The 239,211-nt window shown below is 42.3% G+C and overlaps 5 protein-coding genes and 3 pseudogenes across 20 annotated transcripts; 5 read left to right on the forward strand and 3 right to left on the reverse strand.

Moving 5' to 3' along the window:
- The first annotated feature begins 18,531 nt into the window (after positions 1-18,531).
- On the forward strand, positions 18,532-54,099 carry AGO1 (argonaute RISC component 1). 3 transcript variants are annotated; one of them, XM_032649981.1, is made up of 19 exons: positions 18,532-18,767; positions 23,686-23,869; positions 26,354-26,474; positions 26,916-27,097; positions 27,496-27,632; positions 27,857-27,991; positions 28,142-28,229; positions 28,888-29,035; positions 33,090-33,209; positions 33,580-33,711; positions 33,838-33,971; positions 37,104-37,288; positions 42,569-42,728; positions 42,914-43,004; positions 44,100-44,294; positions 46,477-46,611; positions 47,225-47,326; positions 47,655-47,854; positions 48,093-54,099. In XM_032649981.1, the coding sequence occupies exons 1-19, from the start codon at positions 18,743-18,745 to the stop codon at positions 48,199-48,201; spliced, it is 2,583 nt and encodes an 860-aa protein (XP_032505872.1). In that variant the 5' UTR covers positions 18,532-18,742; the 3' UTR covers positions 48,202-54,099. The 3 variants fall into 3 exon arrangements, with proteins under 3 accessions (XP_032505872.1, XP_032505879.1, XP_032505889.1); XM_032649988.1 differs by having other exon boundaries at positions 33,580-33,702; XM_032649998.1 differs by lacking the exon at positions 27,496-27,632 and having other exon boundaries at positions 33,580-33,702.
- Positions 54,100-58,828: 4,729 nt separating this feature from the next.
- AGO3 (argonaute RISC catalytic component 3) lies at positions 58,829-179,975 on the forward strand. 6 transcript variants are annotated; one of them, XM_032650035.1, is made up of 21 exons: positions 58,991-59,320; positions 79,947-80,118; positions 97,585-97,705; positions 101,406-101,614; positions 102,426-102,562; positions 110,068-110,161; positions 111,449-111,535; positions 128,480-128,614; positions 132,785-132,872; positions 132,998-133,145; positions 133,573-133,692; positions 136,437-136,559; positions 136,891-137,024; positions 140,175-140,359; positions 153,031-153,190; positions 154,440-154,530; positions 158,103-158,297; positions 158,630-158,764; positions 161,140-161,241; positions 172,623-172,822; positions 173,396-179,975. In XM_032650035.1, exons 8-21 carry the CDS (start codon positions 128,524-128,526, stop codon positions 173,502-173,504), a joined length of 1,881 nt encoding a protein of 626 aa, XP_032505926.1. In that variant the 5' UTR covers positions 58,991-59,320; positions 79,947-80,118; positions 97,585-97,705; positions 101,406-101,614; positions 102,426-102,562; positions 110,068-110,161; positions 111,449-111,535; positions 128,480-128,523; the 3' UTR covers positions 173,505-179,975. The 6 variants fall into 6 exon arrangements, with proteins under 6 accessions (XP_032505900.1, XP_032505916.1, XP_032505926.1 ...); XM_032650025.1 differs by lacking the exons at positions 110,068-110,161; positions 111,449-111,535 and adding an exon at positions 92,227-92,291 and having other exon boundaries at positions 58,982-59,320; XM_032650009.1 differs by lacking the exons at positions 110,068-110,161; positions 111,449-111,535 and having other exon boundaries at positions 58,829-59,320.
- Positions 82,312-82,796, reverse strand: LOC116762715 (annotated as a pseudogene).
- LOC116745632 lies at positions 119,886-119,964 on the reverse strand (annotated as a pseudogene).
- An 8,508-nt stretch (positions 179,976-188,483) lies between the features above and the next one.
- LOC116755814 lies at positions 188,484-190,654 on the forward strand (annotated as a pseudogene).
- A 5,358-nt stretch (positions 190,655-196,012) lies between these two features.
- Positions 196,013-199,800, forward strand: TEKT2 (tektin 2). 4 transcript variants are annotated; one of them, XM_032647167.1, is made up of 9 exons: positions 196,013-196,175; positions 196,960-197,168; positions 197,252-197,760; positions 198,278-198,421; positions 198,497-198,611; positions 198,791-198,898; positions 199,024-199,167; positions 199,329-199,408; positions 199,576-199,800. In XM_032647167.1, exons 3-9 carry the CDS (start codon positions 197,555-197,557, stop codon positions 199,787-199,789), a joined length of 1,011 nt encoding a protein of 336 aa, XP_032503058.1. In that variant the 5' UTR covers positions 196,013-196,175; positions 196,960-197,168; positions 197,252-197,554; the 3' UTR covers positions 199,790-199,800. The 4 variants fall into 4 exon arrangements, with proteins under 4 accessions (XP_032503058.1, XP_032503067.1, XP_032503049.1 ...); XM_032647176.1 differs by having other exon boundaries at positions 196,153-196,175; positions 196,957-197,168; XM_032647158.1 differs by lacking the exon at positions 196,013-196,175 and having other exon boundaries at positions 196,829-197,168.
- Positions 199,801-200,461: 661 nt separating this feature from the next.
- On the forward strand, positions 200,462-206,053 carry ADPRS (ADP-ribosylserine hydrolase). The gene is made up of 6 exons (XM_032654071.1): positions 200,462-200,687; positions 203,376-203,472; positions 203,747-203,954; positions 204,056-204,240; positions 204,563-204,663; positions 205,229-206,053. Exons 1-6 carry the CDS (start codon positions 200,474-200,476, stop codon positions 205,519-205,521), a joined length of 1,098 nt encoding a protein of 365 aa, XP_032509962.1. The 5' UTR covers positions 200,462-200,473; the 3' UTR covers positions 205,522-206,053.
- A 3,062-nt stretch (positions 206,054-209,115) lies between these two features.
- On the reverse strand, positions 209,116-231,007 carry COL8A2 (collagen type VIII alpha 2 chain). Of its 6 annotated transcripts, XM_032654045.1 has the most exons (5): positions 226,441-226,566; positions 225,941-226,014; positions 222,825-222,869; positions 212,307-212,524; positions 209,116-211,691 (listed from the first exon to the last, which is right to left on the reverse strand). In XM_032654045.1, exons 4-5 carry the CDS (start codon positions 212,506-212,508, stop codon positions 209,773-209,775), a joined length of 2,121 nt encoding a protein of 706 aa, XP_032509936.1. In that variant the 5' UTR covers positions 212,509-212,524; positions 222,825-222,869; positions 225,941-226,014; positions 226,441-226,566; the 3' UTR covers positions 209,116-209,772. The 6 variants fall into 6 exon arrangements, with proteins under 6 accessions (XP_032509936.1, XP_032509931.1, XP_032509953.1 ...); XM_032654040.1 differs by lacking the exons at positions 225,941-226,014; positions 226,441-226,566 and adding an exon at positions 230,881-231,007; XM_032654062.1 differs by lacking the exon at positions 212,307-212,524 and having other exon boundaries at positions 226,441-226,560.
- Between the last annotated feature and the right edge of the window lie 8,204 nt (positions 231,008-239,211).

The raw sequence follows: 239,211 nt of genomic DNA on the forward strand, positions 1-239,211 counted from the left end.
GGCCCACGTACCGCAAAAAAAAAAAAATAAATAAATAAGAGTTTTATAAATGAACAAGGTGGAAGAAGGCATTCTAAGGATTCTTTTCATGGACAAAGGCACAGAGAGGAAAACAAAGATCATGACTTGTTGGGATAAATTACAAGTAATTTCAGTACTCTTGGATTATAAGGGAAGTGGAAATGATAAGGCTGAACCACTGAGGCAAGCATCAGTTCCTGACAGGACGGGACTTGCATGGCATTCTAAGGAGTTTAGAGTTTGTCCACAGGTACAATAGCACAGTCTGATTTGTGTTACTTAGGCTGTCAGTAGTGTTGTGGGTAGTTTGAAGCTGAAGTTCTGAGAGTTTTACTGTGGAAGCTCAAGCTAAAGATGATGAGGCTTGAACTTGAGCAGTGATAGTGCAATTGGAGAGAACGAATGAACACGAGATATTCAGAATTTAGAAGAAGCAGAACTTGGGGAAAGTGGATATAGAGAGTGCAGGGAAGGAAGTAGACTCATTAGGAGGGCTCTCAGATTTCTGGCTTGGGTAGCTGGGTAGGTAATAGTGCCACTGAGAAAATGAACACAGAAGAAGCAGATTTGTGATTTGTGGGAAGTAAGAGTGTGGGGAGTTGAATTTTGGATGGATTTGATTTGAGGGTGGTATATATGGACTGGAGAAGGGGATTTGGAAGCCATCAGTATATATATCTATATATCTAACTATAGCTATGTCTATATCCTATTCGTTCTGTTTCTCTGGGGAACCCTGACCAGTACAGGCTGCTCTTAGTATCTTCTCTTTGTTTTTGATTTTCAACACTTTAATAGGCCTAGGAATCTTTATATGTATCCTGCTTAGAACTTTGTCTTATTCATCTTTGTGAAACCAGCACACAGTGTCTGGCATATAGTAGATGCTCAATAAATGTTAGCTAATATCATTATTTGAGGAAATTCCCCCACACAAAAGTCAAAGAACAAAACAAACAGTAAACATAACTCAAAGAAAATAGAGACCATGCAAAGGGAGCAGAAGAAAACTTCCCCCCCAAAATTGTTTTATTTATTTATTTATTTTTGCGGTACACAGGCCTCTCACTGCTGTGACCTCTCCCGTTGCAGAGCACAGGCTCCGGACGCGCAGGCTCAGCGGCCATGGCTTATGGGCCTAGCTGCTCTGCGGCATGTGGGATCCTCCTGGACCAGGGCACAAACCTGTGTCCCCTGCATCGGCAGGCGGACTCTCAACCACTGCACCACCAGGGAAGCCCCCTTTTTTTAATTTTTAAAATTTATTTGGCTACATTGGGTCTTTTAAAAAATATTTATTTATTTTAAGATTTTAAATTTTATTTATTTATTTATTTGGCTGCATTGGGTCTTCGTTGCTGTGTGCAGGCTTTCTCTAATTGCAGCGAGCGGGGGCTACTCTTTGTTGCGGTGTGCAGGCTTCTCCTTGTGGTGGCTTCTCTTGTTGCGGAGAACGGGCTCTAGGTATGTGGGCTTCAGTAGTTGCGGCATGCAGGCTCAGTAGTTGTGGCACATGGACTCTGGAGTGCAGGCTCAGTAGTTGCGGCGCACGGGCTTAGTTGCTCCGCAGCATGTAGGATCTTCCCAGACCAGGGCTCGAACCTGTGTCCCCTGCATTGGCAGGCAGATTCTTATCCACTGCACTACCAGGGAAGTCCCTTAATATTTATTTTATTTATTTACTTATTTGGTTGCTCCAGGTCTTAGTTGTGGCTTGCGGGCTCCATAGTTGTGGCTCACCGGCTCCTTAGTTGTGGCATGCGAACTCTTAGTTGCGGCATGCATGTGGGATCTAGTTCCCTGGCCAGGCATCAAATCTGGGCCCCCTGCATTGGGAGCTCAGAGTCTTAACCACTGCGCCACGAGAAGTCCCCCAAATTGTATTTTATATTCTCGGAAAGATAAAAGAAGATACTGCATTCATTAAACAAGAGGAGACTATAACAATAGGAACAACTTAAATTAAAAGAAAATATTAAAATAGCAAAAATTTTAAAAATCATAAGTGAAACAAATGAAATCCATAGACTCCCACAGATATTTAAAGAAGTCATGCTTGAACTCCCCTCCACCCTAAACTTTGCTCACCAGTGATCCTGTCTCTTCTAATTCTGAACTCCAGTCTCTGTGATCTCTTTCCTTGACCCTGCTCCTGGCCCCTGGACTTGGTTGGCATCTGGACTTGGTTTCTCTCATGTTTAATCCTGCTTTCTCTAACTTCCTTCACTTGGTTGCCCTCAGAGTCTCGGTGTCCCATGTGACATTAACCCCCACCCTGAACCCACATGTGTGTGTGTCGGGGGAGGCAATTCAGACATCAGCAATAGTGAAAAGTTAAGAAAATTCTTGTTAAAAAGATACCAAACACAATGGCAATTGATTTTACATTTCACCTTTCAATGCGCATACATTTTTATATAGTTGTAATCTTAATGCGTACAGGATTTTGTGTTCTGTTATTTCATTAACTATTACATAACGAATAGTTACCCTTTTTCAAGACTGAAGTCATGTCATTTTGTGGTCATAATTCATTAGGCAAGCATTTATTGAATACCTATTGCCTGCTTAACATTGTGTTAAGCATTGGGGCTACAAAGATAAGTATGGGTTTTTCTTCATGCTTTTGAGACTTTTGTATATTTAGAGGGAGGTGGAGGAGGAGGATGGAGAAGGCTATATCAACAAAGGAGAGCAGCTAAGTATTGCCACGTGCATCACAGGAAGTGCAAGCAAGGACACATGGGAGAGAATGTCAGGAAGTTGTCATGAACACAGGAAGCAAGTAACTTCACCAGTCTGATGGAGGAGGTGTTGAGGTTTTAGGGGATTAATAAATCATACCCCCTTCCCTACAACAGTTCAGAACCAACTGAAAAATAGCCATAGATATCAGATAGCTGGATGAAGAGCAAGATGTCAGTTTTATTGCTGATAAGACTTAGATAAGAGGACTTGCTTAGAAGTGAGGGCAAATGGGAGTGTAACATTCCACTTTACTTAACATGCTTGCCTTCCTAGTCATAGTAAGCACAGGAAAACCTTGGTTTTCCACAAAGGGAAGAGTCTACTTTTCCAAATTTACTGATTAAGCAATTTAGAATAAAATGGAAAAAAAATTAAATCCCATTTAAATAGCATCAAAAATAAAAAGTGTTTAGGAACCAATTTGAAAAAAATGTGCAAGATCTGTTCATTGAAAACTAGAAAACATTTGCTGAAAGAAATTAAAGACCTACATAAATAAAGAGATGCAATAGGATCATGGATCAGAAGACTTGATAGTGTTATGGTGTTATTTGTACCCAAATTGATCTATAAATAAATTCTAATAAAAACTTCAACAAGCTTTTTTCGTAGAAATTTATTGCTAATTCTAAAATTTATTTGGAAATTCAAAGGACCTAGAATAGCCAAAAACAACTTTGAAAAGAAAAACGTATTTGGAACTTATCTGTGGAGGATGTAGTCTAAGATGGCCTTATGGTCCCCACATCCTGGTGTTAAGGCATTTGTATAATCCCTCCCCTCTTGAGTGTGGACAGGGCCTGTGACTTGCTTGTAACCAATAAAATACGGCAAACGTGATGGGATGTGATTTTTGTGATTACCTTAATTTATATACGATTCTGTTTGCTAGCAGACTCACTAGAAAGTCCTCCCCACCACCACCACCACCACTCCCACCCCCCGCCCCGTCTCTCTCTCTCTCTCCCTTTCGGCTGTGTTGGGGATGCCAATGTGGCAAGGAGTTGTGATGTGAGTGGGCTCTAGGACCTGAGGTTGGCCTCCAGCCACCAGTCAACAAAAACAGAAGCTCTTGGTTATACAGTTGCAGTGAACCAAATGACAAACACAGGAGCTGGAAAGTGGATTTTTTTTCCTAGTCAAGCCTCCAGATGAGAACCCAGCCCAGCCCACACTTTGACTATAGCCTGTGAGATGCTAAGCAGATGATCTAAGGCATGCCTGGATCCTTAACCCACAGCAACTATGAGATAATAAACGTATATTGTTTTAAGCCTCCAAATTTGTGGTAATTTGTTATGCAGCAATAGGTAACGAGTACAATACCTGATTCAAGACTTATTATAAAGCTACAATAATCAAGACAGTTGGCATCAAGATAGATACATGGAACAGAATAAAGTGTCCAGAAATAGACCCGTGCATAAATGGCTAATTGATTTTCAACACAAGTTCCAGGGCATATTAACTGGAGGAATCTTTTCAACAACTGGATAGACTTGTGCAAAAAAAAGATGAACCGATGAACCTGACCTTTACCTTTCACCATATATAAAAAGTAGCTCAAAAAGGATGATAGAACTAAATGTAAAAGCTAAAACTGTAAAACTTCTAGAAGAATACATGGAAGAAAATCTCAGTGACCCAGAGTTTTAAAACATAACACAAAAAGCATCAACTACAAAAGAAAAAACAATCAATAAATTGGATTTCATGAAAATTGAAAATCTTGCTCTTCATGAGACACTGCTATGAAAATGAACAGGCAAGCCATAACCTAAAGAAAATATTTGAAAAATGTATATCTGATAAAGGACTTTATCTAGAATATATGAAGAATTCCTACAACTTAAGAAGACAAATAACCCAATTAAAAATGATTGACAGATTTGAACAGACACTTCACCTAAGAAAATATACAAATGAGGATCTCCCTGGTGGTCCAGCGGTTAAGACTCAGCGCTCCCAATGCAGGGGCCCCGGGTTCGATCCCTGGTCAGGGAACTAGATCCCAAATGCCGTGCTGCAACTAAGACCCGGCGCGGCCAAATAAATACATTTTTTAAAAAAAGAAAAGAAAATATGCAAATGGAAAATAAACATAATTTGTCATTAGGAAAGTGTAAATTGAAACCACAATGAGATACCACCATACTCCCACTGGAATGACTAAAATTAAAAAGATTGTGGGTACCAACTGTTCAGGAGGATGTGGAGCAACTGGAATTCTCATAACACTTGTGAGAATGTAAAGTGAGGCAGTCACTTTGGAAAGCAGGTTGGCTACTTTTTAAAAAGTTCTTTAAGTTCTTTTAAAGTTATGCACCTACCCTAAATCCCAGTCATTTGACTCCTAGGTGTTTACCCAAGCAACCGTCCCAAAGACTTGTAGACAAATGTTTATAGCAGTTTTGTTTGTTTGTTTGTTTGCGGTACACGGGCCTCTCAGTGTTGTGGCCTCTCCCGTTGTGGAGAACAGGCTCGGGACGCGCAGGCTCAGCGGCCATGGCTCACGGGCCCAGCTGCTCCGCGGCATGTGGGATCTTCCCGGACCGGGGCACGAACCCGTGTCCCCTGCATCGGCAGGCAGACTCTCAACCATTGCGCCACCAGGGAAGCCCGTTTACAGCACTTTTATTTGTAATGTTCTCAAACTGAAAACAACACAAATGCCCACCAACATGAGAGTGAATAAACAAGTGGTCATATATCCACATAATGGAATACTATTCAGCATTGAAAAGCAATGAACTCTTTCTTCTTTAAAATTTTATTTCTTTATCTATCTATCTATCTATTTATTTATTTTTGGCTGCATTGGGTCCTCGTTGCTGTGCACGGGCCCTCTCCAGTTGCGGTGAGCAGGGACTACTCTTCGTTGCGGTGCTCGGGCTTCTCACTGCCGTGGCCTCTTCTGCTGCGGAGTGCGGGCTCTAGGCTTGCAGGCTTCAGTAGTTGTGGCATGCAGGCTCAGCAGTTGTGGCACACGGGCTCAGTTGCTCCGCGGCATGTGGGATCCTCTCGGACCAGGGCTCGAACCCGTGTCCCCTGCATTGGCAGGCGGATTCCTAACCACTGCCTCACCAGGGAAGCCAGCAATGAATTCTTGATACACACAGCTACATAGGTGAATCTCAAAATAATTATGGTAAGAGAAAGAAGCAGCAAAAAAAAAAAAATTATTCAGGTTATATAAAATATGAGAAAATGAAAACTAATCTTTGATGACAGAAAGAAGATCAGTGGTTGCAGGAGGGGAAGGCAAGGAGTGACGAGAGGTAGGATTACCGAAGGTCAGGAGGAAACTTTTGAGGGTGATGGATATGTTACTTGTCTTTTTTTTTTTTTTTTATGGTACACGGGCCTCTCACTGTTGTGGCCTCTCCCGTTGCGGAGCACAGGCTCCGGACGCGCAGACTCAACGGCCATGGCTCACAGGCCCAGCCGCTCCGCGACATGTGGGATCTTCCCGGACGGGGGCGTGAACCCGTGTCCCCCCCATTGGCAGGCGGACTCTCAACCACTGCGCCACCAGGGAAGCCCTGTTCATTGTCTTGATTGTAGTGATGGGGTAACGTGTATACTTACGTCAAAACTCATCAGATTGCCCACTTGCAGTTTATTGAATGTCAATTAAACCTCTGCAGAATGGTGAGTGAGCGGTTGCAAAAAGGCCAGCTTTCTGCAACCCTGGGGCTCTGAAATGAGGGGTGGGAGGAGGGGCTAGGTCGCGCATGCTCAGTCCTTCCTCCACGCTCACCAATCAGATCCCGGCTGGGCGACCTGACTAGTTGCAGACGCCGATAGACCTGAGAGGCCGCCATGATGAGAAGGAGCCACGTGAGAGGTGCACAGCAGGGTTGCCTGAGGCCTTCCAGAACTCGGTGAGTTTATATCCTGAGGGCACAGAAGCGCCGTGGAAGTACTCTAAGCAGGCAAGTGATTTAAGCCGGTGTTCATTTTGAAACGATATTTTGAAGCTCTGTGGAAAATGGGCTCGAGAGGGTGGGGAACGACGCGTCGGGAGGCTGTGGTAATTTTTTTCTTTCTCTTCGTTGGTCTCCCTATTCAACCACGAACTCTTGGAGGGATAGGACTCTTTTGTACTTATCACCAAAGTACCCCTTCCCCACATGCGCCCTGGCCCCATGGCTGGTGGTCAGTAAGTTTTTGTTGAACGGGTTGAGTAATCCCAGGTCACACAAGCTTGTAAGTAAGAGCCACGTTCGGCTTTAGCACTTTTGGACTCCAAACCCTGAGGTCTTTTCCTTCCAAGCATAATGACAATCTAAAAAAGATGTTGGGTGTTCCTTTTGGGATTCAGCAGTCTAATCAATGAGTGACTTCCCTGAAATGCCTGCCATCAGTAATGAGGGGTTTCCAAGGGTGGGTGGAGAGATTGGTGTATTTTTAAAAATTATGCAAGATTGATTGAACGAATATTATGTACCTACTCTTCTCCGGGCACCGCATTTGGCTCTGGGTATTTCAGTGAGGAGGGTGGGCATAGTCCCTGCCGTCACATAAAACAGACAAAATAATAAACAAGAAAGTGTGCTAAGTGCTCTAAGATCTCCTTCTTTCTCTGAAATGTTGAAATTTTACTGTGATCTGCTCTTGTGTGAGTTTCTTTTTCTTCTTTTTTTCCCTCTCAGTGGGTTGAGCACAGAATTGCCCCCTACAGGAAACTAAGCCTTTTAGGTCTGAGAAAGTTTTTTTGTATTAGATCTTTGATAATTTCTTCTCTTACATTGTTTCCCTTCTCTCTCCTGAATTGGATCTTCTATTGTTCAGCTGTGGGACCTAATGAGTGGCACCTCTAATTTTATTTCATTCTCTCTTCTATTTTCCATCTCTGCTTTTTGTTCTCCTTTATGGGGTACTTTTCTCAACTTTATCTTTCGTGTATGAATTTAAAATGTTAGTTATCTTAATATTTTACTCTAAATTGGTCCTGTTGTAGTCTCCTCCTGTTAAATGAGTGCAGTATCTTATTTTTCTGAGAATGTAAAATGCAGTTTGGGGGGAGGTTTTCTTGTGTTCCATTTGTGTGGTCTATATCTCCTTTGAGTTGTGGTTACAGTTTGTTTTGTTCTCTGACTTTCATGTTGGGGCCTCTCCTCAAATAATATTAGCTAACACTTATTGAGCACTTACAGCATTGTGGGCAAGTTTAAGCTCTTACAAATATTAACTTATTTAATCATCATAATAACTAATGAAGTAGGTGCTACTACCTTCAATTTATAAATGCTGAAATGAAGGAAATGAGAGCTTGAGTTAATTTAACAAAGGTCACACAGTTGGAAAGTGGTGGAGCCAAGATATTAACTAACCAAGGCAGTCTGGGACATGTGTTCTTCTTTTTTTTTAATAATTTTTTTTAATTTATTTTTTTTGGCTGCATTGGGTCTTCATTGCTGCATCCTCCACAGATAAGGCTTTCTCTAGTTGTGGTGAATGGGGGCTACTCTTTGTTGAGGTATGTGGGCTTCTCATTGCAATGGCTTCTCTCGTTACGGAGCATGGGCTCTAGGGTGTGCAGGCTTCAGTAGTTGTGGCGCACAGGCTTAGTTGCTCCGTGGCATGTGGGATCTTCCCTGACCAGGGCTTGAACCTGTGTCCCCTGCATTGGCAGGCAGATTGTTTTTAAAAATTTTTTTAAATTGATTTATTTATTTTGGGCTGTGTTGGGTCTTCATTGCTGCACATGGGCTTTCTCTAGTTGCAGTGAGCAGGGACTACTCTTCATTGCCGTGCACGGGCTTCTCGCTGTGGTGGCTTCTTGCTGTGGTGGCTTCGCTTGTTGCAGAGCATGGGCTCTAGGCATGAGGGCTTCAGTAGTTGTGGCATGCGGTCTCTAGAGCGCAGGCTCAGTAGTTGTGGCACACAGGCTTAGTTGGTCCGCGGCATGTGGAATCCTCCCGGACCAGGGCTCGAACCCGTGTCCCCTGCATTGGCAGGCGGATTCTTAACCACTGCGCCACCAGGGAAATCCAGCAGGCAGATGGCTTCTTAACCACTGTGCCACCAGGGAAGTCCCCTAGGACATGTGTTCTTAATCACTATTCCGCACTGCCTCTTATTTATTGATTGATTGATGTACAGTTGATATACAATGTTGTGTTAGTTTCTGGTATACAGCAAAGTGATTCAGTTTTACATATATATATATGCACACACACACATACATATGCATACACATATATATGTATATTCTTTTTCAGATTCTTTACTATTATAGGTTATTTAAAGATACTGAATAGAATTCCCTGTGCTATATAGTAGAACCTTGTTGTTTATCTATCTTATGTATAGTAGTGTGTATCTGTCAATCCCAAGCTCCTAATTTATCCCTATCCCCCTTCCCTTTTGGTAACCATAAGTTTGTTTTCTATGTCTGTGAGTCTGTTTCTGTTTTATAAATAAGTTCATTTGTATCTTCTTTTAGATTCCACATATAAGTGATATATGATATTTGTCTTTCTCTGTCTGACTTCACTTAGTATGATAGTCTCTAGGTCCATCCATGTTGCTGTAAATGGCATTAGTTGATTCATTTTTAGGGCTGAGTAATATTCCATTATATATATATATATATATATATATATATATATATATATGCCACATCGTCTTTATCCATTCATCTGTCAATGGACACTTAGGTTGCTTCCATGTCTTGGCTATTGTAAGTAGTGCTGCTATGAACATTGGGGTGCATGTATCTTTTCAAATTAGAGTTTTCTTGGTATGTATGCACAGGAGCAGGATTGCTGGATCGTATGGTAGCTCTATTTTTAGTTTTTTAAGGAAGCTCCGTACTGGCTGCACCAATTTACATTCCCACCAACAGTGTAGGTGGGTTCCCTTTTCTCCACACCCTCTCCAGCGTTTATTATTTGTAGACTTTTTGATGATGGCAATTCTGACTGGTGTGAGCTGATACCTCATTGTAGTTTTGATTTGCATTTCTCTAATAATTAGCGATGATGAGCATCTTTTCATGTGCCTGTTGGCATTTTTTTAAATTTTTATTTAATTTATTTTTGGCTGTGTTGGGTCTTTGTTGCTGCATGCGGGCTTTCTCTTGTTGTGGCAAGCGGGGGCCACTCTTCATTGAGGTGTGCAGGCTTCTCATTGTGGTGGCTTCTCTTGTTGCAGAGCACGGGCTCTAGGCATGCGGGCTTCAGTAGTTGTGGCACATGGGTTCAGTAGTTGTGGCTCGCAGGCTCTAGAGCGCAGGCTCAGTAGTTGTGGCACACAGGCTTAGTTGCTCTGCAGCATGTGGGATCTTCCCGGACCATGGCTTGAACCCGTGTCCCCTGAATTGGCAGGTGGATTCTTAACCACTGTGCCACCAGGGAAGCCCCTGTTGGCCATTGTTATGTTTTCTTTGGATAAATGTCTGTTTAGGTCTTCTGCCCATTTTTTGATTGGGTTGTTTGTTTTTTTGATATTGAGCTGTATGAACTGTTTGTTAATGGTTTCCTTTGCTTACACTGCCTCATATTTAAGAATGAGACCTTGCTTCTGATTAAAGATGGTGGATTACACACCCATATTTACCTGTTTCTTCTACTAATCCCACAAAACAAAAATAAATGGATAAAATAATAATTAAATAAATAATACATTGAAAAAAGGAGAAAACAGTTACAAAATTCTGGAAGTTAGAAAGCCTATGGACCTATGGTCACTGACTTTGCATATCCCAGAAAGCTAAATCCTAAAGTGATGTGGGAGAAAAACCAAAAGGCAAACTATTGATAATTTTCCTTGTGGACCACCATCCTTTTCTCTCTCTCAAGCTTTCTTTCACACACATACACACACACACAGACACACACACAGGTTTGGAATAGGAGGCACCAGGAATCTCTGGACATGGGGGTGAAGTGGGGCTGAAAATAGGAAGATAGGTTGAAAGAATGGTAAAAATCTGTTAGATCCTCTCTGGCTTCACAATCGTCAGATGACTGCCCATCTCTGCTACATGCAACCTGATAGAAGGTTGAAGGTTTATCCTCTAGAGAGGATAAAGCAGTCTTAGTCTGGGGGACAGTAAGTATCATTGAGGTACAGAGTACCACACTGAAAACAGGCAGTAAGTGAACGTTTACACATTAAATTGAGGCACTTTAATATGTATCAATATTAAACAGTTAAATTCTCCCAACAGCCTTATAGGTGTGGGTGTTATTGTTTTTCCTGACTTACAGAGGAGAAAACTGAGGCACAGTAAGACTAAATAAGTTGCCTAATATCACATAGATAGTCACAAGAGAATATTTATAACATACATACATATAAAGAAGAATGCTGTAACAGACACCTATAACCCAACCTCCTACCATTCAGTTTACCAAAAAAAATAATAATAATAAAGAAAAAGAAAAGATAAAGAGAATATTACTTTTATCTTTGTGTTTTTTTGTTTTTTTACCTTTTGAGTTGTGTTCCTTCAAAACCCAGTCCCATTCTTTTCCCTCTCAGATGTAACTGCCATCTTGAAATTTGGGGTTATCTTTTCCTTGCTTTTCTTTCTTTCTTTCTTTTTTTAAATAAATATTTGTTTATGTATTTTTGGTTGCATTGGGTCTTTGTTGCTGCGCATGGGCTTTCTCTTGTTATGGTGAGCAGGGGCTATTCTTCGTTGTGCACGGGCTTCTCATTGCGGTGGCTTCTCTTGTTGCGGAGCATGGATTCTAGGCACGTGGGCTTCAGTAGTTGTGGCGTGTGGGCTCAGTTGTTGTGGCTCGCGGGGTCTAGAACACAGGCTCAGTAGTTGTGGCACACAGGCTTAGTTGCTCCATGGCATGTGGAATCTTCCCGGACCAGGGATCGAACCCATGTCCCCTGCATTGGCAGGCGGATTCTTAACCACTGCGCTACCAGGGAAGTCCTCTATGAGATTTTCACAAATGAGGAAATTACAGTTAATAGTGGAACTACGCTTTGCTTGAGATCACATGTTTACATGTGGTAGAGCTGAGATTTGACCCAGGTTTGTCTGATTTCAAGTGTTTCAGTATGTAACTGGGTGGAATATTATAAGTCAAAGAGCAGAAACATGGTTGTTTCATGGCTGTTGATAAATATTGCCCGATTGCTTTCCAAAGGATCATACTGGTATAAAATGCCAGTGTATCAGTTCCATCACAATATCTTGATCACTGAGTATGTAATAAAAAATTTTAAATTAATAGATATAGGATTATTATTCTATATTGACTTTCTTAAGAATGAATGATAATTATATAGTCCTACTTATGCAGACAGTCTTTTTCCTTGGCCCATTGATATACTGAGGCCATATTTATTAAAAATACTTTTCCATTGAGCCCCCTTGTGTATTAATGGAGGTGAAGGAAGATAATAGGAGTTAATTCTGCCCCTATCCTTTCCACTGATCAGCGGGTTGGTAACATCCACCCAGATAGATTCTGGGTCGAAAGTTGAGTTGTTATTTACGTTCACTAAGGGATCAAGATAGGACACCACAGGTTGACTGACATCTTTGGGGTTCATTTGGTGTAATATATCTACAGCTACTTTTATTTTAAAGAGGATGCCTTTCCTGGACATACCTGACCCTTAACTTCAATATCCCAGAGTTCTTTTCCTAGACTTGGATGTTCATAAGATTCTCTAACCCACTCAGGGCCAGACTATCCAAAGGACTCTCCTGTTCTGCCAGCCCAGGTGTAGGGTTTTGGGGCTTCCATGTGTGCTGCAGAAAGCCCAAAGAAATAGACTTGATCTGGGTCAGTTCCAGCTTGGGTGGAACTACACTGTGAATCTGCCTTGGATGTCAGAACCAGGGACAGCTCCTTCCATGCCTCCCCCTGCTGCCCCTCCCCTGGCTTAGGCTGGGGAGAGAATGGGCAGATTTGGGAATGGTGTACTTCTCTAGCCTCTTCTCAGTGTTTCTTGCTTCCTTCTTTATGCTAGGATAGCACTACTGATAGTTCCTGGTATAAGTGCTCTTTCTTACTTTCATGGTCTCCGTTAATGCTGCTTAGCATGCCTTTCTCCCATCCTTCCTTTGCCTGGCTAATTCCTGCTCATCCTCCCAGGCCTGTTTAAGTAGGTATCTCTTGTAGGAAACCTACCCTGATTATCCCAGACTGAGTTAGACATATCTCCTCTCAGTTCCCATGGCACCCATGCTTGCCTTTATCATACTCAAAATTGCATTGAAATGGCCATCTGTGCTGTCCAGTGCAGTAGCCATTTGCCACATGTATTAAGCGCTTAAATTTGTGGCTAGTCTGAATTAACATGTGCTATGAGTGTAAAATACACACCAGATTTCAAAAACTTATATAAAATATTAATAATTTTTATATTGATGACATGTTGAAACGATAATATTTGGAGGTTAAATAAAATATTAAAATTAATTTCACCTGTTTCTTTTTTACTTTTTATAATGTGGCTGTTAGAAATCTAAAATGACAAATGTATCTCACATGGTATTTATATTGGATAGCACTCAACTGTATGTTTGTCTCTTCTTAGGGGTAGGAACTGGCTCTAATACATCCTTATCTCTTTGTATTTCTAAAGCTCAGTACACAGGGAATGATGGAAATACCTGATGCTAGTCCTCAGAACTTGGGGCTGGAAAACAAGGGTCCAACAGGCATCATTACATTATTTGGTTTTTCCATCCAGGAACTTGGCATCTCTCTCTACTTAACTCACTTTTTCTATTTAAGAAAACTCTCTTTAAGAGTTTTCACTTTTAACTCTACTTAACTTACTTTTTTCTATGTCTTATTGATTCTTACAGATTTTCTTATAGAACACAAGCATCTCATTAAATTTATTTCTAAGTATTTTAAATGAGATATTTTACCTTTATAGTTTCTAATTAGTTATTACTTATACCAGCAGTGAATGCTATAGATTTTTGCTTATTTTCTTGAATCTTTCCACTTAGTCTTACTAATTTTAAAATTAGCAAGACTGTATATTCCTATTATATAATTGCAACAACTACAATAAAGATTTTTTCTTATATACTTAATTTTATTTCTCTCTCTCTCTCTTTCTCTGACTCTCTCTGCTCTGGCGAAAATATCCAAAGCAGTATTAAAATAGTATTAGTGGTGAAGAGTGACCTCATTTATTCCTTAAAAACAGGAAAGCATCTCTGCTTCTCCACTAGCTAAAGATAGATATTCTATTATCTTGTTAAGGATGATTGATTTTAATTATTTTTATTAAGAATGGGTCTTAAAATTTATCAAATATTTTAATCTATTACAATTATCCTGTTTATTTTTTGTTAATTTACCTATATGGTATATATTTATTTTTGAACCGTCCCTGAATTACCCTTATGCTTGTGATATGCTGCTCTTTTAATAATAATGTCATATAGTGTTGTAAAGAGTGTTGACCTTGGAACCATCCAGCATGGGTTCATGTTCTGCCTCTGCTAGTTGCAAGCTGTGTGATCTTGAGCAAGTTACTTAGCCTCTCTGTGTCTTCATTTTTTTAAAATTTTTTTAATTTTTAAAAAAGTTTATTTTATTCATTTTTGGCTGTGTTGGGTCTTCGTTGCTGCGCGCAGGCTTTCTCTAGTTGCGGCGAGCGGGGGCTACTGTTCGTTGCAGTGCGCGGGCTTCTCATTGCAGTGGCTTCTCTCATTGTGGAGCACAGGCTCTAGGCGCGCAGGCTTCAGTAGTCGCGACACGTGGGGCTCAGTAGTTGTGGCTCACGGGCTCTAGAGCACAGGCTCAGTAGTTGTGGCACACGAGCTTAGTTGCTCCGCGGCATGTGGGATCTTCCCGGACCAGGGATCGAACCCGTGTCCCCTGCATTGGCAGGCGGATTCTCAGCCCCTGCACCACCGGGGAAGCCCTTCATTTTTAAAAAAAGTAATTAGTTAATTTGGCTGCGCTGGGTCTTAGTTGCAGCACGTGGGATCTTTGTTGTGGTGTGTGGGATCTTTTTTAGTTGCTGCATGCAGGATCTAGTTCCCTGACCAGGGATCAAACCTGGGCCCCCTGCATTGGGTGCATGGAGTCCTAACTGCTGGACCACCAGGGAAGTCCCTCTGTGTCTTTATTTTTAATGATAGTACCTGCCTGTGCTGTTTATTTACCTATTGCTTCTTAGCCCAAGCTCACCTATATGTTCTATGATGCACCGGGATTTTTGTGAGGATTATGTGAGTTAACTTATGTAAAGTGTTGGAACAGTGGAATTATTAAGTAAATACTTAATAATGTTAAGTGTTAATATTATCATAATTTTAATTATTCTCTTACAGAATTCTGTAGGCTAGTATTTGACTTGTGATTTTTGCATCCATATTCCTGAGATCTTTTTGTAATATCATCATATGATAAGAGGTGTGGATCTTTATCTGCTATTGTGAACAAATTAGGAAAATTCCCCTTTTTCTCATGTTCTAGAACCATTCATATAACATGGAACAGAATTATCTCTTTAAGGAATGGTTGGAAATATTACACAGTAAACCTTCTGGGCCAGATACTGTTTGGTAATTTTTGATAATTTTCTCAGTGTCCTCCTCAATTGTTGCTCAATTCTTGCTTTTTATTCTGTTTTGAATTTTTTAAAGGAAAAAAATTGTAGCTTAAACTTTTGATCAGGTATCAGATTCACTAGTCTGTAGTTATGTAAAAAATTCTCTTGTATTTGTTAAATCTCTGTGATGAGTTTTAAAATTGGGGAGATAAATACGTTCACTGTCTTGATTGTGATGATGGTTTCGCAGATCGATACATATGTTAGAATTGATTAAATTGTATACTTTATGTGCAGTTTATGTATGTCAATGATAGCATAATTTTAAAAAGTCTACCGATTGCATAAGTCTTTTCAAAGTACAAGGTAACATTTATTAATTCCATTGTTCATGATTTCTGATTTTTAAAATTATCTCCTGAAATATTATACAAGAAATACATTTTATTATAGATAAAAAGAGATGGTGCATGCAGGAGGTGTTAGTGATTCATTTTCTGATAATAGGGTATACGATTTGTTTTATGTCTACTATACTGCCTTGATTTCATTGTTCCCAGGCTGTTTTATTAATATTTTAAAAAAGGAAAATATAGATTGGCGATACAGTTTTTTTCTTATGCCATTCTTGTTGTTTTGGGGCCAGGAAACTCTGGGTTTAGGGAAGGTGTGTAAGTGGAAAGATCTGAGGTCTGGCCTACGTAGGAGAGGCCCTTGGGTGTGACTTAGCTATGGATTGAGGTGGAAGGATTGAACTGGAAACAGAAGGAGCCAATAAGCTTTCTGGGAAGGTACATCAGGAGTTACTGAAAGAAGTCTGAATAAGAAAACAAGATACTATCTGGAATTCCTTTATACTCTACCACTTTGCCTAGCCAAGAGTGAAATCCTTGATGATGAAGACACTCTGCAGAGAGACCCTGCAAGGCCAGGGCAAGGCTTGACTCCACTAGCCACTTTGGAGGTGGATCAGAATAGTGACCAGTGCCTTTCCACAAAGTTAAGTGTGAGGCTTCATATTTAGAACAGGGGATTCAAACTCTTCTTAAGGAATGCTGAGCTTCTAGCTTAGTTACACCAAGGCAAAGATCTTGCTATTTCTGAGGATGTTTTGATGCCATCTATTTGATACAGATCAACCCAAATTTACTGATCATTCCGGGCACAGCTTGTGCGAACCACTAAAGGGGGACAGAAGTGCATCTGATATGGTCCCTGCTCTTAAAGAATTTAGAATGTAGTACAAGAGACAGACAGTAATTATGGTAGTAGCCAATACTTCACCTGCATTCTTCTAGGTATTGTTCTAAGGTCTTTATATATATTAATAACAGTCCAACGAGGTAGGTACTATTTTCACCCCCTAAAATAGGGGAGGAGGAAATTGGGACACACAGAAGTTAAGTAATTTTCACAGCTAGTAGTAAATGGCAGCACCAGGATTGGAACCAAAACAGTGTGGCTCTAGAGTCTTTGTTCTTAACTTTATCTTGTAGAGCAGTAGTTCTTAAAATGTGGTCCCCAGGTCAGCAGCAGCAGCCCCATCTGGAAACTTACCAGAAACATGTATTCTTTGGGTCCCACCCAAGACCTACTGAATCACAAATTCTGGAGGTGGTGCTTAACATTCAGTGTTTTAACAAGCCCTCCAGGTGATTCTGATGCCTGCTATTTGAGAACCTCTGCTAGAGAAAAGCAAAGCATACTATGAAAAGTGTCAGAAATTAATCTTCCCAATGGATAGCAACTGGATATGGTCTCTCTCTTAAGTTCCTAGCCTTCTGCACAGCATCTAGTGTAAAGTAGGCATCAAAAAATACAGATGGATGCATACATATGAATGAATATATGGAAAAGTGATGTTTGAGCTGGGGTCTCTTACCACCTATCAATTGATGCAGACCAAATAGGAGAAATGTTCCCCGAAACCGTGAGACCAGCAAGGAGGTGATTGTGATACTTTTGGCAAGGTATGGTAAAGGTCTGCACCAGCACAAGGAGCCATCAGAAGAATGTCAGGGAGATCATGCGAGAGCAGTTCAGGAGGTAAACATGTCAGGTCTTTGTGAACAGCTGTATAAGGGAAGAAGCACGGGAGAGAGAGAAACTGTCATTTCTGGGATGAAGGTGCCCTTCGCAGAGACAGGAGGTATAGGACAAGCACGTTTGTGGGGGAAAGATAGAGTTTGGATTTGGACTCTTGAAATTGGAAGTGCTGGTAGATCCAGGTGGAGCTGTCCAGCAGACACTTGGAAATATGAGTCTGAGACATGGTTGGAAATAGAGATTTGGAAGGATAGTTGAGCCATAAGAATGGATGAGACCTTTAAGGGAAAAGTGGAGAGTGGAATGAGAAGAGAGCTGGGTTTGAAACCATGGTGAACGCTGTTATTTAATGAATCAAAAGCAAGAGGGGGGCCCTTGAAGAAGGCTGAAAAGGGCTTAGGCAATAGGAGACCTCAGAAAATGCTGAAGCCAAGTAGAAGCCTCAAAAAGGAAGGAGAGGCAAAGTGTCAGATGCTGCAGAGAAATGAGTTGAAAATTATCCTTTGAATTTCGACACAAAAAGTGTTTTAAGTGACATGGTAGGGCAGAAACGGATTGACTGAGTTGAGGCGTGAGCTGTAGATGAGCAAGTGGAGACAGGTGTTTCCTAGGTCCCGCAGGTAGAGCTCAGGAGCTGCACTCAAGTTGAGACTGCGACATCTTCCAGGGTAGGCAGTCTCTTTCATATCTGTGGTCTCAGCGCCCGGTAGTCGGCCTGGAAGAGAGGGTGGCGTCAGTGAGTTCAGTGACTAGGGACGGAGAAAGGCTTCGCGGAGGCAATCGCTTTGCAGCCGAGGCTTGAAGGATGAGGGTGATTGGGAGGAGAGGTGGGAGGCAGGGCCCCTGGGTGACGGGGCTCTCGGAGTGTGTGAGGGTGACCTGGGAATGAGGTGGAAATGTGCGCGTGGCCCTGTGTGAAGGGGGGAGGCTGTGTGTAGGCTTGGAGGGACAGGTTTGGGGAAAAGACAAGGCCGGAGGCTGCTGCGGGGGGTTGTCCTCCCGCCCCGCCCCACTTAAGCCACTGCGTGGTTCCGCGGCGCCTCTACCGGAGCCCTCTCGCCGGGCTGCATGGCGACGGGTGACCGCCAGGGGCCGCTGCCTCCGGTCCCCGGTGCCCCCGCCCCTCTCCATTGGCCTTTGTTGCTGTCGGAGCGCCCCGTTTGACTCGTTCCCGTCCGCCCCCTGGGCCTGGCGGTCGCGCCTGCGCACTGGCAGCTGGCCGGGCGCTAGCTGGGGGAGCTGCTGCAGGCTCCGCGGCGGCGGCTGCAACGGAGGCTGCGGGGGCGGCGGCGCGAGCGGCCGGGCTTGGGGGGGTAGCCGAGCCCGGCCCGGGAGCCCAAGCAGCTAAAGTGCGGGGTACCTAGGCCCTTCACGCTGGACTCCACAGTCTCCGGGCCGCCTGACCTCCGCACGGGTATATGGGATGGAAGCGGGACCCTCGGGAGCAGGTAAGGGCCCCCGGCAGAGGGGCACGGTGCATGCTCCAAGGACTAGGGGACTCCCGCGTGAAGAGCAGGATTTCCGAGTGAGGAAAGGTTTCCTGAGTGAGGAAAGGGGCTCTTACGAGATGGGGGGCCCAGTTTGAAGGGGGCTGTGTGCAGTTCCGGGGGAAACCTTGTGAAGGGAGCTCAGAGACGGGGGCCATTTATCAAAGGAGGCTGTATGCACTCCTGTAGGTGGGAAGTGCTCTGGGAGAAGGGCCTGAACGCACGTAAGGACACTCGGAGATCCCGGGAGGCCTAGGGAGAGGCCCGGCAGGTGGCAGGGGGCGGGCCCCAGGTGTCCAGGAGAGGAGGGGGTCGACACAGATGGGCCCAGAGCTGCCGCATGCCGGGGGCGGGGGCTCAGCCGGGCTGGGCTGGGCTGATGTCTTTTGGGAGAAGGCGCCAGAGCTGGGCTGTGAGCTCCGCCCCAGCCGGGCCTGACGCGGGGGCGAGGGTCAGAGGGCAGTGGGTGGGGATCCAGCCCCGGGATCCCCCCCCCCGCCCAGTCTAGGGAGATGGAGCGGAGGCGCCGGAGCATGCGCGGAGGTGGCAGCTGGAACGGGTTGCCCGATGTGGTGGGGGCGTGGCCGCCCGAACCCCCCACCCCCAGACCCGCAGGTTGGCTTGGAAAAAGGAGCGCACTGTTGGGCTGCAGTCTCTCTTAGGTTATGCTGGCAGAGTACAAGTGGAAATGGGCCCCTTCCCCATCTTGGGGCTCTTGCACTTGGCCCTGAAAACCTTCAGTCATAATTTGCCAAGAATAGGTTGAGGGAAACTGCTAAAGTGCCTTATTCTGCCACTGGGATGAGGAAAGACTGGGATGGAAGCAATGTTTTAGGTTATGGACGGGTCCCCCTTGAAGACAGGCCTTGAAAAATGTGTTGGTTACTGAGGTACCAAGGCCAGGACCAGGTTTACCTAGAAGGGGTTTTCTGCCTGGTTTGCACGGTCCAACAGTGAGCAGAGTTGGGATCTTTTAATCCAAGGAAAATGACCTCTCTATTGAATGTCTCCTGAGTCGGCAGCCTAATCTTTCTATACCTTAATATTTTTATGTTTGTTGTCCCCCACTGAGTATCTTTTCTTTTTCCTCTCTCTACTCCCCAGAAACTGTCAGGGCCATGTTATTAGACCCAAGGTCATCAAGCTAGCCTTTTGTCACAAATACGTTGTTTGGGGTAGGGGGAAGTCTATAGCCTTCACCATGGTGCCCCAGGTGATAGCCTTAACTTCTCCTTATTTACAATCAGGAGAAAAGGCGGTAAGAATAGAGGAGAAACTGAGGCATGGCTGCCCCAAGAAGACCAGAGTCCCTGGATGTGTTGTGTAGTGGTGGCACCTCCTGTGTCCTGTCTCTTACCCTTTTGATGGGAGGAGCAGTCTGGACCTGGGAATCCTTTAGGTCTTGTCACACTACTTCCTCCCATTTGATCTCGGGGTTGAAGCATTTTTGTCTTTTATACCAGATCTAATCCCCTTAAGGAAATAGCTCCTGCCAACTCATTCTTCGAGTCATCCATTCAGTGATCTATAAGTGCTTAGTGACTACTTTCCCCAGGACAAAAACAACCTTGTAAAGGCTGTGTAAGCCTTAAGGTGGAATGCAGGGAGCAACTGACTTCAGAAAACGACTTCCTCCTTCCCTTAGGCCCCTTTCTCCATTCCAGGAGCTCTCCTGGTTTTCTGGGCTGGAGACTACTTGCAGCAACCCAGGGATTAGAGTAGTAGAGGTCCCAGAGGTCCAGATGGATTGCTGGGAGCTGGCACCCATACCAGATTGATCTATTATGGTGAATTCCTAATGGCCTCTAGAGTGATGAAAAAGTTGACTTTTTCTGGTTCATGTTACATATTTATAGCTTCTAAGGAAGGAACTAGAGCCTGGTATCTGGAGTTGGCTGTAGCCTAATGAGGCAGGCTTTACCTCATCAAAAGGTGTAATTGAAATTCATTCTGGAAGCTGTGAGTGGAGGGATCCCATAACTGCCTCCTTCCTAGGCTCAGACTATTTTCTTGGAGGTTTGAGGACACAGTACGTACACAAAGCAAGGTATTGTTGCTGACTTCGCTGGGCTTATGGCCAGGTGTGCCTTCTGTGCTCAGGTGTGTTACAAGTACATATACTGGACTGGGAGCTCCCAGAGGGTAGAGGTGGTGTCTGATTTATCTGTGGAACCAACCAATGTCTAGGCCCTGACACAAGTATGTCTTTATTTTTTGAATTGAATCACATTCCAGTGTGAACATAAATGGTTAAGCACATGTGTGGATATTTAATAATTTGTGTGTACTCAGTGTGTGGACAAATTCTTTTTGGAGCGATTGGCCCTTTACTCTTTGCTTACCGGACAGCTAACCCAACCTTGAGTTTGTCTTTTGAGTGGGCTGTCTAGCTTATTGGGAGGTATGTGTGCCTCAGAACTGCAGGGAAGGAATCCCTGAGCCAGGCCTTTCAGCTCTGTTACTTTTCCTTCTCAGGGCTGGTTGAGGATGGGGGAGGGGGAGTGTCCTTTTCATAGCCCCTCCCTCCATGCTTTTGTCTGCAGGGAAGGGCCCCGCCCCTTTCCCCCAAGGCCCAAGCTTTGTCCTCTGTGCTGGGGCCCTCATCTGCATCACAAAGTGGCCGTCTGTCCCTGTCTGGGTCTGAAGGGAAGTGTCTCCCTTTCTCAGACTAAAAGCTGGGGGCAGGGTGGGGTTAGGGGAGGAACTTGTACTGCTGTAAGGCTTGCAGGGGAGTGGAGTGGGAGAGAGGTTCTCTCTTCCTCCTGCCTTCCCTAGTTTGGGTATGAAGGGGAGGGTGGGGGCTCCTTGTTTTTCCAAAGCCTCCTAGGAGTGGAGGGTGCCTAACGCTAAGTCTGGTGTGTAGTCCTGTTTCTGGGAAAGAGAAGGTTTTGAGGCTAGAGTGTCTGTCCCATCCCCCATCATTTCTACCCAGCCCCTAGCTCTAGGGGATGTCTTTCTCCCAAGGCTCCTAACAATTATTCAGCCTGGGAGGCTAAGGAGGTGAATGGAATGTAAGAACTTGGGGAGGGAAAGGGTATCTCTTACCAGCTACTTCCACTAGGGTCATGTTTGTCCTGTGCTGGGTTTATAATTGTTTCTGAGCAGTGTGCAGGTGTTTGTGTGCTGTGTATGCTTGTGTGTTCTTCGTGGTGTGTCTATGGATCTGTTTGTTAATTCATTTAGTATCTGTATATTGAACACCTATATGCCAGGCGCTGGAGATTCAGCAGTGACCAAGGCAGATACAGCCTGTATCTTTGAAGATCTCACAATCTAGGCTGGTGAGGGGTATGTGTATGAAGGTACACTGTCCAGGTCTAAGTATGTGTTTGGATGTGTATGTCTATCTATGGCTTGTGTATAATTTCTGTTCAGCTCTTTCTGGGGTATGTGGCCAGGTGCTAGTAGTTAGGCTTTCACTTCCCCAGGTAGCTGAATCCTGAAGGCCTTTTCTCCCCAGGCTGGGCTGCCATTCCCGTCTGTGTTTCCCTGTCTGTGGAGTAGGGTAGGCTTGACAGGTGGTTAGAAGGAGACACAGCAGCTTAGCTCTGGAAAGCATGCCCCTCCCTTGAATGGTTCTGACCTCTTCCTGACCCCCCTGCTGAGGATATGCCCCATCCCCCCAGCCTCGCCAACTGTGAAAGCAGATATCTGGTAATGGGAGGTTCTGGGCTGTTTTGTCCCTCTTTCCTCCCACCTGGGCTGGTCCTCTGCTGGCAAAGACAATAGTAGATGCTGAGGGAGGGTTCTCTTAAGCAGTTTCCTCTTTTCTTCCCTTTCCCCTCAAGCTAGAAAATAAAACGACGGGCAGCAATCAGACTGGTGGCAATAGAGGAGAAAGTAGTGGGAGTTGGCCCTGCCCTAGCCCTTTCCCAAGGGCTGCCTCTGTCTTAAACCCCTTCTGCTACTGTCTGGGCCCTCTGTGTAGAAGGAGCTGTGGGCCTGGAAAGAATCTTGTATTCTTCTTCCCAGAAGCAGTAATCTCGTCTTCTCCAGGATGCTACTGTCTGCCCCTCCTTCCCAAATCCTCTACTCTAGTTTACTCTTGCCTCAGTCTCCTATATTTAGCCTGTTTTCATTCCCTAGCTTTTTCTTCTTTTGAACTTCTTCATTGTCTCCCCACTTGCAGCCCTGCTTCTTGCCCAGGCTCTCAACTCTAAACTGTCTTGCCCCAGCCCTAACTCCAGCCTTTCCTCCTTCCCAGTTCAAGCATTTTTGGGCTGTGACCTCCGGTTCCAGCCTCTTCACCAGCTCCATGTTTCAGCCTCTCTCCTTTCCTTAGTCTCCAAAATCCATCCTTTTAGCCTTTTCTCCTTTTCTGCTCCATCCTCAGCCATTCGGTTGCCTTAATCTTTTCTCAGACACTGCCCTGTTCCTTGCGTGGCCTCCCCCCATCCGCCCGCCCCAGCACTTGGCCTTCTTTAGGTCTTCCTCCTGCCTGCAGTGCAGAGAAGCATTAAGATGATACTATTTTGTGTTCAGGATGGTGATGAGTGAAGTGAGCATCTGGCTGACAGATAATAAGGCTTTCTTGGTCTGCTAGATACCTGAAGGAGTCTTCATCTAGTAGAGGGAAGAAAGAGTTTTGTTACTAGAGCCAGATTTAGCCCATCTACTTAGCATGTAATAGGAAGATATTACATACTCATTTGATGAATTTAAGATAGACAACAAGGGTAATTTTCCTAACTGGAAAGAATTTTTAAAAAATGAGCCTGGGTTGTTTCAGCCAGTGGAAGCCCTCAGTTGGGTTGGGTAGTCAGGAAAGAGGCTTTTCCTACACTTTGCTGCTCCTGTTCTAGGAGGCCTTGTGCCTTCTCTGATCAGAGTGGTAAGGAAATTACCAGACTCTACCCTCACCAGCCTCTCTGTCTTGTAGCTGCAGGCACCTACCTGCCCCCCCTGCAGCAGGTGTTCCAGGCACCTCGCCGGCCTGGCATTGGCACCGTGGGGAAACCAATCAAGCTTCTGGCCAACTACTTTGAAGTGGACATCCCTAAGATTGACGTCTACCACTACGAGGTGGATATCAAGCCGGATAAGTGTCCTCGCAGAGTCAACCGGTAAGTAATGCACGTTTAAGCCACTAAGTCCAGTAGTCCTTATTTTCCTGAGTCTCACAGCCTTAAAAGGGAATCCAGAGGGGTAAAAGAAAAACTAGTAGAGGATGATATCACCAAATTCAAGAAAGTTCTTGAGGAAGAGATTCTAAGTAAGGTAAATGTTGAAAAATATCACTGGATTTGGCTATTAGGAGACAATTGGTACCTATTGCCACAGTAGTTTCAGTAGAGGAGTTGGGCTAGTAATCTGACAGTGAGTTAAGGAATAAATGGAAGGTAATGTGGTAGGGATAGTGAGAACAGATAGCTTTTTTCTAGATAGCTTGATAGTGAAGCATGGGGAGAGAGGGAATATGTTGGCTAGAGAAGATTATAGGGGTCAAGTATAGTGCCTACTGCATTTCATTATTTGTTGAAATGAATAAATGAAAAGTTTTTAAGAATGAGACATGGGTATGTTTATAAACCGAGAAGGAGCTAGTGCAGGAGAGGTTAAAGGTACAAGACAGAGAGGAGAGGAGTGAGTGGGATGTCCTTGCTGAGGCAGGAGGACACATATATATATGCACAATGTAAAAAAAAAAATTAATATTACAGGAAGAGTAGCAATGAAAAATGTCTCGTATTACCCTGGCCTCCTGTCTCCTAGTCCCTTTCCCCAGATGCATTCATTATTACCATTCTTGAGTACACTTTCAGATATTTTTCTATGCATATGCAAGCATATATGTTTATAGAACATTTTTAAAGCACACAGAATACAGAATCTTATATACACTGCTCTGCACCTTGCTTTTTTCCACTGAACAATATAATTTGGAAAGTAATATATATCAGTACCTACATATCTGTCTCATTCTTTTGCATAGCTTCATAGATATTCCATTGAATGGATATATTAAAACCTATTTAATAAATCTATTCAGGAACATTTAGGTTGAGTCTAAACTTTTGCTACAAAAGTGAAACTGTGTAGAATATTAATATAGATACATTTTTGCATGCAGATACAAGTGTATCTGTAGGATAAGTTCCTAGGCTGGAATTGCTGGCGTAATACATTTAAAATTTTTGAGATGTTGCCAGGTTTTTTTAAGGTAAGTTGTACCAATTTATACTCCCATCAGTAAGGTATCCCCCCCATATCCGCACCAATTCTGTATATTGGATTTTTTAGTTGTTGGCATTCTGATAAGTAGAGAATTATATCTTGGTCTAATTTTAAATTGTATTTCTCTACTGAGTGAAGTTGAACATATTTTCAGATGTTTAAAAATTATATATGGAAGGGATATTTCAAGTGTGAGAGGAAAGAAAGAGGAAAAGAGGCAAGTGTATATAAATGTATTTGTTTATATGTCTGGGAACTTGAGGGTGGCCTTGCCTTCTATGTTGTACTCCTTTCAAAATTATTAAAGATGCTTTTTGATCTGAGGTAGGAGTGGATTCTGTCGTTAGGCGGGTAGTGGAGAAGGTTTGACACAATCTATGAGGATGGAAGTGATCAGAGATATGAAAAAGATTGCTGGGCAGCACCGAGGCCTAATTGGCATTAAAACCATGTGTTTGGGCTTCCCTGGTGGCGCAGTGGTTGAGAGTCTGCCTGCCGATGCAGGAGACACGGGTTCGTGCCCCGGTCCGGGAAGATCCCACATGCCGCGGAGCGGCTGGGCCCGTGAGCCATGGCCGCTGAGCCTGCGCGTCCGGAGCCTGTGCTCCGCAACGGGAGAGGCCACAGCAGCAAGAGGCCCACGTACCGCAAAAAAAAAAAAAAAAACCATGTGTTTACAGTTGCTTCCAATGTATAGTTTGAGTCTTTTTATCCAATAGTATTCAAGAGCTTTGGTTTAGAAAGTGAAGAGTTCAGATAGTTGGATGGACTGGGATTTTGAAGGCTAGATGGATACTCTGGAATCTAAGTAGCAGAGGACAGGAACTGAAATCAGGAAAGAGATGATAATGGAGAGAAAACAGGGTGGTAGAACTAAGGACTTCAGAGAGATGGAAGAGGTGAGGTGGTTCTTCCACACTTTATTCCTATTCCAATTCAGGTCTCTTCCCATCTGCCTTTGTTGATTATCAGCTTGAGGGTTGGAGCAACCTAGATTTTGTTCCTGATTCTGGACAGACCCTGAGATTAAGCCCTTCTCCCCTCAGCCTCCCCCTCTGCTCAGAAGGCACTCACAACCACTCTTTTAGGTCCTTCAGAGCCTGGGTGATCCGAGGACCAAAAATATCACCTGGGAGTGTGCTAGAAACGTAGAATTTCAGACTTTGCTCTAAATCTGCTGAATCAGAACCTGCATTTTAGATCTCTAGGTGGTTCATATGAATGTTGAAGCTTGGGAAGCACTGCTTAGAATAGAGATTAGTAGCTGGTAGGACAGAATATAGTAGATGGGACATTGCCTGGAGTTTAAATTACTTCCAAGAGCTTGAAGTAGTAGTCTTTCAGCTTCCACTGGCCTTTCCTATTCCCCACAGGGAAGTGGTGGAATACATGGTCCAGCATTTCAAGCCTCAGATCTTTGGTGATCGCAAGCCCGTGTATGATGGAAAGAAGAACATTTACACTGTCACAGCACTGCCCATTGGCAATGAACGGGTAAGGTTGGGAGTCAGGCTGGACCTGTGTCAGGGGTCTGGGGAGGGACAGAACTCAACTAAGCCTGTTTGGAGTCTGACAGTCCAAAGATCCCTTTCGTCTTTTGTGCTGAGAAAGTGTGTTTTAGGATGAGGGATGGGTAGGTGCTGATGTTTATTTAGCCTCTTGTATGTCTGTCCCTGTCCAAACAGACTGAGATTAGACTTAAAATAGACCTAAGGGACTTCCTACTAAGTGTGGTTGAGAGGGACAGATACACTGAGCCAAGGTGGCTGGAGACTAAGGGGCTGGATTTACTCTGAAGTTCTCATTGTGAGTCCCTATCAGCTTAAGAAGCAGATTCTGGGAAATCTATGGGGTGAAGGATAATAGGGGCAAGGCAGGGAATATTGGACTGTGGGACAGCATCAGCAATCTTTCACCCCTTTCTCTTTCCTGAAGGTTGACTTCGAGGTGACAATCCCTGGGGAAGGGAAGGATCGAATCTTCAAGGTCTCCATCAAGTGGCTAGCCATTGTGAGCTGGCGCATGCTGCATGAGGCCTTGGTTAGTGGCCAGATCCCCGTTCCCCTGGAGTCTGTGCAAGCCCTGGATGTGGCCATGAGGCACCTGGCATCCATGAGGTACTGGGTGTAGTTAGTATCTGGGCTACAAGTGGTGGCAGAAGTGCTGTGGGAGGAGGAGGGGAATGAGCGTATATTAAGGTCCCACCGTGTGCCTTTCAAATAAAAAATTCTTTGAAGCCCTACCATATACCAGGCAAGTGTGCATATACATTTAGATGGTTTAAAGCTTTGGCCCTGTCCCTTTTAGATATCTTTGGACCTCACCCCATCTGTCCCTGCAGGGCAGTAAAAGGGGAGAGACTTGCACAAGGTCAGTCACACAACTAGTAAAGGATCAGAGCTGGAATTAAAGCCCTGGTGTCCTGCCTTCCAGGCCAGGGCTCCTCCGTGCCCAGGATGCCTCACAGGGTGGGGGCCTGTGCCCGAGGGACCAGTTCTCTGCCTGTCCCTGCCAGGTACACCCCTGTGGGCCGCTCCTTCTTCTCACCGCCTGAGGGCTACTACCACCCGCTGGGGGGTGGGCGCGAGGTCTGGTTCGGCTTTCACCAGTCTGTGCGCCCTGCCATGTGGAAGATGATGCTCAACATTGATGGTGAGTGGGGAGAGCTATGGAGCCAGGGGCACCCTGAGTCCAGTGACCACACTCCCAGCCTCATCCCTCCCAGCTCTGTAACCACACTCCTAGTCTAATCCCTACAGCCCTGGGACCCCTCCCCCATCCCAATACCCTATAAAGAAGAGGGTGTAAAGAGCAGTGCTTCCATTTATTCTGGAAGACAGAACCTGAGCTGAGCTGTACTTACCATGTCCCCACAGTCTCAGCCACTGCCTTCTACAAGGCGCAGCCAGTGATTGAGTTCATGTGTGAGGTGCTGGACATCAGGAACATAGATGAGCAGCCCAAGCCCCTCACGGACTCTCAGCGTGTGCGCTTCACCAAGGAGATCAAGGGTGAGGACCCAGCCAGGCGGGGAGGGGAATCAGTGCTACTTTCTCTTTAGTCCTAAAAGGAAATCCCCTTGGGATATATTCAGGGGAGAGGCCAAGCCTGGGCACATGAGCAACCTTTTCCAACCCTGACAAGCAGTGTGTGTGTCCCAGGCCTGAAGGTGGAAGTGACCCACTGTGGACAGATGAAGAGGAAATACCGCGTGTGTAATGTTACCCGCCGCCCTGCCAGCCATCAGACGTAAGTTGACAGGGCTGCTAAGCCATACTGTTGGTGGAAGAGGGCCGATATTTCAACATACTCTGTTCACTTTCTCTGCACCCACACCTGGCCCTGAGGATGAGCCCTGTTTTTGAAGATAAGCTGTGGGAATTTGGCATCCCTCCCCTAACCTTCCCAGATCCATTGATACTCTCCCTACCATTTTTATCTTCTTGGTCTCCACCTTTCCTTCTTGGGCGTTTACTGGAGAGCAGGTGTCTTTCTCTGGCTTCTTTCTCAGTTCTATAAATGTTAGGATCTCTCTCAACTTATTCTTCCTCCTGAAAAAGCAAGTTGAGATCCTAGGCTAGACCCTTGGGTAAGTTGTCACTGATTCCATCTACCTCCTTCACTTCAGACTGTGCTGGACTGTGAGTGCCTACTGTGTGTCAGGCTTCATGCACAACACTGGACATACAGATGAGTCAGATATGATCTGACCGTTGTGGAACTTGCCTTTCAAATCTTTGGCTTCACTCTTGGAGCCCTGTATTTCCTCTGCTTTCCTATGAGTGGTGGGAGTGCTCAAAGAGGTTGGATAGGGATGAAGTCAAGTCTGGCGCTTCCCATGGTTGTAGGTCTAGAAAGGTGTTACTGAATGCTGGGCCATGACACTTCTTTCCCTTCCCCCAAACAGGTTTCCTTTGCAGCTGGAGAGTGGACAGACTGTGGAGTGCACAGTGGCACAGTATTTCAAGCAGAAATATAACCTTCAGCTCAAGTATCCCCACCTGCCCTGCCTGCAAGTTGGCCAGGAACAAAAGCATACCTACCTGCCCCTAGAGGTGAGACTGCCAAGTAATGGCCTGGCTGGGGAACAAGCATGGTACCGGCACACTGATCATCAGAGGTCTATTCTTCCATTTGTAGTCTCTCATCATTTTTAGGTTTGGAAAATTGATGTTCTGAGAGGTCATTCTGTGAAATGTAGGCCTCATTCTTAACTGCTGAGTTCTTTACTTATCCCACATCCTGCTCTCGTATTCTTTCAGGACTGCCAGGCAGAGGCGAAAGCTGTATTTACTGTTTAATAAGTAATTAGTTCATTCAGTACAGAGATTTCAGATACCTACACTCATGTCCTCTTAATTTCTCTTTCCCTGTCTGGAGCTGGGGATCTAAATGACCTAAAGATACAAGTATACTTTATTTTACAGAAAATGGACATGAACGTTACCTGTAACGTGAATTCTGTATCCCCAGTGATCAATGTGATCCTTTTTTTAAAAAATTAATTAATTTATGTTTGGCTGCATTGGGTCTTCATTGCTATGCGCGGGCTTTCTCTAGTTGTGGCAAGCGGGGGCTACTCTTCGTTGCGGTGCGCAGGCTTCTCATTGCGGTAGCTTCTCTTCCTGAGGAGCACAGCCTCTAGGTTCATGGGCTCAGTAGTTGTGGCTCAAGGGCTCAGTAGTGGCTTGCGGGCTCTAGAGCGCAGGCTCAGTAGTTGTGGCGCATGAGCTAGTTGCTCCGTGGCATGTGGGATCTTCCCAGACCAGGGCTCGAACCCGTGTCCCCTGCATTGGCAGGCATCAGATTCTTAACCACTGTGCCACGAGGGCCCAATGTGTTCCTTTTGAAAAAGTTTTCGCTCCAAGATTTGTCATATTTTTACGCTTCAGCAGACCTTTGAAATTCTGCAATTAAGGAAAGAATAGTAATGCTCTTAAGTCATTACTTAAGTCATTACTTAAGTAATGCTTTTAAGTCATTTGCATTACGTCATAGAATGCAAATGGAGAACCACTGGGCTGTATTTGGTTTTCTATACACTAGCCAAAATGTCTAATGAGAAACTGTCTCTGACTGCTTCATTGTCTAGTCTAGTGCTGGTCAAAGTGTGGTCAGTGGACCAGGAGCATAGGTATTACCTGAGAGCTTGTTTGAAACGTAGAATCTCAGGTTCCACCTAGACCTACTGAATCAGTATCTCTTATAACAGAATCTAAAGAGGATTCATATGAACATTTAAGTTGGAAAAGCACTAGCCTAGATGACCGTCTTACTCTGTTCTAGCAGCAGGAGTCAGATAGCTGGGACCAAAACTTAAGCCTTCTTTCTGTGAGCTTTTGGGATTTCAGAACTAACCAGAGGAAATTAGGCTGAAGGGAGAAGAGATCCCAAAGCCCAAGAACTCTGACTTAGTAATAGCTGCTGATGCACAGAAAGTGGGATGAAGACAGTATGTTCTCTGAGATGTAAACAGAAGTCTTTAACGGCAATTACAGCTAAGTAGATAGGCTTTGGGTAATATCTACTGCAAGCTGAGATTTGTTAGCAAATTGACATTACTTCTGTTTAAACAGTAGTTTCCAAGGTGAATAACTTATGTATTTTGATTTTTACTGTTGCTTGTTTATTTAACAAATATTTATTGAACTCCTACTATGAGTCATACACTCTTAGGTGTGGGGAAAGCAGAGATTAACAAGACAGATAAAGTCCCTGCTGTCATGGAGCTTATAATCTAGAAGGGGGAGATAGATAATAAGTTGATAAATAAGATAGTTTCAGTTGGTGGTAAGTGCTATAAGAATAATAAAACAGGTTAAGGGGATAGTCATAAGGGTGGAGCGGGTTGGAGATTCACTTTAGTTATTGTGGTCAGGGAAGGCTTCTTTTTTTTTTTTTCTTTTTGGCCACACTGACAGCATGTGGAACTTCCCCAACCAGGGATCAAACCTGTGCGAGTGCGGAATCTTAACCACTGGACCACCAGGGAAGATTTCTTTTAGGAGACATTTGAGTTGAGTCCCAAATTATGAGATAGAACCAACCTTTTACAACCTGAAGGAAGAGCCTTCCAGGCAAGAGTTTAATAGTGAGTACAAAGGCTCTAAAGCAGCAGAGAGCTTGGATCTTCTTAGAGAGACAGAAGGCTTAGTGCCTGGTATGTAGTGTATGAGGGGAGAAGTAGTAGGAGATGATTTTGGAGAGAGGTACAGGGTCAAATCACATAGGCTATTGTAGGTGATAGTTTTTTTTAGAATTGCTTTATTGAGAAATAATTCACATTCCATAAAACTCACCCTCTTAAAATGTACAATTCAGTGGGTTTTAGTTAATTCACAGAGTTGTGCAACCATTACCGTTGTCTGATTCTAAAACATTTTCATCGCCCTCAGAAGAAAGCCCATACCCATTAATAGTCACTTACCATTCCTTCTGCCCTCCTCACCAGCCCCTACTAACCACTGATCTACTTCTGTCTCTGTGGATTTGCCTATTCTAGACATTTCATATAAATGGAATTATATAATATATGGCCTTTTTTTAAGTGGCCTATTTCACTTAACGTAATGTCTTCAGGGTTCATCTGTATTGTAGCATATGTCAGAATTCCCTTCCTTTTTAAGGCTGAATAATATTTCGATGTATGTATATACTGCATTTTGTTTGTCTGTTCATTCATTGATGGACACTTGGGTTGCATTCACCTTCTAGCTATTATGAATAATGCTGCTATGAATATAGGCGTACAAATATTTGTTCTAGTCCCTGCTTTCATTTCTTTTGAGTACATACCCAGAAATGGAATTACTGGATCATATGGTAATTCTGTGTTTAATTTTTTGAGGAATCACCATACTGTTTTCCACAGCAGCTGTACCATTTTACATTCCCACCAGCAATGCACAAGGGGTCCAATTTGTCTACATCCCTGCTTTAGTCTTTTTTCCAGTGTTGATTCTGTAGTTGAAATTGTCCGTAAAGAGTTCTACAGCTTTAAGTTACCTTCAAGAGAGCAACCTCACAAATTTTAACAATTCTGGATTTTCATTAAGGGAATTGACTAATTCTTTGAGGTACAGAGTCTAAGGGCAGGTGACCTTGTCCTGGTTTTCCCTACCATTGTTCAGCATGAACTCTGGAAGTTAGGCAGAGAAGCAGTACTTGGTGTATTGGCCCTATGGGAACAAGTTTTACATTTCATTTCATCTAAATCCTCACAACAGCTTCAGGAGACAGCTAATGCTTTTTCCAGTGGCTAAAATTAAAGAAGCAGAGTCTTAGAGTGGTTAAGAGTCCTACCCAAGGTAGCATCTTCTAGAATTGGCAAAGCTAGACTTCAAACTCAAGTGTTCTTGAGTTCTCTCTACTTTGCCAAAAGGCTTCCTGTTCACTGCTTCCTGAATATAGTATATTGGGCAATGGAAGTCTTATATATCACTAGAAAGTCTTTTCTGATCTCCATTGTGTTCTCTTGGGCCCAATACAGAGAACCATGTGGCAGGATGTTCCTCACACCAACAGAGCACACTGTCAGTCAACAGACAGTGATTTCTATAGTCCAAGGGCTCAGTGATCATCTGTAGGCTCGGGCTCAAGAGTTGAGTCACTGCTAGTTCTCCTGGTGTGTTGCAGTGTGGAACGACTGACTGCCTGCTACCATTGGAGAGCTGTCTGCTACCTAGGCATCCAGTTTGTGTGTATTGAGTTTTTTTAGTATTAAGAAGAGCTCTAGACTGGGTCCTTTGGTAAATAATAATTTATGCTACAACTTACTGAGTGTTTACAGTGTTCAGAACTGTACTTGGTTCTTTAAGTGCTTTATTTAATTTAGTCTCCAGACAGTCCTAGGAGATTGTTACTGTTCTCCCTATTTAATATATGAGCCCTGAGCCCAGATCTGCCTCTGGATCCTAAGCTCTTAATCACGAAGTGGCTGTATTACCTTTTGTATTGCACGTGGATATTTTCTAACTTACCTGTCTATGAACAAGGGATTTTCTAGTCCATTTCCCAGGACTGACAGCCACGTCCTCTTCCCTTACTATGGGGCTCCGGGTATAAGGTGAACTATACTCAGGCCAGCGGTACGTATTCTTGTTTCCTTAGGTCTGTAACATTGTGGCTGGGCAGCGCTGCATTAAGAAGCTGACTGACAACCAGACTTCAACCATGATAAAGGCTACAGCTAGATCGGCCCCAGACAGACAAGAGGAGATCAGCCGCCTGGTCAGTGAGGATGCAGAGAAACGTATGCTTGGTTGCTCAGTCATGGGAGTCCCTGGTAGCACAGATGCCTTTCTGCCCTGGCAGCACCCTTAGGAAAACAAAAGTCTGGATTTGTTACCTGGGACTCCATAGGACTGCTCTTGCTTCTTGACCCTGTAGCTACTTTGTTTCCTATCTCTTTTTCTCTCCTGTATTACTTCCCTATGTTATCCATTCCCACTTACCTCATCTTCCCCTTCCCCCAACCCCCTTTTTAGGGCTATTTCTTGCCAGCCTCAGCTGTTCTTCAGGGCTTTCTGCTTGGGACCCGGAAGGTGAGCAGTATTGCCAAGCTACTGCTCTCCTGAGATCCCCTTCTTTTGTCTTACAGATGAAGAATGCCAGCTACAACCTAGATCCCTACATCCAGGAATTTGGGATCAAGGTGAAGGATGACATGACGGAGGTGACGGGGCGAGTGCTGCCGGCGCCCATCTTGCAGTACGGCGGCCGGGTGAGCAGGGTCAGGGCCAGACAACATCTCTGGGACATGTGGGGGGAGGTTGGGTTGTATAGCCCGTGGCTTTTGCTCCCCTACGCACCTGGCTCTACTGAGGCTCACCTGGACGCCCCCTTTGCCTATCCCCAGAACCGGGCCATTGCGACACCCAATCAAGGTGTCTGGGACATGCGGGGGAAACAGTTCTACAATGGAATTGAGATCAAAGTCTGGGCCATTGCCTGCTTCGCACCCCAAAAACAGTGTCGAGAAGAAGTGCTCAAGTAAGGAGGTTGGATGTATGGATGGAAGGGTGGGAAGGACCCTAGAGCTGCCTAACTTCCTCTACTCCCAGGGGGCCACGATTTGATCTGTAGTCTGTTCCTTCTGAGTCTTGACTCTCCCCACCTGTGCTGTCTGGCTCACACTTCTGCCTGCTTCTTTTCTGTCCATCTGTGGTCAGGAGTCTTCATAAGGAGCCATATCTGTGTCAGAGATGATGATTTCAGGACATGAATCTCCTAAGGGAGACCTGAATTATTGTTATAATCATTAACATGGGTGGTAAACAGTAGTAGTGATGACTATAATGTTTGTGCCAACATTGTACCTAATTTTATGTTCTCTTATTTCATCTTCACAGTGAGTAGGTGGTGGTATTTCCATTTTCAGGAGACTGAGGCTCAAAGAGGTTAAGTAACTTGTACAAGGTTTGCATATCAAGAAAGTGTCAGATTGGAATCAAATCAGTTCTGAGGTTTCAAAGCTTATATTCCTAATTGGAAATAAAAGTTCAGCTGGTACTCTGAGCTGTCCTTTCCTGTGCACAGAATTTGTTCAGTCGGGTCCAAGTGACCTGAATTAGGTGAACATGAATTGTAAGGGCCTCTGAGCCACCTGTGGCTGAGTGGCTGGGAGTAGATGATAGCAATGAAGAAAGTGATATAGCCAAATGGTTTAAAGGAACAGTTTAGGGGAGTAATGGTCTTGAATGAGTGAATAAGTAAGTGAAGAAGTCACCAAACCTTCCCCTGCAGTCTTCTTTTTTTTTGAACAGCTTTATTGAGATATTTTTCAAATACCACAAAATTTACCCATTTAAAGTGTACAGTTCAGTGTTCCTGCAGTCTTTTGAAGTGGTAGCTTTTTTTTTTCCTCTGGATCTGGAGTAAGGTCAGTGCACTCTGGGGCTGAGAAAGAATCAGTGGAGCTGACCACTTTGGGCAGTGATGAGAATTAGTAGAGATGTGTGCCCTGGTGGGTTCAGCTGGCCTTGGGATTTTCATAAGAATTAGTTACAGCAGCCCCTGATGAATATGGAGACTCTGGCCCTCCTTCTCCCCTCACAGATATATAACTACTTCCACACAATTATAGTTTCTCTCAAATGTGTTCCTCTTGTCTCCTTTCCTGGGTTCTTGGGATTTTAGCCCCATTTAAGCCAGGCTGCTCTTAGCCTTGGCTAGGCTTTGGAGGGCTGGTCCTTAACCAATATTAGAAAGGCTCTCAGCGCTGTGCCTTTGTGTCACATTGTTGGTAGCTCCACTCTTGGTGTGTTTCTCTCTCATTCCCGTGTCCTTGCCCTGTCCCACTCTTTTGAGAAGCAGTTTGTTGTTTTGGATATTTTGGGGTACAGAAACTGATAAACCTAGAATCTCAGAGTTGGAAGGAGTCAGTTCATCAGACTGCCCCTTCTTGCAATGATCCCTAGATTCAGGGAGTAAAAATGCGACTTGTACACCTGGGTCAGGGTACCCAGTTGCATGTATGGTTCTGGGCTAAAGATTAAGATTTGAGAGTTTTCGGCTGTGGCAGTGGATGAGATTGTCCAGGGAGAATGTGCATAGTGAACAGAGGCTGAAAATAGAACCCAGAGAAACTATGCACATAGTTACTACATGTGTATGAGGGAATGGGATCCAAAGCACAGGAAAAGCCATCCTTTCCACTGAGACAAAAGGGGAAGAGATGAGGTGGAGAAATTGGTAATTGGGGAGGTATAAGGGAGTCCTAGGGTCAACCCTCAGAATTTTCTTCTGGCTAAAGAAGCCGTTACCTCAGCTGTATCACTTTTAGGACAGGATTTTAAGACTTTCTCCATCCTAGAGTTCTCTAAACACTTTGTGGCCCCCAGCACTGGACATAATATCCCAAGTGTGATCTGGTAATAGAAGATAGGGAAAACCACTTTCCTTGAAGTAGAGACCCACTTATTGATGGAATCTGGTAACACCTTGGCTTTTTAAATAGCTATACTGTAGTTGTATACAAAGCAGAGAAATGGAAGAAACACTGTTAGGTTGTCCATCAGAGCCCTGGCTCTTATTTACATGAAATAATTGGTTATATTTTTTACTCTAATGTTTATTTGAAAGAATTTTTAAAATTAGAATAATATAGAAAACATCCATGTGTCCATCATCCAGAGTATTGTCATATTTATTTTATCCTTTTTAAAAAGTAAATAAAATATTAAAGATAAATTTGACATTCCTTTATTTTCTCCATTCTAGTCCCGTTCCTCCTTTCTGATGCAGTCACTGTCATGAATTATTACAACCTTCCTACCCAATTTATGTATTTTATATACCTATATGTATATAAGTATTTAAAATTTTATACAACAGTGTTGTACTATATTAATCTTACAGGGTTTTTTTCTTTTCAACTAATAAGTAAAAAATTTATTTCCTCACTGTGTAGGCTTTTAAATCCATCTTATTGATATTTATATGCTATATAATAACATGCCCTAAACGATTGCTTTTATTCTCTATTTGTACATTGTTGCTTTTAATCTAAATGCAGGACTTTCACAATTGAATTTCCTGCTGCTCCTTTCAGTCTGTCATTATATTTATGTAGCTCGATTTTTTTTTTTAATCTGTTGCATGTGAACCCTCTCTTCCAGCTTTGTCTTCCTTTCCTAGGGTAAAGCTCTAAAGCCAAAAGAAAGAAGCTTGTTTAATTATTTGCTCTCAGGCTTCAAAGAACCAGTAGGGGAGGAGGGAGCTCATTTTTTTCTGAGCATCTCCTGTGCTCTGATCACTGTTGGAACCTTATTTATTTTAATTTGAGCCAAGAGGCCTTCCTCTTGGGCATCTTCCTATTGCTGTAGACTTGAAACGTAGGAACCAGCTGCTTGAATGGGACAACATGGGGGACTTTGAGAATTCCCACAGATCCCTTCTCTGGGCTCCCTCAGCTCTCTGCTCATACCATTGAACACTTGGCAAGCTCTGTCTTGTCCTATCCAACTGTAAATGTGCTTTTTACACTGGATGTGATGATGTCTCATTCATCTTATAATCTGTCAGTGCCTGTCATAGTGCTAGGCACCTAACATGGAGGCATTTGGTTAGAGGTATTAAAGTGGGACTTACCTGCCTCCTGTCATGACCATACTTGTGCTGCAGGAACTTCACAGACCAGCTGCGGAAGATTTCCAAGGATGCAGGGATGCCCATCCAGGGCCAGCCTTGCTTCTGCAAATATGCGCAGGGGGCAGACAGCGTGGAGCCCATGTTCCGGCATCTCAAGAACACCTACTCAGGGCTGCAGCTCATTATCGTCATCCTGCCAGGGAAGACGCCAGTGTATGGTACAGTTCTGTTGGGACAGTGATTACGGTGATAGGACTCCTCTCAGGGTAGCTCCCTGGAAGATCCTAGGGACGACTCAGTGTGGATTCTTGGCTTTAGCCAGAGCTGTTCCTTAGTGTCAGTGCTCTTCTTAGAGGAGAAATATTAGACTATATGAGCCAGTTAGTCATCTCTGGTCCTGTTTACCTGCTCACAGTCCTTCCCAGTAACATTTACTGGGGTCCTCTGTGTGCTGGTGTGTATGCCAGGCTAAGCTGAGCTGGATACAGAGATGGGTCAGTCCAGATTCCTATTCTCAGGAGTGCATTGTCTGTCAAGACATAGGGCAGCACACCCAAGCAGAATTTGTGGTGGTTCTGTTGGTGTTCCACTGCTGGGAATGATGGAGACTTTTTGAGAAGCTTTCCCTCTCTTTTCCTCTTTTTTAAGAATGAGAATGACTATATACATCTCTGACTCAGTGCTCTTCTCTTACTCTTTTTTTCCTTCTCCACGTCTCCTCTTCAAAGGAAGAGGTATCTCTCCTTTTATCTTACTCAACCCACGTGTGCTCTTGTTTCTATTCCTTCCTTTTACCTTTGGGACCCTTGAACCCTCAAACATCTTTAGATTCCCCACCCTAGAGCACATTACTACAGTCATGCCATCTCCTTTAGCTTTTTTCTTCCTATTTTTTTGTTTTTCTTCATCAACGTTTTTAAATGAGCTGTCTACATTTTCTACCCCCACTTCCTCACCAGCCACTTACTCCTTAGCCTTTTTCATTTATTTTACCTCTGCCATTCTCCTAAACCTCCTCTGCAGAGGGTCACCAATGACCTTTCTCCTCTTGACTTCTTGATATTTTCTCCTGTCTCTCCTTAATTGTTTTTGTCATTACCAGGAATGCCTGGCATTTTCCAGATTTCTGTACTCTGCCCTCTCTGCCTTTTCATTCTAGTGAAATTCTCATCCATTTCAGTTGTTTCAGTCACCAGCTATTGTTACTGTATGTTATATTGTATTATTAAAATCTTGATTCCACCCTTGACCTCTCTGCAGTTCCGATCTCTCCCTTTGACCTATCTCCTTTCCACAAGAGTTTATTGATCACCTACTGTGTGTGAAAAGAAATACCGCTAGATCCTGAATACATTGGTATGTGCTCTCGGCTCTTACAAAGTGTTTTGGTGAACCATTTCTTTACTAGCTTGTCTCCTCTGTCTACCAGTAAGCCCTTCTCTTTACTTTTCTCTTATGTGTTGGCATCACAGTTGCTTCTGGGTACCATCATCCAGACTTTGGGGACAATCTGTCTTCTCTTTGCCTTACCTCTAATGCTCTTTTTTACAGTATTAAGGTGTATTCCCTGCTCTCCACCCACTCTTCTCAATTTAGTTCTAACATTTCTTCTTAAATCTTTCTTGTATAGGTTACTGGATGAGACTTTTTGTGATTGTACTCTCAAAAAAAACCCCCAAACCTTCATTAGCCCCCATTCACAAAATAAAAGTTTTTTAGGGCCCTGATCTTAGTTTAACCTTTTCAGCTTCAGGTACTGTTCCCTTTGCCACACATACCAGAAAGATGACTTGTTCTGGAATTAGATAGAACTGGATTTTAATCCTGGCTATGCCAGATTACTGTCTTAGGCAAATTATCTAACCTTTCTCAGCCTCATTAATTAATTATATAAAGTGCAGCATCTAACAGTGCCTGTGACATAGTAGATGCTCTAAATGCTCATTCCTTGTCTCTGCTGTCTAGTCTCTGGTTTTGCTTACATCATTTGCCTTTGCCTAGAATATTTAAGTACTCTTTTTATCCTCCACCTTGCCCTTAAAATTCTCTATCCTTCAAGTCCTAGTTTAAATGTACTTATTCCTGGAAGCTTTCTCTTGTCATCCTACCTACAGGATTAACTCGTCTCTTTTTGGATTCCTCTAGAAATTGTATCAGGCTGCTGATCAGTTACGGTCTTGCTTGATATTGTTTTGAGCATGGAGTGGATCTGATTCTGCTCTGAAATCTTCTTCCCTCTGCACATATATACCCAAGGTAGAGCCTTCCGCTCACATGATACTCAATACTTATGGAAGTTGGTTCACCTCAAGTCCATGTCTCTCTTGGGCCATAAATTGGTGTCCCTTGTGATTGATAAAGTGGAGTGTCTTTTTATATTTCTATTGGCTGTTTCACTAGCCTCTTTTGAGAAGTGCCTGCTCAAGTCTTTTCCTTTTTTCATTGGCTTCACTACCTTGTTCTTACTGATTTATCGGATGCTTTTTAGGAGAACTGCCTTGAGTAATTATCCATGGATCTGGTTTCCTCCATAAAGGGAGAATCCAGTGTTTTCGGCCTGCGTGTGGAGTATAGTGTGGCATGCTTGGAGAAGTCAGTGCTTACTCAGAAAATTTTCCCTTCCCTGGACTCAGTCATGTTATACCTCTCTCCAGTCTCATACCTTGATTAGGACCTTGGGTTTCTTCCACTTACATGCTGTTCTTTGATTATATTGAATACCACTTAGGTAATGGGGGCATTGCCTAGGAATTAAGCCTGCAGATAAGAGGAACAGTCAGATTCTTCTAAAGATCCTTCATCCTCCTTCCTGGTAGGCCAAGTGATGGTCAAAGCAAGGTCCACATGCATTGTGATTGCCCTGAGAGTGTAAAAGGATAGTGTCACATTTGTCCAGTTCTAATCTGCTACCATACCTCACCCTGTTCTTAGTATTTTTAACTCCTTCCTCTCCACTAAACTTTTAGGTACAATTTTTTTAATGTAAACTTTTTATTGAAGTACAGTATACATATAGAGATCTTTTGTGTTCAGTCAATTGATTCTCACAAAATGTCTTAGCAAGGTAACCAGTACCTAGTTCTGATAGTAGAACATTACCACAATCCCAGGCTACCACTCACTACAACTCCACATCAGTGTTAACCACTATTATTTTGGCTTCTAACACCATAGATTAGTTTTGACTGTCTTTGAACTTTATATAAATGGAGTCATATACCATGTACCTTTTTTTGTGTCTGGCTTCTTCCACTCAACATTATGTTTGTAAGATTTATCTGTGTTTGTTTAGTTGTAGTTTGCTACAGTTTTTCCATTATATGATAATAACACAATTTACATGTATTTATACATTCTACTGTTAATGGACATATTTGGGTTGGTTCCAGTTTTTACTATTATAAATAATGCTTCATTTAACATTCTTGTACATGTCCTTTGAACATATATGCCCATTTCTATTGGGTGTGTAACTAGGAGGGATTTTAAGTGTACAAATGTATACTTCCAACAGCAGCAAAGGAGAGTTGTAGTTATTTATATCCTTACCAAACTTGGTATTGTCGCTTTCATTTTAGCCGTTCTTATGGGTCTTTAGTTATACTGCATTTTGCTTTTAATTTGAATCCTCCGGTGATTGATAAAGTTGAGTATCTTTTTATATTTCTATTGGCTGTTTCATGAGCCTCTTTTGAGAAGTTCCTGCTCAAGTCTTTTCTTTTTGTTGCTGGCTTCACTACCTTTCTCTTATTGATTTATAGATGTTCTTTATAATTCCTTTATTTAAATTTATATGTATTATACATATCTGTGGCTTGCCTTTTTACTTTCTTAATGGGTTCTTTTGTTGAACAGAAATTTAAAATTTTAATGTAGTCCTATTTGTCAATATTTTTCCTTTATGCCTAGTACTTTCTGAGTCCTGTTTAGGAAATCCCAAGGTCATGAAGATACTAGTCTGTGTTTTCTTTTAAATGTTTTTTTTTTAACCTTTCACGTTTAGAACTAGCCTGTGTTTGCCAGAAACTGTTGCTTTCTCTGTCCCTTGGCAGTGGTTCCTCTTTTGGTGCAAAGCCTAGAATCTCAGCCTCCTGCCCACACCTAGAATCAGCACATGTACCCAGGGCAAAAGCAGCTGCAGCAGATGGCTCACCTCTGTGAGATTCTCTCCCTCTCTGCAGTGTTAACCCTTCCAGTTCTTGTTGTCTTAGCACTTCTCTACTGCCTACAAAAAGATGATTTCTATATTTTATTTGGCTTTTCTGAATGTTATGTGCAGAGACACTGGTTTGCCTCTAACTTTATCTCTTAGAAGTAGAAATGATCCCTTTAGCTTTTTAAACATTCTCAAATCTCTCCCATTGAAAACATATCATACCGTTCATTGATCCTACATCTCCTCCTTGGTACTTTGTATTACCAAAAACAGTTTTTGCCTCTATACATTAATTTTTGCCTCACTATCACAAAATTCTGGTCCTCATTTTACCAATCTCTTAGCAGCATTTGACTTAATTGAACACTTGCTCCTTCTTGAAACACTCTTTCTTCCCTGGCATTCATGATATAATACTGTCTTGATCTTTCTCTTGGTTCTCTGAATTTTTGTCCTTTGCAGGCTCATCTTCTTCCTGTTCTGCAAGTATTGTGAGTTCAGAGATACAGGTCTAAGCCCTCTTCTCCTTTCATTCTGTTCTCTTCCTTGGTGATCTCAAGATCATGTTTTCAATTACTGCCTGTACCTAAATATCTCATAAATTTACATCTCCATTTCAGACTACTCCTGAACTTCCAACTACTATACTCAGTTGCGTGATGGATATCCTCACTGGGATGACCAAAAAACACTTCAAACTCAAAATGTCTCAAAAAGAACTTATGAGCTATCTGTTCTATTATAAAAATCTAGAAACTCAGAGGTTATACATAAAAATTATTTTCCCTTACGTATATAGTCTCTTGAATCTGTTTCTTTCCATTTGACATCTGCCTTCTTAAGCTACCCTCATTTCCCTAGATTGGTCTAATGACCACATTCTTCCTCTCACACTATGGTTCCTTTTTATTCTCCTTTGTAGTTACTTTGGCCTTTCAGTTTCTCAAATGTATGTTGCTTTCTCCTATCAGCATACATTTTTGCACGCTCTTCCCTCTGCCTGGAATCCTCTTCCCATATTCCCTCTCCCTTCTAAGTTCTCTTCTACCTTTAGATTTCAGTTCACTCATTACTTACTCAAGAATCCTTTCCTGACTAGGTTATTACCCCCACGTTATATGCTCTCACAGCTCCATGGAGTTTTCTGTTGTAGCATTTATCATTGTTATACTTTTCATGATTTTTAAAATTAGTCACTGGATAGTAAGCACTATAAGAGTAGGGACCCTGTGTGTTTCTGGTCATCATTGTGTTCCCTAGCACCTCATATACTTCGTGGCATCTAGGAGGCATTCAGTAAATATTTGTTGAATGCACTAATCAGTTCTCTCCCTGCTCATAGCTGAAGTGAAACGTGTTGGAGATACACTCTTGGGAATGGCTACACAGTGTGTGCAAGTGAAGAATGTGGTCAAGACCTCGCCTCAGACTCTGTCCAACCTTTGCCTGAAGATCAATGTCAAACTTGGTGGCATTAACAACATCCTAGTTCCACACCAACGGTATGAACTCTATTGCCCACTTGCCCTTGTCAAGTAAGGTGCCATACTGGTGATTGATGAAAAGATAGGACCCTGTCCAGGCCAAGTGAATCACACACAAGGGAGAGCGGACCAAAGTGGGTGCTGGATGGTGCCAGGAAGAGAAGACCCAACTCCTCACCATTTGTTTTCTCTTCCTTGTTTAGCTCTGCTGTCTTTCAACAACCAGTGATATTCCTGGGAGCAGATGTTACACACCCCCCAGCAGGGGATGGGAAAAAACCTTCTATCACAGCAGTGAGTGTTACTTTCCAACTTCCTCATAAGGTTCTTCTCTTAGCTCTGGGCCCCCAAGACTACACATGATTTCCTTCCCTTAGCTCTGCTGCTTGACCCTTCACAAGATCTTTTTATTTCAGCTGATCATCCCCATTAACCACTCCCTTGGTTTCTTAATAAAACTAACTCTGCATGGCATTTTCTTTTCGGAGAGAGAGCAGTGAGAGTGTAGGCTGTGGCCAGAGACTTGGCCCTGTCTCCATCACTTTTGTTCTGTGTTCGAGTTTCCCTCTCTCTCTCTGTGCCCACTTTTGGAATACGAACATATCTCTTCTCTGAAATCCCTTTTAAGGGAGTTACTTAGTTGCTGCGATTGTCCTTTAGTCTTCCCCATCCCTACCCCTGATCCACCTAGTAGATTAGATAGCTCTCCAATCCCTCTCCTGACATCTTTGCTCCCTGTCTCATAGGGGCTTCTGAATTGGCTAAAGGGACCAGGCCTTCTTTCCCACTTCTCTTTCTTCAACCCTCAAGTTTCTCTAGGCAGACTGGGCCTACCTCAGTAAATGTGGGGAACCCTATACTATGCTTATCTTTAATTTCCTTGTGGCCATCCATCCTAGTAGGCTTTGGCTATTGTCCCCTTAGAAAATGATGTTATTCCCACCACCCACAAGAACACTCTTCACTGTGGTTCCTAGCGTAGATTAGCACTTGAATTGAAAAAAAAAGATAAACTTGTTTTTGAATGAGGTCACTCTTTGAGCTAGTAGTGCCAAACCTTCACATGCCCCTCTGCAAGGAGTAGGGAAATCAAACTTACCAAGTACCTACTGTGTGTTAGGCCCTGTACAAGATGACTTATATGTGCTACAACAGCACTGCAAGTAGGTGGTATTCTTATCTCCATTTCAGAGGAGGAACAAGAAGGTCACGTGGATTAAGTAACTTCCACATGTGTGGTAGAACAGATTGAACCAGGGCTTATTGAATCCAAAAAACCTCATTCAGTTGCATAGTTGTTTTGCTAAGTGGCCTTTCCCCAAACCCAGAACCTAACAGTGTTGGGAGGGTGGAGGTTCTGGGAGCTGATCCTGCCTCTTTGGTTATCAGGTGGTAGGCAGTATGGATGCCCACCCCAGCCGTTACTGTGCTACTGTGCGGGTGCAGCGACCTCGGCAGGAGATCATTGAAGACTTGTCCTACATGGTACGTGAGCTGCTCATCCAGTTCTACAAGTCCACCCGCTTCAAGCCTACCCGCATCATCTTCTACCGAGATGGGGTTCCTGAAGGCCAGCTCCCCCAGGTAGGGCCCACAATAGGTCAAGAAAACCTCACATTGAGGCCGGGGGGCCTGATGGTAGCAGAGAGTACTGCTGTCTTTTCTGAGCTATTGACACTGGGAGGTGCTACTACTTAGGGAGGTTTGCTAAATGGAGTAGTCTTGGAAGCAGAGATCACAATTGAGAGATGGCGTGTACAATCACTGATAGACCTTTCTTCTTGTAATAAAAGACCCTCAGTGCCTATTTACTAGTTGGTCCATGTTGAAGACTGATTCTTTAGATCAGTGGTTCTCAAACTTTAGCATCCATCAGAATCTTTTGGAGAGCTTATTAAAGTAGTTTGCAGAGCTCTACCCTTAGAATTTCTGCTTCAGTGAATCTAGGATGGGGCCCTAAAATTTGTAGTTCTGACAGGTTCTTAGGTGATGCTGCTGGTCTGGAGACCACACTTTGAGAATCACTGCTATTGACCTTCACGATGTTCCTCCTATTCTTTCTCCCTGCTAAGCCTTCGTATTCTGTTGTTTAGATTAGTGTACTGAACTGGTTTCCTTGACTACCATTTAATACATAGTAATATAACTACCATTTATTGGGTACCTCTTATGTGCCGTAAACTGAGCTAAGCACTTTGTATGTATTCTATTTAATGCTTACAATAACCCTATGAAATAATTATTATTCCACTTGACAGATGATGAAACTGAGGCTTGAAAATGTTAAATGATTTCTTCAGTGTCATCCAGGCTAATAAGTGGTAGAGCTGGGATTCAAACAAATTGGTTAGATTCCAAAGTTCATGCTCTTAACCATTATGCTCAATTTCCTCCAAGTCATACAGTGTTTCCTAAAATGCCAGATGCATTTATCATAACATGTCTGTGTTTAGAGATGTCTAGTGACCTCACATAGCCTGGGGTTAAAATTCAAACTGCTTAATAAGCAAAGCAGTCAGCAGTTATTAAGCCACTATTAGGTTTTTTGTGTTTTTACTTAATTATTTGTTTTAGTCTTCACAACAGTTTTGTGAGGCTGATCTTATTAGTAACTTTAGTCAGTGTGGAGAAAATGAGACTTAAAGGGGTTAAGTAACTTGCTCAAGATAATAAAATTAGATAAAGCTTGGGTTTAAACCTAGTTCTAATTGATTCTAAATTGTATTTACTTCTGCCATACAGTTTTTACTCCCTGTACCTGACATCCAAGGCCACAAGGCAACTACTGACTATGGTTTTTCACCTGTGGCTTCTTGAGCTAGTCCATTTTTGTATAATACTGCTTTTTTTCAGGACTGAATTTATCTAGTCACTCTACACCCATTTCTGAACTATGTGTCTAGTCTTCTATGGTGGTCCCAATCCTGTCTGCTCTTAGAAGCTCATGGGTAACTTCCATTTTCCTTCTGATCCTAAATTCAGCCTTACTTTGGGCATTGTGATTTCTCTCTGAACCTTGGTTCTGTGTCTTGATGTTAGGTCTAATTATACATAGGAACCAGGTGAGTGCTCTCTGCTGATACTAAGCCTCCTGGCTAGGCTTTATAGGAACATGTCAGGTGAACTGTCTACAGGCATACCTCGTTTTATTGCACTTCGCTTTATTGTGCTTCGCAGATACTGCATTTTTTACAAATTGAAGGTTTGTGGCAACCCTGCGTCCAGCAAGTCTGTCGGCACCAGCATTTGCTAAAACTTCATGGCTCTGTGTCACATTTTGATAATTCTTGCAATATTTCAAACTTTTTCATTATTATTATATTTGTTATGGTGACCTGTGATCAGTGATCTTTGATGTTACTGCTATGACTCACTGGCTCAGGTGATAGTTAGCAATTTTTAGCCATAAAGTATTTTTTAATTGAGGTATATACTTTTTTTTTTTTTTAGACATACTGCTACTGCACACTTAATAGACTATAGCATAGTGTAAGCATAACTTTTATATGCACTGGGAAACCAAAAAATTCATGTGACTTACTTTATTGTAGTGATCTGGAACTGAACCCACAATATCTCCGAGGTATGCCTGTATAAGGCTGATTTTGGTAGGAAGAGCTTATCATCTCTAATGGTTGGGTGTCAGCTTATAAAGAGAGGCTGAACAAAAAGCCGTATTACAAGTGGCAACCCCTTAGTTCAGAAAGATGCGTGAACTCAAGAGGAGCTGTATGTCTCTTTGTCTCCCTCCTCACCCTGTGCCTAGATCCTCCACTATGAGCTGCTGGCCATTCGTGATGCCTGCATCAAACTGGAAAAGGACTACCAGCCCGGGATCACTTATATTGTGGTGCAGAAACGCCATCACACCCGCCTTTTTTGTGCTGACAAGAATGAGCGAGTGAGTGAGGGACTGAGGAAGCCACCCATACCCTTATCTTGTCTCCCTTCTCTTAATATGGAAGAAGCCCTTGAAATAAAATCTGGGGTTTTAGTCCTTGGCCTGTCCATCTTCCCTGGTCCCTTTCTTCCCCTTAGCTCTTGTGGTCCTTCCTCTGCTGCTTCCTTCCCTTTGTTTCCCCCTTCTCCCCTCCTTCCCTTATACTTCATCTCCCTCCTCCTAGCTCCCTGGCCTATAGACCCCATATATAGACCAGCTCCCAGAGAAGGGAAAGGGAACTTCCATTTATTGAACTTCTCCTATGTGCCAGACACTGTACAAGGCGTCTTCCTCACAGCAGCCCTGTGAGGTAGGTACTGTTATTATCTCCAGTTTAGCCTCAGAAAGGTTAAATGACTTGCTAAGATCACACAGCTAATAAAGGGTGAAAGCAGCACTTAAACACAGGTCTGTGTGACTTTAGAAGCCTATTATTTCAATTCCCAGTACCCTCTGGGAATAGCAGCTTCTACTTTACTCTTGGGATTCTGATGGAATCAGATTAGAATTGAGTTGGGGCCCTAGTTAGGGTCATGCAGGTCTTGGGATCTCGGTTGTCTTTGTCTCTATACAGATTGGGAAGAGTGGTAACATCCCAGCTGGGACCACTGTGGACACCAACATCACCCACCCATTTGAGTTTGACTTCTATCTGTGCAGCCACGCAGGCATCCAGGTAGCTGGGCTATGTCCTGGGGTTTCCAATGGGTCAAAGATTAGTTGATTATTCCCACTGCCTCTAGAATATATCATTCCTCACTGAGTGGCATTCAAATCAGGATTGTTCTCTTAATAAGCCCTTCGTGCACTTGAACATGAGTGCACTTTGAACGTCTTAGGCAGGTTGCCCATAAGATGAGTGCTTTATGACATAGGTGGCTTTGTGTCTGCCTTTTCATGGGTGGGTCTTCCAACCCAGCCATACTCTTAATAGTGAGCCTGTTCCTTATCATCAACCATCCCCTCTGCCCAACCTGGGGCCCCTCACCTTCCTATCTTCCCAGGGCACCAGCCGACCATCCCATTACTATGTCCTTTGGGATGACAACCGTTTCACAGCGGATGAGCTCCAGATCTTGACGTACCAGCTGTGCCACACTTATGTACGATGCACACGCTCCGTCTCAATTCCAGCACCTGCCTACTATGCCCGCTTGGTGGCTTTCCGGGCACGATACCACCTAGTGGACAAGGAGCATGACAGGTGAGGCCTGGGATCAGGCTGGCTTCCTTTTTGCTTCAGCCTCTGGTACCAGACCCTCTCAATTTTCCTTGGGTAGTAGGAAATGAGTATTGTCCGATTTGATGTCCTTGGGCTCATCAGCCCAAATCTGGGTTGGGGTTTTCTCTTAAATTGTTATGGGAATTGGCATCCTAGGGGTGGGGGAAGGAATTAGCAACTCAGTTCACCAGGAAGGACTTCTTTCATTTTTCCTTTTCAGTGGAGAGGGGAGCCACATATCGGGGCAGAGCAATGGGCGGGACCCCCAGGCCCTGGCCAAAGCCGTGCAGGTTCACCAGGATACTCTGCGCACCATGTACTTCGCTTGAAGGCAGAACGCTGTTACCTCACTGGATAGAAGAAAGCTTTCCAAGCCCCAAGAGCTGTGCCGCCCAAATCCAGAGGAAGCAGGGAGGGAGGTGGGGCAGGGAGGAATGCAGAAGGCCTTGTTTCCTCTACAGAGGGGGCGAAAGGGTGGGGAACAGGGCCAGTAAGCCAGACCACCAGCCAGAAATCTCTGATATTCACCTCATGCCCTCCACCCCTCACCCCATCTTGTCACATCTGGCCCTGACTCCACTGGACCAAGAGAGGCAGCCCCGGTGCCCACCATACACACAGATGTCGCATGTGACTCACAGTGCTAAAGACTCATGCCTGACAGCTTGGTAAGGTCGGCCCTGCAGCCCTGCAGTCAAAAGCTGGTAGGTTTGGGTTTGATACTTTAGATGGGAAAGTGAGGGGCTTGAAAAGTGGGTGGGAGGAGGGAAGGATTTTTTAGGAGCCTTAATCAGAAAAGGTCTAGATTTGTTTAAGAAGAAAAACGAAACCAGATGCAGATCAATATTTTAGGATACTAGATGTTTTAATGGGTTGAGAATCCAGCTTGTAGGAAGATTTTTAATGCTAATGGTTTGGTTGCCCCTCCCCCAGCTGCCACTCCTCTTTCCCTTATTCCTCTTTCTCCACCTTTTCTACCCCACCTTACACCTTCTCCCTGACAGACATCCAGCCCCTAGTAAGACTTAAGGCACTATGGCACTTAGCTCTGAAGTGACACGACCCTGTCTTCCTTCCGCCTGCTGGTGGGTAACCAGTGCCTTCCCTGTAACGGTAATGCTGCAGAACTGCAACCTTTTGTACCTATTTTTGGGGGGGTGGGGGCGGGGTGGGGGTGGGAGAGGAGGTAGGTGGGGATGAAATACCCCTAACCCAACAAGCCTCCAGCCAGAGCGCCAGCTATTTTGCATTTGAAGGAGTTGACTTCCATATTCATTGAGCTTTTAAAAAGATCGCCACCTCAAGATGGTTAAAATCCATTGACATTTGCACTTTCAGACATGACAAGTCTCTCGGAGCTGCTGAGGTGACTGGCCTCTGGCCTTTCCACTTACGTCTCCTTTCTTCCCGTCCCCGCTTCCTCCCCACCTGCCTGGGTCTGGAGTTACTTTCATAGCATTTCTCACTCTTGGCTTCTTTTTTTTTCCCTGATGGTCAAGTCTGTTTATGTTTCAATATTTTTTAACTGGGGTGTCTTTTAACAAACGATCCTTAGGTCTAAAATAAGAAAAAAAAAAAAAGCAAAAACTAAATGTTATTTTTATACCATAACTTGAGTCTATTGCCAAAATCTGGAAACCCTCCCATGCCCAATGAGTTTACATCCCAGAAACATTGAGCCGTCAGAAGGAACTATGTACCTGACTTGTTCTTTGGCCTGGCTCTGTAGGGGGTGGTTATCTCCCCAAGGTGGGGCTCAGTCTCCACCTTTCCTCTGTGCAGATAATATCTTTCTCTTGCTGCAGGCACCCCTTCTGCACTGCCCTGCACTCTTTTCTGCAAGTGCATCTTCCCTTCCTCTGGACTGTCCTCTGACACTTTGGCTTATCCCAGATTTCAGTGTGTCCTGTGGATAGGCTGGGGAATTTTGCTGCTCCCTTTTGCTTCTGTTTACACAAATGAATTTTTCCTGATTTCCCACTAGGGCATGTGAGTGGGTGGCATAGGCTTTTTAAAAAATTTTTTCCTGTCTTCCTGGGTAGAGATGGGGTTTGGCTGTGTTGCAGAACTGGAAAAGTAGGGGGTTCTAGCTTGGGGCCTGTTGGCCTTGAAGCAAGGCTTCCTCATTTCTTGACTGTTCATTTTTTCCTGTCCCACTGCTTGGGATGAGGAGTTGCAGCTTCAGTGTGGAAATTCCTCTTTTTGAGGAGCCTGGGCTTGGGCTTGCCCCAATCTGGTGATGAAGCCATGACACTTTAGACCTAGCTCAGGCTTGGAGGCCAGCCAGAGGAAGGCCGGTCTGAATATGGGCGTATGAAGTTAGAGCTACCATTTCCCCTCCCCAGCAGCCTTTGTACAGACCCAGATTTGCTATGCAAAACAGTCTATCCCAGGTTCTGTTCTGGTTGGCTACTTTGTTCAGCAACTTCACAAAACGTAGCACAAACATTGATTATGGAGAAGGCATCAGGACTGTTGAGTAACTCTTCCTTTACTTCTTTCCTGCTGGCTACAGTGTGGGGTGCCCCATGGGCACAGCCCAGCTGAAGAACAGAATGGAGGGCTCTGGGAGGAGGCAGCTCACTGGAGAGCCTACATTCCTTACACAAGTGCCTAAAGAGAGTGATGCCAACACTCCATCTGCCCTGTCCATCGCCTTCATATACTGTCTATTTTGTGTTCAGTCACCCTTTGGGGAGGAGAGTTCTCTTGGGACAGTGGGCTCTGAGTGTTCTCTTCTTGGGTATGTTTTGGGGCTGGGATCAGGGCAGTATTCCTGGAGGGTCCAGTCATTCACCAGCATTTTGCAAATGTCCATTTGAGAGCTGGTGGCAGCCACCTACTCTCCACAGCAAGTTTGTGTTCTCCCCTTTTTCTCTCTTTGCCTCACTCTCTCCAGTTGGGTTTTGAGCTGAGGCTTGAAATGCATTTTTTAGCCCTTTGGCATTGTACATGCCATTTAAGAAATAAAAGCAAAAGAAACAGCTTGGGCAGTGGCAAGAATATGACATCTTGCTGTGATTTTCTCTATTTCGTTTTATCTTTGAAACTTGAAAAACACCCTTGACCTTGAGGATTACTCTTGTTTGAAAGGTGGTGCATGCAGATTGAGAAGTGGTGTTGGCAACAAGCTTTGGCTTTCTTTGATTTTGTTCAAGTGGTGCTTCTTACTTAGGCTCTGAAGAAGCTCTGGGGAGACCCCAGCCTCATCCTCTTAGAGAAGTCTCCTGCTCCCTTTGTTCCACTCTTTTACCTTCCTTTTCCTCTTCTCTCTTTCCCTGGCCTCCTTTTATTTTATTTTCTGTTCAGTCAGCTTGCTTGCTGGCCTCCCTGCCTGTCTGCCTTTGTGATGATGAATTCTCTGCATGGCTAAAATGATCGCACTGTTCGCTGGCAAGGTCAGGCTTAGCTCCTCGGCTGCAGAAGACCAAGAATCTTCTTCCCAAGCCCAGTGATGTCCTCACTGGGCTGGACTGCCCCCAAACTTACGTGAGGGCATAGCAGAAGGCCTGCCCAACTGGCATGAAATCAGGAGGGCTTCTGGCAACTTCCACACCTGTCCACTCTTTGGAGTTGGTTTCTCTCATTGCTTTTTCTAGATCTGGTTTCATTTCTCTCTACCTGGGACCTCCCTTTTCTGAGGATGTCCTAGGGTTGACCTACTTGGTTATCCAGCGTTGAAGGGTTAGGGGATAGACATGGGGGAAGAAGAGCGGGATGAGAAGAGAATGGAGAGAATTTGGCTAAAATCTGGGAAAGGAGAGCACTGCTCATTGATCACTTTTCCAGTCCAGCCTAACTCACTGGGGCTGAGGTGCTACTGCTGGCCGCTGGGGATAAGCCTAAGGCTGTTGTTGTGGGAAACTTAGGCTTAGATTAATGCTGAAGAAGGTACCTCACAGTGTGAAACCTCCCTAAGAAGCTCCCACCTACTCAGTAGCTCCACTGCAGCCTCCTTTTTGGCTCAGCAATGATGTTCTTGGATAGTTTTCTTGTCCAGAATTCTGTAAATGAGGCCAGCAAGATGGGCAGCCAGGGGGACACTGTGACTTCTTAGCTGGCCCATAGGGTATCTGCAAGGCTGGTGGGACAGTGTTTTAGACCTGGCATCATGTGTAACAAAGAAGGATGAAAGTTCCTTCCCCTTCAGGGTAGAGAGACGTCTCTAACTAAAATGCAGTTTTGGAAATTACATGGGGGGAAGTTATTTTTATTTATATTTGCTGGGCGTAGGCCAATCCAGGATGGTAGCTGGGATGCCTTCCTTCTTAAAGTCTGATCATGGCAGGGTTATGCAGGGCACTCTTTCCTCTTTGGCCTTCTAAGCAGACTGGGGAGAAGGGATTCTCTGGTTTTCTCTTTTCGCCCATTTATTAGGACTTGCCTTCTCCCTGGACAGGGAGAGAGGCTAGGTTGGTGCTCTCCCCTTACTCTACTCCTACTGACTTAGAACCTCTGGCTGCTGTTTGGGAGCCCAAGAAAGGTAGTGGAGGTTATGGGCTCAAAACAAAAGAAAACAAAGCAAAAAAACAATAAGGTGGGGAAGGCAGATTTCCTTCTTTAAAAAGGAAAATAGGAAACCCTCCAAGGATTGTGCAAGTAAAGACAATATGTCGAATGCACTGACCCCCCTGGTGTAGTAGCAATAAGGAAAAATGAAATGACTTTCCTGTGCACACAGTCCAACCTGATTGGTGTGTGATGTTGCACTTAGCAGCCATCTGGTGGGCATGTGTGTCTACTCTGGGTTTCACTTTAGTTTCTAAACTTTTTATCCCTCTCAAGTCCAGCATGGTTGGGGAAATGTCCCTGGAGCCCCACAGCTGTGTACTTGTTTGCATTTGTTTCCCTTTGAGACTTGTGTTTGTGTCCTGCTTTGAGCTGTACCTTGTCCAGTCCATTGTAAAATTATCCCAGCAGCTGTAATATACAGTTTCTTCTGAAGCAAGCAACAGCAGCAGCACAATTCTGTGTTTTATAAAGACAACAGTGGCTTCTATTTCTAAAGTGCGGACTCTCTCTCTTTTTTTTTCCTTAGCAAAGCAAACTGTTGGGATTAATTATAATCTCTGATAGATTTTACGTTAGAATAACAGATTGTTAGAAGAGCAGAACCATCACTTTCTAAAGGAGTAAAGTGGGTAAAACAAATTCCGGAGTGTTGAAACTGCAGATTGTATGTAATCACAGGTCCTCCATTTATTCTTCATTCAACAAACATGCAAAGCACTGTGTCTAGAAGTATTATGAGGGGAGTAAGCAGGCACAATTCAAAAATGAGGAAAACAGTGTTTCTCTCTTTAAGGAGTTTAAAAAGTTTGGTGGTGGATATCAGTAGCCAGATGGTTCTCTGGTACCATTTAGAGAGATTATGAGGACTGGAACAAGGCTCTAGGGCTGTATCAATGAAGATAGAAAGGAAAGCGCAAATTGGAGAGACACTTGGGGAGATAGAATTAATAGGACTCCATGGATGATGGAACAGGAAGAGAGGAGTAGAGGCTAATAATGTTCACTCTTCTTGAGCAAGTGAGTATATTGGGACATTCCTCTAGCCAAGACTGGGGGGAAAGGGAGACTATAGAAGGAAGGTGGTACATTTTGTGAAGAAAGACAATTAGCCTTGTTTAGACTGAGTTTTGAGGTTCCCATGGGGTAACAAGGTTAAGGTTTCCAGTAAACATTTATGTTTTGGTGCTCAGGGAAGACTGCAAAACTGTAGTTATAGATATGGAATTCATAATCATATAGATGGTAGGTAAAACCATAGGAATGAACAAGATGGCTTAGAGAAAGAGTAGAGCAAGAGAAACCTAGTGTACGAATGTAGGAAACAAGAGATGAGGAGAGGAAGTAGAACCTAAGATGACAGATCACACATAGATACCTTGTATGTTTTTGACTGCTTTAATGAGATGGGAGAATAGTCAAGAGTGGAATAGGATTTAAGAAAGACAAGATTAACAACATGAAAACTGCTGCAGTGAAGGGGGAGGGTTATTTTTTTCTACTTAGTTTGCTGTCTTCCACACCATCTTCTCTGGGATCTCGTAAGTATATGGTCATTCTCCAGTATTTTTTGAAAATGAGCATTGGAAAACCTAACTTAAACCAGGCCAAGACTGGGACTTCCAGGTTGTTCACCACAACCACCAGCACCATTTCCACCTCCAGCTTCCTCCTATCCTCAGGAGATGCTTGTAAAAGAATAAAATAAACAAACCTAATTTTGCTCCTAACTAGTGTCATAGGTGGTGTTCCAGTGCACTCAGTAGCACTTAGCAACTTGCTCTATTTACTCTCATGACTTGTTTTCCCCAGAGCCTGTGAACTTCTAGGAGCAGAAGCTACATTCTATTCATTTTCATCATCTCAGGGCCATAGTGTGTATTGTGGGGGTGTGTGTGTGTGTGTGTCAATATTTGTGAGTAGAAATGAGCTAGAAATCTGTGGTTCTTGAGTACAGAGGGGAGAATCAAGAAGTGATACTGAGTCTGCAGGATGGGCTCAGTATTCCTGAATCTTCAGGTAAGCAGAAACAACCAGATTATCATCACCTTTTCTTACTCTCACCCCAGCTTCAAGGTTCTATGATTTTGTGCCTTAAACTGTTGGTGCAGTTGTCAAGCATGTAAGTTCAGCATGCCTCCCTGGTACTCCTAGATTATTGTTATTTCTGTGTATTGGGGGAAGATGGCACAGAGAAGGATTCTGGCACAGGGCCCAGTGAGAAATTTCAGTGGCAGTTAGTATGTACAAGAGTGGGCCTAGCATTTCTCTGGAGGCCAAGTGTTCAAATTGCTAACCTTTGGCTACCCCTGCCAGATTTGCTTGGAAGCAAGCCAGCCAGACCCATGCTCCTTTTCACCAGCAAGGAGTAGTGAGGTTGGTTGGACTTGAAGAGCAAACTGGAACATGGAGGAGATTTTTCCCAGTTGAAACAAGACAAATTTATGACCGTTAATGAAGCAGAAAGTGTTTAGCAGAGCAAATGGGAAGATAATCATTATACCACGTTTTGGTTATAAATTTCATTGCCATAAATGAATGATGTTAAAAAGATTTCAGCATTTGGCTCTTGGTTGCTACTCAAGAGAAAAACATGGTGGGAGCCCAAGGCCTGATTTATCTGGTCCTAGAGCTCAAGGTTTGATTTAAGGCTTGTCCTAGCACCCCTGGATATCCCTTTTCAGGATTGGTTGAGCAGCCTTCCCTCTGCCCTGTCAGTTGGCATCATATACTGTAGCACATTGTTGTCTGTCAAGTGCCTTTAGGGTAGAATGAGGCTGTGTATTTGTTGGGTATCACTTGGCTTAATAGACCCCAGAATCACATGGCAGTTAGGGTTTGGCGGCTAAAGGAAAGGGTTATAGTGCAAAAAGAAGAATATTTTCAAGTTCTGAGCCTGGGCCATCCTCAGACTACTGTCTGTACTGCTTGAATGTAAAGAAGCATCGAATTGGGAAATTAGCTCTCCATTTTTCTTCCTAGTTTTCAAGATATTTATTCCTTTGGCTGTAAGCTAAGGAAGCCTGGCAGGCTTAGAAAGTGCACAGAGCATGACAGAAGCACTCTTTTAAAGCAGCAGTGTTGAGGAGCTGGAAAAGTGGACTTGCTGGAGGTGAGGTGCATTTAGAAGCTCTCCATTTAAGTACCACAACTACCTTCCCAGGATACCGTATCAAGATTTTTTAGGCCACCGTGGCTTACCCTGCAGGAACACACTGTCCTCTTATTCTAGACTGCAGCAGCTTCACCACTGTCCTCTTGGCAGTGTCTTTTTGGGACAAAGAAATTTTGAGGAACTTTTCTGGGGACCTTCCCCACCTTCTGAAGGCAAGGAACTTGCCTTATAAAAGAGGCAGTGGGAGCTCCTAGCCAGGTTTTTGGGTTGTTAATGGAAGTGAACTGGAAAAGGAATAGGGACTTCGGGTACTTTGAAGTACTTGGCTAGGTGTTTTGTACAGTATCCATTATAATTTGGTTGTATCTTCACAGCATTCGTGTGAAGTAGTTTATCAGTTACCTTCAATTGCAATAGCAAAACCCAAGTAAATTGGCTTAAATAAGGAAACTATCACATGACAAGAAGTCCTGATTTCATATGGCTCCAAGGTTGGATAATTCACTGGCTCAATGATAATATCAACATAACAGATTATTGCAATCTTTTTGCTCTGCTATCCTTTGTGTTGTTTTATCCTCATACTAGTTCACCTCAGGATCCCAAGATGGCTGCTATAATTCCAGGAAGGAAATGCTGACAGAACAAAGTCTAGCAGAAGAGGGACTAATTTTTCCCAATGTTTCATTTTAAAGAAAGGGAATCCCTGGAAGCCCCAGCAGATCTGGCTTAATGTCTCATTTGCTAGAAATGGGTCATTTTCCCACTATTCTGTCATTGGCAAAGCAAATGAGATCATCCATCATGAGTGGCTTAGATTAATTACAAGTTATCCTATGAGTCATGTGGATTAGAAAGACAAATCATGTTTGCTAGGTGAGAAGGGATAAAAGGCTCTTGGGTAGGCATCAAGCAGTGTCTGCTCTACCTAGCTACTCTGGGTTTTACAGATGAGGAATGTGATGTTCAGAGAGAGTGACTTTCCAAGAATCACAGATAGTAGCAGAGGGCCTTCAGTGTCAGCTCTGACTGTCCCTAAAGCCAGTATGTTTTATATTGTGTTCTGCTGCAGTACAAAGTAGCTTCCTTTCTGCCGTGTAAAAATTGCTTGTCTCGGAGAAGAGATTTCAAAGTGTCAAGTCGGCTAACTTCAGCCCATGCAAGAGGAAAGGGTTCTATCCAGTTGCTTTCCTCATCCAGTGATGTTTTTCTAGCACAGGAAGCTTGGAATGCAACTTTCAGAGGGCACTGATTTCTTTGCCCCCAAGATTTCTGTACTATTTTACAGTTCTCCCTTCTGAGAGCAACCAGTACCACAAGGGATGAGGGCAGAGTTGCCATTTTTGAAGCCCACTTATTTATTGGTCCATCCACCTGCCCCACAGATATTTATGGGATGCTGCTATGTACGAGGCACAGGCACTGTTCTAGGCACTGGGGCTATGACAGTTAAGATACACAAAGACCCTGCACCATACCCTTAAAAGCAGACTCATTTGGGAATGAGGTTGTCCAAAACTAGGATGTGCATGTTGTCGGGAGAGCCTCATACAGCTTGGCTTTGGGCAGAATCATTCAAACTTTTTTGCCTTCCTACTTCCTGATATTACAATTCGTGAGCCTTTCATAATGGGCTCACAGGTGGGGTCCATGGATAGCAGAGGTAGATGGGAAGGGATCATTGACATTTATTAAATTGGGCTGAATTAGAAGGTCCCAATCCTGTTAAATCCATGTCAACAAAGCCAAGAAGCTTGCAGTCATTTAGGGAACCAGTTGAGGGGGTTGACGGGTGAAAGACTCTATTTACCCCTGTTGAATGCTGCTAAGGACTTGGATTGTGTAGAGTCAAAGATTGAAAATAACTTTTAAGATAGTGTTTCATCTAGTGACATTTGATATTTTGAAATTGGGGAGGGCATTTTCAGTATAAGGGGTAAGGATGGGAAGGAAGAAGTGAGGCAGAATTGGAGTCAGATATGGGTTTGAATCCCATCCATTTATTAAGTGTTTACTATAGGTGCATCTAATAAGTGCTTTAAGATGATAACAATAGTAAATGCCCTCACTAACATTTAGGGAGGATTTTCTCGGTGCTTTATGTACATTCCCTAACTTCACAACAACTGTGAGGAAACTAAAGCCCAGAGGTTCAAGTGACTGATCCAAGTCCCACAGTGACTGGGGGTGGGGGGGGAACTAAAGATAGGATTTTCCCTCCCTTTCCTCTTTGTCCCAAGCTTTAAAAAAATAATGTATTTTGATTGTTAAAAGTCTAAACATTACTGATACTCAGAGACAGGGAAAAATCATGAATCATTCCTCAACCTGAATAAAATAGTATCACATTTCTTTCAGGCAACAAATACTAATGTGCTGGTCTTAATAACCTTATAAAGCTTACATTCTAGTGGAGGAGGGGGCACCCAATAAACTAGTGAACAAAAATTGCAGATTGGGAGAGGAGTTATTAAGGAGATACTGTAATAGTATACAGGAGTACCTCACCATAGATCTGAGGTCCGGGAAAGGCATCTGAAATGTCTTGAGGTGTGAAGAGCGGTTGGGGGGCGGAGGGGAAGGGGTGAGTGTGAAGAGGAAGGAGAGGGCTCCTGGCCAAGGGAACCAGAAGCAGAGAGGCTCCAGGTCTAATAGAAAAGCGCTTTCCCCGTTAGGGGAGGCCGACCAGTATAGCTGTCGCATGATGAGGAAGAGTCTCGCTTGAGGGGAAAGGCAGGGGCCTCGTTACGCCTACAGCTGGCCCCGCTGGCCCCGGGATGGAGTTTGGGTCCTGGTGTGACCAGGCGTTATTAAAGAGTTTTTAACATGAAAATAATAAGAACTGATGTTTGTGTCAAGTCCTGTTTCATAATCTTTCCCCAAGTTATATTGTACATCCCCCCCCCCCCCAAAAAAAAGGTCCTCAAAGCAACTCTACAGGCTTGATCAACTAACACTTGGTGGTCACTTGACCGCCTGCAAGAGGAGGAGGTGCGTGGGTCGGTCCCAACTGGGCGTGGCGGGAGGGCCTCGAGAAGAAGGGGGCCTCTCCCCAGGACAAGATTGGCCCAGGGCCTTCACAGCTGCAGGTCTTGGTCCTGCACCTCAGACCAGCCACGCTTCACGAAGGCTCCTGTCCAGGTTAGCTATGCCGCCCTCCGCGACCTCGCCTCGGGCAGGCACTGTCCCGCACCAAAGTGGTGGGAGGAGTCCAGCCCCTCGGGGTTGTCTCCAGCAGGCACGGCAGGGCGGAGGGCCGCGGGAGGGCAGGCCCCGCCCAGCTCGCGGCCGTTGGCCGCACCCCATCGCGCTCGCCCCAGGCCCCGCCCAGGCTCGGCGCCGGCTCCGCGACACCTCCCCTGCGTCCTCCGCGCCGGCCGCGCCCGCACAGACGTCGCGTCCGCACGGTTAGGGCGGAGAGGCGAGGCTTGGATGTCGGGCGAGAGCCCGGGCAGCGGAACTGACGCCAGCAGGCTTCCGGGGGCGGCCCCCGGGGAGGTCGGCGGCGGCGCCGCAGTCGTGGAGGGGCACTGGGATCGTAGGCGGCCGCGGGCGACGCAAGTTCCGCACGGAGCCCGTCTCTTCTCGCCTCACGCTTCTTCCTCTCTCCTAGTTGCGCGCTGCCTCCCGACGGCCGCTCTTCCTGACGAGAGCTTTCGGAGTGCGGTTGCTGAGGAGAAGCCGTCACCACCCCGCCTCGGGGCCGAGTGAGGGTTCCTGTCGCGCCGCGTCGCCCCCTGCGCCGCCTCCTTGCCCTCAGTGGCGGGCGCCCTTCTCGCTGGAAGCATTCCCCCCAGCTCCATGAATGGAAATCGGCTCCGCAGGTGAGTGAGTCAGAGCTGCTGGTCCGTCCGTTGGGGGTAACCGCAGAGCATCGTCGCTCCCCGCGCCCCGGCCCAGGTGCGCGAGGTGAGCGCCGTCCCCCTTCGGTCCCCCGCCCGGCCCTTCCTCCGCCTCCCCGCAGACCCGCCGCAGTTCCCTGGAGCCACGGAGTAGGCGATGACACTGCGGGGAAGAGATTGCTCAGAGGGTTGAAGTTTGGGGATCCCTAGGCCATATTACTCTTTTTTCCCCGGAGTCTAGAAGGGTTTGCCATCTTTTTTGTTACTCCAGTTGAAGATACAACGGGGTGTGTATTCTTTAATCGGGTAGTGTGTCCCGTAGAGGCACTGGGTGGCCAGCCTTCTCCCTTATGTATCTCCCTTCTGTAGTTGTGAAGATGCATTAAGATAACAGATGAGAATTAAGTTTGAAACAGGTATTAGTGCAACGTCAAATGCAAGATGGAATTTCTTCCATCCCCGAGTTCTCATCTATGTTTGTGACAGCATGGGTACATATAATAGTTCCTGAGGATCTTGGAAATGTCATATCAGCCTGGATCACTGCTGATGTGAGGAGGTAGATCTTAAAATTGCTGACTATATATATATGTTTTCATTCTATATTCCCTAGAGAATCGGCTATCATATTCTTGGAAATTTGGAATTTAAGAAAACTGCTTCTCTCCTTGGGAAAAAAATGACAGTCTTGAGAAAAAATTGCATCATGGGCAGTACTTATTTTAAAAAAAGAAAAAGCACTTGTTACGGTCTGTAGTTAATTGAAGGACATAAAGTAGGTGTTACATAACGATTTGCTTTCCAAATGATCATATTTGGTATGTTAAATTTGGAAGTATGCTTCATCCAGCCAGTCACAGTTTTATAACTTAATTATGAAAATATTAAGCGGCGGGTGTCTTCTTACTAATAATACCACAAGTCCCTGAAATTCACATCTCATTTTGCCAATTTGAGAGGCACCTAAATATGAGATAAGAAAAACTTATATGAAAGAAACCAGTGACATAATGATATTAAAGGTTTTGTTGACTACGTTAAGGAGTATAATTGTCAAATAGATGCAAAAAGCCCTTAGGAATTGTAGAGGTGGGCTGGGGAGAAAGGTTTATTACAAGTTTTATTATATGGAATTTTCTCTAATCAATTTTTACCGTGTCTCTTTTGCATGCTCTTTTTTTTTTTTCATGTCTCCTTAAAAAGGGAAAGGTTTGTCTAGATTGTGAAGAGCTTTAGACTCTCGTTTGTTTATCATTGATTTGTAGGTTTCCGAAACTATGTTGCTTTTGTTTTCCAGTTTTCTAATACACTGTTTAGGGAATGTGATGATTTGGGAGCTATACGTGATTTTTACATAACTGTTCTGTTGTTGAGCCTGGAAAACAAACATGAAAGTTAAACACTTAACTACTTATCCTAAAATTTTAAAGATATTTCCAAAAATTTTTAAGGTTCTTTTCTTTTTTGCGTTTTTCATGTGAAATTATTCCCAAATATATGGGCAACATCTTAGAAAATACTTCTGAAGTCAAACTGCCTAGCCAAGGGGTCCAACTCACCAAGTACGATTCAGTAAATGCTCCTAAGAATTCTTGAGCTATAGATAAGTTTTACTTCTTTTTGCATGAGCCGTTGCTGAAATATATACCTATTTAACTGTCCTCACATCTGAGGAGGTATAGTTAGATTTGTCAGCCATATGCTTGGACATCGTGAAACACAAAGTTTATTCTTCAGTGCAGTTTATACATGATTGACTGTAATTTAATGATGAAGATAAAGTATAATTTGGCTTAAGATTGTCATCATCAAAACCAAAATTTTCATTCTTCCTGAGACGTGTAATTGTTATGCTGCAAGTGAAATCGAAAGCATAATTGGGAAAAATGTGCAACTAAGTCTAAAATCAAGAATTTGACAGATACATATTTTGGTTTAAAAAATTTTAGATGCATATTTTCTCTGATAGTCTATTGAGTCAGTGTTGGATCTTGGCTCTCCAATTTTGTTCTAAGTTTTTCTTTTGTGTGGAGATTCTCAGGAATCATCTTATGGCAAAATATTTTAAATTCTAATTGTTAGGTGGATACATAGAAAACTTAAATTTATTTACATTAGAGGACTAGAGATACAAATTCTATATAATTGTTCCTTGGCAAATCGTTCTTCACTAAAAGTTAATATTTGTCTATTCTTCCCTTTTGCATGTAATATTTTAAGTGATCTTTTAAGGATGTCCTGTACAATGTAGTGATTTAGTACTGTGTTAACTCTGATTTAACCAAAAAGCTGGCAGGCACAATTGGTTTTTAAATAATAATAATCAGTAGTTTAGCATCTGTGCCTATGACTCCTTAGTTAGGGGAACTTCTGATGAAACCCTATTTTTTTATGCTTTAATTACAGCTGGACTAAGAGTATATATATTTTCATTCCAAATAAAGTGGGAATAAAAGAAGCAGAAACATTCATTAAGATATCAGTTCTCCTGAGTAGCTATCTTTTAGGACTGTACTATTCTAGTATGTATTTTTAGGTAAAGTCAGACTACTGTTAAAGGGCAGAAGGAATTGTACTTACCTACCAATGGAAGAAAAACATTTTCTATTACCTTAAATTAATAATAATGCAAAGTGATTTGACATGTTTGGTAGATGTCTTATACAGCCTTGCAAAAGTGAATAGACTATGTTTCTTAGTTATATTCTTGAATTCCTGTTTGAATGTAGCTGTTTTAGGACTCTGTGCTTCTTTAATAATAAAAATCAAGAAAAGTTATTTGAGAACAAGTTCCAAAGGATGTGTGGAAGCTCAATTTGAATGAGGTGGATAAAAGTTGTGGATTCAAAGTACTAAAATATGTAATGCCATTAGGTTTTCAGTTTAGTATTTCTTTAATCCCTTGGGAAATGTTTTTATTGTTATATAGATTTTCTCACTTGTAGATTTTTGTCTTGAAGAAGATAAAATGCTGTTCTGTCTAGAGGGCATGAATTATAAACATGGAAAAGGTTTTTCTACTTTGTTGTTGCTTAACTTTTAGCTAGTGCTGCTCTGGAGTGACCATTTTAACTTTTTCGCTAGTATTTATTGCTGTTGACTGGCATTGGGACTTATAAAAATGTGCAAGATTATTTTGATTTTTGTTTTAGAATTTAATTTCTCTGACAGTGATGGAAAGCCCTGGGGGAAAACTGTAAAGGAGGCAAGAAACAACGTTTTTCTTCTAAACAAAGACTTGAAAGTAAAGCGGGAAAAAGAACATCTATGAAACCCTTAAACATAATTCGATTAACATGATGAAGACTTCAAAAAATTATCCTTGATTTCATCACCCTGATATAACCACTCTTTAAAGTTTTAAACCAATTTCCAAGCTAATAAATGTATTAATTAAAAAAATTTTTTTAATGAAGTAATTTAGGAAAGTGGTTAAAATGAATGAAACAGTTTCTAAGTGCTACGTTTGCTCTTTCAGAGAATTTTATGTAATAGGTTGATAATTTAGAATTAATTTATATTATCCAGTGGGAACATTGCATTTGTTTGGTTCTGTAGGCCTGGTCTGAAAGTATGCAAAGAGGCCAGAGGCCCTGTAAAGGGGACATTTCCAGGAAAAGTTCTATGTTGTATATGGAAAAACCCTGGCTCGAGATAGAATTCTTGCCAAATTGTCATAAACTGTTAGATTCTAATTGAATACTACATTGCTTTATATCACAACCATCTTTTTTCACACTGGTTTCCATAGTCTTAAAATAATTGAGGGTCTACCTGAAAGATGAATTAAATATTATATTTCGTTAATCTAAAAAATTTTTTTCCTCTTATAATACTTAAAACTAGGATCTTAAGTAATTTATGTGTGGTTTGGTTTTCTTTTGTTTTAATGGATGGGAGGAAAAGGCAAGTGATCTGTTTTCAGGAAGGTAAAGCTAAAAAGATAATTTATTTAAGAATAGTATTCTTTCCAAACCTGTTTAGTCTCGGTTTGTTGTGATGAACAGCATTCACCAGACATTCCTGCTTCTAATTCAGTTGTCTAGGATACTCAATAGACCCTCATTCTTGGCTCATTAACAAAACAGATGTGAGAAAGAATATTGTGTGGTTTTTCAACCATAGTGGTTATGCTGTTAGGATACATGAACAGCCTTTCTGTATTTGGAGTTTCTATAGTTTTCTGCCTTTATCTGTGTTTTTAATATTAATGATTTTCTTTGGCTACCCATTGCTTTAAAAAAAAAAAAAGACTGCTGAGATTTAGCAAAATCTTGTTACACAACTGATGCTTTCTCTTATATCTTAAATGTGGGCTCTCTGTGGTTTGGTTGCAATAAATTATGTACATTAGTCTGGAATGTTAGTTTAATGAAATAATCTGGAAGAATTCTTTGTTTTAAATCAGCCAGTTATTCCTCTGTTGTTTCTAAATTATCAAGTTCTTGAGAAATCAGAAGATATCTGTAGGATATAGTCATGGGATATTTTTATATTCTTCATTTTTGCAAGAAAGTGTTCTCGGTTGTAGGCTTACATAATACAATTTTTGAGTCATTACCAATATTTGATATTTTAACTGATTTCTAAATCTAACAACAGAAGTTCATTAATCTATCTCTGAATTTTAAAAAAGGTTGAAGAATAGATTGTAAAATAGGCTTATATCTTAGCAGTGAAGTCCTTTTGTTTGTTTGTTTGAAGAAACTTATAGCTTCTAAATTAGGACTTGCTCTCTATCTGGGTATTTAACATAAAAGTGGCATTCTCTAAAATTACTCAAAATTTTTCTAAATTTTTGCTTGGGTGATCAAAGTTTTTCAAAAGCTACCCAAACTTTAATTATAAAATAAATCACAAGGCATTTCCATAGTGCGTGGGCTACTTGTTTTCCAGGGAGAAAAATGGCTTTGAAATAATGGTTCCCCATAGTGCATCTGAGAAATTTAACCCCCAACAGTCGAATGTTCTAGAGTGATTATTTAGCTACAGTGAATATAATAAATGTAATCTGTTATAAGTGCATTGTGTTTATACAGGTTCACTGAATGAATACGTAGACTTAGTAGATAAGAAGTTACTGAAATCTCATGCTGATGTTTACTAGTTAGCCTTGTGGACTTAACTAGTAAACAGGCATTTAATTATGTCAGATTTTGAGGTCAACACATTTATTTTTTCAAAACAAAAATAAAAATTTTTTCCTGGTTGTAAAAATGCATGTTTATTATTTTTTAAAAAGCAAACAGTAAAAGAAAGTCTAAAATAGAAATGACAATAAAATGATCCCATTCTCCAGATAAAACCATTGCAAATTTTTCTTGTATATCTTCTCAAGCGTCCATCTGTCATCATATTGTTTTTAACCTGCTTTTTCTACTCAATATTGTATCATGGATATTCTTCCTTATCATTACTTATATCTATGTAGCAATATAGCAACATAATAATTTTTACTGAGTACATAGCATTTAAATTTTTTATTTTATTTATTTATTTTTTTGCTGCACTGCGTGGCTTGTGGGATCTTAGTTCTCAGAGCAGGGATTGAACCCAGGCCCTTGGCAGTGAAAGTGCGAAGTTCTAACCACTGGACTGCCAGGGAATTCCCACGTTTAATTTTATATTATTAATTAGTGTCATTGATGGTGGATTAGATTTCTTTCCAGTTTTTTATAAAATTATAACTAAAACTTTGGTAATTATCCTAATATATACATCTTTGTATAGTGATCCAGTGATTGCTTTAGGATAAATTCCTAGAAGTAGAATGGTTGAAACGAGGTATCCCATGAATATCAAAGCAAAAGTTCCCAGTGAAAATCCACAATTTGGTAATAGGCTATAGTAGTGCTGTAGTTGATTCTTATTTCTTCATTGCTTATTTTCATCAATCACATTTACTATAGACTATAATTTAGCTTTGGACTCACTAGTACACGTTAGATTGTTAGGTCAGTGAACAACACGCACATATGCTTTGAAAATGTATGGTTTTTTGTTTGAAGTTTAACATGGTTAGTTGTTATTAGCCAGTACTTGCTGTAGCTACTAAAAGAAAAGTTTGAAGTAGAAATGCCAGATAGTGCATTTTATTTCTGTGTAATTACATTTTCAACTCTAGTGGGCAATATATGTATTTGTTAAATAACTAAAATGTGCCTCTCTGGAAGTATAATTTGTTGTATTGACAGAATTATTTCTTCCAGTAATTTACATTAAAATATTTTGTATACTTAAATTTGATGATTTTATGGTCAGTTACAGTAGAGTTCTGTTACATTGCTTATTCATGAAACAGAATTTTGGTTTTTACCAGTTTATATAAAAAGCATGAGGGAAAATAACAATAGTGGAGAAAAAAATCGTCAGTGGAATATAGTGTAGAAAGCATGGGTTTTGGAAACAAATCCTGGCTCTCAAATTAACATGGTAACGATGTGTCATTGTAGGTTCATCGATTGTAACAAATGTACCACTCTGGTGTGGGGATGTTGATATTCGGGGAGGCTGTGCATATGTGGGGGCAGGAGGCATATGGGCAATCTCTACCTTCTGCTCAGTTTTGCTGTGAACCCACAACTGCTCTAAAAAATAAAGTCTATTAAAAAAATTGATTGTGACTTTGGGCAGTGCTTTTAATCTTCCTTAATCTTAGTTTCCTTATCTGTATAATGGTATAGTAAAGAGATTCAGTATGCAAAGGAAATGACATTCCTCTCTTCCTAATTTTTAAGACATTTTATTATAGAAAATTGAGGATGTATATGCAGAACTGTATAATAAACTCCCATGTACCCATCGCCCATGTCCAGTCATGTCCGTTCTACTTTCCCCTCCCCTGTATTTTTTGAAGCATATTCTAGACATAATAATATTTTATTTATAAATATCTACTAAGTACATCTATAAGAGATATGGGGGACTTCCCTGGTGGTCCAGTGGTTAAGACTCCATGCTTTCACTGCAGGGGGAGCGGGTTCAATCCCTGGTTGGGGAACCTTGCAAGGCGAAGCCAAAAAAAAAAAAAGTTATGGACTCTTTAAATAAGCCACAGTACCATTATCACAGCATAAAATAATAGTATAACCCTTTATATCAAATATTCAATCAGTATTCAAATTTCAACTTGTCTCAGATATTATTCTTTTTTTTTTAAACAATTTGCCTTTTTAAAATTTATTTCATTTTTGAGTCAGGATCCAGATAAGTTTCCCACATTGTGAATGATTGATACGTCTTTTAAGTGCCTCTTAATTTGTAAGTTTTCTATCCTCTTTCCCCCTACAATTTATGGATTGTTTGTCCTTTTAGACTTTCTCACAGTCTGGATTTTGCTGGTTCCATCTTCATGGTGTAATTTAACGTGTTTCTCTAAATTTACTGTAAACTGCTAGGACCAAAAAGCTTGATCAGATTCAAGGCATGTGGGATCTTAGTTCCCCATCCAACCAGGGATCGAACCCCCATCCCGTGCTGTCTGGACGCACAGGCTCAGCGGCCATGGCTCACGGGCCCAGCCGCTCCGCGGCACGTGGGATCCTCCCGGACAGGGGCACGAACCCGTGTTCCCTGCATCGGCAGGTGGACTCTCAACCACTGCGCCACCAGGGAACCCCAGGGTATTCTTTTTGAACTTACTGCAGCCAGGTTTTTGTCCCTAGAACTTCACTGAAATTGCTTTTATCTAAGTCAACAAAGAATTTGTTAAACCCAGTGGTCAGTTCCCAAATCTTAATTTTATTTGTCTCTTCAACTTCATTTGATTACTTTGCTTCCTTCTAGACATTCCTTTTCCACTTGGCTTCCTGGCCACCACATTCTCCAGGTCCTCCTCCAACCTTATTGGCTATCACTTTTCTGCTTCCTTGCTGTTTCATCTTCATCTCCCCAATCTCTAAACATTGGGAGTTTCCCAGAGCTTATTAGTATTCTTCTGTATCCTGCCACAGTCAGGGTGATCTCCTCTGGTCCAGTGGTTTCAAATATCACTAATATGCCAAGGGCACTCATAGCTACATTTCCAGCCTGGACCTCTCCCTTGAACTCCACACCCATCTAACTACCTACTAGATGCCTACTTGTACAGAAACCTTGACGTTAACATGTCCTAAAAATCCTCTTGATTTCTCCTCAAAGCTTTCTGTTATTCCTGAGTCTTTCCTGTCTCAGTAAGTGCATTTCCAATTCTTTTAGTTGCTTAGACCAAAAAGCTTTGAGAACTCTTTTCTCTCATACCCCACACCTAATCCATTAGCAGTTCCCATTAGGTCTACCATCTAAATATTTTCCACATTGACCTCATTCCCATAGCTGCTACCACCCCTGCCCTAGCCAACATTAGCTTTTGCGTGGAAAGTCGACTAGCCTACTAACTGGTCTCCCTGCTTGTACTTTTACATATAATTTTTCATACAGCAGCTAGAGTGATTGTTTAAAAAAAGTTTAAGTGAGATCATAATGCTTCTTGATTCAGAACCCTTTGTTGGTTTCTCATGTCTCAGAATAAAATCCAAAGACCTCATCATGGCTTGCAAATCCTATAAGATCTGATCTCCCAGCATCTTTCTGACCTCATCTCCTACCGTTCTCTCTGCTCCAGGCACAGTGGTCTCCTTGCTGTTCATCAAACACCAAGCAAACTTCTGCTTTTTCCTTTATACTTGATTTTTCCTTGCCTGGAATGTTCTTTCAGCTGTCTACATGACTTTTTCTTTCACTTCTGTTTTATGCCTACTTGTCACCTTTTCAAAGAGGTCTTCTTTGACAAACCTATCTAATATGGCTAACTACCCCCCCCCACACACACACATTTTCTATCCCCGTAACCTATCTTATTTTTTTAAAAATAAATTTATTTATTTATTTTTATTTTGGGCTGCATTGGGTCTTTGTTGCTGTGCGCGGGCTAAGCGGCGAGTGGGGGCTACTCTTCATTGTGGTGCCCGTGCTTCTCATTGGGTGGCTTCTCTTGTTGAAGAGCACGGGCTCTAGGTGCACGGGCTTCAGTAGTTGTGGCTCATGGGCTCTAGAGCACAGGCTCAGTAGTTGTGGCGCACAGGCTTAGTTGCTCCGCGGCATGTGGGATCTTCCCAGAGCAGGGCTCAAACCCGTGTCCCCTGCATTGGCAGGTGGATTCTTAACCACTGTGCCACCAGGGAAACCCTAACCTATCTTATTGTTTTATAGCAGTTATTACTACCTAATTGGCAAAAGAGAAATACAATATAATCTGACCCACACCCCTATAAAACCTTCATGAGGACCAGGTCTTTATTGTTATTATTAAAATTATTATTCACTTGAACAATGTTTCGCACTTAGGATACAGTAAATATTTGTGGGGCTTTTTTGTTTGTTTGTTTTTTGTGATACGCGGGCCTCTCACTGTTGTGGCCTCTCCTGTTGCGGAGCACAGGCTCCGTACGCGCAGGCTCAGCGGCCATGGCTCACAGGCCCAGCCGCTTCGCGGCATGTGGGATCTTCCCGGACCCGGGCACGAACCCACGTCCCCTGCATCGGCAAGCGGACTCTCAACCACTGCGCCACCAGGGAAGCCCTACAGTAAATATTTGAACACATTTACGAGTCAATGAATGATAGATTTTCAGCACGTGTTAGTTTGTAGTAGTATAGTGTACTGATTAAAAGCCCAGGCTCTGAAATCAGACTACCTGTTTGCAAATCCTAGCTTTGCCACTTTCTGTGAACATGTTTTTTAATCTCCTTGTGCTTCAGTTTCCTCAGTATAATATAGTACCTGCCTCAAAAGTTATGTTGTAAGAAATCACCAAATGTATATCAGATATGTAATACTCAATACATGTTAGCTGTTATTGTTGTTGTAATTTTGGGTTATCCCCGAGTATATTGTGAACTACTTAAGCAAAGTAACTGACTTATTAATTAATCCATGTATCTATAAAACCTCGAACATAATAATTGTTCAATAAATAGAATAGATAAATGACTTTTTATGTTTTTGATTTTTAAAAAATTGTCTATGGGGGCAGTGAATTTCAGAAGAGAATGGGGGTTATAGAAAAATGAAGCATTATTATTAAGCCAATCCTGATAGTCATCACATGTAAATAAAACAGCAGAAAGTTATTTTTTTAAACACATAAAAGGTTTTTTAAAATTGTAATGCCTAATGCTAGAGAGGGCATAGGAGAGAAATCTGGTGATAGTAATGCATTTATATGCCAGTTTGGTAGTAAATACCAAGAGTCAGAAACATGTTTCTGTTCCTATCCTTTGACCTGGTAGGTCTCTTTCTGAAATTTATCTGAAGGAAAAAATTCTATATGCCACTTTCCCTCTGTAGCTCCCCCAAATAAAACAGTAGATGCTTGATGCAGAGAAATTCACTTAGCATAGTTGTGTGAAATGTTGTAGCTGTTTATTTATATTAATATTTATTGAAGAGCTACTACTTTTTTTAATGGCTTCTGTGCCAGGCACATCTAGAATGTATAGGTCATTTTATCTCATTTTTAAAATAAGGTAACTGAATGTACCTCAACATAACAGAGGCCATATATGACAAAGCCCACAGCTAGTATCATACTCAGTGGTGAAAAGCTGAAAGCTTTTCCTCTGAGATCAGGAGCAAGACAAGAAGCCTCCTCTCAACACTTTTATTCAAATAGTGCTGGAAGTCCTAGCCAGAACAGTTAGGCAGGAAAAAGAAAGAAAAGGCATCTGAATTGGAATGGAAGGAGTAAAATTGTCTCTGTTTGCAGATGACATGCTATTATATATAGAAAACCCTAAAGACTGCATGAAAAACTATAAGAAGTAATAAATGAATTTAGTAGAGTTGCGGGATACAAAATCAATATACAAAATCTATTGCATTTCTGGACTTCCCTGGTGGTCCAGTGGTTAAGAATCCACCTTCCAGTGCAGAGGACGCAGGTTTGATCCCTGGTCGGGGAACTAAGATCCCACACACCGTGGGGCACCTGAGCCCGCGCGCCGCAACTACTGAGTCCGTGCGCTTTAGAGCCCATGTGCCACAACTAGAGAGCCCACGTGCTGCAACTGCTGAGTCCGCATGCTCTGGAACCTGCGTGCCACAACTAGAGAAGCCCATGCAGCACAACGAAAGATCCCACATGCCTCAACGAAGATCCTGCATGCCGCAACTAAGACCCGATGCAGCCAAATAAATAAATAAATTTATAACAAAAAAGCCAAAATCTACTGCATTTCTATACACTAACAACTAAATATCAAAAGGATAAATTTTTTAAAAGTCCCATTTATGGTAGCATCAAAAACAATAAAATGCTTATGAATAAATTTAACCAAGAAAGTCAAAGATCTAGGGGCTTCCCTGGTGGCGCAGTGGTTGAGAGTCCGCCTGCCAATGCAGGGGACACGGGTTCATGCCCCGGTCCGGGAAGATCCCACATGCCGCGGAGCAGCTGGGCCCGTGAGCCATGGCCAATGAGCCCGCGCGTCCAGAGCCTGTGCTCTGCAATGGGAGAGGCCACAACAGTGAGAGGCCCGCAGACCGCCAAAAAAAAAAAAAAAAAAAAGAAAAAGAAAGTCAAAGATCTGCACATTGAAAACTATAAGACATTGATGAAAGCAATCAAAGAAGACACAAATATATGGAAGGATATCCTGTGCTCATGTATTGGAAGAATTAATATTGTTTAAATGTCCACACTACCCAAAGTGATCTACAGATTCAGTGCAGTCCCTATCAAAATTGCAATGGCCAAAAAAAAAAAAAAAAGAAAGAAATTGCAATGGCATTTTCTACAGAAATAGAAAAAACAATCCTAAAATTTATGTGGAACCACAAAAGACCCCCAATAGCCAAAGCAGTCTTGAGAAGGATGAGCAAAGAAAACTTCCTGATTTCAAACTATTTTATAAAGTTATGTCAAAACAGTGTGGTATTGGCATAAGAATAGGCACATAGATCAATGTGAGCCCAGAAATAAACCCATGCATGTATGGTCAGTTAGTTTTTGACAAAGGAGCAAAGACTATACAGTGGGTAAAGGATAGTCTCTTCAATAAATGGTGTTGGGTAAACTGGATAGCCATATGCAAAAGAATGAAACTAGACCCCAACTTATACCATGTATAGAAATTTAAATGGATCAAAGACTTTAACAGAAGACCTGAAACCATAAAACTAGAAGAAAACAGCACATGAGCTCCTTGACATTGGTCTTGGCAATGATTTTTAAAATTTAATAGCAAAAGCAAAGGCAACAAAAGCAAAAATAAAGAGGTGAGACTCCATCAAATTAAAAGGCTTCTGCTCAGCAAAGGAAACCATTGACAAAATTAAAAGGAAACTTATAGAATGGGAGAAAATATTTGCAAACCACATACCTGATATGGGGTTAGTATCCAAAATATACAAGAAACTCTTACAACTCAGTAGCAAAAAAAACCAACTCAGTTAAAAAATGGGCAAAGGGCGGAGCAGCTAAGCCTGTGCACCACAACCACTGAGCCTGCGCTCTAGGGCCCGCGAACCACAATTACTGAGCCCACGTGCCACAACTACTAAAGCCCACGCGCCTAGAGCCTGAGCTCTGCAACAAGAGAAGCCACTGCAATGAGAAGCCCGCTCACCGCAACGAAGAGTAGCCCCCGCTCGCAGCAACTAGAGAAAGCCTGCACAGCAACGAGGACCCAACAATGAAGACCCAATGCAGCCATAAATAAATAGATAGATAGATAAATTTATTAAAAAAATAAAATGGGCAAAGGACCTGAATAGACATTTTTCCAAAGAAGACATACAAATGGCCAACTGGTACATAAAAGGTGCTCAGCATCACCAGTCATCATGGAAATGCAAATCAAAACCACAGTGAGATATAACCTCATACCTGTTAGGATGACTTTTATCAAAAAGACAAGATGATAAATGCTGTTGAGAGTGTGGAGAAAAGAGAAGCCTTATACACTGTTGGTGGGAACATAAACTGGTACGGCCACGATGGAAAACTGTATGGAGGTTCCTCAAGAAATTAAAAATAGAGCCACCATATGTTCCTTTACCAGGGGGGAAGGGTGGAGGGGAGAGATAGATTGAGAGTTTGGGATTGACATGTACACACCGCTGTATTTAAAATAGATAACCAACAAGGACCTACTGTATAGCACAGGGAACTCTGCACAATATTCTGTAATAACCTAGATGGGGAAAGAATTTGAAAGAAATAGACACATGTATATGTATAACTGAATCACTTTACTGTTCACGTGAAGCTAACACAACATTGTTAATCAACTATACTCCAATATTTAAAAAAAAAAAAAAGAATAGGGCTACCATATATTCCAGCAATCCCACTTCTGGATATATATCCGAAGGAAACGAAACCATTATCTTGAAGAGATATCTGTACTCTAATGTTCATTGCAGCATTCACAGTAGCCAGGGTATGGAGACTATCTTAAGTATCCATCAGCGGATGAATGAATCAAGAAAATGTGATATGTGTGTACACACACACACACACACACACACACATATGCACATAGTGGAATATTACTTAGCCTTAAAAAAAGAAGGGAATCCTGTTATTTCTGACAACATGGATGAGCCTGGAGGGCACTATGCTAAGTATAATAAGACAAAGACAAATACTACATGGTATCACTTATATGTGGAATCTAAAAAAAAAAGTCAAACTGAGAAACAGTAGAAAAATGGTTGCCAGGGAGTGGGGGAAATAGGGAAAAGTTGGTACAAGGGTACAAACTTTGAGCTATAAAATAAATAAGGTCTGAGGATCCAATGTATAACACAGTGACTATAGTTGATAATACTCTGTTGTATAATTGAAATTTGCTGAGAGAGTAGAACTTAAATGTTCTAAGTCCCCCCTCATCCCCCAAAAAAGGTGAATATGTGGAGTGATGAATGAGTTAATTAACTTGACGGGGAGAATCTTTTCACAGTGCACAGGTATGTCAAATCATTGTGTTGTGCAGTCTAAATATCATTTTAAAAAATACACTACCAAATGTAAAATAGATAGCTAGTGGGAAGCAGCCGCATAGCACAGGGAGATCAGCTCTGTGCTTTGTGACCACCTAGAGGGGTGGGATAGGGAGGGTGGGAGGGAGACGCAAGAGGGAGGAGACATGGGGATATATGTATATGTAAAGCTGATTCACTTTGTTATAAAGCAGAAACTAACACACCATTGTACAGCAGTTATACTCCAATAAAGATGTTAAAAAAAAAAAGATCCCACATATAAGTGAAAATAATAATAATAATAGGCAACTGAGTCTTAGAGGCTGTGACTTTCCCCTGGTCATTAGATCTGGAATTTGAACTCAGGTTTGAGACCATACTTCAGTTGAAGTAATTAATATAATTACTCCTTTTATCAGTTAAGAGTTTTAGTTGCAAATAACAGCAATCCAACAGAAACTAATTTAAGCAAAAGGGGTTTATTGGCTCATGGAACGCAAGGCAGGTTGAATAGCAAGCAATAGGAAGAACCGGTTTGTGGCTGAGCTTGCATCTGGAGCAGGTGGAACTAGTAACTCATGGTATCAGACTACTCCATCTCTTATTTTGATTTCTATTTGTAGCTCTCTACTTGTAGCTTCCATTTTCTCTCACTGTTGATTGGCTTTTTCTACACATCAGAACACCTGATCTCCAACAGCTATTATATCTCACAGCTTTAGTCCCTGAAGAGGAAATACCTGATTGTTGTTTAGGTCCCAAGTTAAAACCAAAAAAAATTCCCAGGGAAAAGGCTTATTACTTTCTCTTGGTTCTGGTGTCCATCCCTAGATGAGTCAGTTGTGGTGTCAGCTTCACGTAAGAACATATCAGTTGCTGGTATTCATGTAGTACGTGAGAGTGTGTGTAGTTTTCAAGAGAATAGCCAGTAGGTGGAGGAAAAGGGTGGGGTTGTGTTTAGCATACAGTCCTGTGAATATCCACTACAACTGCTTATGTTTCACTATTTATAATAGTGAAACATTGGAAGCAAGCTAAATATTCTTGAGTGGAACCTGGTCAGTTTTACTTCATCAACTTAATGTATTATTACATAACCATTAAAATTATGAATATGAAGACCTTAGTAATACAGATATGCTTATGAGGCTATGTTAAGTGGGAACAGAATATAACATTTTATATACAGTGTGTTTGCTACTGTGAAACTTGAAAATGTAATGGAAGGGATTCAGATTACTCAAACAAATTTATGAGGTAGTGTGACAGAGGGTCACTGTGCTCCACAGTCTGGTCCCTAGCTTTGCAGATCCTGATGCTTGGTTTTGCCAGGCATCCAGAGCTGATCATCACCTTGAGGGACCGATTGATGCTAACCAAGTTCACAAGAAACTAATATATAAGTCATAATGCCAATTTAATTATTTACAAAGAAAAATACTATTTCCAGAGCATAAAGAAGATTCATGTTGACTAGTCAGCGACTTATCTCCCTCCGGCCATCTATATGGGTATACAGACAGTAATCAGAAGGTTGCTTTGTAATCGTGGAATCAGAACAAGGGACTTAATATGATGTGCTCTTTAGTATTAGGGATAGAAATATGAGTCACTCATAAACTCTGTCCTGAGGTCACTCAATTTGTAAGAAAATGCAGGTAGTTAAATAGCTATAGAATTTTCTCCGTGTGGAGTAGACAGATTATTTTATTAGGCTCAGAACTTCCACTAAAGAAAACTAAAAAATCTGGATAAGATGGAGCAAAATGCCTTCTTAAGAGGATGGAATAATTAAGAATAGGTTACTGAAAATCAGACATTCTGTATCACAACCACTAGTTGGGAGACTATTTCCCTTTATTTTATTTTTATAAATTTATTTATTTATTTTTGGGCTGCGTTGGGTCTTCTTTGCTGAGCATGGGCTTTCTCTAGTTGTGGCGAGCAGGGGCTACTCTTTGTGCAAGCTTCTCGTTGCGGTGGCTTCCGTTGTTGAGCACGGGCTCTAGGCGTGCGGGTTTCAGTAGTTGTGACACGTGGGCTCAGTAGTTGTGGCACACGGGCTTAGTTGTTCCGAGGCATGTGGGATCTTCCCAGACCAGGGATCAAACCCGTGTCCCCTGCATTGGCAGGCGGATTCTTAACCACTGCGCCACCAGGGAAGTACCCCCTGAGTTAATTTTTTTTTTTTTTTTTTTAATTTATTTTTGGCTGCGTTGGGTCTTCGTTGCTGCATGTGGGCTTTTCTCTAGTTGTGTCAGGCGGGGACTACTCTCTGTTGCGGTGCGTGGGCTTCTCACTGCGGTGGCTTCTCTTGTTGTGGAGCACAGGCTCTAAGGACGCAGGCTTCGGCAGTTGCGGAGCACGGGCTCAGTAGTTGTGGCTTGCAGGCTCTAGAGCGCAGGCTCAGGAGTTGTGGCGCACGGACTTAGTTGCTCCGCGGCATGTGGGATCTTCCCGGACCAGGGCTTGATCCCGTGTCCCCTGCATTGACAGGCGGGTTCTTAACCACTGCGCCACCAGGGAAGCCCTGAGTTAATTTTTGAAAAATGTTTTAAGTCTGTGTCCAGATTCTTTTTTTTTTTTTCCCCTTTAGCATGTGGATATCCATCCACTTGTTTATCAGCACCATTGCTTGAAAAGACTCCTTTTTCCGTTGAATTGCCTTTGCTCCTTTGTCAAAGATCAGTTGACTTGTGGTTCAATTTTGGGGCTGTGTATTCCTCTGATGTATTTTTCTATTCTTTGACAAAACCCCACACTGTCGCGATTATTGTAGCCTTATACGTTAGCACCAAAAAAAGAAAAGAAAGAAATACTTAGGTATAAATCTAACAAAATACGTACGAGATCTATGTGAGGAAAACTACAAAACTCTGGTTTAAAAAAATCAAAGAAATCAAAGAAAATCTAAATAAATAGAGATATTTTATTATACATGGATAGGAAGACTCAGTATAAAGATGTCAGCTCTTCTCAACTTGATTTATATACTTAGCACAATTCCAAGCAAAATCCCAGCAAGTTATTTTGTGGATATTGACAAACTGATTGTAAAGTTTATAGGGAAAGGCAAAATACCCAGAACAGCTACATGATATTAAAGGAGATTAAAGTCAGAGAACTGATTGACAGTACCTGATTTCAAAACTTACTGTAAAATATCATAATCGAGACAGTGTATTATTGACAAAAGGATAAACAAATATATCAGTGGAACACAATAGAGAGCAGAGCAGAATGGGTTCCAATCCCAGTTCTGCTACTTACTAGCTATGAAATTTTAGGCAAATCATTTCAGTTTTCCTCATCTATAAAATCATTATGAAGTTTGGGGTTCCATTTGTTTATTTTTGCTTTTATTTCTATTGCCTTGGGAGACTGACCTAAGAAAACGTTGGTATGATTTATAATCAAACTTATAAGGTTTTGCACAGCAAAGGAAACCATAAACAAAATGCAAAGGCATCCTACGGACTGGGAGAAAAATATGTACAAGTGATGCGACCGACAGGGCTTAATTTCCAAAATATACAAACAGCTCCTACAATTCAATGACAAAAAAACCCATTAAAAAAGGTGGGCAGAAGACCTAAATAGACATTTCTACAAAGAAGACATAAAGATGGCCAACAGGAACATGAAAAGATGTTCCACATCGCTAATTATTAGAAAAATGAAAATCAAAACTACAGTGAGAGGGCTTCCCTGGTGGCGCAGTGGTTGAGAGTCCGCCTGCCGATGCAGGGGACATGGGCTCGTGCCCCGGTCCGGGAAGATCCCACATGCCGCAGAGCGGCTGGGCCCGTGAGCCGTGGCCGCTGGGCCTGCTCGTCTGGAGCCTGTGCTCCGCAACAGGAGAGGCCACAACAGTGAGAGGCCCACGTACCGCCAAAAAAAAAAAAAAAAAACTACAGTGAGGTATCACCTCACACCAGTCAGAATGACCATCATCAAATTTACAAATAATAAATGCTGGAGGGTGTGTGGAGAAAAAGGAACCCTCCTACACTGTTGGTGGGAATGTAAATTGGTACAGTTACTATGGAAAACAGTATGGAGGTTCCTCAAAAAACTAAAAATAGAGTTGTCATATGATCCAGCAATCCCACTCCTGGGCATATACTCAGACAAAACTGTAATTCGAAAAGATACATGCACCCCTGTGTTCATAGCAGCACTATTTACAATAGCCAAGACATGGAAACAGCCTAAATGTCCATCAACAGATGAATGGATAAAGAAGATGTGGTATATGTACAGAATGGAATATTACTCAGCCATTAAAAAGAATGAAATAATGCCATTTGCAACAACATGGATGGACCTAGAGATTATCATACTAAGCAAAGTAAGTCAGAAAGAGAAAGACTATACTATATGATATCACTTATATGTGGAATCTAAAATACAACACAAATGAACATATCTATGAAAGACAAACAGACTACAGACAGAACAGATTTGTGGTTGCCAAGGGAGAGGCTGGGTTGGGGAGGGAAGGACTTGGAGTTTGGGATTAGCAGATGTAAACTATTATATATCAGATGGATAAACAACAAGGTCCTACTGTATAGCACAGGGAACGATATTCAATATCCTGTGATAAACCACATTGGAAAAGAATATGAAAAAGAATATATATGTATAACTGAGTCACTTTGCTGTACAGCAGAAATTAAACACAACAATGTAAATCAACTATACTTCAATAGTTAAAAAAAAAAATTATTGCAAGGTTTGGTAAGAGCTTGATAAATTTTATCTGTTGTTCATGTTCTGATTTTATCCTGACAGGATTCATAAGAAAGAGGCAGATTAGGTATTATTTCCATTTTATAGATCAGGAAATAGAATTTCAGGGCTATTAATATTTAACAAAGGTCAAGTGGTTAGATAAATGGCAGAGCCAGAACTATGACCTAGTCTAGAATTATTCATTATTACCTATCTCAGTTTAGGATAGCAGGAAAGATTATGCCCTCAGAAAAGATCTTACAAATATATGAAAACAAAATTTAAAAATAAGTGATGCAGGTGGCACTTCAATATACTTTGATCCACAGTGAAGAAAAGTTGTTAATTATCTTTTTTCCTGTTCTCTGGAAGAATTTGTTTAAGATTAGTATTATTTCTTTCCTTAAATGTTTGGTATATTTCTCTAGTGAAGTCATCTGGATCTGGAATTTTTTAGTGTGTGCATGTGTGTGAATATTTTTAATTGTGGACTTAATTTTTTCAGATAGTTACAGGACTTTTCAGATATTTTAAATGTACATTTATTTAGATAATATTTACTAACTGAATTTATTGTTTGAATTTTGTTTAACAAAGCTACAACATTTTGAGCTTCAAAAACTTAATGCTAGATATCACCTACGGTTTGTTTTTTTCTTAACTGTGATAAAATATATATAACATTAAATTTGCTATCTTAGCAATTTTTAAGTGTACAATTTAGTAGTAGTTAAGTACATACACATTGTTGTGCAACCAATCGCCAGAACTCTTTTCATTTTGCAAAACTGAAACTATACTCATTAAGCAACAATTCCTTTTTCTACCTTTTCCCCCAGCCCCTGGCAACCGCCCTTCTACTTTGTCTCTATGAATATGACTACTCTAGGTATTAATAAGTGGAATCATACAGTGTCTTTTTGTTACTGGCTTATTTCACTTAGCATGACCTCTACAAGGTTCATCTATGTTGTAGCATGTGTCAGGATTTCCTTCCTTTTTAAGGCTGATTGATGTCCCATTATAGGTATATACCAGATTTTCTTTATCCATTCATGCGTCAGTGGACACTTGGGTTGCTTCCACCTTTCGTCTGTTGTGAATAGTACTGCTATGAGCATAGGTGTATAATTATCTTTTCAATACCCTGCTTTCAATTCTTTTGGGTTTATACCCAGAAGTAGATCATGGATCTACTAGATCGTATGGTAATTCTATTTTTAATGTTTTGAGGAACCACTGTACTGTTTTCCAAAACAGCTGCACCATTTTACATTTTATTTTATTTGAAAAGAGAACTTTTCAAATTTTATACGCTTCTGTGTACCAGTAAGCTGTATCTTTCTAGGACTTAGTCTATTTCATCAAACTTTCAAATTTATTAACAATGTTTGTAATATCTTCTGTATCTGTAGTGATACTGATACTTTTTTTTCTGTTTATATTGGTCATTTAAGCCTTTTTTTCTTCTGTTATAAAAGTCACTGGAATTTATCAATTTTAGTTATCTTTTCAAATAATTGAGTTTGTTGTTCCTTTTTATTGTATATTGTTTTTATTTTGTTCATCTGCTCTTACCCTTCTTTAAGTTTACTTTGCTATTGGTTGCATACATTTTAGATACGATTTGTGCTTTGTTTATGCTCACCTGGGTTTGTGTGCTCCTTTCTACCCCTTCCAAAACAATTTTCCAGAGGTACCCAGTTTTTGTTTCTTTGTATGTTTGTTTTAATGAGGAAAGTAAAGTGGGGTGAAAGAAATTGGTGTTAGAAACCATGTCATCTTTCAGCACTAGGCTTCAAGCATTATCAGCTGTACTTAAAATTCTAACTTACTCTGGTTGACAAGATTATTAAATGCAGCTTGTAAGAGTGTGTCTCTCTTTTTTTTCCCCTTCCCTGGCAGGACCCGTTGGGGCCCAGCCCCTACTCATGGTGCCCAGAAGACCTGGCTATGGCACCATGGGCAAACCCATTAAGTTGCTGGCTAACTGTTTTCAAGTTGAAATTCCAAAGATTGATGTCTACCTCTATGAGGTAGATATTAAACCAGACAAGTGTCCTAGGAGAGTGAACAGGTAAGAATTCAGAGATCTTTTGCTTTTGGTATTTGTCTTTGCTTTAGAAATTATGTTTATCTTGTATATCTAAATAGCAATGATAATGTCTAACAGTTTGACCAAGAACAGATGGTAATTTGCTTTGAAATTGACTATACTTCAGAGGTGTGATGATGGGAAAAATCTACAAACAGCCTTGAAATTTTTCCATTATAACATAAATTCATATGTTTTCTCTGTGATAATAGAAAAGGTGCAGGTCATTTTTATGTGCTCTTGAAATCAGACTGAGCATTTTTTCCTTTGCTATTAGGTAATATTTATCGGTGCTTTCTTTTTTCTCCCCACCCCACCTCCACCTTATTTACCCCTTTCGTGATGTTCCCTTTAAGATGATGGTGGTTGTCATGGTTTCATGCCTTCTGTTCTCCTGATCCTCAACTCCTAACTGTTCCCTACTCTTTTATAGGAACAAGTATGTATGATATATAAAGATTTATCAATCTGCTTTCAATAAGCTTCTTTCACCTCCCCCAAATACTATGGATATGGATGTGGTTTAGATAATACAGGAACAGAAAAGGAATTTATGACGTGATGTATACCACAAAGGAGGGTTTTAAAAAAAAAAATGACTTATGGACAAAATATTTAGAAAACAATGATGTTCAACTTAGCCTTTTAGTTTGTACTATCAAATACCCCAGCCTTTTCTTACTCAGTAAGTATTATTATTAAGAGCCTTCATTTAAAACGTAGATTCATTGCTGTCAAGAAATTTGTAATTTAGTAGAAGAAGAGATAAGACACATAAGAAATATGACGTGAATGAGCACTAAGAGACTTTTTAAAAACATATAAAAGAAAGCCATCATATGAGTGTTATAATTAACATGTAATAAAGAGTTCTTTCTGAGGTCAGGAAGCAAGTTGTGGAGTATTACAAGTGGAGGAATCTTAAAATATCAACTAATCTGATGCCTTTTTGTTTTTTTTTTCCTGATACCTTTTTTGTAGCTGAAATCCAGAAAGGTTGAGAGGCTTACTCAACAACATTTCTAATAGCAAAGGTGAGACCAGCACTCCAGAATCCTGACCTGATAGTCATTAAGAAATATTTGTAAAGCAAGAAGGAAAGGAATTGGGCTAATCTAAACAGTTGGTAGAACTGCAGATCATGTAATAAAGAGAACACTTTTTTTTTTTCTTAAGATGGGGCAGCAGTAATAAAGGTACAGCAATTGAGAAGAACCAGGTTTAGTGAGCCTAAGCCAGGCTTAAGGGGGAGGTTCTGGTCAGGTACTACAGTAAGCTACCATCTGTGAGTACATGACTTCCTAATCTTGCTGTAGCCTCCACCTCTTTCCTGAGCTTCAGACTTGACACCTGAATATCTATAAAGTGCTTCAAACACAGGTCAAAACAACTTATTCTCTCAATCGCCATCCCCACACTCCGCTCATACTACTATATTCTTTTCCTCTACCTAAATTCCCAAACTAGACCTTCCTTTTCCTCCTGTTGGTTATCAAGTCCTATTGCTTCTGTTTCAGAAATTATTCCCTAATTTGGCCTCTCTCCATCCATACTGCTACCACCTTGGTTTCAGACCCTTATTTGTTATCTAGACTATTGTAATGATCTTCAAATTGGTCTCCCCTAACATTTCTTTCTCTCCCCATTCTCGATAAGTATCCATACTTCTGGCGTAGTTATTCTTTTAAATAAGAAATCTGATTATATCACTCCCCTACTTTAAAATGTATTCAGCTCCCTATTGCCTACAGAATAATATCCCAAATTTAGTATAGCATACCTTTCTTAGTTTGGCTCTAACCTTTATCTTTTTTCATATTCTGCAACTCCTACCTGGAATGCCTTCTCTGCCCTTACCTAGAGCAAACTTCTATTATTTTTCAAGACAAACCTTTTGAGCTCCATAGTCAGATAGTAGTTCGTTCTTTTTTTCTTTTTCTTTTTTACAAATAATATTTGGCAGTTTATTAACCAGTGGAGTATATTGCACAACAAATTACCTCACATCTTTCAGGAAGAAAAACAACTAAATTTGAAAAGTAAAGACATCACCCACTGAATTCGGACACAGTTAAAATGTGCTTTAAATATTTCTTTGGGAGAAGGGACACAACACTTCTACTCAATTAAGAGAAACATATGTACAGTCCAGGTCTTCTGTTTTCTTTACGCCCATCATGCCATGAATTCATAGGTAGTGGGTTCCAACAGTTCAGGCTCCTTTCCACTGGTTCTCATGAAGTGTGCTTCTCTGGGTGGAGCAGGCTGGCGCTTCAGCTGAACCCAAGTACCTTTCTCTTTGGCTTCCTTCTTTTTCTGATCGTTTTCCTTCACACATTTCAGAAAGCTGTCTTGGCTCTTAGAGTGCTTATTGTGCTTGATAGGCACATTAATTCTCTTGGCAAGAATCTTGCCCTTAACTTGTTTGTTTACAACGATGCCAACATTGTGCTAGGTAACACTGTAGACTCTTCCAGTTTTGCCATGGTAACATTTGTGGGGCATTGCTTATGGAACAGTGCCCATTCGCTTGACATCTACAATATCACTTTCTTCTTGATTCGCATGTATGTGGCCAAAGGAACAACTCCGTGTTTTCTAAAAGACCTAGAGAACATATAGCAAGTACCCCTCCTCCTTCCCTTTGTGTTGGTCATTTTGGTGAATTATTGGAAGATGGTGGTTCCAACCGAAAGGCCAGATGGTGGTTCATTCTACTATGACCTTGTAGTACTTGGTTGGTGTACACTTTCATTACAGTATTTTTAGTGCGTTATTTGTTACCCTCTTCTCTCAGTATAACCTCTTCATGAAAAGTAATATTCTTTATCATCATCTTTGTAGCCCTGATCTTAGCTCAATGATTGGCACATAATAAATACTCAGTAAAATGAATGAAATGCTTATAAAAGTAAAATGGGATGAGTGTGTTGGTAGGAGACAGGAAAGAGAACTGGACATTATAGAGGGCTTTGTATGCCTAGATATGGATTTTCAGTTCCCTACCCTTCTCTCCTAGGATATATAGGTTAGTCTTTATGTTAGTGTCCTTCTCTTTTGTCTGTCTTTGGGCTTACAGGGACCAACTGTCTCATGCTGCACTCTCAAATTCCCTTTTTCTTGTTTCTCAAAACGGGGGTGTTAATGTGTAAATTTGAATGAAGGATAATTCTGACCTTTCTGGTAGATGTTTACATTTTTAAAAGGCATTTATTAATCTAAGGAAGTCTCTTAACTGATAGAATGTCTAAGGCAGATATTTCTTAGCTGAATTCCTTATTATTGCCTCTTCACCTTGCCCTGCCTGAAAAAATTGCCCCTAACTTTAGCAGTATATAGTGAAGAATTCTTATACGTTATTTATTGAATAGGAAAATTATATGACGAAAATTTTAGAAAAACAAAATCACTTGAAGCCAAAATGGGATGGAATTGAGGAAGTGGTAGGAGTTGGAGGCTTGGGACTTAGAGGGATGTCAACTGAAATTTTTTTTAATATTTCAGATGAGTTATGAGGGACTAGGGCATTGGCAATAACATTGGGTAAAAAAGAACAAAATTGTTTATTAGATTTGTTCTTTTTCCTACCTTTTTTTTTGGTAGAGGAATAATCACGTGTTATATGTGTGTATATGAAGTTGCGTACCATAGAGTTTCACATGTAGATGCTCAACATGTTGGTTAAGTTTGGGAAGAAAATGTATATAATAAATTAGTGTGGTAAATTCTGGTTTTAACTTACAGTCCTTTTGGCATCCCTAATTGTATTTCATCTTTATGTTGCTTTGTCTTCTTACGTTATTTGTCAGTAGGAGTAAAGGATCTGCAATTTAGATGTTCCCAAATGGAAATTTTTTTTATCGTGTACCTTTTATTTGAGTTTTGATAGGAGCTATAGGACTTCCTTGGGACTCTAAAATTGGTGTTAACCAACTTTATACTTTGTTAATAATATTGATTTAATTTTATGTCAACATGCACAAAACTTATTCCCTTTATTTTCTTCAAAAGCCTAGCTTTTGTCTTCACTTTTTGCAATATTGTGTAATTAGTTAAAATTGTTGGTGGGCTTCCTAAATTGGTTCAGTTCTTACACTTCAACAACTAGAATTCTAGAAGTTAGAAGAAACTAAATAGAACTTTACAATTCCTTTTCAATATGAACTAAACAGTTATGGGCCAAAATGCAGCAGTATTTAAATCAACACATATGAGGTTTCTCTTGTCCATATGCCACATGCTCAAATATTTGGCACTGTGGCATTAATCATAATAGTGGAATGATGTATTGCAGCCAAACAAGTTTCCACTTTAGTCAGAAGAGTTTTTTTGGACAAAATATCCAGGAAATGCTTGTGAATCATCTTGTGAGTCAATTTTTCTACTTTAGACTTTCTGTCTGTTGCCTTTTTTATCCTTTCCTCACTTCTTTGGGGAGTGTGTGTCTATGTGTTTCTTTTTTTCCCAATTTAATGATTTGATTATAAAATCATCATTAGTTAAAAGAGCATGTAAAGCAGATTTCAGATGTTTTTTGTTTTTTTTTAACAAGTGAATGGTCTTAAAAATTAATTTCTAGAAATATTATGACCTAAAGTATAAAATCTGTAACTTGAGATTTTTATGCTAGTTTGTCCAGCTAACTAAATATATATGAGGATAAACCATGAATAGACTGTTCCATATTTATTCAAAATTGTTAAATAGTGAAATAGATGGGGAAAGTTGTGTACGCAGCATGATTATAAATATAAGATCTCCTTGCATAAAGATTTGAAGGAATGTTGAAATAGTTGGTAATAGATTGTGATCGAAGTTTTTGGTTTAATTTTCTTTTACAAATTAAGCATTATCTTATAGTCATTGTACTAGTATGATTGCTGTTACTATTCTATTATGATTAATGACATAGTGCTGAGTGTGCATAGTGCATATGGATGTAATGTAATTCTAATGATTGAATCTTAGAAGGAAAAAATCTATATTGATATGATTTTGGCTTTTAAATAGAAATAGCAAGTCAGAGTGTTTGAAGAAACTCTCTTCTACTGTTATTAGGAATATTATTGGCATAGTGTAATAACAGGGTAGTGTGCCAAGAAAGGGATATTCTTTTTTTTCTTTTTAACACATTGGGTTTTTTTGTTTGTTTGTTTTCTTTTCTTTTCTTTGGCTGCTTTGAGTCTTCGTTGCGGTGCGTGGGCTTCTCACTGCAGTGGCTTCTCTTGTTGCAGAGCACGGCCTCTAGGCGCGCGGGCTCAGTAGTTGTGGCTCGTGGGCTTAGTTGCTCCACGACACGTGGGATCTTCCCAGACTAGGGATCAAACCCGTGTCCCCTGCATTGGCAGGTGGACTCTCAACCACTGCGCAACCAGGGAAGTACAGGACATTCTTTTTTTAAATAACATCCTTATTGGTATAAAATTCACATACTACACTATTCACTCATTTAAAGTGTGCAAGTCAGTGGCATTTAGTATGTTCACAGTGTACAACTGTGAACACTGTGGACAACTGTCACTGCAGTCATACTTTAGAACATTTTGTCCTCCACCAAAGAAATCCCATACTCACTAGCAGTCACTCCCCATTGCCTCCCTCCCTGCAGTCCCTGCCCAACACTAATCTACTCTCTGTCTCTGTAGATTTGCCTTTTCTGGACATTTAAATATAAATAGAATCATACAATATGTGGCCTTCTGTGTGACCGACCTCTTTCATGTCACGTTTTTTTTTTTTTGTGGTATGCAGGCCTCTCACTGATGTGGCCTCTCCCGTTGCGGAGCACAGGCTCCGGACACACAGGCTCAGCGGCCATGGCTCACGGGCCCAGCCGCTCCGCGGCATGTGGGATCTTCCCGGACCGGGGCACGAACCCGTGTCCCTTGCATCGGCAGGCGGACTCTGAACCACTGCGCCACCAGGGAAGCCCCATTTCACGTTTTTTTTTTGCTTTTTTCTTTTTTACGGTACGCGGGTCTCTCACTGTTGTGGCCTCTCCGTTGCGGAGCACAGGCTCCGGACGCGCAGGCTCAGCGGCCATGGCTCACGGGCCCAGCCGCTCCGCGGCATGTGGGATCTTCCCGGACCGGGGCACGAACCCGTGTCCCCTGCATCAGCAGGCGGACTCTGAACCACTGCGCCACCAGGGAAGCCGCATTTCACGTTTTCACATAATGTTGTAACATGTATTAGTACTTCATTCCTTTTTATTGCTTAATGATATTCCATTGTATGGATATTTTGTGTATCAGTTCATCAGTTGGTGGACATGTGAGTTGTTTACACATTTTGGCTCTTAATTATACTGCTATGCACATTCATGTACGGAATTTTGTGTGGGATGTGTTTTCATTTCTCTTGAGTGTATTCCCAAGAGGGGAATCATATGGTAACTCTGTGTTTAACCTTTTGAGGAACTGCCAGACTCTTTTCTAAAGTGGCTGCATCATTTTACATTTCCGTTAGCAGTGTGTGGTGATTCCAGTTTCTCTACATCCTCATTAACATTTATCTGTCTTTTTGATTATAGCCATCATAGTGACTATTAAGTAGTATCTCATTGTTACTTTGATTTGCATTTCCCTGATGGCTAGTGATATTGACCATATTTTCGTGCACTTATTGGCTATTTGTATATTTTCAGAGAAATGTCTATTCAGGTCTTTTGCCCATTTTTAAATTGGATCATTTGCCTTTTTGTTACTGAGTCGTAGGAGTTCTTTATACCTTATCAGATAAGATGATTTGCAAAAATTTTCTCCCTTTCTGCACCTTGCCTTTTTACTTCCTTTAAAAAATTTTTTTCTTTTTTCTTTTAATTGAAATATAGTTTATTTACAGTATTATATTATTAGTTTCAGGTATACAAAATAGTGATTTGATATTTAATAGATTATATTCCATACAAAGTTATTATAAAATATTGGCTATATTCCTTGTGCTGCCTTTTCAATTTCTTGATGGTATCCTCTGAAACACAAACATTTTTCATTTTGATGAAGTCCAATTATTTTTTTCTTTTGCCGGCTGTTCTTTTGGTGTCTTATCTGTAGAGGGGTATACTTCTGATTAAAATGATTTAGAAGACATACACCAGAAAACACTGCCGGTGAAAATCAAATGGTATAGTTTTGAATGTTTAGCTATCTTGGGGAAACTATATCATGCAAAATATGTCAGTTAAAAAAAAAAGCAAGTTTTATTTTCCTTGTTAGTCGTTAGTCACTTGGAAGATAGGAAAGCTAATAGATGGTGATTATTTCAAATCTCAAGATTCTTTTAAAGTAGCATTTAAATAAATTAGTAGAAATTAACCTTTTGGCTAATATTCCTACAATATATTTGAAATTCAAAGATAATCTTATAAATAAATATATGTCTAAACATCAGGGACTAGTAGGTAGGGTTTTTTCCTAATATCTATCTATTTGTGTAAATTTAAATTACAATAACAGCTGTATAGTATTCCATTGTAGGATGTGCCTTGACCTGTTTACTTCTAGTATGCTCCATTTTTTTTTCTCAGGCTGAGTTAAATTAATTTAAAGCAGTTATCTGAATGTACCATATTATTGTACCAAAGCAGAATGCTATTAGTACTAGATTTCAGGATATATGGATCCTGACTAGAACTATAATTCTAAAGCCTGCAGTAACTTTTAAAAAGATCATTTTTAAAAACTTCCCTATGTTTTCATTAACTGTTTAACTTATTGTGCCCCTGTTTGTGTCAGGCACTGTGCTAAGTTCTGGAGATAACAAGATAAATAAGACATGATTCCTGCCAAGGATTATATAGTCTGTATAGAGTGACAAGTTCTGTGAGATGTGCAGTATATGCTGTGATAAAAGATTCCTGCTTTTGGTTAGCGAGGAAGATAGGGTACATGACATTGTTACCTGAGCTGAATAGTTACCCAGTGGACTAGGGGAAAGAATAATCCATAGAGAGAGAGCATGAGCAAAGGTGTGACATGTTTATGTAACAGAAATAGGCCAGTATAAATAGAGTAGCTAGAGTCTGAAAAAGTTGGCCAGCAAGTAGGTTATAAAGGATCTTAAATCCATGCCAAGGCTTGTGAATTCAGAAAGAGTAGAGAGCCACTGGAGGCTTTTGAGCAAATGAGGAACACCTATATTTAAAAGCATTTCTTTCTTTCTTTCTTTTCAGTGTTTTTTTTTTTTAATTGGATTATAGTTGAGTTACAATGTTGTCTTAGTTTCTGGTGCTCAGCAAAGTGATTCAGTTTTTTTATATGTGTGTGTGTGTGTATATTCATTCTTTTTCATATTCTTTTCCATTATGGTTTATTACAGAGTACTGAATATAGTTCCCTGTGCTATACAGTAGGACCTTGTTGTTTATCTATTCTATATATAATAGTTTGCGTCTGCTAGTCCCAAACTCCAGTCCAACCCTCCCCTCCACCCTCCCCCTTGGCAACCACAAGTTGTTCTCTATGTCTGTGAGTCTGTTTCTGTTTCGTGGATAAGTTCATATGTCTCTTTTTTTTTTTCTTTTGCTGTACCACGCAGCTTGTGGGATCTCAGTTCCCCGACCAGGGATTGAACCCAGGCCCTCAGCAGTGAAAGCGCAGAATCCTAACCACTGGACTGCCAGGGAATTCCCATATGTGTCATATTTTAGATTCCATGTATAAGTGATATCATATGGTATTTGTCTTTCTCTTTCTGACTTACTTCGCTTAGTATGATAGTATCTAGGTCCATCCATGTAGCTGCAAATGGCATTATTTCATTCTTTTTAATGGATTAGTAATATTCCATTGTATATATACCACATCTTCTTTATCCATTCATCTGTCGATGGACATTTAGGTTGTATCCATGTCTTGGCTATTGTAAATAGTGCTGCACTGAACATAGGGGTGCATGTATCTGTTCGAATTATAGTTTTGTCTGGGTATATGCCCAGGAGTGGGATTGCTGGATCATATGGCAACTCTGTTTTTAGATTTTTGAGGAACCTCTATGCTATTCTCCATAGTGACTGCACCAATATACATTCCCACTCACAGTGTAGGAGGGTTCTATAAAAGCATTTCTAGGGAATTCCCTGGTGGTCCAATGATTATGACTCCATGCTTTCACTGCCGAGGGCATAGGTTCAATCCCTGGTCAGGGAACTAAGATCCTGCAAGTGGCATGATGCAGCCAAAAAAAAAAGAAGCATTTCTAATGGCAGTGGGGAGAATGAATTAGAGAAGAGAAAGACCAGGGTCGTGGAGAACATTTGGAAGGCGATTGCAGTAGTCTTCAAACTTTTGATCATGCATCCCTATTAGTTAAAACATACTTACCCATGCATTTAACAATAAATAAATAAATAAATAAATATATATATATATATATATATACACATATATATACACACACACGCACACATTTAAAAATCTTTAATTTATGGACATGTACTACTATTCTAACATTGCATAACTATAGAAAAATTAAAGGTGGGAAACAATATTTTGAAATAAACTATTTAAGAATAGATTTAGTAATCTGACATGTTCTGATTACTGTACCAAAACCTGATAGAATATGTGCCACACACTTCAACGGAAATAAGTTACAACATGCTGAAGATGCATGAATGAGTGGGAGTTGCACTGTTAACTCTTATGTTGCAGAACTCCCATTATTCTCTTTGGATTCCTTATGTACCTACATATGTTACACCTAATCGTCAGATGTGGACTAAATGAGGATACCAGTGTCAATCCCTATTCATGAATTTTAGTCCATCTCAATTTGTAATTGTTAGATGAAAATTAAATATAAATACTTCTAACCATTTTTTCTCATACTCCAGCATAGTCACTAGCACCTCTAATACTTTTTTTTTAATATTTATTTATTGGCTGCGTTGGGTCTTAGTTGCAGCACACGGGATCTTTTGTTGCGGTGCGCGGGCTTCTGTCTACTTGTGACTCGTGGGCTCAGTTGCCCTGCGGCATGTGGGATCTTAGTTCCCCGACCAAGGATCGAACGCGCATCCCCTGCATTGGAAGAGGGATTCTTAACCACTGGGCCACCAGGGAAGTCCCCTATTTTTTTTAATTTGTAGTATAGTTGATATACAATATTAGTTTCTGGTGTATAACATAGTGATTCAGTATTTTTGCAGATTATGCTTCATTATAAGTTATTACAAGATAATGGCTATAATTCCCTGTGCTATGTAATATATCCTTGTTGGTTACCTATTTTGTATATAGTACTTTATATCTGTTAATCCCATAGCCCTAATTTGTTCCTCCCCCCTCTTCACTCCCCTTTGGTAACTGAAGTTTGTTTTCTATAGCCGTGAGTCTGTTTCTGTTTTGCATATACATTCATTTGTATTATTTTTAAGATTACACATATAAGTGATATCATACAGTATTTGGTCTCTGTCTGACTTATTTCACTAAGCGTAATATTCTCTAGGTCCATTCATGTTCCTGCAAATGGCAGAATTTCATTCTTTTTAATGGCTGAGTAATATTCCATTCTGTGTGTGTGTGTGTGTGTGTGTGTGTGTGTGTGTGTGTGTGTGTACACACACATACACCACATCTTTATCCATTCATCTGTTGATGGGCACTTGGGTTGATTCCATGTCTTGGCTATTGCAGATACTGCTGTTATGAACATCGTGGTGCTTGTATCTTTTCAAATTCGTGTTTGGTACCTACTTTTTTAGATTAGAGATCGTGTGTTCTAAGACTTAACTAATAGCAGTGGCAGGGCGGTGGAGCAAAGGCTTAGATGTAAGATTTAGAAGAAGAATGAATAATTTAGGTGTGTAGAGAAAGGGAAGAGATAAGAATGGCTTCATAGTTCCTTGCTTGTACAATGTTGATGGCTTTAACAGAAATACAGATGGTGAAAGGACCAAGTTTTTTTATTTTCTCTTGACTATTTGGAGGTTGAATTGTGTGAGAAACATCAAAATGGATAAGTTCAATAGATTATTGGAAATAAGCGCCTAGAGCTCAGGAAATAAGTCAAGATTGAGATTTGAGATGTGTCAGCATATAGGTGATAGTTAAAAGCTAGGGAGAGTGTGTAGCGTCAAGATAAGAAAACTGAGAATAGATCTCTGGGGATACTATTGTTTCAGGTTGCCAGTGAAGACACTTAGAGATTGCAAAGGTAGGAGAACCAGGACAAAGTAAAAGCTGTTTCAGAGAAAGTAAAGGACGGATTGTGATTTTCAAGGATTGATCACAGTGGCAAATGCTAAAAGAAGCGAGGAACGTAGAGACTGAAAAGAGGCTATGTCTATTAAGAAGTCAATGGTGGCCTGAGGGAGAAGTGTTCTAGAGGAGAATTGTTAGTATAAGCCACATTGAGTTAAAAATCGATTGCTCAGTCTAAAGTAATCTATCAGTTGTTTGTGAATACTAGAAATGGTTACTAGATTAGCTAGTGTGGTTATATAAGATTATGAAAGAATTCACACCCATATGAATTAGCAGTGAAGATAGTTTATGGTAAAATGCTCTGATGTACTACAAATTTTATAAGGTATTAAAAAGTTGATCTAAAGTATAACTCCTTTGTCCTCTACTCTGCATCTTTAAACTTTAACTTGATGCAAAGGTATGGCTACCTTCTCTGCTACTTAGTACAGAGTTATGAAGATAAATTAGAGGTTAGAAGGATACTAGGAGAGGCTGTCAGCTGTTTTCGCTGTGTTTTATAAACCTCTGGGTGATTTTAGCATCTTGTTATACCTTAGCAATCTTCCTTTGTTCTGTCTGTATTATAGTGGCAGGTTAATTTATTGTAGCTGGGAATATTAAACTAAGGTGAATAGTCACTTTTAGAGGAAAATACTATTTTACATCTTCTCCTAAAGACTAAAATAATATTTCCCATTCTACCTTTTGGGAGCAGAGAATTAAGAGGTACCTAAAACGAGGTGAAGATGGGTCTCTGTGAGTTTATAGTAACAATTAACAGGAAAATAATTTCCTCTCCTTTTTATGTTAAAGTTTCCCTCTCCTACCATTTTTCTGCTGTATGAGTCAGGTGGTAAAGTGGAACTTACTGAAAACAATATTAAATTTTACTTTACAGTCTGTGCACCAGAGCATGATGGAGTCAAAAGACTTGGTACCAGAATATAGGAAGTGGTGGTTGAGGTAAGAGTGGGAAGGTAGGCTGTTAGCCCTGTGTAAGACCTAATGTACTCAGGGAGGTTCCATTTTTGTAGTGATTGCCAGATATTCTTCAGGATTTTAAAATTCTGTCCTGAGGTTCTACAAAAATGCATCATATTATTCTCTGCAAGAATTCTTCCCTCTTCAGACTAAGGTTATTAGTAAAAGGAAGCTACTAAAGATTGGTTAGAAGTTCTTATACCCAGTTACTCAGATTTTCTTTCCCAAATTTCTTTCCTACATACTGCTTTAGAAGTTAAAATATTTTATGTATTTTGGTTTTGGTAGCTTTACTTTTTATTGTAAGCTAAGAAGCTGGCTTAACAGTACACACTTAAAATGTTATCCTGAAATTAATACATTTGAACAAAAGATTCCTCCCCCCATTGTTCATTGTTATAATAAAAGACTAGTGCTCCACAAACTACAATGAAGGGAAATTTCAGTTCACAGTTTCTGTTAATTAGCAGAATTCATTGTTTGTATTATTTACTATATTTGATGCTACTGCATTGTAATGTACGTTTGTTGTTAGGAAGACTTCCGTACCTCAGTATCATTCTTGAAGTACAATTTTGAGATAATTATGCTTAAATTTTTATATAAAAACAGTATGATACATATTTACCATTTTCCCCCAAGGTACTTTCACTAATATCCTGCATTGTCCCTATAACAGCCCTGAGACTATTATCTCATTTTTATTGATAAAGGAGCTAAATTCAGAGAGGCCAAGTAAATTTCCCAACAATTTAGTGGCAGAGTGGGACTAAAAACTCATGTCTACTTATTTTTTCTCCAGTACATATGTTACCACATATTTTAAAGGCTCCTCAAGTTGGCCATTTCTCAGTTCAAACTTTCTTCATAATATAGTGAGTACCTTTGCTGCTACAGCTGACTAGATGACTAGATAAATTACTGTTTTAGAGAGTTTTTCCTCTAGTTTCACATGCCTGCCTGATGAATATTCTAATAAACTACGCTTTGCTATAGTATCATTTGAGATAAAAAATGACAAGTTGGGCTTCCCTGGTGGTGCAGTGGTTGAGAGTCCGCCTGCTGATGCAGGGGACGCGGGTTCGTGCCCCGGTCCGGGAGGATCCCACATGCCGCGGAGTGGCTGGGCCCGTGAGCCATGGCAGCTGAGCCTGCGCGTCCGGAGCCTGTGCTCCGCAACAGGAGAGGCCACAGCAGTGAAAGGCCCGCGTACTGCGAAAAAAAAAAAAAAGACAAGTTGCAGTTCCTGCATTTGTCATTTTGTTAATTTGCATAATAGAGTGCCATTAAAAGTCTAAATATATCATTTAATTATATCATATTAGTAAGAGGTTAAAGTTAAAATTGCCCAGTGTACATAGAATTCTAATACCATTCTGTAAAGGCTCAGAAGCCTTAACTTCAAATCAATATTTAGTGTAATTGTTTATAAAGGAGTTTCTGTATCTGATGCTATGATCTGCAGTTTCATTATTTGATATTCTCTTAATTAAATTTTGCTGTTAGAGGAGATTGTAGATATTATTCATTTCAATCTTCTAGTCGGTATCTTCTCTGACATAAGTGCTTTTTGAACAATTCTAGCAAGGATGAACTCAGGTACTTTATGAGATAGTGTAATCCACTCGTGAATAACTCTGGTGGTTAGCAAATGTTGGAAATTTTTGTTCCAAAATCTAGCTCCTTATATTTTCCAGCTATTTGTCCTAATTCTGTCCTCCCATACAAGGAAGATACTCTACTCAGTTTTTCACATGACAGTCTGTCAAAATAGCTGAAGACTTCTCTAATTTCCTTTGACTCTTTCCTATTCTAGACTGAGTCCTTAATTTGATTTATTTTTGCTCATATTATGTGAGTTTCTATCAGGATTACCTTTTTATGATTATATTTCATTTGTTAGGGTCTTAAGTTTTTTCCAAATTGAACAGAGTACTCCAGAGTTTGAAATGACCTGTGTAATATTTGATGGGATGGTTACCTGCCTTATACTGGGTATTTAAATATATACAACCTGAGTTCTTTAATTCTGAAGAAACTACATCACAGTATTAGTTGATTTTGGATTTATAGTCACCTAAAGCCCCTTTGCAGGAGAGCAGTGGGTAAGTTTAGATCCTCTAATTTGTTCTTATTGCAGTTGAACTTTTCAAGCATAAGTGTTTAGACTTTACAGTTACCCGTATTATGTTTCATCTTCTTTTATTTTGTTTATTGTGGTAGTTTGTCAGTAGCTTTTAATACACTAATTTGTTTTTAGCATACTAGCCTTGTCTCTCGAGTTTGTATTATTTGAGGGTTTCTTAACCAACAGATTTTTTTTAAAATAAATTTATTTATCTATTTTTGGCTGGGTTGGGTCTTTGTTGCTGTGTGCGAGTTTTCTCCAGCTGTGATGAGCTGGGGGGTGGGCCCCTCCTCGTTGCGGTGCACGGCTTCTCACTGCGGTGGCCTCTGTTTGTTGCGGAGCACGGGGCTGTAGGCGCGCGGGCCTCAGTAGTTGTGGCTCATGGGCTCAGTAGTTGTGGCGCCCGGGCTTAGCTGCTCCGCGGCATGTGGGATCCTCCCGGACCAGGGCTCGAACCCGTGTCCCTTGCATTGGCAGGCGGATTCTTAAACACTGCGCCACCAGCGAAGTCCCAACAGATTTTTTTGATTGTTTACTATATGTAGGGCACTAGATATGTTTCTTTTCCTTATTGTATTGATAGTTTGGGGCAGTGGGAGAGGACTCGAAATTTATTTTGAATAAATGTTTCCATGAATTTCCAAGTTATTGATATCTTAGAGAAAGAAAAGGAACTTGCCCTACCCCGCATTACAACATAATAAAACACTCCAGTAATCATGAAAACATATGATACTGGTCCAAGAACAGACAAGGAGACCACTGGGACAGCATAGAGAACTCAGATCAGAACTTAATAAGATAAACTGGCATTATAAATTGATCAGTTAAATATAGATTGTTTAGTAGATGGTGTGGGAAGACTGGTAGGGAGAAAAATAAAATTGAGTTCTTACATAATACTGTTTATAAAGAAGAACCTCATGGATTAGTGACCAACATAATATAGATAAAATTATAGAGTTAATGAAACATAGTACATCTTTGTGAGTTAATATTTGCAAATTATTTCTTAAAACCTTAAAAGCATGAAACCATAAGGTGAAAAAACGATTAATTTGATGATACAGCATTAAAAATTTCAGTTCAGTAAATACATGGACATTGTTAACAGGTAGGTAACATTTGGGGGAAAGATATTTGCAACAACTAAACCTGTTAAATGAATTAACATTAGAATATCAAAGAAGCTCCTTCAATTCAACAAGAAAACTGGGACCCCAATACACAATGAACAAAGGAAACAAACAGGGAATTCACAAAAGAAGAAACACAAATAATGAAGGGATGCTCAAATTCATTAGTAATAAGAGAAATCTAAATAAAACAAGCTTTTAGTTTTACCCACTGGGCTAGCAAAAATTAGAAAGCAAAGCTGGATAATGCCAAATCTTGTCTGGGATGTAGGGAATTAAGAACCTCCAGGAGGATTGTTCAGTGCAGCCATTCTGCAGAGCAGTTTGGCAGTTCTTCATCATTTAGTTGATAAAATTCACTTGGACCTAACAGTTTTGTTCCTGGTTATATATAGCCGGAGATTAATTCTCACACAAGTTCATAAGGGGACATAGAAGGGGATATTGCATTGTAGCATTGTTTTGGTGGCTGACTGTTCTCTGAGTCTGTATTGCTGGGAGAGTAAGTAGACAGCATGTGGAGTACTTTGCATCACAAGGAACTAAGTGTCCCACAGCAACGTGAACAGATTTTAAAAACCTAGTGCAGAGGGTAAAGTTAGGAATATATACAAACAGAAGAATGTTTATCAAACACATTAGAAAAAATAACTTATTGGGAAGAATGGGAATAAGAAATGAATATGGAAGGAAAGAAATCAATTAGTTAGAAGAGGAGTCTTATATAGATGAATGATGCTAATGTGGCATGAACTGAGGAGCATGGTTAACTTAAGCTTTTGTACCTGGAGAATAAAAGTGGGGTTTGGAGACTCATTTGGCAGTGGGATATAAGTTGGGCCGGAGAAGAAAAAATTAAAGGCATAAAAAACAAGAAACTTAAAATAATTCAGGTACTAGAACATGAGGTTTTAATTTAGGATGATGGTAATTGGGAATGGAAAGTAGAAGACTGGTGCAAGAAATACTTGCAAAATAAAATTGAAAGGCGGGGAAATAGAAATTTTGAGCATTTGGAAAACTCCTCTGGGTATCAAATCAGCTTAATTATTTTGTTCCAGAAAATGCTTTTTTCTCTCCTTTCTCTTCTGCTTCACTGGGCTAGAATTGAATTTTTTTCCCATTCTTTTAAATGTATTGTAAATTATACCAGTACTATGTGAGTGTACTGTCATTGTAATATATTTAGATTGTGTAAACAAAATAAAAAATCATTCTTCTCTTCACTTTTTCTCCAGAGGTAACTAACCACTGTATCTGTTTGGTACATACCCTTCTAGATGTCTTTCCACTGCTTTTACAAATTATGTGTACATAAATATAAATATTGATGTGTGGATATTTGGTATTATTCTCTCTGTAGTCTGCAAATTTTTAAAAATGTCTAAAAAAGCTTTAATATCATTCCATGTAAGTATATAGGATAAAAATGTTTGCTGGGTAAAAAAATGGAGGTTTCAAAATATCCTTACTGGCTAGATACCATTGGAAGAATGGGTGGGTAGAGGAATGGGGCGGGTGCAGGATACAGGTGTGTTTATTGCTCTTAAAATCTCACAGTCTAGTAGAAGTGAAGTATATAATAATAATTATAATACAGTGAAGAAAGTGTTCTAATAGATATATGTACTAGGTGCTATTTGAGCACAAAGGAAAGAGCATCATATTCTTTGATAAAGAGAGGTGAATGTGTCAGGTAGTGCTTAGAGATGGTGAAAGGGATTTTGGATCAGTTTATAAGGATAATATTTTGCAGGTCAACTGTGTCCCAAAATGATTAAGTAATTCACTGGATTCATTCTTCTCTGTCTTTTGTGAAATTCATATCATCCCTTCCAGAAATCAATCTTTCTGGTATCCTAAGCCATGGTCCTGAAAGCAAAATCTTTACCATGTATGATTATCTATTAGAATTTGGACAGCTTTAAATAGTGTAAGAAATTACTTTAGGTAAGATTTTTGTATTTCATCATGCAGAGGATTATATGAATGCATTTTTTCCCTTTTTTAGGGAGGTGGTTGACTCAATGGTTCAGCATTTTAAAGTAACTATATTTGGGGACCGTAGACCAGTTTATGATGGAAAAAGAAGCCTTTACACAGCCAATCCACTTCCTGTGGCAACTACAGGGGTAAGATGCATTCCTTTATCAGAAAGCTATACTTCTGCAATGTTTTTTAAATGCACTTATTGCCATTTTATTGTAGTCTATATATGTATCATTTATCTATTGTAACTTTTTATTTTGAAATAATTTCAAACTCAAAGAAGAGTTGTAAGAATCATGCAGAGAACTCATGTATACCCAGATTCATCAGTGTTCTTAAAAGTTTGCCCCATTTGTTTTATCATTCTCTTTCCTTTCTCTTTTACTTTCTTTGTATCTATAGAGACAGCTATATATAGAGATACATATACATACTTATTTCTTCCTGGACCATTCAAGAGTAGGTTTTATACATTATGCCCTTTAATGTGTTTTTCCTAAGAGCAAGGATAAAAACCATAGTACAGTTACCAACTTCCCTAAATTTTACATTGATATATTTTTGTCTAATCTGCCCCTATTCCATTTTTGCCATGTATTCCAATGATGTCCTTCAGCATTTTTTTTTCCCTTTAGTACAGAATCCAATCCAGGTTCCTGAATGTATTTAGATGTTACATCTTTTTAGTCTTCTTTATTCTGGAACAATTTCCCAGCCTTTTTTTTTTTTTCTTCTTTTATAACATTAACATGGTTGAAGATTACAGGCAGGTTATTTTGTAGGATGTCCCTCTGTGTTTTTCTGGTGCTTCCTCTTGGTTAGATTCTGAGTAAGCTTTTTTGGCAGGAATATTACGTAAGTGTTCTTTCCTTAATAGTGCATCATATCAGGAGGCACATAATATGTATTTGTTCCATTAACGGTGATGTTAACTTCGATCACTTGGTTAAGTTGGTATCTGCCAAGTTTCTCCTTTCAAGTTACTCTTCTTTCTTTTGTGGGGAGATCGTATTTTTTTAAATTGTGGTAAAATACCCATAACACAAAGTTTATCATCTGAGCCATTTTTAAGGTATGGTTCAGGGTCAAAGTACATTTACAACCATCACCATCATCCATCTCCATCTTGTAAAACTGTAACTCTGTACACATTAGACACTTAACTCCCCATCTTCCCTCCCCTCAGGCCCTGGCAACCACCATTCTACTTTCTGTCTTTATGAATTTGACCTCACTTAGTACCTCATATAAGTGGAATCATAGTGTTTTGTCTTTTGTGATTGGCTTATTTCACTTAGCATAGTATCCTCAAGGTTAATCCATGTTGTGACATGTGTCAGAATTTCCTCCCTTTTTAAGGCTGAATAGTATTCCATTGTATGTATATACTACATTTTACTTATCCGTTCATCTGTTGATGGACACTCGGGTTGCTTTCCCATTTGAACATAGATTTACTCTAGGGACCTCGTATAAGTGGAACCATACAGTATTTGTCCTTTTGTGACTGGATTATTTTACTTAGCATAATGTCCTCAAGGTTCATTCATGTTGTCACATGTGTCACAATTTCTTTCCTTTTTAAGATTGAATAATATTCCATTGAATGTATATAACGCATTTTGTTTATCCATTCATCCACTGATGAACACCTTTTGGCTATTGAAAATAATGCAACATGGGTGTATAAATCTCTCTTCTAATGCCTGCTTTCAGTTCTCTTGTGTATATACCTAGAAGTGGAGTTGCTGGATCATATAAATGATAATTGTATTTTTAGTGTTTTGGAAAACCACCATACTGTTTTCCATAGTGACTATACCATTTTATGTTTCTACAAACAGTGGACAAGGGTTCCACATACTTCACACCCTTGCCAACATTTGTTGTTTTCTGAATTTTCGATAGTTGTCATCCTATTGGGTGTGAGGTAATATCTCATTGTGGGTTTGATTTTTATTTACCTAATGACTAATAATGTTGAGCATCTTTTCATATGCTTATGGGCCTTTTGTGTATCTTCTTTGGAGAAATGTGTATTCAGCTTCTTTGCCCATTCTTTAATTGGGTTATTTGATTTTATTGTTGTTGATGAGTTTTAGGAATTCTTTATGTGTTCTCATGGGATATATGTTTTGGAATATTTTCTCACATTCCATAGGTTGCCTTTTCACTATGTTGATTGTGTCCTTTGATGCACCAAAGTTTTTACTTTTTATAAGGGAGATACTTTTAAGAATCCCATTTCTCTTTAGACTTTTTTAGTAACTGATGATTCTTGCTTGGAAGGTTTATTATTATGTAGTAATGGTGATTTTCTAATTCTGTCATTCCTTCTACATTAATCATTGTTATTCTACTGTAAGGGAGCACATTTTCATCTCTTCTAGTTCTTTATCCTTATTTATTTGCCCAAATTGTCCCAGATTTTGCCTGTGGCAGCCCCTTTAAGTTGGTTCCTGTGTGCTTTTGTCATGACACATCTTTTTTTTTTTTTTTTTTTGAGTATTTCCTTACTTTTGGGCACAAGATGTTCCAGGTTCATCTTGTGTTTTCCCTGCTGTAGTCCTGCAACCAGCCATATCTCAAAGGTACACTGGTTTCTTTTAGTTAGGGAATACAATTTAGGAACCAAAATCTGGGTACTGGATGTGCTCATTGCTGCTGGGGTATATGTGCTTATAAGCCCTTTCAGTGGACAGAGATAGAAAATATAAATACATAAATAAGTAAATAGATAAACAAAACAGATAATAAATATTACATTTATATAATAAACCTAACATATGTATCCTGCAAGTACCACTTATTGTATGCAATATCGTACAGTATGTTTATTGGAAATCATGAATTCAAACTGATTCTTCCAGTTCTAGTCTATCCCAAAAGGATTCTTCCTTTACTCCCTACATTGCATATTTGTGTCTTGCTTCTCCTTTAAACCCCTGACTCTCCAAAATATTACCACTTTTACTTATTTGTTCAGTCCTACAGTACATATAAAATAGTTTCTGAATTACTACACTATATCACTATGGAAAACAAACATAGTAGTAAGAGTTTAAGGTTTTATTTTGTATGCAGTTCTTTCCCACCCACCCCTCCTCCACACCCCTAACCAAGAGTATAGTCAATATATTATGTTCAGGAGTTACCTGAATTAGTGTTTTCTTTTCTTTCTTTTTTTTTTTTAAATATTCATTCAATCTGGCTATGTTATTTGTTTGAAATGCATTTGGTTTCATTTGATTTTGTATTCAGTTTTAGTTTTTTCTCTCCATCCTTGTTGATCTTATTTTTATTTTTTTAATGTTATAGAACTTAATTTAACATGCTTCCAAAAGTCAAAACTAAGCTGAAAAATATACTCAGAATTGTTAATCCTTCCTTTATTTCTTCCAATCTGTTCTTTCATATCCTTTGAAAGTAACCCCTTTTTTTGTTTGTTTCTGATTCATGCTTTCTGTGTTTCTTTTTACAAAAATAATCAGATATATGAATATTTTTCCATTTCCCCCTTTCTCACATAAAATATGGCATACTATTTGTAATCTTTTGTACTTGCTTTTTTTCACATAACAGTGTAGCTTGGAAATTATTCCATAGCAGTTCCGTTACCTTTTTTTTTAATATCTGCCTAAATGGTCATTTAGGTAATTTCCATATTTTGCAATGACAAAGAATGCTGGCATAAATAACTTATTTACATTTTAGTCTGTCGATTTCACATTGAGATTTTTTTTTTTATATTTGCCTTGTTTTCTCTTAAATATTTGTATCAGTTAAAAATTATTGTATTTATCCTTTAAAACTTTTACCAGTTGACTCTTCTCCCATCAACAGGTAGATTTAGATGTTACTTTACCTGGGGAAGGTGGAAAAGATCGACCTTTCAAGGTGTCAATCAAATTTGTCTCTCGGGTGAGTTGGCACCTACTACATGAAGTACTGACAGGACGGACCTTGCCAGAGCCACTGGAATTAGACAAGCCAATCAGCACTAATCCTGTCCATGCTGTTGATGTGGTGCTACGACATCTGCCCTCCATGAAGTGGGTGCTTCTGGCTTTTTTTTCCTCTTTAGGTTTTAAGTGTGAAAGCTTTCTTCCCAAAAGTAGGTTGTGCAGTCTTCCTTTGGTTAACCTTCAGATGTTGTATATTTTGATTATCTCAGTTGAAGAATAGCATGCATACAAATTCATTGAGAGAAGTAAGTTACATAAAATTCTCTGACCTGTGAAAGTAAATGCACATCATTAGCGTAGCTTTTTTTTTTCAGAAAAAAATGTCTAACCCTTTTTCTTAGGAGCTATAAATCTTAACTAACTGATACATTATCAGTTTTAGTATTTTAGTTAAATCACCGTGTTTTAAAGGTAATTTCATTGTTTGTATAACAGTATCAAAGTGTGTTGAAATTGTTACTTTTTTAATCACACTAGCATCTCACATGTGTATATATATATATATCTATTTGTATATGTATAGGATCAGTGTGTCTTTTTAAAGAAAAATATTATGTCCTACAAACAACATTTATAGAAGTAGCTTTTTGATCAATAATTATTTATTCTTTAGCATTTTCTAAGGTTGGAACTATTTTTTAAAACTATTTTAAATAAAATTTAATCTTATTCAAATATTAGTTTTAAGTATAGAGAATTTCAGTGAGGGATGGTGTTTTTTCATTTTGAGTGGTTGCTTTTTGATTTCACAAATTTGGAAAATGTTTAGTTTCATATATTCATAATGAGAGGCATTATTATGATAAGTTAAGATTATATCCTCTAGACTCACCTGTCCTGCAGATTTAAATACTCAATGGGAAGGAAAATATTGAACATGCCATTTTAATTTTTGTAGATATACGCCTGTGGGGCGTTCCTTTTTCTCAGCTCCAGAAGGATATGACCACCCTCTGGGAGGGGGCAGGGAAGTTTGGTTTGGATTCCATCAGTCTGTTCGGCCTGCCATGTGGAAAATGATGCTTAATATTGATGGTAAGGGAATTAAAACCATATTCTGTGCTGGGTAGTTGATTTCTATATTGCCTGTGTGTGTGTGTCTGTATATATGTACATTTTATATGTAATTATATGTACTGGTGTCTTGAATTAATACTTGGACATATATTAAGACAAACTGGAAAAACTTTTATTTTTTATTATATTTCATTTAGAAGTCCTTTACATAGAACTTGTCCTGGAATGCTACTAAACATGAAGTAAGCAAATGAAAGCAAATGTAAAAGCCTTGACATGATCATCTGAGCAATTATAATTCATTTTTGTCCTTAACAATTATATGTCAGTATTTCATTATGAAATACATATTTTAAAGGAAGAGAAGTCTGTTGGTCTTGGTGACCCTTAGATTGTGCCTACTACTGATGTTTAATGTGGTGCTAATTGCATTCTCATTTTTAGGTGGTTTTTTTTTAAGAATATTTTCGAGTATATATAAAAGTAGAGAGACTAGTATGATAAACTGCTGCCTATGTAGCCAATATCCAGATTGTCAGGATTTTTCTGCCTTTGCTTAAACTAGGTACATTTCTTCCTCTACTGTAGTAATTTTAAATCAAATCCCATACAGCATGTTATTTTTTCCCTACTACAGTGTGCACCTCTAAAAATATGGATGTTTTCTTACACATTCACAATGCCACTATCATATGTAAAAAATTTAATCATTTATTTGTAGTTTCTAATCCCTGTCCATAATCAGATTTCCCTGATAGTCTCAAATATATCTTTCTATAGTTGGTTGGTTCTAATCGGGATTTAAACAAGATCCACACATCGCATTTGGCTATTATGCCTTTTAAAAATGTAGTAGTCCCATTTCCTTCCCTCTAGTTTTGTTCTTTTTCCTTTTTTATGTCATTGACTTGTTGTAGAAACTTTCACTTTTCCTGTAGAATATCCAAAAATCTGGATTTGTCTTTTGTTTTCTTGTGGTGTCATTGTCTTCTTCCTCTATCCCCTATATTTCCTGAAAATGAAAATTGGCCCTGTAAGCTTGATTCAATTCTGATTCATAAATGCTCTGTATTGTATCATATTAGGAGGCATATAGTATATAGTGGTCCCAACTTTAGTGGTACTAAGATTGATCAGTATGTTCAGAGACCAGTAGGCCTGATCTCTCCATTGTAAATTTCCCAGTCAGTCTTTCAGTCACTGATACTCCATTCGTTGATCATTGTTACCTGAGTCATTTATTTCACTAGTCATTTTTTCACTAGAAAAACTGGTATTTTTTCTAATTCTGTTATTCCTTTTACATGAGGTAGAATTCTTATGTGGAAAATCACATTGTCCTGTTGATAATTCATAGTCTTTGATAGCTTTCTTGCTTTCTGACACAGCAGAATTTTCCAGATTCATCCTGTATTTCCTCCTCTATACCTGGAATCAGCCATTCCTCCAAGGATCCCTGGGTCTTTCCAGATCAGTACATAGTTTTGTCATTATTTTCAGCTGCATCTACCATTGTGGGGATACGTCGAGATGATGTATTTTTAAAGTCATCTTTAGGTGTATACTAGGGCTGTTGTGTTTTTTTTTTGCGGTACGCAGGCCTCTCACTGTTGTGGCCTCTCCTGTTGCGGAGCACAGGCTCCGGACGCGCAGGCTCAGCGGCCGTGGCTCACGGGCCCAGCCGCTCCACGGCATGTGGGATCTTCCCGGAACAGGGCACGAACCCGTGTCCCCTGCATCGGCAGGCAGACTCGCAACCACTGCGCCACCAGGGAAGACTAGGGCTGTTTTTAATTATTTTCCATTTCAGAACATCATTCATATATTTTTATTTTTAAGATAGATTCCAGGAGGTGAGATTGATGGGTCAAAAGCAGATATATTTGTAATTTTGATTGTTACTGCCAGATTGCCCTCCACTGAGATTGTAAATATTTTGCATCAGTAAATGAGACTACCTGTTTCCCTATATCTTTGCCACTAGAGGTGTCAAACTCTAGATTTTTGTCAATCAGATTTACAAGAAATAGTTTCCTTATGTACTGTTATTTTGCATTTGACCATCTTTTCACATATGTAAGGGCCACCTTATTTCTTTTTTATTAATTCTTTATGTCCTTTGCTCCTTTTTTTTCTGTTGGGTTTTTGGTCTTATTTACTGAGAGAGCTTTCTGAAATCAAGGAGATTAGCCCTTTGTGATATGAATTGCAGATATTATCCCTAGGTTGTTATTTGTCTTTTGATCTTTGGTGTGGTCTTGTTTTTACTTTTTGTCATGTAGAAAGTTGTCTTTTGGTGGGGCTGTGTGTTTCGGTCAGTCCTTTCTTTTATAATTTTAATATCTTCTAGGGCTAGTCTCATTTTTCTCTTCAGGATTTCTAGGCCATTCTTACTTATCTCACTATATAAGCTTTAGAAATACCTTGTCAGAACTAGTGGTTATGGGAGGATGGACTGTTACTTTTACTGTGACCTCATTATATTTTTAAATTAAGTTACTGAGTCTTAAGATAGTGAGTCTTTCTATCCAAGAAAACACTATACCTTTCCATTTGTTCAGGATTGCCTTTGTTTACTTCAGGAGTGTTTTAAAGTTTTCCTCACATAAAATTTGCACATTTCTTATTATCATTCCTGGATATGTCCTCTCTCTCTTTTTTTCCCTATTAAGTGGGTTTATAGATTCTAACTGGTTATTGTTTATGTACATGAAGGCATTTAATTTCTGTATAGTAACTTTTTTCTCTCTGCCTTATTGAATTCCATTAACTTTTCAAGTGATTTCCTTGCAGTTTCTAGGTTATAATCATTTCATCTATGATGGTGATAGGTTTATGTCTTCCTTTGGATTTTTATACCTCTAATATTTTTTATCAGATTATATTGACTAATTAGATAGGACAGTGTTAACCATTAGAGAGTAGTGGGCATCCTCTTTTTATTCCTTACTTTAGAAGGAATGCTTCCAGTGTTTCTGCATTAAATACATATATGTATGTATATGTTTAGGAGCATCTGTTGGTTCCTATTTTATTGAGTACTTTAATCAAGAATGGATGTTGAATTTTGTCAGATGTCTTTTAGTGGCTATGGAGCTGATGATATGATATTTCTCTCCTTTTTTAACAAACACTGAACTAAACTTGTGTTTTTGGATTATTTTAATGTGATGCTGGAATCTGTTTGTTAATGCTTTACCTTTTTAGTCAAATTGCAAAAAGTAAGATTGATCTGATCTGCAGTCTTCTCTTTTTTATGCAGTCTTTATCAAGTTTTGGTATTAATATTTTATTTCATAAAGAATTTAGAAGTTTCCCATTTTCTAAAATGTACAACAGTTTTTAAATAGTATTGAAATTATCAGCTCTTTTAAGATTTGGTAGAATTCCCCTGTAAAATCTTGTAGCCTGGTGTGTTTTGTTTTGTTTGGTGGGTAGCTCTTTTAAATCTTTCATTTATTTTGTGAAAAATCAGTCTGTTTAGAAATATATATTTTATCTATATCTAATGTATCTTTACTAAGTAGTTCCTTTTTTTTTTTTTTTTTTTTTTTTTTTAGTTTTGTCTACTTCTGTGGTTTATCCCCATAGTTTCTTTTTTATATTTGTGCTTTGTTCTTTCTACTCTTAAATTAGGAGACGTAGTAGTTTAATCAACGGGTTCTCCCCACCTCACCCCACCGCCTCCCCCCACCAAAGAGCTTTTGAATTTTTTTCTTAGTTCTCTGGCTTTCTGTTTTCTGACTCCTTAATTTCTCTTTTTAGCTTTATAAATTTTTTCTTCCACTTTTCTTCAGTTAATTTAGTTGTTTTTCCTTCCTTTTTGAACTATATTAGTAACTCATTTAATTTCATTTCTTCTTATTAAAAAAAGTATTTAAAAAAATTATTTCGGGAATTCTTTGGTGGTCCAATGGTTGGGACTCCGCACTTTCACTGCTGAGGGTGTGGGTTCGATCCCTGGTCGGGAAACTAAGATCCTGCAGGCCGTGTGGCATGGCCAAAAATAAAAACAAACAAAACCCAAAAAGAACAGTTATTTTTCTTCTTATCACTGTTTTAGCTATGTTCCAAAGCTTCTAATACCTAATTTTTTATTATATCATTTTCTCAAAACACCACAGATTTCATTTGTTTTTCCCATAGTATCCAAATGTTGTTTGAGAGACTTTTTAAATTTTCAGATTGAAGATCTTTTATTTTCTGATTGTGTTATAAATTTCTAGTTTCATTGTGCTGTTAATCAGAGAATGTGGTTTGTATTTCTATTTTTAGAATTTGTTGAGAGTTTTTTTTTTTTTTTTTTAGTAACCTAATATATGGTCAGATTTTGTGAATGAAAGTTCAATAGCTATTTGAAAATAAGATATAATCATTTTTTAGGATAGAGTTAAATGAATATCCATCAGCACTTCAATTCTGATTATGTTGTTTAGATCATCTATTTCCTTATTTATTTTTGTTTACTTGTCTCAGATGGGAGAAATAAATTTAAATTTCCTATTGTGTTTCTATTTCTTCTTATATTTCCACTTTCATGGTGTTGCTGCTATAGTATTAGGAGCATATGTACACCTATCTGTATTCTTCATTGATTTATACCCTTTACAATGATAAAGTGACTTTTTTTGTACTTTTGGGCCAAAAGTCTACATTGTCTAACAAAAGGATTATAATCCATGTGGTATGTTTTCTGTGCTTTTTAAATGCTAGTTCTGTTATTAGGAAAGTTTTTTTTTTTTTCCTCATCAGTGGTTACCTTCATACCTTCATATAATAATCATCTTTCCCTCTCTTTAAAACAGTATCTTTTGCTTTCCTTAATCAGTAACATTTATATTAGCTTTATTCGTTTCCTTCCCTTCTTTCCTCCCTCTCCTTTTTTAACTAGTTTTAGCCAATATAGCATTATTTTATTGTTGTTACGATTTTGCTTAAATTTATACTACTTGACTTTCAACTTTGACTCCTGTCTATTACTGTAAAGTGAAATCAATGAGTTTATGCTACTTTTTATGATTTTTCTGTTATTCATTTATTTGTATATATTACTGTTCCAGTGTTTTTTGAGCATGTTAACAGTTACATTCCATTCTGTCACCTGTATATTCATTCGTTTTCATCTTAAATCTACAGTTATATGTGTTGGTGCTAATTGCAAGTCCTTTTGCTAAAATTTTTCCTGTCATCTCTTGGTTGCAGTTTGTCTTCAAGTTGTTACTTCAGGAAGGGCTCATATGAGTAAGAGCTGAGTTTTTGCATATTGAAAACCATTTGTCTATAGCCTTATTCCTGAAGGACTGCTTGGCTAGACATAAAATGATTGAATCACACATTTTTTTCATTCAGTTTTTTCTTATTGAAGTATAGCTGATTTCCATGTTGTGGCAGTCTCTGCTGAACAGCAAAGTGACTCAGTTCTACACGTAGAGACATGCTTTTTTTTTAATATTCTTTTCCATTATGGTTTATCTGAATGACACTTTCTTGAGTTTCTTAAAGGTATTTTCCCACTGTCTTCTGACAATGAATGTTCAGTAGAGAAATATGATGTCAGCAGATTTTCTTTTCCCTAGAAGGGACCTGCTTTTTTTGTCTGGTTGCTGAAAGTATTTTTTACAATTATTTTACTAGATTTTTTTCTCAGTGTTGAGCATTTTGGGTCAGTTTTATTTAAAACATGGGATTCCCTTTGAAAATGTAGGTTCAACTCTTTTATCTTTTTTTTTAATCTGTCATTTATTTTCTTTTAAAAAAAATTCCATCCTACTTGCTCCTTACTGTGCCTTTTGTGATCTAATTTTTACCATTTGCTCAGTCTTCATTTTTTGAATTTGAAAAAGTCTTTTTCTTCCATTTCTTTCATGAGTTCTCAGTGCTTATTTCATCTTCTCTTAACTGTTTGTCTTTCCCCTTAGTTCTTAAATTTCTGCTCTGAGATCTTTCTTCATAGCTGCATTAAGAAGTTTTGAATTCATGTTAAAAAGTAGTGTTATAGTTTTTTATCTACTTCGTAGTGGTATTTTCTGTTGAGTTTTCTTTGTCAGGGATGTTGTGCTGCTTTTTTACATTTTTAAAATGGTATTTTTGTATGGATACTTATCACTTTTGTTATTCGTATTTGAATGAGATGAGTTTTCCCAAACCACCTATTAGAAGAGACTGGAGTAGGAGAGGGAGGTGGGACAGGACATTAGGAGCAAGGTGGTTTTCCAGGCTTCTCTGCTTAAGGCCTCTGTCCTCTGTTGTTCTGATGGGTTCTTTCTTCAAAATAAATCACATCTCTTTTGCCTCTGAGTAATATATGTTTAAGGAGTTTCTGCTACCAGGGGAATTCAGCTCCTGCCTTTTTTTTTTTTTTTTTTTTTTTTTTTTGGCGGTATGTGGGCCTCTCACTGTTGTGGCCTCTCCCGTTGTGGAGCACAGGCTCCAGACACGCAGGCTCAGCAGCCATGGCTCACCGGCCCAGCCACTCCGCGGCATATGGGATCTTCCCGGACCGGGGCACGAACCCATGTCCCCTGCATCGGCAGGCGGACTCTCAACCACTGCGCCACCAGGGAAGCCCAACTCCTGCCTTTGAAAGTGCCTGCTCAAACATTAGCAATTAGAGAATTTGTGAAGGGTACATGGTAGTTCATTGTACTATTCTTTTAACTTTTCTCCAAGTTTGACATTACAGAGGAAAAATGCAAGCCTTGGTTTTAGAAGGGTAATCCTATCTGAGATCTGTCACTTCTAGTTCACCCTCTACTCACTCTCATGACACTTTCTACACCTCCTTTCTCTACTTCCTTCTGAGATTTCCCCCATTCAATCTCAGAGCTAAACATTGCAGTTCCCACTTAGGGTAGGAACCTCTCTCTCTGGAGTGAAAATTTACTCTTGCCCCACTAGGCTTTCTTTCATCTTTCATGTCTTTCTCCCTTGCATAGGTTCTACTAGTCCCAAGTACTTTGGGCCATATTTACTTACAATTTGGCATTTTCAGGTTTTTATTGTCTCCTAGGTTCACTGAAGATGTAGGGTTTTTTTTCCTTTTCTTTTCTCTCTTTCTTACATTATCTTTGTTGCTCTGTATCAAGTTCTAGGAGGAAAGTGGGAAATTTTGGAAATAAATTGCTGCTATTTTCCTACTGGAACTTAAAGTTCAGCTTTGGATATTACTAAAAAATAATTTCTAAATAACCCATTGTTCGAAGAAATCACAAATTTTAAATATTTTGAACTGAAGAGTATTGAAAATAGTACATATCAGAATTGGTATGATTAGCTAAAGCAATGCTTAGAGAGAATTTAAAACCTTAAATGCCTATTAGAAAAGAAGAAAAGCATCAATTACCTATACATTCATCTTAATAAGTTAGAAAAATAACATAATTAAATGCAAAGAAAAATAGAAGGAAATAAGAGTTAAAAACAGAAAATAATGAAATAGAAAACAAATTTACCTCTATCCTGTAGGTAGGAAGACTTCAAAAGTTTTCAAGAAGGATAGTGACATGATCATATTTGTTTTCCAGAAAGAGACCTCTGGCAGCAGTGTGGAGAATAGATAGAGGAGAAAAAAACTAATCTGAGAAGCCAGTTAGGAGGCTTTTTCAATCACTAGTTCAGGTAAGAGATGGTGATGGTCTAATGTGGGATGGAGAGGAAGGAACATATTACAAAGATTAAGTTGAAAAAATAGGTTTAAAAACCATGTCCAGAAAAAAACTTTGGGTATAGTTACTGGTACATGGAACTGATTGGAAATGAAGAGACCAGAAGGTTTACTAGGTTTTTGAAGGAATTGGTTTTGGAAGTAAAGCTACAATCTTAGTGTATTAGGTTCAACCAGAGAAGCAGAACCAGTAGGAGACACATAGAGAGAGAGAGCGATTGGGCTTACACAGTTGTAGGGGCTAGATAGTCAAGTCTGAAATCCTTAGGGTAGGCTATCAGGAAGGGCAGGCTAGAACACATGGGTATGGACTGTAGCTGCTGTCCATAGGTGGAATTTCTTCTCTCTCTTGGGGATACCTCAGCCCCGTTTTTAAGGCCTTTCAACTGACTAAATGAGGCCAACTCAGATTATCCAGGATAATATCCCTTTAATTACATCTATAAAATATCTTCACAGCAATACCTAGATTAGTGTTTGATTGAATAACTGTCAAGTAGTAGCCTAGCCAAATTGACATATTAAAAATAAAAAAACAAAACCCCATACCTGGCCTACAGAATTCTATGATTATTCAGTCTTTGAAACAACCTTCCTATTCCCAAACCTTCAGTGACTGTGCTAGCTAACTGTGCTGGCTTTTATAAACTAGCTTTCAAGAAGGGCATACTCACCAACATACATTCAGAATAGTGACTCATTCATACCAGGTATGAATGATAATACTGAATATGGGAGGTAGGTCTGCTGTTGCTGGTTAGTTGGCAGTATATACCATGTATAAATATGTCAAATGTAAATATGTCTAAAGCTTGAGGATTCTATGGAACATACGGACAGAGTCATCTAGTATGTAGTTGGAAATGCAGATGTGAAAATCTGTAGTGGTGTGAGCTAAAAGTAAAAGTTTTGGGACTCCTTAGTATATAAATCCATATTTGAAACTCTGAAAATGGAAAAACTTTAGAAATAGTATTTAGATTGAAAACAGGAATGAAAAGGATAGAGCCATGGAGAATACTAGCATTTAAGGAAGAGGAACCAGTGAGCAATTAATGATTATCACAGGCAGTATGAGAGCCAAGAAATGGTGTCAAGGAAGCCAAGGGAGGAAACATTCAGAGAGTAGATTTTACAGTTAAGCGCCGGAGCTTTTCCAGTAAAATCAAGAGTAAGACAAGGATGTCAATACTATGATATTTAGTCACTATTGTGTTTGCTAACTTCTGTTCTTCTTACAGGTTTCAGTCTACATGTTACTTCCTTGAGAAGCAGTATTTGACACCCTTCTTGCCCCCCATCCAGCCATTCCCCCAAGTCTGAGTTAGGTATTTCTCTTACGTATTCCCATAGTACAGTATACTTCCCCTGTAATACCATGTGTCACCTTGAATTATAAGTGTTTATTATTCTTTGTCTCCTGTTAGAATGAAAGCTCCATGAAGCTAGGGACTGTCCATCTTATTCACCAGTCTACCTCCATACCTGGCACAACTCTCGGTCATATTAAGCAAGGAATGAATAAATAAAACCAAGAACATGGAGGAGGAGTATCTAATTGAGCCTGGAAAGTTAGAAAAATATTTGTAGAAGTAAATGATGTCTGAACTGAGCTTTAGAAAATGTGATAACATTGAGAGTTTGGGTTGAAAAGGGGATACACAGGAATAAAAGATTTCTGAGAGGTCTCTAAAATATAAAACTTTATTGAAAGATATAAGTGAAGATCTGAATGAAAGAAATATATTAGGCTTATTGAGAAGACTCTGTTTGATAAGATGTCAATTCTCCCAAAATTAATCTGTAAATGCAATTTTAAGTAAAGTCTCAATCGGGTATATAGTGAAACTTGATAAGTCAATATTAAGATTTATATGGAAAAAATAAGTGACAGTGAAAAATCAATATAATTTTAAAGAAGAGTAAAGGGGGAGGAATTGCCCTCCTTATGTTGAAACTGTAACAATTTTAGCACACTTTTTAAACTGCAGGGACAGATTAATGAAGCAGAATATAAAGCCTAGAAATAAGCTCTGTGTGTGTATGTGTGTGTGTGTGTGTGTGTGTGTGTGTGTGTGTGTGTGTGTAGAAACTTTGTTGATATTAAGTTGGCATTTCAAATCACTGAGGAAAGAGTAAAATGTTTAATAAACGGTGTTTATGCAGTTGTTAACTATATGAAAAAAATAATTAGACCCATCTCACATCATATCCCAGATTTATTTCTAGGTGGATTGTAATCTAAAATTTGTAAAGCAAAACTTTAAAATTCTGTCAGGGACTTCCCTGGCGGTCCAGTGGTTAAGACTGCACGCTTCCAGTGCAGGGTCTGCAGGTTCCATCCAGGTCGGGGAACTAAGATCCCATATGCCATGTGGTGTGGCCAAAATAAAAAATAATATAAGATTCATTCAGAGAAAAAGTAAGAGAATATCTCTAACATTGAACAAAATGTAAAATGTATAAATCATAATAGAAAATACTGGTAAGCTTGGCTCTGTCAAAATTTAAAACTTATTTGTTATAAATACACCATAACGTTAAAATGCTAGAAGAATATTAAAGCATATATAACCAAGAGCTTTATGGGATATAAGGCAATCAGTTAAAAAAAAAAAAAGGTAATTCACAAAAGAGGAAACACAAATGGCCAATAGAAAATCAGATTCTCAAATTCATAAGTAATCAGGAAAATGCAAGTGAAATCAGTACCATTTCACACCTATCAGATTTATAAAAATTTAAGTCTTATATCAAATGTTGGTGAGGATAAAGTATAAGGAACTATCATGCACTGCTTATAGGCGTATGATTTGATACAACTACTTTGGAGGCCGTTTTCAATATCCAGTAAAGATGAAATTGAACATGTCTTAAAACCCTTAATATACCATAGAGGTATCTTGCAAAAACTGAGACATTATTTGTAATAGCAGAAAATTGGAAACAGCCTGATTCCTGTCAATAACAGAATAAGTAAGCATTGGAATGAGTACATAAATTGTTATATTGTGGTATACTATGTAACAGTTAAATGAATGAACCAGGTCTACATATATCAACATGGATTATTATTGAAAACAATGTTGGGGGGATGATCAAATAGCAAAAGGTTATGTTACTACTTATGTGAATTTTTTTTTTAAGTATATACTGGATACATACAAATGCAGTAAAAGTATTAAAACATAGATGGCGGTGCTTTGTGACCACCTAGAGGGGTGGTATAGGGAGGGTGGGAGGGAGACGCAAGAGGGAGGAGATATGGGTGTATATGTATACGTATAGCTGGTTCATTTTGTTATAAAGCAGAAACTAACACACCATTGTAAAGCAATTTTACTCCAATAAAGATGTTAACAAAAAAACAAAAAAACAAACCATAAAAACATAGATGGGACAAATACACACCAGTTTCAGTATAGTGCTTCCCTTTAGGAAGAAGGAAGGAAAGAAAGAGGAATGAAATAGGTTGGTTGGGGTAGGAGAAGAGATAGACCTATAAGGCTACATGTTTCAGGAAACATGTGACAGTATGTTTATTTGTGTGAACAAAGTGTGTAGATAATTTCAGGTGCCACTGTGAGGTAAAGAAACAAAAAGATCTGTGTTATCTTAATGAAATGAAATAAAACCTAAAATTTTATTTTCTTTTATTTATTTATTAATTTTTGGCTGCATTGGGTCTTCGTTGCTGCGCACGAGCTTTCTCTAGTTGGGGCAAGCGGGCGCTACTCTTCGTTGCAGTGCACGGACTTCTCCTTGTGGTGGCTTCTCTTGTTGGGAGCACGGGCTCTAGATGCGTGGGCTTCAGTAGTTGTGGCGTGTGAGCTTCAGTAGTTGCAGCTCGTGGACTCTAGAGCTCAGGCTCAGTAGTTGTGGCTCACGGGCTTAGTTGCTCCGCGGCATGTAGGATCTTCCTCGACCAGGGCCCAAACCCATGTCCCCTGCATTGGCAGGTGGATTCTTAACCACTGTGCCACCAGGGAAGTCCCAAAGCCTAAAATTTTAAATGGGTTTATTCTTATGAGACTGATGTGCTGCCTACTGCGCTAAGAAGGCACTTAAATGAGTTTATTTTTAAATTGTCAATAATATATAATGCTGCTGTGAAAAATAATGAGGGAAAATATTACACTGACCACCTTACTTGCTTATATTTCCTTTCTTGTTTGTGTGGTTATGATTTTGCAACCCTTCCGCTTGGTATATTGCACTGAACAAAATAGTCTTGAACTTGAAATCAACCAGAGAAGATTAGTATTGAGCAATATAATGAGTACTACGAGGAAGTACTAAGTGCAGTGGGACTGCGTAACAAAAGGATCCATTCTAGTCTCCGTGTTCAAGGAACTTTTCTCTGAGGAAGTGACAGGTGGGAGCTAGGTGAAATTTGTGGTGGAAATAAGCATGGAACAGTACTTTAAGAAAGCAAGCAATTTAATTCTAATTGTGTGACTTAATCTTGTCTTCAAAATGATTGTTTTCGGGGCTTCCCTGGTGGCGCAGTGGTTGGGAGTCCGCCTGCCGATGCAGGGGACGCGGGTTCATGCCCCGGTCCGGGAGGATCCCACATGCCGCGGAGCGGCCGGGCCCGTGAGCCATGGCTGCTGAGTCTGTGCGTCCGGAGCCTGTGCTCCACAGCGGGAGAGGCCACAACAGTGAGAAGCCCGCGTACCACAAAAAAAAAAAAAAAAAAAAAAAAAAAAAAATGATTGTTTTCATGGTGTTTGGTGTTTAATATCCGAACTCTCAACTAGGTAACTTTAATGAATTTTACCAACCTTAGACACACAAAAAACTTTTTTTCACATTTCATTATCTCTGAAATCAGGAGATGTCTTGCAGTAGATCGTTTGTCACAGTTGAATTGGCAAATTTCTCTTTTAGGATACACACAATACTGATGTACCTTACCATAATTGGCATTTTAGAGTCAATGAAATGCAGAATATTTTTTTAGGTTGGCCTGCCTTTAGGCCTAACTTATTTGCAACTTGCATTTAATTTTTGTAATTATGCATTTTAAGAGCATCAGAGTGAATCTGGGGAATTTCCTGGTGGTCCAGTGATAAGGATTCCGCACTTTGACTGCCAAGGGCACAGGTTCAGTCCCTGGTCAAGGAACTAAGATCTCACAAGCCGTGCAACACAGCCAAAAAAGAATGAATCTGGTACTTATTAGTTGTATGTCCCTGAAGATATTTTTGTTTACCACAGGCAGAATGCTAAACACTTTACATTAATTACAGTCAGCCCTTGTTACCTGGGTACCATGTATACTGAGGGCTGACTGTATTATGTCATTTTTTTATAAGGGACTTGAGCATTCACTGACTTTTGATATCCAAAGGGAGCCCTAGAACCAATCTCCTCCAGGAACCAAAAGACAACTGTATCTCCTATGAACGTCATCACAGTTGTATGAGTTAAGTGATACCCCCAACTGAAGTTTAGAGACAAAATCTACACTTTCTCTAAAGTGACTTTCTCTCTCAAAATGTCACATAGTTTGTATTTTATATTTTTATTAATGTATTGATATATGTAATATAACCTATTAAAGGTATATTTAGATATAACTATATTTGAGGCACAATAGTTATTATATTTAAATGATAGAGGTCAATTTTTCTGATTCCAGAGATTATGCCCTTAATATTCACAGGTCTTTACTGCATCCTTTAAGAGGCAAGATTCCTGGCAGACAAATCTCAGACCCAGGACATCTGAGTTGAGAAATGTTTTTTATTTTTATATACTTTATTTACTTGTGCTTTTCAGTAAAAAGTAGCTTTCTATAAAACATTCACTATTTTGCTACTAGAAGAAAGTAGTCATAATATATAAATGGTTGTAGAATTTGGTAATTATAATTTATGCTGCTTAAGAGTCAAAAGTTCTCACTGAATATGCTTCCTCTGCAAGGAAAACAGATTTCTAATAAGTAATTTATTAATCACAATATTAGTGTTGCTTGCTTAATATGTTTGTCTTCAGTTCAGGTATAAGATCCCTAAGGTTAAGAAATAATTTGATTTTTACAGTATTCAAATTAGTCCTCAGAAGTAGATCAAAGCAGAATATTTCTTTAGGGTGAAAGGGTCAGGCAACAGGGCAGGAACTTTATCAGCACTGGTCAAGCTCAGCCAAGTAAAGATACCTGTATCAGGCTTGTCTAGTCTATCCTCACATTAGAAAAAGAGTATAATGGCATCAGGAATTTCAGTGACAGTCTAATCAAATCTGTTTCTTGACCCATACTGCTTCAGTCTGATAGAGTATGTTCATATTTGGTGCACAGCTGTCCTCTTGGGATCAGACTTCACTATCTGTATCCCTTCCTACCCCTCCCCCCTGTTTTAGAAGTTTCATGAGAAAAGGGTACACAGGAGGGAAAATTTTTTGATGCCTTACACATTGGAAAATCAACAAACCTAAATGAAAGTTCAGCTAGGTTTCTATGTTGGAAATAATCTTCCTTCATAAATTTGAAAGTGGTGCTCCACTTTTTAAATAGCTTTAGTGAGGTTTTGTTTCCCTTGTATTACTTTCTGGAAAATTTACTTACCTTCATTTTCTAACCCCCTTCACTTTTTAAAATTTCTATTCGTTCTTTTTTATTTCCTGAATGTTATTTTATAGTAGCATACTATTCTTGTTTCATATATGGTAGTATCTTCTCTAAGCTCACTGTAGATTATTTATTTTGGGGTATTATTTTTCTTACACATGCTTATGCTTCCTCCGAATTCTTTTTTTGTTTGTTTGTTTTGATCATTATCCTCCATTTTGGAAGCTTCCTTCAAGCATATAGTATCCTTGATTATTTATTCATGATGCATTGGGACTCTAAAACACTGACTAGATGCTTTGAATTCATCAGTGGAGCCTGTTTACTTTGAGCTTTATCATAGGGTGATTTGATTGGGCTGATGTTGGTGAACCTATAATGTTAGTTTATCCATATGTCTTACCTGGTCAAATTACCCAAAGATGAGCCTTCCAAACCTCCTGCTTGAAGGGTAATAGTCTTCATTACCTGCGATCTGGAAGCCAAGTTGGGGATTCTGGCTTGGGGAATGTCTGCATTCAGCATTTAATATTTATAGTTATTTAATTTCTTGTTTTGGGTACAGTCCTGTGCCCTTAATTGTGCCTGACATCCTCCCTCCAAAAGTCTTTTACTTTTTCCAGAGAATACACCTACAGTTTATGCCAGGATAAAGACGAGGCAGTTGTTCCGCAATGTGAATGGAGCTGAACAAGGGATCTAGGATTCTACCTGCTTCTCAAACAGCTTTCCTCTTCATTTTTCTGCACTACCCCCATCCTTTTATCACCAGTTTCAGAGGTACCTAGCACTGCCATTTCTCACTCCTTCTGAGGATTCTATCTGCTATGTCAGTTACAGCTTGTCTACTCGCTTTTCATCTTCTAAAATGTTGGTGCATTTTCTGTTTTCTGTTCTCCCTTCCTTCTAGGTTTATGTCTTTCTTTCTTCCTTTCTTTCTTTTTAACTCCTTACCATGGCTATAGTGGAGTTTGAGGAAGGAATGAACTGAGCTGCTTGTGGTTCCTCTGCCATCCTAACCCAGGATCTATTCTTAAAAGGCAGAGGCTTTGTCTGAGTCATCTTTAAATTCCAACCCACAAGAGTCCCTGATATGGTAGGTACTTGATGAATGTTTAAATGGATGGTTAAGTCTTGTTTTACATCTGTAAAACTCAGTAACAAGTTTGTGCTAGAGGCCTAGTTTCTTGCCATATGGACCTCTTAACAGGGCTGGTTAAGTGTTGTCATGATATTTGTGGCTGGCTTCCTCTGGAGCAAGTAATCCATGATAGAGCAAGGCAAAAGCTGTAATGACATTAAGGCCTAGCGTTGAAAGCTATATTCTGCCAGTTTTGTAATGTCTTATTAGTTATATAAACCAGTTATATTCAGTGTAGGAGAGACACAAACGTGGAAATCCCATGAGGCAAGACTTATTATTAGGGACCGTCTTTGGAGGTAGGCTAGCACACACAGTTACTATCTTAAGCTAGAAGAAGAACAAATTAAACCCAAAGTAAGTAGAAGGTAAGAAATAATAAAGATCAGAGCAAAAATTAATAGAAAAACAATATAGAAAGTGAATGAAACCAAAAGTTAATTCCTTTTAAAAAGCTAATAAAAATTTTAAACTCCTAACAAGGCTAATCAAGAAAAATAGAAAAATAAAACTGATTACTAGTGTCAGGAATGAAAGAAGGGGTTATCACTAAAGATCCTTTGGAACTGAAAGATTAATAAGGGAATGTTAGGAACAAATTTATACCAATTAATTTGATAAATGAAACACAACTTTACAAAAATTGGCTCAAAGAAAATTGGAATAGCCTTGTATCTATTAAGGAAATTAAATCCATAATTCTTTCTAACAAAGAAAACTCCAGTCCCAAATCATTTCGCTGCTGAATTTTATCTAACATTTAAGGAAAAATAATACCAATCTTTCACAAATTCTTTCAGAAAACAGAAGAAGAAGAAAGGCTTTACAACTCAATTTTATGAGGCTAGTATACCCCGGAATCTGACACCTAACAAAAACAATGTAATCCTCTCAACAGACAGAAGATTCATTTGACACATTTTAACATTTTCATGATAAAAATTTGTAACAGACTAGCAGTAAAAGGAAACTTCTTCAACCTGATCAAAGCATCTAGAAAAACACAGGCATCATCATACTAAACGATAAAAAGAGTGAATGATTTTGCCATAAGATTAAGAAGAAGGCAAGAATACTTGCTCTCACTACTTCTGTCTAACATTGTGCTGGTGGTCCAAGAAGAATAGAGGCATGATATTGTAGAGGAAGTAATACAACTATCTCAGTTTGCAGAAGACATAATTGTTTACGTAAAAAATCCTAAGAAATCTACCCAAAAAAAAAATCCTACTAGAATTAATAGATGAATTTAGCAAGATCACAAGACACTAGTTGCATATACAAAAAGAAAATGCTAGCAGTATGATAAATGATACCCAGCATTCAACAATTAGAAAAGTGAAAAACACATGTACCATTCATAATATCAAAAAATGTAGGGCTTCCCTGGTGGCGCAGTGGTTGGGAGTGCACCTGCCGATGCAGGGTACACGGGTTCGTTCCCCGGTCCATTCCCCGGTCCAGGAGGATCCCACGTGCCGCGGAGCGGCTGGGCCCGTGAGCCATGGCCGCTGAGCCTGCGCGTCCGGAGCCTGTGCTCCACAACGGGAGGGGCCACAACAGTGAGAGGCCCGTGTACCGCAAAAAAATAATATTTAGGAATAGATTTTAAAAGAGATGTACAAGCCCTCTACACTGAAAGCTACAAAGCATTCCTGAGAAAGATAGGAAGATATAAATAAACAGAGATACCATGTTCTTGGCCCAGAAGCCTCAAATTCTTAGGATGTGCATTATCCCCAAATTGATCTGTAGACTCAGCACAATCCCAGAATCTCACCAGGCTTTTTTTTGTTTTTTTTAATAATATAAATTGACAAGCTGATTCTAAGATTTATATGGAAATGCAGAGAACCTAGAATAGCTAAAACCATTTTGAAGAGGAACAGAGTTGGAGGATTCATAATCCCTGATTTGAAGACATGCTATAAAGCTACAGTAATCAAAGCTGTGATATTGGGGTTAAAGATGGACATACAAATCAATTTACATGATAGCTATAGATACTACACTTGATCTTAGCCAAAAGGCTAAGAAGTGATTAGAATAGCTACAGAAATAGACCCACTTACGTGGTTGATTGATATTTGACAAAGGGGCCAACATTCAATGGGGAAAGAATAGTCTTCTCAATAAACGAGGCTAGAACAGCTGAGTATTTGTACGAAAAAAGAAAAAACCATTAAAACTGAGGAATTTGTAAGAAAAGAGGAAAAATATTCATGTCCTTGGAATAGGCAAAGATTTCTTAATATGTTGGAAACCTCATCTAAATGAACACCTTCTCTTAAGAACACTGTTAAGAAAATGAAAAGGCAAGCTACTGCTGGGAGAAAATATTTGCATAACATATCCTAAACAAAAGATTTGTGTCCAGAATGTATGAGAAACATCCATAACTCAGACAATTTTAAAAAGTGGTCAAAATCAGACACTTCACAAAAGATTATGGGAATGGCCAGTAAGCACTTGAGAAGATGCTAAACATCATTGGTCATCTAGAAAATGCAGGTAAGAACCACAGTGAGATATCACTTCACACCTGCTAGATTCGCTAAATCAAAAAGACTGGCAATACTAAGTGTTGGTAAGGGTGTGGAGCAATCAGAAATGGTAGGAGTATAAAATTGTACAACCACTTTGGAAAATATTTTGGCAGATTCTTTTTTTTTTTAATATTTATTTATCTTTGGCTGCATTGGGTCTTCATTACTGTGCGCAGGCTTTCTCCATTTGCGGCGAGCAGGGGCTACTCTTCGTTGCGGTGGCTCCTCTTGTTGCGGAGCACGGGCTCTAGGCACGTGGGCTTCAGTAGTTGTGGCACATGGGCTCAGTAGCTGCAGCTTGCGGGCTCTAGAGCACAGGCTCAGTAGTTGTGGCGCACAGGCTTAGTTGTTCTGCAGCATGTGAGATCTTCCCGGCCCGGGGATCGAACCTGTGTCCCCTGCATTGGCAGGTGGATTCTTAATGACTGTGCCACCAGGGAAGCCCTTGGCAGATTCTTTTAAATTTAAACATTTTCTTGCCATGTGTCCTACCAGTTCTATTCTTAGGTCTTTCCCCAGGAGAAATGAAAAAATAGGTCCATACAAAGATTTGTGCATATATGTTTACATGTTCATAATAATTAGGAACTGGAAACAACCCAAATGCCCAGCAACAAGTGAATTGAGAAACAAGTTGTGATTTATTTATACAATGAAATACTACCCAGCAGCTAAAAAGAACTAACTACTAATTTATACAATGGTAGGGATAAATCTCAAGATGTACAAAAAAGCTAGACAAAGTGGTGTATACAGTATAATTCCATTTATATGAAATTCTGGAACCACTTATTCTATTATGAAATGAATCAGATCAGTGCTTGCCTGTGGCAGATGTGACAGAAGCTGATTGCATAGGGGCAGGAAAGTACTTTCTGGGGTGATGACAGATTCTGTCTTAATTGGGGTGGTAATACCATAGATGTATATACATTTGTCAAAATCATTGACCTTTACAATTGAAATGCATTTATTGTATGTAAGTTATACCTCAAATTGTTTTTTTTCTTGAACTGAGATATCATTACACATCCACCAGAAGGGCTAAAATTCAAGTCTGATGATACTAGTGGTGAAAATTTGGCACGACAGTGACTCTCAAATGCTGCTTGTGGGAGAGTTATTTGTTAAAACCACTTTGGAAGAGTTTGACATTATCTAGGAGAGTCAGAGATAACACATCCCTAATGACTCAGCAGTTCTACTCAGATATTGCCTTTTCTGCTAGAGAAATATGTGTTTACGTATATCAAGAAGGCCACCTAGGCACTTCCCTGGTAGTCTAGCAGTTAAGAATCCACTCTTCCACTGCAGGGGGCACAGGTTAGATCTCTGGTTAGGGAACTAGGATCCTGCATGCTGCATGGTGCAGCCAAAAAAAAAAAAAAGGGCTATAAGAATATTCATAACCTTATTCTAATAACCAAAGGAAAGTGCCAGCATAAACTGTCCACCAACATTAATAATCAGGTTTTTTTGGTTTTTTGTTTGGTTTTGTGTTTTGCTGTGGGGCAGCTTACGCCTGGGATCCTTAGTTGCCTGACCAGGGATTGAACCTGGGCCCCTGGCAGTGAAAGTTCCCTGTCCTAACCACTGGACTGCAAGGGAATTCCCTGTCCATCAACATCAGAGTGGATAAATTGTGTATTTCTTCAACAGAGTGTTAGAGCAATGAAAATGAAGAAACCAGTTACATTTAATTAATATAGATCAGTTAGAAACAATGTTTAGCAAAAGGCTCAAAAAGATTACATGCTTTATGTTTCCAGTTACATAACATTCAAGAACTAGGAAAACTAAATTGTGGTCCTTAGTGATCTGTACTTATGTTGTAATTCTATAAAGAAAAAGAAGTGATTACCATAAAAGCCAGGATTTTGGTTACCTCTAGCAGAGAGAGGGGAAGTTAAGGTTGGGAAAGGGATAGAGAAGAGGTTCCTAGGATGCTGGCAATATTTAGTTCTTGATATGAATGTTGGTTATGTGGATATTCACTTTATAATTTGTTTAGTGACACTGTAGTAAATACATGATATTTTATATTAAAAATAGAAAAAGAAAAAGAAAAGCAGTCCTTTCATCTATCAATATCTCCTGAGTACTATGTTAATATTATTTTGCTAGGTAATAATAGACACGCCAAGATGTTTAATGTGGCCTCTTAATTGCTCACTATTCCCATAAAAAGGCATTGTATAATAAGTTTCTGTTCTTATATCTTCAGAGCAATGAAAGTATACATATAAAATTGAGGCACATAACCTCTCAGGAGATTAAAGTATAATTGTAGTTATGTTTTTACCAGGATCCAGCATTGTCTACTGCTTTATTTTATACTCATCATTTGGACCTGGGCTCATTTTGGTACTTGTAGTCCTAGTTATCTTAAATATGGCAAATATTTATTATTTTCTTTTTTCACATCTGTTATTTTAGCTGTGTCCTAACAAAAATTTTCAGTTTTGACACAGTAAAATGCAAATTCAAGAATCCTAATCGCTTTTTCATGGAACATTCTCCCATCAGCCTCTTCAAGGAGTTAGTTTACATTGACAAAATGATTTTGCCTAGAATTAAAACCTCAGTAAATGAGAGAGCAAAAGACATGAGTAGACAGTTCTTCAAAGATGAGAAAAAGAGCTCTGATGAGCTCCTGTCATGTTCTGGGCACAAGTAGGTACCTTATATTGAATCTTCACCCTAATGCTATAAGTACTAGATGTTTTTCTAATTTTGCAATGAACGGATTATGATTTCTCTGAATTTCAAGTCTGGATCTAGAATTAAAATCTATTTCATTTCCAAGCCTATCCTTTTCTCATTATTCTAACACTGTTACCCATGAAAAGAAGAAAATAAACCTAATTTAAAAAATAAGTGGGCTTCCCTGGTGGCGCAGTGGTTGAGAATCTGCCTGCCAGTGCAGGAGACACGGGTTCAAACCCTGGTCTGGGAGGACCCCACATGCCACAGAGCAACTAGGTCCGTGAGCCACAACTACTGAGCCTGTGCGTCTGGAGCTTGTGCTCCGCAACAAGAGAGGCCGCGACAGTGAGAGGCCCGTGCACTGTGATGAAGAGTGGCCCCCGCTCACCACAACTGGAGAAAGCCCACGCACAGAAACGAAGACCCAACACAACCAAAAACAAATAAATAAATAAAAATTTAAAAATAAGTTAGTAAGTGATGAAAGATTAAAGGATACATTTCCAACAGCAACAAAATTTTTATCAATTATTAAATGAGTTATAAAGTATCACAAAACCTTAATGAAACTGGAATGATGTTAATAAATTCAGAGATATTATGTTCATGAATTGAAAGACTATCCCACTGGTATTCTAGACATCTAGTCTATTGTGGTAAATTTTTTTGCCTTAGTTGTGTATTATACATATCTAGATAATGGCAATCTAAGTAGTTGGTAAGATCGCATTTTCTACCAAACTCCTCTCAAGTTTTCTACTTCTCAGTTGTATTTATCTGAATTCTAATACCTGCCCATTAATTGTAATTATATGCATGTAGTACAAATTTATCCATTTGGCTGGTGTTTAAGTTGTTTCCATTCTTTTTACCATTATAAACAGTGCTACAATAAGCATTCTCATTCATGTTGCCTTTCACAGATATGGAATTTTTGCAGAGTATATACTCCAATAGAGTGCAATTGTTTTTTGGGTTTTTATTAAGTTATTCATTCATTCATTCATTCATTCATTTATGGCTACATTGGGTCTTCTTTGCTGCGCCCGGGCTTTTCTCTAGTTGCGGCGAGGGGGGGCTACTCTTTGTTGCGGTGCACGGGATTCTCATTGCGGTGGCTTCTCTTGTTGCGGAGCACGAGCTCTAGGCGCGCAGGCTTTAGTAGTTGTGGCACGCGGGCTCTAGAGCGCAGGCTCAGTAGTTGTAGCACACAGGCTTAGTTGCTCCCTGGTATGTGGAATCTTCCCAGACCAGGGCTCAAACCTGTCTCTCCTGCATTGGCAGGCGGATTCTTTTTTTTTTTTTAATTTATTTAATTTATTTATTTATTTTACTTATATTTATTTTTGGCTGTGTTGGGTCTTCATTGATGTGCACGGGCTTTCTCTAGTTGCAGTGAGCAGGGGCTGCTCTTTGTTGCGGTGCGTGGGCTTCTCATTGCAGTGGCTTCTCTTGTTGCAGAGCACGGGCTCTAGGCACATGGGCTTCAGGAGTTGTGGCTCGCGGGCTCTAGAGCGCAGACTCAGTAGTTATGGCCCATGGGCTTCGTTGCTCCACGGCATGTGGGATCTTCCCAGACCAGGACTCGAACCTGTGTCCCCTGCACTGGCAGGCAGACTCAACTACTGCGCCACTAGGGAAGCCCTGGCAGGCAGATTCTTACCCACTGCACTACCAGGGAAGCCCTAGAGTGAAATTGTTGAGTTGAAAATTATGCTCATCTTCAAACTTACTATAAATTACCATTTGTTCCTAACTGACTATTATCAGTTTATATTCCTACAGTCTGTATGAGAGCTTTCATTCTTCAGTCTTCCTTTGGCTTGTTGTCAGCTTGTGTTATCGGTCTTAACATTTTTGGCCAGTCTTGATTGGTGTAAAATGATAGCTTGATAGTTTATATATATATTTCCTTAATTACAAATAGGATAATTAGTGAAAATTTGTTTTTTGACATTTAGATTTTCTCTTCTATGAAATGCCTAGTCATATCCTTTGCCACTTTTATTGTTTTATCTTGATTTATAGGAACTTATTGTATATTCTGGATAGTAATCATTTGTTATATGTATTATACTTATCTATAGCCTGTCTTTTTTTTTTCTGGCTTTGTTTATGGTATTTTTTATGATAGTTTTTATATCTTAAGAAATTCTTTCTTGCCTCCAAGATCATAAAGATGTTCTATATTTTCCTCTAAATGTTTATTTTTCTTTTCATGTTCAGTTCTCTGAATAGGAATTTGTTTTTGTATATTGTATAAGGTGGGCTTCCAAGTCTGTTCTACTGGTCTGTGTGTCTGTCCCCACAGTCTCTTGACTTGAATTGGATTATAACAGACCTCGATGAATGTTAGAGCAGACCTTATTCTTAAAAACTATCTTGGCTATTCTTGTTTCATTTCTCTTTCATGTTAATTTTAGTATCAGCTTCTTAAGTTCCAGAGGTCAAGGGGGTTATATCCTATTTGTATTTTGATTGAAATTGCCTTGAATTTGCAGATTAATTTACAAATAATTTATACTAATAAGGTATATACTCCATTTATTTAGATTTTCTGTAGTAGTAAAGATACCTATTACTTCTATAGGTCTTATGCATCTTTTGTTCAGATTTTATCTCAAGTGTCTTGTGGTTTTTTTGTTGTGATATTAAGTGGTATCTTTTTTAAATTACATTTTAAGTTGGGTGCTAGTGTATAAGAATGTAATTTTATTTTTATATGTTGATCTTAAATCTAGCAACCTTACTGAACTGTCTAATTCTATAATTTATCTATAGATTATTGGGTTTTCTCTCTAGACAGTCATATTGTGAAGAATAATAATTTTGTTTCTCCCTTTCCAATCTTTTTACCTTTTACTTCTCTTAGCTTGCATTCCTGTGCCAGCTAGCACTTTCTATTAAATGAAGTTGAATTTACCATAGATTTTTGGTGGATAACTTTTATCAAATTAAGGAAGCTCCTTTCTAGTCCTGGTACTGTGAGACTTTTAGTTATGGTGCTGAATTTTATCTAATGCTTTTTTGAGGGTAATTATCTGTAGAAATGATTGTTTATTTCCTTTAGTGTGTTAATGTATATTTTGTTAATAGGTTTTAAAAATATTAAATGTAAATATTACTTTTTCAGTTCAACTCAGCTGATTTGTGAAAGGGAAAGAAGGAAAAAATGCATAAATATGTAGGTTTATAAAATGTTAAGGATTTAACCAAGGGATAGAGAGGCAGATCTTTGCTGATTGAAATTCGTGCCTAATTCAACTGTACTCACTGATTTAATCCCATCTTTTGTAAGAGCTTTCCTTCACTAACTTTAATTTTTACCTCGGATGCCCACATTGCTGTGGGGAAGATGGTGAACAGTAATGATGAGAAGAACAGTGGGATAAACACTAAGGAAAATTAATAGAATGTTAAACAGGATAAATAATGTTTGTTTAGTAGTTTCAACTCTGTGAGATAAGACACATTAGTTGTGAATGCTACTATTATAATAATCCAGTGAAGAAAATTTACCTGTAGGATTAAAGGAAAGACAAAATAAGCATGTTAATTACCATGTATTTATTTTTCTTTATTCACTTTTTTTTTAATTAACACAGAAGCAATATTTGCTTATTTGCTATGTATCCTGCCAGCCTTGTTTTAATGTACGACAATATTCTCACATTTTTTAATAGAAGAATGTAATGTATACATTTTTTTAAAGTACTGTGGATTTGAATAAGATACCCAGAATGCTAATACAGTCTTACCAGTCTCTCTTTTTTTAGTTAGTTTGAAATTGTGGAGGTATTTCTAAAGTTTATTTGGATGGAAGTACAAAACCAACATAACTCTCTATCATGAGGGACATGAAGTAGGTCCATGCAATGAGATATCCTGCAGCTGTGAAAAAGCATGATATAGTTCCATATTAGTACATATAGATCTATCTCTAAGATATAGAATGAGAAAAAAGAAATCAAAGGCCAGAATAGCGTGTCTAATGTCTTATCATTTGTGTTCCTTTTCATTAAGAGGGGAAGGGAATATATATTCACTTAATTACCATGCACCCAAACTGCAGAATAAAAAGATCTCTAAGACACATTGTTAGTTTTTAAAATAATAATAAAAGAAGTCATAGAACATTTATTATCTGATCTCATGTTAAAAAAGAAAGTTGTATATGCATTTTTATCTCTAAGTGCATATTAAAAGAATAGGATATATACATACCTAAGTACTAATAATGGTTGCTTCTTAAAGATACTTGGAGACCAGAAGTCTTTACTGTGGATATCTATATTGTTTAAATTTTTTAGGGTGAGACTTCATTCATATATTGTTTCTGTAATAAAGGAAAAAGTAATATGTGCTCACTATTAAAAAATGAAGATTTAAAGATAAAGTCAAAAAGAAGAAAATAAAAAATATCTACGGTAGCCTTACTACCTGAGATAACTACTTAAAGCCTTGATAAATATCCTTCCAGAGATGAGGGACATTTTGTGGAAGACATTTAATCCTAAACCAAGGAGAGTAAGAGAAAGAGCACCACAGTAGGCATGTTTTTAAATAATAAAATAACATGATAGCATGTAGCTTATTGTCTGTTTTGGTTTTACTTTTCACTGTATCCCCAGTGCCTTTATAGCACATAATAGCAGTCAGTAAGTATGTATTTAAGAAATGAGTGATGGTGGTCTACTAACTATTGGTGAAGCTCTTCTAGTTCCAAAACCCAAGATTAAGAAATCGTACTTGTTGGCTCTTGGAAGACTGCTGACTGTAGCTAGATAACATTGGGCAGATACACCTTACTATTACTACCTGTAGCTTGGATTAGCACTAGTAACATTTAATACCATTGTCTTCTCAAATCTGTGCAAGACAGGGAGCGCTCTCGCTAGAATAGATAAGCAGTCTAGGGTGGCTTAAAAAGCTTTGTTTAAGAAATAATACCTAACCTTTTCTTCTTTAAGGTGCTCTGGCCTTCTTTGTCCCCTTACAGACCTTGTTTCATAGCCAGAACACTGCTCTGTACATGTAGTAGGAAATGGAATGATTCAGTTACCCATGATAAGAGGTAGATTATAAAAACTGTAATATTAGGCTTTTTCTGTTGTTGTGCTTGTCTTCCAGTCAAACAGTTCAAATTGAAACAGCTTAACTTTGGAAATATTTTTATATGTACATAGGTATACATAAAAGGGTAATTTTAACTCTGTATTAGTTAATTATCATGGAGCCCAAGATCAAGTTTTTGAGTTTTTTTAAAGGAAACATTAATTTGTACTATTTGTGTTTTTCTTCTTAGTTTCTGCCACTGCCTTCTACAAAGCACAACCTGTAATTCAGTTCATGTGTGAAGTTCTTGACATTCATAATATTGATGAGCAGCCAAGACCTCTGACTGATTCTCATCGGGTAAAATTCACCAAAGAGATAAAAGGTGAGTTAATTAGCATTTGGAACAACTTAACTATAAAATGCATGAATATAACAAACTTTCATTGAAATTTTTTAAGATATGAATCTGTTCATGTAACATCACCGGTAAAAATATGGACTAATTATAAAATGTCACATTAAATTCATTACCATAACATCTTAGGTAGTGTGTCAATGAAAGAAATACCAAGTAATAGAATTAATATTGATACTAGCTCATTTTTTGTCAATACTTTCCCCTTACTAGCTGAAGGTATAAGAGTATCTGTTAGGAAAACGCTTCTATGATACTGTTAAAAATAAGCTTATTCCAAAAACATTGTCACTTCAGAACTGGAGCCATTCTTTGAACATATTCTATCGATAATATAATGACTTCTTTATTTTTCTGAGATGATAGCAGAATATTTTATTCCTTTGTAACTTTATGGATATGGGACTAGCCTGTTTCATGTGTTGTTCTAGAGTTGAAACTTAGTAATTTCATATACATTATTCAGTTGACCATTGATCTTGACTATTTTATAGTTAGTAGCTAAAATGTGTACAGTGGGTTGCATCGTATGTATATTTTACCAATACAAATTCATCTCTTCATAGTCTTCCAAAGAGAAAAATTAAAAATTAATTTCAGTTGTGTCCTAAAATTTATATTTTGTATATACTTACTGTTTATATAATTGTTGCTTTCTATATACATGTACACTTTTATGTGCAAACCCACACATAGTGTACTTTATCTGCAATTTAAGGGATTTTTCAACAGTAATTTTGATTACGTAAAATTCTTGCCTTGTTCATGACTTTAGAACCTAATCCTCATGTAAGATGTGATTCCACTGTATTTAGTTCTTTATTATTTAGACACAAAGAGAAATTAGATATTCTCTAATTAGAATGAATAGTATAAATTCTATTTAAACTAAATGTTAGATCTTCAATTGTCAGAAATAATTATGTCGTTTTATTTTAAGGTTTTACCTATTTGTTACAGGCAATTTTTAGCTTGTGGTTTGAATGAAGCGTTGAAGTTTGTTCTCTGAACATCTTTCAGTTCTCCAAATCAATTAGTATAGTTGAATACATCCTGCTTGCTCCAGTAATCCTTTATTCTTTGCCATTTAGTAACCAGGAGAGAGATGGTCATTGTAATAAAACATTTAAAGGAAAATTCTTCCTGCTTTGAAAATAGGCATCCATTTATCTCAAGTTATTTAAGTGTCAGAATAAGAAAGTGTTATATATTCTTATATTGCAATCATACCATTGTCCTTTCATAATCTGTATTAACTGCACAGTTAGCATTGTTGGGAGGTAGTGCATTACCCACCATTAATATGTGATCATCTAAATGCCATGGTTTCCAGTGGAGTTGCTGCTTAGTTACCACCTCTGATATCATGAAGTCACTTACATTATTTTGCGGTAACTATGCAATCAACTCATATCACCACTCTATCACAGAAAATACAAGATGTACAGAACAAGGATTCAACTGCTGCCCGAAGAGCATGGACTCGATCTTAACTTCAACTGCTCAGGGGGCCAAAGAAATGACTGAAAAAATGACTAGAAAGCATTATAAAGTTGATGTTATAGTGAAGGTAAAGCCAAGTTTATAGGTTAACTATTTGATTTATTAAAGCCAAAAACATTTTTTGTTGGATGGAGGGTTTGGGGAGGGACCTGGGCAGAGAATTATCTAGTCCATTTTTTTAAATTTCAGCTTTTTGCTAACCCCTGGATTTGGATCTAATCCTTAGGCACCTATGACTGTAGATTTGGGGTAGAAAAATCTGAGTTGGATCTAACTGACATACTGATGATTTTTTCCTCCATTCAAAGTCAAGAAGGCTTTTTTTTTTAAAGAGGACTCTTTAAAGTACGTCATGTATTCCTACCTCAATTACACAAGAGAATCAAAGTTACATGTTTTGTATTATGTATTTGGGTTTAATTTTTAGTTAGCATGAGGAATTTGATGAAGCTTGTTAAATAGTGATTCAAAGTGTGCTATAATGAATAGATTTCCTAGTACAATATTATTTGGTTCTAGTTGAACTTTTTCCTAGATATTTAATGGTAACTTTAGGGTGGTTTCTTTGTGCCATAATTCATCATAGTTAAATAGCAGAAATATTGGAGGAAGTTTATGGTAAAAGTACCATATGTATGTAAGAGTATTTTATTTTACTTTTTTATTAATTTTTATTGGAGTATAGTTGCTTTACATCAATTTTATTTTTGATAAAAACTTATTTAGTAGGCTTGTAGAACCTTACTGATAATTTTTTTTAATTCAAGGGGAAGATTTGAAAACAAATTGCTAAGTGGTATAGATAACAGAAATTTGTTTAAAATTTTTCTATCGTGTTTTCCCCCTAAACAATATTTTTACATCTTGCTTACTTCATATGTTGGTGTTTCCTTCTTAAAAGGCCTTCTCTTGGTAGTATTTCCTAGTCTTATTTATAGAGGCATAGTAAATGCTCTAATTGATCTGAAATTTTAGTTTTATAAAGGTAGTTACTAATAAAAACTATTTCTCACTGATTCAGTTAGGAGTAGTTCTTAAGAAAACCTCATACCAATCTGGTACAGTGACACTGTGTCCATTTAACATCTTAATTTATGCTGATATGTCATAAGAAAATATTACTATGATTGAACTTTGTGTTTGGTTCTGCAGTTAGTAGATACGAAAATAAGTTATACTGTATCAGGGTTTCTCAACCTTGGCACTATTGATATTTTGGGCTGGATAATTCTTTGTTGTGGTTGGGGATGGGAGGTAGTGATGTCCTGTGCATTGCAGTATAATTTAGCAGCATCCCTGGATCCAAGCATTCCAAAATCTAGCATGTATTAGATGCCAGTAGCACCCCCAGTCATAACAATCAAAAATGTCTGCAGACATTACCAAACCTTCCTGGAGGTCAGAGTCACCTCTGGTTGAGAACCTCTGCACTATAGGATACACAGATATAAAAGGAAAATAATACAAAAGTATAACCGTAAATACTATCAGGGAACTAAAAGTTGTCCTCCATCTACCCCTTTTTAGATTTCCCTCCTTTGGAGTATAGGCCTTAGAAATGGAGTTGCTTATCTGTGACCAGTAGCCACTGTATCTGTTTGTTAACTCTTCTCTAGGTAGCTCCAAGAGTATCCACTAGCCACATGTAGCTATTTAAATTTTAATTTATTAAAGTTAAATTAAAATTTTAGTTTTTTAGTCACACTAGCCACATTTCATGTGTGCAGTAACATATTGCTGGTGATTTTAGCACAGATGTAGAACAATCCATCATCTCAGAAAATTCTTTTGTACACCACTGCATAGGAAAATTCATCCCAAAGAATTTCAGCCAGTGTTTTAAAAGCCCACAGCTTCACTTTCTAAAGCAGGCCTAGGATCTGCAAACCCCTAGGGTCCACAAATGGACGTACAGATCCACAAGCATCTAAAATCATATGTTAAATTAAGTGTATGTTGCATTTTTCTGAGAATTTATTGCTTTCATCAGATTCTCAAAGGGATCATTGATTCCATAAGAAGGTCTGGATTACCTGTTCTAGGAATTATTTTGGTTGCATTTGATTTCTAATAGTAGTAAAAGAACTGTATCACTATATTATCCTTCAGCGAAATTGTCACTCCACTTCTGTTAAAAGGGCCTGGGATTTTTTTTTTTTTTTTCCTTCCTGCATTAAAAATCTTTGAAGGACTTTTTTCTTCAGCTGTATGAAATTATGATCTTCAGTCAGTATGTGATTACTGGGCAAATCAGATATCACATACTTTGAAGGTTATAGAATATCTTGAGAATTATCATAACTCCCTTTGCTCCTTCCCTCGACCAGCATAAAAACCTGCATTATAAGCAGGGTTTTTTAATGGAGAACTTTATCCCTTTATATACAGGCTTTGCAAATTTTATACTATTTTTTAATAGCTTGATAGAATAGGGAAAAGGTTTGGAGTTAGGTCTATCATGATTGTAACTGTTGTTAACAATGTTATATATAAAATCCTTTGTTAATATCACATTGCCTGTATCACAGATTTTCTGTTTAGAATTTGAGTTTTTATAGCAGTGAACAGGCTTTATAGTTATAAATATTTTACATGTGACAGTTCTATAACCTCAGTTTTTCTTGTTGGGAACAGGTCTGAAGGTTGAAGTGACTCATTGTGGAACAATGAGACGGAAATACCGTGTTTGTAATGTAACAAGAAGGCCTGCCAGTCATCAAACGTAAGAAAAGCTGGTGTTTGTCAGAGCAGAGATGATGTGAGGCAGCTTGCTCTAGTTAGTAGATTGGGAGTTTTGCTGGCTCATAATGAGATAAGAGTTGTTAATGTGTGATTTTTTTTTTCCAGCTTTCCTTTACAGTTAGAAAATGGCCAAACTGTGGAGAGAACAGTAGCACAGTATTTCAGAGAAAAATATACTCTTCAGCTGAAGTACCCACACCTTCCCTGTCTGCAAGTGGGGCAGGAGCAGAAACATACCTATCTGCCACTAGAAGTAATGTGTTTAGGCTGCTTATTAATATCCTCTTATTCATCGTTCTGTTGGGGTTTTTAATGACCTATAACTTACTTCATACTCTCACATTTATTTTGGAGACTGAACTGTTTTAAAATTTCCTTTTATTCTAAATTTTCAGCTATAAAATAATATGGGAAAAAATTCATCCACAGTCCTACCACTCTAAATATAACCACTGTTAGCATTTTGGTACACTTCTTTTCAGCCTTTTTATGCAGTGTATATTTTACCTAATTATAATCATACTGTAAAGCAGTATTGTTTACTGCTTTTTTACTTAACATGATATTAAACAGAAGTGGTTTAGTGGAGTAGATATTAAAATTTAATCTCACATGTAATTGGTGCTCAGAATTTTAAGAAAGATGTATATATCTAGTACAAAACTTTTTTCCATTTGTAGGTCTGTAATATTGTGGCAGGGCAACGATGTATCAAGAAGCTAACGGACAATCAAACCTCCACTATGATCAAAGCAACAGCAAGATCTGCACCAGATAGACAAGAGGAAATTAGCAGATTGGTTAGTACTTAACCCTAGAAATGAAAATTAAAAACATATGAGGGTGAGCTCTAAAGAACCATGTCCTTATCAACTCATACCTTATTACCATTTCATGGGCTGTCAGAATTAAAAGAGATTATGGAAGTAATCTAGTGGTATTCTAGGGGTGAATCTTAGTGGGTTCTATGAAAAGGATTAGACTAGATCCTTCTAATTTAACCCCAAGCTCTTTAATTAGATTCAGAACAGATACTCTCAGAACTAATGTTTCAGTTTAGCAAACTGGACCTTCATTACCTTCCACCTAAAAGAGGAAGAGAAAAGGAAGAAAAGTCAAAGTTTTATGACTAGCAATGGTGAGAGTCTTAACACACAAAGTAGGATGGCTTAGCTCCATTGTAAACACTGGTAACCGTATAGGATGAATAAAGAAATATAAGACAGCTCCAGCCGTATGGGATCTCTAAGCTGTCTCCTTGTTCTAAATGGGGAGAAAAGAGACATCAATACTACTTTTAAAACTGACGGGGCTTCCCTGGTGGCACAGTGGTTGAGAGTCCGCCTGCCGATGCAGGGGACGCGGGTTCGTGCCCCGGTCTGGGAAGATCCCACATGGCCGCGGAGCGGCTGGGCCCGTGAGCCATGGCCGCTGGGCCTGTGCGTCCGGAGCCTGTGCTCTGCAGTGGGAGAAGCCACAACAGTGAGAGGCCCGCGTACCGCAAAAAAAAAAAAAAATGACGGAATTAAGGCAAAATGAAAAATGAAGACAACTGGATCTTATCTTACTCTCTTCTTGAATACCATGTAAATTGCCCAAGTGAAGAAAAAAAAATCTAGAAATCAGAACATTACCCAAAACAACTTAATAACACTTTGAAAAGCAGTTTTAGAGATTGTTGGAAAAGGGTTACAGAATTGGCTCTTTCATTTTGTAAGGCAATTACCAAAAAAAAAAAAGAAGACCTTTTTTTTCCAATATAGTTTGTAAAGAGTAAGTTATTACATGATATTTAATTAGGAAAATACAGGCTGGTTCTCATCATGGATTTTTCTCTGATCTACTATGACAAAATTTTAAAACCTTTAAGAGACTAGAACCTCTCACTATCAATATAAAATCTCAATAACTAGTTCTAACTCATTTATTACAGCTTTTCTGTTCAGAGAGATGATATTGTACAGTGATTGAAAGCACAGGCTTTGGAATCTAACAGCTCTGGGTTCAAGGTCTAACTTCTTTACTCACTTACTGTTACTATTGTATTATTATAATTATAGCATCTGGTAGGCTGGTGCAGTGATTGAGAGTAGGAACTCTAGAATCAGAATGTACATGGTTTCAAATTATATATCACTTGCTTAGCTATATGGTTTTAGGCCAATCATTTAACTACTGAGATTTAATTTTATCCTCTGTAAAATAAAGATTATAAAAGACTTACTTTATAGTCATAGGTTATTGTGAAAATTAATCATAAAACATTTAGCACAAGCACATCACCTACCAACTCCTGGTAAATAGTAGTTGTTGTTATTGTTTGTAACCTTACAGAAAAAAAATGGCATTTAAGCTTGAAGAAAAGATGCATTAGTTAGATGCCTAATTTAGAAAACAAATTTTCCTGCACATTGTGGGGAGATTCTTTTTACATACTTAGATTATATAGTGCTTTTTGTTTTTGTTTTTGTTTTTGTTTTTGGTGGTACGCGGGCCTCTCACTGTTGTGGCCTCTCCAGTTGCGGAGCACAGGCTCTGGACGCGCAGGCTCAGCGGCCATGGCTCACGGGCCCAGCCATTCTGCGGCATGTGGGATCTTCCCGGACCAGGGCACGAATCCGTGTCCTCTGCATCGGCAGGTGGACTCTCAACCACTGTGCCACCAGGGAAGCCCTATATAGTGTTTTTTAATAGAGTGTTACTCAAAGAATTGAGCATTGCCTTTTTTTGTAACCTTGTTTGACCTTTATTCTGAGACTAAGTAAATATGTTTTGAAAAACGCATTATAGCACACTATGAGCATGAATTACACTTTTGAGATTCAAGTCTACACTGAATTACAATAAATTCTTTATCTTTGCACATTTTGGTATATTACATAAAAATTATAATCTGTATCTCATACTGGCTTTCTTTTCTGTCTCAAGTGTATCTCTTAAGTAAATTTTATAATATGCTGTTTTATCTGAAAATATTCAAGGAGATTTTGTATAACTTGTAATCAATTAGGAAAAAAAGCCTTAGGATTATTGATATTTGCTGTCGAGATCTACATAAAATAAACTTCAATAGTATATATCCAGATCCTCTAATTAGAAGTAATTAACCATTTTTAGGTCAGGTATTGGGTTGGCCAAAAAGTTCATTCGGGTTTTCCCATAAGATATTAGGGGAAAACCCATACGAACTTTTTGAACCTTATATTTCTCTTGCAGTCTCTCAACCACCCTCCCAAAGTATATGAGGCTTAATCATATAAAGTTACCATTTTCATGAGTCATAAATAATTGAAATTTCTTATTATGCAACCTAATACATTTAAATGTTCTGTAAATTATCAGGAGGTTCACAGACTTCCTACAGTCCGCTCATGATCTGTGGTCCCCAAGTTAAGATTCTCTGCTCTATAGTGAGGGTACCATTATCTACACCTGTCAGTATTATAAAACATTGTTGACACAGTGAAGAAAAAAAGTTAGAGGGTTCTAAAGCAGGGAATTTGGGGGAATTTTGAAAGTAACTACAAACTTTTTCTGTTGTTAGGTAAGAAGTGCAAATTATGAAACAGATCCATTTGTTCAGGAGTTTCAATTTAAAGTTCGGGATGAAATGGCCCATGTAACCGGACGCGTACTTCCAGCACCTATGCTCCAGTATGGTGGCCGGGTAAAACCTCTTGATAGTTTTTAAATTATAATCATACAGTTTCTGTGTATGGAGAGAAGGGCTTCCTAGCTAAGTCTGGAATTTAAAAAGTGTTTTATTGTTCCAACAATTTTTTTTGTTTGTTTCAAGGTCAGTGTCTTTGCTTGAACTTCGTAGAACTTTTGTTTTTCTATGATAAAAATATAAAATATTGATTTAGAACAGCCTATTCCATGTAGAATATCGATATATATCAGTTCAGCAATTTGAAATGCTTATTTTCAGCTCATTCAAATAAGTTATATATTAAATGTTTGTTCATTTTTGCCTTATTATTTCTCTTTCTCTGTAGAATCGGACAGTAGCAACACCAAGCCACGGAGTATGGGACATGCGAGGGAAACAGTTCCACACAGGAGTTGAAATCAAAATGTGGGCTATAGCTTGTTTTGCCACACAGAGGCAGTGCAGAGAAGAAATATTGAAGTAAGGCTTGTCATTAGTTTCACTTTGGGACCATTTTGTGTTTAAATTTTGTATTTCAGTTTTAAATTACTCAGCTAATATTCTAACCAGTGTTGCCTCAATATGAAGTATATTTAATCACTGAACCTTTAAAAATGTTTCTTTTCGTTACTTTGATGAAGATTCCTGAATTTGTTGGTCATATCTAAGTCACTGATTCATTCTTACAAGCATCCTAATGGACTAGCTTATGTGGTATAGCAGGAGTACCATTGGCTTTTGATGGCGAACAGATTAGATATAATTCTCAGGTTTGCCACTTCCTAGTCTTACTGCCATGGATAATTTATTTAATCTCATTATGCTTCACTTTTCACCTTTTAAAAATAGAGATAATAGTACCTATTTACTGAATGAGGATTAAATAACATCCTTATTTCTCAATTGAGTTCTTTGAAAGAGTCATTTAATTTCTCATTTTCACTTCCTTACTTTCCAAAATTTGACCTGCATCTCCACTACTTTTCCTCTTCTCCAGATTCTTTCCCTCAACAATCTTCTGTTTAAATTTAAAACAAACACAAAATCTTCTTTTTTTTTTGCGGTATGCGGGCCTCTCACCGTTGTGGCCTCTCCCGTTGCGGAGCACAGGCTCCAGACGCGCAGGCTCAGCGACCATGGCTCACGGGCCTAGCCGCTTTGCGGCATGTGGGATCCTCCCAGACCGGGGCATGAACCCGTGTCCCCTGCATCGGCAGGCGGACTCTCAACCAGTGCGCCACCAGGGAAGCCCTTCATTTTTCATTTTACCTGATTTAAGGCTTCCAGGCTTCCATTCTCTCCCCTTCCTTGAAATCTTAGTGGTCTGCTGAAACTGGTTACTGGAAGAACTTCAGTATCTTTGTGCTTATCAATTCTAATGGTCTCCTCTCAGCCATTATTTTTCCTCAAAATTTGTGCAGCATTAGATACAATTGACTACCTTCCTGACATTCTCTCCATTCTTGCCTTCCTGCTTTCTTTTTATCACTTTGGCTTCCTTTCTCCTCTACACCATCTCCTTTGGGACTCTCTAATCTTTGGGGCATTGGCAGTCTCAAGGGCTTCTGCTGTTACTCTTGTTTGAGGAGTTGTGCTACTGTGAAAAGAGCACCAGCTCCACTTGTGACTACCTCCACTCTAAAACTTTTAGGTTTCTCTTTGACAAAGAATAACTTTAAAAATCATATAACATTTAAAATTTTTCATTTGCCTCTTAAGTCCTTTCTCCATTTTCATATATTCTGGACAAAGAAGAGTACTGTATGCCCTCTAACTGTCTGGTATTTTTTTCCATTTCCACTCATTCTGCTCTTTACTGAAAATGCCTCCTTCCTATCTCTACATTTCTAAATAATAGCCAGTCTTCTGTGATTTGTGATGCTGGAAATAATCCATAGTAGTAAACATAGTAGTTTATCAATATCCTCTCCATTTGTACTTGTCACTTCCTGTATAAAATAGAATTATATTATAATTATCCGTGTAAGTTTCTTGTCTCCCCTCTGGAATCTAATTTCCCTAAGAAAATGATTATGGTCTAATTTAAGTCTCCACTAACAGATCCTATAAAATATGCCCATAATGAATAGTTCTTGAGTGACATAGAGACCAGTTTACCCCAGGTCAATTCAGAATTTGCCTCCTTCATGTGAGAAAAATTATTTTCTATTTAATTCTGTTCACTTCTTTTTATTAGCTCCAAATCTTATGTCTTAAGGTTCACTTAGTATATTTTTTTTAGTATAGTTTTTTTTTTTTGCGGTATGTGGGCCTCTCACTGTTGTGGCCTCTCCTGTTGCGGAGCACAGGCTCAGGCTCCGCAGCCATGGCTCACGGGCCTAGCCGCTCCGCGGCATGTGGGATCTTCCCAGACCGGGGCACGAACCCATATCTCCTGCATCGGCAGGCAGACTCTCAACCACTGCGCCACCAGGGAAGCCCTTTTAATATAGTTTTTATCCGCTGGCTTTCAAGTAAAATGTCATGAGGACAGTTAAGGAGAATGCTGCTATTATCTAACTTGACCTCCAGAGACCAAAGAAAACACCTCCAACTGTTTTTCAAGCTTCGAGATATTCTTTTCATTTTACATTTTTTATTCATGGCTTGATAGAAGTCTCATAATCATCGGGCTTATGGCTCTTGTTCAGGCTAACTGAAAATATTCAACTTCATACTTTCTTGAATTAAATACTAATAAGGAGAAGGGAATTCCTACAAACTCCATCTCTGTCCTGAGGGAATCAGTGTTTTTGAGCAAAGATCACTCAGATCCTTGATGTAGGACCGTATTTGTTTTAAAAACAAGTAAAGTGATTGTTAAATCCCAACATTATTACTTATTTATCCTAGGCTAAGTGCAGAATTTTGTTTAAATAAGAAATTATTAGTCTTTTGTTTTTTCAGTGTGGATAAAAGTACATTAAAGTGCTGTCTGCCTCATTTCTTTTTAAATGTTTTCTTGTTTTTTTTAACCTTTTCTGAGGACAGAATCTTTCCTGCTATCCTAAGTGTCAGATAGGTATTATTGTAGAAAGAAATTCTGGACTAGGTCATAGTTCTTACTCTTGCCATTTGTCTAATAAGCATTTGACCTTGGTCAAATACTTAATGTCCCTGAAACTGTTTCCTGATTTATAAAATGGCAGTAATACTTTACCTACCACTTTCTTATGAATCTTGTCAGGATCAAATTAGAAAATGTATGAGTGTGCTAAGTGCTAAGTGCTTCACATGTATTATCTCATTTAATCTTCACTCCAACCCTATATCGAAAGTGGTCATTTTACAGATGAGAGAAACTGAAAAAATTTGCCTAAAATTCCATAGCTAGTAAGTAACAGAACTAGAACTGGAACCTGTAGAGCTGAGCTCTTAACCAGCACACTCTATTACTAGTGTCCTTTGTGAACTACAAAATGCCACATAACTGTACAGTAGTGTTCTTAGTTTGCAAAATAGATTACTGACCAACCATTGCCCTTAACATCAGTAGTCTGGTCACCTCTTCTTATATATAGCACACAAATCTTTGCTTCATTCTCCATTCCCTTCCCAAACTTTCCATTACTAATTTGTAGGTGTTGCTGACTAGACAAAGGTTTTATTTTTAGTGATTTCTCCTTCTAGGGGTTTCACGGACCAGCTGCGTAAGATTTCTAAAGATGCAGGGATGCCCATCCAGGGCCAGCCTTGCTTCTGCAAATACGCGCAGGGGGCAGACAGCGTGGAGCCCATGTTCCGGCATCTCAAGAACACGTACTCTGGGCTACAGCTCATTATTGTCATCCTGCCAGGGAAGACACCAGTGTATGGTAAGTATATTGTATTAAGATTGCATTTTTCCTCAAGTACTCAGTCTTCCTTTTAGAGACTTAACCTGGAAGTCCAGTGGTTAAGACTCCGCGCTCCCAGTGCAGAGGGTATGCGTTCAATCCCTGGTTGGGGATCTAAGATCCTGCTTACCACACGGCACGGCCAAGAGAAAAATATTCCTTTTAGAATTATGCTAACACATATCCTAAAACTATCAAACATTAAAATATATTTTATAGCTATAGTATTTAAAACCATGTATTGTTACTATAAAAAGATAAATCTGGAGAGCAAACTAAATAGTCTGAGACCCTGTGAAAAGAATTTCAGTAAAGGAAGCATTAAAAAACAATGATTAAGGGAAGAATTATTTATTAAGAATGTCATTGAGATAACTTGAGTATCAGTATAATGTAGCAGTTAAAAGCACAGGCTCTGGAGTCAGACTGTGCTGCTTAATACCCAGGTTTTGCCAGGTATACTACCTGTGTGATACTACCTGAATTACTTAACCGCACAAAGCCTGAGTTTCTTCATCTATGAAATTGGGATACTACAAATACCTAACCCGTAGAAGGTAGTTGTAAGGATTAAATAAATTTACATATGTAAACTGGGTCTATGATAGCACCTGTCATACAGTGAATGCTCAATAAATGTTAGCTATTATTATTGTAAACAAGTTAAAGTGTATGAGATTAATATGTTAAGTATAAATCATTGAAACATGGAAAAACACAAAGAAAGTATAATTTTCAGACGACTGAATGGAGTATAAATATTTAAGCTTAAAATGATAGAATTCACATAAGAAAATTTGTTAGATTTGACTACATAAAAATTAAATTTTCCATACATCACAGGTATCTAAAATTAAAAGGAAACCATAGAACGTGAAAAATATTTGCAGCAAATGGAGACAGCAAAGAGCTAGTTTATTATTAGTTAAAGTATCCATATGGATCTGTTATTGCATTCAAAGGAAAATATTTTTATATTCTCCTACATTAATGAGCAAAGAATATAAACCAAAATTTCTCAAGAAAAAACAAGTAAATATTTGAGAAAATGTTGGTTTTCACCAATAAAGAAAAGTACAAATTAATAAAAGGACAATTTTTATGCTACTAAATTAGCAAATATATTTAAATACTGTACTACCTAGTGATTGTGAGTATGCAGTGAATCTAGTATTTTAATATATTGCTGATGGCAGTATAAATTGATAATATCCTTTCATCGAAAGTATAAAAATGTGCTTGCAGTCAACAGTTCAGTATTTCCCATTCCAAACATATGTTCAAAGAAAAGAATTCATAATGTAGAAAAATCTCTATGCACAAAATTTTCATAATGATATCTATGACATTGAAAAACTACTAAGAACTGGTTTTAAACAGTAAGTTGTATGTTGGTGAAATAATATGCAGTGATTAAAAATGATGGTTATAAAATTTGAAAGATATTTTTTAAGTTGTGATAAAATACAGAAGGTGTTAAACTCAAAGAATTTGTAAATCAAGGTAAGAACAAACAACTGAAAAAGACAAAGGACATAAAAAAGAAATGCAAATGGTCAATTATCAATGCAAAGATGCTGAGCCTCATTAGTCATTAAAGAAATATGAACTAGAACAAATTATTTTTCACCAACAATGATAATACCCCATTTTGGGCAAAGGCATGAATAAATGTACATTCTCATACACTGTTGATGGGAGAGAAAGTTGATATTACCATAGCCTCCAAGCTGATATTCTTGCCTTCGTTCCCTCTAATTCACTTTCAGTGCATTTTCTACACTGCTTCCCTCAGTGATTCAGTGAGTGATTTTTCTAATTAATAGATTTTATTTTTTAGAACAGTTTTAGATTTACAGAAAAATTGAGCAGATAGTATAGAGAGTTCCTATATGCCTTCCTTCCCCTGTACACAGATTTCCCTTTTTTTTTTTTTTTTTTTTTTTTTGCGGTACACGGGCCTCTCACTGTTGCGGCCTCTCCCATTGCGGAGCACAGGCTCTGGACGCGCAGGCTCAGCGGCCATGGCTCATGGGCCTAGTCACTCCGTGGCATGTGGGATCTTCCCGGACTGGGGCACGAACCCGTGTCCCCTGCATCAGGAGGCGGACTCTCAACCACTGTGCCACCAGGGAAGCCCCAGTTTTCCCTATTTTTAACATTTTGTATTAGAGTGGTACATTTAATGAACCAGTATTGATAAATTATTATTAACATATTGTCCACAGTTTACATTGAAGTTTACTCTTTATGTGTACAGGTCTATGGATTTTGACAAATCCATAATGTCACGTATCTACTATGACAGTATCAAAGAATAGTTTCACTGCTCTAAAAATCCCCTGTGCTCCACTTATTCATCTCTCCCTCCATCTCCTCAAACCCCTGATAACCACTGGGCTTTTTATGTCTCTACAGTTTTGCCTTTTCTAAAATGTTATATAGTTGGAGTCATATGGTATGTCCCCTTTTCTGATTGGCCACTTGCAGTTAGCAATATTTAAGATTCCACCATGTCTTTTTGTGGTTTGATAAAGCCATTTCTTTTTAATGCTGAATAATATTTAATATTGCATTGTGTGGTTGTACTGCAGTTTGTTATACATGTACCTGTTGAGGGACATCTTGATTGCTTCCAGTTTGGGGCATTTATGAATAATACTGCTCAAACATTCATGTGCAGGTTTTTGTGTGGACATAAGTTTCTAACTCAGTTTGGTACATAACCAGGAGCACAACTGCTGTATCAAATGATAAGACTGCCAAAAATGACTGTACCATTTTGTATTCCCATCAGCAGTGAATGAGAGTGCCTATTGCTCTACATCCTCTTCAGCATTTGGTATTGTCAGTTTTTTGGATTTTAGCAATTCTAATAGGCATGTAGTAGTATTTTATTGTAATTTTAATTTGCAGTTCGTTAATAACACAATATTGAGCACTGGACTTCCCTGGCAGTCCAGTGGTTAAGACTCCGCGCTTCCACTGCAGAGGGCACGGGTTCAATCCCTAGTTGGGGAACTGAGATCCTGCATAACTGTGCGGCTTGGCAAAAAAAAAATAGAGAGAGAGAAAGAGAGAGAGAGAGAGAGGGAGAGAGAGAGAGAGCACCTTTTCATGTGCTTATTTGCCATCTGTATATCTTTGATGAAATGTCTGTTCCAATCTTTTGCTCATTTTTTAATTGATGTGTTTGTTTTCTTATTGTTCAGTTTTAAGAGTTCTTTGTATGTTTGGATACAGGTTTTTTATCAGATACCTATTTTGCAGATAATTTTCTCCTAGGCTGTGGCTTGTCTTTTTTTTTTGTAGTACGCGGGCCTCTCACTGCTGTGGCCTCTCCCGTTGCGGAGCACAGGCTCCGGACGCACAGGCTCAGCGGCCATGGCTCATGGGACTAGCCGCTCCGCGGCATGTGGGATCTTCCCGGACCGGGGCACGAACCCGCGTCCCCTGCATAAGCAGGCAGACTCTCAACCACTGTGCCACCAGGGAAGCCCTTGTCTTAAGTGTCTTTCATAGAGCACAAGTTTTAAATTTTAATGAAGTCCAAATTTTAATAAAGTCATCAATTTTTTTCTTTCACAGATCATTTTTGGTGTTATAGTCTAAGTTTTTATACTGTGTTATCTTCTAGTAGTTTTATAGTTTTCCTTTTTTACATATAGGTTTGTAATCCATTTTGACTTAACTTCTGTGAAAGGTGTAAGGTCTGTATCTAGATTTTTTTTTTCTTTTTTTGCATGTGGATTCCAATTGTTTCAGCACCATTTGTTGGAAAGATTATCTTTCTCCATGAAATTGCTTTTGCTACTCTGTGAATGATTGACTATATTTGTGTCAGTCTATTTCTGGACTCTATTTTGTTTCATTGGTCTGTCTGTCCATTCATTTGCTAAAACCACACTGTCTTGATTAATTTAGCTTTGTGATAAGTCTTGAAGTCAGATAATGTCAGTTCTCTGACTTTGTTCTTCTTCCCTGTTGTATTAGCTAATAGGTCTTTTGCCTATCTATATAAACTTTAGAATCAGTTTGTCAATATCACAAAATAACTTGCTGAGACTTTTGTTGGGATTACATTGAATCTATAGATCAAGCTGGGAAGAATTGACATCTTAATGTTAAGTCTTCTGTCCTTGAACATGGAATATCTCTTTGTTCAGAGCTTCTTTGATTTCTTTTATCAGAGTTTTATAGTTTTCCTCGTTTAGATTTATATCTAAGTATATTGTTTTTTTCTTTTTCTACTATAAATGGTATTGTGTTTTTAATTTTAAATTCTAGTTGTTCATTTTTAGTATTTAGGAATGCAGGTGATTTTTGTATATTTATTTTGTATCCTGAAACCTTGCTATAGTCACTTATTAGTTCCAGGAAGCTTTTGTCAATTTTGGGGGGTTTTCTGCATAGGCAGTCATGTTCTCTATGAACAAAGACAGTTTTATTTTTTTCCTTCCCACTCCGTATACTTTAATATCCTTTTCCTTGTGTTAGCTAGGAATTCCAATACGATGTTGAATAGCAGTGGTGAGACGACATTCTTGCATTGTTCCTGACTTTAGGGGGAAAACATCTAGTTTCTCAGCAGTAAACATGATGTTAGCTATAAACTTTCTATAATTGTTATTTATCAAGTTGAGGAAGTTCCCCTCCAGTCCTAGTTTTTTTTGTTTGTTTCGTTGGGGTTTTTTGCGGTACGCGGGACTCTCACTGTTGTGGCCTCTCCCGTTGCGGAGCACAGGCTCCAGACGCGCAGGCTCAGCGGCCATGGCTCACGGACCTAGCCGCTCCGCGGCATGTGGGATCTTCCCGTACCGGGGCACGAACCCGTGTCCCCTGCATCGGCAGGTGGACTCTCAGCCACTGCGCCACGAGGGAAGCCCTCCAGTCCTAGTTTTGCTGAGAGTTTTTATTATGAATGGATGATCGAGTTTGCAAAATGTCCTTTTCTGCATCTGTTGATATGATCATATGATTTTTCTTCTTTTTTTTCTCTTAATGTGATTAATTACTTTAATTGATTTTTGAAATGTTGAACCCAGCCTTGCGTGCCTGGGATAAATCCCACTTGGGGATGGTATATAATTCTTACACATTGTTGGATTCAATTTGCTAATATTTTGTTGAAGATTTTGCATCTGTGTTCATGAGAGATATTGATCTGTAGTTTTCCTTTCTTGTAATGTCTTTTTCTGGTTTGGGTATTAGGGTATTTTGGCCTCCGAATCATGACTATTTCCTCTGCTTCTGTTTTCTGGAAGAGATTGCAGAGAATTGATATCATTTGTTCCTTGAATGTTTGGTAGAATTCGCCAGTGAAACCATCTGGGCCTGGTACTTTCTTTTTTTGGAAAGTTGTTAATTATTGATTCAGTTTTTTTAATAGGTACACACCTATTCAGATTATCTATTTCTTCTTTGTGAGATTTGGTAGTGTCATTCAAGGAACTGGTCCACTTCATGTAAGTTAACAAATTTGTGGGCCTAAAGTTTTTCATAATATTCTTTTATTATCCTTTAAATGTCCTTGGGGCCAATGACCCTTTTTTCATTTCTGATATTAATAATTTGTGTTGTCTGTTTTATTCTTGATTAGTCTGGCTAGAGGTTTATGAATTTCTTTGAACTTTTCAGAGAACTAGCTTTTAGGTTTCCTTCATTTTCCTCTGTTGATTTCTTATTTTCAATTTCATTGATTTCTGCTCTAATTAAGATTTTTTCCTTCTGCTTGTTCTAGGCCTATATTGTTCTTCTTTATCGTTCTAAGGTAGAAACATAGATTATTGATTTTAGATCTTTCTTCTCTGCATTCAGTGCCATAAATTTATCTCTTAAGTACTGCTTTCACTGCATCACACTAATTTTGGTAAGTTGTATTTCATTTTCATTTAGTTCAAAATATTTTTAAATTTCTCAAGACTTTTTCTTTCCATGTCTCATAGAATTATATTGTTTAATATATAGATATTTGGGGATTTCCTGGCTATCTTTCCATTATTGATTTCTAGTTTAATTCCACTGTGGTCTGGGACCATACTTTGTATGATTTCTTTTCTTTCAAATTTGTTAAAGTGTGTTTTAGGACCATAATGTGGTCTTCCTTAATGAATGTTACATGTGAGCTTGAGAAGAATGTGTATTCTGCTGTTTTGAATGAAGTATTTTATAAATGACTCTTAGAATCAGTTGATTGATGGTATTGTTCAAGTCAGCTATTGAATATATACTTATCTTCTGCCTGCTGGATCTGTCAATTACTGATGAAAGTACATTGAAGTCTCCACTATAATAGTGGATTTGTTTGTTTCTCCTTGCAATTCTATCAGTTTTTGCCTCACTTGTTTTGGCATTCTTTTCTTAGCTGCATACATGTTAAAGATTGTCCTGTCTTCTTGAAGAATTGACCCTTTTATTATTATGTAATACCCCTCTTTATCCCTGTTAATCTTCCTAGTTCTGAAATCTACTTTGTGTGAAAAAATACAGCAACTTCAGTTTTCTTTTTCTTGGTGTTAGCATGGTATATCTTTCTGTATCACTTTATTTTAGAATCGGTTTCTTGTAGGCAACATGTAGTTTGGGTCTTCTTTTTTTTTTTTGGTTGCGGTGGGTCTTAGTTGCAGCAGGCAGGCTCCTTAGTTGTGGCATGTGAACTCTTAGTTGCGGCATGCGAGTGGGATCTAGTTCCCTGACCAGGGATCGAACCCAGGCCCCCTGCATTGGGAGCGTGGAGTCTTAACCACTGTGCCACCAGGGAAGTCCCTGGGTCTTATATTTTATCTTCCCCTCTTTTTCTCCATTTTATGGTTTTTTTAAAATAAATTTATCTATTTTTGGCTGCATTGGGTCTTCGTTGCTGCACGTGGGCGTTCTCTAGTTGTGGCAAGCGGGGATACTCTTTGTTGCGGTGCGCGGGCTTCTCATTGCGGTGGCTTCTCTTGTTGCGGAGCACAGGCTCTAGGCGCACAGGCTTCAGTAGTTGTGGCACACGGGCTCAGTAGTTGTGGCTTGCAGGCTCTAGAGTGCAGGCCCAGCAGTTGTGGCGCACAGGCTTTGTTGCTCCGCGACATGTGGAATCTTCCTGGACCAGGGCTCAAACCCATGTCCCCTGCATTGGCAGGGGGATTCTTAACCACTGCGCCACCAGGGAAGCCCCTCCATTTTATGGTTTTAAGTGAGCATTTTATATTATTCCATTTTCTCTCTTACATCAATTATACTTTTTTTTTTTACTTTTAATGGTTTCCCTAGAGTTTGCAGTATACATTTACAACTAATCTGAGTTTGCTTTCCATAATTCTGTACCACTTCACAGATAGTGTAGATACCTTATAACAAAGTATTCCCAATTCCTCCCTCCCCCTTACAATATTTCTGTCATTCATTTCACCTATCCATAAGTTGTAACCGCACAATATATTGTTGCTATTATTATTTTGAACAGTATCTCTTAGTTCAGTTAAGAATAAGACAGTAAAAGATTTTATTTTACTTTTATTTATTCCTTCTCTGACCTTTTTTTTATATATAGATCTGGACTTCCAACCTGTATACTTTTCCTTCTTTCTGAAAAATGTCTTTTATCATTTCTTTCAAGGCAAGTCTACTGTCAACAGATTCCCTTAGTTTTTGTCATATTTCCCCTTCACTTTTTAAAAAATTATTTGCTTATGTTTACTTATAAATCAAATTATCTACTCACATAGTTTCAAGTGTTAAATCATTCTGGAATTCTTATTTTCAAAAACAGCACCTTTATAGCTGTCATCCCATTTGTTTTTTTCATAGAAAAACTCTTTCATCATCTGCCACTTTTTAAATTTAATTTTTGTTTATTGAGTGCTGCTGCCTGTATTTCAGTTTCTTCTGTAGTCCTGCCCTGTTTTGCCAGAGCCTTGGGATCTCTACATTTGTCTCATGTTGGTGTAGGTCATGCCTTCTATAAATCAGTCACTTGGTGTCTTTTTTTTTTTTTTTGGCCGCGCTGCGTGACATGCGGGCTTTTAGTTCCCCCACCAGGAATCGAACCCCTTGCAGTGGAAGCGCAGAGTCTTAACCACTGGACCACCAGGGAAGTCCCAGGTGCCAAATTTTGATTGTAGTTTTCATTCCTTCTGAGGTACTGTTTTCATAGGAGTGTTCCTGAATTAACTTTTTTTTTTTTTTTTTTTTGCGGTACACAGGCCTCTCACTGCTGTGGCCTCTCCTGTTGCGGAGCACAGGCTCCGGACGCGTAGGCTCAGCAGCCATGGCTCACTGTCCCCGCCGCTCCGCGGCATGTGGGATCTTCCCAGACCGGGGCACGAACCCGTGTCCCCTGCATCGGCAGGTGGACTCTCAACCACTGTGCCACCAGGGAAACTTTAAACAAGTTTTTGTGTATATGTGTGATAAAATATACATAACATAAAATTTACCATTTTAACCACCTTAAAGTACACAGTTCACTGGCATTAAGTACATTCACAGCATTGTGCAACCATAACTACTGTCCGTTTCCAGAACTTTTTCATCATCTCAAACAGAAACTCTGTACCCATTAAATAGTAACACCCCATTCCCCTACCCACCAACACCTGGTAGCCTCTATTCTACTTTCTGTCTCTATGAATTTACCTATTCTAGTAACTTATATAAATGGAATCATACAATACTTATCCCTTTGTTTCTGGCTTATTTCACTTAGGGTAATGTCCTCAAGGTTTATCTATGTTGTAGTATGTATCAGAATTTTCTTCCCCTTTTTTGTTGTAAAATATACTAATATATAAAACAAAAAATTTACCATTTTAACAAGTATACAGTTCAGTGACATTAAGTACATTCAGTGTGGTACAACCAGCACCACCATCCATCTCCAGAACTTTTTCATCATCCCTAACTGAAACTCAGCACTAACTCCCCATCTCCCCTCCCTCAACCCCTAGAAACCTATATTCTACTTTCTGTCTCTATGAATTTGACTGAATAAATCATATAGTATTTGTCCTTTTGTGACCGTTTATCTCATTAAGCATAATGTCCTTAAGGTTTATCCATGTTATAGTATGTATCAGAATTTTCTTCCTTTTTAAGGCTGAATAATATTCCATTGTATGTATATACACATTTTGTTTATCTATTCATCTATCAGTGGGTACTTGGATTAGTTCCACCTTTGGGGTATTGTGAATAATGCTGCTTTGAACATGAGTATACAGCTCTCTGTTCCAGTCCTTCCTTTCACTTTTCTTGGGTATATTACCAGAAGTGAAACTGCTGGATTATATAATTCTGTTTTAGTTTTTTGAGCAATTGCCTTACTGTTTTGTACAGTCTGCACCATTTTGCATTCCTATCAGCAGTGTACAAGATTCCAGTTTCTCCACGTTCTTGCCAATACTTACTTATTTATTTTAGCCATCCTATTGGGTGTGAAGTTGTATCTCTTTATGGTTTTCATTTGCATTTTCCTAATGATTAGTGATGTGGAACATCTTTTCATGTGTTTGCTGAACATTTGTAGATCTTCTTTGGAGAAATGTCTGTTCAAGTCCTATGGTCATTTTTATTTGGATTGTTTGGGTTTTTTCTTATTGAGTTATAGGAGTTAGTGTGTGTGGTTTTTTGGTACATGTTGTTTTGTTTTGCTGGTTGGTTGGTTGGTTGGTGGCCACACTGCACAGCTTGTGGAATCTTAGTTCCCCAACCAGGGATTGAACCCAGGCCCTTGGCGGTGAGAGTGTGGAGTTCTAACCACTAGTCCACCAGGGAATTCCCAGGAGTCAGTGTTTAATTGTTCCTGCAGTTAATGGCTTCATCAGCTTCTGCTTCTAGTAAGCTGATCTTGGCTGTGATTCTCTGTATTCACCTGTTTTGGGGGTGGCAGTTTTCTCTGATGGATCTAAGACAAAGACAAGTCATTGATTTTCAGTCATTGATTTTTTGTTGTTGTTGTGAAGATGGAAATGATGACTTCTAATCTTTTGTGTGTTGGTGCTATAGTTAATGTCCAGAGTGGTATTTTTAAGTACAAATCTGATTTTATCCCCTTCCCTATCACCCCCACTTCAGTAGTTCTTCATTTAACAATTGGTAAAATTGATATTTAAGATTATCTTCCAAGGGTTTGCATGTTCTAATCCGTGACTTTTTTTTTAAATAAATTTATTTATTTTTTATTTTTGGCTGAGTTGGGTCTTCGTTGCTGCACACAGGCTTTCTCTAGTTGTGGCGAGTGGGGGCTCCTCTTTATTGCAATGCGCGAGCTTCTCATTGCGGTGGCTTCTCTTGTTGCGAAGCATGGGCCGTAGGCGCGCAGGCTTCAGTAGCTCTGGCATGAGGGCTCGGTAGTTGTGGCTCACGGGCTCTAGAGCTCAGGCTCAGTAGTTGTGGCACACAGGCTTAGTTGCTCCGCAGCATGTGGGATCTTCCCAGACCAGGGTTTGAAGCCATGTCCCCTGCATTGGCAGGTGGATTCTTAACCACTGAGCCACCAGGGAAGCCCCTAATCCATGACTTCTTACCTCTTCAGAATTCAGCTCACTTTATGCTTGTTTTTCCCCACAGAAACTCTTTGTTTGTCCTCTTCCTTCTACCTGTATTGCTTCTCATAATCCATCTTCCACCCTTTACCAAGTAAACACACATTCTTTTGAATTTTAGTTCAGACATCCCTTCCTTGGGGAAGCTTTGCCTGACCTCCCTGACAAGGTCAAATTCTCTCACTTTTATTATCTTACAGCACCTTGTTACCACTCCTTTATGTTGTTTCACAGTTACAATGTTAACTTTGAAGTTATTTAATTAATGGCTATTTCTCTGACTAGACTGTAAGCTCTGTGAGGGCAAGAACAATGTCTCTCTTGACTTAACATTGTATATCCAGAGCTTCGCACAGTATTAGCATGTATTAGGTGGCTCATTAAATACTTGTTGAATGAATTAATAAACCTTTTTAGAGGGCAAATTTTCAGTATCTATAAAAATGTTAGGTATATATATCTCTGATCCCTCGATTCTACCTGTAGAAATTTATCCTGAAGCTATAGTTATACAACCAGATGAAAGTTAAATATACAAGGATGTTATTCATAGCATTGTTTGAAATAATGGAAACCTGGAAAAAGTTAAAAATATGTCGGTGTATGAGTAGTGGTTAGATACCTTATGGCATTTAAAAACAGAGTAACTGCTGTTGTTATAAATAATAAGGGCATCTATATATTGGCATTCAGAACATACTATATTATTAAGTGAATATGACAAGTTACACAATAGAGTGTATAGTATATTCTCAATTTTTGTTTAAAAGTGTTTTCCATGTGTTATATATAAGAAGTTATGGGGCTTCCCTGGTGGCGCAGTGGTTGAGCGTCCGCCTGCCGATGCAGGGGACACGGGTTCGTGCCCCGGTCCGGGAAGATCCCACATGCCGCGGAGCGGCTAGGCCCGTGAGCAATGGCCGCTGAGCCTGCGCGTCCAGGGCCTGTGCTCCGCAACGGGAGAGGCCACAACAGTGAGAGGCCCGCGTACTGCAAAAAAAAGAAGTTATGGACACCGAACTCTTTACGGTAGTTACAACGGCAGAGAGGGGGAGAGGAACAGGAAACAGGATAAGGAAAGGAACAGGATAAAAACCTTTATACAGTAATACCTCTATATTTCTAAATTAAAGTTTAGAGAATCAGATTGAAAGCTATAAGTATACTGTGATTATAACTGCATTAAAATAATGCAAATGAGAACCTTATGGAAGAGAGTACAATTAAATACTAATAAGGGTTTATATATGATATTTTTCTCTGGTTTTTCGGTTATTGTGGTTATACTATTTTCGTGAAGACAAAAGTATGCTTCCTTATATATGAAGAAAACTGGAAAAAATTATCACTAAATACTTAAGCTAATCTTCAAGGCAGTAAGTATACTTTATTTTTTAGGATTATTTTTCATATTTTATAGTTGTATATTGTAGAACACAGTTTTCACAAATGCTGGAAACAGTTCATTCAAAAGATCTGGTTTATTTTAATTGGCTAGATATCAAGTTAAAACATTTAAGATAGACAGTATATTACTAATTGCACTCTTTTTTTTTTTTTTTTTAATTTTGGTGCACTTGGTCTTCATTGCAGCGTGAGGGCTTCTCCAGTTGTGGCCTGCAGACGCAGGCTCCAGAGCACATGGGCTCAGTAGTTGCGGCGCACAGGATTAGTTGCTGCACGGGATCTTAGTTCCTCCACCAGGGATCGAACCTGCGTCCCTGCATTGGAAGGCGTATTCTTAACCACTGGACCACCAGGGAAGTCCCACTAATTGCACTCTTGAATGCCCTCAAAACTCTGCACATTTATATAATCAAATAAGGCAGTATAGGGAATTCCCTGGCGGTCCAGTGGTTAGGATCCGCGCTCTCACTGCAGAGGGCTCAGGTTCAGTCCCCAGTCGGTGAATTAAAATCCCACAAGCCGCACAGCATGGCTGGAAAAAAAAAAAAAAATAAAGGCAGTATACTTTAAATTTTAATAGCATTGTTTTAGTATTGGTATAAGTTTTGGTATCCTGTAATACAGTGGTGTATTTCACAAGGGGAAACATACATAGCAGCTTAATTTTCAGTAAAATTTGCCTTTTTATAGCCAGAGGTATTTGTATTTGTTCCACAGCGGAGGTGAAACGTGTTGGAGATACACTTTTGGGTATGGCTACACAGTGTGTTCAAGTCAAGAATGTAATAAAAACATCCCCTCAAACTCTCTCAAACCTGTGCCTAAAGATAAATGTTAAACTTGGAGGGATCAATAATATTCTTGTACCTCATCAAAGGTAAGATAAGCTAATCACCTAATAAAATATTAATTTTTCTCTGTATTGCCATATCTAACACCTGTGTAAGAGACAGCTTTGATGATTCCTGCCAAGGGAGATAAGTAGACATTTTGGCAAAAACTTAAGAGTTTTGATTGGCAAAATTTACAAGATTTTTTTATGAAAAATCCCCTCCCATCTCCATTTTCATTTAATATGCAAAGTACCTCGTCCCTGGCTAGAAAGTATTGAGAATTTTATTTATTTTTCACTGGAGAGCCCAGCTTGAAGAACTTTCTCATTGTTTGGTAGTCATCTTCAAGCTGGTGTCATGAGGCAACTCACTCACCTAGAAAGTGAGGGAAGCCTTTCTTCCCTCCTTTAGGGGCTTTGGGTGGAGTTGGATGGGGGGGCATGTCAATTAAGTAAATCAATTAAGGAAGCCATATCAACTCCTGGTGGAGTCAGTGGGACAACAGATGTTACTGTTATATCACCATCATGTCTAAGAGCTCTTAGGAAGTATGACACGTAATGATCTAGAAATAGGGTGATGGGGAAGAGGCTGTTATTTGGAGAATTGAACAACAGGTTTCCTTTTAATAGTTGAAGCAACTAGGGCTCTAAAAAATTAAATATCTTGTTGACACAGAAGCTCTTTTTTTCCTGTTTTTCCATACTGCCTCTATTTCCCATCCCTATTAAATATGAGATTCATAAATGACATGAATATAGAAATTTATCAACAACTCCAAGAACTAAGAGTCATTTGAATCTTAAAGGATACAGTTTTAAAATAAAATGAACTGCTAGCTACTTTATGACTATTAAATGTATGTTACTCAAATTTTATACTTTTGGTCAGAGGCGGGGGAGTAGTAGAGTCCCATAATCCCTTCCAATGTGGTTTAATGATTCTTTATCTCCTTGAGAGATTACATTGGCTTAAAATGTAAGTAGGTTAAAGAATTATTGATACAAATCAGTGGATTAATATGAAGAAGTTTATCATTTTATGCCTATTAAGAATGCTAGCAGCAGTTGACCTTTTCAACCACCAGCACCGCTGCTTAAGGCAGAAAACTGCTCTGAATACTTCTCTTACTAGAGATTCATGATTTAAGAGAATAAAGCTGTCAGTAGTTCAAGCCTATGAAGTTGTCTCTAATGGACCTCCTCTGTGCTATGCCAGCAACTTGCAGTTGTGTGAAATAGGTAAAAGAATAATGAAAAAAATGATCTAACTCTTTTTAAAACTGTGTTTAAGACCTTCTGTGTTCCAGCAACCAGTGATCTTTTTGGGAGCAGATGTCACTCATCCACCAGCTGGTGATGGGAAGAAGCCTTCTATTGCTGCTGTGCGTATCTTTAGACAGGTTTATCTTATCTAAAGTTTAGACAAAGATCAACATTTTGGTTTTAACTTTTTGAATTTTAATTACATTTTCTTTGAAACCAACTTTTATAAATACAAAGTTTAAAAAATATGTTTATAAAGTTTTATAAAGATACATATCTATATGTAGATCTATGCAGAGCCAACTTTCAGATGTTCTTTGGGTTTTTGAAAAGAATGATTATTCTCTGGTTTGGAGGCTGCAAGTTCTGTATATATCTATTAAATCAAGTTTATTAATTATATTACTCAACTCTTCTGTATCCTACTTTAATTTGTCTGTTTGACCTCTCCATGGTTGTTTATTTTCAGTTACTTTTTGTAATTCAGAGTTTGTTTATATATTTCAGTAGTGTCTTTGTTACAGAAAGATGCATTACATATAAGTTTGCTGGATTGCAATTTTTTCAGTATAAAATATCTCATCTTTGTCCAGTTTTATACTTTGCACTTGAATTCTTTATTACTGCTCCTCTTACTTTTAACATCTGCCTGTTCTATCTTTTGCCCACCTTTATATTTGTAACCTTTCTGTGTCAGTTCAAAAGTGTATTTCTTATAAATTTCATAAAGCCAGATGATATTTTACCCAACTTGAAAATTGCTTGACACACCACTGTAGAGCAATTATACTCCAATAAAGATGTTGAAAAAAAGAAAGAAAGAAAGAAAATTGCTTGATTTTAACAAATGCCAACATTTTGAAAATGTCAACATATTTTAGGCATACTTAATAAATTTCAGAAATTAAACTGTAAGACTTTTTATATATTTTTTCTATCATTCATTATAATCTTTACTTTTAAAAATCTGATAAATCTTAATCTTTCCTTGAAAATGATAGTAATATTAAATTTTTCACTTATTTTTCCAAACCTCTTTTCATTAATGAAGAAAATTGACTTTTATCTATTAATAAATTATATTTCCTTGTATTCTTTTTTTTTTTTTTTTTTTTGCGGTACGCGGGCCTCTCACTGTTGTGGCCTCTCCCGTTGCGGAGCAACAGGCTCCGGACGCGCAGGCTCAGTGGCCATGGCTCACGGGCCCAGCCGCTCCGCGGCATGTGGGATCCTCCCACACCGGGGCACGAACCCGTGTCCCCTGCATCGGCAGGCGGACTCTCAACCACTGCGCCACCAGGGAAGCCCTCCTTGTATTCTTAATGTTGTGCATAAATTGTGTACATTTCAAGTGTCCTAGAGGTAGTATTGAGCAATCTCTGATATTCATTAAAATGTTCCTAGAGAAGATAAAATAATACAAAATTTCTAAAGACTTACTTTGGATTTGCTATTTTAGGGTTGTTTTCCAAGGAAGTTTAAGCACATTTAAATTCTTTTGGACTTCTGGGTTGTCATTGTCCTTTTTTGCTAAATCCATTTCTACCAAATATTCACTTTCTTTTATAATTATCAGAGGTCTTGTAAATAGAATTTGATTATTTTTGCTATATATCTTCTATTCCCAAGAACTTAAAGACTAGTGTGAGAAACAATGTAAGTAATAAATGCCATATAGTATAATAGATACTACCATGATAGTGATGTAAATTAAAATTGCAAAAATCTGGTGTGTTGAGGAATTCCAAATGCAGGGAATTGGAATGTAGTATAGCAGACTGTGAGGCCTGTAAGATTTTGTAAGGCTTTTTTTGCCATCAGAGGGGGTATGGATTTATTTTTAGCAGTGGAAAAGAAATGGTCAGGTTCCTTTTTTTCTTTTTTTTACTTAGAGAAGATTTTAAAAAGCAGATACAATTCCATGTACCTAAAGAAGTAGACAAGTTGTAGCTCACTTTTTAAAAAACTCTTGGTTATTTTCTAATCTGATCTAAGACTGAAGAGAAATGTAAGAATTTTCCATATCTTGGTTTCTAATAAGATGTTTAAATTACTGACAGGAATTTAGGTACTCTTTTGAAATAGTGTGGTTTTACTTATTTATGTTTTAATTGATATATAATTGACATATAACATTATTTTAGTTTCAGGTGTATAACATAATTTGATATTCATATATATTGTGAAATGATCACTACAATAAGTCTAGTTAACATCTGTCACCATACATAGTTAACAAAAGTTTTTTCTTATGGGGAGAACTTTTTTTTTTTTTTTTTTGGCTGCTCTGGGTCTTAGTTGTGGCACACAGGATCTTTCCTGGTGGCGCATGGGCTCAGAGTGCGTGGGCTCTGTAGTTGCAGCGTGAGGGCTGTCTAGTTGTGGCACCTAGGCTTAGTTGCCCCAAGGCATGTTGGGATCTTATTTCCCTGACCAGGGATCAAACTGGCGTCCCCTGAATTGCAAGTGCTGAGAACTTTTAAGATTTACTCTCTTAGCAGTTTTCAAATATGCAGTACAGTATTAACTATAGTCACCATGCTGTACGTTACATCCCCATGGCTTATTTATTTTACATCTGGAAGTTTGTACCTTTTGAGCCATTTCACCCATACCCCACCCCTCTGGCAACCACCAGTCTGTTCTCTATATCTGTGAACTCAGTTGGGATTTTTTGTTTGTTTTTTGTTTTTAGATTCCACATATAAGTGGCATCATATGGTATTCGTCTGACTTATTTCACTTAACATAATGCCCTCAGGGTTCATTCATGTTGTCACAAATGGCAAGATTTCATTCTTTTTTATGGCCAAATGATACTCTATTGTATGTATGTGCCACATTTTCTTTATTCATTCATCCATCAATGGACACTTAGGTTGTTTCCACGTCTTGGCTGTGTAAATAATGCTGCAGTGAACATGGAGGTGCAGAGGTCCATTTTTGAAGCATGACTTTATTGTAGATACTACCCTGGAAGAAAGAGAAGCTGGAGGTAGAATAACCAGCTGGTTCTTGGTCCAGGCTCTGATCAGTGATGTGTGAATACTTTTAAATATTCTGGTTCCAGTGATCATGCTTCAGTAGATCTATGAGTGACTACAGTCAAGGAGAACTTAAACGTTCATGCTTCAGAGTTCCGTCTGCTCCAATCACATAACAGTATTAAGACACAGAGAGAAAAAATTAAGATAGCTACTCTCAAAACCAAGATTTAAAATTTATGAAGCATAAGAGTTCTTAAGGTAATGCCAAAGTCATCTTGAATATGGCTTCTGGGATAGTTTGCTAAACTGTAAGAGCTATAAAGAGAAATTAAGAGTTTGAATGGACCTTCTTTTTTATTTATCTCCTTCCTCTATGTACATCTCTTTGTCCTTCTATCCTTACTAATATTTAGGTTTACCAGCAACATCTGTAAATTAGAACCAAATTGTTAAATATAAAGTACAGCCTACTTATGGGAAAATAGTTTTTGACCCTAGACTGTGTCTTTTATTTTGTTCTTCACTGGAATTATCTATTTTTATTACTTTCAAAATGAACTGTGATAAATAGTTATGGTTATAATAAAATACAAATTTAAATGAAATCCTTTTCCTTCTTTTTTCAACTTTTTTATGGTAAAATTCATATTCATATAGTTTTGAATACCTTAATTTCTATGTTTTCTTTACTTTTTTCAACCTAGGTTGTAGGTAGTATGGATGCCCACCCAAGCAGATACTGTGCTACAGTAAGAGTTCAGAGACCCCGACAGGAGATCATCCAGGACCTTGCCTCCATGGTCCGAGAACTTCTCATTCAGTTTTATAAGTCAACTCGGTTCAAACCTACTCGTATCATCTTTTATCGGGATGGTGTTTCAGAGGGGCAGTTTAGGCAGGTTGGTTGCCTGGGATTCTCATCATACTGTGGTTAAATCAGATACTGTGTTTATAATATGGTGTCTAGTTCTGAAGTTAGAAGCCTTAATTGAGAGTTCCTAAAGTCAAATTTTGATACTTCCTTAGATTTTCCCTTTTAAAATATTTACTGGATATGTAAGCCTTGATCGCTAAGACCATGCTCTGATAATAGTTAAAATGGAATAGAGAAGTGTAATTAGCTGTGAGGTGATGAATTTAAGAAATTCTAAGTCTAAATCATTGTCTTACTTTGAAGTATGTGTAGGAGAACAACTGACTAGATCAAATCTTTCCATTTCATCTTCTCTAGGTATTATATTATGAACTACTAGCAATTCGAGAAGCCTGCATCAGTTTGGAGAAAGACTATCAACCTGGAATAACTTACATTGTAGTTCAGAAGAGACATCACACTCGATTATTTTGTGCTGATAGGACTGAAAGGGTAATCTTACATTTATTGTAATACTATTATAAGCAAAGGTTATCTAACATAGTTCATAGAGCACTTAACAAAGGCTCTCTGCCAACAGCAGAGTTTCTGATATATAGTAGTAGGTTACAGCAAAGCAGATTGATTATGAGTATAGGAGCATCAAAATAAGTTAATTTTTAACTTTCTAGAATTTCTAGTAACACTCCAAATGTTCAAAATCCCATTATACTTTTTTGTTGTTGTGAAGAAACTCATAGTTTTAAAAGTGTTCTTTTTATTCATATTTTCCTTAAATGTTCAGAAGAAAAAAGGTATGTTCTATTTTTTAAATATCTTGTAAAAATTAAAATTAATTTTACAAGCTAGGGACATTCTAGAGTGATTAGTGAAAATTCATGCAAACTAACTTTCATTTTCAGTGCTCTGCCCCCATCCTGTAAACCTTAGAGCAGAGAAATCTGAGGAGTACAAGGGTCAGTGTCCCCTTGGGAAAGAGGATCAATAGAAAAGACTGAAAAAGAAAGGAGTGTGTCTTGTCTTTGGTACATATTTGGTCTTTGATTACACTGGTTATGTAGCTTTGGGCAAGTAACTTAACATCTCTGTGCCGGTTTCTTTCTGAGCAAGGTTTGGATAATATTAATATTTGCCTTATTTGGGTTTTTGAAAGGGTTTTTTTTTTAAATTAAAATGTGTAGTGTACTTAGAACGGTGCTTAGGCACATGCTAAGCACTCAGTGGAGGTTACCTAGTTGTAGAGTGGTGGTAATGGTGGTAGTGATAGAGAAAAAGAGGGCATAATGGCAGGCACTGTTCTGGATATTTTTTATAAATTTAACTCATTTAACCCTCACAAACAACACTATGAGGTACTTATTATTATCCCCATTTTTCACAGTAGGAAACTGTGGCACATGGAGGTTAAATTGGTAGAGCTAGGACTCAAAATAGGCAATCTGGCTCCAGAGTATTCTTAATCACTGTCCTATACCACATCTCTAATAGCAGTAATGATAGTTTTACTTTGGCCTCCATGTTGTTAAAGACCTGTGCCCCAAATTACATTTCTGTACCTAGAAAACCGAAGGTTTCTTCAAAAGTTAGATCAGGAAAACCTAAGTTAGATTTAATGATTTCTTGCAATTGATGTTTAATTGTGCCTTTCCTTCATTTGTTTGCTTCTCTTTCATCTTTGCTCTAAATCTACTAATCATAATAGATGAGAGATAATTATAAATGAGGAAATAGGCACAGAGAGGAAAATACTGTGCCCTAGATTTCATGACTAGAAACTGGTGGAGCTCTGGTATGAACCCAGGCATTCTGCCGCCTCTCTAAATAGAATAAAACTTTTAAATGTATATTAATTAGGAGATTTGTGTGTTAAGAATAGGCATAACTTAGTAGTTTATGAACTGTTTTCTTTATTTTGTGATTTGGTGAAGCTAGCTGCTTGGTCCACACAGATATAACTCCAGCCACCACCTGGTAACAGTCCCTCACACAGCAGAAATAATGTCTGAGTCAGTAAAAGAGTCTCTGATTTGTTAGCCTTGTAAACCTCGACTTACAATTAATGATTTTAAATATGTTAGGGATAAGGAGGTAGAGGTAAGTATGTATATGCATTTAAAGTGTTTTATTAGGAGACTTTCATTATCAGGAGTTTCGAACTTTTTCATTTACATCATGTATTACTCAGAGAAAATCACGGTGTCTGTTTTCTTACAAGATGTTGAAACTGCTAATATAAAATAAAAGAAATAGGGCCTTTGCAGTCATTTCCATGTTTGACTCTCAGTTCTGCCCTTTATTGTATACTATTGGGTGAGTTATTTTGTATTCCTGAGCTGTAGATTCCCCCCAGACAAATGGGAATAATACCTAACTTGCAGGATTATGAGGATTAGAAATAAGGTATGTAAAGTACCTGGCATATAAATGGTTAACAAATGGTGACTCTAGTTGATGCTGTGGTCAGCATTCTTTCCCTCTAAAAATATAGGGTTCTCTGAGAAAAATGCTAATTTTCATGAAACTGCACATTCAAGAGTACCTGCTCTGCACAGACATCATAAATTGGAGCACTTAACGTAACTTTTTTTTAAAAAATTTTTAAAGTTTTCTACCCGTATTACGATCAACTACCAGCTAAGCATCAGTAGAAACTAATAACTTTGTTATCAGCTTTCACTTTCAGCAACATTTAAGAATAGGAACTAGGACTAGAATAAGGTCTGCTCTTAATGCCTGCTTAAGTAATATTTCAAGCCGAAAATAGTGAAACATGGGATCAGCCTATGTATTTATATCTTTTTAAAAGTGCTTTCAGACACATTCTTTACCTTTGTCTTGTTTGTTTAAACTTTGACCAAACAATCTAGGTCGGAAGAAGTGGCAATATCCCAGCTGGAACAACAGTTGATACAGACATTACACACCCATATGAGTTTGATTTTTACCTCTGTAGCCATGCTGGAATACAGGTAAGCCTATACTTTGGGTGAAATGTTTTTATTCAGGAACTTCTGTTCTTAGGCATATTTTTTAAATCTCAGAAAAGAGAGAAAGAAATATTCTTCTCTACACGTCAGATTGTTTCCACGTGAAATTAGAATGAAACTTTCAGTAACTAAATCATATCCCCTTTCTCACCTTGAGAGGGACTTATTTCTACGAAAGTACCAGAATATAAGTGTTTTAATAGAAGGCATCTCCCTAACTATGTCCTTAATTTAATGCAAAACTTCAAAAAACTCTAAAATACCTGATTGTTCCTTTGATATATTCTTTTTGATAATAATACTTCATAGAAAACTTTGACACTTACTGGCAGATATTGAGCATGTGAAAGAGTTCAGTTGTAGAATTACAGCTTTAAGTTTCAGTTAAATAATTCTAAGTCTTTTCTTATTTTTCAGAAAATCTTTTTGTTCATTTGTTAGCTATACTTAGTAAAACATAAGCTGTAATTCAGAGCTTCTCAAACTTTCCAGCAGCAGAGAGTGAATCCACATTCTCAGGATACCTGAGAGAATGTAGCCCAAAACTATTTTAGTTTACTTGCCATTGATTAAAATAGAAATTTCAGGAAGATGAACCTAACTGTATATCTGAATCTTAAAGCTTTATATGTCCCACATACACTAACCCCAGTTTCACTCTTAGGGCTTTAAAATTATTGTCCTACTCATTTATATATGTTCTTATAACTGCTTCTGTTTACAGTCAATGTGGTACATTTTCATGGTGGGTGGTAACAGTCAGCAAAACAAAGTTAAAAGTACCTTCTGAGATAAAATCTATTATCATTCGAGTACATATTTTAACCTTAAGTTTCTCTCCATGTATCCCAAGGAACCCTACTGCTATGACTTTTTAGTTAATATAATGGAGGGGGAAAAAAGGTTCTCTATTCACATAAATTTTAGAAATGCTGGTCAAACAGATTGTTTTTTTACTATAGAACTTTTGGATACCATTGATATGCAAATGGTTGTTATGAATTTTCAAGACAGGACTGTTTCTCCAATGTATTTAACCAGAAACTTTAGGGACCAATATTTTGGGGGGACACCAAATTGAAACTTTGCTCTAGTCAGCAAATAACCAGGAATATTTCACAGGGACTTTCTGGGCTTTCTCTAGTTGCAGTGAGTGAGGGCTACTCTTCCTTGCAGTGTGCGGGCTTCTCATTGCCATGGCTTCTCTTGTTGCAGAGCACAGCCTCTAGGCGTGCAGGCTTCAGTAGTTGCAGCATGCAAGCTCGGTAGTTGCAGCACATGAGCCCTAGAGTGCACGAGCTTCAGTAGTTGCAGCGCATGGGCTCAGTAGTTGTGGCACACAGGCTCAGTAGTTGTGGCTCACGGGCTCTAGAGCACAGACTCAGTAGTTGTGGCACACAGGCTTAGTTGCTCCACGGCATGTGGGATCTTCCCAAACTGGGGATCGAACCCATGTCCCCTGCATTGGCAGGCAGATTCTTAACCACTGTGCCACCAGGGAGGTCCCCAAAGACCGTTCTTTACATGTCTTCCCAGCTTTATTAGACTTTTCTAACTTCTCTGAGATCAAAAGGAGGAGTCTTATTTTTTAACAGCTAAAATTAAAATCGACTCATTCCTAACCAGTATGAGATAATTTTTTTGTATCACTACTTTTAACTTTACCAGTGAACAACAGATCCTTTAACAACATTTTGGCCAAATTCCGTAACTTCTTGACATTTATGTTGGTCATATTGGTGTTTACAGCTTAGTTCCATTTCCTCCCCTCCCCATTTTATTTTGAGATAAAATTCCCATTCATTTTTAAAACTTAAATTTACAAATAAAATTAAAGCTTGGCTTTTCCCTTCTACCCTCCACCTGCCCAAGACAGGCTCTAGAGCTTTGGTCCCAGTGTTTTTGAGTAGGGGAGGGGACCATGGCCTGCCTCTGAGATACCTCCTTCCCCTCCTCCTCCTAGGACTCTAACTCATCTGGTACTGCTGACTGCCAGAATGTCAGTAGTGGGGAGATGACACAAGTCTTTCTCTAGTCCATTCTGATTCTTTCTAATCCCTTAGCCTCCATGGAGCTGAGAACCCTCAAAGGGCAGCAGTGTCCTTCTTTAGCCCCATCTGTGGTATAGACCCCTTCTTTAGGTTAGATATCGCATTGCATGGCTCCATGGCCCCTCCTTCTCTACTCAACTTCATTTTTTTAGACTCCCAGAACTGCTTCCAAGAGCTCTCATCGCTCTAGCTGTATGGAGTTGGGAGAGTGGGCCTATGGACTCTGAACTCAGGAATAATCCAGTTGGGGAATGAGATGGGATAGTCTCTCCCTTTCTAACAGGCTCTCATCTTCACAACTCATTCTCTTGGAGTGCCCCTTACATGTCTTTAGGGGAGAGAGAGTGCCTTTCCTCACAATTGAAATTCTGTATTTTCACAAAACTCTCAATCTCTTCCTATATTGAGAGGATAGGGGTAAGGTGAGAAGAGGCCAGAGCCCGGGATTTGATGGTAAGACCTGTCCTGAACTGTCTCCTCTCGGTGAGCCCTTGAGGGAGGGTAGCTGACTCCAAAGGTTGGTAGCTCTTCAGAATGTAAGATGCTTAGCACCTTTAGTCCCCTGCTTTGGACCTTAGTTGAAATTCTAGGACAGCGGGGAAAAAAAAAATCCTACTTACCATACTGTTAGAAACACATTAACCGGGTAGAGCATGTGACCCCTCTGACCTACCAAAGGAAATTCTTCTGAAGACATAAATGTACCTGTTGAGGAGTGGGCAGCATCCTAAATTATAACTTCCTAATATGAATCTCCCAAACTTCGAAGATGTCCTTCACTGTGATTTAACATTCCTTTGACTCCACTTTAATTAGCTCTCTCTACCATTTTCTTTGGGTTCCTAACTTGGTCTTTTGCCCCAACACTCAGCACATGACCCCTTCCTTTTTTCTCACTAAGAAATTACATTGTCAGTCATGCCTACTTTCTTCCCTCCTTTCCCACAGGAAAAAGGGTCAACCTGCAGAACTGTTCTCATTCGCTCTTGCCTGCCTTAAGTTGGCATTAGTTCACCAGTTACCCTCTTTCGTATATCTTCAGTCTCCTTTAAGCTTCTGATTCCATTCCCTTAGCTTATAGTTATCCCCATCCTAAAATACAGTTCCTTGCTCCTGCTGTTCTCCTTTAAGGTACTGTCTTTCTACCATTTGTCACCAAACTGTTGTTAAAAGGATAGCCTAAACACACTCACCAAAATGGCTAAAATTTTAAAAGACAAACAGTATTAAGGATATAGAGCAACTGGAACTCTTATACTCTCCTGGTAGGTGTGTAAATTAATGTGAACATTTTTTAAAATTGGCTGGCATTATCTACTAAACTTAAATATATGTATGCTCTATGACCAGGATTTCCACTCCAAGATAGCCAACAGAAATGCATATCTATGTTCACCAAAAGATAGTATGTTAATATTCATAGTAGCACTGGTCATAATGGTCAATACAAAAACTATCAGTACAAACAGTTCAAATGCCCATGATCAGCAGATTGGATAAATAACTATACAAATGTGATTTATACAACAGTAAGAATGATACAACAGTATGTATGAATTTCACAATGTCAAATCAAAGAAGCTAGACCCAAAGGGTACATACATTATAAACTTCAAAAACACGCAAAACTAATCTATGATGTTAAAAGTCAGGTTACAGGCAGCAGGGTGGCAGGTAGGGTAGTGACCCTGAGAGGGCACAAAGGGGCTTTGTGGTTGCAGTTAACGTTTAGTTTCTTGATTTGGGTGCTGGTTTCATGGGTATATTCTCTTTGTGAAAAATTCATCAGTCTACATGGATGGTACATGAATTTTTCTCTCTATATATTTACTTCTATAAAAAGTTTACATTAAGAACAAAAAAGACTACACTTACTTCCTCTTCAACTTACAGCAGACTGCCTTCTGCCCCACCGTTATTGCTCCTTGATCTCTGTAACTTCTGACTCTGTTATAATCATGCACTCATCAAAACCGTCTACCATTTGGCTTCCACTACACATTTTATCCTACCTGTCATCTTACCCTTCTGTTTTTTCTAGGTTTCGTTCTTCTTCCACCCACCTTTTTTTTTTTTTTTTTTTTTTTGCGGTACGTGGGCCTCTCACTGTTGTGGTCTCTCCCGTTGCGGAGCACGGGCTCCAGATGCGCTGGCAGGCTCAGCGGCCATGGCTCACGGGCCCAGCCGCTCTGCGGCACGTGGGATCCTCCCGGACCGGGGCACGAACCCGTGTCCCCTGCATCGGCAGGCAGACTCTCAACCACTGCTCCATCAGGGAAGCCCCCACCCACCTTTTAAAATTTTAAGTTCAGGGAATTCCCTGGCAGTCCAGTGGTTAGGACTCAGCTCTTTTACTGCCGTGGGCCTGGGTTCAGTCCCTGGTCAGGGAACTAAGATCCTGCAGGCTGTGCAGCACAGCCAAAAAGAAAAAAAATTTAAGTTCAAGTAATATTTATAACTTTGAAATCTCTTTTTACAGATACAACTTTTCTCCTGATTTCCAGATCTTGAAGTTATTTTTGATTGTACCCTCTCACCCGCCACCCTTATCTAATGGAATCCCTGAACTCTACAGAATCTATCTTCTTAGTCTAAGACCTATCTCTTAATCTTCTTTTTTCTTTTTTGGCTGTGTTGGGTCTTCGTTGCTGTGCGTGGGCTTTCTCTACTTGTGGCGAGCGGGGGCTACTCTTTGTTGCAATGCACGGACTTCTCATTGTCATGGCTTCTCTTGTTGTGCAGCGTGGGCTCTAGGTGCGCGGGCTCAATAGTTGTGGCTCACGGGCTCTAGTGCGTAGCCTCAGTAGTTGTGGCGCACAGGCTTAGTTGCTCCGTGGCATGTGGGATCTTCCCGGACCAGGGCTCGAACCCATGCCCCCTGCATTGGCAAGCGGATTCTTAACCACTGTGCCACCAGGGAAGCCCCTATCTCTTATTCTTATCCTCACCTCCCCTGCTTAGTTCAAGTTCTCATCATTACTTTCCTGTCCTGGGTGCCCTCATTTAGTCTGTTCTCATTAGATTAATTAAAACAGCTAAGATCCGGACTTCCCTGGGAGGAGGTAGTATTTGGTAGTAATTTGAACTTTATCCCCAAAATCTTGCACAGTGTCTGAAAAATGATAAATATTTGCTAACGTATGAGCTAACCTGTCTCTTTTCTCCTTTACCACTGCCATTTTCATACTTCATACATTCATCATCTCACACCAGCACTAGTGCAGCAGCCTCCTAATTGCTCCCCTTGCTTTTAGTCTCTTCCTGTTTTCTTTTTTTTTTTTTCATGGGGGTGGTGGTGGTGGTGTTTATTTAAAGTAAAAACAAAAACAGTTCACCCATTTCTCCCACCCCTGCCTCTGGCAACCACCAATCTGTTCTCTGTATCTTTGACCATGCTTTTTAAATTATTTTTCATTCATTCATTTTGATTCCAGATATATGGCATTTGTCTTTCTCTGTCTGACTTATTTTACTTAGCATAATGTCCATATATATATATATATATATCACAATTTATCTATTTATCCATCGAAAGACACTTAGGTTGTTTCCATATCTTAGCTATTGCAAATATTGCTGCAATGAACATAGTGATGCATACTTTTTGAATTAGTGTTTTTGTTTTCTTCAGATAAATACCCATAAATGGAACTGGTAGATCATATGGTATTTCTGTTTTTAATTTTTTGAGGAACCTCCAAACTGTTTTCCATAGTGGCTGCACCAATTTGCATTCTCACCAACGGTGTAGGAGGGTTCAAAAGAGAACTCTTATGCATTGTTGGTGGGAAAGTAAACTGGTGCAGCCACTATGGAAAACAGTATGGAGGTTCCTCAAAAAACTAAAAATAGAGTTGCCAAGACTTCCCTGGTGGTGCAGTGGTTAAGAATCTGCCTGCCAATGCAGGGGACATGGGTTCTAGCCCTGGTCCGGGAGATCCCACATTCCGCAGAGCAACTAAGCCCATGCACCACAACTACCAAGCCTGCATTCTAGAGTCTGCAAGCCACAACTACTGAGCCCACGTGCCACAACTACTGAAGCCTGCATGCCTAGAGCCCATGCTCCACAGCAAGAGATACCACCGCAATGAGAAGCCCTCACACAGCAACGAAGAGTAGCCCTGTTCACCGCATCTAGAGAAAGCCTGCATGCAGCAATGAAGACCCAATGCAGCCATAATTAATTAATTAGTTAATTAGTTAATTAATTAAAAAAATAATAATGAAAATAGAGTTGCTATATGATCCTGCAGTCCCACTCTTGGGCATATACCCAGAGAAAACTATAAATACAAAAGATACATGTGGGGGGCTTCCCTGGTGGTGCAGTGGTTAAGAATCCACGTGCCAATGCAGGGAACACGGATTCGAGCCCTGGTCTGGGAAGATCCCACATGCCGCAGAGCAACTAGGCCCGTGTGCCACAACTACTGAGCCTGCGCTCTAGAGCCTGTGAGCCACAACTACTGAAGCCCGCGTGCCTAGAGCCCGTGATCCGCAACAAGAGAAGCCACCACGAGAAGCACGTGCACCGCAACAAAGAGTAGCCCCTGCTCACCACAACTAAAGAAAGCCCACACACAGCAACAAAGACCCAAAGCAGCCAAAGATAGACAGACAGACAGATAGATAGGTAGATAGATAGGCAGATAGATAGATAGGTAGATAGATAAATTTTTTAAAAAGAAGGAAAGGAAGTGAGGGAATTCAGTAAAAAAAAAAAAAAAAAAAGGTACATGAGGGACTTCCCTGGTGGTACAGTGGTAAAGAATCTGCTTTCCAATGCAGGGGACATGGGTTCAATCCCTGGTCGGGGAACTAAGATCCCACATGCCGCAGGGCAACTAAGCCTGTGCACCACAACTATTGAGCTCTCACACCTCAATGAGAGAGCCTGCATGCCACAAACTACAGAGCCCATGCACTCTGGATCCTGTGCACCACAACTAGAGAAAGAAAAACCAGCATACCACAACTAGAGAGAAGCCCGTGTGCCACAACTAGAGAGAGAAAACCTGCACGCTGCAACAAAAGATCCCACATGCTTCAACTAAGACCCGACACAGCCAAAAAAGTAGAGAAAATAAATAAATTAAATAAATATATATTTTTTTAATTTATTTTTGCAGTACGCGGGCCTCTCACTGCTGTGGTCTCTCCCGTCGTGGAGCACAGGCTCTGGACGCCAAGGTTCAGCGGCCATGGCTCACGGGCCTAGCCGCTCCGTGGCATGTGGGATCTTCCCAGACCAGGGCACGAACCCGTGTCCCCTGCATCGGCAGGCAGACTCTCAACCACTGTGCCACCAGGGAAGCCCAATAAATATTTTTTTTAAAAAAAGAAGATACATGCACTCAAGTGTTCATTGCAGCACTATTTACAATAGCCAGGACATGGATACAACCTAAATGTCCATCAACAGATGAATGGATAAAGAAGATGTGGTATATATTACAATGGAATACTACTCAGCCATAAAAAAGAATGAAATAATGTTATTTGCAGCAACATGGATGGACCTAGAGATTATCCTACTAAGTCAAGTAAGTCAGAAAGAGAAAGACAAATACCATATGGTATCACTTAATGTGGAATCAAAAATATGACACAAATGAACTTATCTACAAAACAGGAACAGACTCACAGACATAGAAAACAGACTTGTGGTTGCTGGGGGTGGCAGGGGTGATGGATTGGGAGTTTGGGACTAGTAGATTCAAACTATTATATATAGAATGGATAAACAACAAGGCCCTACTGTATAGCACAGGGAACTATATTTAGTATCCTGTGATAAACCATAATGGAAAATAATATAAAAAAGAATGTATATATATGTATAACTGAATCACTTTGCTGTATACCAGAAACTAACACGACATTGTAAATCAACTATACTTCAATACAATAAATTTTTTTTTTAAAAAGTTCCCAGGGAATTCCCTGGCAGTCCAGTGGTTAGGACTTTCACGTTTCCACGCAGGGGGCACAAATTCAATCCCTGGAACTAAGATCCCGCATGCCCCACCATGTGCCCCCCCCCCAAAAAAAAAAAGTTCCCTTTTCTGTCATCACTAACACTTGTCATTTCTAATCTTTCGGATAATAGCCATTCCAACAGGTATGAGGTGATATCACGTTGTGATTTTGATTTGCATTTCCCTGATGATTAATGATGTTAACCTTTTTTTCATGTGCCTGTTGACCATCTGTATGTCTTCTTTGGAAAAATGTCTATTCAGATCTGCCCGTTTTTCAACTGGATTTTTTTCTTTTGCTGTGAATTTTATGAATTCTTTATATATTTTGGATATTAACCCCTTATCAGATACATGATTTGCAAATATTTTCTCCCATTTAGTAGGTTGCCTTTTTGTTTTCCTGATGGCTTCCTTTGCTGTGCAGAAGCTTTTTAATTTGGTGTAATCCTACTTGTTTATTTTTGGTTTTGTTGCTTTTGCTTTTGGTGTCAGATCAGAAAAAATCATCACCAAGACCTATGTCAAGGAGCTTATTGCCTATGTTTTCTTTCAGGAGTTTTATGGTTTCAGGTCTTACATTTAAGTCTTTAAACCATTTTGAGTTAATTTTAGTGTATAGTGTATGGTATAAGATAGCGCTCCATTTTCATTCTTTGCATGTGGCTGTCCAGTTTTCCCAACCCCATTTATTGAAGAGACTGTCCTCTCCCCATTGTAAGCTCTTGCCTCCTTTGTCATAAATTAATTGATCATATATGCATGGTTTATTTCTGGGCTCTATTCTGATCCACTGATCTATCTATGTGCCTGTTTTTACCATACTGTTTAATTAGTATAGCTTTATAATATACAGTCCCCAACATATGATAGTTTGACTATTTTTTGACTTTACAGTGGTGCAGAAGTGATATGCATTCAGTAGAAACTGTACTTCAAATTTTGATCTTTTCCCCAGCTAGTGTCGTACAGTACAATACTCTCATGATGCTGGGCAGCAGCAGCAAGCCACAGCTGCCAAGCAGTCACATGATCACAAGGGTAAAAAACTGATATACTTACAACCATTCTGCACCCATATAGCCATTCTGTTTTTCACTTTCAGTACAGTATTCAATAAATTACATGAGGTATTTAACACTTTATTGTAAAATAAGCTTTGTGTTAGATGATTTTGCCCAACTATTGGCTAACATAAGTGTTCTGAACACGTTTGAGTTAGGCTAGGCTAAGCTGTGAGGTTCGATAGGTTAGGTATATTAAATGCATTTTGACTTAGGATATCGTCAACTTAAAATGGGTTTATTGGAACATAACCCCATCGTAAGTCAACGAAGATCTGTATAATATTTTATTTCTTTTTCTTGGCTAATTTCACTGGCTAGGACTTTCAATAACTATGTTAAATAAAAGTGGTGAGAGTGGGCATCTTTGTCTTGTTCCTGATCTTAGAGTATGATTGAGTATGATGTTAGCTGTGGGCTTGTCATATATGGCCTTTATTATGTTGAAGTACGTTCCCTCTGTACCCACATTGTTGACAGTCTTTATTATAAATACTCAAATGCTTTTTCTGCTTCTATTGAGATGATCATATGATTTTTATCCTTCATTTTGTTAATGGGGTGTATCACATTGATTGATTTGCAGATGTTGACCCATCCTTACATCCTAGAATAAATCCCCCTTAATCATGGTTTATGATCCTTTTAATGTGTTGTTGAAGTTGGTTTGCTAATATTTTGTCGAGGATTTTTGCATCTATGTTCATGAGGGATATCGGCCTGTAATTCTTTTCTTGAGGCATCCTTGTCTGGTTTTGGTATCAATGTAATGCTAGCCTTGTAAAATGAGTTTGGAAGAGTTCCCTCCTCTTCTATTTTTTGGAAGTTTGAGAAGGATTGGTATTAATTCTTCTTTGAATGTTTGGTAAAATTCACCAGTAAAGCTGTCTGGTCCTGGACTTTTATTTGTTGGGAAGCTTTTGATTACTGATTCAATCACTAGTAATAGGTCTGTTCAGATTTTCTATTTTTTGCTTCATCATGATTCTGTTTCTAACGCATCCTCCATATTACTGCTGATGCTACTTTTATAAAACCCCCAATCTTATCACACCCAAAACCTCTCCTGTTAAAAAAAAGCTGCGCAGTGCTTTCCCTGCTGCCTACAAGTGAAAGTTCAAATTCCTAAGCATGTCATTCAGTCTGATTCCAAATGTTCATTTCAATTTCATCTTTTTCCCCTCATGCCCCATATTCTATTCATCCTAGTCTATTAGCTGTTCCCCAAATGTGCCATGAAATTTTATGCCCCCGTGCTTTTGTTAAGGCTGTTCATTCTCTCCAGTGTCTCCTCACCCTACCCATCCCATAATGGCCAAATCTCACTCATTCCCCTCTTGGTGAAGAACCCCCAGGGCTCACCCTCACAATTACTTCCTTTGGTATTCTCATATAGGACTAAGTACCAGTAGTACTATAGCCATTTATTAGTTGTTTTATAATTACATATGTTCCATTTCCTCTACTCCTCTACTGAATTATGTTTCCATTGTTTTGACATTGTTTCCTTTGTTTTTCTTTGAATTCACAGTCCCTAGCATAGTGACTAATACATAGGAGCTCAACTAATGTTCTTGTTTTTTTATTATGGTAAAAAACACATAACATACAATGTACCATTTTAACCATTTTTAAATATACAGTTCTGTGACATTAAGTAATTCACATTATTCTGCAGTCATACCACCTTCTATCTATGGAACTTTTTCATCTTCCCTGATACTCTGTACTCATTAAACACTGACTCCCCATTCCCACATCCCCGCAACCCATGGTGATCACCATTCTACTTTCTGTCTCTATGAACTCGACTACTTCAGGTAGCTCATGTAAGCGAATTGTACAATATTTGTCCTTTTGTGACTGGTTTATTTCACTTAGCAGAACATCATCAAGGTTCATCCATGTTGTAGTATGTGGCAGATTTTTCTTCCTTTTTAAGACTGAATAGTATTCCGTTATATATATATATACACACACCACCTTTTATTATACATTCATCCATCAGTGGATACTTGGATTGTGTCCACCTTCTGGCTATTGTGAATAATGCTGCTTTGAACCTAGGTTTGCAAATATCTGTTCGAGTCCCTGTTTTTACTTCTTTGGGATATATACCCAAAATCAACTAAATGTTTTTTTATTGATTATTAAATTAGGATATATTTTGCTAATGTACAAAGCTTGTTTTTTCACTTAACTTAGTCTGTGGTGAATATTTATTTAAAAGTTTAGAAATCAGCAGAATATTCTGTTGCCTTCTGTAGGGTACCAGCCGTCCTTCACACTATCATGTTTTATGGGATGATAACTGCTTTACTGCAGATGAACTTCAACTGCTAACTTACCAGCTCTGCCACACTTACGTGCGCTGCACACGATCTGTTTCTATACCTGCACCAGCGTATTATGCTCACCTGGTAGCATTTAGAGCCAGATATCATCTTGTGGACAAAGAACATGACAGGTAATATAAAAGCATAACAAGTACAGATTCTCACCCAAATCCAAGTATGCGCTGTGTGTTAGAATTTTCGTGGGAAATTTCTTTAAGTGTTTACATGTAAGTAGGTGCCTCTGTCTTTGCCATAAAGTACTGCCATTTAGAATTAAAGTTCCACAGGCTGTTAGAAGAGTCAGTGATCCAAATGAAAAGCTATGATAGAACTGACTGCCCAAGATGAGGGTTCCTATTAAAATGTGCAGTCTGGGCTTATTAGTAATAGTGTGATATAGTGGTTTTGTTGCTTTACCAGATTAATTCAAGGGAGAGATTATTGGTAGTAAAAGTGATATATACAGACAAAATTATAGGATGTCTTGGATTTACTTCTAAATAGTCCTGGAGAGGTGAGAGATGTAAAACAGAATTGGCCTTGAGTTAATAATTATTGAAACTGGATGATGGACATGTAGGAGTTCATTATACTGGCCTCTTATTTGTTTTTTAATTTTTTAAACATTTTCTACAAATAATTTTTTTCAGAATTTTTACACAGAATAGGGTTTGGTTTTGTGTTCACTGCCACTTTTCTTACAGTGCTGAAGGAAGTCACGTTTCAGGACAGAGCAATGGACGAGATCCACAGGCTCTTGCCAAGGCTGTACAGATTCACCAAGATACCTTACGCACAATGTACTTTGCTTAAAAAGTCTCAGAATATTCTCTGAGAGGAAGAACTGGAAGATGAATCAACATACAACTTATGTTTCCAGTGGAGTCAGCTGAGTGGGGATGCCTCCAGCCATACAGAAACCAACACTGTGTGGGGGCCAGGGTATGATCTTTATGTTGATACAAGGAAGATTGTTTACTTCATCAAGGAACACAGCACCATTATGCAATATGAAACCAGCCAACTGCTTTTTTGTGCGGTCTCCTGTAGGAAGTATCGCGATCATTTTGTTTTCACTTTCTTGTAGTCTAACCCTTTTAATGCCTTTACCTCAAGTTGCTTGGCAGCACAACTCTTTGCAAAAAAAAAAAGTAAAGAAAAAGTAAATGATGGTTTTTTAAAAAACACACCTATATGAATAATCAAAGTGATTGTTCACAATTATGTGTGCAAAAAATGTGCATTCATGTATTCTTGTAAAAGTTATCTGTATATTTTACTTATATACATGCATACTGCATATGCATATATATCTGTATCTATACTGATAATAGATATATATGTATCTCTGTATATATTTTATAGTTCATTCCATTGGGGAACTTTCTTTCCCTTTTATTATCCTCCCACCACCACTATGATTTCTCTCTCTACCGCCCTTGCCTTCATCACCTACATTTGTTTTTCCCTGATGCTACCAGTAACATTCAGATGTTCATGTATCTGGTTCATTTGAATATAAAGCATGGCAAACTAGATTTTTATTTTGCACGCCCTACTCCTGTCTTGTCTCATACATAATTCTGAGTCCTCAACTCTTGGTATTGCTTTCTTAAACTATATATATATATATATATATATATATATATATATACACACACACATATATATATAAAAAATATGTTTTTGTGAGAGTGAATGTCTGCCCCCTCCTGCTCTCAACTTACATTTGCCATTTGTGCAATGTGTACATAAGCAGTAGCAACCCAAACTATTCTTTTTCTTTAGTGAGTTTGTTAAAGCTGCTATAAATATATTAAAAAAAAAAAACACAACTTTGTCAGAAGTTGTAACTCTCTATATAAGTGATATGTATTCTAAAGTCTTCTGTTTCTATGTGTTATACATGGAAATCCCTTAAAACTTTTATAAAGGGTAAATATTTTAAATGATTGGAACTGTGTAGGGTTGAGGCCTCTGAAATTGGGTGGAGAGAAGGGATTGTGGAGGGTTTTTTGGGTTTTTTTTTACTAGTTTATTTGCTGCCTCTCATACCTTAATGTGATTTTCATATATATATATTTTTATATATATGTGTGTTGTATATATATAAACATATATGTATGTGTTTTGAAGTATAGCTTCCTTTTCTTTTATATTTATTAGAATAGTGCTTTAATAATTATAGAATCATATTGGCAACATCTTTTATAGAAATATAATCATGTTTATTTTAAGAACTGACAACTTGTTTTTGCTCTCTTTTAGTGCAATAAGCAGTTTTAAAAGAAAGCTGTGTCTGTTTGACATCTTTACCACAGATAGTGGGAGAAACAGGCACCTCCATAATTTTAAAAGGGCAAAGTATATAGCCTTAATTTCAGAAGGAAAGTTTTGTAATTTTCAAGTTTAAAGCATGTCTTATAAAAATCATAATGAAAATGAAGGAAGTTAAATTTCCTAAATGAGTATTGACCTTGAATATTAGAAATAAAGTTGAAGAACTTTGATTTAAGTAATGACAGCGACTAGCTTTAGATTTAGAAGATATTTAAATTCTTTGAAAATAGATCATGTTTATTGAAAAATCATACTGGTAAGGTGCCCATTTTCACTTACTAACATGAGTCAGGAAAATATAAAATGATATTTTAAAAACTTTTTTTGCTAATTCATCACCAGTGTAACTTTCCTTTTAAAATTAGGGTGATGGTGACAAAGGAAGTTAGGACTTTGAGCATTTGAAATGAGTTAAATCACTGAAATATTGAAAAAAGTTTTGCAAAACTTTTGTTTTATTGACTTCACTTTAAGATATTAAAAAATACTATAAAGCTGTCAAAACCAAGTTTATCAGTAACCTTGGATTCAGGGGAGCTTTGCACTTTGTAACTCATGAAAATAGCATTTTAATTTTTTTTTTTTTTTTTTTGCACTGGTTCAGAGTATAGATATTACAGATTGTTTCCAGTGGGCATTGTTGTTAACCTTTCAGAATTCCATCTGCACATGAAAACAAATGGATTAGCTCTTTAGTTCTCTCTTACCTATAATCCACACTTATTGCCAATTTACTGTATTTTGAGCCTAAAATCTGAGCCCATATCCTCCAACAGGTATGAAATCTTTTGTCCCTCTGCCAGAAAACTAAGAAAGTACTGTATTTTGTATGTTTATTATATTGAAGTGTCTGAAATGCAATTTACAACACTGTTTTAAAGCTCTTTACATAAGGTAATGTTTGTGTAGTGTATACATTTTTCTCCCAACCCTCCCCCCTCCTCCAAAAAATTTCTATAAAGAGTGTATTTTTTTTACATTGAAATTTCACTGAATATAGGCAAGAGCATAGGCAAGAGAAGAAAATAGTATATCCTAGGTGGTAAAAACCTGATGGCGTATGTTTGCTCAGTATGAGTAAAACATCTTCCTTTATCAGTGGGAGCTGTACAGATTGACGTGGAAAACGTTAGAGCCCAGGGAAGAACTGTAGATAACCTTTCCCTATTTACCTGCTTTACCTAATTTTCAGTCACTTAATCTCACATGTGCTAAAGTAAAGCCTATAATTTAAAACTATTTAGAAGGACTTTTACAGAGGAAAAAAATTTTTTTTAATATAAAGCTTTACATTTGAAGTGAGTTCTTTTTAGGGTGCTCTTAGAGTTTCAACATTGCTAGTTTAAAGTTGGTTAACTTGAAAGAATATGTATAGTATATTCTATTTTGCTTACTAACAAATTGGTATATCAAACTCAATTATAAGAAACTTTGTGCTTAGAACTTTAAGGTAAATACTAAGTGGCAAATATTTTTTGAAATTTGTTTCGTTATTATACTTCTGGCGTAGAATTGCTGATCTTTTTTTATTTAAAAAAAAAAAAAAAGGTTGTTTTGAGTTTAATGGTCATGAAACTCAACAGTGACCTTTCTGTTCCTGCCCTTGCTCACTAACTATACAGTGAATGCTAAATTTCTGTCTGCTGTTTTCTGTGATATAAGAGTGACTTTAAAATGTCAGTCCGAGCAACTGGTATAATAGATTTTCATGTGAAGCAGAATTGGGAGTTTAATGTATATTCTGGATGGCAAATGTGTAAAGTGCTGATACATGTTTTATATTACAGTATCACGTTACTGGCATTGAGGACCATGCATTTATAATACCGTAGCTGCTATATTTATTTAATGAAGTAGAGTCTGACAGTTACTGCACTTAACAGTAAGGAAATGAGCAGGATTCAAGGCTAGTGTTAGACTTTTTTTTTTTTCCTAAATAAGATTTAAGAACATGAAATATCAAGGTAACAAAGGGTGCTGCCAATTTAGTTTCAATTTAATATCAGGATACTCTTTCTTTGTTTTAGAAATGTGGATTTTTACTTTAGCAGTTTTGGAAAAGGGTACCTCAGCCTCCTCAGTACTGGTTTTTAGCATATTTTTCACAGGAGTACAGGTGCCCTTTATTTTTTTCTTAATATTTACCTTTAAACAAGTTTCTCAGAAAAAGTACTCTGTAGAAATCTTCCTGTTTGTAACCTATTAATTTATTTATCTTCCTACAAGAGAGTCTAGGTGGGATTCTAGTAGGAATGTACTGGGTGTTTTAGAAGGCACTTGATAAAGATTCATCTCTACTTTCTAGCATGGAGACTTCTAGCCCTCTAAACACCTATACTGGTTTTCCAAACTAGGTTCTCTGATGACCCACCACTGCCTAAAGTTTACTTATATATTCTCTAATGGATTTTAGTATGACAGACCCCATGACAGGCTTAGTCATGACAGACTTAAAAGTAAGACTAAGGAGATAGAAGCTGAGTTGCCATTCAGTAAAAACGGCTGGCTGAGGATCTCAACGTTTAAGGAAAAGGTGAACACTCAGAGTGCCAGTAATCAGTCTGAAGGATCTATTATTGATGGATTATAGACCAGGAATTAGAGACTCTTATTCAAGGAATTTGGTGGGTGTTTGATTCAGAGGCCAACATGAATTTGCCATGGGTGGTGATTTTTATGAAATCTGTGAAGCTAGCCACTTGGATTCAGCTAGAATATTTTGTAGTCTTACTGTTAAAACTTGATAGTGATGTTTTGCCAAGAAGCTTAACTGACAGCTCGGGATAAATTTTATTCAGTATCATTAAGCCTGGGTTAAATATTTATTTAACTCATCCTCTTAGATGTTCTCCTACTGAATAGTTTTTAAAGACAAGTTGCCCCTAACAGTAACTTGCTACTTAAATTATCTTTTATGAGTTATCAGTCAAGCTGCAAAAGGACACCATTGAACTGGCATCTTTATTTTGGCTTTTTTAATCCTTTTCATTCTTTTTGAGAATTCATGGATGTGTTAAAGCTTCAATAATAATACCTGGGAGACTTTATCAAGTGAGGCCTTTGTGAGTGGCGGTATAACCCTGACTCTAAAGTCTGTCTTTATTTTCCTTTTTCCCTCTCATTTGATCATATAAAGCACTTTGTGATTCTACAGGAGTCGAAAAACAAGCCAAGAATAATGTGTAAAATCAGTACATAGATGTGAAAGTCAGAATTTTCTCCAAAAAATCTTTTTTAAAAAATTTCCTGCTTATACTAAGAACATTTTTGATCGATGGCAATATTGGAAATGATGCTGTGATTAGTGAAACCTAAACTGACTCCCAGGAAGAAAAATTCAGTCTCCCTCTCTCCCTCTCTCTCTCTCTCTCTCTGTGTGTGTGTGTGTGTGTATATATATATATATATATATATATATATATATATATATAGCCTCAAAGGGAAAAATATTTTTAACTTTTTCCTACTTTTAAAAGTGGTACACTTCAGTTTATAATTTTCCATGTTGGTCAAAATCATTTCTTTTAACTAAGGTATAATGGTCAAGACTTATGCTAATATTATCTACTGCTAGTTCAATTTTATTTTTCTTTACCCATCAAAGATAGTGCTCTATATTTTTACATCGTTGTAAGAATCTTTTGCTCTTAAAGTACGGAAGTTAAAGATTTTAATTTGATTTAAAGATAGAAGTTTAATAAATTTCATATGGAGGGTTGAGATTTACCAATGAGAAGCCCTATTAAAATATCATGTAGCCAACAGTGTGACAAAATTAAGATGCTATCAAATCATCTGTCTGGCCATTGGTCTCCCTTCCTTTTTGAAATCAATGTCTTAGGTAACCAAACTCTAATGTTGTGTCCATGTTAGCGTGTCAGTAAAGCAGAGATGTTCTTCAGGGTAGACACTGAATTAAATTTTTAAATCATTTTTTAAAGCAAGGCGGTTCTTAGAAAGTGCCTTTTCAGAAGATGGTGCTGTAGATTTTTATTTTTCAAATAGCATGAGGCTAAAAATTTGAAAGATAAATTATTTTAGAATTCCAAGAGTATGACCGTTTCATATAAATAATGTTATTTGTTGTTCTGAATCTGGTCCAAGGGAACCAAGTAAAGCTTTTATTCAGTAAAGTATCTAAGTAAATGCTCACCAAATATATTTTGTAAGTTTAAGAACACAGTTTTTAACAGAATTAACCGTTTCAGTTCTCAGCTGTGTTGCAGGTATTATATAAGGCATACAAAACAGCAAGTTTGCTTAACTTTTTAACAAGAGTATGGATATAGTAGTAAGTGCCCGACAGCAAAGGTAACTTGCCAGAAATTATGTCATAGGCTACGTTTTCCCCCCCAGCATATTGACCCTTTTGTAAATATCTACTGGCAGCCTCTTCTAATTAATCTTTATTAAAGAAGACTGCTTATAAAGATGGAGCCAAGTCATCATGGAAATCAGTGTAAGAGGAGAAGTAAAATGATTCTCTATCTTTAGGGAAATTTTTTCTTTTTCAGGCAGCAAGAAATATTCTAAATGTTTCCCTCTTTTTTCTAGCATAGGTGAAAAGTGATGACAGTGCATCTATATGATCAATTAATTAGACATAGAACAGGTAAAATTGGGCTTTGGAGGAAATAAGTAAGAGGGAGGATAATAGCAGGACTATTCATACTGGTTGGTAATTTATCTACCAGAAAGCGATTTTCCCCTGAACTAGGAAGTAGTAAACAGCAGTAAATGATCACCTAACCAGTTCTTGCTTGTGAATTTGGTGAGCACTCTTCCAGAAAATAGACTTAAAAACACACAAAAAAACACACCTCAGTAACCTTGTATGCTGCATTATGTAATAATGATAGTAAACTTATATTGATTGTTTGGAGTGTACTATGTCTGTCTGCAAATATACATGCACATTAAACTCTTTCATTTTTTATAATGTCATAATAGCAATTACGAGTTTATTTTTTTAATATTAATTTTTCTATTGTGATGTTTATATTTATTGGCAATTTGTGCGCAACTTTTATAGTTTGCTTAGATATTGGTTTTAAGGTATTTTATTTTTATAGATATCTCTAGCTTTTCCTCTTTCTTTGTAATATTAGCAAAGATTAAGATGGAATGTTAATATGCCAACCAAACTACTAATTCCATAAAGTCTAGAGTTTGGATTTTTACCAATAAACCATTAACACTATTTTCTAACTTAGAATACTTAATGTTGTTTATATAGTGGGCATTAAAGACAGTCTTTAGACAGATTTCTAAACGTGGACGGGAGGTGGGGCTTTTCTTTAGTTTTCTTTCCTTTAAGTAGAAAACTAATACTAATGGATTGGATTTATTTTACCTAATCTGCAGTTTTGGGGCAACTTGATTGTTTACACTTCTTATTTCTCACTTCAGCTACATTGAAACTGCTTTAGGTGGATACATCATCCAGCGTTAGGATTGTGATACCATTCTCGTAGGCCTGGGAAACAAAGAGCAAATGATCCAGAAGTCAGTGATAATTGACTCTGAAATGGGCTGCTCCAGCCCCCACCATGATTATGTCATGTGGAAGATTTGCTACCCTGATCTTTTCCCTACCATACCTTTAACGTTGATTCAACCCTACTTTACTTTTAAAGTTGTTTCTTCTTCATCAATGAAGAAACAGAGTTTAAGTGGCTAGGTAGAATCAGAGATAAAGGCTAATATAGTATTTCAGCTACTTAAAAATTTAAGTAATAATTATGAATGTGAATTAATTGGAAGACAGTTAAAAGTATGATTATAGAAAATTAATTTCAAGCATATATGGTTACTCCAGTTTCCTAGTGAATAGATCAAGGTTATTTTTTTTTTTTTTTTTTTTTTTTTTTTGCGGTACGCGGGCCTCTCACTGTTGTGGCCTCTCCCGTTGCGGAGCACAGGCCCCGGATGCGCAGCCCCAGCGGCCATGGCTCACGGGCCCAGCCGCTCCGCGGCATGTGGGATCTTCCCGGACTGGGGCACGAACCCGTGTCCCCTGCATCGGCAGGCGGACTCTCAACCACTGCGCCACCAGGGAAGCCCAAGGTTATTTTTATTGACATTAACTTTTTATAAAGGTGCATGAAAAAAGTGAATTCTGTTAAACAGGTACAATATTTCCATTGTGTTTTTACACGGTGAATTTGCTTGGTAAGCCATTTTTTTCTGTAAGAGATTAAAAGATAAACTTTATCCCTCCTCTGAGCTTTAAATTCTAAATTATCAGGGTTTAATGTATGACATTTTGCCATACTACATTCTTTCACTGAGAGGGGTAAATGAGAAAGTTTCAAGTAACTATAATTGGAAAAGTATTATTTTTCTGTTATGGGAAATTTAACGATTTAAAATGAATCAGCATGTGATTTCGTATAGACATTAGCCATGTCACTTTTTCCCCACGTTTTTGCCAGTTTCAGTAGGTTGATACACACACACACACACACACACACACACACACACACACACACACACACAGCTACTTCCTTACCCTACATCAAGTATTAATTGAACGTTGGTATTCTGATTATAGGAATTTGTTGATACTAAAAATCTATATATGTTTCAATCAGTCAGATATATTTTTATTGCAAATATATGCTCCCCTCTTAAGGATATTTATTGTAGTTATAATTTTAACAGTTTTATTCATTATGCTTCAACATTGTCCTAGATTGACAGGCATATAATTCTTGTAGATCAATATTTTTAAGGCAGCTTTGAGTAGAAATCATCCTTTATTTTCTTTTTTCCTTCCAAAAGCTCATAGGAACCTGACACATAGAGCTTATTTTGCTCTTTGAACTGGTTGGCTCCATAAATCAGGGTACCTGGCATCAGTAACTGAGTTACCACAGTGAAGTACTTGGTGACTTGTTCAGGTTCACAGTCATCTCTTAGAACTGTCATGAATAGGCTTATGTGAGTAGAAAACAGATGGGATTGTTGGTCATTAGAACTTTATTTTCTTTGCCTTTTTTTTTTTTTTTTGGTTTTTTTTATTTCTAAAAATTGACTGCATGCACATCTGTAATTTTATGTTTAAAGTTTAAGAGGCCATGCCAGAAACTAGAGAGGGAGATCACCCTGGTATTTAATGCCTAAAACTTTCCATCTTCATTTACTTCATGGCTTTAGTTGGAAGAACAAACAAACAAAAATCCTTTCATTTGGCCCTTTATTTTTAGAACCAAAGAAGGAAAGACTCTTTCTACAAAAAATGTTTGCAGGTGTGATAGGAGATCTTTGTGAAGAAATGGACTAGTGGGATTGTAAGAGTATGTAGTGAGGGGGTAAATGAGGAAAAGGAGAAGGTTTCTTTGCCGGAATCCTTGGAGAGAAACCTTATAATTGTTTGATATTTGTCTGGTTCTCACAGTCACATTGTAAAAGAGGAACTGTTGCCATTTGAACCTAGGAAGAGAGTCTCTGTAACCTAAATTTATTTTATATTGTTGTCCCAGATCTAAAGCTGCATCTGTTTTGATTAGAGAAGTTGCTTCTGAATAAAGAAACGAAGTATTTATCCTTAAATAGAGCCATGGCATTGCTATCAACACGGCTTCTCCAGCTTTTCCCTTTATATAGAAAACACAAAATAGGACCTTTCCAGACAAGGTAGTCTTTCCTGTAAAGAAAATATTTTTTGATAACAGATTTGGGGGAAACACTGGTAGATTGTAGTGAAGGGGGAATTTTGCCTAACATGGACGGTCCAACCAGGTTAATGGATACAGTTTGATCCCAGGGAGTTTAACAAGAGGAGCCTTTGGTAGCAGGTTAAACCTTTGGTTTTGGTAGCAACAGATTTGGATCTCCAGTGTTAACTGCAGATATCTCCCTGTTTCACAGAAAGGGAATGATCTCATAGTATTGATAGTGATCCTGCAAATGTGCCTGTGCTCTTTCTCTAATTCAAAAATCAGGACTGGCAAGCACTAACCAAAATCTTCTAATACTTTGTCCTATAAGATTCTTTAAAAGTTTTCCAGGAGCTTTCTCATTTCTTAGCCCAGGGTACAATGCCTTGCTCCTCTTTGAAAAAGAAAAGAAAAAGGATTTAGAGGCAGTTTAGATAGAATTCTACTATGAGTAAATAATAGAGTCTTTAAAATACTTGGGAAAGGAAGATCACATGCCGCAAGTTCTAGCTTGATTGAGAGACTCTTTGAATACTGTTTTCATGTTTGGGTTCTAAAGTTTTTTCTTTGACCTACCATTCTTTGATTTACTTGAGTGCCATGATTCTATATTGGGATGAAATCAGTGTTTTATGCCATTTATGAATTGTGCAGTTTTTCCCTCTCCACACCCTACACACACACACTGTTAAAAATAAAAGGGGGAGGACTGAAAAAAAAGAGAGATAATGAGAATCATTAGAATGTAACTTTAGTTAAAATAGATGGAAAGAAATCCTAACTTGGCTAAATGAGAATTAAGTGTTAGTGCTGCAGGTATTATCTCTATCCACAGAGGGTTTTGCTAGCTATAGAGTGGTAATATGAACAGAATATATACCTGAAATACGATGTTACAGCGAAGTGATAAAAGAAATTATTCTTGAAAGTAATATTTCAATCTTCTCTAACAGAGATGCCCATATTCTTAAGGAAAATTAATGTAGCTCCTGGTTTTAATGAATCAGACTCTGATTTAAACTTCAGAAGATTTGTAACTTTTATTCTGACACATCTTCTTAAATATGTAAAAATTACACTGAATGAATACTTAAGACTATTCTTCCCTCTTAATTTACATAATGATTTTTCAGACCTTAGTTCTATAGATACTGATTTCTTTCTCACATATATGCCTCTTGGTGTGTGCAGAATTCCATATTAAAAGTTTTCTTAAACTCATTTCCTAGTCAAACCTGAACTGTAAAGAAGGCATAAATAGGTTTAAAATGCAGGAAGTTTTAGAAGATCACAACTGGAAAAAGACTGTTGAGAACTTGTTGCCTTTGAGAGTAGAAAGGGCTCTAAAACTTGAACTGAGATTTGGAGTTTAGTCAGAGCTCTACCACTAATTTGCTCTCTGTCCATAAGGCAATTTCCTTAATCTCTGTGTGCCTAGGTTCTTATAAAATGGTAGTGATAATACCTGCCCTCACCTCCCTCACAAAGTAGTTGTAAGAATAGGATAATGTTTGTGACAGTGCTTGAGATAAAATATTGTTGTGTGAAGGGTTCATTTCCAGTTTGCTTCTATGAAAGTGTCTTTAGTTACCCTAGATCATTTTATCAAACAAATGTAAGAGAAACTGAGGCTTTATCATGGTATGGTGTTCACCTACAAACGTATTCTGTTCTGTTTCTCCCCTGCTAGATATTTATTGCACAAGCTGAATTTTTCTTTATAATAATCTTTGGGAAAAGTGTAACTTCAAAAACCAAACTCCTTTTAGTGGTGCTATGGCAGCTGTGATTGTATTTTGAGTTAGATTAATGTGGTGAAACCATCAGATAATCAGAAATTAACTTTGCCTTTTGCCTTCAGGCATTTTTGCTACAGATTGGCATCAGAGGCTGTTGTACAACCAGATAGTTATCCCTTTGTTTCTTGCAGATTTTTGGTACCTTTTTTTGGAACCTTTTTTTGGAGTAAGGGGTTAGGTTTTAAGAAGGAAAAGTGTGCTTATTTCACTTACCACTTTGCAGAGTTGACCGTTGCTTTCCAATCACCATGTACCTGTAAAAATTAAAATATAGTAAAAGGGTTTTTTCTTCATTTAAATTCAGTTCTGAGCATCTGCAGGTGATATCAGGCAGCCTGTTGGTGTCTGACCCAGTTATCTTTATGGATTGTGGGCAGAACCTTACATTTCTACAGGCTTACCCACTTTCCTGAGGGGAAGGGGCTCTTGTTTCTAGGAAAAAAACAAAGGGCACATCACCACAGGTTGTGTAAGCAATTCCTTGTTGAAACAGGCAAGTTTGGTTTGTGTTTTGTTTTGTTTTAAGAAATAAAAGGATGCATTTTAGGTACACAGGGTATGAATGCATTCAACATTTATTTTTTTATCTCTATAGATGCTGATCTCCCCTTGTTGCAGGCAGTTTGGGCTTTTCCAGCTCATCACTAACACGGATGAGATCTATCTTAGTTTTATAGGATAATGAGAATTACAAGTACTGAAAAGTTGGGGAGATTCATGCTTGGAAAATGAACAAAAAATCCACCTTGCTGGGGAGATAGCTGAGAACATTGGATATATCAGGAATACTTTTAAACAATTTTTGCTGTAATGTGTAGCTTTAATATCTGTCTTCAGTTATGGACCCCATGAAAGTATTACTGTATCTTGTGAATAAAGATCGTTCTTGTGAACTAGTATATGGATGCATTCATAGGCTGTGGGAAGCAGTGATGTGTGTATGTGTGTGTGTGTGTGTGTGTGTGTATAAATATTCTATGTTTATAACACTGTGTATTACATAAGTTTATATAGAAAAAATAATGTGTTTCTTTAGTGTTTGGGGGACTAAAATTGTAATATAACCATTCCAGTGTAATCTGACCACTCAGTCTAGAGAACATTTATATTACACACAAATACACACCCCTAAAGCATTGCTAACTGCTCCCACTTGAGACAATTGCTGCTTTTTTTAAGCCCGAAGTAGTGGACAGGAAATAGCACTCTTTTAAAAGGGGCTTTTCTGAAAAGTAAAATGTAAATGTAGGACATGTGGGGAGGTGGGGCCTCCTGCAAATGCCCTGCAGATGGACAAATAGCCTTTTAAATTTTACTTTTTAACCATCTTAACCGTGTGTGCCTATTTGTACTGCAGATGTGAAATATTTTGGGGAGTTAATATCAGTATGTTTTGAAACTGAATTATTACATAAAATCAGAGTAACCTCTTTCTCCATCCTCCTTTTCCACACCGACTACTCTTGCCAAATATACCAAGTTTCAGCATGGTGAAATGATGGACACTCAAACCTCCTTCCTCATCTTCCCTATCCTGTCTTACACCTGGTCTGGCCTTATATTTTTTGTTGGCTTTTCATAAGTAAGAACAATTTACCGTAGTACTTTAGAGACTGCAGAATTTCAAAATGTTTATAAGCCTTCCTTTGTTAATGTTTGGTTACACGATAACATTAGTTAAAACTATGGAGTAAGTCTGAGTTTGTAATATGCTACAAGATAAAATCTTGAGTGATATTAAACTTGACTGCCACATTTTATTAAGAGGAAATTGGATTATATGGTGGGTGGGAGCTAGTCTATGATATATATGTAATCACTGTATAATTAGAAACACCAAATGTTGAGTCCTATCACTGTGTACTTGGGGGCCAGGCTTTGGATATGGTTGTCATTTTAATTCCTCAAAGACTATATGTCATTAAGATGAGCAGAAGGCAAATAAAGTTTTTAAACAGAACTACTTTTGGGGGTATTTAAATTTTCTTTCCCCCAAAAAAAATTTACTACAAAAAAACCTAGGGTTGAGACTGAGAAGCTTCAAGCCGCTTTTTAAGCAGTTCAGTCACTTACAATATTTTATGTTAAAGAAATGGTCATAATTCTTTCTGAGCCAAACTGTCACTAAAATGTCCTGTGACAGAACCACTCCTCTTTTTTCTGCCATTCTGTGTATTGGAAGTGTTCTTAGTTGTATTTGTTTTTAATCCTTGATTTTAAAATATTAATGGTTTTAGTGTTGCTTAGCTTCAGTTTGAAGTGTAACTTTCACTAATAACTGCAATAAAAAGAAAAGCTTTGCTCCAAACTTTGTTTTGTGGTCATCATTACAGCACTTCAGGCTTAGGTAAAGGGAGTTAGTGTGATACAGTGGAAGGAGTTTAGGCTTTCATAATCACGAAGTCCTGAATTCAAACCTGGATTGCATGATTGCGTGACAATAGACAAGTTCCTTGATGCTTCTAAATCTCAAGTTTCCTCCACTATAATGAGATAATAGTAGGGCTGTTGGGACATTAAGTGAGTTAATAGATGGAGGGTACTTAATAGTGCTGGGCACGTAGGTGGAACTCAGGTTTTAAAGAGGTTCTGCTGCGCCGGCCCCCCACCAACCCAGGACTTCCCTGGCTGTCCAGTGGTTAAGAGAGTCCACACTTCCACTGCAGGGGGCACAGGTTTGACCCCTGCTTGGGGAAGTTCCGCGTGCTCTGCAGTGCGGCCAAAAAAATGCCTGGTGGGGCTGGGGCTCCGTATAAAAAAAAATTAAAGTGATGGAAAATACAATGCAGTAAATAAATAAATAGTTTCTCCCCCACCTTAAATAAAAGACACTGGGTCTTTTAGACTCTCCTCCCTTTAAGACATTGGGTGGCGTGGAAAGAGGGGTAAGCAAGAAGCCAGGCTTGCAAACGCTGCCAGGCAGTGAAAGAACTTAAGAATAGGTAGGATAAAAAGAAACTGAAATGGACGGGGAATCGTCACAGGCACTGAAGTGGATACACAGCCCAAGTATGATATGCAAGAAAACCCTGGACTGAAATTTTGAAAACCAGCTCTCAACTGTCCTAACTGCATAACTTCAGGTATATCACTTTTCATTCCATAATTGAAGTTAATAGAGTAAAATCAGAGGTCTCAAGTTGGCAGCCAATTTCTGTCTGCAAATAATTTTTGTTTGGTATTTAAAATATTTTTATTAGTCCCTAATATTTAAAAAATCAGAAGATCTCACATAAAAATCCCTTAAAAAGTAAGGAGGGTCATCGATTTCACTATTTCTTCAGTATCCCTTCACAGCTGCCACCAGGGGAAGCTCAAGAGTGGTTGGTCCCTTTGGATGGAGCACACTCTCCACAGCCCCGCCACTCTGCCCAGTCTGCATAGGTCTGGACTCAAAGGAACCCTAGTGTGAGGTGAGGCCTCCAAGCAAGCAGGAATCCCTATGAGGATGAGCTCCTTATCTGGGGGGTAACTCACTACTTGAAGCAGTCCAGCCTAAATATTAAAAACTTGTCCCTTCATTATTTCCATTTACCCTATTTCTGTTCTCCAGAACATCAGAGAATTCAGTCTGTTCCCTTCTGGCTATCTCCCACCTACATGTCGCCAGAGTCTGTGCAACCCTAACAGTACAGTTTGTTTTCTTAAAGGATCTTGTTACTGATGCTGAAGAAGCACTAGTTAGCTTAACTAACAAATGCTGATGGGTTGAGTTTTTTTTAACTATATGTGTCAGTTGTTAAGTTTCACAAATTGAAGAGAATCACTCTACTGTCAATCTTCCCAGTAACTACACTGATAAGGAAAATTCTAAAAACGTCAGTAACTACACCCAAATTCATACAGTTAAATGGGGGAAATACGTGTAACGGTGATGCGAAGACATGCTCTGTTAAATCAGGCTGTAGCATCCCTAAGTGTAGTACCAGAAAAGCATGACGGTTATCTAGGCAGACGGTAATCGGACGATTGCTCTAATTGATTAATTAGACATGCTGGACTGGACAGAACAAGTCACCAATTATATTAGAGTACACCTGCTTGAAACTTCAGGTAAAAGGGTGCTCAGAGCACTACACTAAAGCATGGAGAAATGAGGGGGCAATCTAAGGTAAAATTCCGAGGTGGTTTCTTTTTTTGGAGGGGGGCCGTACATCTTGAACTCTCAGTTCTCGTAGTTTCCATGTTTCAGTCGTCTGATCATTTGACAAATTCTTTGGCTGCTGAGACTTGCATACCTTGCAGATGCTTTTAGGAAATTAATTAGGTTAATCTGTCAGTGCCAGGAAAGGATGGGATCATTTTTACTATACTTGATAAAATGTCTCTATCATAAAGGGGACTGGAATCTTTAATTTTATCTGTAGAAAAAAGATGACTGTTTTCCTGCCTTCTGTCACTTTTGTTATTTCTGTAATTTCCACAGTCTATAGAGATCTTTGCAGTGCCTTTATAGAGCAGCACTTGTCTCATACTTTTCTCTATTAAAATATTTTCCTTTAAGAATAATCCTTGGGGGACTTCCCTGGTGGCACAGTGGTTAAGAATCCGCCTGCTAAAGCAGGGGACACGGGTTCGAGCCCTGGTCCGGGAAGATCCCACATGCTGCAGAGCAACTAAGCCCGTGCGCCACAACTACTGAGCCTGTGCTCTACAGCCCGCGAGCCACAACTACTGAGCCCACGTGCCACAACTACTGAAGCCCGCGCACCTAGAGCCCGTGGTCCACAACAAGTGAAGCCACTGCAATGAGAAGCCCGCGCACTGCCACGAAGAGTAGCCCCCGCTCGCCGCAACTAGAGAAAGCCTGTGCGCAGCAACGAAGACCCAACGCAGCCTAAATAAATAAATTTTTAAAAAAATTTTTTAAAAGAATAATCCTTGGGAAACGTACACAACATTGTAAAGCAATTATACTCCAGTAAAGTTTTTTTTGAAAAAAGAATAATGCTTGGGTTCGAGATTTACTTATAAACAAAGCAGACATATTCGTGGTTTAGGATTATGAAGCTTTATATGATGTCTGATTCTCAGCTGAAATAAAATGGTAATGGACTTTTTTGCTAACGGACCTCAGAAACAGCCCAACTCAAAAGTACTTGTGGGCTTCCCTGGTGGCGCAGTTGTTGGGAGTCCGCCTGCCGACGCGGGGGACGTGGGTTCGTGCCCTGGTCCGGGAGGATCCCACATGCCGCGGAGCGGCTGGGCCCGTGAGCCATGGTCGCTGAGCCTGTGCGTCCGGAGCCTGTGCTCCGCAACGGGGGAGGCCACAGCAGTGGGGGGCTCGCGTACCGCAAAAAGGGGCCCGTGTACTGCAAAAAAAAAAAAAAGTACTTGCAACTGCTAACTGTACAATATTACTCTTTATTTACTGCAACATAAACTGTCAAATGGAAATGGCACATTATGTTGCAAAAAACAAAATCAAAAACAACATAGGAATAGGATACTTTACCAAACAGGATTTCAGTCACCGCCATCATTCAGATGGTTTTCACTTGTATTTTATACAAATGTAAAATTAAGGTTACTTAACCATTTTATGAGTTTAATTTTTCTAATTTATTTTTGTACTTTTATAAAGATTTTAGATTATAAATGTTTGCCGTTTGTGGTATTTCTTTGAATAGTGTTATTTTTTTACTATATTAAAAGGTGTGGTTTAAATCTTTAATTTAAAAGTATTACTAGTATCTACATTAAGACCCTTTAAGGAGCGACAGGGTGACTCTCTGGAGGCCGTGTCCTCTGTGGTGCCTGAGGAGGACAAGCTCTGTTCCTCTGAGCACCAGTGGTCAGACCACTCATGTCTCAGCATTTCTCCAGGACCAACCTACCCCAGGATGGTGTGGAATACAGGACATTCACCTGTCACCCAGCCACCATTCTGGTTCCAAGGCTGCATGTCTCCACTGGATTGGTGAGAGGGTTGTCAGTGTTTTGCTCCTGGGCCTAATTCCAGCTGCTTATTTGAATCCTTGCTCTGCAATGAACTACTCCCTGGCTGCAGCCCCTCCCTCTTCATAGTCACTGGGACATTGGACAAGTTGTGACTATATTCCAGGGATTGGCACTCTCAGCTTTCACCTTTGCTAGGCTTTGTTATTTCTACGATCGTGATGAGGGCATCTGCACAGCTGTTGCTATGCTATGGAAGCTCTGACCTTTTAGACGCAATACCTTGAAAATTGATTGTACACCTCCCTTGCCTCTGCTCTGTCATGCCATTCAATTCACAATAAGGAGGAAATAACAGATAAGTCCATTGGTGAGACAAACCTCTTCTCCTAATCACCTCGTTATTTTTAGAGTGTAATCTTTGAGGAAAGATTTGAGAGCAATTGTAACCAAAAAATTGTCAGACTGAGTTCTCTATGCTGGGGAGTTAATGGGGTGTCTCTCAGCTTCTCACAAGACTCACAGTACAACTAAACATATATGAGCTTTTGCCTTTTAATTTATCAAACTCTTAAAGGGAATTCAGCTTTATTGCTCTCAATAGCTGATCAGACTTCTGTATCTGTCCTAGGTAGAGAAAGGGAGAGACTGTTAATTCGAGAATAAAGACTTCTCAGAAAATTAGGCAGTGTTTAGTTTTTGCAAACTTCCCCGCTCTGTTCAGTCGATACCAGTTACATGTCCAAGGTAAACTGGCAAATTAGAAATGCTGATGTTTCACATTACTGATTTCTAAATCGTAGGAAGAAGAGCCTGGAGAGTTCCTGAATATAGAGAAGTTCCATGTAGGGAAGAGATCCCTTTATAGATGTTTCAAATTGTTACAGATTCTAAACCTAGACTTAGTCCTCAAAGGTGTTTATTTTACTTGTCCTAAAATAGTCTGTCCACAGATATAAAATTATAAGTAATAAGTTGTTGTTTTCCCATTGTGGGAATCTCTAATGTGAAGATGTATTCTATGAAGATAAAGTCTTTTTAAAAATAAGATGCTGTGTAATAAAAATTTATTCTACTCCAAAAAAAGACCCTTTAGATACTCATTTTTAAATCTGCACAAACGTATAACACTTTGAATGCAGCAAAGCTACTTTCCATTCGTTTGAACTGATAGACTTTTCTTATACAAGAAAATGGAAGGGCAAATAGAGTCGAGGAGGGGGGTTGTTGGTTGTTTCAACCTCCAGATTAAATCTGCAGCTGTGTAGTTGAAACAGCGGTTCATTCTCTCTGACTATTGTATACAAAACTACTTAGTCACACTTAAGTCTCAACCTTGAGGATCTCAACGTGAATTTATTTGGCCTGAGACAGGTGCGAGAGCAACAGAAAAGTAAGCTGGAAAAAAGGCCAGAGTCAAGCAGTTTCCTTTGGAGAAGTATACAAACAAACAAAAATGCCTAAATTAGAGAGAGAAACTATTTCCACTTACTCTGTGTTTTTAAAAAAGTGCAATTTACTAGAGCAACTATACCCAAAACCCTTGGCAAACAACTCATACAAAAACATCAAGATCGGCCTTTCTCACCTTCTGAGATGGCCCACACTCTGTGGAGTGTGTTTCTCTCTAAATAAATCCACTTCTTACCTATCACTTTGTCCCTCACTGAATTCTTTCTGCGATGAGACATCGAGAACCTAAGTTTCGGGGATTCCCTGGTTGCACAGTGGTTAGGAATCTGCCTGCCAGTGCAGGGGACACGGGTTCGAGCCCTGGTCCAGGAAGATCCCACATGCCGTGAGCAACTAAGCCCGTGCACCACAGCTACTGAGCCTGCACTCTAGAGCCCGCAAGCCACAACTACTGAGCCCGTGAGCCACAGCTACTGAAGCCCGCGCGCCTAGAGCCCGTGCTCCACAACAAGAGAAGCCACTGCAGTGAGAAGCCCACTCACCACAACGAAGAGTAGCCCCCTCTCGCTGCAACTGGAGAAAGCCCACGGGCAGCAATGAAGACCCAACGCAGCCAAAAATAATAAACAAATTAAATAAATAGATAAAATAAAAATAAAACAACATCAAGATCTCCCACTGTACCTCGAAGGTGGGTCACTTGGTTGTAAATAGCCAAAGCCAGTCCCAATTTAAAGCAGAAATCTTCTAATGTGACACTAAATTGCTGTTGCTTGAAAAACATTTTCACAATCACAGTTCTCACTTTTCTAAAATAGCAATTTCCAGAGGGAAGACCAGAGTTCAATTTAATAGTAAAATACAACTTTGCTGTCACTTGCCAAGCACATTAATAAGCTATTTGGAACTTAACTTTGGTTACCTACATACGACAGAATGAAGGTAAGGGGGCGGGGGGGGGGGTGGAATCTCCAAATTTGTACTTTGTTTTTCCACTTAAGAGGGTAGAAAGGCCAAAATAGAACAGCTTTTAAGACATTCAGTTTTACATTTCTGCATATTGGAAATAACCTGACATTTTAGCATGCTTCTAAACAGAAAAGGGTGAATAAAATCATCATTCATCCTCTGAATTGTCTTTATATTTTTCCCTTAGATTTAAATTTAATTGAAAACAACCTCACATCAACACCAAAATAGGAACTACTATTTTGTTAGAAATTGCCCTCTTGGAAGAGAAATAAAGAAAGATAATTTACCTGAAATCTTTCCGGATAAAAAGTCGTTAACAATCATGGAGAAACAATCCAGTATTTAATTAGTCTGTAATATCTACAACCATCAGGAAGCACAATAGCGTATTTCAGTAGAAAAGACTTGGGAGATGGAGCACCACGTAGTACTCTATCTGCCTCTAGACGTTGGAAGTACACGCTAAAGAAAGATAAGGCTTCAGGGAACAACACACGAAGTAAGCTGTGCAAATATACACCTCCAAAAAAGGCAATACAGTTTTAACTTCAGTAGCTAGATGTGGGGATGGATACCTTATCAAGATATTTTTCATATTAGAATAAGATCAGCTGACCAAATATTAACTAAAGTACTTTTAAACACTGTCCTAATTCAGTAAAAGGTGTACACTCTGAGGATTTTAATTATTGGAATTCACTAAGTAAGGTAATCTATGACATTTAATGGGAGGAGAAAATTGAGAAGAACAGAGAAGATACATAACATAACACTTCACAGATTTTGAGAGAAAATAGCTTGTTATTGCCAGGGCACCTCATGTCTCCTTTGGCTAAGTCTTAATCAATTAAAAAAGTTACGAGTTCATATTCTGCTGTTTTCATGTTTTTACTTTCACATTTTAAAAAAATTTCTTGCTTCCTTGTCTACATCTCTAGGATCCTTTTTAATCCACGAGAATGTGGAATGGATAGTTATATTCTTTAAATCTGAAGAGAGAAAGCAGCCAACTGAAGAAGATTACAACTAGACACAAACAAGTCATGGACATTATCTTCCTATTTATAATGATCATAGGAGAGGTGGCAGCTGTATCTAAGAGCAATATTTCCAGGGTAATGCACACATGAAACAGAGAAATGATATACATTTCTGCTACAAACTGGAAGTAATGCACTTCATGAATATAATGTGTCTGTCCTGTGTATTGCTTTGAGCAAACGGGGCTCCTCGTATATGAGTCCACATTGGACCAGATGACATCAAAATCACAAAACACAGCTAAAACTGCCCATAAATTTTTGTTAAAACTAAATTTCCTATTCCATTTCAATACATACACAAGTCCACCGATGAAAGCCAAAGATATCCCTAACTTGAAGGAATAGTAATAATTTATAGGCTTCCTGGTTCTGACATTGACCATCCGTCTCTCATTTCTCTCGGCTACTCATGTGAACATTTGCTGCGCTATGATACCCCTCTCTTTGAAATTATAAATGCCATCTGCTGTAAATTTACTTTTAGCAGAAAAGTGGAGGACATTCGGAACAGACATCACCTGGAGCATTTCAGAGACCTCGGGGCTTTCATCAAAATCCACCATAGCAAAAAATACCTTGTTGCTGAATGCACTGGAGAATTGCCAGGAATCTGCCAAGATCTGAAATTCTTGAAGAGCAAGTTTGCATGTTACACATAATCTAAACTTCTGGAGAGTAGTAAACATCACAATAACAGAATAGTTTCTTGGTTTTTCTAATACAAAACGATTGAACATGGCATCATTCATTCTTATCACTCTGTTTTTCTGAGTCCAGTCCATCAGCTGTCCGACCTTTTCTGCTAATGTCTTCTTCCTTTGTCCAGGATGTGCAGGAGCCTCGGGAGTCATGAACACCAAAACCACCACCATGGTCAGAGATACACCACCATTCTTCCATATTTGTTTACTTCTTTTTGTTAAGTTTCCAAATACCTATGCCAAAATCTTATCATTTCTCCCGGCAATTAATTTGTCCAGGGCCTTTAATTTTTCTGTCTTCTTTAATCCTAGTAAAAGAGCTATATCACAAATTCCCATGCCTGTCTGGTTTATGAGCCATGTATTAGAGTTTAGAAAATATTCTGTGAAAAAACAAAATTCTGTGATCAAGGAAGTCTTGGAAATGTTCCAGCCTCAGTCTTTCTGCAGAGTTCCAGACTCACATTTCTAACTGCCTCCTGGACAGCAATACCTAGATCCACCACAATCACCTCAAACTACTCAAAAGCCAACCTCATCATCCCCTTGCCTACCAAGCCCTGGGTTCTCTGCCTCTCTTCCCACTGTGACCCCATCCCACCAATCACTGAGGTTTTAAAACTGAGGACTCTTCTTGGACTCCTCTCTTACCCTCCATCCATCAAACCAGAACTTAGCCTCTGGAGCAGACTGCCTGAGTTTGGATCCAAGCTCTATCACTTAGTTTTGTGACCCTGGGCACGTTCCTCACTTCTCTGTGCCTCAGTTTCCTCGCCTGTAAGACGATGGTGGTCATAGCATCCATCTCCTAGGATTTTTCTGCACAGCCCTCAGAGAGGAGCAGGCGGGCAAGCTGGGGATAGCATCCCTGCCTTCCTCTTGCTGTCCAGCGCCACCACTAGAGGCAGTGCGGAGTCGTAACTGAGAGAAGGTAGACCTGGGGACCAGATGCATCTGGGTTTCCATCCTTACCAGTCTCTTCAGTTACTGGCAAAAATGGGGGTAATGCCTACCTCACCTGTTAGTTATGTACATTACCTGTCAACATCTTCCAATGTCTAGAACGGTACTAGCACGGTTGGATTTTTTTTTCCTCCTCCTTTTTAGAGAAATGGTTGGATACTGAGCATTACTTCTAATACCTGTTACCACTCCCAGGGACGTGCCCTCTCCAATTACGATGATCATTCCTTCTTGCCGTCAAGCAGATGATGAAATTATTGGGAAAGACAGAATCAGTAGAATGTGTGTAAATAATGTTAAGTTCGGGGAAGGATACCTGCTGGAGAGTGAGCCTGACTGGGAGATTACTCTGGCTATGTACGGCACTTCTTTTTTTTTTTTTTTTTTTGCCATGTCGATGAGTAACCTTTATCAAAGTAAAGATTTTTAACTTGTGAATGAAGTGAACGCGATATCCTGATGCCCTCCTCCTCCCCACCCTCTTGCAGCACCAGCCCCGCCGCTGGCCCTTTCCTACCCGGAAGACCTCTGGGCCCCAACAACAACAACGCCGCCGCCGCCGCCGCCGCGCCGCCCGGCGGTGACCAAGCTGATCGCGGGCTGTGATGACCCGCGCGCGGAGTAGGGGTGCCTAGCAACCGGGGGCGCTTAACAGAGGAGCCGGCGAAGGGAGGCGGAAGTGCGCGCTGGGAAGGTGAGAGGAGGAGGGGACAGGGGTGGGGAGGTGCTCACCCGCTCCCGCTCCTTTCTCTGCGCCGGGGTATTAATTTAAACTGAAGATGATTATCCTGGGAGGGGAAGGGAGGGATTGGGCTGGAACTAGACAAACCGCAGCTCCTCCCGCTGGGGCCCCTCACACACCCGCTCCTCCTCCTCCAGCAGAGGGCAGAGGGAGGGAATATGACCCAGGTGGGGAGGGGACCAGCCCCCCACCACCAATTCCCTAGTGCCAATTCGAAGCCCCTTCGAAACAAGCCGGTCCTCTCTGGATGGGGATAGGGTTCCTTCTCTTAAGATCCCGCAGGGCCCTAGCCCAAAGCTGGGGCAGGGAAAGCAAAGAAAGTTGCACAGGACTTGGTTACTGGAAGTAGTGGTGGAAACTGGATTAAGGGCTATTTTTCCTGCTACCTGCCCCCCCCTTCTTCAGCCCCGCCGAGCACTTGGCACTACACACACACGCACACGCACATGCACACACACACACGCGCACGCACACACACCGAGGAGCCCCATTATCCCCTTTCACCTGCTCCAGGACCTGTAGGGTCCAGCAGTTTGTGTCTGTGGATGGATGGGTGGGAGGAAACTTAGTTAATGCCTCACACGAAGTTGAGTGTAGGGAGTGCTGTTTCCAAGCAGGCTTCCAGCAGGAAGGGGCTTGGAGCGAAACGGACAGGAGTATATCCTTTGGAGGGGCTTTGATCCAGGAAAGGCTTTCCTCAGCGGTCTCCTGCAGCCTTGTTTGCTCCCTCCAGCAGAGGTGGGTGTCTTGGAACAGGCCTGGGATCCCCGAGCCTTTGGCTCCTGCACCATGGCCACCCTGAGTGTCAAGCCCAGTCCACGTTTCCAGTTGCCGGACTGGCACACCAACAGCTACCTGTTGTCCACTAACGCTGAGCGGCAGCGAGATGCCTCACACCAGATCCGCCAGGAGGCCCAGGTCCTCTGCAATGAGACCAACAACCAGGTTGGGGGCCGGAGCCCAGTTGGGTGGGAAAGGGATAGCCCCCAACTCCCGACAACCTCTTTATCTGGCTCTGTCTCTTCCAGACCATTTGGGACGAACATGACAATAGGACTCGACTGGCAGAGAGGATTGATACTGTCAACCGGTGGAAGGAGATGCTGGACAAGTGTCTGACAGATTTAGATGCTGAGATCGACGCCCTGACACAGGCAGGGAGCCAGGGCAGGGTGCCAGGAGACCCTGCCTGCAAGGACCTCCCTCTTCCTCCCCTCTTCCGGGTCAGGGTATTTGGTGGCATGTCCATCAGAGTCACTTGGCCTAAGTGGGGATGAGAGCTGCTTCCCAGCGGATGGCCCCACCAGCCTCCTGTGCCCTCTCTTTTCTAGATGAAGGAGTCAGCAGAGCAAAACCTGCAGGCCAAGAACCTGCCTCTGGATGTGGCCATTGAGTGCCTGACCCTGCGGGAGAGTCGGCGTGACATTGATGTGGTGAAGGACCCCGTGGAGGAAGAGCTGCACAAAGAGGTAGAGGTCACTGAAGCCACCAAGAAGGCCTTGCAACAGAAGATCAGCCAGGCCTTTGAGAAGCTCTGGTAAGAGAGAGATACGTCATTCGCACGTTCACCCGCCTCTGAAGGCTGTGTTTTAAATGTAGAACATGTGTATCGTGGGTTACAAGTCACTGGCTCTCAGGCCGCCTTCTGCCCCTGCCGTGCCCATGGCAGAAACCACTCACCCACTGATCGTAGTACTTTTTGCACCACCTGGACGTGGTCTCAGAATACTTCTCATGAACCTGCTCTAGGCAGCCATTATCAGTTTATTGGAAGCATGAGAGATGAAGCCCATGTGCCGCCACCCCGACTTGCTGGGAGTGTGAGCCTTGAGAGCGTAGCTACTGGAGTGTGCCCTGTGGGTGTGTACAAGCACTTGGTGCCATAATTTTGTCTGTGGGGAGCTCATCCAGCTGTGCCTATATATGTCTCAGCTGCCACGGCAGCTCCATTGTCACCTCAGCTTTCCCATCCCTCCTTGTCCCTTCAGTACCATGGGGGCTGCGTTCCAGGGCCTTGGAGGTATGGCTCCTGATCCAGTCTGTTCTGTCCCCAGCCTCCTGCAGGAAGTCCGACAGCAGCTCAACTCTGACCATCGGGGCAAAATGGAGACAGTGGACATTGACAGAGGCTGCTTCTCTCTCAACCTCAAGTCCCCGAACATCTCTCTGAAGATTAATCCCACACGTGTCCCCAACGGGTAAGAAGGGCATTTCATTCAGTCTCTCTTCCTCCCCGCAGAGGCCATATTCTGATTATTTCCTGCCACCTGCAGCTCCACCACACTCCAGCAGTGGGATGACCGCAGTCAGTTCAACAAGAACCGAGCAGAGGCTGAGATGAAAGGGGCCATAGAGCTGAGGGAGGCCATCGCCCTAACTATTGCCAAGGTGACTGACCACTCCCCCTACCCCGATCCTCCATGGCTAAGAGATGGCCCCAGCATGCACTCAAGCCCTTGTCTTTTGTTCCCTGTCAGCCATGTGGCATCCCACCCCTCACCTGAGCGACATCCTCAGCTGGCCAGAGCGTATACCCTCCCCTTGCCCTGCCTACTTTCTGTCCTCAGACCAACAACGAACTGGAAGCCCAGAGGGTTGCAACGGAATTTGCCTTCAGGAAGCGGCTGTGGGAGATGGAGAAAGTGTACAGTGAGCTCAAGTGGCAAGAGAAGAATGTGAGCCTTCTCCGTTTGGTCTCCTGGGGCCTGGACTTCCTGCTGTGGGATGAGGAGCCTGATGCCCTGCCAGGAAGCCCCGGACTGGGTGCACCAGGTGGAGACCAGTCACTCTGTCCCTGCAGACCTTGGAGGAGATTGCCGAGCTGCAGGAGGACATCCGGCATCTGGAGGAGGATCTGCGCAGAAAGTTACAGAACCTGAAGCTATGCCACACCCGGCTAGAGACCAGGACCTACCGGCCCAACATGGAACTCTGCAGGGACCAGGTACGAGGGCACCCCAGCGGGGCATGGGCCCCTGGCTAAGGTTCCTCAGGATGACTCACTCCCTGGTGAAGCAGGGGTGCTGGCGCAGGGCAGCCCCCAGACCCGTGGGCAGAAGGACAGTGTGGCTGACCTGGACTCCCAACCTGCCCCTCTGCCTCCAGGCACAGTGCGGCCTCACTGAGGAGGCCCAGCAGTTAGAGGCCACCACTGCTGCTCTGAAGCAGAAGCTGGCGCAGGCACAGTAGGTTTGGGGAGTGGGCAGGAGGGGCGGGGAGACACCTCCCACCATTGGGGTCCCTTGCTGCCTGCCAGCTTCCCCCGCTGTCTTCCTGACTCAAGGCTGGTGAGCTCAGCCCTGACCTCCCAGCCTCACGCCCGGGGTGGTGGGCTGTTAATCCCTCCTCCCAGGGATGCTCTGGACGCCCTGTACCAGCATCTGGCCCGGCTGCAGGCTGACATCGCCTGCAAGACCAACTCCATGCTCTTGGACACCAAGTGCATGGACACCCGGCGGAAGCTGACCATGCCGGCTGAGAAGTTTGTGCCGGAGGTGGACACCTTCACCCGCACCACAAACCGCACCCTGAGTCCACTCAAAACCTGCCAGCTGGAGCTAACCTAGCGAGGGGGCTGAGGGAGGAGGGGAAGGCTGGTGGAAAATGAAAGAGGGAGGGCAGTGGAGAGAACGAATCTAATAAAGGTCGGGGGTTCTCAGTCCGGACGGTTCTTTGCTAGCCCTGCATGTAGCCAGCGGGGAGAGGGCTCTTGGCTCTCCTGTGAACGGAGGAGCAAAGATGGTAACATCATCCCTCAAGCTCCATGTTCCCAATCCCATGCCCTTCTCTGGGCTAGGCCAGCACCCTGGGCTCCAGCGCTGTGATCTCTAACCAGCTCTGTCCCAGCTGGACCCTTGCGTGCCCTCTTGACGCCTAGGGGAGGCCCAGAGGGGGCTAGGGTGACATGGGGAGGGCTTGGGGGTGGCCGCCCAGGACTGAATGACCCGAGCTGGGGCTGCTGTGGCACGGCTGGCCGACCGTGGGGGCAGTGGCCCAAAGGTCTGGCTCAGTGCGCAGCCCTCGGGGACCCTTTAGTGGCCGTCCCGCCTGGCTGTGACGCCGTTTACAGGTCGGGGAAACGCGGGCTAAATACAGAGGCCGGGCCCAATCGAAACGAGGGCTGCGGGACCGCCCCTTGTCACCCGCGGGGCAGCTGCGACTCCGGGCCGCCGGGCGGCGCTGTGGGGCCGGGGAAGCCGCGCGGTGGGGCGCGCGCGGGCCGCACCGGAAGTGGCGGCTGGTACGCGCGGATGGCGGCGGCTGCGGTGATGACGGCGGCAGGCTGCGGAGGGGCTGGGGCGGCTCGCTCCCTCTCCCGCTTCCGCGGCTGCCTGGCGGGCGCGCTGCTCGGGGACTGCGTGGGCGCCGTCTACGAGGCGCGCGACACCGTCGACCTGACGTCAGTGCTGCGTCGGGTCCAGGACCTGGAGCCGGACCCCGGCTCGCCGGGGAGCGCGCGGACAGGTGGGCGGGGCCGGGCGCACTGGGCACCGGGGAGCCGCGAGGGACTCAGGCAGGGAGGGGACAGCGGCCGGAGGGGCCCGCTCAGCACGACCCGCGGGCACCTTGGATTCAGCGTGTCCAAATCCGAGCCCCGTCTTCACACGTCTCGCCGCGAACGTTCGCCAGCCCGGGGCTTGGCTACACAGACCTCCAAGCCGTGCAAGCCACGCCTAGATTGCGCCTAGTCCAATACTTAAGTCCCTGCCGATTTTACCCATTATACGCGTTTTACCCGGGTCTCCCGAGTCAGTTGGCCACCAGTCCATCTCCACGCAGCTGGAGGGCACTTCTGAAAGCAGATCTTATCGCGGCCTCCCCTCATGAATCTCTGCAGTAATTTTCCATTACCCTTAGGACATAGCCAAACTCCTTAATGTTCCCTACATGGCCGGCCCTCGCCTGCGTCTCCAGTTTCACCTTATACCACCCTTGGCCTTGCTGTCTGCGCTGCACTTCCTCTCGCTTCGTGCCTCCTCTAGCTCAGGCCTTTGCATGTACTGCTGTCCCTTTGCCTGTAAAGCTCTCTCCCCTCTGCCTCTCCCTCCCTGTGCAGTCAACTCATCACCAGATCTCAGCGCAGTATCCCGGCTGCGGATGATTCTTCTTGGAGAGCAGGTAGAATAGGAAGAAAAAGGGGCCACACCCGGAGCCCTGGAGGAGGAAAAGGAGCTAGAGAAGGAAACACTTTGTAGGAGAAGAAGCAGAAGGAGATGGGTAACAACAAAACTCAAGAAAAGAATTTCAGGGCTTCCCTGGTGGCGCAGTGGTTGAGAGGCCGCCTGCCGATGCAGGGGACACGGGTTCGTGCCCGGTCCGGGAAGATCCTACATGCGGCGGAGCGGCTGGGCCCATGAGCCATGGCCGATGAGCCTGCGCGTGTGCTCCGCGGCGGGAGAGGCCATAACAGTGAGAGGCCCGCCTACCGCAAAAAAAAAAAAAAAATTTTTCAAGATGAAGACACTGGTTACTGGTGTGAGGCTACAGAGAGGTTAAGTGGGGGGAAGTCTAGACTTAGAAAAGCATTTTCAGTAGAAGGTTGAACCCTGGAAGTTAGATTTCAGTGGGTTTAGGAGGAAATGGAAAAGGAGAAAATAAGAGTATGTTTGGTATGAAGGGAAGGAGAGAGATGAGCTGTGGCTGAGGTGAAGACAGGATGGGGGGGGACAGTTCATAATTTCATTTTTGGTTTGATGTTAAGATGAGGGGAAGACATTTTAGGTTGAGATTTTAGGACCCTTTGGGTGCAAGTGGTAGAAAACCCAACTCAGAATGGCCTGAGCAAAAAGAATGCATTGGCTGGCATCACTGAGAAGTCCAGGGCAGGTCTGGCTTTAAGCAGAGCTAAATCAAGCCATCTCCTCAAGACTCAGTTCCTTTCCTTATTCAGATCTGCGTTCTTCTGGGTGGGCTTCGCTGTAACAGACCCTTCCCACGGGGTGGCCCTCAGCAGTTCCCAGCTCAGCATCTCCAGCAGAGGAAGTTTCTCTTCGCACTGGCATCAGCAGAGGTCTCTGATGGAGTGTCAGTGGTCTGGCTTATGTCACCCGTCCATCGCTGAAACAGGGAGTGGGGTGCTGTTTGGCTGGGCTGGAGGTGGCATTGGCTCCCTCCCCTATCATCTGGACTGGGAGTGGGAGAGAAGTGATTTCCTGGGGGAAAGCAGGGTGCAGGGACCGATCAGAGGGAGACCGGGTGCTGCTGTATTACAGAGGGAGGAGTTGAGGAGACAAAGGAAGGGCAAGGTCCCTGGGGAACTGGGCTTGGGGGGCACTTCAAGAGGAACCAGTCCCTCTGAGGACAGACTGGAGAGTGTGGCTGTGAGTGGGTGCCTGTGAGCCTCTCCTCCTGGTGAAGTAGGGGGTGGGGGCTCCTGAGAGTGAAAGGGGAGAAGGCAGGGTTGGTGCTTGGGATACACAGAGCAGGGCAGGGATGGGGGGCAAGGGCAGAAGGCAGATGTGAGGAATAAGAAGGGGCTCACTAGGGAGTATGCTTTGTTCTCTGTAACTGTCTCTTCTTCAGATAAAACCAAGTCCTTGGCCCTCGCTGGCTTATAGCCTATTTGAGAAGCTACCACGTAACCAATGGTGTGTGTTACAAGTGCCAGAGCAGTAGACTCGGGCACCCAGAGGAAGGAGACAGGGCCAGAGGAGGGCGGGGGAGCAGCCCCAGGTGGGAAGGACTTGACCCAGCCTCCAGGATTGCTTCTGAGGATGTGGATTGGAGCAGTGGGATATAAGATGGGTGAGGAAGGGCGGGCTTCAAATGGCCAAAGCAGTGAGTTTGGACCTCATCCTGAAGGCAGCAGACAGCCATTCGAGCAGGAGAGTGAGATGAGGAAAGTGATATTCTACCCTTCCTGGCTGCACATATAGGTTGGGCTGGAGGGTGGGGAATATGCAGGAGATTTGAGAGGCCCAAAGCAGGTCCATTAAGACTGGAGATGCAGTGATGGCAGCCAGAAGGGGTGGAAGGTTTTCCTCCAGAAATCAGCAGGGCATGTGACTGACTCAGAGCCCTGGAAGCTGGATGGGAGTGAGAGGCTGACTTGAGGCCTTCTGGCAGTAGTAGATAAAAGGAGTGAGCGGGAGGCCAAAGCCGCCACCCGCGAGCCCTGCAGCTCGGTCTCCGCCCCCCGCCCTGTCCCTGCAGAAACATTGTGCTACACGGACGACACGGCCATGGCCAGGGCGCTGGCGCGGTCCCTGCTGGCCAAGGGGGCCTTCGACGAGGTGGACATGGCGCACAGGTGAGGGCAGTGGTCCTGGGGCGAAGCAAACCAGGTGGGCAGAGTGACCAGAGCAGTGACATCTGTGCATGTCGGGACACCCTCCCCGCACACCCCACCACAGGGCACTCTCCCTAGGGCAGCTGCAGCTTCCCAAGCTAGAAGTGACAGCACCGCTGGCACAGGCTCCTGAGGTCCCCAAGGATTCCTCTTTTCCCAAACCAGCCAGGTTTCTTCTCTCCCAACCCTGGCAGGCATCTCTTAGATCATTACGCTGTCCCCTTCTCTCCCCTAGGTTTGCGCAGGAGTACAAGAAAGACCCTGACCGGGGTTATGGTGCTGGAGTGATCACCGTCTTCAGGAAGCTCCTGAGCCCCAAGTGCCGTGATGTCTTCGAGCCTGCCCGGGCCCAGTTTAATGGCAAAGGCTCCTACGGCAACGGGGGCGCCATGCGGGTGGCCGGCATCTCCCTGGCCTATAGCAGTGTCCAGGATGTGCAGAAGGTAGTTAGGGCTGGCTGCCTTCTGGACACTCTCGTCCCTCCCTCCCTCTGCAGCTTGGGTGCTGTGACAGCAGGTCTTTGCCTCCCTCACCTTTGCCCTAGTTTGCCCGGCTCTCGGCCCAGCTGACACACGCCTCCTCCCTGGGTTACAACGGTGCCATCCTGCAGGCCCTGGCTGTGCACCTGGCTTTGCAGGGTGAGTCGTCCAGTGAGCACTTCCTTGAACAACTCCTGGGCCACATGGAGGAGCTGGAGAGTGATGCCCAGTCTGTGTCAGATGCCCGGGAGTGAGTATGCGGGCTGGAGGCGTGTCTGTGCACGTGCATGCTGGTGGGGTGGCCCTGCCTCAAGCTGAAACCTTCCTTTCATTGCAGGCCCTAAGAGGGGTGGGAAGAAGCCCTTTGCCTTGGCTGTGCCTCAGGGCTCTTCGGGTCCCAGAGAACAAACCGGGTGGCTCACACCTCGCCCTTCCCACTTCTTGCCCTGACACCCGTGCTTAAGTGTCAGATGCCCACGTCCCTGCCTCGCCCTCCCATGCAGCCCTTCCCCTTCCTGCCTTCTCCACCCTGCTGGCTCCGACCTCCCTGAAATCTCGCCCCCAACCCACAGGTTGGGCATGGAGGAGCGTCCATACTCCAGCCGACTGAAGAAGATTGGGGAGCTTCTAGAGCAGGACTCAGTGACCAGAGAGGAGGTGGTGTCCGAGCTAGGTGGGTAGTCCCCCACCCGTCATCCTTCAGGGTCAGTCTTGGGCTCAGGAGTGGGAGGGGTGCCTGGAGTCACGCCTGCTGCCGTCACACCTTTGCCAGGGTTGCTGAGACAGCAGAGCCACGTTCCGCAGGGTCTTTGGCAGGCTGCGAGCACAGCGCCTTCTTGTTCTAGGGCAACAGTACCCTCAGCCTTAAAGATAAACATCCCAGAGATGGCAGCCGGCCGCTGGTTTTTTACAGCTAATGGTGATAGTACTTTTACTGTGTTCTGGGCACTATGCAGAATGCTTTACCTCTAGGATGTCATTTCACCCTCGCACCAGCCCTGCGAGAATTCCTAACTTTATTCACTCTCTACATGAGGAGCTGAACCCAGCATACAGGAATCACACAGCCAGTAGGTCGGCGAGCCGGGATTTGAACCCAGGTAGCCTGACTCCAGAGCCTGTGCTCTTAGTCGCAGCCCAGCTTGAAGCTGACTTGTGGCAGGTGGCAGGAAGCCTAGGGACGTGTGGGGCTCGGGAAGGGGGGTGGCTCAAGTTCCCATAACCTGGCTTCCCCACAGGGAACGGCATCGCTGCCTTTGAGTCTGTGCCCACCGCCATCTATTGCTTCCTGCGCTGCATGGAGCCCGACCCCGAGATCCCCTCTGCCTTCAACAGCCTCCAGAGGACTCTCATCTACTCCATCTCGCTTGGTGGGGACACAGACACCATTGCCACCATGGCCGGGGCCATTGCTGGCGCCTACTATGGCATGGAACAGGTGCCAGAGAGCTGGCAGCAAAGCTGTGAGGGCTATGAGGAGACTGACGTCCTGGCCCAGAGCCTGCACCGGGTCTTCCAGAAGAATCTGTGAGGGCCACAGCTCCGCCATACCCAGCAGGACCAACTACAGCTCGGATCGGAAACCCTGGGCTCCCTTAGGCTTGGCTCCCTGCCTCGACCTTCCTGCGGTGTGGCCGGAGTGCACCCTTGGGGCTGGGGACTCCTCTGGGGAGGTCACTGAACAGCGAGGGAGGGACGGGTGCCTTCTGGTGCTGGGTTCCTGGCTTCTGCAGAGCCTTGGTGCTCCTGAGTCAGACATAAGGGACCGGGGCAGGTTTTGTTTTGGAGCAGTACTTGTGGTGTTTTCCTTTATTATCTAGGACATGGGATTTGGGGAGGTGGAAGTGATCTGTGGCATCGTTTCTCCTTGTTGGGATTTAACCAGTTTGCCAGGATGCCTGCCTTTGACTGCACAGGGCCCCCAAGCGCCAAGTTTATACGGATCAGGAGGTGGACACGTGAATCTAGCTGATCTAGATGCACACCTGGCCCTTGGCTGTCATGGGTCTTGTTAACAGCTTCCCGACGAAGTTACAGAGCAATAAACAGTTCTTTAAATCCCACCACTGTTTCCTGTGTTTCTCCTCTGCCCTGAATGGATTCTTCCCCCCTCGCCCTTCTGTGCCTGGGCCTCACTCTCCTAGGAGCCAGGGACCCAAGCTGCTGGCTTGTGGATGCATATTCCTCCAGCTGTTCAGCCACGAAAAGCAGAGCAGGCATGGTTTGGTGCTTTGTCCTGGTGGAGATCCCTCACAGCAGCCCAGGCAGCGGGCAGGAACAAGCCAGATTTTCCTGCTCTCAGAGCCTGGCTTCATAGGTTGCTCCCCAGATAGAACCCAGGCCCAGCCAGGAACCAGAACACTGTAGGAGGATGCAGAGGGGACCGTGTTATCACGGGACCGCTGACCTTTGTGTGAGGGGGGCACATCACCTCAGGTGAAGGCCGGGCCTCGTTCTGCATCTTGGGCCTCAGTCAAAGGCCTTGGCCTGCTGGGAAGTTCTGCACACCATCCATTCTGAAGAAAGGAAAATCGAAATGGAGGAGGCACCTCCCCTCAAACTTGAGGGATATTCCAGCCTCGGTGGAGAGAGACGCGTGCCCAGCTCTGCAGCTAGCCTGAGGTTTCAGGACTGTCGGACAGGCCTGCTTTCAGCCAAGATGGGGATCTTCCAGGCTGGGGAAAACAACAGGATTTTTCAGAGCACAGGTTGGTCTCAGGTCTGCTGTCCAGATTCCCAGAGTACGGCAAGTTATGGGGCAGTGCTTTCTCCCAGGACAGCTCCCCTGGCCCTGCCTTCAGCGTTGGGCCTGGCACTAGCCCCGCCCACAGGAGCAAAGATTCCTGATTTCATTCATAATTTGTATCAGATGTTGAAACTTGACCCTTGGGATCCTGAGCCAGCTGTCATGCTCCACTACTCTTGAGAGCTTGCAGGAATGTTCCAGGGAAGCTTGATCCGTCTCCCTTAGCTCCAGCCACTGCCTCACTTTGCTTTCTTAAAATGCCTCTTGGCATTTACTTGGTGCAGAGCCTCGGGCAGCTTCAGAGAATCAAGCATTTCTGATGCGGTGGTGACAGAACCCCTGGCTGGGAGGAATGCACGCTCCTTGAGAGGGTGCAGGGTAAGAGCCCCAGAGAGCTCCCTGGGTGCTTTATGAAATCCAGAGGCTCAAGACACCTCTGAATCAATGTCAGTTTCAGCACAGTGCTGTTTATTCAACAGGCTTTATTGAGATTGTGTCAATACAGTCAATACCGTTGTTTTTCTTTTCAAAAAGAAGTCCCATTTTCTTTGATTCCCAAGTGCATTTTTCCCCGAATCTTCTGTGACACAGGGTACATAATAGGTATGTAGAGAACTAAGCTCCTATACCAGGTTAGAAATGAAATTACTAACGGAAAACATTTAAACCTTAATCTTAAAAAAAAAAAAAAGGAATCAATATAAAAATGCACAAGGTGATGTAGTTTTCACTGTTAAAACCTGACATAGTTTATCAAAGCTAGTCAGTTAAGTGGACACCTGGAAATCCCATAAATATTTCGGAAGCACCACCCACCTCTCCCCAAAGGCTTCAGGAATGTCATTTAGCAGAAACTCAGTTCTGTGAAACAGCATTTTTTTTTTTTTTTGGCTCCCTGTACCCTCCTCAGGGCTCTGGGCTCCCACTAGGACCTGATGCATTTCCGCCCGACAGAAGCCTCCCTAACAGGTCAGATGGCAGTGGCTTTGACCCAGGAAGGAGGCTGAGCAGATGGCTCCACAAGGTACGATTTGAGACTTAGTACCCGTGGGTGCCGATGAATAAGAAACCCACCAGGAACCGTAGCCACAACCTGCTCTTGAAGTGCCACTTGGGCAGATTTGGGTTTTTGTCTCTCCTTTTGAAAGTTAAAGCAAGTAAACGGTCTGCTTTGTTTGGAGAAGTTGTGGCCAGGCGATGGGCCTGAGGAGCCACAGAGTAACAAGTCAGGAGTCAGTGGCATGAAGAACCCAGGGGCAGGACGGGAATAAAGACGCAGGCCTACTAGAGAATGGACTTGAGGACATGGGGGGGTGGGGAAGGGTAAGCTGGGATGAAGTGAGAGAGTGGCATGGACATATATATATACACTACCAAACGTAAAATAGAGAGCTAGTGAGAAGCAGCTGCATAGCACAGGGAGATCAGCTCGGTGCTTTGTGACCACCTAGAGTGGTAGGATAGGGAGGGTGGGAGGGAGGGAGATGCAAGAGGGAAGAGAGATGGGAACATATGTATATGTATAGCTGATTCATTTTGTTACACAGCAGAAACTAACACACCATTGTAAAGCAATTATACTCCAATAAGATGTTAAAAAAAGAAAAAAAAAGAAGTCAGTGGCCAGTCTCCTTCCTCAACATGGGAAGGAAGGCTGGCATGGGCCAGAGCTGGAGCAGGTTCACGCTGGGTCCTCAGCTCTATCCACTCGGCTTGAACTAGGGGCTGAGGGCATGGGAGGGGGTCCTGCCTGTTTCCTGCAGGGTGGAGCTCTGATTGGGGAAAATGGCAGAAACATCCAACTCATTCCAAAGGGGCCTGTTGGCACCCTTTTTCTCAGGGCCTCATCCTCCTGGGCCCTAATCCTGCCTAGGACAGGAAATTGGAACCAGAGGGTGAAGGAGAGGAGACTAACCCCTGTAGTCGACACACATCCATCATATGGCTGTTAAGAAAAAGCGGGCGGTGGCCTTCATCCCCAAGCTTGCGTGCACCTTGTTCTGAGGGCAAACAAGAAGCTCTCTGCCTTGGGGATACTGGGGTTGGGGGTGGCAAGGATCCCTTACAATTTTGTCTGAGGAAATCAGCCCTCCCCCAGCAGGTGAAAGGAGAGAAAGGGAGGACTACTCATGTTCGCTGACTGCCCATCCTGCCTCGTGCCCGCCTGTGGCGGTCCCCAGGGGCCTGGGTGGCTGGCCTCATGAGGAACAGAGCCAGAGCTGGTGGGGGCAGCCTGGGGGATGGAGACGAACGTGAAGAGCTGCCATCCTGCCTCAGACCCATGCCCCTACCCCTCACAAACCACCGTTCCCCATGGCTGCAGCCTGAGCAGTGAAGGGGGGTCGGCACTTCCTGGGAGCCTGAAGGAGGGGCCACACGCCTGTACCTGCCAGGGACAGGCCTGATGCCACCACCCCACTGCTAGGGTGGCAGTCCTGACAGGGTGTCCACTGGCCACCTCGATGGTCCCCCTCCTCTCCCTTCCCCTGGAGAGAAACAAAAACTCTTCAGGGGACCCACCGTCTTATGCTGGAGGTCCCGCGGGGCAGCCGGAAGAGCCCCAGCCAAGAACTGAGGGAGGCCCTGCCCCATTCCTTGAGCAGGGGCCGTCTGCGGGCAGGCAGGAAGGGCAGGGCTGGGAAGATGTCTCCCCGGGGGAATGGGTGGGGGAACTCGGTCCCCTCTCAGCTCTGACTCCTTCGCCGCCCAGCAGAGCCCAGCACTCACGGGGGCCAGGGGTCCCCACCAGCTGGGCAGAGCATCCTGGGGCCCTGCCTGCAGGCCAGGCAGGGCAGGAGAGGGGGCACAACCCCGATGCTGCACAGACACTCGGGGGAGAGGAACGCAGGCCACCTTCTTCCAGAAACAACCTCAGCCTGCGTGGAGGGAGAAACCCAGTCAGTCTCCTCGGGCCAAGGCCGCGGCCGCCTCTGCTCCCGCCTCTGTTTGGCCTTTGGTTTTTTCTTTAAATGGAGGTTCTTTGTAAGTGAGAAGGTCTCTCTACCGCTAAAGAGGAGGAGGCCGGGGCAGCATGGGTTATGTGGGGCACAGCAAGAATCCTGAAAAGGAGGAGTGGATGTACTCGGTGGAGTAGAGGCCATTGGCCTGGTCCGAGGGCATCTGCACCCAGACCTGGTCGTTGGGCCGCAGCTGGAGCACGGCCCCCCCAGACGCCTGGTCCAGGTAGCCCTTCTTGTACTCGTCATAGGTGTAGGTGGCTGGCACGTTGTTCTTGTACAGGGCCACCCACACATTGGTGCCCTTGACGTGCACGTGGTAAGCAAAGTAGTAGACCCCGCCCACGGGGCAGGTGAAGATGCCGGTGGCTGGGTTGTAGCCACTGTGGCCATTGTAGAGGGTCCGGTCAAACTTCACAGGCATGCCTGAGGCGGGGAAGGGTGAGGTGAGCACAGCGGTGAAGGCGGGCGTGGCATGGGCCGACAGCTCGCCCAGCCCAAACCGGGGCTTGGTCCCCTTGCCCAGCACAGCTCCCTGCACGCCGCCGTTGGGCAGGTGCAGGCCAGCGATGCCAGTCTCATCGAAGGCCCCGGGTGCACCAGGGGGCCCGGGAGGTCCGGGAGGCCCAGGAGGGCCCGTGAGTCCTGGGGAACCTGGGACCCCAGGAGGCCCTGTAGGCCCAGCCATGCCAGGTTCTCCCACTTTCCCCTCTCCAGGGGCCCCCGGCAGGCCTGGTTCACCCTTCAGGCCTGGCAGACCCTGCGGCCCAATAGGGCCAGACGGACCTTGGAGTCCTGGGATTCCAGAAGGGCCTCTCAGGCCAGGCTGCCCAGGGAGCCCCAAGTCACCCTTCTGCCCCAGGGCTCCTGCCACCCCTGGTCCTCCAGGGCGGCCCGTGAAACCTGGCTCGCCTTTGGGCCCAGTCGGTCCAGGAGGTCCATGAGCCCCTGGAAGCCCCCTCTCTCCTGGGAGCCCAGGTTTCCCAGCCAGGCCACTAGGCCCCTGGTCACCCCGAATGCCAGGCACTCCTGGGGGTCCTCCAGGCCCCGTCTCCCCCTTAGGCCCCGGGGGCCCACGTCGGCCAGGTAGCCCTGCAGACCCCGGAAGTCCAGGGGGGCCCCCAAGGCCCTGTGGCCCCTGTTCCCCCTGCTCCCCATCCTCACCTGGCTCGCCCCTGTCCCCCAAGAGCCCCGGGACCCCAGCTGGGCCCCTGTCCCCCTTGGGACCTGGCAGCCCTGGTATCCCATAGCCAGTGGGGCCTATCAGGCCAGGAGGGCCCCGGGTGCCTGGCTCCCCTTTGGCCCCTGGTGGGCCCTGTGGCCCTGGCACCCCTGCTGACCCTGGTACCCCCATACCATCCAGCCCAGGGGGCCCTTTGGGGCCCAAAGCTCCTGGCTCCCCCCTGGGTCCTGGCAGCCCAGGAGGCCCAGACTCACCCTTATCTCCAGGGGCCCCAGGAAACCCATCCAAACCTGGTTTGCCCAAGCCAGCTGGACCAGGGAGACCAGGGGGTCCGGGGGCACCCCCCTGGCCTGGGGCTCCAGGAAGCCCTGGTTGGCCCACTCCATTTTCACCCTTGAGGCCTCGATCACCCGGGGGCCCAGGCTCTCCCTGGGGCCCTGGCTCCCCCCCAAATCCTGGGGGCCCTGGCACCCCCTGGGGACCTGGTTTTCCAGGGACAGCAATGCCTGAGGGCCCAGGTAGGCCAGGGGGCCCTGGGGGCCCCCGGAGGCCCTGGTCCCCTCGTATCCCTGGCTCCCCCCGAAGCCCCGGCTGCCCTGGTGGGCCAACCTTGCCTGGAAGCCCTGGGGGACCAGCCTTGCCCATCCGGGAGAAGCCAGGGGGGCCAGCGGGTCCAGGCTGCCCATGTAGCCCTGGTTTTCCAGTGCCTGGTTTTCCTGGGAAGCCAGGAGGGCCAGGGGGACCCCGCGGTCCGGGTTTTCCTGGGGGACCAGGCTCTCCTTTCAGGTCCATTGGCAACAGCGGTAGAGGCATTTCTGAGAGAGAAAGAGAGAGAAGGGGTCAGTCAGGGGCCTGGACAGTGGGAACAGGGGACCCATCTTCCCACTCCCCATACCAGCATGTGGTGCAACTTGAGAAGACAGGGTTCTGTATCTGTTCATGAAGACCAGTCCCGGTCTCCCCCTCCCTGCTCTCATGGAAGATGGAATTTAGGTGGTTCAGTGGCCACCTTGGGAACTGCAGGGTATCCACACCCAGGGCTCTTAGCACCCAACCCACCCAGACTAGGCCTTCCCTAAGAGCTTCTCATCCCTGCCTGACCGGGGTGGAGTGGCCACCAGGTGGCACCAGCATGCCTCCTTAGAGCCAATCTGAGCCGCCCCGCCCTCCCCACTTCCCCACAAACCTTCCCGCCCCATCCTCTACCTAAAGAGCATCTCCGCCAGCCAGCGGCACCCCACTTCCCCACCCCACTTCTGCACCCGCCCCGGACCAGCATCAGGAAGAAAGTGGAGATGGGAAAGTCTTTGGTGGGGATTGAGGGGCTGTGGCCGGAGGCGGGGGCGCCTGGGAAGAGCTGGTGGAGGTCGGGAGGCAGGGAGTTGGGGGTCAGGACTGTCCGGGGCGGGGCGGGGCGGGGCGGTGCTCACCCAGGTATTGGCCCTTGCCCTCGCGGAAGGGCGGCCCCACGGGTCCTTTGTGCATGGGCTGCACGTACTGCACCGGCGGGTAGCCCGCTGCCCCGGCGGCTCCACCGCTGGCGGCCGCCCTCAGCCCGCACCCCAGCACCAGCAGCAGCAGCAGCAGCAGAGGTGGCGGCAGCGAAGACAGGGACGTCAGAGCCCCCCGCATGGCGTCCTTAGGCTTGCTGCAGGGAGGAACGAGAGGGGCCATCAAGCCAGCCCATGGGTACTTTGGCACCGGGCCCAGGGACTCACAAAAAGATCAGGATTTAGATATTATTCACAAGCAATTCTCAAAGTCTCAGAGTCTGCAGAAGTTACTAAACCTCTCCTAATCCTGCCCATAGCTCTCTATCACCGCCCCCCCAAGTCTACCGAGGACCCCCTCCCCGGACAGTAGCCTCCCCCTAACTATTCACTTGGCGGCCAGATGCCCTTCCAGAGCATCTCTAACCTTGGCACAGCTCTGCCAGAAACTATTTGATGATTACACCCACTACCATGTGCTGGGCTGGCTCTCTGCCAGCCAGGGGCTAAGCTCTCTAGAGATGGAAGCTCACTGAATCCTCCTAACACTTTAACGAAGTATTGTTATTGTCATCCCCATTTTCCAGATGACAAAACTAACGCAGAGGTCTCTAGGAAGCAGACTGGGATTTTTTATTTTTATTTTTGGTTGCACTGAGGCTTAGTTGCAGCAGGCAGGCTCCTTAGTTGTGGCATGAGAACTCTTAGTTGCGGCATGCATGTGGGATCTAGTTCCCTGACCAGGGATCGAACCCAGGCCCCTGCATCGGGAGCGTGGATTCTTTTTTATTTTTTAACATATAAATTCATTCGTTTGTTTATTTATTTTTGGCTGCGTTGGGTCTTCGTTGCTGCGCGCAGGCTTTTCTCTAGTTGCGGCAAGAAGGGGCTACTCTTCGTTGTGGTGCGCCGAGCACGGGCTCTAGGCACGGGGGCTTCAGTAGTTGTGGCTCGCGGGCCCTAGAGCGCAGCCTCAGTAGTTGTGGCTCACGGGCTTAGTTGCTCCTCGGCATGTGGGATCTCCTGGACCAGGGCTCAAACCCATGTCCCCTGCACTGGCAGGCGGATTCTCAGCCACTGCGCCACCAGGGAAGCTCTGGGAGCGTGGAATCTTAACCACTGTGACACCAGGGAAGTCCCAGAACTGGGATTTGACTAAGGTCTCTCTGACCTCACATTATGTTGATGCCCTTCTGGGGCTCCCCACTGCCTTCAGGATCAAGTCCTTTGTGGGAATTCCCTGGCGGTCCAGTGGTTAGGACTCCGTGCTCTCACCGCCAGGGGCCCGGGTTCAGTACCTGGTCGGGGAACTAAAATCCCGCAAGCCGTGTGGCCAAAAATCAATTGATTTAAAAAAAAAAAAAAAAAAAGGGCTTCCCTCGTGGCACAGTGGTTAAGAATCTGCCTGCCAGTGCAGGGGACACGGGTTCGAGCCCTGGTCTGGGAGATCCCATATGCAGTGGAGCAGCTAAGCCCATGCGCCACAGCTACTGAGCCTGCGCTCTAGAGCCCGTGTGCCAAAACTAGTGAAGCCTGCGCACCTGGAGCCTGTACTCTGCAACAAGAGAAGCCACCACAATGAGAAGCCCGCGCACAGCAACAAAGAGAAGCCCCCGCTCGCCGCAACTAGAGAAAAGCCTGTGCGCAGCAACAAAAACCCAATGCAGACAAACATTAAAAAAAAGTCCTTGTGGGGCTTCCCTGGTGGCGCAGTGGTTGAGAGTCCGCCTGCCGATGCAGGGGACACGGGTTCGTGCCCCGGTCCGGGAAGATCCCACATGCCGCGGTGCGGCTGGGCCCATGAGACATGGCCGCTGGGCCTGCGCGTCCGGAGCCTGTGCTCCGCCACGGGAGAGGCCGCAACAGTGAGAGGCCCGCGTATCGCAAAAAAAAAAAAAAAGTCCTTGGTGCCCAGCATGGCGTTCAAGGCCTTTTAAATCTAATCACCTAGTGGGTGCCTATCACCTGCCACCCCTTTCTCTGCCTCTCCCCTCCCCCATACCTTTGCCCCAGACACCAGGCAGCCTCACACTTCTGGGCCTTTGTACCTGCTATTTCTCTGCCTGCAGTGTTCTTCCTCTCTCCAACTCGTCCTTCAAGGCCCAGGGAAGCTGTCATCCCTTCCTCTATAGAGTTAACCCCTCACTCCTGTGCCCTGATCTAGCCCTGTCACAGCATTTAGCTCAGCTCTGAGAACAAAGCCTGGGTTGGGAAGAAGCACAGGCTCCAGCTTTGGATGGCCAGCCTGAGTCCTCCGCTCACCAGCTGGGGGAGCCTGGGCAAGAGGTTTCCACTCTGTGAACCTCAGTTTCCTCATCTGTAAAATGGAATAACACGTCCACACAAAAACGTGTACATGAATGTTCATGGTGACATTATTCATAACAGTCACAAAGTAGAAACAACACAGATGTGCATCCACTGATGAGTGGATAGTGTGGTATATCCATACAACGGACTATCATTCAGCAATGAAAAGAAGGGAGATACCGATAAATGCTACAATACAGATGAATCTGGAAAACATTATACCAAGTGAAGAAGCCAGTCACAAAATCGTATTATCTAATTCTATTTGTATGTTCAGAATAGGTAAATCTATAGAGGCAGAAAGTAGATAGATGAGTGGTTGCCTAGGGCTGGGGGGAGTGGAAATGGGGAGTGATTGCTAATGGGCACAGGGCTTCTATTAGGGGTGATGAAAATGTTCTAAATCGCTTGCTGTGATGGCTGCACAGTTCCGTGAATACCTTAAAAAAAACATTGATTCGTACACTTTAATGAACCAATTGTATGCTATGTGAATTGTATCTCAATAAAGTTCTTTTTAGAAAAAGCTAGGCTAGGGCTTCCCTGGTGGCGCAGTGGTTGAGAGTCCGCCTGCCGATTCAGGGGACACGGCTTCGTGCCCCAGTCCGGGAAGATCCCACATGCTGCGGAGCGGCTGGGCCCGTGAGCCATGGCCGCTGAGCCTGCGCCTCCGGAGCCTGTGCTCCGCAACGGGAGAGGCCACAACAGTGAGAGGCCCGCGTACCGCAAAAAAAAAAAAAAAAAAGAAAAAAAGATAGGCTAGGGAATCTCCTAGTGGTCCAGTGGTTAGGACTCTGCACTTCCACTGCTGGGGGCCCGGGTTCGGTCTCTGGTCGTGGCCAAAAATATAAAATAAAACAAATTTTAAAAAAATTATTTTCTTAAAGCTAGGCTAACAACCTGCTTCTCAAGGCTGCTGTGATGATTAGAGATATCACAGTGCCTCACGGCAAGCACCCATCAATATCTGCACAGTGGACTAGCCTGGCATTTCACACGCCCCAGGAAAGTCTCACTTGCCCTGGCATCCCTGCTCCGGGCTCCCCTCACCCCACCCAGGGGCCTCTCCACACCTGCGCCTGGCCGCAGGAGGGAGTGCGGGTGCGTTGTGCACACCCAGGGGTGCACGTGGGGCTGAGTCTGGAGCTGCAGTGCGGTGTTCCTCCAAACTCAGTATCACTCAGGGCTTTGCAGGAATGAACGCGGGGCTCCGGAGAAGGTCGGTGAAGCTGCCAACCCAGCTCTGCCATCAACCTCTCTGTAACCCTGGGCAGGTCGTTCAGCCTCCCTCAGCCCCAGCATAATAGTAACACCTGCCACCGAAGGGCTCCCCACGCGCCAGGCGGGGCTTCACCAGCTTCACATCACTAACCCTCTTAATGACCCCCCACCAGCTTCTACAATTATAATCCCCTATTTTATAGACATAAAAACAGAAGCTTAGACTTGGAATCTTGCCCAGAACACCTTCCCTCAACACAGGCCACCTGCTCTATCTGCACCATGGTTGGTGCTGGGCCTCGTGAGGCCACAGGGTGTAGGCCTGGCACTCAGCTACTGCCGGTGGAATCTCTGGCCATGCACTGCCCTAACGTTTGTTTGACATTCCATCCCCGTGCAGCCCTGCGGGGCTTGTCCGCCCTGTTTTACAGATGAGGAAACCGAGGTGCTGTCAGAGCCTAAACCCAGGCAGTCTGACTCTTGAGCCCCAATCTCTAACCACTACACCACGCGTCCTCTCCGGAGAGGGGTAAGGGCCCTCCCGCACTTGCCACCCGAGCTGGGGGGCCTGTTAGGGTGGAGGTGGTGCTCACACATCACAGAGCCAGAATGTTCTGCCTGGTAGGGGGCAGAGGGTTGGGGGAGCACGTGGAGGGCAGAGCTTGCAGCAGGAAGCAGGGGGAGGGGAGGGAGCAGTTCTGGCCTGGGTGGGCCAGAGGCCAAGGTCATGGCACCACCACAGGAGGACTCAAGAGAGCCCTGGCTCTGGGGAGCCCTGGTCCCCTTCCCATGCTGAGTTGAGGCCTCATAGGCGTGGGGGGTGATGGAGGGTGCAGGCAGCCTCAGGCTCAGCTGGGAGGGTGTCTGGGGTGGGAGAACTGTGGAGGAGCACAGGCAGGCCGGGCGCCAGAGGAAGAGCCCCCAGTCCACTCAGGAGCCCGGGCAGGGGCAGGGCCCCCTGCCAGCCGCCCACTTTTCTTTCCTCCTTGGCAAGGTGGTATCTCCCGGAGAGCATCCCCACCCTACACCCTGTGGCTCCCTGAACTTGCCCCATCCCAGCACCGCCAGCATCGTGGAGGTGGGGCAGATCTGCTGCAGGTGTTTCCTCTGGAGGGAGGGGTGTCTGAGTGAGGATGACAGCTCACACCTCTGGCTGGGCACTGCCTAAGTGCTGCATGTTCGGCATTCGATCTAACTCCACAAGGTCCCTGGGAAAAAGGAACTATTGTGCTTCCTCTTTCTATAGGTGAGGAGTCTGAGGCTGGACAAGGACAGTGATGTGCCCACTGCTACAGCTGGCAGCCAGGATCTGAGCGGAGGTCTGTTAAGAACCTGAGCTCTTAAACCGCTGGGGCAGACTGCCATGGGGGAGGGTGTGGGGGAGAGTGCGCCAGAGAGCACAAGCTAGACAGAGGGAGAAGCAAACTGAGAGAGAGTCTCTCTTCCAGCTCCAAGCTGCCTGTGGGTTGAGGAGGGAAAACTTACTCTAGCTCTTAGAGGGGAGGTGGCTATGCCACTCCAGGTGGGGGGCTTGGCCAGAGAAGGGGCTGAGAATTGATGGCCCCTGGAATGGTGCGATGTGGCAGCCCAGGTGGGAAGGACTGCCCCCCAACGCCAGCCACCATCAGAGCCGAGGTGCCTGGGCGCCCCTGAGCCCCTGCTCACTGCCAACCACGCCCCCCCCCCCACTGCAGGCTCCGCAGGCTCTCTGGCCTCTGTACGTTCATTTCACCCTACCGACTTCTCCACCTCCTAACTCTTCCTCGTTCTTGGACATCCTGGACCCCTACTGGATGCCTTCCCGGGCTCCTCTGACACCTGCGGTCTCCCTCACAGCTCTTGTTTCCCTCTTGGCTCTTCTGCTCTCTCGCCCCGCCACATTCCCCCGACTTCCATGCCCAGCACAGGACTTGGATGGCACACAGAGATGCTCCATAAATGTTTGATGAGCTCATTTGCTGTCAGATTTAATGATCACAGGACCAATAACTCACTCCAGGAAGCATCCAGGACTTTGCACAGATACATGTCACACGGCCCTGGGAGCCCCCTCCCTAGGCCAGATTGGCTTATCTGTTGGCTAGAATGGGAACAGGTGGGGACATTCCCGTGGCCTCAATCAAGGATCTTCAGCTAAGAACTGTCTGCGCAGGGAATAGAGGCACACAGGGAGGAACAGCTGTGATCCATTTGCTTCCTCCTGGTCTCCCCGTGAGGAATGGCGGCCAAGCAGGGGTCAGGGTTGGCGGAGGGCCCTAAGGCTCAAGCCTGGCTCTGCTGTGTGACCTTGGGCAGTCCATCACCCGCTCTGGTGACCTCTTAGGAAGGAAGGCAGGAGCCAGGGCAGCTGGGAAGGGGCATGGGCTGGCAGGGGCAGGAGATGGGATGCAAAAGGAGACGGTAATTCAAGGGATGGAGCGGTGGCGGCAGCAGGGTAGACGCGGTGTTTGGACAGCTGCAAGTCCTTAGCGGGGGATTCCCCCCTTTTCAACAAATCCCCGTAAAACAGCATTTGTCCAAGTCAGCGTTTTGTGGCAGCCTGGGCCTCCTCCAGTGGGCGGCCGAGGAGGTTGGCTGGGAGCGGGTAGCGCTCCAGGGTCTTTCAGACCAATTGAGAGGGGAGGGGAATGGACCCCAGGACAGGGCTTTGGGAAGGGAAGGGGCATCAGCAGCAGTGGCCCCTCCCCACCAGTCCCCCTCTCAAAATGGGTCCTGTCCCAGGGGGCGGCCAGCAGAGGGGGCCCAGGTGATCCATGGAATTTAAGGGCCTGCCCACTCCCCATCCCATTTTACACGTGAGCTATCAGAGGTCCAGATAAAAAGGGGAGCCTGAGGGTGGGGCGCAGGCTCCCGACAGACCATGCAGGGGTGTGGCTAGCGTGGCCCTGGCAGCACCCCCACCTCACCCCACCCCACCCCACCCCCGGTGGGTGGATGGAAACGCGGCTCTGTGCAGGCTCCCGCTGCTCCAAGCCCCAACCCCAGAAGGGCGGCTGCAGCTGAGGCAGCCCGGGGCCTGGCCAAACCACAGGTATGTTTATGAGACGCTTCCTGTTGTGGAGACATTTCTGCGGGATCGGCTGCCCCACTTGCTTCCCCCGGTGCCTCCTGCCTCCCCACTCGTCCAGCCTCACTCTGTTCTGTCCCTGGGTCTCTGGCCTGACTCATTTCTCTCTGTCCTCTCTCTCTCTCCAACCCGGTCACTGCCACCTCAACAGGTGAGGCAGCATTTCTTGCTCAGGCTCTCCCTATCAGGGATCCAGCCCTGGGGGGCCCTAAGGCCCTCTAGGTCCCGGCAGCCCCTGAACTCCCATTTCAGCAAAGCTGCCTACCGGCTGGGTGATCTTGGGCAAGTGACTTAACCTCTCTGAACCTCGGTGTCCTCATCTGTGGAAAGGGTTAACTGAGATGGTCTAAGCCATCAGCCCCTCCATGCTGCCTTGTCCTCTTACCCCGGTGGCCAGAAAGTCCTCCCTTCAGTCTAACCTCAGTTCCTCCTGCTGCAAAGCAACATCTCCTCCAACCCTTGAAAACCTCAGGTGACTTGCTGCCAAAGGCCAGCACCTTGTGAATTTCCCTAAAGTCAAATTTCTGGCCTGCTAGGCCTTTTCCCTAACCACCCCTGAGATGACACCGAGCAGGGGTCATACAGCCTGCTCAGGACAAGGATGGAGTTATGGATCTTGGAGAGGAGCAGAGGACTGCCCTCCTCCCTCACTGGGCATGATGCCCACCCCCACTGCTGAGCAGGGTGGCTCCAGACTTCTCCAGGGTTCCTGAGCCTCCCAGCTCCCCCACCTCTCTCCCGGCTTGCAGAGATCAGAGAGCCCTTCCCCGTCCCCCTCTCCTGAGTCTCAGAGGAAGGGGGTCCTGTCTCCCACTCAAGGCCCCGGCCTCTCCACACATCTTCCTCTTCCTCGGGACATCTCACTCTCTGTGGATGCCTCCCCCAGTCTCCAGCCTCTCATCCCACATCTACACAGGCCTCACCCCCGCCCCTGGCCACCCTCATCTCTTTCCAGCCCTTCTCAGCCAAGCGTCTCAAAAGAACTGTCTCTACCCCTCACCCTCTCACCTCGTGTTTCCTTCTCTCCAGCACTGACTCCCGCCTTGTGACCCTGCTTTCCTCCTTCCTGGAAAGGCTCTTCCTCAGATTCTTCTCTGCTCCTTCCCTCTGCCCACTCTGCAGACCCAGTCTTGCCCAAAGGAGCTGGCTCAGGCCTCTTCTCTTCTCTCTGGATGTTTTCTCCTGCAGTTTCCAGCTCTCCCCAGACTCCCACAGTTCCAATCCCATCACCAAGGACTCCCACATTCTGTTTCCAGCTACCTCTCTCCTGAGCCCCAACTCCTGGTTTGACTATGAGCTGAGCATTTTCGCCTGGCTGTCCCTCATACACCTCCAACCCAAACTGCTGTCACTACCTTCTCCCCTATTACTTGCTTCTCCCCCACTTCCTGTTGCCCAGGCCAGAAATCTGGACGTCACTTCTGACACTTCTGACCCTTCCTTCCTTCCTTACATGGAATCTCTCTAGCCTATACCATGCTCTAGCACAATTAGAAAAGGCTACCCCTCCTTCCAGCCAACTCAGGCCTTACTCATTGCCTTTCCCGAGTGCCCTTGAACAGTAACCAACCTGCACAACTGTACATGACAGCCCTGTTCCTTTACCCTCAAACCCCCAATCCAGTCTTATGGACTCTGTCTTCTCTACTTCTGGGTACATGACATGCCCACCTGTGTCCCTTCCTCTGTGTCTCTGTGTCGCTGAATCCAGATCCTCACCTGCCTGTGTATCTGAGGCATCTCCTGGTGTGTCTCTCTCCTCCTATCTCTGTGTCGCCATCCCATTTGTCTACCCACCTCTGTGACCCTGTCTTTCTCTGTTGTCTTTCTCCGTCCTCTCTTGTTCCTTGTACCTAGATCCTGTCAGAGTTCCAGGTTCTGAAATCTCTAGCTGTTGGTCACTTGATGGGAGCCTCTAGAAGGCCAGCACTTACGGCTTTAATGTTAACGTCAGGTCTGGGGCTGACCACCGTGGACGATCCACGAGCAGCCCCACAAGGTCTGGGTGGAGACTTGCGGGGCCCAGAGCCCATGAGCTGAGCTCACTGTCCTACAGGCCACTGGGACTCTGAACCCCTCAAATTTAAACGTGCAGGCGTGAGGACTGCTCCAAAGCTAAAGGGCTGCCTGGAACCTGGGAGCTGGCGAGGTGGGGGGAGGTGATCAGGCTGGGACAAGGCTGCCTGGAGGACACCTTATCATCCAGGTTGATGGCAGGACAGGAGTGCTGCCCTCTTCACACCTTGTCTACCCAACCAGGCTTCAAGAGTCCTAACATCTCTCACCTCTGCAGGTGAGGCTCCCAGACCACAGGGGACCTCCATTTGCAAAGCAGCATCGGAGGAGGTTTGAAGGACAGAGGAGAGTTCAACATACTCATAGGCGCAAGTGATGGTGGAATATTCCAAACTGAGAGCAGAGCAAAAATCTCGTCAAGGAAGACTGAGGGGCTTCTGGGCTGGGCAGTATCTAAGAGGCAGAGAACCTGTGGTTCTGAAACTTGAGAGCGAGAGAGAGTGCCTGGAGATAAAAATAGGGCTTCATCGGCAGGGTTGTTGCAGCCTGGGTGAGGGCCATGGACTCACCCTTAGGGAAATCACACATGTTCAGGGAGTGAGAGGAGCCCACTGTGCCCTGAGCCCCAGCGTCCTGAATCCAGGCAACCCAAGCTTTTCGATGTTTCCCTGTACCCACCTGCCTGCATCTGCCTGAATTGCTCTTTCTTTCTCCTCCAGGCAAACGTGTTATTCCTCATTTAAGACCCAGCTCAAATGCCGCCTCCTCTAAGCAGCCCTCCGTGCCTCTCTCAGGCAGAACAGCTCCTCCTCCAGGGCATGTCTTCCCCCAGCCCCACCCCATCCCCAGCTGGGGCTCAGCACACTGGCACTCAGAACAGTCTGCAGCCTGTGTGCTCCAGCTCCTGGCCTCTGACAACGCCACCTCCCACCTCCAGACAAGCCTGCAAGATGGCTTCTCATAGGGTCCCTTTTTCTTTGTGGCTCTTCCAGGGTCCTTCTCAGCTCTGGGCTGGAGGGGGCTTGCGGTGAACCTCCCTCCCTGCAGGTAACTAGGTTTACCTCCCAGACCCCCAGCCGCTGCCCATCTCTGAGGCTAGCCACCCCACTACCACCCTGGGTAGGAGCTTCTTGCGGGGCAACAAAGCATCCAGGGAGGTAGGGACAGCCAGGTGGGGGGAGATGAACCAGAAGAGGCCCCGCAGTGGACAGGACCCAGGGCAACAATGTATCCTCAGGCAGGTGGCCAGGAGACCGGCCCTTCCTCGCCGGGGGCTCAGGCCTCAGCTGGTGCCATTGGTCATTTCCCAGAAGAGGCCTTGAGCTTCTGATCGAGACCGGACACGGGTGGGCCACCAGACCCAAGCACCCCCAGGCTCCAGGCCGAGCCAGGCGGGGCCTTCTCAGCCGCCAGTCCCCCGCCTTCTGTTTCGCATTTGCAGCCTTTTCCGGAGCGCCACCCGCCACCCGCCGCCCGCTGCCTCCCAACGCCTGCCAAGATTCCTGGGCCTTCGCGGCTTCCCCGCGCGGTGGCGGCAGCTTCGGCATCGGCAGGAGGGGCTGAGCTGGGTAGGGAGCGGGCCCGGCGGGAGCGCGGCCAGGCCGCTGCACCCGGGCAGGCCAAGCAAACACGGCCACGCCAAGGAGCCGAGCGAAATAGTTCACAAATGAGAAAAAGCCGCTTCCAAGTTGGGCCGGAGGGAGCTGAGGTCACCTGCCCGCTAGGCCACCCCAAGCCTGGGAGGGGCATCTGCTGCAGCTGGAGGGAGCAAGGGTAGATAGCAGCAAGCACAGGTCTCATCCAGCTGGGGATATCAGAGAGCCCTGCCCCCAAATCTCGCTTACCTTTCAGGTCGGAGGGGCCTCTGAAGGTGCCAGCAGAGACAAGGCCTGAGAATGAAAGAGGGAGACAGTGAGGAAGATGCCAGGAGCTGGCGAAGCCTCCTGCACTAACTCAGCCACCCCAGCGCCTGCCATGGGTTTTTTACCAGGAGCCCCTGCTGGAACATTGGCCCCCAACCTCAGTCTCCTCTCAGGGAGCCAGGTCCCCCCCTCACCAAATCCATTCATTCCATGCACTTAGCAATGCCCATGGGGGACCTGGCCCTGGTTTGATGGAGTTCCTCCTGTCCTAGGGCCCAGGCTGAGGAAGCCCCTTCTGTGGGCCAGGGTCCATACCGGAGAAGTCCCTACACTCTGTCAGGCCCTAAGCTGGGGTGGCCCCTACTATAGACTAAGGTTCCTGCCTGGGGAAGCTCGTACTAGGTAGGGGACCTGAGGCTAGGCCTTGGGACAAAGAAATGGTTCAGCCCCATGCCCTGCCCTGAATTAGCTGGAGGCATCAGACACGTGGCCATCACACAATTGACTAAGGTCTCCAGGCCGTGGGAGTGCAGAGCAGGAAATATTGCCCTCCCTTGAGTTTCCCTGGAAGACTTCATGAAGGAAAGGACATTAAGGCTGGATCCTGAAGGATGAGTAGGAGTCTGACAGGCAGACACAGTAAGCAAAGGAATTTCAGGCAGTAGGAAGCTGCTTGGCAGATACAGGGACGGCCCAGAAGTGCTGTGGGGCTGAGACGACAAGCATGAGCTGAGAAGCCTCGGGCAATTTAGTGGGGAGCCTTAAATGCTATGCTTGTGTATCTCTGGAAGGCAATGGGGAGCCATGGAGGGTTGTTGAGCAGGGGGAGATGATGTGGTCGCAGCCCTCGATGGCCAGGTCCCCATTTCTGGCTCAACCATGATGCCTGGCTATCATAAGCCCTAGTCCAGGTCACACAGCAGAGCTGGGGCCGTAGTCCAAGTGCAGATATGAATCCTGGGTGGATGGGGAGGGGACGCCTAGCCAGCCCACCTGGCAGGGAGGCCTGCCGGCTGCGTCACTCTCTCCCCCAGCTGCTTGCTTGCCTCTGCCCGCTCCCATGGAAACTCTGACATCCCAGCCCTCTCGCTGCACTAGCAGCCAGATGCCGAAGCCAGCGGCTCCTAAGCCTTCTCGCCAGCTCAGCTGAGCCCTGCCTCCGTCCACGCCCCTCTGACACCATAACCCCAGAGGTGGGTCATGAGGCTATTCTCTCTGAGGGCCCAGACTGGCTGATGGAGCTTGGGTGGGAGGTCCTCACTGGCCAACTTGACCCCAGCTTGTCTGGCCCCAGCCCACACCCTCACCATGAGGCTCAGGGAGGGGAAGTGACTTATGTTGGATCTGGGCTTTTGAAAGATGAACATGGATTTAACTGGGTCGTAGTGGGGAGAGGTGATCAGTCCAGGCTAAGGGAATACCATGTGTGAGGGTATGGAGATGTGAATGCCCTGAACATAATTAGAATAAATAAACAAACTAACTAATCATAGCTAACATTTATTGTATATCTACTATGTGCCAGGCACGGTTCTGGGCTCTTCTCATGAATTATCTCATTTAATCCTCATACCAACCCAGTGAAGTAGGTTCTTCGTCTTTCCTTTTTACAGAGTGGGAAACCAAGGGACAGAGAGGTTAAGTAATTGGCCAAAGGTCACACAGCTCATGAGGGGTAGAGCCTAGGCTGTTGGTGCCAAAGCTTGGGCTCTTAACCTCTCCAAACACAGATGGTTTGAGATGAGAAGGCCCGGCTGGGGTCAGCCTGAGAAATGCCTTAAATATCAGAATCAAAGATCTCCAGCACAGGGACTTCCCTGGTGGTGCAGTGGTTAAGAATCAGCCTGCCAGTGCAGGGGACATGGGTTCGATCCCAGATCCAGGAAGATCCCACATGCCGCAGAACAACTAAGCCCGTGCAACACAACTACTGAGCCTGCGCTCTACAGCCCGCGAGCCACAACTACTGAGCCCGCGTGGCACAGCTACTGAAGCCCATGCACCTAGAGCCCATGCTCCGCAACAAAAGAAGCCACTGCAATGAGAAACCCGTGCACCACAACGAAAGTAGCCCCTGCCTGCTGCAACTAGAGAAAGCCCACGCGCAGCAACGAAGACCCAACGCAGCCAAAAAAAAAAAAAAAAAAAAAGACCTCAAGCACAGCTTAAAGCTGGCTCCCCATCCCCTCCACCCATGTTAGCCCTTAATAATAATGGTCTCTAAAAATCCCAAGTACATTTTCTGCACCAGACATAGCACTAGGCATGCTCCAGGCATTATTTTTGATCATGCTCTCCCATAACTCTATAAGGTGGGAATTGCTGTCCCATTTTTCTGAGGAGGAGCATTGAGGCTCAGAGAGGTGACATCCATTCTGCAAGGTGACAGGAAACACTGGGGCTGGGATCTGAACCTTGGGGCTTGCACAGCCCCTAAATGGCCAAACCCCTGTATACTTGGGCTTCCTGGAGACCGCAGCCACGGTTACTTCTCCCCACTTCTCCTCCACCCCCGCCTGTGCTGCCTCAACCCAGATGCCAGCACAGCTGGCGACAGAGTGGGCAGCTCCTATCACGGGCCTCAGGAGCCCACTCCAGTTGACCAAGGCTCCCACGGTCCTACAAAATAGAAGGTGGGGTAGGTGAGTGTGCCAGGGCAGTGCCTGAGCCGACTTCAATGGGACTCTGTTCTTAACCTCCGCCCTCAGCTGCCTTTCCTAATCTCCTCCTGAGCCCCTCCCCTGGCGACATCTCCTCCTTGCACAGAGCCTGCCTCCAGCTAAATCCCAGGCCAGATGTGGGGGGGACAGTCTATACCCCCCTGGCCCCCACCAGCTTCGGCGAGCGCAGGTGCCCAAGGAGATTGGCCAGGACCCCAGGCCTGCTTCCCCATCCCAACTTTCCAACCTGACATGCTGATGGCCATGAGGTGAACAGCTGGCTCTTCCCAGAGTGGGGCTCATGGGAGAAGTCTCCATTTTCTGAGCCCCTACCATGGGCTGGCCCTCGGCTAAGAGTCTTGCCTAAAACATCATGACGGGTTAAGAACCACTCTGGAGCCCAGCTGCTCGCAGTCTTCTCCCAGCCCTGCCTCTTACCAGCAGTGACCTCAGTGGTCTGTGCCTCAGCTTCCTGGTCAATACCATGGGAGCAATTCTTACTTCGCAGAGCGCTGGAGAGGATTAAACGCGTTAATTTCATGTAGCCGACTTCAAGCAGTGCTTGGCATAAAGAACATTCAATATATGTTTCCTATTATCATTATCATCATCACCATGACGCCTCCCAAAAGCCCTGAGGTTAAATTATAAACCCTATTTTACAGATGAAGAAACAGAGGCTCAGAAAGAAGTCATTTGCCCGGGTTCACCAGCCAGCCAGTGGTGGACGATGTCAGTTTGGACTGAAGCTGAATGAGTTCCCAGATAATGAGGACAGCCTTGCAGCTCTCTGGAGCTGAGGCACAGAGAGAGAGAGAGAGAGAGAGAGAGAGAGAGAGAGAGAGAGAGAGAGAGAGAGAGGAGAGAGAGAGGTGTGTGTGTGTGTGTGTGTGTGTGTGTGTCTGTGTCTGTCGGGTTGGGAGGGGTCCTCCACTCACCCCTGTCTTGCCTGACCTCCAGGGGCTCCCTTGCCCAAGCCCCTGCTGCCGTTGCAGGAGGGGGCTCTGCATTCCTGGCTAAGCAGCCGGATTTGCTGTGCTCCAGGAACTATGAAAAGAATGTTTGCCACGAGCTGAGCCTTGGTTGCCTGTCAGAGGCAGCATGGCCTGGAGGGCCCACACAGAGCTGTGTGGCAGCCAGGAGCCGCCACAGCGGGAGGGAAGGAGGCTAGACACAAGAGAGCTTCTGGTTAGTGAGTGCAGTAGATGCTGGATGGGGGTGGGGACCAGTCAACCTCCTGGGGTCTTCCAGGAGGGAGAAATGACCCACACACACAATCTACACTGGTCCTCCCCACAGGCTCCAAGGACAGCCAGGGAGGCATTACCGGCCCATATCATGGATGGGACTATGGAGATCCAGGGAAAGCTCACAGCCAGTGGCAGAATTGGGACCCGTGGCCAGGACCCCTTGCTCCCAGAGGTTGCCAACCCTCACGGGACCCACCGGGACCACAGTGCATTCTGAGATACTAGAAAACACCATGTCAGCCCTCACTGTCCTGGCCCCCCTCCGGGCCTGACCTTCTCATGACTGCTATTCCCCATGTTCCCTGTCCCTCAAAAAAGTACCTTATGTATGAAAATTCCTGGCACACTGTGGACAGATGCTCAACTAAGTTTCCATTCCTTTCTCCGCCAAACCAAGCCCTGTAGAGGGCAGTGACCCGGGAGGTCGGCGGGAAGAACATGAGTTGTACATCCTCACAGACCTGGGAGTGAATCCCAACTTGGCACTCAGCAAGGGGACGCTTGGCCAGTTTATGGGCCTCTCTGAGCCTCCACTTCTCCCTCTGTTAAATGGGCTACTGACCCTTGCCTTGCAGTAGTGTTACAAGGACTAAATGAGATACGCAAACGCAGGCCCTGATACACAGTAGGTGCCCAATAACCTCTTATTGTTACCCTCCCCCAGGGGGACAGAAATAATTGAAATTAGAGAACCTCAGATGACAAGGTTCCCTCCATCCCAGGTTCCTGATGGGCCCTGCTAGGGGAGGGCGGCCCAGGGTCCTGTCCTCAGGGCTCAGTTCTGCCACTGGCTGCTATGTGACCTGAGGCAACTTCCTCTCTGAGTCTCCATAATCCCATCCAGGAGAGGAGCCAGCAGTGCTGGCATGGCCTCTCTCCAGGAGGCAGCAACGCTCTGCCACCCACTTCTTCTGCCCTCCAAGAGCCAGAAATCTCAGCCTGCATGGGGACAGTCACTTCTCAATTCAGAACTTTCCAAGAATCTGAATGGAAGCAGGGCCAGGCCCTCCCCGCCATTCCCTTCCCAGGATCCAACCAGAGAGGTGTAACAGACTCTGATCAGAAGTCTGGGTGAAAGTTCTTGGCACTGCACCCTGATCCTGTGTGACCTCAGACCACTCCTCACCTCTCTGCAGGCAAAAGGACCCTGGAGACAAGTATTAGCATTCCCATTTTATAGATGAGGACACTGAGGCACAGAGATGGGAAGTCCCTTACCCAGAGTCACGCAGAAAGTAACCCCAGTCTGTCCGACTCCCAAGGTCAGGATCTGCTGTCTACACCCCGCCACCATAGAACAGAGCAGGCCTGGAATTCCCTTTCTGGGACCATAACTTCCTTAACTGATGTCTGGGCATACGTGTGCACACATATGGCCTCACACACCCTCTTTGGCTTCTAAACATACATACCCAGGTCTCCCAGACACTAAACTAGCCCCAAGACCCATGGCCACACTCAGCCCCCTGCACCTAAGCATACCAGACCCTGGTGTTCAAACCCACATCTCCCCTTGACCTGACTTCTCTGGGGTCAGACCACGGCCACCCAGTACAAGGTTCCTGGCCCGCCCTCTCCTATCCCCACAGCCAAGCATCACTGAGGCCTGTCCAATCTCTCTCTTTACTCCTCTCCATCTATACCTGCCTCCCATTCCCATGGCAACCACCCACCTCAGCCCCCATCACCTTCCTCCTCAAACTCTGCCAGCCTCCTAAGTGGTGTCCTTGCCTGTAAGATCCCTCTTCATCCTTTCCCCCCAGAGCAACCAGATGGATTTCCAGTTTGCACCACTCTGCAACTCACCACCCTTTCTCCGACAAGGCCCCTAGGAAATCTGACCTCAAAGTAGTTTGTCAGTCCCTCCCCGTCGGTCTCTCACCGTGTAGTCGCCGTCCCCAGAGAGAAACTCTGCAGCTTCCACCTCCACACCTTCGCACACGCTGTGTCTTCTGACTGGAATGCCCTCATTTACCTTTACCACGCCCTGCACCTGTCAAAGTTCTCGTTCTCCCTGAAAATCGCGGCCAGAGTCACCTCTTTGCTGTTTCCCCTGATGGCTCCTCCCACACACAACGTTGGCTTGTGGGTTCCTCCCCTTCATGTAGCTCCACGGGCACCCTGAGAGACAGCTGCACCCCGTATGAGAGGCCACTGTGCCTCTGGTTCTTCCACCCGGCTCTCTAGATGCCTCAGGCCACCGATGGGACTGGCTCTCTGAGGCCCCACTTTCCTACAAGGGGAGCCCCATGCGTGCCACTGGGGGGCCTGGAGCGGGCTGCGGTCCTAGCAGGGCAAACCAACCTTTGGTCTGGCTCAGACCCGGGGCGAGTTGGGGTGCTCAGGCTGACAGCCCTGTTTGATATCTTCACCTCCCTTTTCTTTCCGCTTCCTCTGAGCCAAAGAGCGGAAACTCATTTTCCACTGTGGTGGACAGAGTGAAACTGGAGAGAGAGACCCTGGTGTGAGTTGTGTGTGTGTTGTCCTGTCTGAGTACGTCTGGCTGGGCCACCGTAGGGCCTGCCATGTGTCTGTAGGAGTTTGTGTGTGTGTGTGTGTGTGTGTGTGTGTGTGCGCGCGCATGCTGTCTGTTGTTTCAGCATCTGTGGTGGTATGTGTTTCAACAGAGCATGTTCTGGTGTATGACTGTGTATGACTGTCAATGGGAGGGAGTGTAGCTATGCAGCTGTGCGTGACTCTGTCTGTGGTGTGTCCTCATTATCATTTTGGGCTGATTGTGTGTCCAAGGGCCTATCGGTGTTCACCAGCCCAGCGAGAGGCCAGCGGGGACATCTATGCCCTGACTGAGACCACCAACTCCCAGTGCAAGAGTTGCTGCCCCCCACACCTCCTCTTCTGGGCTCTAGAATGGGCTCCCTGAGGGCCCCACATCTACTCAGGCCAGTGAGGGTCAGTCCCCAGAGAGGAACCCCAGACTGCCTGACCCTCCAGCCATCCCAGCTCCACAGCCCCCAGATCTTCCAAACACCCAAGGCAGCTCCCTAGGAGGTTGCCTTCGCTAAGGGCACTCCAAGGAGGGGATGGACCCTGCACCATACAAGGGCACAGGTCTTAGCAAGAGACGCTGAAGGTAGACAGGAGGAAGGACTTCTGGGTTGCCAGGGTCCCCTGAGGGAGGTCAGTGGTATTTCTGCGTCAAAAGCCTAGCATGTTCTCACACACCGCTGAGAACCTCACACAAGCACACACGGACTGGTGCACTACATTAATAACATACTGGCAGACACTCACTGTCCCCCCCCACACCTCACAAATGCACACACTGACAGGCTCACACATGCACACACACAAGAAGCAAACTCAGAGGGTCCGCCCTTCCCCGGCTCGCAACTCATGGACTCCTCTGCATGAACAGTGTCTCTCCGCCCAGGGACTAATGCCTCCAGCCCCAGGACAGACACCCGGGGAGGCTGTTCTGGGGCCCTCAGACCCCGGCCCCTCTGAGCCGGGCAACGTTCCCCTCACCCCCGCAGGTCTCAGGCCTGAGCTGAGGCAAGGGGCTGAGCCTCCGGCAGGGACATTCCTCAGAACCCCACTCTCCAGCTTGGGGGTGCCGCCAGGACACCCAGAATAGGAGGAACTTGGGGGCAGAAGCAGAAAAAAACGGGAAACCGGGAGGTCGCCAGCAAACTAGAATCGTGAGAGAGATGGGGAGAGGGAGAGCTGAGGGGTTTCCCCTGCCTGGGGCTACAGCGGGGTCTAAGGCCACTGCTCCCCTCCTCCCTGCTCCACCATCCTGCGATGGAAGCTTTGTCATCCCCATTTTACAGGTGGGAAGGGGAGACTCCCGGAGGTGCAGTGACTGCTCCGAGACACATGGTCAGGGATGCCACCCAGGACTGTCTGAAGCTGGAGCCCCGCTTCTGGGAAGGAAGGGAGGAAGGGGGCTTTATCTGGGATTCTGCCCCAAGAAGCAGGAAACGGGGATGGGCGCCCGCATACCAGCGCCGACCCCCGCCCAGTCCCCCATCCCGTCCTCACCTCGTTGTCCGAGGCGCAGGCCCAGCTGTCCCGGACAGTGTTTGGGGGAAGCCCAGGCCGGGTCCTGCCCTCGGAGCCCCCAAGCCCGGCAAGCCGTGCCGCCTCCCCCACCCTCCGTCCCGTTACCTGCAGGGGCGGCCCGCCTGGCGCCACTTCCCGGCCCTCGAGGGCGGCCCGGGGCGCGCGGGCTCCGGGCAGGGGCGTCGTCGGGGTCCGCGCCGGCGAGGCTCCGCGTCGCTCTGCCGGCCGCCCCTCGCGGCTGCCGGAGTGGGCGGGCGGCGCGGGGGGGGCCAGGGAGGCGGGAGGGGCGCGGCGGGGCGGGGCCTCCACCCTCTTCTTTCCACTGGCACCGCCAAGGTCCGCGCCCAGCCCGGCCTCGACAGAAGCCGCCTCCCTCCGGGGACCCACTCAGACAAACCCCCACCCCACGCACATCCCGGGCAGCTCGGTCCCCACTCACACCTCACGGCGCCCTGTGCCTGCGTCTGGAGCCCCCTGCTCTCGGGGACGACCTGTCTATGGGGACACAGACCCAGACCCTGTCACCGAGAAGGGGGACATGGTGTGCTTCAGGGCAGGGAAGGGGCAGCACAGGGGTGATGGCCCATAATTGAGCAGTCCGCGAAGGCTTCCTGCCAGTGGTGACCTAGCTGAGAGGGACTGGGCTGGGGGTGGGGTGGGGAAGCGGGAGGAGGGACGGTGGTGACCCGCACGTCCTGGGTTAGGGAGGTGAGCCTTTGCGCTCACAGGGGCAGGCAGCGGGATCTTGTAGGCCGTGCAGAAGTTGGTTAGACTTCACTTCAGGGAAATGGGGAGCCACTGGAGACTCTGGAGCAGCGCAGTGACGTGGTCAGAGTTGTGCTTTAGAAAGAGCCCTCTCTCCTTCACTTTGCTGTACAGTAGAAAGTAACACAACGTTGTAAAACAACTATACGCCAATTAAAAAATAAATAAAAAGAGCCCCCTGACTTCTACGTGGAGGAAGACAGAGGCAGGGAACACTGGTGAGGAGGCTGCTGGAATAATCCTGGCTGGTCCAATGAGGCGGACAATGGGCGCTGGAAGGAAAGGTCAAATGTGAGAGTAAAGAAGGTGGGATAGGCAGGATTTGGCTGTGGGGGTGAAGGACCTAGAAAGAGGGAAGTATCGAGGACAGGGCCCAAGTTTCTGACTGGGCAGTGGGGAGGTGGCGGTCCAGAAGGAGGACGGTCAGATGCACTGAGTTGCACTCTGCTGTGGGCTTCCACGTATCCGGCAGGCAAGTGAGAGTTTCTGAGCTAGAGATTAGGGGCCCGTGGTGTACAGATGGTGACTGATGCCATGGAGTGATGCTCAGGGAAGGAGTGCCCAGGCCACAGCCGAGGACCGTTAACATTCAAAGGCCCTGTAGAGGAAGAGAGGTCAGCAAAGGAGACCTAGAAGGTGGGGCTGGGAGGTGGGGGGATACCAAGAGAGCAGTAACTCAGAAAAGAAAGACAGGGTGTTTCTAGAAGGCCAGGGAGGCCCCCAGGGTCAAGATGTCTCAGTCCTTTGGGACTGGCAATTAGGGGCTGGTGGTTGGGGTGCAGGGCAGGGGCAGGGGCAGGGGTCAGGCTGCAGAGGCCAAAGGAGCAGCCGCAGGGGAGAAAGTGGAGGCAGCAGTGCAGTAGGGGAGTTTGGAAGGGGGTTTGGGGTGAGGGTGTGAGTGTGTGTGTGTGTGTGTGTCAGTTTTAAGTGGGAAAGACCCTCCACAGGCCCAGAAAAGGAGCAGGGAGGGCCCACAGCTGTCTGTCTTTGGGTCTGGGCCCACCTCCATGGCCCCCTCACACCTCCTACCGCCTGCCCTCCGAAGGCCTCCCACTTCGCTGTCCCCCTGCCAAGGTACACACCAGCCCTGCCACTCCTCGATGGGGCCTCCCATCCTCACCCACCTCCAGAGTCTGGGCCCACTCCCATCCTAGCCCTCAGGTTGGGGGCATTGCAACGGGTCTTGGGTCTGGCCTCCTGCCTGAGCCGCTCAGAGGGACAGCAGGGGAGCCAGAGGCTGGGGCACTGTCCGAGGAAGGGAAGGGGGCCTAGTTGGCGGGGTACCAAAGAGGACACTGGCTGGGGTGGAGAGCTGTGGCCCTCCCCCAGAGCTGGTGTGAAAACTAGGCCCTTGATGGGGATCAGATGGAGGTGAGCGTTCAGGGAGAGGGTGGGAGCAAAGGAGCAGGGACTCTGGAGTTAGGCTGCCTGGGTTCAAGTCCAAGAGCCACCACTCACCAGCTGCGTGTCTTGAGCAATTACCTAACCTCTGGAGCCTCAGTTTGCTCATCTGAAAAGCTCTCGTAGGCCTGTTGTGAGGATTAAATCCATTAACCCACGTTGAGCTCTTAGCTCTGAGTGTGAGCTGTTCTTGGGGGGGAACTCAGTGAAGCGGGTGCTGGTGAAGCAGGCAGGCAAGTGAGGGGGTGCACTGTGCCCGGGAAGGGACTCCCATGGCTCCGCACACACAGTTGCTGCAACACATACTCAGTCCCCGACGCGATCCCACCCCTGATTCTCCTGACTCACCCTTTAAACTTTCCTGAGGCCCCCCTGCCTGGTTCTATGTGGCACACATGTCCCCAGCCCCTCTCTTCTCCCCCTGCTGAATGCCCTGCAGGGAGGAAGGGCTCCAGCTCCTCCTTTCAACCGGCCCTAGGAGGCCAAGTCTGGCCCTGTCCTGTTGTCCTGTGGCCCCTGGTGTTCACTGGACCCCCAAGGTGAGCCTCAGCTACCCATCCCCCAACAGAGGCTGAAACAGTCTTGCCATGACCCTGCCACAGCTGCCTCCTGTCCTACCAGCTCTTTGCACTGCAACCTCAAGACAGGAAATGAGTGTCTGGGTGCCAGAGGTTACAGGCTTTCCAGCCAAAGCTCAACCTTTAGGCCAGGCCAGGCCAGACTCCCAGCCTGGTTCCCCGTTCCACCTGCCAGGGCTTGTATCCTTGGTCTGTCTCTGGTAGTGCCTAGATATCAGTGGGCCGCTCTGTCCTGTGGTCACCTGCTGTGTGGCCTTGGACAAGTTGCTACCCCTCTCTGGGCTTTATTTTCCTCAGCCACAAGAATCAGAAGCTGGCCAGAGAGGATTCAAAGGCCTGAGCAGGGGTATGAAATGGGGTGGGCTGGTTAAACTGAACCAGACGAGGCATGTAACCTGCTTAGCACAGCCCCTGGCAGAGGCGATGCCTGGCACCCGCCTGGTGGTTCAGAGCACAGGCTGAGGAGTCAAGTAGACCTGGGTTTGGATCGCAGTTCTGCTCTCTGTGACTGTGGCAAGTGACCTCATTTCTCCAGACCTCGAATTCTTCTTCTTTAAAGGGGGATAATGATAGTCCCTAATGGCAACTGCTAACCCTTGCAGGGCTCTTACTCCATGCCAGGCACTATTGTGAGCACTTCTCATGGATTAGTTTCATTTAATCCTCACACCAACCCTTTGAGATTGGTATGAGAATTGTCCCCACTTTGTAGATGGGAAAACTGAGGCACAGATGGGGTTAACTGACTCACCCATGGTCACATAGCTAGGAGGTGGATGAGCTGGGAATCGACTCCAAGCAGGCTGGCTCCCCAGTCTTCCCCTTTCCCAGCATGCTATAGAGCCTCTTAGAAACAGTGAATATAAAGGGTTTAATACAAGCCTGGCACATAGTAAATGACTCAGTAAATGTTAGCAATTGGTTATTACTGTCACCATGATTCTCCCATTCCTTCTAAATTTCTCTCTTGATCTGTCAATGAGAAAACTCTGGGCTCCAACCACCCTAGGTTGGAGCCTGGGGAGGTCCTGGCTGGAACCTTCCTCTTGCGACCTCTTCCATCTGTCTGGTAAGCTGATGGGAGAGAGGGATGTTTGCACAGATGTGTGCCTAGGGTGTGCAAATAGTCTGGGGAGGGGGCGTGGTGTTTGGTAAACTGCTGCTCCACCAGGGCCTTGATGATGCTGCACACCCCATGCCCACCCCTGACTTTCCATATCTGCTTGGGGGACTATAGACTCTTGGTTCTACAATTCCTGGAAAGTCCTTTCCTCCGTCTAGCCCTCCTTCTTTCTTTTCAGTTGCCACAGGCCTCTCTTACAGAACTAGGGAAATGAAGACTCCTCCCGCAGGCCCCACCGTTCTCCTCACTTCTACCCCAGAGGATCTGTCAGCCCCATCCTCAAAAATCCCAGTAATGCTGTGGAAATTAAAGTTACCTTAATATTCTAATCTTATAACAATTTTGCTTCAATCAATGTCTAAATGTGACCACATGTTCCCAGACCACCCAGTGGCCTGCTTGGTGGTTTGCGGGGTGGGGTGGGGGGTGAGCTCTAGAGGGATGGAGGGGCAGAGGACTGCTTTCAGGCCTGGCCTGGCTCAGGAGGGGCTTCTTGGGGGAAAGGTCTGCAGGTCACTGAGTCCCTCCCTGGGCCTGCTCACACTGAGCAAATCCTTCCCCTTCCTCACCTTCCCTCAGACAGCCTGGGAAGCACAGCAGGCCTGGGTGGAGCCTCCTTCTACTCCCTCCCGAACAGCTGGGCTGGGGGGAGGGCTGGGGGCTGGTGATGCTCAAACGCAAGGGAGGCCGGGGCTGGCTTCATGGGCCTGTAGCTCGGAAGGGCTTAGTTTTATGCTCTCGTGGGTCAGCTTGAAATTCATAATAATTTTCGAATCAGGGGCTCTGCATTTCATTTTGCACTGAGCCCGATAAATATGTAGCTGGGGGAATTCCCTGGTGGCACAGTGAATAAGACTCCATGCTCCCAATGCAGGGGGCCTAGGTTCGACCCCTGGTCAGGGAACTAGATCCCACGTGCATGCCGCAACTAAGAGTTCATATGCCACAACTAAGGAGCCCTGGAGCCACAACTAAGGAGGCCCGCCTTTCGCAACTAAGTTCTGGTGCAACCAAATAAATAAATAAATACATATTAAAAAAAAATATGTAGCTGGTCCCAGTGGGAAGCCCACACTGCTCACTCAACCCTCTCTCTATGGGCGCTCCTCACTCCATTCTTACACTCAGTCAATATCAATAGTGAATAAAAATTTATTGAGCACCTCTTTATGCTGAAAGTAGTGCTAGACGCTTGGGGGATATAGCAATGAACAACAGAGGCACGACCTGATTTCGCAAAATTTCCATCTGCACACACTCAGACACTGACATATCCACGCACAGGCAATTTTGCAAGACAATTCCCCTAATGTTCATCGTAATTGCCAGTTCATCGTAACTGCCAGTTAGGGAACACTCAGCTATGACAGGAAATATACATGCTCATTTTGTTTTATCCTCAGAAAGTCAGCAAAGTAGGCATTATTATCCCCATTTTCCAGATGAAAAACTGAGGCTCAGAGTTCAAATTCTTTGTCCAGAGTCACGTAATTAATAAGTTATGTGCAGAGCTGGGACTTGCCCTTGACTCTTACTTTCAACCTCTCCTCTCCTCCCCACCACCACACATGGCTTCAGCTGCTTCCCCATAGATAGAAGCTCCCAGCATCTCCATGTCCCCAGCCCCCAGCTCAGGGCTACATTTCCATTAACTGAAAGAATTCACATACAGACACACTCCCCAGGGAATACAAGGAAACAGTCACCCACTGAAATACACACACATACACACGCAACACAGAATGTACTGGATAAGAGCTTGGTGTCCAATACTGGACTGTTTTGGTTCAAGTCCTAAGTCTATTGATACTATGCATTAGCTGCGTATCTCAGTTTTCTTATCTGCAAAATAGGAATAGTGATAGGGTTGCTGTGAGTGCTAAAGGAGAAATCCAGGTGAAGTGCTTAGACTCGCCCGGCAAATAGTCACGCTGCAGTAAAGATTAGCTGTTGCTACGAATCCGCACTCACTCACAAATGCTGTCACGCTCATCACACCACCTTCCCAGCCCTCCTCTAGCCTGGCTCAGTCCTTGATGCCCTCATGGCTGACAGTCCAGGCCCTCAGAGCCCGGAGGGTGGGGGGGGTGAGGGTGCTGCCCCTTACCAGCTCTGGGTCCACCAGAGAATGCTTCCTGGAGGAGGCCTCTAGCCAAGCAGGTTAGGTGAGCCAGACTGAGTTAGGAGGGTGCTGCCCTGTGCCTCGGCTCCCTCCATTATTCGTACTACACCCAAGCCCTCGACTCTACTGCAGCGCCCTCCCCCCACCCCCCTCCCCACCGTAGAAACTTTCCCCTCCTGCCGCCAGAAGCGTAAATTGCCCCCAGGAATGCGCCGCATCCCACAGCTCCCCTGGCAGTGGCCAGCGGCCGTCCTGGGGTCAGGCCTGGCCCTACATCAAAGGCTGGGGATTGGTTAACAGCGAGGCTCCTCGCCTGCCGCCACCCTCCCCTCCCCTCCCCTCCCACCGGCCCTCTGGCTTCCAGGGAACAGCACATGGTAGCACTTAAGCTCCGGGAGGGAGAATGGGAGGATGCTTTTCCTGCACCCACCACCCCCAGCCATTCACAATGAACTGCTTGTTAGGAGGCTGTCTTAACTTTACTTAGCGCAATTTCTGCTCCCGGGCCTCTCTTGCCACCTCCTTCTCAGACCTGGATGCTCAGTACAAACGTAGGGGCAGCCAATCCACCACAGGAAGGTGTAACCTGAATATGGAAATGTCACTGGTGCGAGTCCGGGGCAGGAACAGGACTCTCTTACATCAGGGGAACAGGGCTGGTGCTCTGGTCTAGACTCAGGAAGTAAGCGGGGGTTGGTTAGGCGAGGGCTCAGAGCTAGCTCGTCCAACTCAGGAGGCCAGCATGAGAGTTTGGGGTGTGAATGGAAGCCAGTGATTTCTCAGCCAACGTGTTCTTTCCCGCGCCCTGGGTTCAGTAGGCAGGCCCTTAGCCAGGCAGCCATGTGAGCTTTGTTCTCAGGTCCCATGGTTGTGACTAAAGAAAAGGGGCACTTTCAGGCTCTGACCAGCCTCTGAGATTTACTCCATCAGGTGCATCTTCTGGCAAACTCTGAAAACCAGGGATCCAATAGTAACTCTCTGGGACAGTACAGTGGTGGTCTGGAGACCCCTGGTGGCCAAAGGCTGCAGAGCAAGGTCTTTCCTTATTGCTCTGCCCAAGCAGCGCCAAGTCCAAAGGCCACCAGCATGGACTACTCCAGCCACCCAGGCTCTTTGGGAACCCCCCGCCCCCGCGGCTAGTCAGGTCCTCCCGTACAACCAGGCAAACCTGCCCCATCCTGCTGGCTGTGCCAGTATATCGTGAATGGGGAATGGCCTAGCCTGGGGGTTGCGGGGTGTGGTGTCCCAGTCTCAGTCATAGTAAAGCAAAGGGATATGTAATCTACAGCTAATTAACTTCAGGGGTGGGGGACCAGCTGTTGGGTAGCTGGGCCTTGTATGTTTGGCTTATCTGGGGAGAGGATGAGGTGATGTTCCCAATAGCTCACAGCCCTCAGCCCTTTCCCTTCCCTTAGCCCCTGGGTGCCCATCACACAATTGTGGGGTTGTAACCGCGAGAACTCACCAAGGGGGCTTTGTTTCCACAGCTTGCCGACCCTGTAACATTGCCCAAGTTAAATTCTGGGAAAGGAAATATCCAAAACCTCACGCCATACAAACAGCTGCTGGGAAGTTGGTTGTGGTCTGGGAGGAGAGGAAGGGCAAGGGCCCCCCTAGAGAAGGGAAGGGTGGTGCAGCTCACTTTTCTTGGCAGGGTCCAGGCACCACTCAAACGTTTTCCACATCTGGGGCCCAGCCTTCGTTCCCTTAATCTCTCCTTCATTCACTCAAACTCTGGTGTGACTGGATCCAGCATTGATGGGCGCTGAGGATACAGTTGACCAAAATGGGGTGCATGCCCTGGGGCCCCCAATTGTACTTGGAGGGGGAGGTAAAGAGGCTCAGAGAAGGATGGGATCCCTATACTCAGGGACACAAAAGTGATCTTTCCTCTCCTCAGCGGCTTAACCCAGCTGGAGGAGGCAGGCCGTGTGCTCTGGTGCCCCAGGACCCTTGTCCTAACCTTTATGACCAAGACACACTTCAAGCACAATGCTCCCCTCATCTCAGGCCTGCCTACTAACCTCAGGGAAGGCCTGGGGCTCTGTTTCACCCCAACAGCCTGAGACCTCAAGGCCCTAGGCCATCCCCAAGAACAGTGCTACCAAATATGGCCTGACGACCTCTGATCGCTCCCTTCAAAAGCTATCCTAAGCTCTGTGACACTGAGAGGAAGCCGCAGGCCTGCTCCCCCACCCTCCCCCCGTGTGAGCCAGGCATCGCGGTTAAGAACACGGGCTATGGAGTCTGGCTGGGGCTTTGAACCCTAGCTTTTCCACTTACTAGCTGTATGACCTTGGGCAACTTGGGCCCTCCTCCTAAAAATGGAATTATTGTGAATTCGATGATGCGTACAAAGTGCTCGCACAGTGATGACACACGGTAACACTCAATAAATGGCACCCCAATACCAAGGTTTACATGGTCTTTCTAGCCAAATCCTCCAA

The sequence above is a fragment of the Phocoena sinus genome, chromosome 1, assembly GCF_008692025.1.
Source record: "Phocoena sinus isolate mPhoSin1 chromosome 1, mPhoSin1.pri, whole genome shotgun sequence".
Classification (NCBI taxonomy): domain Eukaryota; kingdom Metazoa; phylum Chordata; class Mammalia; order Artiodactyla; family Phocoenidae; genus Phocoena; species Phocoena sinus.

Bases quoted from the DNA above. Each gene is read 5' to 3' on its own strand.
- AGO1 (XM_032649981.1), top strand. From the start codon at position 18,743: ATGGAAGCGGGACCCTCGGGAGCAG. The intron at 44,295-46,476 runs GTAGGGCCCACA...CCCTGTGCCTAG, and splicing joins CTGAAGGCCAGCTCCCCCAG to ATCCTCCACTATGAGCTGCT. The intron at 47,855-48,092 runs GTGAGGCCTGGG...TTTCCTTTTCAG, and splicing joins GTGGACAAGGAGCATGACAG to TGGAGAGGGGAGCCACATAT.
- AGO3 (XM_032650009.1), top strand. The intron at 80,119-97,584 runs GTAAGAATTCAG...TCCCTTTTTTAG, and splicing joins TGTCCTAGGAGAGTGAACAG to GGAGGTGGTTGACTCAATGG. The intron at 137,025-140,174 runs GTAAGGCTTGTC...TTCTCCTTCTAG, and splicing joins TGCAGAGAAGAAATATTGAA to GGGTTTCACGGACCAGCTGC.
- TEKT2 (XM_032647167.1), top strand. From the start codon at position 197,555: ATGAAGGAGTCAGCAGAGCAAAACCTGCAGGCCAAGAACCTGCCTCTG. The intron at 198,422-198,496 runs GTAAGAAGGGCA...TGCCACCTGCAG, and splicing joins CCCACACGTGTCCCCAACGG to CTCCACCACACTCCAGCAGT. The intron at 198,612-198,790 runs GTGACTGACCAC...TTCTGTCCTCAG, and splicing joins TCGCCCTAACTATTGCCAAG to ACCAACAACGAACTGGAAGC.
- ADPRS (XM_032654071.1), top strand. From the start codon at position 200,474: ATGGCGGCGGCTGCGGTGATGACGGCGGCAGGCTGCGGAGGGGCTGGG. The intron at 203,473-203,746 runs GTGAGGGCAGTG...TCTCTCCCCTAG, and splicing joins GAGGTGGACATGGCGCACAG to GTTTGCGCAGGAGTACAAGA. The intron at 204,664-205,228 runs GTGGGTAGTCCC...GCTTCCCCACAG, and splicing joins GGAGGTGGTGTCCGAGCTAG to GGAACGGCATCGCTGCCTTT.
- COL8A2 (XM_032654040.1), bottom strand. From the start codon at position 212,508: ATGCGGGGGGCTCTGACGTCCCTGTCTTCGCTGCCGCCACCTCTGCTG. The intron at 211,692-212,306 runs GTGAGCACCGCC...TTTCTCTCTCAG, and splicing joins GGGCAAGGGCCAATACCTGG to AAATGCCTCTACCGCTGTTG.